This window comes from Schistocerca gregaria, chromosome 3 (genome assembly GCF_023897955.1).
Source record: "Schistocerca gregaria isolate iqSchGreg1 chromosome 3, iqSchGreg1.2, whole genome shotgun sequence".
NCBI lineage: Eukaryota > Metazoa > Arthropoda > Insecta > Orthoptera > Acrididae > Schistocerca > Schistocerca gregaria.
In genome coordinates this window covers 394,957,667-395,246,024 of record NC_064922.1, presented here as the reverse complement: position 1 = coordinate 395,246,024, position 288,358 = coordinate 394,957,667, and the positions used below count along the sequence as shown (strand labels likewise).

Here is a 288,358-nt window from a genome sequence, read left to right as displayed (position 1 = left end):
TAATCACGAGCCCCGGAGAGACGCTGCAGGCGATATCGTGCTGTTAGCAAACGCACTCGCGTCGGTAGTCTACTGCCATAACTCGTCAACACCAAATTTCGCCGCACTGTCGTAACGGATAAGTTCGTCGTACGTTCCACATTGATTTCTGTCGTTATGGCTGTCGGCCACTGTGTTGTCCGTGGTGAGAGATAATGCCTGAAATTTGGTATTCTCGGCAGATTCTTGACGCTGTGGATCTCGAAATACTGAAGTCTCTAACAATTTCCGAGATATGAAAATCCCATGCGTCTAGCCCCAACTACCATTCCGCGTTCAGAGTCTGTTAATACCCGTCGTACGGCAATAATCACGTCCGAGACCTTTTTCATGAATCATTTGAGTACAAATAACAGCTACGCCAATGCGCTATCCTTTTTTACTTGCGTATGCGATACTACCGCCATCAGTATATGTGCATTTCGCAATCCTATGACTTTTGTCGTTGCAATGATTCGTTTGGTACGTTCGTTCTACACTGGGTTAAGAAGGGGAGGTTGATAAATTATCATTCTTCATTATAGCTTTAATGGGGCACCTCTTACCTGCCGAGGAAGTACAACTGACGACATGCATTAATTTAGTGGAATAGTTTGTAACGTGTATTTGGGTGGAGCAATAACAGTTAAACAGAACGTAATTTGCAGCCCAATATAGTTCTTGAAAGCAGGGCTCAAACAAGAGAATAAGAATTAAAAGTATTAACTATCTACGGAGTGCCTACGCATATATCTCAATACAGACTTCTATGGAATAAAACATACAAACGAGTCACTCTCACAGAGAAAAATAACAAGGTACAAACTGTATAAATCAAATCTTCCAGGAGCACAGTGTAATAAAAACAGGATCACCCCATGAATATATTGTTTGTAGCTGTTAACCTCTTCAAAATGACCAAAACGTTGGAACTGCAATTGTGGACTTGTAATAAACGAACAGGAAAGGCGAAAAATGAAGTCTTTCAACGAACACCTTCTTTACAACAGAATACACAGACTATTCATGCTCATACAATATCAAAACGGCTCTCGTCTTTAGAGAACGCATTCGCAAGGCCAGTGTGCCATCACACAACAACCTTCACATGTCTCACTATAACCATGCACTTCCTCTGCATAAAATTACTTGTAACCCAATATACTCAACGCAACGCTTGTACTCTGCACAGTACGTTATACTGGGTCACTTAACCACCAAGATGTAGTCACCATCTACTAAATCACATAGGTAGCACTTAAAATACAGGAGTCTCATCCTCCATCCCTACTTGAATCACCATCCTCTGGTCCTGGAAAAGACAGAAACACTTATACTGGGTTTTTTGTATCCACATAGCGGCCATGCGCCGCGCTGACGATTATCAATGTGTCATGGAGAGCAGCTTGGTGCACCTGCTCGGAGAAGGCGTATCGTTCTTGTCTGTGCACCAGTGACTTCCACTCGCCTGCCGCTTAACTTGCAGCGGCAACTGTGGCCACTGCGAGCTCTGGCCTGCTACACAGGCAGAGCAGTGGGCTGAACCCACTCCCCTGGGGCCGAGTGGGACCCGACCCAGTTACCTGTCTGTGGCCGAATTACTTATAGCAGTCTGGTCCTTGTTTCAGGAGCATTGGGTTGGCTGCGTGTGAGTCGATGCACTGGCCAGGCTGTGAATGGGCGGTTTGTTGTGCTAGACAGACTGCTGACCTTGCCTCCTAGACAGGCACTAGCTTGACAGCAGTTCTGACAATGCCGGATGGTGAGGCAGTAAGAAAGATATGCTATGAATTGCAAATTGAGGTATAGAACATCCGACAAGAAAATCTCTTCATCTCAGTCCTGGGGACAAATGGTGGAAGAGCCTCCACAGTAATGAATGGGAAATTCTAAGTGATTGCAATTAAAATGGTTTGTAAACGACTCTTGTGTTTTTAGGCAGTTTTTCCACATTTACCACAAGTTGTCTGGCCATGCGTCCCAGTGTGGTATGATGCAATAATCACACATGTATATAGGATTATACCTTCAAGCAGATGAAACCTGTTGTAACAAGTTCCGGGAGTATAGACTCTTGAATGTAAATACTGTCACTGCTGCCCTCTTGAGCTCCCCATTCATTTCATCCAAAATATTTCTAATGTTAGTAATACCTACCGACTCTTTTGTTCTAATCAATGCAAGGATGGGTTTGGAAGCAGAAGATGGAACCTAAGCAGACATAGTCTGATCGAGATTTCATTGCTTAGGTTATAGTTTTTTCATGTCATTCCCAAAAAAAGTTTGATACATATACCAGTATAGTTCAGAATAGAATGTGTGGCAATTTTATGATATAGGTTACAATAATTATTAAAGTCATATGACAAAATAAGGGAAGTAATATACGTACTGTGAAAATAAACTACAAATGCAACTGCTACGCTAGTAAATTAAGCTACAAAAGAATAATAACAATGTGATACGAGACATATAACATTACACAATACCCTACGCTGGTTACATAAGGAAGGCAGAGATCTTACCTTTAGCACTTTAGCCAAAAATGAGATGTAATTAGCTCCACATTTGGCTGTAGAAACTATATTTTCCTTCATTGACAAGCAAGAGATGGGAAGACCTCCATTACTGGAAATACCTGTCAGTATTGTTCTACATTTCTTGCAAGAAAGATGAAATCACAAGATACCAGGCCTGGAGAAAGCGACGATTTCTGGGAAGATGTGATGAGAATTCCTTCACACTCGAACTGATTTAGGTTTTACATTATTTTCTAGCTGACAGCAGACAGGTATATGTTTCCTCCCATGAAGCCAATGCTCTTTTTTGCCCTAGTCTCCGTAGGTATGAGAAAGTACAAGCTATATTTTTCGAACATGTGGGAATTCATTTCAGACTGGGATATCAAGAGACATCGAGTGTATACAAAGAGGAGAGTGTGATTTATCACTGATTTAATTTATTGGTGGCGACATCAGCTAATGGCGAAATAACGGACTGATAGACATTCGAAAATGTCAAGTTTGTTATCTAGTTCTATGATTAGTAGATCGTGTTAAAGTATGATCATTATCATGTGGAACAGCCAGACACTTAATAATAATTTTTTACAACAGTGGCCTGCAGTTACTACAATATTCACATGGATGGCTTTGCCGCCTTCAGATACGATAAGTAAACTGAATACTGCTTCATCGTCGTGTATAAAAACTCAAGTTATGCCCTTTCTCAGCATCATGATATAGAGTAAAACAAATTATGTCAATTGATGATACACGGTGTCGTCCCGCTGTAAAAGGCCACGTGACAACATCATGCTAACGCAAGAATGTGCGCCACTGCAGCTGAAGTGATGCATGCCGTATCACCACACAAGCGTCTCAGAAAACTTTCCACACATTCAGATTCGCGCAGAGAGTTACATAGATGTGCTACTGCAAACTATAGATTCATGATGATAAAACCAGTGGATCTTACATTATATATCTTGGAACTTGGACAGTCTTGTTGCTGATGCTGGTAACATAAATTACAACTAAAGTGCAACACTCTTTAGAAAGAAAAATTTGAATGTGCCTACATCGTTTACAGAACTATTTTGTGACAACATTTGGTGGTTGAAATCAGTAATGAAGCAAACACCCAAGACCAAAAGACGGGACAATCTGTAATGTTAAAGAGGGAAATATCTGGGGCATTTCACAGTTATCTAGGAGGTAAATTCTCCAAGTTCGTCTCTGCAAGACCTGGCGTCAAGGCAAAACTACCATTTCTGCTACAAAGGAACGACAATGTGACGCTAAGTGGAATATTCGAAAAATCGGCACGGGAGCGTTGGAAACCATTTCGAGGAAATATAAAAATACTTTGAAGTGGAAGTGGCTGATGTTAAAATAGCTGTAACAACAGATGCGCAGCCTGGAATACTGCAGGAATCTTCGTGTAGGTAACATATCTTATGGATCTGCAAGATTTTGCTGGACTGTTTAAACAAAAGGAAATGTCTGGTAACCCAACATCAAACCACGGTTTCTGTGTGCAAGAAGACTACCATAATAAATTTCTGCGTTAAATCACAAACTCAAGAGTGAACAGCGATATCTGTAAACATCTTATTAATTTTATAAAGTGTTCTGATATCTGTCTACAAAAAACTTTTACTTAGTTCTCGGTTAAAGAACATGATATTGCCATATTAGAAGCTACAATTAATAACAACCGAATTAACCGTGTGCTTGATCCTGTGGAAGACTGTGTATGTTTACCGAACACCAACAAACAGTACTTAAAATGTTCTCCACTGTACGCTGTGCTAATTGCGTTATTTGTTCTGAAGACCATCAGAGAACGTACACAGCAGTAACTGTGTTATGTTTAACACTGTTTTACAATTTGTCTAGTATTGCAATAAGAATACATAAAAGTTGACTGGTGTTCAAGCATAGCTTCCAGACAATCACGACCGGGAAAAGATTATAAATTATTTCCTGTCTGCTTATAGTTTTAATTATTTACTTGTAAACTATGTGGAAATTGTTAGCAACGACTCCAACAAAGATGACATTCGTATTATACATAAGTGTTCACTAAAACTGAAGAAACATATTTTTTTCAATCCAAAACTTTGTTCTCCACAGCACCTTCAAACACTGATGCTGGTAAATTAGGACTCGTTATAATGAATAATTTTATTCCACAGATTTTAAGAAGAAGAGCAAATGTATTACATAGATATAAAACATTCCCCATTGTAGCACTTACTCCTGTAAGTAGAGTCAATACGCTAAGAATATCAAAATGAGAACTGGATGGGATTGAGATCAAAGTCACAAAATGCAGACTGTAGTTTTTGCTGTGAAGGAAGAATATCACGAGTACCTGAGAATAAAATAACCCATTGCAGATGTGCAAACAAGACTTACAAATTACTTAAACAGAGTATCTGGAGAAAAACTGAATACGACTAGAAAACACAAAAATCAGCATTTACTATAAATATCAATGGAAAGTGACCACATTTTGAAGTGTTTGCAGAAAATGATGGTTTCATGGACTTCAATGTACTAAACAGTATATGACAAACCCTTAAATACACTCCTGGAAATGGAAAAAAGAACACATTGACACCGGTGTGTCAGACCCACCATACTTGCTCCGGACACTGCGAGAGGGCTGTACAAGCAATGATCACACGCACGGCACAGCGGACACACCAGGAACCGCGGTGTTGGCCGTCGAATGGCGCTAGCTGCGCAGCATTTGTGCATCGCCGCCGTCAGTGTCAGCCAGTTTGCCATGGCATACGGAGCTCCATCGCAGTCTTTAACACTGGTAGCATGCCGCGACAGCGTGGACGTGAACCGTATGTGCAGTTGACGGACTTTGAGCGAGGGCGTATAGTGGGCATGCGGGAGGCCGGGTGGACGTACCGCCGAATTGCTCAACACGTGGGGCGTGAGGTCTCCACAGTACATCGATGTTGTCGCCAGTGGTCGGCGGAAGGTGCACGTGCCCGTCGACCTGGGACCGGACCGCAGCGACGCACGGATGCACGCCAAGACCGTAGGATCCTACGCAGTGCCGTAGGGGACCGCACCGCCACTTCCCAGCAAATTAGGGACACTGTTGCTCCTGGGGTATCGGCGAGGACCATTCGCAACCGTCTCCATGAAGCTGCGCTACGGTCCCGCACACCGATAATCCGTCTTTCGCTCACGCCCCAACATCGTGCAGCCCGCCTCCAGTGGTGTCGCGACAGGCGTGAATGGAGGGACGAATGGAGACGTGTCGTCTTCAGCGATGAGAGTCGCTTCTGCCTTGGTGCCAATGATGGTCGTATGCGTGTTTGGCGCCGTGCAGGTGAGCGCCACAATCAGGACTGCATACGACCAAGGCACACAGGGCCAACACCTGGCATCATGGTGTAGGGAGCGATCTCCTACACTGGCCGTACACCTCTGGTGATCGTCGAGGGGACACTGAATAGTGCACGGTACATCCAAACCGTCATCGAACCCATCGTTCTACCATTCCTAGACCGGCAAGAGAAGTTGCTGTTCCAACAGGACAATGCACGTCGGCATGTATCCCGTGCCACCCAACGTGCTCTAGAAGGTGTAAGTCAACTACCCCGGCCAGCAAGATCTCCGGATCTGTCCCCCATTGAGCATGTTTGGGACTGGATGAAGCGTCGTCTCACGCGGTCTGCACGTCCAGCACGAACGCTGGTCCAACTGAGGCGCCAGGTGGAAATGGCATGGTAAGCCGTTCGACAGGACTACATCCAACATCTCTACGATCGTTTCCATGGGAGAATAGCAGCCTGCATTGCTGCGAAAGGTGGATATACACTGTACTAGTGCCGACATTGTGCATGCTCTGTTGCCTGTGTCTATGTGCCTGTGGTTCTGTCAGTGTGATCATGTGATGTATCTGACCCCAGGAATGTGTCAATAAAGTTTCCCCTTCCTGGGACAATGAATTCACGGTGTTCTTATTTCAATTTCCAGGAGTGTATTTTAGAAATGTGAGTATGCATGTGTGCATGTTCTACAGATTTCAATCAAACTAGGTAAACATATCACTTATTGTCTTCAAAGAATAACTGTGAGGGGTGGGGGGTACAAGTGGAGGTGAAAAGGAAGTGTAGCCACGGCAGTTGAATTTCCAAACTTTATTCATCCAGTAACAGAACGGAAGCACTTACTGACCTGTAACAAACTTTACACATAATTTCAGGCCTTAACGAAATGTTTTTCTCTCGGACAACCACCACAGAGGGGAAAAGATTACCTCTTACTACATTTTCGCTGTTCATGCAATAAAACTGCTGCCTCAGGCATGACGTCTTAATTTAACTTCCTTACTGCTAACTGCAATTGCAACATTTTGCAGCCAATATTCCCATGTACCACTGAATGTACCTGCACAATTATATCACTGTACGACTCAGTAGATGTGACGTCATAAACACTGAGATGAATTAAAAACTGCCACATCATGTATGGCGTTTATGTTTGTAGCTTATTTGCTACTAACTCTGTCCGCAACACATATTATATGCAGTATCCACATATGCTGTTGAATTTACCTACAAAATTATATCATTGTACGATACGTAATTCAGAAGATATGAAGTCATAAACATTGACCTCCAGGAAAACAAAACTGCAGGGCGTAATTCGCAGGAGACACGGATGAAATATGTATCAGATGCTTAAGAATTTGTAATGTGAAATATGTGTATATGTGGACAAAGCTGCCAGTAAAAAACTCCTCAGAAACTCTTGTATTCATTTGAGTCAAATTTGGTACACATTTTACCCACTATCTGGAAAGAAATACTGTGGGGTTAAGAACCAGAAACCTCCTACTAAGGTCGTGGTGATAACGTGAAGCGAGGAGGGGGAGGAAGAGATAGGCAAATAGAGAGGAGGAAGGGGGATATGGACATGGATATGAGGGAAAGATGGGGGGGGGGGGGGAGGAAGAGGTGAACCGACATAAGGTGAAGGAGGATATGGTCAGACAGGGAGGAGGAAACGAACAGTAAAAGAGAAGATGATATCAATGAAAAGAGGCGGAGGAGACAGACGGAGAGAGGGAGAGAGAGGAGAAAGAGAGGGAGAGAGAAAGAGAGAGAAGGAAGGACGAGATGAACTAATAGAACCTGGTATAGATACATACCTGGGCAACGCCAGGTAACCAGCTAATCTGTTTATAAACATCCATTCCGATCTGGATCTGCATAAATGGTTACATTGTATCTAAATCTAATGGTCTTGACATTGTGCATCTAGCAACAGGAAATCCACTTGCAGAGTTTTACACTGGTATAATAATTACACCACTTATCAGGCATTAGATTGAAAAACTGAAAAATTTACATTCTGTACGGAAATTCTGCTGAATGTGGGGAAGAGTCAGCAGCATTTATGAGTTTGCTTGACAAAACAGCGATGTTTTCGTGATGGCATGGATCCTGTTACGTGATTTGTTGACAGAATCAAACCGTACATCCGTAATGTTGATCTAAGTGTTTACTGACGTAGCAGGTCGTATTTGGTGCTTTTCGCAGTTATACTTGCAGATTTCGAAAATATGCAGTTTAAACGACACACCACATTACATTTTTTTCCAAAATGCATAATTTTTCCTACGCTTTGTTGAGCTAAAATGTTTGGAAAAGTGACGTCAGTGGCTGAGCATACGATACATTTTATTTTGAAGTTAACTCTGTGAATTACTGTTGAGTATAAAAAGGAAATAAGTCTGGAAATTTTTTAGAGAGTCTTGCGCACCATGGTTCCAATCGATAAACGTTGCAGTTTTCCTCAGTATGGCAATCATAAGCTACGTTTGTTCAAATATAAAGCTATATAGAACCTCTCGTGAGGTACATTAAATACAAGGTATAATGGAGCGTCTAGGATGCCTTGAGTGGGCAGTGATTCTCTAATGGAGATTAATTTTTTTTTTTTTTTTTTTTTTTTTTGCAGGAGATGAAGGCAGCTCTTGAAGACAAGGAACCATCTGTTGCTTTTTATTTACATTTATTCAGTCTTCAATGCTGTTAGGACTAATCCCTGGAAAATGTTGCAAATAGAAAATAGCGTCTCCAAACCCGTTGATCTCTGGGTGAGGCGTGTCAGCAGCAAAGCCCATGCTTCGCCACAGTTGCTAGAATAAAAAGGGATGTCTAGCGTTAACAGCCTGAAGCTGGTCATTCAGGCATCTGCTTTTGTCACTGAGAATACGACAGACTGCGACTCGCTACAGTGAACAGAGAGAAGGAGTCCTCAGCTTCTGTCTCAGCAAATTCAAATGGCTCGTGTTATTGGCACAGCGTTGTCTTACAAACATTGAACATCATAGTACAGTCCAGCTGTTAGACGAAGAGAGGCTGACCCTGGCTAGTTTCAGTGCAGATGACTAAGGCTGACTATTCACGAGAAGTCGTATTTCTATATCACGTGGAAGTATCTCGAACGGAAGCCAGTGACCTAGGATCAACTGTTGCCACACAGTGGTGGGTGGAACCATGGAAACGCCTCACTTGGATGCTGCATCGGCAGGTCAGTGACTGCAGCTGATATAGATGGCTGCAAATATCCTAAATACGATTCTTGACCGCGTGGTATCTGACGTAACACTTCCTTCCCTCCTAGGCAAATTCAGGCCTCCAGATCCCTGTTGTGAACAAGCTCCAACCTAAGGATTGTCACATTTACAATTATTCACACTCTGTGTCCGCTTACTTCACTTCCAGTCACTTGCTCCTTTACACTATTTACACTTCGTTAGCTGTTTCAATAGCATTTTGTGCACACACACACTGGCTTGTTGTTCATGACTGGCTCTGTTTTTTGTCACTCTGTTTCTTGTTGGTGCTGATGTTACTGGAATGAACCTGTGCGTTGAAGGCTAATAGGGATGGAATTTGGGCAAATCTACACTTGAACTGTTAAGTAATCAGTATCTATTAAGACTAAAATAATGAGGACAACTGGGATTGTGGGTCCTGTGGTTATGAGTTGACGATGCTGCCATGTATGATGGCTCTTCATGTGGAGTAATATGTGCTCCATTATTATGCGGACATTTTGCGCAGCTAGCATCTGATCTAGGGAGGCAAGAACAGTCAGGTCTAAAGTGACATTCAAATAGATCACGTTTTCAGTGGGTGCTACCTCAAAGATAAGTCAGGTAGCTAAATTAATGTATGGGTGATATTTATGATGATGCTTACAGCAATGATGGTGGGTACTTGGAAGATAGGTGTGGTATATCACACCGAGCGCCTTCTATCAACAGCCCGTACCCCATAGCTCTATGTGTTGTGCTGTAACATCCTTGCTCGTGGCAAATAAACATAATGACCATTGGCTTTGCCACGGAGTATAACCAATCGTTTGGAAAATTCCGTTTTATATGAGGTCATTGCCTTGGAACATTCCGTCACAGATTTCTGGGAGTGGAACAGGGTGAATTTATGTGACCTGGGGACAGTGTTTACCTGTTGTGTAGCGCAGATGGTCATCCGTCTGTGTGGGGAATCAAGCACTGCATCAGTGGGTCTATGGTGGTGAGTGAGAGATATGTTTCTCCTGTCATTCAGCCAAGGCCAAGTAAGTAATGCATGACGCATGCAGTGCACAGCAAACTAAGAATTATGGATAACCTAATGTGCAATTAAATATTTAAATATCGTTACAAAACTTGACCAGATTGTGTAACACTATGGAAGTGATAAATGTTTTAAGCCTTTGCGTGATCCACGGATTAGTTTCCCCAAAAAGCTAATTATTACGAATTTTCAAGAGTGGCTAATATTAAAGTTAGCAAGCCGTACTTCCCGATCGGGAAATATTTTGTGTTAAAACATGTGGTTGCGGCTTTCATGAAGCTACCTCTTTTACTCTTTGACTTTTTAGGTAGAAACCAATTTTCGTGCCGAAAACATGTAAAAAGCAGTTAGATTAACTAACCTTTGTAATTAGGCTACAGAGCTAACATGGCAGCACAGTACTTAAAATATTTAATAATGGATCTGCGCCAGTTCTAAAGATGGTACTGTAATTTAACAAAGGTACAGAAATTAGAAGACAGTTCAGAACTCAGTATCTACCCTCGGGTCCGTTTGAAAAATTTTGGTAGTCAAAGTTTAAGTGTGTTCGGGCTAAGAATTTTATACAACATAAACAGGATATAGAGTTCCTCAGTCAAAAATTGGGAACGTTGTTAGTTTTCAATCAACGGCGATAAAAATAATTTTGTAGTGAAGAAGGGCGCTGCCTGGCCACTGCTGATGACAGTGGAAGTGATCTAACAGCAGATGTTTCTTTTGCTATCCCCACCGAGACTAACACGTCTTCACATGAGAAGTTATTCGATCGCTATCAGTCGTACTGATGCGTTCCTCTACGTAATGTGCTGTGATTCTGTCCATGACCGTGTCCGCTTAGGTTCAGATGGCGCTAAAGACAATTGACATAATTGTTTTTCGCTCGAATGAAATGTGTACTTGCTGTATCTACTGCAATTAAGTAAAAATGAACAATGGATTTATAATTTACTGGATAGCCTGTATTTCATTTTCGACGTTTTCTTTTATGTACCGCCAACTATATAATAGAAATCCCCGTGGCAAATGACGTAGTTTATTCGCCTCTTTTAAAGAGAGCAATTAACTTTGCTTAATTAACAGTCAGAACAATAATTAGTCAAACTTGGTAATTCGAGTAAAAAACGTCTCTGAACTGTGTCGAGTGCTGAGTACGATAGGAAAACGTTTCATAATTTACGAAATGAATACTTTGGCATGTGAACCTTTATCAGAATATACTGCTTCGTTAAAACGACAGCAGACTTTTATTTATGGCTGTAGCTCCTAACTCCTCTGCATTAATCTTACAGAGCTAGAATATTCCATTCCACTTTAAACGAACTGAGTTGTGGAAGTGTGAACTGAAGATAGAGGGCAACACATTTTCCATTGCTTTCCGTCTGCGTGCACCAATACTTTTCAGGCCCTTCTAAATGTCATTAGTATTTAAGACTTGAGTGCACGAGCGGGCTACACGTGTAGCCTAGCGGGTAAAACGGTCGTTTATTTTAATAAATTGGCGTGCTACAGAGCCGCCGATTCGTGTATTCTTCCGGTAGGAATCTCCCTCTTCCACTAGCACCGTGCCGACTCCCACGGCACAAGAATGTCTAAATAAATTGTCACTGAAGTCCTTCGGTACGTCTGTAGCCCACACGAATGTTCGAGGAAATTGTAGAATGAGTTTAATATGGTACAACTACTGAAATAAAAGTTGTGTTTCAGACTACGCAAATTGTGGAACTGAGTTTAATATGGTACAGTTACTGTAATAATACCATAAAATGGTTAATTTTTTTAGCATTTTTCGCATTTATAAACGCATTTTTGCAGTTATATTCATAACTTCTTGTAAATATTGTATTTTAAAAAATGATTCAAATGGCTCAGAGCACTATGGGACTTAACTTGGCCGGCCGTTGTGGCCGTGTGGTTCTAGGAGCTTCAGACTGGAACCGCGTGACCGCTACGGTCGCAGGTTCGAATCCTGCTTCGGGCATGGATGTGTGTGATGTCCGTAGGTTAGTTAGGTTTAAGTAGTTCTAAGTTCTAGGGGACTGATGACCATAGATGTTAAGTCCCATAGTGCTCAGAGCCATTTTTGTACTTAACTTCTGAGGACATCAGTCCCCTAGAACTTAGAACTACTTAAACCTAACTAAACTAAGGACATCACACACATCCATGCCCGAGGCAGGATTCGAACCTGTGACCGTAGCGGTCGCGCGGTTCCAGACTGTAGTGCCTAGAACCGATCGGCCACTCCGGCAGGCTAGTGTAATTTTAGATGACAGTTTATATAAATATGGATGAACGAAAATCATTAACGAAAAGGGCATTCCAGTTGCTCTGTAGTGCAGACAGTACAACATTACTCGAAACGGTTGTCGATGGCGTCTCACTCTGTTTTACAGTTGTGTCAAAATGGTGGAAATAAATGGGGATACATCAGATGAGGAACTCTGAAACGAAATTCGTTGACCAGCATTGTCCACAAGAAGTATGATTCGTGCTAGCAAGACTTTCTACTGAGTGTTGCATATCGCAGCAAAACGTACACAGCGGTGTCAGACTCAAAGCCAGACTTCGTGGAGCAGTTGACCGTTGTACCTTTTGTAGCGCGGCTCGGGTTCACAGCACTTGTAAACAATACAGCAAATGTACGAGACACATTTGTAGCGATCGTTGGGCTATTGTGTGTCATGAATGCATCCCAACAGAGTAAACATGATCATGAAAGGCTGAATATTGGTTCAATTAGATGGTCAGAAATCTGGAAAGTAATACGTTCTCCTTACGAAATTCAAAACTTGTGAACATAATCCAAAACCTTGTTTCAGGGTTGATTTATGGAGGTTTCTGTTCGTTAAAAATTAAATTTTGTAAATTTTTATTTGCAAATGTGATAAAACAAGCGTGTTTGATGAATACGCAAAGTATTTTATTTATATTATGTCCTAAGTTTTTTGTTGGGCTACATATGCAGCCCATGAATGTGCTCCAGGAGTGTTAGTGGGTGTGTATAGTCTTGTGTTCATGGCGCAAAACTTCCAAACATTGTAACTTCAAAAACGTTCAAAAACCGAAAGAATAAACCACCAAAATTGTACTCACCGCCACACACCTGATTTGACGGTGAATAATTCATGTGTGAAGAGAAGGGCGTGGGACCATCTGTCTAATACTACCCTTCATCTTACATGAATAAACTGACTTAGCAAACACACACTGACAAGACTCTCTAACCTTAAACCTAAATACCCATGACTAATGCATACACTTGTACTCAGTGACAACCTCTGTTAAGACCTTGCACAGAATGTACAACTACTTCCACCTCAACTCTTCACAAAACAATTAACATATGTGACTACATAATATCGATGTTTTCCAACCGTCCTAAGCTCTAAGGTTCTACTACCATTGCCTCTCATGCCTGGTCTTACGATTCTTTTATTTTTCCCAGGCACTCTGTTTCCTCATTGTGAAGGTGCTACCGGAAATGGAGGAAGCACCTCTGGAGTTCCTTTAAATGAGAAAACACAGCCTCTTTGGACTACTGTGGTCTGCATTGGGAGCTGTACGTTAACCTTTAAAGGTACTGTCATTTCTATTACTTTTATAGGGACCTTGCTAACAGGTGAAAATCTCTTTAGCCTTTCCCTTCAGCACTAAGCTATCATTAGCATCACCCAATGTCCAACATGATACTTTGATAATGGTGCTTTTTTAAATTATGCGTGCCTTCCTGCCATACTAATGCCTTAGTGTTTATATTTTAACTTGGCATGAAACACTTTTTAACTTTTTTTAAAAATTTCGTGACGTTGGTACATCTTTTCCTGGAGGAGGTCTGCATAACTCAAAAGGAGAGGGCATCTTTTAACGGAAAACAACCTCACATGGGATAAGTTGTACGCCCGTGAATTTTCGAATTACATGCCGTTACAACAGAAGGAAATAGGGTATCCAAGTCGTTGTGGTGACTGTTAATACAGTGACTCAACATTTTACCTACTTTTTGTGTACTCTCTCCGTTTGTCTTTGGGTGTAATGCACTAGTTCTGAGTTACTGCATCCGTAATAATCGACATAAGCGCGTTATTAAATCTAACATAAAACTCGTTCCTTGGTGTGTTATCAATGTCTCAAGGGATTCAAACCTTAGTATCCATTTATTAACAAATGCCCTTGCCACTATTTCTGCCTACTAATTAGCTTTGATGGTCAATTTGATAGTCAAGGAAAGAGAAGGCGAGCAGTGATCAGTTATCATTAGTTTATAATGGCTACCTACTGGTGGAAGAGCAGGTGGTCCGAGTATGTCCATGTCAGTGACTCCAAACACTCTGTCTCTGATAATTTATGTAACGTAATTTGTAATGGTTGTGTTCCACCCTATGCCTACATGGGACACAACTATCCATGTAACATGCGGCTTGCATGTCTTCTACTGTGTTCTTTAGCTTCGCAGCCACTTTGTCCAGCTGAAATTAAAACATGAGGCCGCTTAACACCCCATTCCGTAATTTTGCTGGTACCACCAAGCAAAAGCCACATCTTGTCTTTCTATACATTATCTCGTCTTCAGTGCTGAATTGTCGTTGCATTGCGGACTGCTGACAGTCTGCATTAGTACACTGTGCTTCCTGCCATTGTTTTGTGTCTCTACTGGTACATTCTGCGGCACATATTCTGTAACTAAACCTGTCCACATTTCCATGTGATTTCGTAGGTTGATGTTCTATTCCAAAATAAAATTCACCCAGTTGCAATGCCCATCAAGTTAAACAATTGACAAATCTTTGAATCCCATCAGCCATTTCAGTGTTGCATGATCAGTTATTACCCTGAAGTGTCATCTGTGCGATTAATATTGAAAATAAGTTATCCCATAAATTAATGCTAGCATTTCTTTTTCTATAGTCGAATAATTTTATTGAGTCCTCTTGCTACATATGTCACGGGATATACTTGTGCGTCTACCTACTCACTTAAAGTTCAACGCAGGGCAACATTTCCGTCTCTAATGACCTCGTTGTCGACGGGACGTTAAACACTAATCTCCTCCTCCTCTCCAGGCAAAATTGCCGGTGTGCCACAATAGCATAAATTACGTTTGATAACCTGGAAAAGTGAGAACTGGATTGTACACCTTGCTTTAATAATTGTGTGAGGGGTCTTATAATTTTAGTGAATTCCGAAATAAATTTTCTATGTAAGTTACCTAAGCCTAGATTGCAATTTATTTACTGTAATGGATGTGGGGAAGTTCCTCACAGCATCGACAAGACACAAATTACTGTGTGCACCATCCTGATTGATAATATGACTCGCCGGCCGCTATGACCGAGCGTTTCTAGGCACTTCAGTCCAGAACCTAGTCGCAGGTTCAAATCCTGCCTCGGGCATGGATGTGTTTGTTGTCCCTAGGTTAGTTAAGTGTAAGTAATTCTAAGTCTGAGAGACTGATGACCTCAGATGATAAGTCACATAGTGCTTAGAGCTATTTGAACCATTTGATAATACCGCTCAATCGACTTTCTGTGACACGAAATCGCACTTTTCCACGATGAGTGTCAGTTGCGCTGAACACAACCGATCAGACACTTCACATAAACGTATTATATGCTGCTGGATGACCTGGGAGAACAGAATGATGTCGTTAAGTAGATCATGCAATGCTTAGGTTTTAGTCCTCATAATATCCCATCCAATATGCGCTGGAATGTTTTTGGCAATTTTTTTCAGTCAAATGACATACAGTGATACTGGTAATGACCAGACAGAACTGCGAATGTAGTCTTTGGACACTCTTTTGGAGCTACCTCTAACTGATTGTACCCATTTCGTAAGTCCATAGTTGCACAATATCGACGCTAGCCTAGATTGTCTAAGGTGTGTCTGTGACTGTATGCTGGTTCAAGTAAAGTTGCTCAAAATAAAAGATATTGTATATTTTTTACCTCCGTCTGATGATTTTTTAGCATAATAACAATCAGTGTTACCAAGGGTGTATTGCTCTCTTATGTGATCCCACCATGAACTTGTTGATTTATAAAGTCTACCATTACATCGCGTAAAGCTGCGCGGACCCTTTCGCCGGAGGTTCGAGTCCTTCCTCGAGCATGGCGTGAGTGTTGTCCTTAACGTAAGTTATTTTAAGTAGTGTGTAAGTCTAGGGACCGATGACCTCAGCAGGAATTCACACACACACACACACACAGATGCATTGTGTAAATGTTGCAGGAATCTGTAAAGTTTCTTAGAGACAAGTTGTTCATTCTCAGTGGGAATTTGAAGTTGAGTTAGTGGTATGGCAGGAAATGATCCAGGAGAATTAAATAACCCAACATAGTCTTCTCACAGCCACTCCATGTCTTCATCCTGTCCCTCTAAACGTGGTACTTTCCTCTTGTGTATGATTAAGCAGACAGACTGTCCTGGCGTCATACAGACTGATGTGAAACTCTTATTTAATTGGTCGCCATTGAGTATTTCCACGTTGGCTATCAGACCACATGTTAGCTTTGCTCTATGGAACTAAAGTTTTCTCATCTTCCATCAATTTTTCATTCATAAGACAAACTGCATCATGTAAAACATTGTGTCGTATCTAATATTTCATTCTCAGGCAAAGGCTCAACCATACCCAAAGGGTTAACTAGCACCCTTATCTAAGACATTAAACCTTCAACATGGCGGATTCAGCTTTACTTCCCATGTATACGCTTACTAGGCACTGATATTTGAAGTCCTGTAACTACATGTAGCCAGTCAGAAAAAAGTCTACGACTGATTCTGCTCAGAGGTGTCCCAGAGGTGGCCACACCACCCTTGGAAAATTTAACGGAGAAGTACGAGGTCCAGCCTGTGACCATATTCCATGTTTCTGCGAAGGTTTGTGTGTACAGTTCTGTTTGGAGTGCTCAAACAGACTACGTCCATGGCATTGCTGTTTCCTACGATTATGCTTAATATGACCTACATGTCCAAATTTAGAACACCTGACCTCACTTTTTTTCGCCATGGATTGGTGACTGTGTCAATTGCGGCTAATGCTGCCACACGTCTACTGCTTCATTCACAATCTTACGGAATTTTATGTACTGTATATGACATTTCTGGTGGCAAACATCGTAGATATGAATTAATTGCTCTCTGTTTACAGCAAGGCAATATGACCTTATTAGTGTTATTATCCTCATTTCATTTTTATTAACATTGATTCTCCATGTGCGGTCTACAAAACACTCTACCGATTTTCTGTGTTTCTGAAATATTCTGTTAGGCTGCTCACAGTAGTATCACGATATTTTTTTCTGTATCTTTCTACTAACCCTTCTCTCAAGTTGTCAAATGATTGCGCGTACTTTAATTTCTGTTGGCACATTACGTAATCCCTAGCATCCTCCACTAATTACCATCTAGCTAGACAGTTCGCCATCAGTCTTTCTTCCTAACGTCGTACCTATATACAATTAATCAAAAAGCACAATGCTATCATTCTCTGATTTATCGAGAAATTAGTTCAATGATGAAGCAGCGTTAGTATCAAAATAGGTCACTAGGACGTTTTCTGCATGTAAAGGAGCTACCTGATCCAGCAGATGCCGAATCGTGTGCTGAGCCAGGACTTGCTTAGACTTTTTGCTTATTACCACCTCAAGTACACAGTGTTCCCAAAATAACAAGGAAAAAGAAGGAACTGGGAAACAACCACACAGGCCCAAAAAAAGTCTAAAGACGGCAGATGCTTGTATTTCAGTCTATTGCTCCTGCTGTAGAATCATGGAAGTGATTGCTATCTTCTGTTGGTTGTCCGAGTTCATCTTCACTGGTTCTTCTGACACAAAATACAACTGAGTGTCTAGTATGGCTTTATATGGGTGGTGATTCTCTGCTTGAGATGGATTTGGGTGGAGCAGAAAAAGATAGCTCTTGAATACATAAAAACAACTTTATGGCTGTTTATTTGTTTAGTTTTTGATGCTGCTAGTGTTGATGCCTGGCAGCATTGGCAAATACAGTGATATGGCATCTCCTACTGTCTTAATCTCCCAATCCAGCCTTAAAGGTATAGCACAAACCGTGCAGCATCGCCCCACCCCCCTAACCTCCACCAATGCTGCTTCAGTGGAAAAGGACGTATGACATTTCTGGCCAGCCAGACATCAGCTATTGTCACCAAGAATAAGGCAGTTGCCCCAATGAAGAGGAGGAAGGAGTCTTGAGTTTGAACTTTGGCAGAAGCTAAGAGGGCATGGTCCCAGTGTCATAGACCCATGAAGGCAGAGAGTACGAAGTGCCGAGACGGTGAAGTGGTGATGGAATACTCGAAGCCTGGCTGCTATCATTTCAGTGGTACTGTAAAGTGGCAAGATTTTGCCACCAAACAAGAATAATTTTGACGTTCCACATTTCATATTTACTTTGTATTGGATCGAATTTTGAAGGTGAGGTTATAGAATCACTAATCATGTATTGGTTGATACTGGGTAACCTCATACTAACGTTTCAGTAGAGCTGCATGCTTTGAGGATAATTTCCCGCTGATTCTGACACTAGGGAGAACGAGGGCTTCCACGGTCTTCGAAAGTGACATGGGCCGAGGGCTGGAGCCAGAGTTTTTATGGCTCTGAAAAGAATAGGACGACAGGGGCGTTTACTGCCTGTGACCATTGCCCCATCGAGAAGCCCCTGATTCTGACACTAGGGAGAACGAGGGCTTCCACGGTCTTCGAAACTGACATGGAGCGAGTTTTTATGGCTCTGAAAAGGATAGGACGACGGGGGCGTTTACTGCCTGGGACCACTGACCCATCGAGAAGCCAGTGGAAGGTGCTCCTCGCCTCGGCCGTGCCACTGGTAGGAAAGAGATGGGGGCAAGACGATGTTGAAAGTTTGAGATCTACAAATAGTATCTTACAAGCTCTCCCACCAGCCTTTTTAGCACAGAGATATGTGCAAGGGGTGCCTGCGGCAGATGCCGGCCGCGGTGGTCTCGCGGTTCTAGGCGCGCAGTCCGGAACCGTGCGACTGCTACGGTCGCAGGTTCGAATCCTGCCTCGGGCATGGATGTGTGTGATGTCCTTAGGTTGATTAAGTTTAAGTAGTTCTAAGTTCTAGGGGACTAATGACCACAGCAGTTGAGTCCCATAGTGCTCAGAGCCATTGCGGCAGATGTGAGCTAATAGTAACGGAAGCTCGCACTCCAGACACCAATGCCTATTCCTACCACAAGGCTGTGAAACGAATCTGATTGGCTAAATTTGTAGTTGGAGGAGGAGTTACAATTTGTTCTAGAAGTTTCTACCAAATTTACTATGATATGATGGAGGTTGGCAAACAGCTTAATGACTCATAGAGTGGGACGTATACTGGCTGCATGGAGAGTGCTCGCTAACTGGGTGAGGTTTGCTCTAAACTGGGCACTGTGTAATTGGGGGGGCTATGTGACTGGTGTCGAGGGGACACACACCGCTGAATAGCGCTCTGGGACATTCCTGGGAAATCGTCAGTGAACAGTCTCACTATAAGATATTGTCACGTAGAAGGAGGTGTAACTAGATGAATGACCTACGCTAACTTCACTTAACGAAGTTTTATTCAGCACTTGCACGTACAAGAGCGCAGAGTGAACTACCTCCGGCCAGAACAAATACGGTATATATACAGATACAGAACATTCCATTACAATGATTCTTGACATTTGTGGATACTTCTAGAATGTCTCGAACCGAATATACAGGGTGAAAAGTATTTAAAGCGACAAACTCTGGGAGGTTATAGGGGACATCAAAATAATTTTTTTCCCTAATGTCATGTTTTCGTATGAGGATTATTTAAGCCGGTGGAGGCTGTATTACGCTCTTCAGTTATTAGAGGCCGTATTACGATCTTTAGTTGTTAGAGGGCGTAGTACGCACTTCAGTTTTAGGCAACTGCTGTCTACCAGTGTAGTATTGCACTGTCTCTGTTTCCTAATGGAGCAATACACCTGGAGTTAGTACACTGAAGCGGTCGGTGCGTACTAGGTAGCGCACCAGAGCGGACGAGCCGCACAGCGGATTGATCAAAAAGTGCGGTTCTTCGTTAATGTGTCAGTCGGTGTTGTTCGGGACTGTTTAATTGGGCCGTATCTGCTACCTAGGCCATTAAATGGCAGGCACTATTACAATTTTCTCGCCAGAGCATTTCCAGACTTGCTGGAAGACGTCTCGCTCCCTACAAGACAACGCATGTGGTTCCAAGATGGCGGAGCGCCGGCATATTTCAGTAGTCATGTGCGTCGATTCCTAGACCGACGGTTCCCAGAAACGTGGACTGGCAGAGGTGATCCTGTACCATGACCTGCTCGATCCCCAGATATGCCCCTCTGGATTTTTTTGTGTGGGCAGAGATGCGCAACCTTGTTTACCCAACTCCTGTTGCATCGGAAGAGGATCTGGTAGCCCGGATAGTAGCAGGAACAATTCAGGATACTCCTGGGGGTTTTGCCCGTGTCAGACAGAACATGATCTGACGGTGTAAACTTTGTTTACATGTCAATGGAGGCATTTTTGAAAATCTACTGTAATTCAAATTGGGTTGTGTTAATGTGTTGTCTCTCGGTCATAAAAAATGGAAAAGTGTTTGTTGATTTAATTAATTTGCAGCCAGAGAAATCTTCCTCTACCGGTTTAAATACTCCTCATAGGAAAAAAAGACATTAGGGAAAAATATTTGTTTTGATGTTCCCTTCAATTTCCCAGAGTTTGTCGGTTTAAATACTTTTCACCCTGTAGAAATTAATATCTTACCGTTCAGGTAAGTTTGTTTTGAACTCACAACCCTCCATGCAACAGCCTAGTACCATAAGCACTACACTACAGAGAACGTGCTACTGAGGTTCATCTGCGACATTGTTCCCTCCTAAAGAGAACAGCGTCTCGGTGTCGTGCCTTCCTAGTCCGGGAACGAGTCATCGGTCCTGCATGCTCCGACTCCCGATGACTGATGTTCGCCCTGGCCGTGATCTTCTTAGAACTTCCTTTGCCGCTACGCTCTTCGTCACCTTTCCGATTGTTGCCTGTCGCTGGATCTTCGAATTTACCCTGGGTTGCAGGATCCTTATAGGGTTTCATTCGAAGGACGTGGACCGTATCTCTGATCTTTCGTCGTCTTGTGTCGAGATCGAAATCTTCAACTTCATAAGTAACATCAGATAACTGTTTTACAACCTTATAATATCCAAAGTAGCGCCTGAGGAGCTTCTCAGAGAGTAATAGCATAGTGAAAATCCAGACGAGGTCACCAGGCTGGTAGACAACATGGCGGTGGCTAGCGTCATGCCTTCGGCGATGGTTTTCTTGAGCCTGCAGCGTGCGGAGTCGACCTAACTGCAGAGCTTCCTCAGCACTGGTTAACACCTGGCCGATGTAGTCGTCGTCCACGTTATGAGGATGTAACGGAAACACAGGGTCCATCGTCGTAGTCGCCTCACGCCCATGCACCAGGAAAAATGGCGTAAATCCTGTGCTGTCTTGTTTGGCGGTGTTGCAGGCAAACGTCACGAAAGGTAGCACCTCACCCCAGTCGCTCTGCTCAGCAATGACGAACATTGATAGCATGTCGGCCAAGGTCTTATTAAGGCGTTCAGTAAGCCCATTAGTTTGCTGATGGTAGGCAGTCGTCATGTGATGAGTAATGTTGCACCGACGGTTTATCTCTGTCACAAGATTCGATTTAAAAACTTTCCCTCGATACATAATTAACGACCTTGCGGCGCCGTGTTTTAATACAATATCTTCCACGATGAATTTGGCTACCTCGGATGCTTCGGCTGTTTTCACGGCTTTTCTAATAGCATAGCTTGTCAGATAATAAGTGCAAACAATAAGCCATCTTTTTCCACTAGCAAACATTGGAAATAGTCCGAGGTCAATCCCACAGGCTGGAAAGGCGTTGCTGCTGGAATTGGTATGAGTCGGCCAGATACTTTCTGAGGAACTGCCTTTCTCCTCTGGCACTCTCGACAGTGCGACACATAGTGACGAACAATCTTAAATAAACAACCGAGAAAAATCTCTTGCGAATTCTATCATTGTCTTAATAAATCCTGAATGTCCGGCTTCAGGTGTGTCATGGAATTTCTGTAGAACATCTAAGAGCATATGTTTAGGAATCACTGGTAGCCACCTCTTTCGAAACGGATCAAAGTTTTTCTTGCGAAGTAATCCATTAACTACCTTAAATTGTCCTTTCACATTCTCTGACCAATTTAAGGTAAGCATAATCTGAGATATCTTGGCGTCCTTCTTCTGCTCAGAAGAGAGATCCAGGAGTGCAGCAAGAAAGTCACTACCTTCATCAAAGTCTTGATGGTCTTGCACAAGGTTTCTTGAGAGACAGTCGGCATCTTGGTGTTTTCTTACACTTCTATACACTATGGTAATGTCGTACTCATGAAGACGTAGTGCCCACCTGACGAGTCGTCCGGTTGGATCCTTAAGACCTGTCAACCAACAAAGTGAGTGATGGTCTGTACTACATTTTGTAGACAATTGTACTTATCACACTGTCGGCGAGGTAGCATATAGAATTATTTCTTTGCCGTCCATTATTGAAAAAGGGTTAATACTGTGAGAGGTACTTTCGATGGTCTCATTGAGGGAAGATAGCTACATTTTGATTCCGTAAAGGTAGAAGGAGTATTTCGTATACAGATAATGGGTCATGTACCGTGTATGGAAGCAGTGCAGCAAGATATTACTTTATGTACATAAGCTAATACGAAAGTGACAAAAGACATTTATGACGATGCTAAAACTGTAAGTGCACATCCAATGATGTTAAAGCACGGTAAAGGTCATATTACAATAGGGCTAAGCGCTCATCTGTAGCACCGCAAAAACTCTAACACTAGCAAGATTTGCACTTGTATTCAAACTATTCATATGTAACGCTTTGAATTTACTTGTCCTCTTTGCTCAGATATGATAGGAATCACACAAATGCGAAGGCGTTCTCATAGCAGGTTAAATTATTTGGAGATCAGGCTTATTGTTTGTTAAAACATATGTACAAACATTTAACTGACAACATGGGGCATGACAGTCTTTGCTTGAAAGTGGGTGTGTACGGCCATTCCACATGTTATGCACTGTCGTGCCATTTTTGCTGTTTCGTGCTTATTTCCGCACTTAAGGCGATGTCAGCGTGACCCCAAGATATAAGGACATTGGACATGACGTATTTTGTTGTTTTGCCTTAGGAACAGTATCTCAGAGGAGATATGGCGACAACATTTCATTCAGAGGTCAGTGTGAAGGTCCGTGTAATATCTGCCTGGCACTCTTGACAGACAGAACTCTACTGAAGTAGAATGTGAAGAATTTTATTATGCAGTAACACAAATCTATAAACATTTAAACTGTTTGTTGGGACAAACATAATGCCACTCACCTGTTGTAAAGGGCAATACGTACATGTGAAAAAAATTTTAAGGACATTTGTGTCAGTGCCAGAATCGGAAATTGCTGAAATTCACAACCATTACAAATGGAATATTTCTTCTGCGAAAACCTATTCCACACTCCTCAAAAAAAGGTGATATTTTGCACGGGGCTGTTAAATCATTATGCTTATTTGTCTCTTACAAATGTTCGTGAGAATTTCAAATACTTGGAAAATACTAGGTGTAAAATTTGTCAACTGGTAAAAAACACTCAAGTCAGTGCTGTGCATCTTGTCTCCGTCTTCCCTGCCGGAGGAGGGCAGCTTCGTTGCCATAGAAACGCAACATTCCCCCCTTCAACTTCACTCCTCTACCCCCCCCCCCCCCCCCACCGGCGCCCCCTATCTCCCCACAAATTGTCAAACATATCAGTCTCCATTTCATTACGGTCAGTCGTTATTCAACAATCATTTGAAATGCGTTACTTAATAAATGACCCTACCAGACTTGTCACTGAATAAAAGTCTTTCAGGACACAGATCAGTGCTACTCCTGCCATTATTCGCCTGGCTACGTGTTCTGACCATCCCAAATTCATTTTCACTAGAATCATATTTACATCTTTCATTCCAGTTATTTAATTTCTAGTTATTTGCACTGTAACGGCCGACCGTATATATGCCTTGCAAAGTGTTGAGTCTAGGGCGATGGCGATGTTCCAGATATATTTGCTGAGAGGTACTATTAAAGCTGAATTTAGAAGATAAATCTAATAATAACATATCTGTCAAAAATTTACATTAGATCAGGGGCTGTCACTAAGTATTTCAGCCAGCAGGGAACGGAGTACCTGGTCGTAAGCAACGTGAGCGGTAACGGCAAACAGTCAATAGTTCATCTATCAAGGACCATCCTGCAGCCGTTGCTGATTAACGAAGAAATGAATTGTATTGTAATGGTTCAGTAGTTGCATTGTATTATTTGAGACTTATGTAATGGTATTGGTTGCTCCAGACCAGAATCATTGAATCCGTCATAAATATTGAATGATTTATTGAAAAAACATCCAACGATTACGAGGCGCATGAGATGTAATTAATAATCCAGAATGGACGCAACAGGTTTTGTTCCTAGAGAGGAGTTAAGCTTTACTGAAGGATGAGTGTATCAAGGTGATGATTAATTTACTAATATACAGTGCAGCATTTTCATTAATTTAACGAACATTACGTACAGGAGAGAATTATTCACTCTGTGAAAGTACTTAATACTCTTTGACTTTTGACTTGTACCATGGTAGGAATTACGAGTGAGTGGGAGGCAAAATGCACTTTTAGGGCTGTTGCGCATTATTGGGGATTTTGTGTGTTAGGCCCTTTATCATGATCGGTTCACTCAAGCCAGTACTATATAATATGTGATACGCTCTGGAAAGAGAGGTTGGGAAAGTTCTTAAGTAAACCCAATATTTTCAGCTCCATTAATAACAGAATCACAACACATACATTTTATAGTACAGTACTATAGTGATATACATGGTCCAGTCACGCTAACGTGACCGACGCATATATTCGATGTCAACATGCAATGACCGCTCATGGACGGCAGGTGGCAGCATTAGCAGTGCAGGGTACACAAAGCGTGTCGGGGGATGGGGACTGGGAAAACAATGCAGTCGTTGTTGTAATGCGGAAACGGAGCGATTTATCCAATGTCCAAAAGGGTATGATCATTGGCTTTCGGAGCAAGGGTGGAAGCATTTCCGAAACGGCTACGTTTGTAAACTATATGGCTGCCGCCGTGATTAAAGTATGCGCTGCTATCCGAAACCGGCGCTGAGACAACTGTCGTGGACGACGGCTGCGGGGAGGTGTACGAGCGAATACACGTGCAATTCTTGAGCAACTGGCCGCTCGGATGAACCAAGTGGCTACGAACGGTGTCTCCTCAACAACAGTTCAGCGAACATTGCCGGGTATAGTCCTCCGCAGCGGACGCCTGTTCCAGGTACCTATGCTGGCTGCTGTTCATAGGAGACAAAAAAAGACTGGAATTTTCTTGCCGATACCGAAACTGAACGTCCACTGACAGGCGACACGTGGCCTTTCTTTTTTTTTTTCTTTATTGAGTTTCGATTCCCCCAGTAGGGGGCGGACTGGCAACAGCTTAGTACGCCGCTATTCAGCCTACAAAATTTTTAAAACATAAGAAGAAGATAACAAACAATAAAAGCAGGCACTAAAAACAGTGACTTAAATTGTAAAATGGCGGAAACTTGTGGAAGTTAAAAGATAAAACAAAGGGTTGGCAATACTAATAAGATAAACAGGAAGCAGACAGGTAAAATAGTAGACAGACAATTAAAAAAAAAACACGGTGACAGTCTGGTTTCTGTTCGCAAGAGATATAAAAAAAATCACACCTAGTGACAGTATGATTTCTGTTCGCAACACTTTGAAAAAGCCAAACAACAGTTAACACTCACTTAAAAGACTGCACTAAAAACTCGGCACGATGATGATGAGAAACGACAGCCAAGGGCAGATGGGTGGGGGGGTGGGGGACCTGGACAGATGAGGGGATAAAAAAAGGGGGAGGAGAGGAAAAACGGAGGGGGGGCGAAAGAGGGAGAGGACTCATTGGGGGGGGGGGGGAGGACAGATGCGAGAGGGAATGGGGAAAGGCAGAGGAGGGGAATACGAAAGGACTCGGGGAAGAGAATGGAGGCAGAGAGAGGGTAGACGAGAAAAAAAAGGCTGGAAGGGGGCTAGAGGGAGTGCAGGAAAAGGACAGAGGAAGGGAGGGGGAGGTGAGGATCAGAGTTGATAGGAGGGATAAATGGAGGGTGAGAGAGCATAATCCAGGAGGGGAGTCAACAGAAGCCACCTTGGGAAAGGAGATGAAGGGTATAGAGGTGGAGGGTAGAGGGACACAACGGTGAAGGTGCGGCAGAGGGCGGAGGTTGGAGAGCAGAGGAGCAACCAGGGGATGAGGGGGATCAAGGCGGTGGGAGGTGTAGAGGACGTGGATACGTTCAAGGAATGGCCTTTCCAGATGAATAACATTTTATGCTCCATCAAACATATGGCCATTGGCGAGTACAGAGTGAAACGTCTGGAAGCAAACATACTGCAACCAAGAGGGAGTGTTATCATCTACAGAATATATTCGTGGCATTCCCTGAGTGACTTCGTCATTCTGGAAGGCACAATGAATCAAAACAAGTATGCATCTATCCTTGAGACCATGTCAACCCCTACAAGCAGGTTGTTTTTTCTTGGCACACAGTGACATCTACCAGCAGGACACTGTAACTTGTTACACAGTTAGCGGTGTACGTGCATTATTCGAAGAGCACCAGAATGCGTTTACTGTACTCTCTTGACAATCAAACTCTTCAGAGTTGAACCCTGTCGAGAATCTGTGGGGCCACCTCGATAGGGCTGTTACCGCCATGGATCCTCAACCGAGAAACCTAGCGCAGCTGGCCACTGCACTGGAGTCAGCATGGCTCCACATCCCTGTCGGTACCTTCCGCAACCTCACTGACTCTTTATGAAGATAGTATCTGTTCTTTCGGACAAGTCTGAAAGAACAGATACCATTGGTGAACATGCAGCTCTCTTAGAATGAAATGATAATAAAATCAAGACCCTAAGCGGTCGACAGGCATTGATATATATCAATGGGGACAGTTGAAAATGTGTGCCCCAACCGGGCATGTCCGAAAGAACAGATACCATCTTCACATAGTTAAGGCTAACTGGCCATTGACGTTCTTCTTCTATGCTGGATGCACACGCATAGCCCGAATTCTTACGGGACTCAGTAAGATTGTTTGCCGTGAGTAATGAGTGTAATGGACAGGGGCACTACAAAAGTATTGTGTGGACATTAAGTTGGGAATGTGGGTCTCACGGGGAGCGTGCAAGGGATAAATCCCTGCAGTCGTACTATCCTCTGTGCCCTCGGTTGCGTAGATGGATGTCACCACGGTAGCTCAACGTGTTCGTTCAGAGGGTTAGCTCCCCTCTAAAATAAAATAAAAACTGAGTTAATGGATCAACGACGAACTTAAACGGATTTCTTACAACGTCCGCTCCGAGCAGATGCAACGAACAAAATGAGATAAAAAAAAGAAGATGAATAGACCGTCTGCCATGTAAGCAGGAGATCCCGGGTTCGAGTCCCTGTCGGGGCACACATTTTCAACTGTCCCCGTTGATGTATATCAACGCCTGTCGACAGCTCAGGGTCTTGATTTAATTATCATTTCATTGACTCTTTTCCTGCACGTCTAGCGCTGCAAAATGTGGTTATGCAGGCTTTTGATAGGTGGACACATTAATATGGCTCTACATTGTGGATCCAAATAGTGTGCATCTTAAATGTCATTGTAAAACTTTTTTAAAGCTCATAATTCAATGTTAACTAAAGTATAGTTTCTATGTTATTTGCTTACGTGTCTGTGGTCAACTATGACACTTTCTGTTTTTTCAGGTTTCGAGACCAGAAAGTTTCGATGTGGCTTACTCCCATACGAAATTGATGTAAAATTAATAAACTTAAAAAAATTGTGAAAACCAAACAACTAAAATAATGTTAATATAATTTATGTTTAGCAATATAACTTATACCACACCTACCAAAAGACCCTAGTATACTGCCCACGTTTTATTATAAAAAAAGGTTTTCCTGGTCTTCGGCATTATTACTCCAGTGGTAAGCCTCCTTCCAGGCTATAGGTTCCCTTCTGTTCTGAGGCCTTGTTTTTATATTATAGGCAGTTTTTGTTTCCTTCACACAGGTATGGAATCAGGGAACAATCGACCATATGCAGATAACCTATTGTCCATATTATAAAAAATGAGTTTAGTGTTATCTCCCTTTTCTCACTGTTCTACATTACGACGATGACTGTCGAACGACAAATGAAGTTTCAGTGATCGTGAATGGCTAACTTTTTAATATTATTTTATTTTCCTGTTTCACTCTGTGAATCTTTTCTTTTGTAAATAGTTCAAAAATAGCTTCTCACAGCCATAATGACTTCCATAGTTTGCGTCCTTTCCATAGGAAAACTCTTTCTCAAAACGCTTTGCCATCAAGAAAGCCATCTGTGTAATGGAGATAAAAGCAAACCTGCGCTCTCGCTACATTTGAGTGGCGGGCGCTGTGTCCCCCATGATGAACAGGACAATGCAGCTAGTGCGCGCTCTTCAGCCAAATTACCTCGAAGAATCACTTCAGCCTTTGACCGCACGCACTTTTCTAATCAGTGTACACCACTTCGATATGTTTCGAACATAGACTGAGGCGACAGAACTCATGGGATAACGATATGCACATACACAGATGGCACTAGTATCGCGTACAGAAGGGATAAATAGGCAGTGCATTGGCAAAGCTGTCATTTGTACTCAGGTCAATCACGTGAAAAGGTTTCCGATGTGGTTACGGCCGCAAGAAGGGAATTAACACACTTTAAAAGGGGGATGGTAGTTGGAGCTAGATGCATGGGACACACTGTTTTGGAAATCGGTAGGGAATTCAGTCTTCCGATATCCACAATGCCAAGGGTGAGCCGAGACTACCAAATATTAGACATTACCTCTCACCACGGACGATGCACTGGCCGACGGTCTTCACTTAACGACGTAGAGCAGCGGCGTTTGTGTACAGTAGTCTGTGGTAACAGACAAACAACACTGCATGAAATAACCGTACGATATCAATGTGAGACGTACAACAGACATGTCCGTTAGGATGGTGCGCCGAAATTTGGCATGAGTGGGCTATGTCAGCAGACGACCGACGCGCGTGTCTTTGCTAATAGCACGACATACCTTGCAGCGCCTCTCCTGGGCTCGTGATCATATAGGCTGGACCCTAGATGACTGGAAATTCACGACCTGGTCAGATGAGTCGCGATTTCAGTTGGTAAGAGCTAGGGAATGGCACGAGTGTGGCGCAGATCCCACGAACCATTGATCCAAGCCGTCAACAAGGCACTGTGCAAGCTGGTGATGTCTCTATAGTGGTGTGGGCTGCGTTTATATGGGATAAACTGGTTCCTCTAATCCAACTTAGCCGGCAGCTGTTGCCGAGCGGTTCTAGGCGCTTCAGTCCGCAACCGCGCTGCTGCTACGGTCGCAGGTTCGAATCCTGCCTCGGGCATGGTTGTTTGTGATGTCCTTAGGTTAGTTAGGTTTAAGTAGTTTTAATTCTAGGGGACTTATGACCTCAGCTGTTAAGTCCCATAGCGCTTATAGCCATTTGAATCATTTAAATCCAAGTGAACCGATCACTGACTGGAAATGGTTGTGTTCGGCTACAAGGAGACCACTTGAAGCCATTCATGGACTTCAAGTTGCCAAACAACGATGGAAGTTTTATGGATGACAATGCTCCAAGTCACAGGGCCAAAATTGTTCAAGACTGGTTTGAAGACCACTCGTGTTATTTCCTGCTAATGGTTTGGCCACCCAGATCGTGCAACATGAATCCCATTGAATAGAACATAATGAAGAAGTCAGTTCGTGCACAAAATCCAACAGCGGCAGCACTGCTGCAATTATGGACGGCTGTAGAGGTAGAATGGCTCAGTATTTCAGCAGGGGACTTCCATGGACTTGTTGAGTCCATGCCACATCGAGTTATTGCACTACAGTAAAATGAGGTCGACACGATAACTAAGAGGTATCTCATGACTTTCGTCACCTCAGTGTAAACCCATTGTCGTAGAAACTGCCTCGCAGTGGTTGCTTGTGGTCAATAAAAATAGCTGGAGACCGCTACCTACAGATTAGGCGTCGTAGATAACCAAAGGGGAATGAAACAGAGCTCTGCGTTTTCTTTTTGGAAGCATCTGAGAGAGTGGACGAACCCAGACGGTACGCAACCATTTCTACGCGATAAATGGGGCCTCTAGATATCAAGCAATGTAGGCGAAAGGCTTCCGGTATAAGGAGTCACCTTATACCGCCAACGGCCCTCAGACGTGGGAATTTACGACGCATTCTCGCCAAAGTGGTAGGGAACCTTCTAGATACGTAGGCCGACTGATACGACCGGTTTGTTCCTCAGGTTACTACGGAGATTTCCTGCGGGGACACTCTGCCCTGCAAGAATAGAACCGTCCATTTTACCCAAAATGGGAAAAGGCGCATTGCACTGTCAAGCCCTTTAATACCTCACAAGCGTTCTTCCTGCAGATGGAGAGGAAGGCATAGGGCAAAGTGCAGTAATTAACTTCATTAGGCGTTATAGCACTTGTAGCCGAAATAGTAGCTACTTCTCACTAAACCGAGGTTATAAGTGATTTCGGGGGAGAAGACGTCGGGACTGAGTAGTCGATGGAAGCCTGTGTGAGTGCTCAATGAAAACAGCGATGTAGCTGAAAGAGATATTGGGAGGTTAATCGCGACAAGAGCTATAGCCAATCTACTACTCTCTCCACAACGTATTACGCAAAATGCTTGACAGGTAATACACAACCTCATAATATAGAATTAATATGGAATTAAAGCCAACATCTTCTGTTGTGTAAATTTAATAACCAATACCCTTTATTTTGATAAAACTGACAGCGTGTTCTTATCTGTTGGAATAAGAACACATTTATCTTGCGAAGCTGGAAACTCGTTCAATTAATATTATCGAAAAGTTGTCTCTTAACGTTCTGTAAAGGACATTTTTGGGGTAATATATCTGTAGAGGACACCTGAGCTGGTGGAAGATCACGCGGGACATGTTGCGTTTTCTAACCTCGGGGAGAGGGGGTGATTCAGTAGCATGTGTGACTTGACTTTCACCTAATATATAAGGTTAACATCTATTAAAATTTTATTTCCCTAGTTTAACCACTAAATCTTTGATTTTTAACCATTACCTGACCAATATGAAAAGAAACGTTGTTGTTGTGGTCTTTAGCCCGAAGACTAGTTTGAAGCAGCTCTACACGTTACTCTATGCTGTGCGAACCTCTTCATCTCACAGTATCTACTGCAGCCTACATCAATTTGACTCTATTATTGCGTTCGCGCTTTATTCTCCCATTACTATTTTAACCCCCTCCCCCCTCCCCTCTCTCCTCAATACTTACGTCTATTACCAAACTGACGATTCTTCGATGCGTCACTATGTTTTCAAATTGGTCCCTTCTTTCAATCACGTTTTACCACAAATTTAATTTTTTCCTAGTTCGATTCAGCACTTTTTCACTACTTATTCGATCAACTCATCTAATCAACTTTCTTTTCTAGCATCACATTTCAGGACCTTCTATTCTCTTCTTATCTGAACTGTTGATCATTCTCGTTTCACTTTCTTGCAAGGTCACATTCCATATAAATACCTGTAAAAAGTGTTTTTAACAAATTTATATTCATTGTTAACAAATTTCTCTTTTCAGAAATATTTTTCTGGCTATTACCAGTCTGCATTTTATATCCTCTCTGCATCGGCCATCGTCAGTTATTTTACTACCCAAATAGTAAAACTCATCGCCTGCTTTCTGGCTATCATTTCCTAATCTAATGGTGTCAGTGTCATCTGATTTAATTCGATTACATTCCATTACCCTTGTATTACTTATTTTCACTTTCGTCATGTAACCTATTTTCAAACACTATTCATTCCGCTGAACTACTATTGCAAGTTATATTCTGTCTCTGGCAGAATTACAATGACATCTCTCAACTTTAATACTCTTTCAAAATTTTTCTTGGTTTCAATGTCGAAGGCTGAGAAGGTTATAAACGCACATCTGCCTTTCTCCAGCCTTAGGATCAATATGGCATCGTGCCCGTCTACAGCTTCTAACAGTTTTTCCATTCTTCTGAAAATAATTTGCGTCAGAATTTTGCAATCAGGAACTATTGCATTGAACTGAAATAAAAATTTTGGGCCACTATATATATAGGCCGGTACGCACACTGAAAATGACCAAGTGACCAGCGCATTTTTAATTTTATGGGAATAGTAAGAAAACCACATTTTCACGTTTTTATTGTCACTTGAATTAGTGGCAAGCAGAATTAGCAATTGCCCGTTGTTTCAGACTCCAAAGTCGTACAGACTGTCTCGAAATTGGTTACAAATTGCTGCAGCTCACGTTAAAAAGTAAAATGCGCCGTAATATGATGCTTGTTCCTCTGCATATAAAATAATTATCATAACACATTCCACACATTTAAATTGCGACATAAAGTAGCGCAAGAGGCCTGAATACTAAGCGCACTCTTACCACAGCTTTTGACCGCTAATAACTACAGTCCACTTGTTGTTAAACCTTATTTATTTGCGTGTTTCTGTCGCAGCATCAGAATATCAAATAGAAGTATTGCATCATGTGATATATTTGTCTCTTAGCAACAGCTCTCGTCAGATCACCGAAGTTCAACGCTGCTGGGCTTCGCTCGCACTTGAATGTGTGACCGTTCACGTGTGCCGATCGCTGTTGGCAGGCGGGATGAACTCCGCCCCTGTAAGGCCAATTGAGGAGTTACTTGGCTGAAAAGTAGCGGCTACGGTCACGAAAGATGACAACGGTGGGGCAGCGTGGGCTGACCACATACCCCTTCATAAACGTATCCACTGACGCCAATCGGCAGAAGATGACACGGCGGTCGGTCGGCTCCATAGGACCTTACGAGGCCTGTTCGGTCGGAGTTAGTCATTTATTTGTCTTTGCACACCAATGTCATGTTTAATCTTCCTTTATGCCGCAGTCCGTAATAATTTCTTTTATCTGCTGTTCTGCTGATGGGCTATTCTCGAAAGGTGTAAATAAAAAAAAGTTTTAAAAGCAAATAGACTGTCGTCAATAACGCCCATAAAACCTATTTCCGAAAGATTTAAATACATTTTGTTACCTCACAGCATCATCTCTCCTCCCTGTTCAATGGAAACCATCAGCCTTTGTCTCGAGGACGAAACCCACCATCGACATTGCATCCCCTCTTTCTCGATCGAAGTTGGGAACTAGACTCTCACTATACATCCCTTTTCCACTGGTGGCAAACGACGATCTGAACACTGCTGCATTCTTTGTGAGCCGGCCGGTGTGGCCGAGCGTTTCGAGGGGCTTTAGTTTGGAACCGGCTACCGCTACGATCGCAGGTTCGAATCCTGCCTTGGGCATGAATGTGTGTGCTGTCCTTAGGTTAGTTAGGTTTAAGTAGTTCTAAGTTCTAGAGGACTGATGACCCCAGATGTTAAGTCTCATAGAGCTCAGAGCCATTTGAGCCATTCTTTGTGCTTGTTCTCCTAAGCACTTGCAGTCATTGATTGTTCTCCTAAGCCATTGTAAGCCTCAGTTCTGTGTTTTTAATAGCACGAGTTGACTCGTCTAAATCAGACAAGCAGTATCCATTATTGTCTGTATCACAATCTTTCTCTCTGGTCTTAACTTCTGTTCCTGTTGGTATGTTACCCTCTTGCAGCGGAAATTTGCTATAATCAACATTCTGCAAGTTTCAGTCCCTTTCTCACTGCTAATACTCACTTCTTTAATTATATTTTCGAGGTCATCCTTAGAGTGAACGTTCGCCACTGTTTCAGGAGATAAACTTGATGAAGACAAATCATGTTTAGGAGGGTATCCAAATATCGCTCCGCAAGGGGACCTTTTAATTGCAAAATGTACAGCGCTCGTCTTCATTAACTGCACAAACATTAGTACACCGTTCCACTCAGCGGTGTTATACTTGTGCGTCCATGTAGTTAACATATTTTCTATATCTTGATTTTTTCGCCCTGAGTAAGTGCAGGTTTACCGTCCACAGTCTTAAAATTGGACCAAAGTTCAGTTAAGATGCTCGTTATTTGGTTAACGAATTCTCTGCCTTTGTCTCGCTGCAACACTGAGGGAATGGCTCAGAACGTAAAAATGTCAGTACTGTTATCACATACCTCCTAAGCTATTTTAGACATCAGTGTCCTGAGAACAATGGATTTCTCTTCCAGGCACTTGTCTGCCAGTTGTGAGTAGCAGAGTAATCACGTAGATATAGTGAATTTATAGTCTCCATCTGGTTTCGACTGGAAGTCGATGAGATCAACTTGAACATCTGGAAATTAACTCTTTGAACAGTACGGGCTTCACTGCTTTTCCTTTCTTCTGGCCTCTTTGTTTTTGCAAACAAGTCTGACATAGTCTAAGGTGAATGTGGGAATCTGAGGATGTTATATCTTGGTACTTTTTCTTTAAGCATTTTATCATTCGGCCGCATCCACCATGGCCAGTCGTTACATGTGCGTCAAGCAGAATATCATACAATTGCTCATCGTAAGCATAGTGCCTAATCTTGCCTTTTTCAGTAGCAAGTTGGATTCATTTCGTTATTCTATTCATTTCCAACCTTTCGTATCTCTTAAACTTGTAGTCCGTGCCGCCCCTCTTTCATCCAGATTTTAGTGACTTAACCTTTCTGATATGTGACCCGTACATTTCTGTGTCCATGAAGACATAATTACAATTGGGGGTTACCCCTTCCACTCCAAGACGTTTATAGAACTTCACTGATTCAAACATAGCTGCACTACTGTCAACCATACCCGAACTGGTGTATAACATGACGATAACCAAATAACGACAATTATAGTCTCATCGATGCCTGGCACCAATTTTGAACGCGCCGTTAATAATCAGTTACTGTTCACATCTAGTAATCGGGGACAGTGATTGTACACCTGGACTAGTGGAGGTTTTTTTGTTTCAGTTTATGGTAAGTTTTTAAAGATCATTTTAGTGAAGGGTAAGTTTACATTTCCTAACCGTCCACTTCCACTATAACAGATCAAAAAACGGCTTTAGGGAAGCTCTGTTAACAAGTCAGGTCAACAATGTGTGTTGAAAATATTGCAACTCATTAATAACATGCAGTATACCAGAGTGGAACGGAACTTGTAAATCAAACTCTTGTACCGATTGGAAAGACGTAAATTGTGGTTTAATGAAGCAGAATTGCAAAGATGTATCCATCAAACGTTCTAAACTACAATTTCATGCCAAAGATTTATTATTTCTAGTTCTTTAAAAACAGTACATAACCATGTGCAGATAATCCTAAAGGATACTATCATATTCAAGTCAAAATTGCTTAGGTTTAATTCTCCTCCAAAATTCTTTAAAATGTGGCCTCTGAGAGCGCCGGTTGTGAACATGTGCTACACATGTTTCGTGTGCTACACGAATAAACCGCCTTTGGAGAGACATTGCATTCTCCGGAAATTAATGCTTCGTCGATGGCTCAATGTGATTGTAAGAGTGCAAAATCACATATTTAGTCGCTCTTTTTACGAAGGCAGGAACTTAAAAAAGGGCATAGTGAATAAGTTAACTAGGGTCATGTTATTCAGAGTAACGCATAGTCGTAGAGTACTGTATCAAGATGCTGACAAGTGAAAGACATTGTCTGTAGCCTAGCGTGCTCTAAATTCTGTTTGATGCTGCATCATTCCAGAACTGGTTTGTCATGGAGATATATTTTTTTTACACATTTTCGCATGTCATGCAACGCGCGAGCTGTAATGGAGCTTTGCGTAATACAGTGACCCAGCTTATGTCCGATATCAGCCAGTACTCTTCCTTTTGCTATGCGGTAACAAATGTGCAACAGAGAGGTCGCTATACGACGGTCGTTTCCAACTTGGTGATAATTAATTCATGAGGAAGAAAACGAAATTTTCTGAGGGGTGAAAACAAAAGGATTCGATTGTGTTTCGGTTATGAAACTACATTATTTTTAATAGATTATTTCTGTCATCACAATTGTATAAGACTGTAATACCGGTTACATAAGTTAAATTATTTACACTTTTTTTTCAAATACTAGCATTAACAATTCGGTGAATATCACAGCCTGTGAAACGAATGTATGAACAGCATCTTCCCTATTTCTCACATACTATAGTCCATCAACTACACACATGCCTTAAGCTTTGTACCATGCACCTATGACAGCAACATTGAGACATGTATTCTTAAATATTTCATGAGAATGCCATTTCCCAGATATAGGCAGTTCCCGCAATGGGCCTGCAACTGCTTCATTATTCACCGATACTACTGCACAACAGTACCTATGTAATATCTACTACATTACTGTAGGGCCCATACAGAGTTTATTATTACTATTACTATTATTATTATTATTAGTGACACTGGCCAGAAACAAAGCATTGTCAGCCTGAAGTCTTCCACTTCTGCTAATTCAGAAGTGAGGAGTCCAGCAATCAAATGATTTATAACCAGTGAGTACAGTGCACGCATTTCAGTTTGGTTATTTGAAATGGGAGCGCAGGGCTGTTTTGTATCACATGTCTACTCTCAATGTGGGCAGCATGCTTTTCTGATAAGCAGTTGTAGGTAGCACTTAGGATACACTGAGAATTTGCTTCATCGTTCTATAAATAAAGGCTGCCAGAAATAAAGAATGCCAATTGTCTCATTGACTCACTAGTTCGTTGGCTAATAAAATACCTACAAAAACCAAATACAATCGTTCACAATACGAGGGACATTTCATAAATAATGCACAGGTGATATTACTGTGGATTTTTTGATGCAACACCAATGAAAATTACGTCAGATGCAGTTGGGAGTTTGAGGAAGAAGCACGTGTTTTCGTTTTTTCGATATGTACTTTAACATACAATTGTCGAGAGGTAGAAATGGACCCTGCAGGGTCTTGGGTCCTGTGACTTCTGAAGACCATAGGTCGTTCATCAAGATCGAAACTTCACGCGGCACAAACCAGACGGAAATCCATAGCGCCTTAAGTGAAGTTTTCAGTGAGTTGACAGTTGACTGCAGTATAGTTTCACATTCGGTTAATCGTTTTGGCGGTGTTCGTATGAGCGGAGACGATAATCCAAGACCCGAAAGGCTAAAAAGGTCAACAGATGAACGAAGTGTGAAGCTTGAGATAGATGCTCTTCAAGAATATTATTCTGCGAATTACGAAAATTCCTCGAACTTCGGTATTCTTTATTATGAAAAATGATTTGAAGAAGAGAAAAATTTCTGCGAGATGGGTCCCACACTGTTTGACTACTAAGGAGAAGCAGAAACGCCTGGGCACTACAAACTTGCACAAACTACGATTCGACCCTGAAAGCCAAGGATTCGTGAGTCGAATTATCCTATTGATGCAACGTGGATTAGAGACTTTGAACCGGAGCTGAAATCGCATTCCAATGAGTGGAGAGCCTCAGATAATCCACGTTCAAAAAAATTTCGACGTGCTCAATCAAACTTCATGCAAATGATGATTTTACTTATGATCACCAATGAATCCTCATGATAAATAGAGTCCCATGAGGAACAAGAGTCACAGCAGTATATTATCGCAACTTCATGCAAAACCTGTGCAGCAAAATACACAAAATCCCGACCTCAGTTGGTCGAGGCCGGGCCGCTCATTCTCCACGACAATCTTTGTCATCATTTCGGCAATGCTGTACCCAGAAAGCTGCGCGAATGCGAATTTGGAGGGGCTACTATCCCAGGGCATCCAGAAATGCGATATTTATTACTAAGTTCCACAGTTCTCAAGAACTACCATCCGTCAAGGCGTATGTGGCTAAAAATAAAACTTGCTGGGACAAGGGTCCTTTTACAGTAAAGTGAGTAGGCACTGGACTTGGTAACCTAAGGTGTGGTATAGGTACGTCGATGATACTTTCGTTGTGTGGAGCAGCTGTGAAGAACAGCTCGGTGACTTCCTAAGACACTTGAACAGCCTCCATGTCAACATAAAATTTACCATGGAAGTAGAAAAGCACCAAAAGTGCCATTTCTAGAAGTGCTGGTCACAAGGGATGGTGATAACCTGGGACAGCGTGTATCGAAAACTGAAACACACGGACCGATACCTACACAAACTATCAAACCACCACCCGAGCCAGAAAAGAGGCATGATTAATACGCTCGTAACGCTAGCAGAACGAATATGTGAGCCGTAACACCTCAGACGCGAAATGGAACACGTGGAAAGTGTTCTGAGGAGCAATGGGCACTGCACAAGTTATATTAGAAGTGTAACAGAGCCAAACACTCGGCGATGTAAGGAATCAAAAAAGAAATGTCGGATACGGCCTTTCTGCCATACATTCCCAGAGTGACGGAAAGAATCGGCCGTATATTTCGCAAACATGGCCTAAAGACGATTTTCAAACCGACAAGGAAGATCAAAGAGTGTCTTAGATCGGCAAAGGAGAAAAGGGACCCACTTGCAATGTCGGGAATATACCGTATACCATGCACATGCGGAAAAGTTTATGTCGGAATGATTGGACGCTCAATCATCACCAGGATCAAAGAACGTAAGCGACATTGCAAGTTGGGGCAGGTGGAGAAATCGGCTGCGGCAGAGCACGCACTGAGTGAGACCGACCACGTAATAAAATTCGCCGACACGGAAGTTCTGGCTGTAGAGAAGCACTATCACACGCCCTTATTCAGAGAAGCTGTAGAAATACAAAAAACACGCGAAGAGTTTCATCAAGAAAGAGGAAAGCTTTAAGGTAAACGGATCCTGGCTTCCCGTACTGCAGCGAACGACCGTTGCAGGTAGCAAGAGGAGAACCGCACACCGGAAATGACTGTGAAGGAGCCCTTGCACGTTGGCGCGCCAGGCATGTACAGCCTGCAGCCGCGAGCTCGGCTCGGGTCCACCACCAGCAGTGACGTCTGAGGCTTTGGCAGCGCCAGCCACTCGTGCTGGCGAGACGTCAGAAAAATCATCAGACAAACGTCGGCCGAAGAACCCGAGACGGAAACCAATAAGCAGTTTGTCAGATTTAATGTGTTAAAGGCCAAATACGAAGAGTGTGCAACTAACAGCGTTGTCTGTCATCATTTGATGCCTCGCGTCCCGCATCATCAACATTAGCGCCTAACTAAACTTTACAATAGAACAGGATATACGAAACACATTTCATAAATTATGGACACTAACTTTTTTTTGCTTACTCTTTTTTTTCAATATCTCTTTACAATCCTTCAAAATAGTCTGCTTGCTTCTCTGTGACTGGATCCCAACATCTCGAAAGATATATTATTCCATCCAGGACACCACTTCTCTTCATCTGTTGAATGGTTCGGGTAAAAGTGGAAGAAAGTTCTTCTAGAGAAATATAACGACGTCTACGCATAGGTTTTTTCAACTTCGGGAACAAATCGGATGGACTTATGTCCGGGCTGTAGGGAGCATAGAATCTGCTGCTAAACGTTATTTTTATCGTAACCATGAAGAAAATAGACATATACTCTGGAGAACCTCGATCTAATCCAGAGCTACGTACACATACGCTGAGAAATACTCAAACACAGATGTCTCACATTTTATTTTATTGTATTTTGACATATACAAAATACTAATTCTGACCTGAAGAAACTACTATATCAAATGATGACAGGAAACACTGTTCCGCGCGCACTCTTCATATATGGCCTACACAAGATCAAAATTTAAGCGAGATTTTGTAACACATTAAATCTTCTCACTTCATTGCAAATAGATCCCAGTTCCAGCAGGTCTTATTTTTAGCCATATAGTCTTTGACAGACAGTAGTCATTTAGGACTGTGGATCTTAGTAATAAATATCACATTTCTGTATGCCCGAGGATAGGAGCCCCTCCCCACCCCTTCTTCCTCTTCACATTAGTGTGAAATATGGGTAAAGTACGGATTTTTATGCAATATCAAATGTGTAATATTAAGAAAATATTTTATTAAATACTTAATATAATACAATAATTTCAGCTGAAATCAATTACTCTATTAGACCATACCTTACTACATTATCTTAATATGCAATTTTATTTGTTCCAGAAACGCTAAAAATGCATTACAAAGCTACATTTTACATTACCAAGTATTTTATTTCAAAAGACTACACTGCACTACTAAAAGAATATTTTCGGCCACTTCTGTTTACTAAAATGTCCGCGACCCATTTCGTGGAGACGAACGCCAGTAATAATGAGACCAAACTGCGCCAGTGAATCCCGTCGTTGCACCACGCAACGTTCTACAGTAAGTCACGAAGGAGGCGCTCGCGCCTTACTGCGCTGCTTTCTTTGCGGCTAAAGAGTGCTTCACTTAAATTACAAAGGTACTCAAACTTATTTTTTATTCTGAGGCGCAATGAATGTTTGGGTACTTTTTCGAAGTTTATGCGTTCATAGACTGTCGCTAATCAGAGAGGAAGTTTTTATAGGAGGAGAATTGTCTCTCTGTTTCACAGGACTTTTAGGGTATATAGGGTACAAATTTCAGCATATGGAATATTTCTGGAGATATGTCGGTCAGAGCGTCTTCTTCTCCCCCACTGAGGGTACAGCAGAGATTATCAAATGTCGAGTAACTTAGCCTTGTTACCAAAACAGTACTAAACCTATTCACTATGCTCTCCCCAGTATCACCTCTAGTGTCAGCGGACCTTGTATTCGACACTCTCAACAATTTATAGTAATATCTTTAATGTTACTGGCTGTAAAGTCAAAGTTACTACGGGCTAACACCAGAATATTTTCGATTTTAGGTTCACTGAAAGTGTTTTGTGCTTCTCAAATTCAAATTGAAGATTCTCTTGCAAATGAGTCAGTCACAGATTTCGTAGTTTGAAAATGTACTTTACAAAAACCGAGAACTTCGATTTATGTACCGCATCGCCTTAGGACAGTTCTCAATATAACAACATACGATGACAGCTTTGAGAAACACTTTCTTGATGTGTGAAATTATTTTATTTACTTCGGGTAGGTGTCGCACACTTCTTTGGCGATACGTTGCAGTGCATGTGCCAGGCAACTGAAGTGAATTCAGTGGGCATAGAATGTGCGAAGGGCAGTTGCTGCTTTCAGCATGTAGGCTACAGCATCCGAATATAAGTAGTAGTACAACCTTCGTACCACCCACTCTCCATTGTTGCCAAATTTATTCAACTTGGTGGATCCAAGATGGCGGCGAAAGATATGGCAATGTTGCAATTACGTCATGGCGAGAAGTTCAATTTGTGGCGGGAAAATAGGTCAATTGGGCTACCTCCACTAACCTAACCGCTCCCCTTCCCCTATCCTCCCCCAGAAAATGGCGGAAAGTACAAATTGCAGCAGAACAATGCAACACACCTCAGCTACCTCCAGTAACCTAAGAAAAAAAGGGCACTTGGGCTACCTTCACTAACCTATGTCATCTGACCACCACCTCTTCATAGAGATTGTTGGGGAAAGGACTTGGCCTGTGCTGGATGGGATGGACATAAGTCTTTATTCTGCAGGCAGTCTTTATTTAAACAATTAGAGGCAGTACCTCCTTCCAGTGTGCTCACCACGAGCTCCAGAGTCCAACTAACCTAGCACAGAGTACCACCACCAGAGGGCGCCGTCGCCCCTCCTGTGATGTAATCGAAGATGGCGGTCTGGAGGCGAAAAAGGCGGGAACCAATAGGAATACTAATCCAGTGACGTGCTACAGCCAGTAGGATGGCAGTATTTGGTAACGTCATTGGAAGGAATATAGGGCAGTCTCAGCAATTCTGGGACCTCAGTCTTTTTCAGTCAGCCAACAGCAGCAGAAGAAGACGAACCATGAAGTTTCAACAGCAATTGCAATCCAACACAGCCCCACAGAACAGGAAGAAACGGAAAAGTAAGTATCCTATATCACTTCTTTCTCTGTGGTTATTATTATTACTGGATGTTTTCGCGTCTTGGACCATGTGCAATGCTTTCTCATCTTTGTTCAACAGTAGCCCTCGACACATTCAAGTCCGCAGGGTCGAGCGCCAACATGTCGATCTCTGTCACAACCAGACCTGTAGCAACCTCGGCTGCCATCTTGTCGAGACCTGCACTGATCTCTGGACCTGTGGCAGCAACAACCTCCAGCACATCTGAACCTGTATCGACCACGTGGGATCCTATAGCGCCCATAGTACACTTGCTGAAGCAGGGCAAGTAACTGTTGTTGTCTGTTCCACTTATCTATTTGTGTGACGAGGACACACGATCTGCTCCCAACACATAGAACGCTGCTGGTGGTCCTAAAAAACAGCAAGATGGAGGATAATACTGTGTAGGGAAGCAGCATTCTCACGCTTTCTCAATTTTACATCAGTCTTTCCATTGTGTGCCAACCAGTCCGCTGTAACTAACTCTGACGTCATAAATGTTGTGCAATACTTTAAAAAACAAGTAAATAACCTGAAACGTTTCTAGCATGTCAGGAGTAATACTAAATCAATATGTGTTAAATATCAGTTCAATAACTTAAACCATTTTCGAAATTTGGATGTTTTTCTGTAAAAATCATTGGCGCAACAGAAAAGAGCTAGAAACTTAAAAATTTATATTTAGATTCCTTTTGCACAATAATTTAGTAGAAACAGTATTATGGATCTCAAAAATTAAAATTTTAGTTGAAATTTATGATTTTCTGGTTTTTGTCTTTGAAATTAAGGAAGCAAGATAGATTAAGTAGCCGAATAAATAAAGCTAGGATGTTTAAATTTAAGTAGAATGGAGATACACTATAATCATAAAAATGTGAGAAGTTTCAACAGAATAACTATAAAACTATAGCGATAGCGTATCTCCAAAGGACAAGTTCAAAGCTCGTCTACTGCATGTACTGTAATTGAATTAATTATCTCGCCCAAAATATTTGACTTAGCCACATCAGACTTTTATTATGATTAATTACCTGTGTGCTGATTGCACATTTAAATTAAAAACTTCATCGGCCATCAGCAAAGGAAGCAATGATTTATTCGATAACTTAAAGTGGTGCATTACTAGCCCAGCGGCTAGTCGGGAGAGCAGATTTGATCAGGCGTTTCCTCAGCCATCCGCACCGTGGCTTTATATGTAAGAACGCTGCGTGAGAAAAAAAAGGCCCCAGTTCTCTCCAGCAAATTAGGGACACTGTTGCTCCTGGAGTATCGGCGAGGACCATTCGAAACCGTCTCCATGAAGCTGGGCTACGGTCCCGCACACCGTTAGGCCGTCTTCCGCTCACGCCCCAACATCGTGCAGCCCGCCTCCAGTGGTGTCGCGACAGGCGTGAATGGAGGGACGAATGGAGACGTGTCGTCTTCATCGATGAGAGTCGCTTCTGCCTTGGTGCCAATGATGGTCGTATGCATGTTTGGCGCCGTGCAGGTGAACGCCACAATCAGGACTGCATACAACCGAGGCACACAGGGCCAACACCCGGCATCATGGTGTGGGGAGCGATCTCCTACACTGGCCGTACACCTCTGGTTATCGTCGAGGGGACACTGAATAGTGCACGGTAGATCCAAACCGTCATCGAACCCATCGTTCTACCTTTCCTAGACCGGCAAGGGAACTTGCTGTTCCAATAGGACAATGCACGTCCGCATGTATCCCGTGCCACCCAACGTGCTCTAGAAGGTGTAAGTCAACTACCCTGGCCAGCAAGATCTCCGGATCTGTCCCCCATTGAGCATGTTTGGGACTGGATGAAGCGTCGTCTCACGCGGTCTGCACGTCCAGCACGAACGCTGGTCCAACTGAGGCGCCAGGTGGAAATGGTATGGCAAGCCGTTCAACAGGACTACATCCAGCATCTCTACGATCGTCTCCATGGGAGAATAGCAGCCTGCATTTCTGCGAAAGGTGGAGATACACTGTACTAGTGCCGACATTGTGCATGCTCTGTTGCCTGAGTCTATGTGCCTGTGGTTCTGTCAGTGTGATCATGTGATGTATCTGACCCCAGGAATGTGTCAATAAAGTTTCCCCTTCCTGGGACAATGAATTCACGGTGTTCTTATTTCAATTTCCAGGACTGTATATCGTGAAGAGCGCTACATCAATCAGCAAATGACTACAGAGTATTATCCAACTCGTATTCCCCCAGACATTCGCCTTACTGGTGAATCACTGTCTATTGCAACAATGTAAGATGACTGTGCACGTCTCAGTTGTGAAGTCATACGATCTGAATACTGCGCTACCTCTTGCTTTGGAGAGATTGAACCGCTGGTTGCCGAGCATGGACTCTGGATACAATGATGTTGTAAACTTCCTATGCATGCATAGTGTACATGATGTTAATTTGAAGCAGTACCTTTGCAGATGAACGCTGAACCGAAAGAGAAACAGATTCAATGTGTGTGTGTGTGAAAAACCTGAGTACTGTGAGGCATCCATTAGCTTGAGAGAGATATGCACGGAATTTATTACATGTCAGAAACCTTTGTTTGGGAAATACTGTATAGGTGCGAAGAAGAAGATAAGAAAGAATCTGATTATTTTCTTGAAATACTGCTTCCTATGTATGACATTTAAATAAATAAATAATGTATGTATGTATAATCTCAAACTGTGTTTGTGTTTTATTTCATACCTCTCTCATTATAGTCAAAGTATTACGCTTTTTAATATTTTTCCAATGCTACACGATGAAGCAGCAGCAGGTGATTACCTCAAATATCGTCTCACCAATTATTGACATAATTAATGATGAAGTTACTCTTCAACTTTGTGTAGCCAATATAGCTCAGTCAGGTGAGTGATGGAGCTATAGTGGCTACACATACTGTTACTGTCCCTTGAATTGTATGTTTCTATACATGTCAGCTACTTGTCAGTACCTGCCGTAGTTAGTATCACGGCAGGGTGGGTGAAACATTCTCATCACAAGGACTTTGTTGTCTGTAACTGGTCCTGTGAAGATGGAAAAGAAGACTTGAGGAAGAAGAAGGACAGAATTCTCCTTCCTGATAATACACGTGCAATTATGGTAGGTCCGTCCAACTGTGGCAAGACTAATGTCCTCCTGATGCTGATAACACATGTAGATGGAGACCGATTTGAAAATGTTTGTGTATTCTCAAAAACACTGTTTCAATCCAAGTATCGGCTATTACAGGAGATCGTGTTACATACACGATATTTAGTGAAAGTGGTGATATCCCTACACCTGAAAAAGCAAAGCCAAACACAGTCTTGATATTTGACGATGTTGCTGTGTGAAACCAAGATCAAATTCGAAAATATTTCTGTTTCGTGCAGCAGAAAGAGATTCAAGCGCGGAATACAGTTCGTGAGAAGTTACGGTTGCTGAGGTTAGGGCATATGGATCAGCAGCAAACACTAACAGAGACCTCTAAGCCGATTACTGAATCTCTCAGACATCTCTGAGCAGAAACAAAAACACGCGATAACGATGTTGTTGCCATTGACGAATTCATTTCCCGTCACTGTCCTGGTCAGATAGATAGAACATTCAGTGTTAGAAGGGGAAGTCCGTACATGCTGGGCATGCATCCTATAACTGTATTGATGACACAATACAGGTTGGTGATATGCGGTTTTAGAGAACACCTGGCTTAATGAATCTTATTTTCCTAAGACCTACCAAAAACCTATGAATTATTCAGTTAATGATAGGGAAACGTACCGTGAAATACTGCACATCACTGTTGTACATAAGAGCGCGAAAAGCCTGAGAAACAAGAAATATAAAACCAGTATACAACCAATATTTGATGGTGAAAACAAGAACAACAGCCACAGCAGCAGCAGCAGCGGTGATGGTACTGACACTGAGGATGAAGCAGTGAACAATCGACTCCCGCAGTACCTATGTTATGACGACCCCAACGAGCTCATAGGTCGACTGCGGCTGCTCACGACATCAACTGCTGCAGGTAATACAGCTCATCTGAATGAGGCTGTTTCAATACTCTCTGAGCTTAGAGAGAGACGTATCATCGAATAAGTATGGAGACAGTAGTTCAAGAACTGCACAAACCAGCACGCAAAATATACCCCTTTAAGCACGTTATGATTAAAGGTTTGGATGACTTACGGCAAGCTGATTTTGTAGATATGAGGGAATATTCACATGACAATAATGAATTCAAATATACGAGGGTTGGAACTTTAATAGTGGCAACTATTTATTTACAGATCGTAAAAATAGATGCGTGTTTCAAAGTTTTACAGACCTTCAAAGTAGTCACCAGCATTGTGCATAACCCGTTACCAGCGATGTGGAAGTCGTAGGACACTCATAGCAGTGCCAGTTGTGTTGACAGTTCGAGCGGCGCGGTCTATTGCCTAACGAATCTGTAGCAGTTCTCAAGCGAATACCGCGAAGTGTTTCCTTCAATTTAGAAATCGATTGAACTCACGAGGGTGTAAGTAAGGGGAGTGCAGTAGGTCCTATAGCACTTAGCAGCCCCGTCAGTCAAACAAATCAGTAACAGCTTGCACTGTACGTGCTTGAGCATTGTCCTGCAAAATGATGGTCAGGTCCTGCAGAAAGTGTCATCACTTCTGTCTCTAAGCTGGTCGTAGGTTATGTTCCAAAAATGTACAGCATAGAGACAGAAGTGATATGATACTTTCTGCAGCACCTGACCATCATTTTGCAGGACAATGCTCAAGTACGTACAGTGCAAGCTGTTACTGATTTGTTCCACTGATGGGGTTGCTAAGTGCTTTACAAGGGAACCTCCCCATCGCACCCCCCTCAGATTTAGTTATAAGTTGCACAGTGGGTTGACCTTGAATAACTGAACACAGATCAATCGAGAAAACAGGAAGACGTTGTGTGGAACTATGAAAAAAATAAGCAAAATATACAAACTGAGTAGTCTATGTGCAAGACAGGCAACATCACGGACAGTCTGAGCTCAGGAGCCCCCTGGTCCCGTGGTGAGCGTGAGCAGCTACGGATTGAGAGATCCTTGGTTCAAGTCTTCCCTCGAGTGAAAAATTTACTTTATTTTCGCAAAGTTATGATCTGTCCGTTCGATCATTGACGTCTCTGTTCACTGCAATAAGTTTAGTGTCTATGTTTTGCGACCGCAACGCAAAACCGTGCGATTAGTAGACGAAAGGACGTGCCTCTCCAATGGGAACCGAAAACATTTGATCGAAGGTCATAGGTCAACCGATTCCTCCACAGGAAAACACGTCTGATATATTCTATACGACACTGGTGACGGCGTGTGCGTCACATGACAGGAATATGTTCTCGACCTACCTACCTTGTACACTTGGCGAATGGGTAAAAAGATTCTTCTACCTTGCCTGATTTAGGTTTTCTTGTGGGCGTGATAATCACTCCCGAAAAAGTGATGAATACATAAAAGTTTGTCACATAAACTACAACAAATGAATGCAATAGCTTCCCTGTGCTCTGTCAAAACACATGTTTTTAACGTTTTCAAATTTTTCCCTGTGTAGACCGTCAAATCCTGCATATGTCCTCGAATTCTGGAGAGCGAAGTTGATTATGTGTGAGTGCTTGAACTTTGATAATTGTCTGAAAAAAAAACTAAATTTTTCACTCAAGTGAAGACCTGAACCAAGGACCTCTCGTTCCACAGCTGCTCACACTAACCACGGGACCACAGCGACCGTGTGCTCAGATTATCCTAGATGTTGCATGTCTTTCACATGGACTACTCAGTTTGTATATTTTGCTTATTTTTTTTATAGTTCCACACAACTTCTTCCTGTTTTCTCGATTGATCGGTGTTCAGTTTTTCAAGGCCTATCCACTGTGCCAACTTATAACTAAATCTGAGGGGGTGCGATGGGGAGGTTCCCTTGTTAGAACCTAGAGCACTCCCCTGACATAAGCTCTAGTGAGTTCAACTCGATTTCTAAACTGGCCATTTGCTACAGACAGGGACGAATCGTTGGCCGGACAATCTCCAAACCTATCACGGCGGGGAGTTTTAGAATAGGTATTTCAAGACCGTGATGTAGCGGTACGGTATACATCACTACTCAACGTTCACTTACCTGAAAACAAGTATCGTGGAGCGTCTGAACAGAACAATAAAAGGTCGAATGTAGATGTGTTTTAACCTTCGCAGCTCATGCAAATGGACAGATATCCTCCCAGAAATAAGTGCTCAGTATAATCGAACCAAACATACCACAACAAAAATGAGACCAATCGACGTTTGTGATAATGGAATCATGATTACGGTGTAGCCTACTATCGCATTATAATGCTAGATCCACGCAGACAGAAAGTTAATGTAGGTGATTTGGTACTTATCTCAAAATTCAAGGCAGCATTTGCGAAATCATACCTACTGAACTGGTAAACGGAGATATTTACAGTTTCAAAGGTGCAAAGAACAAATCCTACAACTTACATATTGAAGGATAGAAAAGGTGAAGAAATTGCAGGCTGCTTCTACACCGAGAGCAAAGAGCTCAGAACCGGATGTGTTTCTCGTGGAGAGGGTCATAAGACGTCGGGAAAATAAATCACTAGTCAAACGGCTTAGTTCTCCTGCTGCGCCGGCCTCGGTGGCCGAGCGGTTCTAGGCGCTTCAATCGGGAACCGCGCGACTGCTACGGTCGCAGGTTCGAATCATGCCTCGGGCATGGCTGTGTGTGATGTCCTTAGGTTAGTTAGGTTTAAGTAGTTTTAAGTTCTAGAGGACTGATACCTCAGATGTTAAGTCCCATAGTTCTCACAGCCATTTGAACCATTTTTTTCCTGCTGCACAAAACAGTTGAATTGATGCTAACGATTTGCTATGTAATGGGGGCGCACAGTCCACAACCACCGCAGTAGCACAACATGCGTTCTATGAGACGCATTAGAGGAGGTGGTGATATTATAGACAAACTTCTAGTGGAATTACACATCCCTAGGTATAAGTACTGTGGACCTGGAACAAAGCTTCAGAAACGCTTGGCACGAGGTGATAATGGGGTTAATCTGCTCGACGAAGCGTGTATGGAACATGACATTACTTATGCTGCAAATAAAGTTCAAGTCGTCACATTGCAAATAGGATTTTAGCTGATAAGGCTAAGGCGATACGGAGAAGAAAGGATATAGATACAGGTCAAGGCATCACAGCATTTGCAGTCGATAAAATTATTCGAGGAAAAATTAAGTTAGGTTTAGAAGTGATGAATTTCAAGCGAGTTATGAATGCTGCACGTTGTGCACTAAACAAGAACGACAAGCGAGGGAAGTAGAGCTGTTTCAAGAACTGTGTCCTGACAGCGATGTATGCAGCTAAAAACACACTGAAGCAGAAAGGTACGGGAAGAAGAAGAAAAGGATCGGTTAAAGTACCTCGAGTTCTACCAATACTCAAGACACGTGGAGGTTTTCTTCCATTTCTCATCCTGGTCCTCTCCGCGTTCTCGGTGGTACTGTCCCTCGTTGGTGGTGCTGCAGCTACTGCTCGAACGGTCAAGAACGCGCAAAATTCCCAAGCGCAGTTAGAAGAGGCAAGAAGACATAACTGCATGATGGGAGCCGCAGCCATCGGAAAAAGGGCTATACATGAAACCGTACAGGAAAGGACTTGGTCTGTTCATTAGTAAAAAAAAAGTTCATTAGCTGTCCTACCAGATCGACCACTCACAAATACTGATCTTCGTAAGTTTGTTAGAAACAAATTCAACATTCCAACATTCCGTGGTGTGTTTATGCGGGGTACATTACCGAAGACTATGTGGAAAACTGGCGAATGTGGCATTGTGAATTTAGATGTTGCTGGAGGCCCCGGCACCCACTGGGTGTCATATCTTTTGAAAAATGCGGATACCGTCTACTATTTCGACTCATTTGGTGACCTGCAACCGCCAGAAGAATTACAACGATACTTGACTCACAGAAAACGAGTCATCTACAACTATCGGCGCTATCAGGAATTTAATACATACCTCTGTGGACATCTATGCATTATGTTTCTCTTGATATTTACAAAGAAGAAGAAGCATGCTACATAAGGAGGAATTTTAAACATTCGTTCATCAGCTGAAGTTTAGATGCAATGTCGTACACTTTGACGTTAAAAGAAAGATCATCTGTGTTATGTGTAAATTACTTCCCCCCAAATGATTTGAGCATTGGTGAATGTAGTATTGCATTGATTGGACTGGAAAAGTACTACAGCTTCCCAAATATCACTGAAACTAACAACGAACTGCATCTGGATATTAATGGTGAAAAAGACATTGTGGAAATAGAACTGGGTGAACACGATATCGATGATTTAAACGAAGTCTTATAACAGTCTGGAAAAGCTATTGAGCTATGTGCAATCATCAATACACTTAAATCTGAAGCCAGCACTGTAAATGCAACGATTGACTTTAATCAGAAAGGTTCAGTAGGGCGCCTACTGGGTTTCACAAAAGGGCAGGTTTTGAAGAAGGATTCAAGTAAATGTTACAAGGCACATAAGACTGTGGACATACTTCCCGTCAGCACAGTCCGAGTCGAGTGTAACACTGCAACGATCTCCTATCTCAACGATAATCTGATTCATACTATTTGCGGATTTTCCCCCTCAGTTGCAACGGGCTATAAGATTTTTTAAACCCCTGCCAATGAAATACACCTTCCAGTGACATTGGACTATTTGGAGCTGCGTATTGTGGACCAAACTAACCAACTTGTTGACTTTCGTGGTAAGGTGTCTAGTCATCCCACGGAAGTTCAAGTAGCTTTCGCTGCTCATTGTAACAGACTGCTCGAAACAGAACGAGATAATTAAGTTTGGAACTATAGATGTGCGAACTGAATTTGAATCTTTGACAAATTTCCCAGAACGCACTGTCACATATGCTCTAGTTCTACACGAACGTGTGATCAACTACTGCCCATTCACTGGTGTTGTGCAACGAGCTGTATAAATGAACAGGTGCTGCACCATGCCTAGAGCATTTCACAATGGCATCTCAAGGCTTGAACATCATTGCAGACGCTCTGGGTTTCTATGATGGTGAGCACAGATAGTTTATGTTTAAAGATGTTGCATTCGTAGCGTACACACAAGATGCGAGAATAATGCAGACATTCTCAGCAAACATTGCATCACTGAGGTCTTTCAGGTATGTGAAGTGTGCTAAGACATGGAAGAGTGCAAAGTGGTTACACATTTCTACTGTGGAATTCACTGGGATAATCCTGGAATACCCTATAAAGATATGGCAACTGCGCTTAAATAATTCGACCTCACCGATACCATCATCTACATGAAGGAGATCTCATGGATGCGTCGAATCTTGAAATTTTTTGCTATTCAAGACCTGACCTGCGATTCTATGGGTGTCCTTCTCTCCATCGACTCATGAAGAAGAAGATGTGTGAAAATAGTGTTGCTGTGTCTAATTATGAAAATGTAAAATTACTTTTTAGTTGGATAAGAAATAAATAAATTTTTACCTCACAACGTCTGTGTTCTTTTTTCATCCCTGTTCCCACTTTAACAGTGTACTGTTTTAACCACATGTTACGCCTGTGGTTTTCTTCAAGCACAGGAGATATAATTTCAGACATGTCTGTTATATGTCTTTGGAAGTGGACACGGTCACGTGCCTCCTGCTCCCATAACCCAATGATGTATGACTGGCGTAACTCCATGCAACCATTCTATATATTTTGTTATCTTCTATCTTAAACTTCACCTCGTTAACAGGAATCATCTTCAGTAAAACTAATGTACAATATAATTCTTGAGGTACAATGTAGTTTTTGAGGTATAATATAGTATTCTTGAGGTATAAATTGACTCTGCTGTTCCAATGCACAAACACTTTTAACTTAGTCCCTACAACAGTAACACTGGTAGGAATTTTTTTAAATAGACTTATGCTAAAAACTAATGCAAAGATATTTTCTTTACTACAACTAAATTCCAACGCACCAGTAGCATAGCTTTTACAATACGTCTGATGGACTGTGCACGCTTAGAATCTGATTTCAACAGTCCCCAATAGCAAAGGTTTTTACGATGACAATTGCGATGGACTGTGAGCTATGTAGATATGTATATACACTTAAAAGCTATTCTGATTTGGATGGCTAGCGGCAGGTGGAAAACTTAAAAACAAATGGTACGTTGTGTATGAACAAATAAATCAGTATATAAATATTTCTTTTATATTTTTGTTTTCTTTAATATTTTTTGTTTATGCTTATTCTTTCTTTCACACACATGGTGTGCGTATATACGTTTTCTGTTTATTCTTTTTTCCACTCATGCTCTCTCTCTATATATGTATATTCACATGTATATTTACATGACACACGCACACACACACACACACACACACACACACACATAAAATTACTACAATAAAACGGTCATACTACTACTCTGCAGACTCTCTCTCTCTCTCTCTCTCTCTCTCTCTCTCTCTCTCTCTCTCTATATATATATATATATATATATATATATATATATATATATATAATCCGAGTCCCCCACTCCTTCTCTCACTACAAGTGAGTAGTATCAGTATGGGAGGGTTTCAATTCCATAGTTACAAATGACCCTTTTATCGTTATGAGGCGACAGACGCGGTTTTAGACTACAGCACAATGTACACCTCGTGTCCTCTCGATCGAATACTGGTCTGCTGTATCATATGCGGTGGTTGCGGTGCAGCACTGCGAACACCACTGCACAGACAACACAAATAGTCTTTGATAGAAAGGGCTCTTGATACCATATGATGCACACCCTTAGCCTGCCACCAGGTGGTACATTCCAATGTACGATACAGATACATTTTTGAGCGTAGATCTACAAACTCCACAATGGGCAATGCATTTTCCTCGTTCTTCATAAGACCGATCACTTTCTTGTTCTGTGGAATAATACCATGAGGATTATGGGCCTTGTATGAAAATGTATCGAATTCATTACCAAAGCACCTCATTACTTCCTATGGATCTCAGTTCTTCAACAATTAGATGAAGTTATCTGCATCCATATAAAGTAATTTAGAATCTGCGAAATGAAAGTGGTATATGTGGAGTTTGGACAGGTCTAGTATACACAATTCCACATAAATAGGTTTTGTAAACTCTGCTGCAGTCTTTGCCATCTCCACAGCAACAAAGTTCTTATTGACTATGGCGTCCTGCTTAAAATTTGGTCTCACAATGCATTTTCTTACGGCATAACGCTCATCCTATTTGGTTCTAATAAAAATTTCTCGTCGTTCCCTCAAATTCTCCATTGTTTTACCGAAAATTGAATTATTCATTAATTTATAAAAATCTTTCTCAAAGTCACATGTTGCGGAAGCTCTCTGTCTCGTATTCAAATCAATATACTCCTTCAACCAGGTGGACTGCTTGAAGGAGGTAGCCTGGGTGATTCTAACCAGCTCCATACCCAAGTTGAAACACTGTTGGACATTACGATAATGAATAATGTATCTCCACTTATACCCCAGCGTTGTAATCAGTTTTGTAATGGAGCCTCCTGGTGGAACTAGTTGCTCTGGACACAGCAGAAAATCGGCGTGCGCATATTGCAAATTAATAGGGCATCTGAGTTCTGCTTCCACCACATGTCCTACATCAGAATCAGCTGGCATACCCCCCCCCCCCCCCCCACCACGATTTTTCCACCTATTCCCTTACATTAGTCTTCGGGCTCCCATAGAAACTCACCAATTGGCAGTGATTGCTGCATGGCGTGCCTGTATAAGTTATTTATGTCCAGTTACATTATGTAACAAGAATCAAGGGATGCATTGAACCTGTCACCCACCTGTAGGTTATTCGCCTATGCACACGTTGGCAAAGTCCCCTATGCATCCCTCGCTCAAAGAGAACAAGCATGTCAGCAACGGTCAATAATTCAATGATGCACTTCATTTTCTTGAGCATTGCGTCCCAAGACAACCGAGGTGCCATGTAATACATGGTGGGATCCAGAGAATATGTGGCCATGCATAGACTCTGGAATTTCTCGGAAATAAGCTAGCACATGTATGTGTCCATGTAAAGTCACGTATACTCTCCCAAAGTTGAAAAACTGAAGTCTGACCAGACATTCATGGCATGCTCATACTCTACATCTGTTAGGGCATCACCTGTAAGGTTGATGGAGAATGAAGTTATGTTGGGTAGCCTGGTTTCGTTGAGTTTCGCCATACTATCCACATACTCATATGGGAAAACCCCTTCCTAGTCACAAGCTGAAACTTTTCCTTGTCAGGAAATGCAGCTCGAGTGATATGCATATCCCCTCGAGGTAGAGTTTCAACGAGCTCCTGGAGTCGTGCTTGCATAAAACGTAGTGTATCAAGGAAGCGGAGTGTAATTATTGGTGTTATTCGTTTGGAGAACGAAATTTAATTCTCGATGCCCTCAGGTAGGACACTGACCTGATTTTTCTCCAAACCGAAATGAGCCAAGTGCTCAACTAGAAAGTGAGCATAATACCCGCTTAAATTAAGAAAGAAAATGGGTGTGTGTCTTGTGTGGCACACATTGTGAGCTGCGCAACAGAACTTCCCCACAAGATGACAGTGGTCCCTATGAAGAGTTTCCACTATTCTGTCAGCAGCCCACAAATAAGACAATCAATTGCGTTATTACACAATCTTCATTCTCCTTCGATTTGGTCATAGGCACATTGTTTCTGTAAAGCTTATCAACCTCCTGTGATAATTTTCCGAGGTCAGTGAGCTGCCAAACTGCATGATTATCCCTGACACAAGATTTGTTGCTGTTAAGACTGGAATCATATGACGATACAATTTGCTACGCTGCCGCATATGGTACGTGCTTTTCTGTAAAAGTTGTGTGTGAGGTCACCTTCACAGCTGGTCTAAGAAGCGAGGAGGCATTCAAATTTGGTTTACACAACAAAAGGTCATCGCTCCAGATGGTGAGAATTATTGAACTTTGTGAATTTGTTTCCCACGATAGTCATAATAACACGTACTGGGTCCTGGGAAGCACAGATGATAGTTGGGTGGAAAGGAGTTGGGACATGTCTTTGATCCAAACACCTAATGATAACTATCACCTTCCGAGAAGAGCAGCATGTTTACATGCAGCTCATGCTCACCGGCAAATTTTGAGAAATGGAGGGGCCGATAACAGTATGCTTGTTTTGCTCATCTGACTTGCTTTCCTTCTAGACGATATAAACATGAACTGGTATGCCAGTCTTCTGCACCTCAAATTTATGTATGTCTTGGATCTTGACAGGGAAATCGATACCATCGAAGTTATAACACCCACGAATGTTATCACCTACATGGTATGCACTCGGACGCTCAGGATGATCTCTGTAATTATAATTTCTTTCCCAAGCCAGAACTGACCACGCAAAACAAGCCTGATCATTTATATTTTCGACATTAATACATGCCTGCTTACTAGCTATATCTTTGGGGAGCTTGATATAGCTAGACCTTCTATTTACCGGATCATAGACATGTGTATGGATGTCCAGGTGTAGTATTGAGCTGAGTGCTTTAGCTGACCCTCTGACTTCCATCTCAGTAAACTGGGCGAGTGTAGCACTCTAGGTGGATTTACGAAACCACTCGGCGATTGACGGGCTCCACGTTATCACGCCATTCTCCCCCCAAAGATAATGCAGAGTTGTCTCTTCAACACCAGACTCAACTTTGGGGGATGTGATAATTTGGTGCAAGCACCATACTGCATTCAATGGCGGGATACCCCGGATCATTCACTACCTTGAGGAGCTCCAGTACCATGACAGGAAAGTACGCCCTTAGAGAACCAACAGGGTCACAGTACCCTTCTGCCGGGTTTTCATCCTCATGAACGAGATTCGCTCCTCAAAAGTGTCTGCAATCACTGAGTATTCTAACAGTGACATGGTATCACTGATCTGATGTTCTTCACTAAAGGGGTGGGAGAAAGAACTGCTACTAGCCAGAGGATAATCTATATTAGTATTAATACTATTTTGAGTTCACCCCACTGATGATGGTGTTGGGTAGGGGCAATTCGGTATACGGTGAGGCACACATACTTTGCACTTACGCCGATCCCATCATGGCTCATACGATGATGATGGAGAACGATGTTACAGTCTTACTGGGTCAGGCTGCAGCGATGGCTCCTGATGCTGTTGTAAACTCGACCTGTTAACTTGAGGGGTGGTAGTTTGTTGCTCGGCCCACGGACGCCAGAGCGGGGGGTGTCAAGGAGGAGGGGACGGAGGCTTCCTGCGCAGCGAGTAGTGGCGTCCTTACAGACGAGGCATGCCACCTTAGTGAGGAAGACAGTTTAGCCGCCACCGGTATGTGTGCCACACTGTGTTGAAGTTGCTGAGATGCGACTGCTGTAAAAGAAGAAGAGATAAAACAAATAATAGTTAATTACATTGCTTACACCTGCTGGTGCGGTGAAAGAAAGAATTCTGACGATCACATGGTTATAAGCAGAGTGAGTAATTACCTTTTTCTCTCTGGCTCCAGGGCATTAACACTTGATCGGGTGACTCCACCACACCCTCAAAATAGTCATCACCATCTAATAGGGCCAGGTCAGAGCTGCTTTGTATGTCCTCGTTGGAATCTGGCAATTGGTCTATCTCGCACACAACAAAAACAACAACAAAAAACAAGATATATAAACCGATCTGTTACAGAAAAAAACTTCCTATGTTACAACCACTGTTTCTAGAGGCACGTACAAACGTAATATTTTTTTTAAAAGTTACAAGTATGCTGCTTGGACATCTCATTATTTGCTGGAGGCTGTTTCTGCATCTTTTGAACAGCCTCCAGCTGTCTGTCCAACAAATCGAACTCATCTAGGGTTGTTCCTGTAACAGGGCGAGACATAATTTCATTTATTCTGAATGTCGAGTTACACAGAAAGATCACACATGGATATTTTTTTGTATACTTACGTGAGTGCTGTTGCTGGTTATCCACAGCTGGAGGCTGTTCAACATAGTGTTGTTGCTGCTGCAGTTGTTTCCAGCCCCCAGCTCTGCCTCCAGCCCAGTTTGCATTTGCTTCAATTGAGCTAGAGGAACAATAAAAAAAGGAAGTATGAAATAAGAAGATATTGAATCGTTACTTTACAAGAACAAATTACAATGAAAATTATACTTGCAAGTCAATTCTGGATGTGAACCCAACAAAAGAGGCTGGACTTCGAGAGTCTGTCACAGACCAGCCCCCTTCTGTCTCTGCTCACATTCCAGGACAAAATCCTGGAGTTGTACTATAAGAAAAATATGGAATTAATAAGGCAAATTTAGCATACACACGAAAATTTACACTCAAAATAGAAATTATTTACTCACTTGGTAATCCTGTCTCCAGAACTCTAAGCCTCTTGCTGCTACACTTTGAACTGTTGCTGCAGCTACCTCTCTTCATACTTCAGAGAGAAAAGAACAAGTAAACACACAGACCCGGAGGAATGCACAAGAAGGCGAACAACAGTGAACAGAGGACGAAGGAGGTTGGTTGTGGGTTTATATATAGATTGAGGCGACCAATGAGAGAGATTCATTTGAATGTACAACCAATGAGAAGCTGTAATCGAACGTCACTATTTCTGGAAGGGCTTGATGCGTCCTTAGTAATGCGCCCATAAATGTAATTATACTTACATATGTAAATATATGTAAAGATTAATTATAGTGTATTAATGCTGGTAATATAATTTATAAACATTTACACTTTTCAAATGCCAACGAAGGAAGGAAAAAATGTAATCACACAAAAATCCGGGCTTTGCGTATGAGCATTGAATGGTGGTATGCGCAAATTCCAGAAGAGACAGCGCTCGTATACCTTTTAAAACTAAGATGTTTCGATTAGTTAGAGGAAAACAGCAAGGCTTCCCGAAATGTCCACCCCACCTGCACGGTCGAGTCCAAGTTCTTCACATCCACTGTTAGCAACAGCTCGCCATCTGTGATATATTTTCGCTTTGGGCTTCCCTCTTTGAAAACTTTTCAGCGAGAATCTGAAATAACAAAGGTTGAAGTGTCACAATTAGATGAATGCCCACCGAATATAGATCTTTGAGCTTAAACCGAAACAAAGATCGATTTTTCAAAGCTGATACACTTTCAACTGAATTTTATTTTTGTTTCTCAACTCAAGTATCTCTCACCTAAATGTTTTCTTCATCTTAGTTAGTTAATTGGTTAATTACTTAGTATCATGTCCCATGGGTCAACTGCATGATAAATCATAATGATATGGAATTTATATTCACCTCACATATTACTTTGTAAATATGGTTACATTCTGATCATTTACAAGTGGTTTTCTTTTTCTTTTTTCAGTGTGCAGATGTGAGTTAGTAATTCCTACCCACAATCTGTACACATTGCAGCAAATAGGAGTTGTCAAGGAGGAATTATTCAGTTTGTTTTCAAATTTTAGTTGCTGCCTGTCAGACAGTTTATATCACTGGGTAAGTGAACATCAATTTTGATTGCAGCATTGTGCACCCATTTCTGTGCTAAAGGCAACCTTAATGTTGAATAATGAATGTCATTTTTTCTTCTGGTATTGTAATTAGGTTAATCATTATTCCTTTTCAACTGTTGTGCACCATGAGGGAATAAATATACTGCGAAGCAGTAGTCAGAATTTCTGACTCGTTAAGCAGTTGTCTACAAGATGATCGTGGATGAGAACCACATATTATTCTTACAGCACATTTTAGAGCAATGAAGACTTCCTTTGTTAAAGAGGAGTTACCCCAGAACATTATCCTACATAATGTTATTGAAGGAAAATATACGAAAATTGTCAACTTACTGATTTTTCTTTTCTCAAAGTTTGTAATGATTCTAAATGAAAATTTGGCTGAACTAGAGAAGTTTAGGAGTTCCAAAACGTTTTTTTTTTAGTTTAAGTTCTCGTCAATATTGGCACCTAAGAATTTAAAAATGTCCATTATATTTATTATTTCCTCGCCATGTGTTACACTAATCACTGGTGTAGTATATGTCTTTTTATAAATGTATTTGAGACGATTCATAGAAAACCAGTCAATGACAGATTTAAGAACTTTGTTTGTCATTTCTTCTGTTGCTGCTTTTATGCTTAGATTATTTACAGTATTGTTGTCATCCACGAAAGTGACTAATCCTGTTTGTTGTACATTAAACGGTAGATTGTTTGCGTACATGAGGAACAGTAGTGGACCTCAGACAGGGTCTTGAGGAACCACATACATGATTTTACTCCACCAGAAGAATATTTCTTGACAACCTTGGATAAATTACTAAATACTACTTTCTGCATTCTTTTAGTGACATATGACATTATATATTGGTTGAATATACCATAAACATAATGCCTCAGAGTATCTAGGAGAATGTTGCAATTGATATAGTCAAATGCCTTAGATAGGTCGCAGAAAATAGCAATCCAAACTATGATTTACTGAGGATATTTTTGTTGCTCAGGTGGCATACTATTCCAGAATACATCAGGTTTTCAATAATTTTGGAAAATGATATCAGTACTGTAGCAGGTTGCTAGTATTTGTTATTTCACCTAACACTGTTCTGATGAAAGGGTTTAAATATGGCATATTTCAGTCTTACTCGAAAGATGTATTGGGTTAGCAACATGTTACGTATTTCAAATAAGACAGGGCTTATTATAGATTAATCAAATCTCCAATACACTGTTGCAAACACCATAAAATCCAGATGAATTTTCATTTTTGAGAGAATATATAGCTTTTTTAATTTCTGAAGGAGAAGCTGGTGATGCATTGATTTGAATGAATTTTATGAGAGTTAATTTTACAAGATCCTGGTGTGATTTTTCTCTTGAACTGTTTTTACCTACATTTATTAATATTTATTATTGCTTTTAAGAAAGGATTATAAAACATGTTTGCTACCTGTGACTCATCAATCATCATTTATAGTCCTCCCATTTAATTCCACAGTGATATTATCATATTCTGTAGCTGTCTGTCCTGTCGCTCGTTTCACTACAATCAATGTAGCCATACATGCACTGTCGGAATGACTGATTTCTGACATAAACTCTTCAGTGTTCTATTTGCAACAATCATTTGCATTATTTGGTTGCATGGTTTGGTTAAGATATGAAGTGTTTCATAACAGTACTAATGAGTCTAGATGTGCTAACACAAAAGTATATGAACACACTTAGGATATACACACCACATCACCTAACCTAAAAGGCTCAAATGAAATATTATCTATTTCAACGAATATCATGAACCGAAAAAATATAGTAAAACTTATGATTATTATAATTTAAGAAATATTTCCACCGGAGACCACTGAACATGCCTAAAGAATTAACTGAAAGATATTTCATTTAGAAACCAAAATAAAAAATTCTGTAGCAAAAGGTAAGTAAATTGTTACTGTTATATGCAAGGTAAATTAGCTTGCTTTAGTGGGTAATACGCCTAATATAACACCGTGAAAGAGTTCATGCTTTTCAGAATAATGTTAGCATTACTTACAGCCTATGCAGACAGTAATATGTATTAAACACTTATTCATACGGAAAGTATTAAATTCTTGTCAAGTGACTTTACAATTGTTATTATTATTATTTTTATTATTCAGATAAAAGTGTTAACATGTGCTAAAAGTTACATTGTTATAAGGCAACATAAATTTTCATGCAGCAGTCAGTGCCATTCCTTTTCTCAACAGACATTGCAGGGCTCAGTCTTGTGAACTACCTTTCACTTGCATATAAAACTTACTACATCATAGCCTAAATCAATAAAGAAATGGTAGCCTAAACCAATACAATAGTTTACTGAATATTATAACAGGCTTAAATTGATTTAATGACGATTGGATGCAAGGTAAAGCGAGTGTGTGTGTGTGTGTGTGTGTGTGTATGGAGGATAGGGGGGTAGCAGAAAAGTGATCAAGGCCAAAAAGTATAATTCTTATACCTCAACATTAGAGCACGATTAAGAAAGAACATGTTAAACCCAGTTGGGGTATGATGAACTTAAAAGAGCAAGTGCATTTCACTGCTGGGAATTGTCTCTGACTGTAACATTATAGAGGACAGCGATAAACAATTGTCAGATTTAATGATCTGGGAGTTTCCATACAAGGTTGGACAGCCTGGGCAGAAATCAAGAGTACTGTGCAAGTAGGTCATCTAACAAGTAACCTAGAAAATATTGGGACACTTGTCGCAGATGATTTATTGTAAGATTACGAGTGATATGTCCACTGTGGATGTTATTCTGAAACGTCATGTACAGTTGAGCGTCATGTGACTGAAATGTTGACGCAGGGCTCTGAGAGGCATCTCCAGTTTCTGCAGCGAGCCGTGAGAGGAGTTGAGGTGGGGTTGGCTGTACCATCACATGCTTATGGATGCCAATCATTATGGCCAGGCTCCGACTGTGCTGCAAACTAAAGCTTCAAATATTCACTAAAAACATAAAAATAACTTCCAGACATGCCACAGAAAATCTAATGATAACATTGGAAACGCAATAGAGAGATGAATTCACTAAAATTATTACCACATTTATAAATATTAACAACGTTATTAACATTTACGTGTAAAATTGTTTATAAAATCAATAGCAAGTCTTGACACCATGCTACATGTGTATATGACACACAGTTCGTTATGTCTTGACATCGAGTATAAAATAACCATATTTATTTTATTGTTACACAGATATACAAATTGTTATATAAGTATATAAATTATTTAGTATCTCAGAAAAAGGAATAAAACAAAGAGTTCTCCACATATGCGCTATAGATTTGTATCCACATCAATGATTTGTCCTGTTATCCCAATTTGTTTGTGCTTATTTAATGATAATTTTGTAAGTTAATATTTATAGGACAACTGTTTGAGTAGCGTAATACAACATAGGACATGTGAATAAAGATATGTATTTAGGTTTGTGCCATGATGTTTATGATGTATAAAGTCTAAATTGGCAATGTTTAGCATTTAATACTATAACATGAGACTGTCAATTACCTGAAAGTCTATGTAACTTTTGTTAGAAACATGTAAAAGTTGTAAAATTCACAATCATAAGAACGATGATCTGGTTGTACTGGTTGGTCATGTAACAGAATTTTTTAATAGGTGGGTAGAGAGCATGTTTCGTGGTCTTGCTTATTTATATTTGGTGGGTAATATGGTTTGATAAGGATTATGCCGCCGGTGAGCCACAAGGGGGTAAATGTTCGTTGGGACATAGAACCATTTCGATGTGCACTTATTGAGTCTCTGGAAGATTTCAGTGGAACAGTTTGGCACTAAGAAAATATTTGAACAGTGCATGCTAGTGTACTTATCAGTGTCAACACTTTTCTCATGGTGGAGCGGTTATTTTGTATAGCCTTGAATGAACTTATTGAACTTTAAATATTTAATTGAATTTGAATATTTTGGTTCACTGCTCAATGTATTTGGGTTACATTCGTTAATACTACGCCAATGCCCTGCTTGCTCGGCTAAGTCAATAAAATTATCTCTTATTGCTTTACTGTGTCAAATATGAACTAGTATAAGACCACTATTTGAAGTAATTTCGTCACGAATCTCAAGAAACTGATAGTGAACATTAATACTGTGATTACACTACGCCATTATTCTGAAGGATCATTCCTTTAATATCCACTTTATTTTATAAATCCATGCATTAACTTTTGCTGTTATACAAAATTATGTTAAATGTCTCTGCTAAATTAATGTGCTTTGGCAACAAAACAGGAGTAATGCGTTAATCATTTTTGTGTGTGAAGTAACTACTCTCCTACACATTTTTAATCATTTTATATATGTTCGTTATTCTGTCTCGCCGTTTAGCAATGGGCAAAAGGAAGTCTGTCTTTAATGTTAACCTGCAACAGGAATAGACATTTTTAAAATTGTGTAATGATAGTAACAATGAACAGATTATTGCAAACTATGTACTTGAAAATTTTTTGTTGCATGCAAAGGAAAGAGTGATTTTAATGACACATGAGTACTATTAATGCTACTTCTTCATCAAAGTAAGATTTAAAAAAAACTAAAGCTGGGAATAGCAGTGATCTATAGAGTGCTGCTAAAGGGGCGACATTTTCATACCACACTGCTACACATGAACACCATTTCTTAAAAAGAGTCATAGCTAGTAAAAAACACAATTGAATAAATAAAGTTAATGTTTCACTAAACTGCATTAACTAATTTCAAAAATATTTCTGGGTTGGATAAAAAAATGCTAATATATCCTTAACTGTAACCGAAAAATATGGTTGTTTATTATAAGTTGAACCCAAAAATATAGGGGAAACCTAACTGTATACAAATTTCTGGTGGTTAGCTAGCATCAGGTTGATCCCAACTGGCGATTAATTTCGCATAATTTCATCAGTTACCCCGTCCCATGTGGAGATGCAGTGTGAGTAATGGGAAAGTGGAAGAAGAGAAAAAGTGGAGAATTCAGCGGCAGTGGTAACCTATCATGCACATCAGAAGCTCAACAGCATATGAAGTTTTTCTTGAATCCTACATAAGGAGCACAAACTTCATCTGTTAAGTAGATTCATTTTTAACATTAGCCTATGTATTCAATGGGATTGCTAAGAGATTATGTAGGTAGTATTTAGTAACGCACCTGCAACGGTTCTCCTGATTATGGTACAATGCGTCACAACTAAATCTGCATGTCTGAACAGGGGCTACTAACTGGAGAAAAGTTGAAGGCTGCAATTCTCGCTGTTTATTCCGTGGCTGACACCTGAAGTTTCTGTAACTGCTAAAAGTTAAATTAACTCGTCATCACAATTTACCAAGTTTCGAAGTCAATGTTGTATCAGCAAATTCTGATGTGAAATGCAGTAGTAAATAAATAAGTAGATAACAGTACCAACATAACGTTAGCAGCCCCAAAAATGGTTCAACTGGCTCTGAGCACTATGGGACTTAACATCTCTGGTCATCAGTCTCCTAGAACTTAGAACTACTTAAACCTAACTAACCTAAGGAGATCACACATTTCCATGCCCGAGGCAGGATTCTAACCTACGACCGTAGCACTGAAGCGCCTAGAACCGCTCGGCTACCACGGCCGGCTAGCAGTCCCAGCAATCCGAAAATATGTCAATTAACTGAACGCCTTTCCGTGAGCGAAGGGCAATTCATATCACAGATTCTCCTAGATCACGAACTGCACTTTCTGGCTTTGAAAGGCATGATCATTAGATACGAAAACCAATTACGGTGAACAGTCTGTGACTACTGTCCAGTGGCTAGCATCAACTGTTCTCATCATGGAATAGCCACCCATGCCAGAATTAGACGTCAGATGTCTATACCTTAGTTAAAATCCTGTACCATATGTGGTGGAAACATATCCGAATAACACATCCCTGACTGGACTTTGTTTAGCAGTTTTGTAATGCTCTGGCGCTGGCTAGACAAACCCATTACCAAGCGCGCCTTCTCTCTTCCCTATTCCAACGATCCTATTTGGTTGATCCCAGGTTACTCATGAATTTATCGAAGTAGGCTTCCATCACCGGCATCATGCGTAAATAAGTTACTTTTCCTTAGAATTCTTACGATAACTGCCAGTTTGCCTTCTCCCTTCTCCCCGATTAGATTTATGTGTTCGTTTCACCTTCAACGGAAAAATGGTAAATGTCGCTGATTACAATGATCTGTCACCAATCGTGTACATAAACGATATCGGATCTTTCCACCTATTAACGTGCATTAGATTACATTTGTTTATGGTGAGGGTCAGCAGCAAGTCTTTTGTATCAAACACTGATCGATTCCAATTCTCTCTGAATTACGTACTTGACCAACTAGGTCTGCGTGACATTTCTTGGCCCTGTGTCGGTTTCTGTGGCAGTTGAAACTGATACGAAAGCAGCAACCTTTAAAAGCGCTGGCTGCTCCTTGACACATGACCTTCAGTGCCTGATAGCTGTATCGGACCGTGACCGAGTACCGTCTCAGCGATACAACATCTGTCAGTAGTTCGCGTCCAATGACCGGAAAAACAAAAAGACCATCACGTTTCGTCGCGTGTGCAAGTGATCTCTTCGGCTACGATTTTGTACGGTACGGAGCTTCCTTCCTACGCTATGGCTCCCTCGGCCAGTTACTGCAGGCGATTAGGAAAGGCTTATTGAAGTTTTTACCTGCAAGAACACAGCCTATTTCACGAAAAAAAACTATTGTAATGAGTTGATGAGATTCAATGAAAGCTAAAGATGGAATTATAGAATGCTTACCACAGGTAATTTTATAGTACGATGATGCATTTAAGTGCTACCGTAACAGAAAGTTGCTAAGAAACAGGGTACTTTCGCTACTTGTGATCGTAGGACAATAAAACTTTGTGGAAAAGTGTGTAAGGACAGGCGAAAGAAAAATAGCGGATAAACCATTGAAAGAATCACATTTGATTTCCACATGAGAGATAACATTTGTTAATTGCGTACCATGTTTGCGTTCCAAGCTACAAAGCTGTCCAGTGTAACGACCATCTGCATCCATGACAGACTAGAACCGCTGTATTGCTGTCCGAAACATCTCAGGTGAGATGTTGTTCATCTACAACCTCCAACGTGTGTTAGTGTCTGGAACCGCGCGACCGCTACAGTCGCAGGTTCGAACCCTGCCTCGGGCATGGATGTGTGTGATGTGCTCAGGTTAGTTAGGTTTAAGTAGTTTTTAAGTTCTAGGGGACTGATGACCACAGCTGTTAAGTCCCATAGTGCTCAGAGCCATTTGAACCATTTTAACACAATCGTCACTATACACTCCTGGAAATGGAAAAAAGAACACATTGACACCGATGTGTCGGACCCACCATACTTGCTCCAGATACTGCGAGAGGGCTGTACAAGCAATGATCACACGCACGGCACAGCGGACACACCAGGAACCGCGGTGTTGGCCGTCGAATGGCGCTAGCTGCGCAGCATATGTGCACCGCCGCTGTCAGTGTCAGCCAGTTTGCCGTGGCATACGGAGCTCCACCGCAGTCTTTAACACTGGTAGCATGCCGCGACAGCGTGGACGTGAACCGTATGTGGAGTCGACGGACTTTGAGCGAGGGCATATAGTGGGCATGCGGGAGGCCCGGTGGACGTACCGCCGAATTGCTCAACACGTGGGGCCTGAGGTCTCCACAGTACATCGATGTTGTCGCCAGTGGTCGGCGGAAGGTGCACGTGCCCGTCGACCTGGGACCGGACCGCAGCGACGCACGGATGCACGCCAAGACCGTAGAATCCTACGCAGTGCCGTAGGGGACCGCACCGCCACTTCCCAGCAAATTAGGGACACTGTTGCTCCTGGGGTATCGGCGAGGACCATTCGAAACCGTCTCCATGAAGCTGGGCTACGGTCCCGCACACCGTTAGGCCGTCTTCCGCTCACGCCCCAACATCGTGCAGCCCGCCTCCAGTGGTGTCGCGACAGGCGTGAATGGAGGGACGAATGGAGACGTGTCGTCTTCAGCGATGAGAGTCGCTTCTGCCTTGGTGCCAATGATGGTCGTATGCGTGTTTGGCGCCGTGCAGGTGAGCGCCACAATCAGGACTGCATACGACCGAGGCACACAGGGCCAACACCCGGCATCATGGCATGGGGAGCGATCTCCTACACTGGCCGTACACCTCTGGTGATCGTCGAGGGGACACTGAATAGTGCACGGTACATCCAAACCGTCATCGAACCCATCGTTCTACCATTCCTAGACCGGCAAGGGAAGTTGCTGTTCCAACAGGACAATGCACGTCCGCATGTATCCCGTGCCACCCAACGTGCTCTAGAAGGTGTAAGTCAACTACCCTGGCCAGCAAGATCTCCGGATCTGTCCCCCATTGAGCATGTTTGGGACTGGATGAAGCGTCGTCTCATGCGGTCTGCACGTCCAGCACGAACGCTGGTCCAACTGAGGCGCCAGGTGGAAATGGCATGGCAAGCCGTTCCACAGGACTACATCCAGCATCTCTACGATCGTCTCCATGGGAGAATAGCAGCCTGCATTGCTGCGAAAGGTGGATATACACTGTACTAGTGCCGACATTGTGCATGCTCTGTTGCCTGTGTCTATGTGCCTGTGGTTCTGTCAGTGTGATCATGTGATGTATCTGACCCCAGGAATGTGTCAATAAAGTTTCCCCTTCCTGGGACAATGAATTCACGGTGTTCTTATTTCAATTTCCAGGAGTGTAGAATCATTATTAATAAATAAACTATTGCAGATAGAAAAAAATCAAGGGTCATGTACAAAATGATATGAAAATTTACTTATCATTTGAAGTTTAATATTTATATAAATGCTCAAATTGTGGTATTTTGCATTCTAAGGTAATACAAGTATTTCATATTTCTCACTTCAGTACGATTGTTTACAAGCGCGGTGGCCATTTTGCAAAAAGACAGCCGTGGCAAGTAAAGAACATTGGACGGCACTCTTCGCCCGTCGCGGCATTACCGCAGTACTGGGGTCGCCGGCAACTTTTTCCAAGCAGTCGAAGGCCGATGTTGGGAGAAGATACCGAGAACTGTAGTTTCCTTGCTGAGTCAGTGAATTTTTGATAAAATGAAGAGTAAATGTGTGAGGAAAATATGATGTACTGTATTGTACGTTGTAAAAAGGAAAGTTCAGGTCTTATAGAGGTCTGGTTGTGTAAAGATCGACGTATTGTACTGTTAAAGTTATTGTAGATGAAAGTTATAAATGATCAGATATATGCAAATGATTTATGAAAGACCTGAAGATTTATATTGTCTGTGAATAATAAAACTGTTAAAATTTGTTGCAATTAACTAGTTAGTTGTTATTTATGGTTTGTCGTAATAGCCAAAAGAGTGAAATCTTCTTCCTGCTGTTGCTTTTAAGTGACTGGATTGTGGGTGGAGGAAGAAGAATCTATTTTGAGATAAATTTCGGAAAGGTTACCTAAATTAAATGTAAGCTCTGGTCGCTTCAAACCAAATGCCAAATGAGATAAACTAATATAAACTATTACCCGATAGTAGATACGAACGGACATAGTTGAAAGTACAGGGTGAGCCTGTATATCAATTAAAGTGCTGTTTAGAGTTGATTTTCCCTTTTGTTCAAGAGCTGGGGTGTTATAACATGGAAACAAAACTTTTATTAAGAGAAGAGAAAAGTTAAACGCTCGGCACCAGTGATTACTAGCTGACAATCCGGCATTGTCGGGTATTCATTTTGCCAGTTTTCTGTTAGAAATGAAAACAAAAAATGAACTCTGTTTGTCGTGTAATATCTAAAAAAAATTCATTTACATGTATTCGTGAAAACACCTCTGAAATAATGAAACAGACGTACAAAGAAATAAGCGTAATGTACAAATGTGTAAGTACAGTATCCAAATTAAGAAACATAGTTTTGCGGTCGCAGGTTCGAATCCTGCCTCGGGCATGGATGTGTGTGATGTCCTTAGGTTAGTTAGGTTTAAGTAGTTCTAAGTTCTAGGGGACTTATGACCACAGATGTTGAGTCCCATGGTACTCAGAGCCAAGAAACATAGTTTGTGTACACTGGACGTGTCTGCTTTGCGCGTCTATAACGCAATTTTGTAAGCGCCCCTCTGGCAACCCCTCTTCATAGCTCAACCAGCATCTAATGTTTTCGCTTACAGCAGTTTGCGCTTCCCAGTTGAAAGCTGTCAAAAGTCCTACCTGGTGTAAGTGATTTCCTTAAGCCGAGTCGCGTGCAGGAATGTCTTAGTAGTAAATAATAAATGCATGCGATTGCAGTATTTCTCGGCGTATTACACTGATGAATTCTTCTCGGATTATCAGCCACAACTCGGCTGATAACGCGAGAAGAATTCATCAGCGGAATACGCCGAGAAGACGACGCCACCACTTGGCTGATAACCCGAGAAGAATTCATCACATGAATAAATGCATTAAAACTTTATGCACGATGTGAAATTTTTTCGCTCATATTAGTGTTTATGACGTCATATCTCTTGAACTATGTGTCGTAAAATGATGTACTGCTGTAGATACATTCAGCAGCATATGTGGATACTGTATGCAAAATACACTCCTGGAAATTGAAATAAGAACACCGTGAATTCATTGTCCCAGGAAGGGGAAACTTTATTGACACATTCCTGGGGTCAGATACATCACATGATCACACTGACAGAACCACAGGCACATAGACACAGGCAACAGAGCATGCACAATGTCGGTACTAGTACAGTGTATATCCATCTTTCGCAGCAAAGCAGGTTGCTATTCTCCCATGGAGACGATCGTAGAGATGCTGGATGTAGTCCTGTGGAACGGCTTGCCATGCCATTTCCACCTGGCGCCTCAGTTGGACCAGTGTTCGTGCTGGACGTGCAGACCGCATGAGACGACGCTTCATCCAGTCCCAAACATGCTCAATGGGGGACAGATCCGGAGATCTTGCTGGCCAGGGTAGTTGACTTACACCTTCTAGAGCACGTTGGGTGGCACGGGATACATGCGGACGTGCATTGTCCTGTTGGAGCAGCAACTTCCCTTGCCGGTCTAGGAATGGTAGAACGATGGGTTCGATGACGGTTTGGATGTACCGTGCACTATTCAGTGTCCCCTCGACGATCACCAGAGGTGTACGGTCAGTGTAGGAGATCGCTCCCCATGCCATGATGCCGGGTGTTGGCCCTGTGTGCCTCGGTCGTATGCAGTCCTAATTGTGGCGCTCACCTGCACGGCGCCAAACACGCATACGACCATCATTGGCACCAAGGCAGAAGCGACTCTCATCGCTGAAGACGACACGTCTCCATTCGTCCCTCCATTCACGCCTGTCGCGACACCACTGGAGGCGGGCTGCACGATGTTGGGGCGTGAGCGGAAGACGGCCTAACGGTGTGCGGGACCGTAGCCCAGCTTCATGGAGACGGTTGCGAATGGTCCTCGCCGATACCCCAGGAGCAACAGTGTCCCTAATTTGCTGGGAAGTGGCGGTGCGGTCCCCAACGGCACTGCGTAGGATCCTACGGTCTTGGCGTGCATCCGTGCGTCGCTGCGGTCCGGTCCCAGGTCGACGGGCACGTGCACCTTCCGCCGACCACTGGCGACAACATCGATGTACTGTGGAGACCTCACGCCCCACGTGTTGAGCAATTCGGCGGTACGTCCACCGGGCCTCCCGCATGCCCACTATACGCCCTCGCTCAAAGTCCGTCAACTGCACATACGGTTCACGTCCACGCTGTCGCGGCATGCTACCAGTGTTAAAGACTGCGATGGAGCTCCGTATGCCACGGCAAACTGGCTGACACTGACGGCGGCGGTGCACAAATGCTGCGCAGCTAGCGCCATTCGATGGCCAACACCGCGGTTCCTGGTGTGTCCGCTGTGCCGTGCGTGTGATCATTGCTTGTACAGCCCTCTCGCAGTGTCCGGAGCAAGTATGGTGGGTCTGACACACCGGAGTCAATGTGTTCTTTTTTCCATTTCCAGGAGTGTATGTTGCGAATAGAGTTACTAGTAAATAGGTAATAAATTTAAGGGACATGTGTGATGCGGCAGTTTTTTCACGAATCTCATTGTTTGGACCATATCTCCTGACATACGTATCATACAATGACATAATTTTGTAGGTACATTCGGCAGCATATGTGGATACTGACTGCAGAAGTGTTGTGAAAGAAAGTAGCAGCAAAGAATTAATACAGTTAAACGTCGCGCACAATGCAAGAGTTTTTCACGCGTTTCCTGGTTTACCATGTCGTATCTCCTGAACTCTGATACGTAGGTAGTTTTTACCCCCACAACGATTGTTGCCTGACAGTAAGGGATATGTGTATCAAGTTTGGAAGAAATCGGCCTAGTAGTGTGGGAGGAGATGTGGAATATTCACAGTCACATGTAACCATTTTTATACGATATGTATCGATCTTTGGTTGAGAAACACGCAGCTACTTGCCAGATCAGTGCTGAAAATAAAAAGGTGAGTAGCATGGTTTACTCATTTATCGTATGTTGAATACACTTTGTTCAGTCATACTTCGAGGCACATGTAAAATGTTAGAGCAGTGATTTTGAATACAAATTCTGAGCGAATTGGTTTGTTCCGCGTCCCTCAGCCACACGGAGGCGAAGTTTGTCTGCAGTCGGCACAGCGAACATGATTAAGAAAACCGTTGAAAGGTGGGGAAAATCTGGCATTAATAAACTGGATCTTTAACGTCAAAATAAAACGTACTTCTCCAATCTTCGGCCAAAAAAAAAGGCAAGAACTTTGTGCTACAAACAGCCTTAAACAATTTCGTGGCGTCCGAGGTGGCTGTTAATAAATTACTTGGACTCACTGCCAGCGCTTTACGTCGATTGACTACAACAAATGTATAAGGTCGTACCACTGCACACACTGTAAAGTACATTTAGCACTGAAGCGTCTATGTGAGCCTCTTCTTGCTTTTTTTCTTAAGAAGTGTTACCTTATTATCTGTAGTAACTCAATTTATGATGTTGTTGTTGTTGTTGTTGTCTTCAGTCCTGAGACTGGTTTGATGCAGCTCTGCATGCTACTCTGTCCTGTGCAAGCTGCTTCATCTCCCAGTACCTACTGCAACCTACATCCTTCTGAATCTGCTTAGTGTACTCATCTCTCGGTCTCCCTCTACGATTTTTACCCTCCACGCTGCCCTCCAATGCTAAATTTGTGATCCCTTGATGCCTCAAAGCATGTCCTACCAACCGATCCCTTCTTCTAGTCAAGTTGTGCCACAAACTTCTCTTCTCCCCAATCCTATTTAATACCTCCTCATTAGTTACGTGATCTATCCACCTTATCTTCAGTATTCTTCTGTAGCACCACATTTCGAAAGCTTCTATTCTCTTCTTGTCCAAACTAGTTATCGTCCATGTTTCACTTCCATACATGGCTACACTCCAAACAAATACTTTCAGAAACGACTTCCTGATACATAAATCTATATTCGATGTTAACAAATTTCTCTTCTTCAGAAACGCTTTCCTTGCCATTGCCAGTCTACATTTTATATCCTCTCTACTTCGACCATCATCAGTTATTTTACTTCCTAAATAGCAAAACTCCTTTACTACTTTAAGTGTCTCATTTCCTAATGTAATTCCCTCAGCATCACCCGATTTAATTTGACTACATTCCATTATCCTCGTTTTGCTTTTGTTAATGTTCATCTTATATCCTCCTTTCAAGACACTGTCCATTCCGTTCAACTGCTCTTCCAAGTCCTTTGCCGTCTCTGACAGAATTACAATGTCATCGGCGAACCTCAAGGTTTTTACTTCGTCTCCATGAATTTTAATACCTACTCCAAATTTTTCTTTTGTTTCCTTTATTGCTTGCTCAATATACAGATTGAATAACATCGGGGAGAGGCTACAACCCTGTCTCACTCCTTTCCCAACCACTGCTTCCCTTTCATGCCCCTCGACTCTTATTACTGCCATCTGGTTTCTGTACAAATTATAAATAGCCTTTCGCTCCCTGTATTTTACCCCTGCCACCTTTAGAATTTGAAAAAGAGTATTCCAATCAACATTGTCAAAAGCTTTCTCTAAGTCTACAAATGCTAGAAACGTAGGTTTGCCTTTTCTTAATCTTTCTTCTAAGATAAGTCGTAAGGTCAGTATTGCCTCACATGTTCCAACATTTCGACGGAATCCAAACTGATCTTCCCCGAGGTCCGCATCTACCAGTTTTTCCATTCGTCTGTAAAGAATTCGCGTTAGTATTTTGCAGCCGTGGCTTATTAAACTGATAGTTCGGTAATTTTCACATCTGTCAGCACCTGCTTTCTTTGGGATTGGAATTATTATATTCTTCTTGAAGTCTGAGGGTATATCGCCTGTCTCATACATCTTGCTCACCAGCTGATAGAGTTTTGTCATGACTGGCTCTCCCAAGGCCGTCAGTAGTTCTAATGGAATGTTGTCTACTCCGGGGGCCTTGTTTCGACTCAGGTCTTTCAATGCTCTGTCAAACTCTTCACGCAGTATCGTATCTCCCATTTCGTCTTCATCTACATCCTCTTCTATTTCCATAATATTGTCCTCAAGTACATCGCCCTTGTATAAACCTTCTATATACTCCTTCCACCTTTCTGCCTTCCCTTCTTTGCTTAGAACTGGGCTGCCATCTGAGCTCTTGATATTCATACACGTGGTTCTCTTCTCTCCAAAGGTCTCTTTAATTTTCCTGTAGGCAGTATCTATCTTACCCCTAGTGAGATAAGCTTCTACATCCTTACATTTGTCCTCTAGCCATACAGTTAGTAAATTTCCTCCGGTATAGAAAGAGTGAGCAGCTGAGAGCGCTCATATCAGCCACAGTTTACATATTTTTCATATTTTATACTAAACTTTTCTGCTAATCGTTTAATTCAGAAGCATTTGTTTGAAGTCCACAAAGGTTTGCTATTTTTCTGAGTCCCACACGCATGTGCGAAATTCCACTGTACCTGTCCTTTTTTCCCCTTCTGAAATAATAAAACGCATAAATGTGTGTGTGTGTGTGTGTGTGTGTGTGTGTGTGTGTGTGTGTGTGTGTGTGTGTGCAGTTAAGATTTCTATGTGTGTAACCGGGGTAGTTAGAATAGGTTGCTGTTGTGACAGACGGCCAACTTTAGTACAAACTTGGTGGGTAACAAAGAGATTTCTTGAAAGACATGTTTATGCCAGTGACTGTTAAACCTTTTATTTCCACTACTGCAATTTTGGCCTTAGGCCATTATCAAGTACAGATGTATTGGCTTTAAGCCATGTCAAGTTTATACACACTGACCTAATAACTTCTTATTTGACCTGATACAGTTCCAGAATCTTACTGAATTGGCAATGGAACATAAGAAAAAAATAGCATGAGCAAATATCAGAAAAAAGGCTCTCGAGAGAAAAAGGAGACATGATGCGAGGGCAAGTCCAACTTGTTTTAAAATCGGTGACCTAGTGCTTGTGAAAACCAAAGAGAAATCAAAAAGTTTACAGCTGAGACGAAACAGTTTACTGATGAATATGTGGGGCCTTATTAAAAATGGTTCAAATGGCTCTGTGCACTATGTGACTTAACATCTGAGGTCATCAGTCCCCTAGAACTTAGAACTACTTAAACCTAACTAACCTAAGGGCATCACACACATCCATGCCCGAGGCAGGGTTCGAACCTGCGACCGTAGCAGTCGCGCGGTTCCGGACTGAAGTGCCTAGAACCGCTCGGCCACATGGACCGGCGGGGCATTTTGGGACTGAAACCTAACCTCATGCCAATGCTTACAGACTAGAGTATTTAAAGTCACACAAATTACTGGGTTTAAGAAATATTATAGATTTAAAAAGGCACCTACTGAAGAAGCAATTAAATAACGGTAACTAAGAAGCCTCAGAGGGCGTTGCACTCTATGAAATGCTATGTGTTTGACGAACACTAGGTGCTCGAGTTATTGACAAATACTATTTCCATTTCTTTTCGAGTTGTCAGTCTTCCTCTTCTTCATTCAAAACTTCGACTATCGTCTTTCCTTCTTCCCTATCAGTAAACAGTGAACTAAAGTGGTACAGAGTATACAGGGAGCGAGTGTCCCAGTAGAAACTAAGAAGTGACTAATCAGATGCGAGAGAATTGCCTATTAATGACAGAAAAGATTACTTTAAGGTGACTATACACTAATATGAAGACGTTGCAGTGTAAGAAATGTGTTTGAGGCAGGATATGGCCTGTTCAAGGAAGTAAAGTCTAAAATGTGATGTGTTTTGAAAGCCACAGAGGTGAACTTAAGATGTCTAACATTCCTGAAGTTTTATGTAACTGGTAGAAATGTTGCTGTGTCTTTCAACGGTAACTTAACGTATTCATTCCGCGTGTGAACATCGAGGGAATAGTATTTGTTCCTTTCTTTTCTCCTCTGTGTAAACCATGTCAACTGCATGTATATGCTAGTTGCATGTATGGTTAACTCATCCTTTGATCACTATGAATTTCGTAGCGGACTCAGAACCAGTGCCTAAGATTGATCAGGAGTGAAACTTAATAGACATCAGGTACCAGCACTCATCACATTTTATTATGTTCACAAGTGTTTTAATTAATATTTCAAAGGCAATAAACGTTCATTTTATCTTTGATTATTTTCAGGCTTTCCATAAACGAATTTCATCCCACACCGCTTCCACCTCTAATCCAGGGTACATCCTATAATACTTCCATGTGCAATAATTAAACACTAGTCACTGTTTTTAATTAATTATGAATTATTTAAATTAGCCCTAAGTTAGACAGGTTGTCTGGCCTCAACTACCAAACCAGAGCAAAAACTATTCAAGCTGCAGCTGCAGCCTTTAATTGAGCAAATTCCCGTGAGGTAAGTGAGCTTGCGGTAGAATCAGCGATCAATGCTTCTCTATTTAATATTATAAATCTTTAAAACTAATGAAGAAACCTTTTTACACAATAGCCTCTAATCAAGGTACTGAGCTCAAACTGTTAAATGATAGTTTACAAGTTTAATGGTATCAGAAAAAATAGTCATGACACATTTAATACAACACTGTGAACGACTTTGTTACATTTAATAATGAAGTTATAATGGGAAATAAAATTTTGTCTGTTTCACTGAACAATTCTCAAATGTCCTCACTTTCATTAATAAGACGCTTTTTCTACAATTACAGTCGCTACAGTTGCCTCTATAGGTATGTGTGCTGTCAGAAGCTTGCCCCTGTAATCTACAGAAATGACTTCTTTTGGCTTTCCAACGGCAGACGAAAATGTTCGTAAAATTTAACTCTTATGCGGAATGGTTTGCAAGTAGCAACTCACCTTGAAAGTTATTGGTAATAGCGGATGTTTCCAAGAAGTCTGTAAACACGTTTCTCTGTACTATGAAAGAACACACTGCAGCAGAGCTATATATTGAATATTGACCTGAGTTACAGTGTTTAAAAATAAAATACCTGGATTTAGCTTTTGTCACAATGCAATATCTCAGTCGCAAAGTTACCTAGTTTTATGATAGCGCTAATGTTGCGCTGACATGGCACATTTGTCAATTTACGAACAGAATGAGCTCGCTAGTGAAGTCTCGAAACTAATATCTGAACAAATATTGCGCGAGAAAAAATCGTTAGTTATGAACAGTAAAGACTGCGATACGGTATGAGAGATTAATAACTGTCTCAAAGTGAATGATGCCAACGCTATTATACGTGACAAAGACAATACGTTGGTAGTCACCCACAATGAAAGGTGTGAAAAAGAAGTGCATCAGTTTTCCTTAAAGGTTAACACTACTGAACTCGATAAGGTTCCAGCCAATAAATTTAATGCATTAACCAAGAAGAAACTTAAAAAATGCGGTTCCATTATCACAGAAAAGGAAATTAAAGATTGCGTAGTAATGAATCCCTATCCCCTGCATACATGAAATCTTAATAGAGTCGAACTCATGGTTGATGAGGAGGAAACACCGATTCGTCCAGGTATTAATTGGGTAGGAAACCATGCGTGTATGTTAAGCAAGAAGAAGAATCGTGTAATTAACAAACGGCTTGTATGAATGTATGAAACTAAATTCATGGTTAGAACCACCCAAACATTAAAAACATTAAAATACCAATATTCAGGTAATTTGTTTCATTTGACATTATGAGCCTCCATACGACGATTCCAGTCACAGAGATGATAAACATTTTTAAGAACTTATTAAAATTCACTAAAACCAGCATGATCGAGAGATATGAGTTGACTGAAATACTGCATCTGGTGATACTGTATTACTACATTTCATTTCACCGAGTGAGGTGACGCAGTGGTTGGCCCACTCGAGTTGCATTCGAAGACAGTGATTCAAATCCGCGTCCGGTCATCCAGGTTTAGGTTTTCCGCGATTGCCCTGAATCGCTCAAGGCAAATGTCGGGCTGATTTCTTCGAAAGAGTTATGGCCGATTTCCTCCACCATCCGGGCATGTGCTTCATCTCTAATGACTGCGCTGTCAATGGCACATAAAAGTCAAACCTTCTTTCTTTCTCTTTACGTTTCATTTCAACGAGGGAGTACTCACAAAAAGACGTTCTAGCAGTAGGAGGAGAAACTCAGTGAATGACACCGTTGCTATAAAGTCATGCGCTGGTCGTCATTCACAAAGAGGAATACGACAAAAAGTGCATCAATTTTTCTTAAAGATTAGCAGTACTGGAGCTGATAGGGTTCAGGCTGATAAACTTAACACTTTAATCAAGTACAGGCTTAAAAATGCGGTTGTTTTCTTGCTGAAAATTAGATGGACTGATAGGATAAGAAATGAGGATGTTCTCTGCAGGATTGTCGACGATAGTATTACGTGAATATATGGGCAAGAAGAAGGGACAGGATGACTGGGACATGTATTGCTGAAAATCAGGTGGAGTGATGAGAAATGAAGACGTGATTTGCAGAAGCTGTGAGGACATGAATATGTGGAAACATTGACGAGGAGAAGGGAGAGGATGATGGGACATTCGTTATGACATTAGGAAATAACTTCCTTAGTAATTAAAGGGACTGTAGGTTAGGTAAAAACGGTAGCAGAAGACCCAGATTGGAATACGAGATCCAAGAAATAACAGAGAACGTTGGCTCTAAGTGCTACGTTGAGATGAAAAGGTTGGTACAGAAGAGGAGCTCGTAGTGTATTGCATTAACCCAGTGGGAAGATTGATGAACAATAAGACGTGCGTTTGGTAGCAGCGATGTAGTACATTCTAAGGGCGACTCTCCGAAATACTAGTAAGGTCTGTTGGAACTTTAAGCTTATCACCAAAAAATAGGAACAATGTTACAAACAAGATGCGTGACTACATATCGACATACAGCGTCTTATCATCACCAAAAACCATACAGTTTACTTCATGACAAAAGACTGGATAAAAAGCAGTTTATTCGTATTCTAAATCACCACAGTTTTTTATAATTAATCTCGACGTCATGAAGTTTGACTCCGTGCACCCTGTACCAGAAAAACTCAACGAACATTTTCTACTCTTGTATATCGAACTCTTTAACTGTGTTCTTCGGAATAAGCACTTTATATAGAGGCAAATCTAGGAGGAGGGGTGGGGAATGAGATACAGCCCACCTTTGGGTCTTCTTTTCTACTCTAGAGAATGATACAAAATTTTTATGAGCTCAGACCTTCCCTCCTCCTGAAAGACCAAAATCCCGGGTTCGACTCTGACTCCATGACTTGGTTCGTGACTCAGTTAACGATCTTCTGACATATTTGCAAATTAGGTACGACTACAGCACTCAAAGTGGCTTCCAGCTGGCATAGTAATAGTATTGCAATGGATCGTAAGGCGAGTGTCTGCATGAACTGTTCACAAGAAGGAGTTATCGTGGGAAGTCTAACATGTTTTATATACATGTCGGACATCGTCAGCACGTTTTTTAAGTACGGAATGGTTTTAGACGCCCAGCTAAGAATGTACAAGGGTGTGCTGAAAAGTAATGCCTCCGAATTTCTAATGTGAAAACCCTTGAAGCTTTTTAAATAAAACGAACGCTATTAACATTCCTTATTATTATTCTTTATGTCTATATATTTTCAGCTCCGAATTTTAGCGTGTAACTTGGCGATGAGTAACATTACTATGTTGGTGCATGAGAAACAGGGAGCTATAATCGGATTTCGCTTTGGAACAGTTCGCCCACACATAGAACACTCTCTCCTTCATTTTGGCAATGCTATACAACACACGAGCCTTGTGACATCTGCAACAATGTAGCGCCTAGGGTTCACTGTCACCCATCGTTCTCCATACAGTCCCGACTTGGCTCCATTCGATTTTCATCTGTTTCCAAAACTTAAAGAACACCTTCGAGAACTTCCCTTTGATGGTGATAGAGCGGTTAAAGCAGGGGTGAGGTTGCTGCTCCGTCAGTAAAGTCAAACATTCTACAATGGTGGTATCAATAAATTAATGACGTTAGTTTTATTTAAACTGCGTTAATAGTGATTCTTTCTATTTATTATATTTCAGCACTTTAATTCTATTTAATCAAGTAAACTTTTTCTCCTTTTTTTCGCTTTTCTGGAAGGCCTCGTATAAACTGGCGTAATAGACGCAACAGCTAACCTGCGCTTACGGCAACGATCAAGATCTCTCGAGAGATAAGTATGAGCTTATAAAGCAGCCTTCATTCAAGAAGATAACTCAAGATGAGCGTTACACAACACAAGCTTTTCCCGCATTTACCGTACACTCTCGCACCGACCAGCCTGATAACCATTACGCGTGCATATTTGGTAGTTCTGGAAAGCAATTAAAAGATATGTATCTTCTTGTAAAGGTAGTCCCTTATCTGTTACTAATTTCTATTGAAACCATGTTCGCGCCAAAATATGGGCCCTTGAACATAGAAAGTAAAAGTGAAGGTCGCAGTACATCGCAAGTTTAAAAATTTTGTCAGGTAAAACTCCGGAAAAACTGAGGAACGAAAGATCTGATGGTTCCTTTAAGCTATGATTACTCACTTGAGTCGTATCACACATGATAGGTTAGATCAGCTTACCCCAAGTCAGGTCGTATTACGTTAGAGACAGAATCAGACAGAGTGTTAGGAATTTATTAGTTTCTGTTTATTATTAATGCTAAAAAAAGGATCTCTTTATCAGTCACAGGTCGAAAAACGTAAAAGAGGTAACAGTCAGAAATAAATTACATAGCTATTCATTCTACCCCCATCCCCTCTCACCCCTCAGGGGGCTAACCACTCTTTGGCAGGTTCATGCTTGGGTACCACGGGGTCTGTGCCTTTGCAGCATCTTTTCCCTTCTGTGCTGCATATCTATCCTCTTGCTGTTCTTTTTCTCCTCCCTTGGGGAACATGTCTGGGGTGTTATTGGGAATGTTCTGCATTGTTCGTCGCTGACGTAAGAACAGTCTCACCTCTGTTTTTTGTTCGCTTTTCCTTTCTTTATTTCCCTTCTCCTCTCGTTCCTCCGTTTCGGTGTTTGAGATTCCTCTTTTCCTTCTTCCTCCCTGGGCGCTCCTGACGGCTGGCCCACGCGGCTGACGGGTAGCACGTGACTGGATAACGCGTAATCTCCAGGCCCAGGTCGATAGGTAGGGTTCACACCTATCCCCTGGTACAGGCGAGGCCCAGCGAGGGGTTGCTGTCTGAGCTGCTACCTTCCCAAATTGCCGATTGGTCCCTCTGCCATGTGTTCGGGAGGTGTGACCTGAGGTATGAACAATCAACTAAGGTGGGTGCATCCCCCATTGTAAAGGACCGCGTCATCGGAGATGCTGGCAATAATGGGGGATTTTCTCACAGCGAGCCAATCATCTTCACAATCTACGTCTACGAAAAGTAAACGGAATGAGGCTGAAGATCCAAAAACCCTTCCAGGTGTACCACAGTTCCTCGTTGTTTTACGTGCTGAATAAGGTCAGTACTTCGCAATGGTAAATCTGCTTATTATTCAGAAAGGAGTAGACGGTATTGTCGGCCCTGTAAAATCCTGCTCTCGTTAACGGAATGGAACTTCGCTTTTGGAGAGTACTTCTCATTCTCGAGCACAAGAACTACTCACAATCTCGCTTCTTCACGGCTATCCTGTTCGTGTCGAGGCCCATAGAACTCTGAATTCTTCCCATGGTGTTATTTACACTAGGCTGCTCGACAGTCTGACTGAGGCTGAAATTCAATCATATCTCTCTGGTGTCATTGCCATCCATCAGATGATGAGAAAGGTAGATTCCTCCTTAGTGCTCCCCATACACTTTTTCTTACCTCTGATAGAGTGGTGCTTCCATTCAAGATTAAAGCAGGCTATGAAATTACACAATCCAACTGTACATTCCGAACCTGATGCGCTGCTACCAGTGTCATAGTTTCAACCACTAGAACGTCTTGTCGACACCCAGACAAATGTGTATCCTGTGGTAGGGAAGTGAATGGGGGTGATTGTCCACCTCCTTCTCCTTGCTGTATCGACTGCAATGGCAGCCATTCTGCCTCCTCTTGGGATTGTCCCATGTATCTTGATGAGCAGGCTGTCCAGGAGATGCAAGTAAAGGAAGAAGTGCTTTACCCAGTCTCTTGCAAGTTATTGGCTAGTCGCAAACCCTGCTTTCTCCCGTCTGGCACTTATAGTTCTGTTCTTGCTACCTCTCGCTCCATGAAGGATATGGCCATACAGAAATGTCACCTCAAATTCAGCTCTGAGGTTGTGAAATCTCTCAGTGTCAATGTAGCATCGCCATCCCTCGATCAGCAGGGCAACAAGCCATCAAACTCTCGCCTCAAGGAACAAAGCGACCAGATACACAACCGATAGGCCAGAAAGGACAAAAGTACTCTCGTGAAAATTTCCTACATCCCTCGAGCCAACTAACATCTGAGTCTTCCTCTGCTAACGGGAAAGGCTCGAAGAAGTCCAACAAAGGCAAAAGGTCTTCTCATTTGCTGACTCAAAGACCCTCTTTGACAGTGTTGCCACATGATACCTCAACCAAGCCGGCCCCTATGTCGCCAGTGTGCACCACCAACCGTTTTTCTGCGTTGGAGTCCACAGACCAACAGCATGAACAAGCCTTTTCTTCCGTGGACCTCATGCAGCAAGATCTTCCTGCTTCTGTGGCCTGCAGCAGCGAGTTGTCGCAGGCTAAGCAGCCGCCAAGGTGACATCCCTTCATTTCCTCCTCACCATGACTCTCCTCTAATGGAACATTCGCAGCTTTTGGCCCCACAAAGAGGATTCACACTGTTTTTAGTATCGCAGCGTCCTCTTGTACTCTGCCTCCAGGAAACAAAATTGTGTCCTAACGACCGCTTTGAGCTTTCACATTTCTAACTAGTTCGCTTTGACCTTCCCCCTGAGGTCGGCATTCCATCTCGTGGGGCGTCAAGCTGCTCATGTGGGATTGATGTTCATAGTCAACCCATCTCCCTGACTACCCATCTTTAAGCTGTTGCAGTTCGCCTTTTTCCCCCTGTACCATTTATGTCCCTCCTTCATACCATTGTCAGGAGTGGAGACTTCGTTCAGCTTATTCGGCTGCTACTCAATCACTTTAATGAGCATCATCCAGTTTGGGGTTCTCCCAGAACCAACCAGAGAGATGGCCTCTTGACTGATCTTCTTAATCAACTCAACCTCTTCTGCCTTAACACTGGCGAACCCACATTCCTTTCTGACTCCTCACACACCTATTCCCATTTGGACATATCCTTCTGCACTGCTCAGCTTTTCCATCGTCTTGCGTGGCCCATTATTTCTGACATCTACTCAAGCTACCATTTCCCACGTGCTTTGCGTTTGCTGAGTCCTATCCCACCTGTGTGAACAACCAAACGGCATCTTACTAAGACTGACTGGCAGCTTTACTCCTCCCTGGCGACCTTCAAAAAACAAGATTTTCCCAGATGTGATGACCAGGTGGAATATCTCACAAATGTCATTCTTACTGCTGCAGAACATTCCATTCCTCACACTTCCTCTTTACCACATCGTGTTCCAGTCCAGTGCTGGACTGAGGCATTCCGCGACGCAATTCGCGCGAAGACGTACTCCCCGTGTTTTTAACCATCATCCTACGATGTCAAAGTGCATTCATTATAAAGAGATGCGTGCAAAGTGTCACTGCTTTTTTCAGGATAGCAAAACTGCTAGCAGGATTTCATTCACTAGTTCTTTTAACAGTTCCACCCCTTCGTCTGTCATATGGACCAACTTCCGATGGCTCTCTGGGACAAAGATCCATTCGCCAATTTCCAGGTTTACAGTAGCTGTCGATATGATAATGGACCCTACTGCTATCTCGAACACCTTTGGCAGCCAGTTTTCGGAAATTTCTAGCTCTTCCCACTATCACCCTGCCGTCCTCTATAGGAAACGAGAAGAGGAGGATTGGGCCATACACTTCTCAGAACAATGAGTGCTACAATGCCGCGTTCACTATGAGGGAGCAAGATCATCCTCTCACTTCATCCTCCACCTCAGGGCCAGACACTGTCCACATTCAAATGTTGCAGCACCTTTCTCTTGTGAGCAAGCACATACAACTGCGTCTGAGCAGAGGGCACATTTCCCAGACGTAGACGTGAAGTCACCATCATACCCATACCTGAGCCCAGTAGGGACAAAACCTTCCTTTTAGCTACCGCTCCATCTCTCTCACCAGCTGTGTTTTCAAAGTGATGGAACTTATGATTCATGCCAAGCTGGTATGGTGGCTCGAGTCTCGCAATTTACTAACGACTGCACAGTTTCGATTTGGAGTGCGCCATTCTGCAGTTGACCATCTAGTTACTTTGTCCACCCATGTCATGAATGGTTTTCTGCGGTAATCCCAGACTGTGGCCTTGTCTTGCGATGTGGAGAAGCCTATGACAACTACTGGAGAACTGGTATCCTCTGTACTCTTTACACGTGGGACTTCCAAGGCCCTTGCTCCGTTTCCTTCAGGAATTTATAAAAGACCGAGTTTTCAGGGTACATGTGGGTTCTGTCCTGTCAGTCACCTTTAGCCAGGAAACCAGTGTGCCTCAGGGTTCCGTCCTAAACGTCGTTCTCTTTGCTATCGCCATTAACCCTATAATGGACTGTCTCCCATTGGGCATCTCTGGCTCCTTTTTTGTTGACGATTTTGCCACCTATTGCAGTTCTCCACGGACCTGTCTCACTGAGCGACGTGTTCAGTGATGTCGTGATCGTCTTTACTCATGGAGCTTTAGTTTCTCCACTGACAAAACCGTCTGTATGGATTTCTGGCGGTGCTATTGGTTTCTCTCACCATCTTTACATCTTGGGCCTGTTACTCTTCCGATCGTTGAAATTAAGGAATTCCTGAGGCTCATGCTCGATAGGAAACGATCTTGGTCCTCACATGTGTCTTACCTGTCAGCCCACTGTACGCAGTGCCTCAATGTCCAACGTGTCCTCCATGGTACTTCCTGGCGGGCAGATCGAACCACCTTTCTCCATTTGTACCGGTCCCTTATTCGTTCGAAACTAGACTATGGATGTTTTGTTTATACGTTTGCACATCCATCCCTCTTACGCCATCTCAACACTATCCACCCTCGTGGCATCCGTTTGGCCACTGGCGCCTTTCACACTATCCTGGTTGAGGGCCTGTATGCTGAAGCTGCCGAACTACCACTGTCCTACCGCCGTTACTTTCTCCTCAGCAGGTATGCATGCCGTTTGTGTGCTATGCGTGGCCACCCATCCTATGCCTCCCTCATCGATGATTCCTTTGATTGCCAGTGTGGGGCACGTCCCTCTTCTCTGTTACTTCCTGGAGTCCGCTATCAGCACTTGCTCCTGCAGCCTAACTTGACACAACCTGCAACCTTCCCAGTGCATGTGAACCATTCACAACCTTGGCTTCGTGAAGTGACCTGTGTTAACCTTTTCCTCCATTCACTTTCTAAGGACACTACTGTAGCTTCGCTCTATCGCCTTCAGTTTCACAACCTTTGCATGGAACTTCGCGAATGTGGCTTCGTGTACGCTGTTGGCTATCGGACTGACAGTGGTGTCAGTATGCCTTCGTCATTGGCGCCAACGTTTTTCGATATCAGCTTGTGGCACACTGCTCAGTACACTTGTTCACACTTGTTGCAGCCACTGTGTTGTTTATGTGGGTTCCCGGCCACGACAGTCTGCCAAGAAAAGAGGCTGCTGCCAAGGCTGCAGTCCTCGTATCTCAGCCCATTAGTTCCTATATTCCCTCCAGTGATCTATGTGTTGCCGTCCATAGGAGATAGTGTCACTTTGGCATCGCCATTGGTCTTCCCTTCATGAGAATGAGCTCTGGATTATTAAGCCTCTCCCCTTTCGGCTTGGACGACCTCCTCTCGGCTTCCTGCGTATTTGTTAAGTGGCGCTCCCCCCCCCCCCCCCCCCCTCCCCCACTTGGTACTCATTGCGCCAAAGTCTTAACTGTCCACCACGTCCTGACGGAATGCTCATTTTTCAACCGTTTATGTTTATGTTTCCGTTTGGGTTTTCTGTCTGAGCTATCGGCCGTTTTAGCAGATGACGCGCTGACTGTCGACCGCGTTTTGCTTTTTATATCTCATAGCAGTATGGCGAAGGCCATTTAATTTTTAGTTCTGGGCCTCCGTTTCTGTATGGTGTCCTCTGCATCCATTTCCCCGCGTCTATGTTTTTGGCTGTCTTCTTTTACGTCAATTGAGATTGACGTATAGTCGTTTTAAAACTTTTCTCTGTGTTCGTGTTCTATAGTTCTGACATGGGCGCATATGACCCCGGTTGTTTTTGAGTCCTAAAACAAAACAAAACAAACAAACAAATACTCATTCTACATTTAACATAACGCCCCATTCGTAGACCAGAAGAGACTCATACCATTAGGGTAATATTAACGTATTACGAATCCTGTGCGGGAAAATAAAAATACGACAGTATTAAGGAAACTTTTAGTGTATAAAGCTGATGCGACTTCAGATATGATGTTTGGTTTGTAGGGCGCTCGACTGCGTTGTCATCAGCGCCTGTAAAAAGTCCCAATTTTTGACACAGTCCAATTTCTTACACAGTCTAATATAGCCACTATCATGAATGATGATGATGATGATGATGCAATGATGAGGTCAACACAAACCCCCAGTCTCCGGAGAGACAAAAATCCCCAACCTGGTCGGGAATGGAACCTGTGTCCCAGTGATTCAGAGGCAGCAACACAAGCCACTTGACCACGAGCTGCGGACGACTTCAGATGTATGAGTTACTAACAAACCCGACAATGCTTGGCAACTGGTGAATGATCCTGGGAATTGGATATAAGTCCTAATCTCCTTCACACTCTCTCCACCTCCTCTGCCGTCCCTTTGTTCATCTCCTCCCCCCCCCCCCTCCACCCCATCTCTGTCTCTTCCCCCCCCCCTCCCTCCCACTCCCTGTATCATATCACACACTCTCTCTACCGATCTCCTCCTCCCTATTCTCTCTGTCCATATTCTACATCTTCTTCTTTATATCCATTTCCTTCACTCTTCTCGTATCCATTCTTTCCCCTTCTCCGTTCATCTTTTCCCCCTGTCCCTGACCTTGTTTATTGTTACTGCAAACGGATCATTTATTGGGAATAGAAGTCGAAAGGAATGGGTAAACCAGTTGAAATCATTAGTACAAAGTGTAGCGCGGTAAATTGCTGATTTGGGAATGAAATTAAACAATTACTGAACACTTAAAAACTTACAGTTTTATTATTCTCATACTGGTCAGTAATTGAAGTTTCTAATTAATTGGTTTAAACAGCATATGTGGCAAATGTCTACATTCACAATTCACACACTTCCGCAGTCGTTTTCTAAAATTCTCATGCACTCTTTCAAGCATGTCTGCTGTATTCTTGCAATTTCAGCCTCAATATTTTTCCGTAGGTCTTCCAGGGTGTTGGGACGGTTGCAATACACCTTGTACTTCAGGTAATCCGAAAGAAAACAATCGCATGGGGTCAAATCCCGTGATCTTGCGGGCCAGTTGGGATCCCCCATCCGAGAGATAAGCCTTCCAGGAAATGTTTGCATCAAAACATTGATGGTAATGCCCGCTGTGTGTGCAATGGCACTGTCTTGTTGAAACCAGGTATGCTGCAGTTGCATTGCCTCGAAAGTTGGCTGAAAAAACTCTTGTAGCATAGTTAAGTGTCACTCCAGTACCGCATATTCTGTTTGTTTACACACTCACTGAGGTGAAAATGAGCCTCATCAGAAAACAATCCATTTGCGTCACGGGGCATGGTTGCAAGCATGTCGTCACTAGATGTTCTTCGTGTTACATAATCCTGTATTGACAACTGCTGCACGACGCACATTTTATACGGGTTTAAATTTAGTTCATTATGAAGGACCCGGTGGAGAGAACGTCTTGAAATGCGAAGAGCAAGTGCGTGTTTCCGAGCTGAGCGTTTCGGGAACTGCAGTGCTACAACTCGTTCGACACTTTGTGATGGTGTAACGCTTCTCTCAGGTCCTCTTCGTACAGATGACACATCCCCTTTCGTTCTGATTGCATTTACCCGATTTAAAATTGTTTGCCGTCCAGGAACACGTCCGCGTGGGTGCACTGCAAATAGCAAACGAAAAGAGTGCTGTGTTGCAATGATCGATTGGGAATTCGAGAAATACACAAAAAATGAGCGCTGCTCGCGTGTCCACTGCATTATCGCAACTGAACAACAACTCAACACAAACCTCCCTCTATCCGACCAACAGTGTCGCCATAACGTGAATTCTCAAAAGGCTATTTACCGCTCTCCACCCTGGTGTATGAGAGAGATCTTCCCTACTGCTGGATCTTTGAGGATAGGAGCTTTAATGACAGTATTTCGCACGGTTTTAATATGCGAGCAGGTAGGGTTATAATTTTAGCCATAAGCACAACATTCCTATTTTCTGTTAAAAATGACTGCGGAAAGGAAAACAGAACCGCACGTTTCCGCAGCACAGCTTAACGTGTTCTTTCTCGCAGCCAGTTTAAGAGGAAGTGTTTATTGTATAATTCTTATTCTATTCGTTTCCAAACGCTCTCTACGATCTTACATCAATCTCACTGAATAGACGGTCACGTTGGGCTACAGTGCGCGTATGCCGATCGATATTTTGACGCTTCATTGGTGACAGTTTTTCCAAAGAAATAAACCACGAACTGAATGTTTGCATCACACCAAATTACCACTAAGTCGCATCAGTAAAATTTTCACAGCACACCAAATATGTGATCACCGCCGATAACACTTTTAGCTGTATTCAGTGCGAAATTCGTTGTTATTATGAGGACATACGACAGCAGAACTGTCAAACCGACCGTCACATTTCCGACTTTTCCGGTGCATTTTCCCATATTTTTCTTTCATGCATGTTTGGTCCTTACAGTTACGTGCACAACCAAAAGTAACCAGCCAGATCGGTCGAACCGTTCACAAGTGATGATCTTTCATACTTGCGGTAACTGATTTTTATTTACACAATTCAAAAAACGTTTTGCATCACCACAGTTCCCAGAACTCCTGAAGATAGACGTTGACTGTGGTTATTGTATCACAGACACAGTCTCTTTGACTGTTCAGAGATGCCACTAAACCCGCCCAAAGATGTAAACAACCATGCATGAACAGCGCTTATTAGACGGAGGAGGTCCGACAGCCGATGAGTTTGTCATTCCACCAGGAAGGAGGTACACGGCTTCTGTTGTCTGTAGTTCAACCATGCCTAGAGGGTCAATACTGAGGTTCGATCGTGTCCGCATTGTTACTTTGTGCTAGGAAGGGCTCTCAAAAAAAGAAGTGTCCAGGCGTCTCGGAGTGAACCAAAGCGATGTTGTTCGGACATGTAGGAGATACATAGATATAGAAACTGTCGATGAAATGCCTCGCTCAGGCCGCCCAACGGCTACTACCGCAGTGGATGACCGCTACCTACGGATTATGGCTCAGAGGAACCATGACAGCAACACCACAATGTTGAATAATGCTTTTCGTGCAGCCACAGGACGTCGTGTTACGACTCAAACTGTGTGAAATATGCTGCAAGATGCGCGACTTCACTCCCGACGGCCATGGTGCGGTCCATCTTTGCAACCACGACAGCATGCAGCCCGATACAGACGGGTCCAACAGCATGCCGAATGGACCGCTCAGAATTGGCATCACGTTCTCTTCATCGATGAGTGTCGCATATGCCTTCAACCAGACAATCGTCGGAGACGTGTTTGGAGGCAATCCTGTCAGGCTGAACGCCTTAAACACACTGTGCAGCGAGGGCAGCAAAGTGTAAGTTCCCTGCTGTTTTGAGCTGGCATTATGTGGGGCCGACGTACACCGCTGGTGGTCACGGAAGGCACCGTAACGGCTGTACGATATGTGAATGACATCCTCCGACCGATAGTCCAACCATATCGGCAGCATATTGGCGATGCATTCGTCTTCATGTACGACAATTCGTGCCCACATCGTGCACATCTTGTGAATGACTTCCTTAAGAATAATGACATCGCTCGACTAGAGTGGCCAGCATTTTCTCCAAACATGAACCCAATCGTACATGTCTGGGATAGATTGAAAAGGGCTGTTTATGGACGACGTGAACCACCAAACACACTGAGAGATCTACGCCGAATCGCCGTTTAGGAGAGGGACAATATGGATCAACAGTGCCTTGATGAAGTTGTGGATAGTATGCCACGACGAATACAGGCATGTATCAATGCAAGAGGACGTGCTGTTGGGGATTAGAGAAACCGGTGGGTACAACAATCTGGACCACCATCTCTGAGGGTGTCGCTGTATGGTAGTACAACATGCAATGAATGGTTTTCATGAGAAATGAAAAGGGCGGAAATGGTGTTTATGTTGATCTTTATTCCAATTTTCAGCATAGGTTAAGGAACTCTCTGAACCGAGATGATGCAAATTTTTTTTTTAATGTGTGTAGAAATACGGAACTGAGTTACATTACCCTGATTCTAATTCTACACTCCTGGAAATGGAAAAAAGAACACAATGACACCGGTGTGTCAGACCCACCATACTTGCTCCTGACACTGCGAGAGGGCTGTACAAGCAATGATCACACGCATGGCACAGCGGACACACCAGGAACCGCGGTGTTGGCCGTCGAATGGCGCTAGCTGCGCAGCATTTGTGCACCGCCGCCGTCAGTGTCAGCCAGTCTGCCGTGGCATACGGAGCTCCATCGCAATCTTTAACACTGGTAGCATGCAGCGACAGCGTGGACGTGAACCGTATGTGCAGTTGACGGACTTTGAGCGAGGGCGTATAGTGGGCATGCGGGAGGCTGGGTGGACGTACCGCCGAATTGCTCAACACGTGGGGCGTGATGTCTCCACAGTACATCGATGTCGTCGCCAGTGGTCGGCGGAAGGTGCACGTGCCCGTCGACCTGGGACCGGACCGCAGCGACGCACGGATGCACGCCAAGACCGTAGGATCCTACGCAGTGCCGTTGGGGACCGCACCGCCACTTCCCAGCAAATTAGGGACACTGTTGCTCCTGGGGTATCGGCGAGGACCATTCGCAACCGTCTCCATGAAGCTGGGCTACGGTCCCGCACACCGTTAGGCCGTCTTCCGTTCACGCCCCAACATCGTGCAGCCCGCCTCCAGTGGTGTCGCGACAGGCGTGAATGGAGGGACGAATGGAGACGTGTCGTCTTCAGCGATGAGAGTAGCTTCTGCCTTGGTGCCAATGATGGTCGTATGCGTGTTTGGCGCCGTGCAGGTGAGCGCCACAATCAGGACTGCATACGACCGAGGCACACAGGGCCAACACCCGGAATCATGGTGTGGGGAGTGATCTCCTACACTGGCCGTACACCTCTGGTGATCGTCGAGGGGACACTGAATAGTGCACGGTACATCCAAACCGTCATCGAACCCATCGTTCTACCATTCCTAGACCGGCAAGGGAACTTGCTTTTCCAACAGGACAATGCACGTCCGCATGTATCCCGTCCACCCAACATGCTCTAGAAGGTATTAGTCAACTACCCTGGCCAGCACGATCTCCGGATCTGTCCCCCATTGAGCATGTTTGGGACTGGATGAAGCGTCGTCTCACGCGGTCTGCACGTCCAGCACGAACGCTGGTCCAACTGAGGCGCCAGGTGGAAATGGCATGGCAAGCCGTTCCACAGGACTACATCCAGCATCTCTACGATCGTCTCCATGGGAGAATAGCAGCCTGCATTGCTGCGAAAGGTGGATATATACTGTACTAGTGCCGACATTGTGCATGCTCTGTTGCCTGTGTCTATGTGCCTGTGGTTCTGTCAGTGTGATCATGTGATGTATCTGACCCCAGGAATGTGTCAATAAAGTTTCGCCTTCCTGGGACAATTGATTCACGGTGTGTGTTCTTATTTCAATTTCCAGGAGTGTATTATCGACTTCCGCCTTTTTCTGTAGTTTTTTGTATGATTTCTTTCACAGTGTTGATTGCATAGTTCACACACGCAGTCTTCCTTCGGCTGGTGGAATCTCTTGTTTTGGCAGAACTTGGTGTGAATCCAATAAGATGTTAACAATATATCGAAAGTGGTCATTTTCAGTATAGTCTGCAATGAGAAGAGGTTTAGACATTACTGAGGAAAAATTACGGTAATTTGAAAATAGAGTTAATTTGTAGGCCTACCCATTTTCAAATTGTTTTTACTATCTATTTGTTTTTTCGCTCCCTATCGCAACGATACGGTGGGATTAGGGTCGTAGTGTACACTGCAACTGCAACTTTTTGTATTGACTACCTGATTCGGAGTATTGATTATGTCGACATGGCTGACGACCTGCAACTATTTATTACGTCAAAGCGTTGACCTCTTGCCTCAGGGAGAATCCCCATAGATGTTTCAGCTCATATGGACCCCTCGCTTCTCCAATGAGAAGCCTCTAGAGAGAAGCAATGAGGGAAGATTAGGGTTTAACTTCCCTTTGACGAAGACGAGTTCACTGGACGAAAAAATAGTCACCCCAGCGTGTATGCATAGATGAATCGTTCATTCTTTACAAATGGCGCACAGATAGAGTCACGAGATCAATCGCGCGCAATCTGCCATTCCTTTAGCGTATCAGCATAAAGCAGTAGCCAACAGTGACATTGTACGTAAATATGAATAAAAGCAAGAACGTGACAGAGTGGCACAGAGAGGAAATCGTGTTGGGCGATTCCCGTGACCGTACCGAATGTTGAGTTGCTGGATTTGTTGGTGTTTTGCGACCTACTGTTCAACGTGTGTACAAGAAATGGTGTAACACACATGATCACGAAACATAGCGTCATAATTGTGCTTGGAAGAAAAACCCTGACTGAGTGCGACTTAAGACGCGTTTAACGGCTTGTGAATCGAAACCACTTCCAGACCTGACAGGAACTGCTGCAGGCAGTGAATGAAGGTCCATGTCAACCTATTAGCATTGTGACAGGCATTGCTTGTAATGAACATTTGGAGTCAGTCGCCTCGCAAGAAGACATTGTTCACACAGATATTGGTTCAAATGGCTCTGAGCACTATGGGACTTAAAAACTGAGGTCATCAGTCCCCTAGAACTTAGAACTACTTAAACCTAACTAACCTAAGGACACCACATACATCCATGCCCGAGGCAGGATTCGAACCTGCGACCGTAGCGGTCACACGGTTCCAGACTGAAGAGCCTAGAACCTTCGGCCACTCCGGCCGGTTAGCCTGCTTATTTCTTCCTGTGTCCCTCGGGTTGTCGTATACATTGAAATAGCATTTATTATTTAACAACATCATTGCTATTATTGACTGTCTTCATTTTATTATATAGAATTTTAGTTTTACTATTACTGAATTCGGATGCCCGTTCTAAACTGAATCTGCTGAGATTCTCCCTATTGGGAAAACTGAAAATATGTTATTTAGAAATCGAAAATCATTCAGTTATGGTATATTGATATTCATACGAGTTCATTGCTCTGATGTTTCTTGCAGGAATAAAATGGTTAAATGGAATCAGACTGTATAACCTGAGCTTCATTAATAATTTTTCTGACATTTGAGGAAAACTAAATGGAATGTAACTTTACTAGAGATGTGCCTTAAGACCAGACGTAGAGCAAAATTGCCAAAAAAGAAAATTGCCAATTTTTCATTACGTAATTTATTAGATTGATTCTATAACAATAATATTGCAAAGTGTCATAATCGAATTCAGGCTAGCAATATGTTTCGGTGTGGCCGTGCTGTTCTAGGCGCTTCAGTCTGGAACCGCGTGACCGCTACGGTCGCAGGTTCGAATCCTGCCTCGGGCATGGATGTGTTTGATGTCCTTAGGTTAGTAGGTTTAAGTAGTTCTAAGTTCTAGGGGACAGATGACCATAGATGTTAAGTCCCATAGTGCTCAGAGCCAATATGTTTCAAAAAATTTGTTTTGGCGTCTAAGCATGCCACGCCCTTTTTTCTATGCTGTGAGCCACACCTTCTCTAAGTTAGAAATTGTTTGTTCATTATTTCTGATTCACACAATCGAAACGAACTGCGGGTAAGTCTAGAAGGCTGTGTTGCTTATTCCTTTGCTTGCAATGATTTTTTTAATAGTATGTGCTACAAACTTATTTCAGTTTTTAGTTCTGCATGTATTGCGAGCTAACGTCCCAAAGATGTTAGGGCTCATATGCAGTTCCTCTTTCTCGAAATGTCTTTGCTCAGACTAGTCTATGAGTTGAACAGGTGTCGCATTACAGGCAATAAATTAGAGACTTGTAACCCTTTGGTTAAATTGTCTAGCTGATGGCAAGTTTGCGAAATACAAAGTTGATATAACATATAACTGTTGTAATAATATCGAGAACTAAATTAACGACCCATAAATGATGTAGGCCACACAGTTGCAATTTCGTTAGAATAATGTTCATTCAGAAAGCAAACAAAAAGCGAAAGTGGTCGTATTTAGAGTTACTGTTACACTCGAGTGCATATCCATTTGACACAGTTCGATCATTCACAATCTCATCGAGAAATACAAGTTATCTACACGAAAAGTTCCCACGAGGCGCACGGCTGCTCTCCGCTCAGAGCCAAAGTTCCGCTATACCACACAACACGAAATTTTCTAGGCCGTTCCACTTCCTAGCTACCTAAAGACCGACTGTCCCCTTTCGTGTCTCAATCCGAAGTGTACCCTTTGGTGTCTCCAGCCGAACTGTCCACTTTCGCGTCTGCGCCAGCACTCCCTCTTCAGGTCCCCAGCCACACTTCCCGCGCGCCGAACATACTCGCTCCCTTTCAAAAAAATGTTCAAATGTGTGTGAAATCTCATGGGACTCAACTGCTAAGGTCATCAGTCCCTAAGCTGACACACTACTTGACCTAAATTATCCTAAGGACAAACATACACACTCACGCCCGAGGGAGGACTCGAACCTCCGCCGGGACCAGCCGCACAGTCCATGACTGCAGCGCCCAACACCGCTCGGCTAATCCCATGCAGCGCTCCCTTTCCTGAAGCCGTCCATCTGATTGGCTACAGATTATTCTACATTATTTTACATTTTAACATATTTAAATAATCAAAGCTTGACTACTTTCACATTCTAAATAAAGTAACAATAATGTCCATTACATAGTAAACGTTAAAATCTTTTACATAAAACCAATACAGTTTCCTTCTTAACTTTGAATGTCACGGCCAGTAGCCTTCCACCAATGTGCCTTTTTGATAAATAAATAAAGAATAAAAGTAACTATTATCTAATAAATTTTACTACAAACATTCTATTACCTAATGATTCAATAAGGTGTCATGCTGCCATCGTTCAGAGTGGAGGAAATGATGATCTGTTGCTTAACTGTAAATACTGATAATTTAAATTTACAGACTTGATATTTACAACGTTTGCCATTTTTAATGATGCCCTGCTATATGAAATGTCGATCGTTAAGATCGGTCAAAGCGTTCAGATTTTCGCTTTCAGGTCTTTGTTACAAAACTTGTTAATTTCCCTTTAATAATAAATCCTAAACCACTACAGATATGATCAATATTCAAGTTTTATTGGGATCACCATGAAAATTTATGGAGGGTGGTAGATTAAAATTACTGTGGCTTGATTCCCTGCATTACTACGGAATTAAATAGTTTTCATAAATGTCTCCCTTTATGGCCGACTTAAGGTCTGCCTTATTTAACACTGATACGTCTTCTTGGCCACAAACAGCTTCTACTGGATTTTTGTATAATGTAGGTTGTCGTCTGTCTCACTCGCACACTACAGCGCTTAGGCCTCAATAGACAATAGACGTCTGTGAGTTTCCCCATCTCGTAGTGAATCTGCGCTCTTTGTGGCACACACTCCTGGACGACAGGGTTCGTTTCACAATTCCTGAAGGCTGACTCTTTCGGCCATATATTTGAATGAGAGCGAAATGCTCGTTAACTCACACTATCAACCAGTTTTGCTCGAAATGGATCGTAATAGTGGACGCATACTGAAAAAGTGAGGAAATGTCGAATTTCGTATGTAAAAGGTACAGGAAACATAAGTAACAGTGTTGCAGACGCAGATTCTAAGTCTGAAGAACATTTCGACAAAGTCACTGAATTCGTCGAAGAAGAAAAATAGTGAATGAACTGATGATGCTGTGCACAGTGCCAAAGACGAGTTTTCCAGTGGATTTAGGTTAGTTGACTTTGAAATACTTGGCTATATGATTAATGTTTCATGTGCATGTAGTAATTGTGGGTTACAGGGCCTTAGACTGTATAACGAGAGAATTGGTATTGTAAGTAATATACATATTTTGTGTAAAGTTTGTAAATATGATGATCAGTTCAAGACTTCTGCTCTCCATAGGAAGATGTATAAGGCGAATACAGGATTGTGTTACGTCATGAGATGTTTAAGTGTAGGCAGCGAAGGTATAAATGTCTTTCGTGGCTCGATGAACATGGCTACGCCAGTTACTATATTTAGTGATTACAAGAGAACACTCCTTAGTGCTCTTGACGTTGAGTGCAAGGAGAACATGAAGGCAGCTGTTGAGGAAGATGTAGGTACGAGTAAAACCAGTGCAGCAAGCATTACCAGTGGTCAATTGGTGGGATGGAAGCAGCTGGGACGAAATAATATTCTAAAGGCCAGATAAAGATTATGGTGTTAAGTATGTGAAGTATCTAGGTGATGGAGATGCCAGTGTTTTTAAGACTGTTTTAGAGAGCAATCCCTACGGCTTACAAACTAAAAGCGACAGACTGGAATGTGTGGGATATGTTCAAAAGCGTATGGTAGGTGGACTTCTCAGATTGAAGAAAGAAATGAAAGGCAAGAAATTAGAAGATGGAAAGCCACTGGGAGGAAAATTCACACATTACAAATATATTATGGAGAAGCTATCAGGGATAACCTACATAGTGTGGAAACAATGCACCAAACCGTGTGGGCAATATTCTTTCACAAACTTTCCACAGATGATAATCCTCCATATTGCCATTGTGACATATCACGGTGCAAAGATCTTGTGACAGAAGCCAGTGGAAAGCCATACACCCACAAATATGGGTTTCCAGTTCTTCTGAAAAAACGTGTACATGGCTAAACACAGAATAAAAATGAGAGCTACAATCATCTTATATGGCTGCGTTGTCCAAAAAAGTATTTGTGTCCTCAGTTTTGCGAAGATAGCTGCGTGATGGCTGTCTAATGTTCATAGTGGAAATGTGTAGATATGATTAAGTGCCTTCAGAGACTACGCTTCCATCCAGGTGCCTTCCCACTGAAGATGCTCAGAAGCATCTATGAAGTGCAACTGGACAAAGCTCAGGCAGCAGAAGAAAACATACAAAAGCTGGCTAGGCAAAGGGGACAGGGGAAGAGATCACTCCAGGAAGACGAGGAAGAGAATAAAGACTGTGGATACGGAAAGCATTAGTCACTAGAGGTATAGCCGCCCGCTTTGACAGAGCGGTCCTAGGCGCTTCAGTCGGAAACCGCGCTGCTGCTTTTGTCGCAGGTTCGAATCCTGCCTCGGACATGGATGTGTGTGATGTCCTTAGGTTGGTTAGGTTTAAGTAATTGTAAGTCTAGGGGACTGATGACCTCAGATGTTAAGTTGGTTGGTTGGTTGGTTTTGGGGAAGGAGACCAGACAGCGAGGTCATCGGTCTTATAGGATTAGGGAAGGACGGGGAAGGAAATCGGCCGTGCCCTTTGAAAGGAACCATCCCGGCATTTGCCTGGAGCGATTTAGGGAAATCACGGAAAACCTAAATCAGGATGGCCGGACGCGGGATTGAACCGTCGTCCTCCCGAATGCAGATGTTAAGTCCCATAGTGCTTAGAGCCATTCACTAGAGGTATAGCAATACTGTCAAATATTGAAATAAAAACTTTAAATGGGAATTGATATCAACAGAGTTTTGTAGCTATAATATATCTTTTCTCAAGAACTGTAAAAGCTAACATCTTGAAACTTGGCATAGTTCTTAAAAATTACTTACTAGATAACACTGTGCATTATTTTTCCGTTCTTTTATTTGAGAAAAGCTCTCCTCCAAAATATGAGAAAAATAGAGCAGTCCCAGAAAACTCAAAACTGAAAAAATAATTTCAAAGCAACTATGACTTTAAACAAGAATCTGTTCCACTCGTTTTATTAGTCTCTTATGCAGATATAAACTGTGGAATTCCAGTTTTATTGCTTGATTAGTTTACAAGAAAAGATACATAACAGAAACAATGGTAATCATAAATTCATATCCATAAAAAATGTATGCCGATGTGCATTTTCAGACAAAAATTGCCCAGAATATCAAGAATTATGTTGTACATAATATTCTCAAGTTTTACTGCTTTAGCAGTAATATGTTTGGCTATATGTATGTTCCCCCCCCATGAACCATGGACCTTGCCGTTGGTGGGGAGGCTTGCGTGCCTCAGCGATACAGATGGCCGTACCGTAGGTGCAACCACAACGGAGGGGTATCTGTTGAGAGGCCAGACAAACGTGTGGTTCCTGAAGAGGGGCAGCAGCCTTTTCAGTAGTTGCAGGGGCAACAGTCTGGATGATTGACTGATCTGGCCTTGCAACATTAACCAAAACGGCGTTGCTGTGCTGGTACTGCGAACGGCTGAAAGCAAGGGGAAACTACAGCCGTAATTTTTCCCGAGGACATGCAGCTTTACTGTATGATTAAATGATGATGGCATCCTCTTGGGTAAAATATTCCGGAGGTAAAATAGTCCCCCATTCGGATCTCCGGGCGGGGACTACTCAGGAGGATGTCGTTATCAGGAGAAAGAAAACTGGCGTTCTACGGATCGGAGCGTGGAATGTCAGATCCCTTAATCGGACAGGTAGGTTAGAAAATTTAAAAAGGGAAATGGATAGGTTAAAGTTAGATATAGTGGGAATTAGTGAAGTTCGGTGGCAGGAGGAACAAGACTTCTGGTCAGGTGATTACAGGGTTATAAACACAAAATCAAATAGGGGTGATGCAGGAGTAGGTTTAATAATGAATAGGAAAATAGGAATGCGGGTAAGCTACTACAAACAGCATAGTGAACGCATTATTGTGGCCAAGATAGATACGAAGCCCACACCTACTACAGTAGTACAAGTTTATATGCCAACTAGCTCTGCAGATGACGAAGAAATTGAAGAAATGTACGATGAAATAAAAGAAATTATTCAGATAGTGAAGGGAGACGAAAATTTAATAGTAATGGGTGACTGGAATTCGAGTGTAGGAAAAGGGAGAGAAGGAAACATAGTAGGTGAATATGGATTGGGGCTAAGAAATGAAAGAGGAAGCCGCCTAGTAGAATTTTGTACAGAGCACAACTTAGTCGTAGGTAACACTTGGTTTAAGAATCATGAAAGAAGGTTGTATACGTGGAAGAACCCTGGAGATACTAAAAGGTATCAGATAGATTATATAATGGTAAGACAGAGATTTAGGAACCAGGTTTTAAGTTGTAAGACATTTCCAGGGGCAGATGTGGACTCTGACCACAATCTATTGGTTATGACCTGTAAATTAAAACTGAAGAAACTGCAAAAATGTGGGAAATTAAGGAGATGGGACCTGGATAAACTGAAAGAACCAGAGGTTGTACAGAGTTTCAGGGAGAGCATAAGGGAACAATTGACAGGAATAGGGGAAAGAAATACAGTAGAAGAAGAATGGGTAGCTCTGAGGGATGAAGTAGTGAAGGCAGCAGAGGATAAAGTAGGTAAAAAGACGAGGGCTGCTAGAAATCCTTGGGTAACAGAAGAAATATTGAATTTAATTGATGAAAGGAGAAAATATAAAAATGCAGTAAATGAAGCAGGCAAAAAGGAATACAAACGTCTCAAAAATGAGATCGAGAGGAAGTGCAAAATGGCTAAACAGGGATGGCTAGAGGATAAATGTAAGGATGTAGAGGCTTATCTCACTAGGGGTAAGATAGATACTGCCTACAGGAAAATTAAAGAGACCTTTGGAGAGAAGAGAACCACGTGTATGAATATCAAGAGCTCAGATGGCAACCCAGTTCTAAGCAAAGAAGGGAAGGCAGAAAGGTGGAAGGAGTATATAGAAGGTTTATACAAGGGTGATGTACTTGAGGACAATATTTTGGAAATGGAAGAGGATGTAGATGAAGACGAAATGGGTGATACGATATTGCGTGAAGAGTTTGACAGAGCGCTGAAAGACCAGAGTCGGAACAAGGCCCCCGGAGTAGACAACATTCCATTAGAACTACTGACGGCCTTGGGAGAGCCAGTCATGACAAAACTCTACCAGCTGGTGAGCAAGATGTATGAGACAGGCCAAATACCCTCAGACTTCAAGAAGAATATAATAATTCCAATCCCAAAGAAAGCAGGTGCTGACAGATGTGAAAATTACCGAACTATCAGTTTAATAAGTCACAGCTGCAAAATACTAACGCGAATTCTTTACAGACGAATGGAAAAACTGATAGATGCGGACCTCGGGGAGGATCAGTTTGGATTCCGTCGAAATGTTGGAACATGTGAGGCAATACTGACCTTACGACTTATCTTAGAAGAAAGATTAAGAAAAGGCAAACCTATGTTTCTAGCATTTGTAGACTTAGAGAAAGCTTTTGACAATGTTGACTGGAATACTCTTTTTCAAATTCTAAAGGTGGCAGGGGTAAAATACAGGGAGCGAAAGGCTATTTACAATTTGTACAGAAACCAGATGGCAGTAATAAGAGTCGAGGGGCATGAAAGGGAAGCAGTGGTTGGGAAAGGAGTGAGACAGGGTTGTAGCCTCTCCCCGATGTTATTCAATCTGTATATTGAGCAAGCAGTAAAGGAAACAAAAGAAAAATTTGGAGTAGGTATTAAAATTCATGGAGACGAAGTAAAAACTTTGAGGTTCGCCGATGACATTGTAATTCTGTCACAGACGGCAAAGGACTTGGAAGAGCAGTTGAACGGAATGGACAGAGTCTTGAAAGGAGGATATAAGATGAACATCAACAAAAGCAAAACGAGGATAATGGAATGTAGTCCAATTAAATCGGGTGATGCTGAGGGAATTAGATTAGGAAATGAGACACTTAAAGTAGTAAAGGAGTTTTGCTATTTAGGAAGTAAAATAACTGATGATGGTCGAAGTAGAGAGGATATAAAATGTAGACTGGCAATGGCAAGGAAAGCGTTTCTGAAGAAGAGAAATTTGTTAACATCGAATATAGATTTAAGTGTCAGGAAGTCATTTCTGAAAATATTTGTTTGGAGTGTAGCCATGTATGGAAGTGAAACATGGACGATAACTAGTTTGGACAAGAAGAGAATAGAAGCTTTCGAAATGTGGTGCTACAGAAGAATACTGAAGATAAGGTGGATAGATCACGTAACTAATGAGGAGGTATTGAATAGGATTGGGGAGAAGAGAAGTTTGTGGCACAACTTGACTAGAAGAAGGGATCGGTTGGTAGGACATGTTTTGAGGCATCAAGGGATCACAAATTTAGCATTGGAGGGCAGTGTGGAGGGTAAAAATCGTAGATGGAGACCGAGAGATGAGTACACTAAGCAGATTTAGAAGGATGTAGGTTGCAGTAGGTACTGGGAGATGAAGAAGCTTGCACAGGATAGAGTAGCATGGAGAGCTGCATCAAACCAGTCTCAGGACTGAAGACCACAACAACAACAATATGTATGTTTAAGTACAAGAACCCATTTTGCCCTGCGTCTGTCCTTAATGAGGTGATGTCGTAATAACAATATGTCAGTTTCACCTTTCGCTGTGATTTCTCTCTAACTTTATTCCTCCAACTTTTCAGAAAACCATTGCGAATCTTCGTCTAAAATGTGGGCTTCCATGGGACTTAATATGGAAACTACTGTTTCAGCGAACGAATAGTCTGTGTCTTCCATGATATGACGTGTAACGTTTTTACCTGGTCAGTGACATGATAGGAATAACGGTTGCTATCTCGTTGGGCTCCTTGCATAGATACGATGGTATACAAGGGATGGGAAAATTTATTGGAACACTGCGAGAAACGCATACTTGAATATAAGTGCAGATTATCGCTAGGCCTGCAGGTTGCGTTGTTGTGTTTCATCACTAACGGCATCTGCGGAGTGTCCTCAATACGTTGCAAGTGTCAGTCGTCGTCAAAACACTGTTCTGTATAATTGTGGATGCGTTACATCCGAGCTAAGGAATGCGGACGTAGCAAATTGTTGGTGCTCATATGGTGTGTGCTTTCTGAACCAAGACATCTGAAGTGTTTGATGTTTCAAGGAGCACTGTGTCGAACATTCATACCACATACAAGGAAAGCGAAGAACATCATCCACTAAGTCGCAAAGCGGACGACTGTTTGCTGAGTGAACGTGACGGACGCTCGTTAAAGAGGAATACTAGAAAAATAAGAGGACGGCAGCTGGAAAAGTCCCTGCAATACTAAATGTCTCCCTTGCGAATGCTACCAGCACGAAAACAACTCGGAGTGTCTCCATGAGCTGGGAATTGCACGGCGAGCCGGAACTGCAAAACCACCTATCCATTCATCAATCATGCAAATTCCCGTAACAGGAAAACGTACTGCCGAAGCCATAAGGCTTGGACTACGGAGCAATGGAAGAAAGTCTTTTGGTCAGATGAGTCTTGTTTCACACTGTTTTCCACTTCTGACCGACTTTACGTCGCAAGAGTGAGTTAGGTAACTACATTATGATGTTCTGTAGGGCCCGTGAGTACACCGCAAGGCTGCATTACTGCCAAGGATTGTGTGACCATTTTAGTTGATCAGGACCACCTCATGGTACAAGATGTCAGGCTCCTGTTCACACACCTTGCATCGTCCAGGATTGGTTTTGTGAACACAAGGATGAAATGTCACATCTCCCCTGACCACCACAGTGACAAGATCTCAATGTTATTGAGCCTCTAGGTCTACTTTGGAGACAAAAGTGTATGATTGTTATCGACCTGCTTCACCGTTACCTAAAAGTGCCACTGTCTTGCAGGAAGAATGGTACAAAATTCCCTTGAAAACCATACAGTAACTGTATTTATCCATTCCTAGACGACTGGAAACGATTTAGAATGCCAACAGTTTTCTTACACTATATTAGGCATGTTAATGTGTTTTATTTTTGGTGGTTCTATATTTTTATCCACACCGTGTAGTTCATGGGTAGTTGTTACATTGTGTAAGCGCCCAGAGTAGCCCAATTTTTTAAGTTCTTTGCGAGAAACAGGTGTTTTCCATCACGATTAATATTCAGTCGCTACCGTTACTGTCTAATCAGGACGATGTTATCATTAGATCAGTCAATAATGTTTTATTATCAACAGTTACTGATAAGGTATTTGACAGATCTTATTTCAACCGGAAGTTATCCAGATCGCTTCTTTTTTGTGGATTAATCTTCGTTGCCACACGAGACACTAGAGCTCTGTGACCTTGTAAGTACGCCAGAGGAAATGATCGGTTGCCTCTATCGAGTAATATCGTGTTGTGTGTGACAATGTACTGTTTTGTCACACGTTCACTTCTTATCGATGTCAAGTGCAATCCCTTGGTGTATCACGGCACATGGCCGTGATTAGTGTAGGGCGTGTTTTGACTAGTGACTGATAGGTGTATTCTCACAGGGGTAAAAAGTGGCCTGAAACGGACGAAAGCTCATTCGTTCAGTGTGCAGACTATAGCAAAGGTGAGTTCCATCTCTAGAAACTGAAGATTTCAGTAGTGTTGGGGTCTCCCTGAAGTTTTCTTTTCATCAAATTTTGCCGCTATCAGCATTTACGCTCCCAGTGCCATAATAATGAGCTAATGAAACGTTTTCATTTATAAGCTGTTAAGATATGGCGCGAATTTTGCTTAAGTCTTAGACAAACAAAGGAAATTTGGCTTGCTGAAGCGACGCCGTCAATTTGAGCGAACTCTACTTCTAAATTTGAATTTATTCTACGTTAACAGTTTCAGAATTTGTTTATTCATAGAAATGATTTTAACAGAGCGTCCTCCACTACTCTATATCAGAACACTACCAAACATCTCTGTCACTTTCTGCAAATATTTTTTTAAGTTTCTGAAATACCTTAAGCGTTTACCTAGAGTCATCGCTTCTTCTTATTCAATATGTATTTTTTATCTTCCAACACAGATTTTTATTGAGCCACGTTAGACGTACTTGCAGCAAACTTAATACAATTATGGGTTTCAGTCTTATCTATTTGCTCTGTTATTTTATTTTGCAGACGTTGCAGTCTCAGTAGTAGGAATTCTTCTCCATGTCAGTTTGCTTTATGTTATCACTTGTTCGGCAACACTTATGAAGGTGATAGTTTTGCCACTAGCTAAACTGAATAATGTTGAAGTCGTGATGTTACCTTTAATCGTAGTGCTCCTGAAATAATAAGAACGCGTGCCTCTGGCAACATACGAACATTAGGGCATAGCGAAAAGCTGGCTCATCTAAAACATAAAAACTTTTCTGATACTTCATGACATAAGCCTCAAACAGTTAGACAAAATGTGACGCTACGTAAATCATAGTACAACTGCGTTCTAAACCACATTACACGACTCCACTTATATGCCTTACGTACATGTTTAAAAAAATGCATAACACTGTGTTGTCTGTAATAATGCAACTTTTATTTTGTTCCCTGTTTCGGTTCTGACCATCAAAGTGTCAATGTAACATAATATTTTAATCTTATAACATTTTATAATTTTTCTAGGCATTTATGGTTTTCTGTGATAACTTATGTTAAAGCATGTATGACATGTGACACATATGTGATAATTTTCCTGCTGTTGATGATGGTTCAGAAACTAAATCGGTTGCAAATTAAAAAATAACATTATTTCAGACAGCACAGTGTTAGGTACTTTTTATAGTTTGTGCATGCTTTTGACCGACGCCTAAGCAAAATCCAATTCTACATGATTACTCTGCTATTCATATTTAAGTGCTTGGCTGAGGGTTCATACTATCTCCCTCCCATTCCACTCCCGAACAGCGCGCTGAAAAAACGAATACCTAAACCTTTGTGTTCAAGCTCTGATTTCTTCCCCCCCCCTTTTTTTCCCTATCTATGTAGGTTGGGCTCAACAAAATGTTTTCGCATTCGGAAGAGAAAGTTGGTGACTGAAATTTCGTAAATAGATCTCGCCGTGACGAAAATCGTCTTTGCTTTAATGACTTCCATCTCAACTCGCGTATCTTATCTGCCACACTCTCTCCCCCATTACGTGATAATACAAAACGAGCTGCCCTTTTTTGCACCCTTTCGATGTCCTCCGTCAATCCCACCTGGTAAGGATCCCACACCGCGCAGCAATATTCTAACAGAGGACGAACGAGTGTAGTGTAAGCTGTCTCTTTAGTGGACTTGTTGCATCTTCTAAGTGTCCTGCCAATGAAACGCAACCTTTGGCTCGCCTTCCCCACAATATTATCTATGTGACCTTTCCAACTGAAGTTGTTCGTGATTTTTATATCCAGGTACTTAGTTGAATTGACAGCCTTGAGAATTGTACTATTTATCGAGTAATGGAATTCCAACGGATTTCTTTTGGAACTCATGTGGATCACCTCACATTTTTCGTTATTTAGCGTCAACTGCCACCTGCCACACGATACAGCAATCTTCTCTAAATCGCTTTGCAACTGATACTGGTCTTCGGATGACCTTACTAGACGGTAAATTACAGCATTATCTGCGAACAACCTACGAGAACTGCTCAGATTGTCACCCAGGTGATTTATATAGCTCAGGAACAGCAGAGGTCCCAGGACGCTTCCCTGGGGAACACCGGATATCATTTCAGTTTTACTCGATGATTTGCCGTCTATTACTACGAACTGCGACCTTCCTGACGGGAAATCACGAATCCAGTCGCACAACTGAGACGATAACCCATAGGCCCGCAGCTTGATTAGAAGTCGCTTGTGAGGAACGGTGTCAAAAGGTTTCCGGAAATCTGGAATCAACTTGAGATCCCCTGTCGATAGCGGCCATTACTTCATGCGAATAAAGAGCTAGCTGCGTTGCACAAGAACGATGTTTTCTGAAACCATGCTGATTATGTATCAATAGATCGTTTCCTTCGAGGTGATTCATAATGTTTGAATACAGAATATGCTCCAAAACCCTACTGCAAACCGACGTCAATGATATAGGTCTGTAGTTCGATGGATTACTCCTACTACCCTTCTTAAACACTGGTGCGACCTGCGCAATTTTCCAATCTGCAGGTACAGATCTATAGGTGAGCGAGCGGTTGTATATGATTGCTAAGTAGGGAACTCTGCTTCAGCGGCACATTTGTCGGTAACAATACCATCGGCACTGCGCAACGAAGGTATTGACTGCGTCTTGCCGTATGTATACTTTACATACGATCAGAATTTCTTCGGATTTTGTACCAAATTTAGAGACAATGTTTCGTTGTGGAACCTATTAAAGGCGTCTCGCATTGAAGTCCGTGCCAAATTTCGCGCGTCTGTAAATTTTAGCCAATCTTCGGGATTTCGCGTTCTTCTGAACTTCGCATGCTTTTTCCGTTGCCTGTGCAACAGCGTTCGGACCAGTTTTGTGTACCATGGGGGATCAGTTTCATCTCTTACCAATTTATGACGTTTGAATCTCTCAATTGCTGTTGCTACTATATAATTGAACTTGAGCCACGTCTCGTCTACATTTGCATAGTTAGTTCGGAAGGAATGGAGATTGTCTCTTAGGAAGGCTTCTAGTGACACTTTATCCGCTTTTTTAAATAAAATTATTTTGCGTTTGTTTCTGGTGGATTTGGGGAAACGGTATTGAGCCTAGCTACAACGACCTTGTGATCACTAATCCCTGTATCAGTCATGATGCTCTCTATCAGCTCTGGATTGTTTGTAACTAATAGGTCAAGTGTGTTTTCGCAACCATTTACAATTCTCGTGGATTCGTGGACTAACTGCTCGAAATAATTTTCGGAGAAAGCATTTAGGACAATCTCGGAAGATGTTTTCTGCCTACCACCGGTTTTGAACAAGTATTTTTGCCAACATATCGTTGGAAGGTTGAAGTCCCCACCAACTATAACCGTATGAGAGGGGTATTTATTTGTTACGAGACTCAAATTTTCTCTGTTCAGCAACTATCGGAGGCTGGGGGTCGGTAGAAGGAGCCAGTTATTAACTTAGTTCGGCTGTTAAGTATAATCTCCACCCATACCAATTCGCACGGAGTATCTACTTCGACTTCACTACAAGATAAACCACTACTGACAGACACCAACACTCCACCACCAATTCTGCCTAATCTATCTTCCCTGAACACCGTCTGATACTTCGTAAAAATTGCTGCAGAACTTATTTCAGGCTTTAGCCTGCTTTCTGTACCTATAATGATTTCAGCTTCTGTGCTTTCTATTAGCTCTTGTAGCTCAGGGACTTTCCCAGCACAACTACAACAATTTACAACTACAATTCCGACTGTTCCTTGATCCAAGCACGTCCTGTATTTGCCATGTGCGCTTTGAGACTGCAGCCCACCCCGTACTTTCCCGAGGCCTTCTAACTTAAAAAAACCGCCCAGTCCACGCCACACAGCTACCGCTACCCGTGTAGCCGCCAGCTGCGTGTAGTGAACTCCTGACCTATTCAGCGGAACCCGAAACCCCACCTCCCTATGGCGCAAGTCAAGGAATTTGCAGCCAACACGGACGCAAAACCGTTTGAGCTTCTGATTCAGATCACCCACCCGGCTCTGCACCAGTATGTTCTGTCAACGATGCTGCAGATGGTGAGCTCTGCCTTCATCTCGTAATCCAGACCGGCAGCCTTCACCAGATCATATAGCCGCTGGAATCCAGAGAGAATTTCCTCAGATCTAAAGCGACACACGTCATTAGTGTCGACATGTTCCACCACCTGCAGCTGGCTGCACCCTGTGCTCTTCATGGCATCCGGAATGACCCTTTCCAGATCAGGAATGACTCCACCCAGAATGCACACGGAGTGCACACTGAATTTATTCCCCTCATTAGCCGCCATACCCCTAACGGGCCCTATTACGCGCCTAACATTGGAGCTCCCAACTACCAATAAGCCAACCCTCTGCGATTGCCCAGACCTTGCAGGCTGAGAATCATCCTCTGAAACAGGGCAGGCTGCTGCATCTGGCTCAGCCAGAGACAGCACCGGGAAGGCTTTCTGATCAGCCTCTGGGGATGTCTTTCGCTGCCTGCCATGCCTTGGAACGACCTCCCAATCAACCACAGGCGAGGGCTCAGCCCCACTGCGGGCTGCAACTGGGCCAACCACAGCAGCAGACAGATCTGTGGACAGACGGGACGAGGTTGACATCCCCGTGATACCCATGCCCGGCTCCCCACAGTGGTGCCCATTGGCAACAGCCTCAAGCTGCGCGACCGAAGTCAGTGCCGCCTGCAGCTGTGAGCGAAGGGATACCAACTCAGCCCTCATCCGAACACAGCAATCACAGTCCTTGTCCATTCTAATCGATGTTGAACAACAGTTACTGAAACATGAGTCCGTGCCTAGATAACGCAAGGGAAACGTGCAAAGAATGTATGAACTAACCTGTACAAATGCTTAACGACTGTGCTAAAATCTGCCTGAATTTACGATTACAGTAACTAAAACTCGAAATTAAACCTCCTATACGAAACTATGTAACAATTAAGTGAGCTAGCAGCTGCTAATCCAGTAGCGGCAGGAAGCTTACATATATAATTTGTATACAATACTACAATTCGAATGAGCTTTAATAACAGAAATTAACATATTAATCTTTCTATCACTACTCATTCTATTACTGAAACATGCTTAAAATAATCAACAAAAAATAAGCTTTTAGTTTTTTATGCTGAACATAATAATGGAATGGTATTGAACTGAACAACAGTAGTAAACAAACATACCTTCCACGCTACGGTTTCTAGTCGTTTTCTAATTAAAAACACCTGTAGAGAATATAAAAAAATGCCTGGAAAAAATAATTTTTATTTTATTAAATCATTGTTAGATGTTTTATATTGTTAGGCAAATGATCAGTTGTTAGAACACACTGAATATCTTTCGCAGCTCACAGTAGGTTTAGTGATATTGATTGAAAGTAATTTTTGAGCAGATGTTGTTCTCACTGCTTGCTTTGTGTGATAAATATCTTATTTGTAGGTTGCACTCTACGATGAGACAAAAGTGGGTGGAAATATGAGCTAAAGTTTATTTATTTGTTTCCTGAGTAACAGTGACCCGAAAATCATGAGTTGGTGAATTTAATTGTTTAAGAAGCATAATACTTTTCAGTTTATTCATGAATATGTAAGCCAAAAACGTTAGAAACTTATTACTTTCTTCACACAGTCAGTTTCTTGTGCCAAATTAATTGTTGATGTCATTTCATTTGTAGTACTGAATATACTGTTTTACTTGAAAGTTGAGAAAGAGTTTGATTGCATGTCGACTATATGATTATTTGTTAAACAACACTGACAGTTTCTTTCAGTGCTGTTCCTATAACAGAATTATTTTCTGTGCTATCCGCAAACAGTACTAACTCGACCTGATGTTCTTTGAATGGAGGGTCATTCACTGTTGAGGTTATTAAGATAGAAAGTTATACTTCATTATGGCAAATCAAATAATTTTTACCGAATGCTGCACTAAACTTCAGAGTAACGCAGATACATAACACTATTTTTGAACATAGTCATCAGCTCTCTGTAAACAACTGTCGGAACGTTTGATCAATCGTTCAGATCCTCAACGATAGAAAACCACTCTTTGGCCGTGGATTCGTTCAAGAACCACTGCGGGAACACCCTCATATTTGCTAACCCGTGACGTAAGCGTGGTATTTTGGACCAAAAATATACTACCGGAAAAAATTACAACACCAAGAAGCAGTCGTGTGACATAAACGAAAGTCTGTAGCGTTTTTCTAATTATGGAAGATGTGTTGTCGTTGTTGTTGTGGTCTTCAGTCCAGAGAATGGTTTGATGCAGCTCTCCATGCTATTCTATCCTGTGAAAGCTTCTTCATCTCCCAGTACCTACTGCAACCTACATCCATCTGAATCTGTTTAGTGTATTCATCTCTTGGTCTCCCTCTACGATTTTTACCCCCCGCGTTGCCCTCCAGTACTAAATTGGTGACCCCTTGACGCCTTTCATTAGTTTACACAGATATTGGTTGGTTCAAGAGTTTCTACATTACAACTCACCTTGGTGTCCAGATGAAAACAGTAGCGACAGCAGCTGCCGTGGCGCTGCTAGTGGCGCTGGCGTCGTTGCCGACGGACGCGCAGAGGCTGCCGGGAGAGAGTTTGCCTCGCTCCTACAAGGTCACGTTCGCGCCGAACCTCAACGAGGGGTAAGTTCTTAACACTTTCCATTTTCTTTTCAACTTTCCTGACATGCTGGTTTTGGAAAGGAGTGAGCTTCCTGGATAAATTTCACTTTATTATTTGAGATGCAAATGCGTTTCTCTGCCGATAATTCACATAAATATTCCATTTTCTCATTAGCTGGAGGTATTCAATTCAAAGAACAGTCTTTCCTTAATTAGTCTGAGACACACTCTAGGATGAGGAAAACTATGTATCAGAAAGGAATCATATAAACAGGACAATAATCTGTATATGTCATGTACATTTAAGGACAAACATGATTACAGTTTTAGAAAAAATTGGATGCTTTATTGAAGAGAAAAGCTTCAGAAATTAAGTAATTCAATAACGAGTTGGCCCATCTGTAGCCCTTGACAGAGAATTTATTCGTCTTGGCACTGATTGATAGATTTGTTGTCGTCCTTCTGAGGGACACTGTGCCAAATTCTGACCAATTGGCGAGCCAGATCTTCAAAACCTCGAGCTAGTTGGAGAGCCCTGCATATAATGCTTTAAAACTCCTGAATTGGGGAGACATCTGGCGATCGTGCTGGCCAAGGCAGAGCAGTAGAAACTCTCGCCCTATGTTGGCAGGCATTATCTTACTGAAATGTAAGCCCAGGTTAGCTTGTCATGGCCGGCTGCGGTGGTCCCGCGGTTCTAGGCGCGCAGTCCGGAACTGTGCGACTGCTATGGTCGCAGGTTCGAATCCTGCCTCGGGCATGGATGTGTGTGATGTCCTTAGGTTAGTTAGGTTTAAGTAGTTCTAAGTTCTAGGGGACTGATGACCACAGCAGTTGAGTCCGATAGTGCTCAGAGCCATTTGAACCATTTTTTAGCTTGTCATGAAGGGAAAGAAAATGAGGTGCACTGTGCTGTAAGGGTGATGCAGATGACAACCAGATGAGGCCTGATATGAAACAAAATGGCACCCCAGACCATCACTGAAAGGTTTTTGGGCAGTATCGTGATGATTGACAGTCAGATTGGTAAGGTTGGTATCCTGTCTCTGTCTGGGGCATCTCCAGATACATCTTCGACCTGGAGTCTCACTGACTGGAGTAGAATTGCCTTCAGTGAAGAGTCCCATTTCGAAAAGAACCCATATGACCAGTGGTGATGTTCCTGGAGAACCCCTGGATGTGTATGTGTTTGTTTGTTTGTTTGTGTGTGTGTGTGTGTGTGTGTGTGTGTGTGTGTGTGTGTGTGTGTGTGTGTGTGTGCGTGTGTGTGTGTGTGTGTGTGTGTGTATCTGTGTGTGTGTCTGTGTATGTCTGGTATCTCCTCCCATACCCTGGATCAATTGCAAAAGATTTGGCAAAGAAATGGGAAGCCTTGTGAGGAATGTCACCACTGGGTTTATATCTTAGCTTCTATAACAGCATAAATGAAAACAGATGTGTTTTTTCCAGTGCCTAGCACCTAGGCTGTCTGTAGGAAAGGCAGATTGAGCAGGAATAGTATCAGCCCACCTTATCAACTTGCTTTTCAGGGCAGCCTACATGTGTGGGACAAGATACTGTTTTTCCCACCCCCACATATAGGCTGCCCTTAATGGCAGGCATCCTGTGTTGATGTAGTATTGGCCTGTCTTATCGACCTGATGATGGGAACAAGAAATGGTTTTTGAGCCATAAAATGTTGACTGCCCTGTATGAGATATGTGCTGGAACAGTATCAGCCTAGATGGAGGGATGGACAGGGAGGTATGGAGGCAGCAGGAGATGGATAGAGAGAAGGGGAAAGGAGATGGGAATGGAGACATGGGCAGGAGAAGGTCAAAGAATGGAGGAGGAGAAGATGGTCATCATGGAGAAGGAGCAGAGGAGATGGGCAGAGAGAATGGTGAGGCAGGGGTGGACAGAGAAAGGAGGAGGTGGAGATGTGTAGACAGAGGGGGAGGAGGAGATGGTCAGAGAAAGGGGGAGGAGGAGAGAGGGAGAAGAAGGAGGAGATAAAGAGACAGAGGGGAGGAGATAGACAGAGGTGGGTGGACAGTGATGTGGAAGAAGAGGTGACAACAGAGAGGGGGGAGGAGTTCTTCCTGCAATATGGTCATCAATGATACTCTTTCATTCTCCTATAACACGTTTTCTACTACCATCCAATCAAATTCCATTATATCACATTTTGGTCAGTTGTTTCTTGGCATACAGTAAATGACTTCATTGGTCCACCCTTTTCCACTCTATTTTCATTACTTCCATTCCAGTCTGTTATCTGATTGATTTCTTGTTGGTATATGACTCTTGATAATTTCCAAAATGTTTCCCGAATAGTTTCTGTACTGCATGTCTCATTGACATAAGTCAAAACTTTTAATGATCGCAAATGGCAAATTTTATGTCGACTACATCGAAATCCTCCTTGAAAACTATTTAGTTAACCAAATGTATATCAAAACAATTTTAGATTCCTGTTTATTTCTTTGCCTTTTCCTCTGGAGATATTCAGCTATATTAGATACAAAAACTCGTCAACGTGCTCTATGACTTTGTTATTAATTTGTGATTTTATAGATACATTACCTATCATTTAATTTAGCTTTATTATGATAGATTCTCTGGATTAATTTCAAATTTCACTGTCGAAGTTCATCTGTTGTAAAGCAGAACCTCTGGATACTGGAGATTTAATATCTGTATGAGTAACATGTGCTCGGTGTCTGTTGTTCACAAAATACTGTCATAAAATGTATACGGAACTGCATTAAATAGACGCAAGAATGTGTTAAAAGAATCATCTCTGCTATTCAGTGTGATACATGACTGTTGGAAGTAGCATAACTGATGAAACGCATATCAGCGCTTTGCAAATAAGAGTACTCAGTGCCATAAACAGAGACACTGAATGCGATCACTTCTTTTGGAATTACATGATATAAATTTCACAAAAACTTGAAAATTTATTGTTTGAGTAGAACATGCCTAAATGGACATAAATAAGGACTCAATATTCACCTTATTTATTTAGCATTAGTGACAATTTAGGTTGTTGTTAAAGTAGCGGCTAGAAAAAACAGTAACTTAATTTTTATTTTCATTCATATAATGTTGAATGATTATTTGAATTCGTACAGATAAATTTCTTACATGATACGATTTTGTGGCATTTTATGGCTTTACTCCTCAGCGCGTTTTGAGATGTGTGAACATATGTGTTCAGTCTTGGATGATTTTTCAGTGTGAATCAGTATAAAGGAATCACTCTGCCCCCAGAGCAATTATTAAGTTTCTTTAGGTCTATGTAAAATGCAGGTCAGTTTTCGTACGAAGTATGATAAATTATTTTGTTTCTTTTTTATTTTTATGTGCCGCTTCTATTATGGACTAGTTGTCCAAGTTTATCAATATGTTATGTGAATGTCGGTCTCCTTTAAAAAGTTGACTGCCTTCTCAACAACATATGTGTGGCATGCTGGTATATTTTATATTTCCGTTAATATTTTCAAATTAGGCTGTGTCCTCGGTTAGCTTCCCATGTTTTATGATATAATGTAGTTACAGAAAATATTATTTGACACTGCGACGGAGGAAACCTTGTAAAAACGATAGAAAAGCTTAATGTTGTAACCAAAAGAGCTAGCGCAACATGGTCGGAATAATACACTTCTTGTTATTTTATACACAATTACAGAATATGTGGATATACATTCATAAATGTTTTCGGATATAGACTGAGGTGACTAAAGTCATGAGATAGCATGTGGACATATCAGGTGACGGTAGTAACGCATACACAAGGTATAAAAGGGCTGTGCAAAGGAGGAGCTGTCATATGTACTCAGGTATTCACACGAAAAGGTTTCCTACGTAATTGTGGCCGGAAGACTAGAATTAAATGGTAGTTGCAGCTAGATGCATGGGACATTCTATTTCGGATATCCTTAGGAATTTAGAATTCCGAAATCCACATTGTCAAGAGTTCGCCGAGAATACCACATTTCAGGCATTACCTCTCAACACAGACAACGTAGTAGCCGACGGCCTTCACTTAACGACCGAGAGCAGCGGCATTTGCGTAGAGTTGTTAGTGATAACAGACACGCAACACTGCTTGAAATAACCGCAACAAATCATTGTGGGGCGTACGAGGATTGTATCCATTAGGACACTACGGCGAAATTTTGTGTTAATGGCCTACGGCAGCAGACGACTGACGTGTGTGCCTTTGCTAACAGCACTCGCCTTCAGCGCCTCTCCTGAGCTACTGGCCACATCGATTAAACCCTAGACGACCAGAAAGTTGTGGCCTGCTCAGGTGAATACCGATTTCAGTTGCTAAAAATTAACGGTAGGGCGGCACGGACCCCACGAAGTCATGAACCCATGTTGCAAACAAGGCCCTGTGCAAGATGGTGTGGGCTGCCTTTATATGTCACTGACTGGGTATTCTGGTCAAATTGATCCGATCATTGACTGGAAACGATAACGTTCAGCAACTTGCATGCCATTTGCAGTCATTCATTGGCTTCATGTTCCCAGACAACGATGGAATTTTTATGGATGACAATGCTCCATGTCACCAGGCCATAATTGTCGCCGATTGGTTTGCAGAACTTTCTGGACAGTTCAAGCGAATTATTTGGACACCCAGATCGGCCGAAGTGAATTACATAGAACATAGGTCATAATTGAGAGGTCAGTTTATCCACAAAATACTGCACCGGTAATACTTTGTCAATTATGGACGGTTGTACAGGCAGAGGTCCCAATATTTCTGCAGGGGACTTACAGCGACTTGTTGAATCCACACAGCGTCGAGTTCCTGCAGTGCGCCATGCAAAAAAAGAGGTCTGACACGATATTATACTACTGGCCATTAAAATTGCTACACCATGAAGATGACGTGCTACAGACGCGAAATTTAACCGACAGGAAGAAGATGCTGTGATATGCAAATGATTAGCTTTTCACAGCATTCACACAAGATTGGCGCCGGTGGCGACACCTACAACGTGATGACACGAGGAAAGCTCTCAACCGATTACTCATACACAAACAGCAGATGACGAGCGTTGCCTGGTGAAACGTTGTTGTGATGGCTCGTGTAAGGAGGAGAAATGCATACCATTACGTATCCGACTTTAATAAAGGTCGGATTGTAGCCTATCGCGAAGGAGGTTTATCGTATCGCGACGTTGCTGCCCGTGTTGGTCGAGATCTAATGACTGTTAGCAGAATATGGAATTGGTGGGTTCAGGAGGGTAATACGGAATACCATGGTGGATCCCAACGGCCTCGTATCACTAGCAGTCGAGATGACATGCGTCTTATCCGCATCGCTGTAACGGATCCTGCAGCCACGTCTCGATCGCTGAGTCAACAGATTGGGACGTTTGCAAGACAACAACCATCTGTTCGAACAGTTCTACGACGTTTGTAGCAGCATGAACTATCAGCTCGAACACAATGGCTGTGGTTACCCTTGACGCTGCATCACAGACAGGAGCGCCTCCGATGGTGTACTCAACGACGAACCTGGCTGCATGAATGGCAAAACGTCATTTTTCCGGATGAATCCAGGTTCTATTTACAGCATCATGATGGTCGCATCCGTGTTTGGTGACATCGCGGTGAAGCGTGTAATCGTCATCGCCATACTGGCGTATCATCTGGCGTGATGGTATGGGGTGCCATTGGTTACACGTCTCGGTCACCTATTGTTCGCATTGACGGCACTTTGAACAGTGGACGTTACATTTCAGATGTGTTACGCCCATTGCTCTACCCTTCATTGGATCCCTGCGAAACCCTACATTTCAGCTGGGTAATGCACGACCGCGTGTTGCAGGTCCTGTACGGGCCTTTCTGGATATAGAAAATGCTCGACTGCTGCCCTGGTCAGCACATTCTCCAGATCTCTCACCAACTGAAAACGTCTGGTCAATGGTGGCCGAGCAACTGACTCGTCCCAAAACGCCAGTCACTACTCTTGATGAACTGTGGTATCGTGTTGAAGCTGCATGGTCCGCTGTACCTATACACACCTTCCAAGCTCTGTTTGCCTCAATGCCCAGGTGTATCAAGGCCGTTATTACGTTCAGAGGTGGTAGTTTTGGGTGCTGATTTCTCAGGATCTATGCACCCAAATTACGTCATAATGTAATCACATGTCAGTTCTAGTATAGTATATTTGTCCAATGAATACCCGTTTGTCATCTGAATTTCTTCTTGGTGTAGCAATTTTAATGGCGAGTTGTGTAGGAGGTATCCAGTGACTTTTGACAGCTCATTATACTTCGATCATCTTCCGATCAAATGCGTCACAGGAGGCATTTGGTTAACAACGCATTTACACCATACGTTTTCTTCAATTGAAAACAACTGTTATTTGCCAGCTGACGCCTACAACATACAGACTCTGAAAATGATCAAAATATGACCAAACCGCGGTATAACTGTAGGCGTATTCCGCGACTGTGTCTAAACTGACAGATGTATATAATTTATTAAAAACTTTTCTCCACAGGTATAAATTGTCTGAATCGTCATCATATATGAATGAAACTCTAGTTATTTGTGATGGTAGGTGGAGTTTACATATACTTTTCATTAAATTACTACGCAGTCCAGTATTTTTTCCTACCTGAATCGATGTTGCTTTTAGAGCAACTACGTTAAATGTCTGTAAAACCACTGAGGACGTCACTATACTTCCAATAAGAAAAGCTTCGATTTTACAGAATGGAGCTCTTTGTCTGTGCCAATTAACATTAGACGCCCGATTCTTTTTTTTTCGTAGGGAACAACCGTTCAGATTTTACGGCTCTACCTTCATAGAGGTGGAAGTTTTGCGCGACACGACAACACTCACGATGCACGCAGACGTCGACATAGTCACTGTGTCCGTCATGTTGACCAATGGTACCCTCATCGGCGCCAGTCACGAACCGCTGCAGGACGGCAGCAACTTCCTCGTCATCACCCTCCAAGAGCAGGTGAGTGTCTCCACAGGATTGACAAAAACAAACAGCTCTCTTGCCTGTGCAGTTGAACGAATATTCAGTCCACCATAAAAAATATTTGTTACTATGAAATTTCAGTTACTTTTCCAGAACTTTAAAAATGTAGTTAATTATCGTTTGCCATAGGCACCCACTGAAGCGTGTTTGATTGGCAGTTTAGTTTGCGAAATAACGACTTAAGCCAGGTGTCAATCGAAGACCTGCGTTGAATTTTTTGCCTCTGGTATAATAAACAAACTAGCTGAAACATTCGGTGGGAAATTATTTTAAATTATAGTACAAGGACGTACAGAACAAGGACGAAATTCAAACAACACTCCAAAACACAGACGATGACAAAGTAAAACGAAGTTGTGCGGCATGAATGGCTGGGAGACCCCGTATGGCAATTTCAGCCACCTAATTGGAATTTTTTTCGCTATCCTTCGAGCAACAAAGGCATCTTTCCGTTGTGAAGTATGAGACCTGTGTGCGTGAGTCCATTAAGGTGACTATAAATGTGTGTGTGTGTGTGTGTGTGTGTGTGTGTGTGTGTGTGTGTGCGTGTGTGTGTAGTATCATGTTCATGCTGGAGATGATGAGAGAAGGGCGAGGCTGAAACCCTGTGCCAGCACTTAGCCTACTCCTCTCGAAGAGAACCATGGAGGACCGCCAATCTTATCGTCCCCATTCGACGGACGGTTCACCATCAAGGTCATATGCCCTCACTTCATGAGAGACTGCGGGGATGTTTGGCATTAAAACAGGTTATTGGCCCAAACCCTGGTGATAAGAAACTTTACGCCACCACCTCTACTCCCCCTGCTGGTGAAATACTGGCAGAAAAATCTCATGCACCACCAGGATTTGAACCGGTTTACCTGTGGCTCGAGCGCCAATGCGCAGTCCTTTTTTTTTAAATCTTATTTTCGTTCCTTTTCGTTCGTTGCATCTGCTCGGGGTGGACGTCGCAAGACACCCGTTTCAGTTCGTCGATCTATTAACCTAGTCTTTTTTTTTTATTAAACCGGTACGCTGGGGCGTACAATAAAATAGAATTCTCAATGGACGAAACGTGCACTGCAATAAAAAACTTAAAAACAGAAAATCTCCAGGGTCAGACGGCACAGTTAATGAATTAATAAGATATGTCGCAAAAACTATATCAACAACTTAGTATTATGAACGAAAATAGCGTACCAAGATAATGGAAAGAAAGCATTGCCATTGCAGTGTATAAAAAGAGAGATAAACAACTATTAGATAATTACCAGAGAATTACCTTACTGGATACCGTCTAAGAACTGGCAACATCAGTAATCAGAGACACATAACAGAATGACATAGAGGTAAAAGAAGAATAGCAAGGTTTCAGGAAAAACAGAAGCACAGTAGATTTTATTTACGTGCCAAGACAGATTGTGGGGAAATCCAGAGTTTGATAACTCTCAAGCAAGTCTCGCAAAATGACCACAACGAGAAGATTCGAGAATTTCGAAAAAATACTGAGGCTTGCCGACAATCGTTATTCCCACTTGCCACTCGCGAATGGATCAGGGAAAGGGGGATCAGTTAGAGGTACCAGAAGTACCCTAGGCGAACAGGTCAGGTCGTAAGCGGGTATTGATGGAGACATAGAGTAATGCAGCCTATCAGTGTTTTGTTGACTAATCAAAAGTCTTTGGTTGGATTAGAAAAAAGGATATAACTCGCGTCTTAATCGACAAGACAGTGCGAGTGGGCATGGTCAGAATCATAGAAGATAGGTGCATAGAGGTACTACAATGAGAATTAAAACATACGAATGATTGGCAGGTAAAAAATTATAATAGATGAAGGAAGCATGGAAGCAGAGTCATTAATCCCACTCCAGTTTAATAATAGGCTTTATCATTGATGCCGTAATAGAGGAATCAGAATATAAAATGTATATATTATATACACTGAAGAGCCAAAGAACCTGGTACACCTGCCCAATATCGTGTAGGGCCCCCGCGAGCACAAAGAAAAGCCGCAGCACGACGTGACATGGACTCCACTAATGTCAGACGTAGTGCTGTAGGGAACTGATACCTTGAATCGAGCGGGGCTGTCCATAAATCCGTGTACGAGAGGGTGCAGATCTCTCCTGAACAGCACGTCGCAAGGCATGCCAGATATGCTCAATAATGTTCATGTCTGGCGAGTTTGATGGCCAGCGAAAGTGTTTAATCTCAGAGGAGTATTCCTAGAGCCACTCTGTAGCAATTCTGGAAGTGTGGTGTGTTGCAATGACCTTCTGTAATTGCCCAAGTCCGTCGGAATGCATAATGGACATGAATGTATGGACGTGATCAGACAGGGTGCTCTCGTACGTGTCACCTGTCAGAGTCTTATCTAGACTTATCAGGGGCTCCATATCACTCCAACTGCATACGCCCCACATCATTACAGAGCCTCTACCAGCTTGAACAGTCCCCTGCTGACATGCAGGATCCATGGATTCATGAGATTGACTCTATAGCCGTACAGGTTCACCTGCACGATACAATTTGAAACGACACTCGTCCACCGAGGCAACATGTTTCCAATCATCAATAGTCCAACTTCGGTGTTGACCGGCCCAGGCGAGTCGTGAAACTTTCTGTTGTGTAGTCATCAAAGATACACGAGTGGGCCTTCGGCTCCGAAAGCCCATAGCGATGAAGTTTCGTTCAGTGTTCCGCATGCTGACACTTGATGGCCCAACATTGAAATCTGCTGAAGGGTTGCACTTCTGTCGCGTTAAACGATTCTCTTCAGTCGTCGTTGTTCCCGGTCTTACAGGATCTTTTCTTCCGGCAGCAGCGATGTCGGAGATTTGATGTGTTATCGGATTCCTGATATTGACGGTACACTCGTGAAATGGTCCTGCGGGAAAATCCTCACTTCATCGCTGCCTCGGAGATGTTGTGTCCCATCGTTCGTGTGTCGATTACAACACCACGTTCAAAGTCACTTAAATCTTGATAACCTGCCATTGTAGCAGCAGTATCCGATCTAACAACTGTGCCAGACATTTTTCTTATATATGCGTTGCCGACCGCAGCACCGTATTCTGTCCGGTTACATACCCCTGTATTTGAATACGCATGCCTATATCAGTTTATTTGGCGCTTCAGTATATGCTGATGGCACTGATAGCAGATAATATGGATAATTTTCAATGGTCAGTTCACTGAAAAGAGCTAAGCAGTATAAAGTGGAAATCTCATCTAAAAAAAATCAGAATGGTAACATCAAAATCATCTGTAAATTAGAAGTACGTGATGTGTCAACTGAATAAGTGATTATCTTTGATTATGTAGGAAGTTATCACCAGCAATAGGACTTAACCACGAAAACGAATAAGCATGTGACAGAGGCAGTAAGGGTAGCCGTATGCCTGTATGGGGAAACAAATTTGTGCGCAAATGAGGGCAAAATAAAAGTATATAAAAACAATGAGGTATCCTACTATGACCTATGCGGAAGAAGCTACGGCGGAAACGATAAAAGTTTACAGCAGTGGAAGTTAAGGTACTAAACTATATCCAAGGAGTAATCATGTGGGACCATAGAACAAATGTATCGATAAGGGATAAGTTTAAAATAAATATCAAATGGATGAAGACAAGACTAGGAGATTGGGAGGTTGATGTGGAAAGGATGGACCCCGCGAAACCAGTTAAAATTTGTAAACGTGGACGCCCGAAGTGGAAACGTCTACCCAAATGACCACCCAAAATATGGAACAACAGTTGGTCCAATACATCTATGGAATGAGGCCGACAAACAGGGGAAACCCTAATCAGCAGAAGGAGATCCTGCTCGGGATTGAATACGCCTTATGGGTTAACGACGAGGGCTGGTTGCAGTTTATAGGAGGTTTCCCACAACCATCTATGTGAATACAAGGCTAGTACCCACGTCCTGCCTCAATTACACTCTCAGTTACACGCAAACAATTGGTAAACGTCCTCACACTTGAATTTCAGATTCACTCTATATGTAAACGGATGGGATACACAAATTCGGTGGAGGGGCGGGGGTGGGGAGTGGCGGGAGGGGGCGGACCCGGCGCTAGGAAGGGAATCTGGGTACCAACCACCATTAAAACAGCCAATAGCACGTAGCATGTGATAAATGCAGGCCCCACTGGAAAACGGCAACTGATGAGGAAGGGGGAAGAAGAACAGTAAAGAAGATTGCGTCATACATCACGTTACCAGACAACAGGAACAGTGTTAGCCGTGACGACGAGCAAAAGACTATTCATACATGATGAATACCATGTGAGCTCACTGAACACGACAACATTCACTCCGTTGTCAGCATCTTGTCCTACGAGGCTTCTGAATGGCGTCTGGTTCAATGGTTCAATGGCTCTGAGCATTATGGGACTTGACATCTGACGTTATCAGTCCCCTAGAACTTAAGCCTAACTAACCTAAGGACATCACACACATCCATGTGCGAGGCAGGATTCGAACCTGCGACCGTAGCGGTGGCGCGGTTGCACACTGTAGGGCCTAGAACCGCTCGGCCACTCCAGCCGGCGGCATCTGGTAAGCAGTCTGTTTTGAGTCATTAAATAACAACAAAAAAATCTTTGAAATGGATAAAGATGTTCAAAAAGTGCAAACATTGCATAAAAACTTGAGAAAAGAAAAGCTGACCACAGAGAAGCTGCAATATGAATTTATTTATTCCGTGAGTAGTTGCGGTAGAATTATGTTGCTTGACAGTACGAGCCATTGTAATCTTATTCTACGATGACAGCGGTTTACCCTTGCGAAACAGTGTGTCTTGATTGCATCGACCAGAAGATTATAATATTATCGAAACAAGTCGTTGAATAAGTGAAGTCTTTCCTATTTACGTACTTCGAAGCTCTGAATAACCACCTACTGAAAATATATCAAACAAATCGCATTCATAATTGAGACTTATAATCTGGCAAGTAAGTTAATTTCAGTGCCGAAGCACAAGAATAACAATTTACATCACCCTAAGCTTCAATGATAAAGGTAAGTGTACTTGATAAACTTTAAAATAGGTTTCAACTCATTAATTTTGATTCCAAAAACGAATCTGTTTCTTAACTGTAGTCGCTCTCTATTCTAGACGACACACAAACGGAACATAGCGTAACGCCAGTATTTCGAAGTCGATATTTGCTAATAATCGTTACCAAACGAAGCGACACAGTCATTAAAACGCTATGGTCGTAATCGTGGTACAAATCACTAGGTATCATTTATTTTTATGTTTCCTGTGATTTCCTTATATAACCTCGGGAAAACGCTCTGATCTCTTGAAATATGTCACAAGTGCTCTATTCGTTGTTTTTCTCGAGCTGCACTTTAACCTCTAACGACTGCCGGGTCGATCAGATTATACGCTTCAACCTGCCTTCCGTTCTGGCGATGACTGAGTAAGTTACGTGTTTCAACAGATGGTGGAGGTACCAACAGAATTTGTCGCTCTTGTCGCAGGTTTTTGCCGGTGACCGATTGACTGTGGTCCTCGAATTCGTTGGCGATGTTCGTGAGCTGTACAGCGGCTTCTACCGCAGCTCGTACGAGCAAGATGGAGAGACCAGGTGAGTAGCAGATCGTCACAAGTTTTTTGAATGTTACAAACTGCTGAAAAAATCTAGACGATGGAGTACAAAGTGTGCTTATAAATAAAACATACTGTCAGCAGCTGTTATATGGGAATACTTATAGCGCGTCATTCAGTAGCTCAAAAGTATTAAAACATTCTGCTGATTGTCATTGAACATGTGATGCTATTGCCAGCGTAGTAGCGATTCGTTACCATGTATCCGGATATATGATGATGAGGCAATAATACAAATTTCGAGATATGGTTTTTAAAACGTATGAGGTTCCAAGATGCTTATGTTTCTCTTACTCGTAAACGAGCTTCAATCTAATTTACAACAAGCAGAGATAGTTCTTTTGCGAATGACACTAGGATTTTAATGAAGCCTACATTCAGCAACAGAAGAAATGGTAAATTATGTTCTTGAAAGTGTTATTAATTGGCTTTCTGCGAATGGTCACATTCACAATGTCCAAAAGTCACTACTTATTCAGTCCTGCTCATGTAGAGATACAACGATATTTATTTATTTTTCCGAGTCCAAAAAAACTAAAACACAACATAATTAAAAAAGTACAATCTACAGTCAAATACAGAGATTTTCACACATTATGAGTCCAATGTTCAGCCTCCTAAATGGCACGATCATTCGCTGCAAACAAGTCTTCCATGTCACAGAATTCGCACAGATAACAGCAGATCAATAGGTTGTCAGGGTCCTGCCTTGTTCCGCGATCACAGAATTCATCATCACACATACACCATTTCTTCAAATTAGTCTTGCATCTTGACACCCTTGTTCTCAACCTGTTGAGTGCTCGACGAAAGACCTGTACCCAAAGACTGGAAAGTTGCGCAGGTCACACCAGTATTCAAGAAAGGTAGTAGGAGTAATCCACTAAATTACAGGCCCATATCGTTAACGTCGATATGCAGCAGGATTTTAGAACATATATTGTGTTCGCGCATTATGAATTACCTCGAAGGAAACGGTCTATTGACACACAGTCAACATGGGTTTAGAAAACATCGTTCTTGTGAAACACAACTAGCTCTTTATTCACATGAAGTGTTGAGTGATATTGACAAGGGATTTCAGATCGATTCCGTATTTCTGGATTTCCGGAAGCCTTTTGACACTGTACCACACAAGCGGCACGTAGTGAAATTGCGTGGTTGTGGAACTTCGACTCAGTTATGTGACTGGATTTGTGATTTCCTGTCAGAGAGGTCACAGTTCGTAATAATTGACGGAAAGTCATCGAATACAACAACAACAGAAGTGATTTCTGGCGTTCCCCAAGGTTGTGTTATAGGCCCTTTGCTGTTCTTTATCTATATAAACGATTTTGGAGACATTCTGAGCAGCCGTCTTCGGTTGTTTGCAGATGACGGTGTCGTTTATCGACTAATAAAGTAATCAGATGATAAAAAAAATTGCAAAACGATATAGAAAATATACCTGAATGGTGCGAAAAGTGGGAGTTGACCCTAAATAACGAAAAGTGTGAGGTCATCCACATGAGTGCTGAAAGGAATTCGTTAAACTTCGGTTACACGATAAATCAGTCTATTACAATTAGGAACAGCTTAAATTGGAAGGAACATATAGAAAATGTTGTGGGAAGGCTAACTGCGTTTTATTGGCAGAACACTTACAAAATGTAACAAACCTACACCTACTAAGGAGACTGCCTACACTACGTTTGTCCGTCCTATTTTAGAATACTGCTGCGCTGTATGGGATCCTTACCAGATGGGACTGACGGAGTACATCGAAGGAGTTCAAAGAGAGGCAGCACGTTTTGCATCATCGCCAAATATGGGAGAGTGTCACAGAAATGATGCAAGATTTGGGCTGGAAATCATTAAAAGAAAGGCGTTTTTCGTTGCGACGGAATCTTCTCACGAAATTCCAATGAACAACTTTCTCCTCCGAATGAAAAAATCTTTTGTTGACACCGACCTGCATAGGGAAAGATATAGGTGTTCATTCTTCCCGCGCGCTATACGAGACTGGAATAATAGAGAATTGTGAAGGTGGTTAGATGAACCCTCTGCCAGGCACTTGAATGTGATTTGAAGAGTATCCATGTAAATGTAGATAATGGAGATGGTAATCTGATGGTTGCTTCTCTTTTGCTTTCCGTAATCCTCCAGGAGAGTTTGCTCAAAAATGTTCAAATGTGTGTGAAATCTTATGGGACTTAACTGCTAAGGTCATCAGTCCTTAAGCTTACAAACTACTTAACCTAAATTATCGTAAGTACAAACACACACACCCATGCCCGAGGGAGGACTCGAACCTCCGCCGGGATCAGCAGCACAGTCCATGACTGCAGCGCCATAGACCGCTCGGCTGAAGAATCTGCTCTCCACAGTTCAGTCGCGTGGGCTTCTGCGGAACTTGGAATTGGTGCTGTTGTAATCAAGAAGCTTTTCTGAATTTAGCTCGTGATGGATACGCATGATTTCCAAGCAATGGGGGCCTTGGACCTGTTTCTTGCGTATTCTTTTTATCCTCTACTACTATTTGTCTTCTTACACCTGGAGGTGCTACCCCCTTGAGTGGAAAGATCTTACGGATTGGAATTGGTCTTAGGCACCACCTGACTATGCGGCCTGCGTCATGAAGAGCCACATCAACTTGGTTAGCTTGGGCAAAGTTCCTTGAGACCGGTGAGGTGTGCGGTGTACTCCTCAACAGCGAAACAGAGAGCAAGAGAGGATGTGTGGAGGACACTGGGCTGCGCTCCCCATGTGGTGCTACTTTTCAGATAATGTTTCTGATGCATATCTTCTGCCAAGCGTTTGTACATTCGAGTTGAGATGTTAAAGCACGATCAAACTTTAAACCTAGGCTCTGGGTTGAATACAATGATTCAGATTGCGTGTTTTCCAGGCGATATTCAGCTTTCTTCTTGCCTCCTTACTGCGCACGTGGGACCCACAAACTTTTGTTTAATCCGGGTGGGTTTCAAGTGGTTGTCGTCATAGTAGATGACAAGGTCTTCGGGAGCAGATTTTAATTTGGATTCTTCTTCTTCAAATGTCGTTCCCTGAGCAGCGACAGCTCTATCATATCTATAGATTTTTGTTCGTTTACCCATTGATGTAAATTGTCTCATAGACAGAAAAATTAAATTTGAAAACAAACTGCAAAATTTCCCTTTCAAAATTCCTTCTTTCCCGCAGTATAATTTCTATTTTCGTAATGTGTAAAAGGTGGCGGGTAAGAATTACCAACTCAAATCTCTATTTGAAAACCTTGTAAATCCGCATGTACCCATATTTACATATGAATGTGTACTTTGAATACAAAATGATTTACTCCAGATCATTACAATTAATCGTACAAGCGATCAGACTAACTATCAATCAATGCTGTGAACCAGAGAGATGACGCACATTTGGCAATATCCCCAAGAGTATCGCCGGACGCTTTTGTACAATAGCCGCAGGAAGGGAGAGCGAGGTCTTAAACTTGCTCACACAGACTCATCCAGGAATCTACCTTAGCCTCAATAGGAAAGCAAACACAGTAACTTTTTTCTGTCGTCCTTGCATTAAGAAAGGTAAAATAAGGGGTTGGGGGTGGGAAAATTGTGTTTAGGTAACAACTGGATTGAGAACATAGGCTGGGGAGGTGGAGCCGGGTACAAAGGTCACTCTAAAGGCGCCGATGAAAACATCCCAACGTTCTACGTGATCGCACATGAGGCACTTCTACACAGGCAGTGTGGTAAAAACCGTTTTCATGAAAGATGAGAATTTCCTGGTAAAGTTATGCAAGTTAATTGTAATATGAAACACGAAGTAGTAGCTGCTCTGTAGAGTTTCCGTGACGATTGATGAAAATTCCGTACGCACTTCTTGACATTCGGATGACATCTGGCCGCGTCCCAAGCCTTCACCAAGGAGGATGATCGTTGCCCGGGAAAGCCTAATTCCAGTAACCAGATAAATTCTCCGTATACTGTAAATCTCGCGCAAATTATTCTTACAGTTTCTCTCACGCTCAACGTACTTTTACGCGTTGCTATGATCACAGCTTGTTCATATGAAATTCGTTGATAATACACGCTATTCTTTGCATGTTTCCCATATTCACAAATTCATATCTACATGCGCATAGATACACCAAACGCCACCGGATAGTGCGTGGCGGAGGGTACCACGTACCACTACTAGGCATTTCCTTTCCTGTTCCCCTCGGAAATAGAGCGAGGGAAAAGCAACTGGTTAAATGCCTCCGCGCGAGCGCTAATTTCTCTTAGCTTCATTGTCTTTACTCGCAGTGTACGTTGGCGGTAATAGAATACTCCTGCAATCAGCTTCAGATGCTGGTTCTCAAAATTTTCTCAATAGTGTTTTCGTTAGAAGAACGTCGTCTTCCCTACAGAGATTCCCATTTGGGTCCTGGAAGTTTCTTCGTAACACTCGCGTGTTGAGCGCACCTAGCGGTAAAACATCTAGCCGTCCGCTGCTAAATTGCTTCGATGTCTTCCTTTAATCAGATCTGTTGCGGATCCCAAACACCGAGCAATACTCAAGAATGGGTCACACCAGCGTTCTATAGGCGGTCTCCCTTACAGATGAATTACATCTTTCCAAAATTCTCCCTATAAATCGAAGTCGACAGTTAGCCTTTCCTATTACCGTCCTCACATTCTGTGTCAAGCTGCGCAACACTAATGCTGTATTCGAACATTACAGGGCTGTTTTTCCCACTCATCTGCAATAACTTCAATTTTTCTGCACTTAGAACATACTGCCTTCCATCACACCAACCAGAAACTTTGTCCAAGCCATTTTGTATTCTCTTATAGACAATTTGCGACGACCCTTCGCGTACTCCACAGCCGCCGTTCGCTGCTCAACCTGTCCGCCAGAGGACAATGTACTAGTTTCGAGAAATCTTAGAACCAAGACACATGCATTCTGTGTGCTCGTATCTTCGTTAATGATCTGCATTGGGGTACTGTATCAACGTTTTCCGGAAATCGAAGAATATGGAATCTGCCTGCAGTCCTTCATCCATGGTTTAAATGATATCATGTGAGAAAAGGGCAAACTGAGTTTCGCACGCCCGATGCTTTCTAAATCTGTCAAAGAAGGGCAACCAATCTTCAAGACTTCCTTAAAACCTGTTTCGAGTTGATTACAATCTGCGGTTTCTTTGTTGGAACGGTGAAATACATGTGTGTCATCACTTGGGCAGGATGGGTTGCCACTAAACACATACATGGTAATTGCCGAGACGGAAACAGTGAGAAACCGAATTAGGAAATAACATTTTCACAGTTTCAATTGGATTTATACAATATTCAGTTATTAAAGTATAGTTAATCAGGAGTTCGCTACGATTACAAATGAAGTACAAGATGCAGAAAGGGCACATGTAATAAAATTCGAAATTTTCGTTTGTTGGCATCAAGTTTTAGCTGCAGTGTAACTCCATGCACTGTTTGGAAGAATCAGACAGATACCCACTGGAACATGCTTTCTCTGGTTGTTAATTACCTTGAAGATGCTGAATGGACATATTTAACACAACTGTCCCGTTTCTGCAAAATGGGGAATGTAGCGCCGCGCGGAGTGGTCGCGCGGTTAGAGGCCGTCCCGCCGGAGGTTCGAGTCCTGCCTCGGGCGTGGTTGTGTGTGTTGTCCTTAGCGTTAAGTTAGTTTAAGTAGTGTGTAAGTCCAGGGATCGATGACCTCAGCAGTTTGGTCCCTTAGGAACTCATACAAATCGGAACATTTTTGAATGTAGCTGTTTTGTTATGGAAAGCGTGACTGCATGCATGTCACTTCTGATTTTGTACCACTGTTCCTATTGTATGTTCATCATGAAGTAATTTACAAGAGAACCCCTAGTGAAGTTTGCAGCGTTTTTTGGACAACATTCACCAAAATAGCAAAGAGCAAAATGTGCAGCATTTAATATTGTTCGGTGACGCATATACCGTGCAAAATATAAAATATACACTGGTTCATTTTCTGCTTAATACGACTGGTAATGATACGTTTAAAACTATAACCACTATTTCCCTCTACGAGGATATTCCATTGTGCCCTAGGACAGAGACTTAGAGTCTTTTAAACGGCTCATCAAGATGTGTGACAGAATGTGTACAGTGGAAGAGTAGACTGAGATTATGAAAAAGAGCTGTGCGTCTGGACTTCTCTCTATCAAAGTAGTGATGTTAGTTGATATTCTGTCTTTCAAGAAATGGTGGACGATGCTTTATAAAAAGTTGTGTCTATCAGATAACACAGCAGGAAGAAGTGTTCCTAAGAAAAATAAAAGTACATCTCAGTTGTCAAAATTGAAGCATACTGCATATAAATGCTGCTGAGTGCACATTCTGTCTGAATGCTGCAACGCTCGTACTTCATGAGAAGCACACATCACCGGTAGTGTTTCAATAAAGACAGTGAAAGATCTGCAAAACCTTGCACAACTCATTGTTGCTGGACGCAGTGAGTTTTATGACTTTTAAAATGGCCCACGACGTACACAGGAGAAGACGACAATAAATGAGAAGAAAAAATGACCTACATTACTCTTTCAATACTTTTTTCTGAAGATTCATACGTATTAGCTTTGCTCACTTTCTAAGCCTATCGTTGTTGTTGTTGTGGTCTTCAGTCCTGAGACTGGTTTGATGCAGCTCTCCATACTACTCTATCCTGTGCAAGCTTCTTCATCTCCCAGTACCTACTGCAACCTACATCCTTCTGCATCTGCTTAGTGTAACCATCTCTGGTCTCCCTCTACGATTTTTACCCTCCACGCTGCCCTCCAATACGAAATTGGTGATCCCTTGATGCCTCAGAACATGTCCTACCACCCGATCCCTTCTTCTGGTCAACTTGAGACACAAACTTCTCTTCTCCCCAATCCGATTCAATACTTCCTCATTAGTTATGTGATCTACCCATCTAATCTTCAGCATTCTTCTGTAGCACCACATTTCGAAAGCTTCTATTCTCTTCTTGTCCAAACTATTTATCGTCCATGATTCACTTCCATACATGGCTACACTCCATACAAATACTTTCAGAAATGACTTCCTGACACTTAAATCTATACTCGATGTTAACAAATTTCTCTTCTTCAGAAACGCTTTCCTTGCCATTGCCAGTCTACCTTTTATATTCTCTCTACTTCGACCATCATCAGTTATTTTTCTCCCCAAATAGCAAAACTCCTTTACTACTTTAAGTGTCTCAGTTCCTAATCTAATTCCCTTAGCATCACCCGACTTAATTCGACTACATTCCATTATCCTCGTTTTGCTTTTGTTGATGTTCATCTCATACTCTCCTTCCAAGACACTGTCCATTCCATTCAACTGCTCTTCCAAGTCCTTTGCTGTCTCTGACAGAATTACGATGTCATCGGCGAACCTCAAAGTTTTTATTTCTTCTCCATGGATTTTAATACCTAATCCGAAATTTTCTTTTGTTTCCTTCACTGCTTGTTCAATATACAGATTGAATAACATCGAGGAGAGACTACAACCCTGCTCTACTCCCTTCCCAACCACTGCTTCCCTTTTATGTCCCTCAACTCTTATAACTGCCATCTGGTTTCTGTACAAATTGTAAATAGCCTTTCGCTCCCTGTGTTTTACCGCTTCCACCTTTAGAACTTGAAAGAGAGTATTCCAATCAACATTGTCAAAAACTTTCTCTAAGTCTACAAATGCTAGAAACGTAGGTTTGCCTTTCCTTATTCTTTCTTCTAAGGTCAGTATTGCCTCACGCGTTCCAGTATTTCTACGAAATCCAAACTGATCTTCCCTGACGTCGGATTCTACTAGTTTTTCCATTCGTCTGTAAAGAATTCGTGTTAGTATTTTGCAGCTGTGACTTATTAAACTGATAGTTCGGTAATTTTCACATCTGTCAACACCTGCTTTCTTTGGGATTGGAATTATTATATTCATCTTGAAGTCTGAGGGTATTTCGCCTGTCTCATACATCTTGCTCACCAGATGGTAGATTTTTGTCAGGACTGGCTCTTCAAAGGCCGTCAGTAGTTCCAATGGAATGTTGTCTACTCCGGGGGCCTTGTTTCGACTCAGTTCTTTCAGTGCTCTGTCAAACTCTTCACGCAGTATCGTATCTCCCATTTCATCTTCATCTACATCCTCTTCCATTTCCATAATATTGTCCTCAGGTACATCGCCCTTGTATAGACCCTCTATGTACTCCTTCCACCTTTCTGCTTTCCCTTCTTTGCTTAGAAATAGGTTTCCATCTGAGCTCTTAATATGCATACAAGTGGTCCTCTTTTCTCCAAAGGTCTCTTTAATTTTCCTGTAGGCAGTATCTATCTTACCCCTAGTGAGATAAGCCTCTACATCCTTACATTTGTCTTCTAGCCATCCCTCATTAGCCATTTTGCACTTCCTGTCGATCTCATTTTTGAGACGTTTGTATTCCTTTTTGCCTGCTTCATTTACTGCATTTTTATATTTTTTCCTTTCATCAATTAAATACAATATTTCTTCTGTTACCCAAGGATTTCTACTAGCCCTCGTCTTTTTACCTACTTGATCCTCTGCTGCCTTCACTACTTCATCCCTCAAAGCTACCCATTCTTCTTCTACCGTATTTCTTTCCCCCATTCCTGACAATTGCTCCCTTATGCTCTCCCTAAAACTCTGTGCAACCTCTGGTTCTTTTAGTTTATCCAGGTCCCATCTCCTTAAATTCACACCTTTTTGCAGTTTCTTTAGTTTTAATCTACAGGTCATAACCAATAGATTGTGGTCAGAGTTCACATCTGCCCTTGGAAATGTCTTACAATTTAAAACCTGGTTCCTAAATCTCTGTGTTACCATTATATAATCTATCTGAAACCTGTCAGTATCTCCAGGCTTCTTCCATGTATACAGCCTTCTTTTATGATTCTTGAACCAAGTGTTAGCTATGATTAAGTTGTGCTCTGTGCAAAATTCTACCAGGCGTCTTCCTCTTTCATTTCTTTGCCTCAGTCCATATTCACCTACTACGTTTTCTTCTCTCCCTTTGCTACTACCGAATTCCAGTCACCCATGACTATTAAATTTTCGTCACCCTTCACTATCTGAATAATTTCTTTTATTTGATCATATATTTCTTCAATTTCTTCGTCATCTGCAGTGCTAGTTGGCATATAAACTTGTGTTACTGTTGTAGGTGTGGGCTTCGTATCTATCTTGGCCACAATAATGCGTTCACTATGCTGTTTGTAATAGCTTACCCGCATTCCTATTTTCCTATTCATTATTAAACCTACTCCTGCACTAGCCCTATTTGATTTTGTGTTTATAACCCTGTAGTCACCTGACCAGAAGTCTTGTTCCTCCTGCCACCGAATTTCACCGATTCCCACTATATCTAACTTTAACGTATCCATTACCCTTTTTAAATTTTCTAACCTACCTACCCGATTAAGAGATCTGACATTCCACGCTCCGATCCGTAGAGCGGCAGTTTTCTTTCTCCTGATAACGACATCCTCTTGAGTAGTCCCCGCCCGGAGATCCGAATGGGGGATTATTTGACCTCCGGAATATTTTATTCAAGAGGACGCCGTCATCATTTAATCATACAGTAAAGCTGCATGCCCTCGGGAAAAATTACGACCGTAGTTTCCCCTTGCTTTCAGCCGTTCGCAGTACCAGCACAGCAAGGCTGTTTTGGTTATTTTTACAAAGCCAGATCAGTCAATCATCCAGACTGTTGCCCAACAACTACTGAAAAGGCTGCTGCCTCTCTTCAGGAACCACACGTTTGTCTGGCCTCTCAACAGATACCCCTCCATTGTGGTTGCACCTGCGGTACGGCTATCTGTATCGCTGAGGCACGCAAGCCTCCCCACCAAAGGCAAGGTCCATGGTTCTTAGAGGGCCTATCGTGTGAAGCAATATTATAATTTTTCCTGGCAGTTTATTATTTATTTCATTACAATTTTTGAAAGTGTTATGATTGTGTGCTAAGTGATACTTAGCAAAAAGGCCACATATACAACATACTAACGCAGAATAATTGTTTTCTGTGTCACACTTCTAAGTAGTTTCCCTTTCATTAGTGTGACAAAACACGCTGGCAAAGCTACTGAAAAGTTTTAAGTGCAGACGTTTTGTTTAAAACTATCTTTGAAGTTTTTTAGTGTCTACTGAAAAGCTTCACTTTTGTTAGATATGTCTTTTCTGCATAATGTACTTCAAATCTTACCCCAGCACTGAAAACATAAGGGAATCCGGGTTAAAAATATAATAATGTAAAATGTAATAAATTCACATTCTGAGACGTCTTTAGCGGATTGCTTCTACAAATATAGTAACTCAAATTAGTTTATCTGCTTGCGGCAGTTTGTGAAGTGTGCGATGGGCATAACTTTTTTTTTTCACGTAATGCGCCTCAGTAGCCATGAGGACTCCACAGCAGAAAGTGTTCCGTGTGTTTTCTCTCGCGAAGCTGAAGTCAATTACTGTGGTTTTTGCGTAAGTATGGACTGCGATCCCTCGGGAAACTGGGAGTTTGCGTTCGATATCGGGCCCTACGCAGTTTCAGACGCCACTGTTGAATTTATCGGTAGCCCTAGTACCTCAATCTGACAAAAAAAGCAGGCAGTTACAGTTACCTCCTTGGACAGTACACTACGTGGTGCACAAAAAGCTGTATCTACGGGCGAAGATACTGCAGCTGCGTCACAAAATCAAGCCCTGCGACAGTTCGCGACAGAAGCATTTGCAGAGACCATTCAGACAGACAGGCATTCCTCGACTTCGTTTATTTCTCATCTTCGTCTATCTCACACTTCCGGCACAGTAAACATGCGCAATTGACACACACGGGGAACTCAACCACCCAACGAAGTGTTTGAGTGCGATCGTGAATGTGAAGTATGGATTTTGAAGAGCGGGATTATAGGCCCTTACTTCTTCTCGGAGCGTACTGTTAATGCGACAGCGTACGTAGACAAGCTGGAGGTGTAAACCGTGCGACAACTCCCTCGTGATGTGATCTTTCAACGAGATGGCGCACCATACCATTTTGTTAGCACTGTGAGGAATTTCCTGGATCATGAGTTCCCAGATCCGTGGACTGGGAAATGTAGTTCATCGATTGCTTGGCCCATTAGAAGTCCAGACATTACACCATTTGATATTTTATGGGAGTTTATCAAGAATATAGAGTACTAGACATCAGTTCGTGGTCTACTAGATATGCGCTATCGCATTCGTGCAGCTATCGCAGATGTTATGCTTGATACGCTGCAAAACGCTTGAAGAGAAGTGGAATACAGATTAGATGTCTATCGCGCCACTAAAGGTGCGCATATAGAGGTGTACTAAGTGTGGGGAAAAAAAATGAGTCACCACTCATGTAGAAACATACCGTCAATAAACGTCTCAATTACTTCTCAAGTTATTACATATTATATTATTATATGTTTAACCTGGACACCCTGTATTTAAGCGATAGCGCCTCCCTCTCCGGTCTATCATTGAAACTGCAAGCAGGAGACTTCCACAAAAGTTTGGAATTCACTCCCCAGTTACTTCAATCAACCTTGCACGAGAAAGTCTTACTGTGTTCTTCACGCATGGCAGTGTTATTCGGACGACCACGTCCCACCGCTACGCCTGCTGGACGGCTGGTCTTTTCCCAGGCCTGTTCTCGCTCACAGTTGTATCCGTGCCGCCCCCAGTCCTGTCGCCTCGCTAGGCAGACCTCCGCCAGCTCAGGTATCTCGTCGAAGTCTCTACGTCCAATACTGTTTTCTGTCCGTGGAAAATCCTTTGCGTACTAATCCCGGCTGCAAAATGACAGGCTACCTTGGTATTGCTAATAATAGTGTTCCAGAATTGGTATACGCGTTCCCATTTTCTGCAAAGTTTTGTAGCACCATCGTGGGGCCACGCCGTAGTAATCCTCTTGCATAGGTGCTCTCAAAAATCAAATGGCTCTGAGCCCTATGGGACTTAACTTCTGAGGTCATCAGTCCCCTAGAACTTAGAACTACTTAAACCTAACTAACCTAAGGACATCACACACATCCATGCCCGAGGCAGGATTCGAACCTGCGACCGTAGCGGTCGCGCGGTTCCATACTGTAGCACCTAGAACCGCTCGCCACCGCGGCCGGACTAGGTCCTCTCGACCGTGTGTTTTCAGCAGTGGTAGTTCTGCCGCTAATGTATTACCAAGGCAACTTCTTACAGCGTTTCACCGTTACAGACTGTTTAAGCAGCTATACGATGCCGGTGGAAACATCGGCTACTCGTGAAGCCCACATTATTTGCGAATTCCTGGAGACATTCTCGCAACAGGAACCAAGAGCAGAAAATGCCCATTCTGCTTATTGCCCAATTTTCATATAACATTCCTCTATAAATTCCACAGGAGCCAATTACATCTCACAGACACGAAAAATAGGCATCACACATTATTGACCTAAAAAATCAAACATGGTCAAAAGTAATATTAGAGGGAGTTATTTTTTTTTTCCACGAGCAGTGTACCACTTTCGGCTCATTCAGCACTCACATTCCTTATTCTTTTATTCTTCCTATCTTCTGAAGAACTAAAACCTTTCCCCTCCATTTAAGTTAAATTATTTTAAAAAGCAGTAAACTGCCTAAAACTGTGTAGAGGAGAGGAACAAAAAGTGGGACCCTTGTCCCACGGGGACTGGAGCTCCGCAGACTGCGCCGTCCAGCCGCGACTCAAGACTCGTCCTCTCAGCTCTGCTTCCGCCAGGTCAGAGAGCCATCGAATCTTCTGCATAAACTTGGCGGATCCTGCAATAAACCCGTTCGGAAACCTGGTATTTCAGGTAACCAAATCGCTAACCATGTGGTTGGAACATTTAGATCATCCCGTGACAAACAACATAGTTCCAAAATAAAACAAAAACTCACGTCTGTAAAAGTTCCGTGTCCGAACGAATTTACTCTGACTGGATTGGATGAGGCCTTGAAACAAACTAAACATGGTAAAGCACCTGGTCTGAATGATATACACCCGGAATTTCTGATAAACATGTGTAACGGTAAAAAAAATGGCTGGTCCGCTTCTTCTCCAACATCCTAGATAGTGGATCACTCTCCAACGAGCTAAAGAGAACAAAAATAGTAGCAATTTTGAAATCAGAAAAAACCAGCTGACCACCCAAGTTTCAGAGCAATTTCCGTTTTCAGCTGTACTCATAAACTCTTGGAGAAGCTCATTTATTACAGAATTAGCGGCTTCATTCTGGAACGTATCCTAGCTGAAAAAAGCGGGTTTCAGGCCATAGAGAAGTTGCTGCGACCAGCTACTGGCCCTAACAACTTTCAAAGACGCTGGTTTCGAAGAAAACTTGAGGACATCTGTCGCGTTCGTAGACCTAACCGCGGCATATGACACAGTCTGGAAAGAGGGGATGATATACCAATTAAAAACTGTAACTCTCATCAACATCATGATAAACAATAGATGTTTCAGTGTTTACTTGGGAGAAAATGTGAGCAAGGAGAGGAAATTAAGTAAGGGTCTTCCACAGGGCTCCGTCTTAGCCCCTCTATTATTCAACCAATGGATCTCCGATCTCCCCAATAACAGGTCAACAAAATTCTTCGGAAGATATCGCTCTTTCATGTAGAACCAAGGATCTTGGACGAGCGGAGACAATTCTCACTGAAGATCTAGCCATTATGAGCTCCTATTTTAAAAGGGGCGACTTAAACCCAGTACAAGTAAAAGCGAAGTATGAACATTCCAACTGACAAACAAACAAGCTAACGGAGAGCTCAGAGTGAAACTTAAGTAAACAATCTTTGCCATAACAAGGACCCTAAGTACGTTGGTGTCGCCCTTGACCGCACCCTTTCATATAGAAAACTTCTTGAAAATAGGCCTCAACGGTAAAAACTCGTAATAATATTATTCAAAAATTGTGTGGATTGACATGGGGAGCTTCGGAAGATATCTTGCGCACGTCATCCATTGCACTGGTCTTCTTATCAGCCGAGTATTGTGCCCCGGTGTGGCTAAACAGCTGCCACACCAACTTGATCAACGTCCAGTTGGTTAATAACTGGGGCGATCCGACCAACACCGATTAATTGTTTCCACTCCTGAGCTACATCCATTCACCTGCAATTCGCAGAAATGAATCCTTGCTTAAGGAATACCACAAGCTACAGGATAATCTGGAAATACGCTTCCAGGAAAACATACCAAGTGTACGACAAAATAGACTCCCTTCAAGAAAATCACCATTACGACAAGCAGAACAGCTAGATGCCAGTAATACCAGGTTGATAGACCTGTGGGTCTAGAGCTGTCAAGTTACTGAAAATCGTGAAGAGCGTAGGTGGTTCTGAAGGTATGACTGTGATACTGCTGGCACAGAACTCGACAGGAAACTACGGGTCAAATTGAACTGGGCAGACTCTCTTTACAAATAGGATGCTAAAGAGTCTCTGGTTTGTGACTGTGGAGCTCTGAGCCAGACAATCAAGCACATTAGAGATGAATGCCCCTTGAATTCCTACCAGGGCGGATAGAGCGACCTCATGAAAGCTGATGCTACGGCCCTTATATGGATTAAGAACCTAGATATTGACATTTAGTTTGTTTTAAATGTAATTTTGTATTTTCATATTCCTGTTAAATACAGTATTCCTAATGTCATATACAACTAATTTTAAACTGCATGTGAGCTATTAGAATAAATAAAATAAATTCTTCCGCCAATACTGCATCTCCTAGGAACAAAGGAAACTGCGGAGACATGGCTTAGCTACTGCCTGGTGCTTCGGAGCGTGCACTGATATGAATCTTCGTGGCAGATTAAAAGTGTTTGTCAGACCGTGAGTCCATCATGGGATTCCTGCCTCTCCAATCTCCTTTCTTCCAGCCACGCTAGTCCCTTAAGGTATGAAGGGAAGTGTCTGTGAAGTTTGGAAGCTAGGAGATGAAGTGTAGGTATGCAGGAAAACTTCTGTGAAATTTGGAAAGTAAGAGATGAGATACTGGTGGAAGTAAAGCTGTGAGGGCTGGTCCTGAGTCGTGCTTAGATAGTTCAATTGGTGGATTACTTGCCCGCAAGGGACGAGGGTCCCATGTTCGAGTCCCGGTCACCCTGTAAGTTTCAAATCAGCGTACACAGCTGCAGAGAGAACATTCATTCTGGAAGTACTAATTAGGTATGGATCTGAGATATACAGTAGATATTTACCAGGTAGCTGTAATTCTGCTGCATTTAAATCTCGTACACCATCTCCTAAGGCTTCAAATAATCATAAAGATCACAATTTTCCACATCAATGCTTCAGTGCTTCATCGCTACGGGAGAGAAATTGCAACTCATCGGCTTAGATAGCCTCGTCAACAGCTAGTTGTTTTCAAATCCCGAGTTTGTAATAGAATTACTTGCAGTGGACGAAATTCTGTTGCAAGTGGCTGGGAGTAACGCAGTTCGAGCGGAGGGGTGCGCGGAAGGCCATGCCGTGTTACGACGAGCCGGCCATCAAGGCGACATGGGAGTTTACCTTCCGCCCACAGCAAGGCTACAACGTGCTTTTCAACACTCCACTGATCAGTGCCACGTAAGTATATGTACAAATAAGCTATCTTTCCAAGTTTTAAATGTAGTAAAAATGTCCTGCAACAGTGAGAAATGGAAGACGTGGCAGTTATATACAGAGGTGACAAAAGTCATGTGATACCGATACGTACGTATATACAGGGTGTCCAGAAAAGGACTCCCTGATTTCTAAATTAAATATCTCGAAAACAAAGATCGATAGAGGAATGCAGTAAACGGTATGTTTATTGTGAAAGCTGTAAGAAGTATATACAGCAGTTTGAAATAATAGTTACAAAAGCTGCTAACAGATGGCGTTGTAATCGCCATACGTAATGCCTAATACAAATAGTGATCCGAAGCCCAGAGCGATCGTTTCCACTACTGAAACGTGAAAGGAGGTTAGCGTACCGAAGGAAGAGATTAAAAACCATGTACTTCATTGAACAACGCGTTTTCCTGGTGCTAGAGTACCTCAGGTTAGAAGAGAGTCCTAGGGCAACAAGGCGAAGTTCTCAAGCAAGACTTAATGTTCCAAAAGGACCCGATGCGAAAAACAATCTTACGCTCTTCGCAAAATTTCAACTGTTAGGCAGCGTAACTGATGATCTAGTGGGGCATGTTGGCCGCAAGCAAACCGCAGTTACGCCTGAAAATATCGCCACAGTTTCTGGAGTTATTCAGCGAAATCCAATGTCATCCGTCCGTAGAATTGCATCTGAGACTGGTTTGAAGCGTTCCAGCACGCAGAAAATACTGAGAAAGAGCCTACACATGTTTCCATTCAAAATTCAAACGCACCAGGCTATACCTGTACGAGCAGTGCAACAAAGGGTTGCCTTTGCTATTCAGATGCTCACAATGATTGATAGTGAGGGATTTGATGTTGGGTGCATTTGGTTTACAGATGAAGCACACATCCACCTGAATGGATACGTGAATAATTAGAACTGGCGATTTTGGAGTTCCGAAAAGCCATATTGGTGTGAAGCGTAACCCCTGTATTCTCCTAAAGTTACTGTGTGGCCTGCAGTATGCACAGAGGCATTATTGGCCCTTTTTTCATTCGAGAAACGGTCAGTGGTGCACGTTACGTTGCAATTTTGGAACAATTTGTCGCCACACAGCAAGCGTTAGAGGATCGACCAGGTACTGAATGGTTTGTGCAAGATGGAGCCCGACGACATCGAACCGAAGAAGTGTTTCGCTTTCTTGAGGAATACTTCGGGAATCGAGTCATTGCTTTGGAATATCCCAAATTTACTGGTGCAGGCATGGATTGGCCTCCATATTCGCCGGATTTGACTCCCTGTGACTTTTTTTTGTGGGGCACAGTGAAAGACATGGTCTACTCGAAGCATCCCGCCACGCTGGACGAGTTTGAATCGGCGATCTCTGTGGCATGTGTATCCATTTCGGTTGAGACACTACGAAATGTGATGGCAAATTTCATTCTTCGTTTGCGCCACCTCTGTAGTGCCAATGGTGAACATTTTGAAAACATTGTGATGTGATTGTTCGCAAAGATTGTTTTCATACGATTATTTCACTTATGTATGCTGATATGAACTGTACATCGTACAGCGCCATCTGTTAGCAGCTTTTGTAACTATTATTCCAAACTGATGTATAAACTTCTTACCGCTTTCACAATAAACATACCGTTTACTGCATTCCTCTATCGATCTTTGTTTTCGAGATATTTAATTTTGAAATCAGGGAGTCCTTTTCTGGACGCCCTGTAAATGGCATGGTATCGCGTGCACAAGGTGTAAAAGGGCAGTGCTTTGCGGGAGCTGTATTTTGTACTCAGGTGATTGACGTGAAAAGGTTTCCAACGTGATTGTTGTCGCACGACGGGAATTAACAGACTTTGAACGCGGATTGATAGTTGGAACTAGACGCATGGGAGTTCGGAAACAGTTAGGGAGTTCAATATTCCGAGATCCACAATGCCAAGGGTGTGCCACGAATACCTCATTTCTAGCATTGGCTCTCACCGCGGATAATGTAGTGGTCGACGGCCGAAACTAAACGACCATGGGAGGGCGGCGTTTGTGGAGAGTTGTTAGTGCTAACAGACAAGTAGCACTGTGTGAAATAATCGCAGAAATCAATGTGGGACGTACGACGAATATATCCGTTAGATCAATGCGGCGAAATTTGGCGTTAATGGGCTATGTGCAGCAATAGACGTTCGACGCGAATGTCTTTGCTAACAGCACATCGCGTGCAGCGCGTCTCCTTGACTCGTGACCATATCGGCTGGGCTCTACAAGACTGGGTGTGAGTGTGGCGCAGACCCCACAAATCCACGGATCCAGGCTGTCGACAAAGCACTATGCAAGCAGATGGTTGCTCCGTAACGGTGTGGGATTTGTTTAATGGAATGCATTGGGCCCTCCGGTCCAAATAAACCTATCATTGACTGAAAGTGCTCATTTTTGAATACTTTGAGACCACTTGCAGCTATTCATTGACTTCATGTTCCCAAACAACGCTAGAAGTTTCATGGATGACATTGCGCCATGTTACCGGGCCACTATTGTTCGCGAATGATTTGAATAACTTTCTGGACAATTAAAGGGTATGCTTTGGCCACCCACCTCGCCGACATAGATCCCATCGAATATTTATCGGACACCATCGAGAGGTCAGTTGGTGCACAAAATCTTGCAGCAGCAACACATTGTCAATTATGGACACCTACAGAAGCAACATGGGTCAATATTTCTGTAGGGGACTTCCAAGATTTGTTGAGTCGATGCCACGTCGAGCTGCTGCACTCCTCCAGGCCAAACGAGGTTCTGACACGACGTTATGAGGTAAACCATGAGTTTTGTCACCTCAGTGCATTCTTAGTTAGCTCTCAACCAGTAACCTCAGATTCTTTAGAGATTCGTAATCCCATTTATGAAAGAGCTTCAAACGATTGTTTGCTGTTATATCTGCACGACAGCGCAGATTTCGACGGTGTGCGCTGAGTGTCTTGATAGAAAACAAACTTGTTCCGCTTACGCAACATGCTGCCTACAACAGTAATGCCAATATTACTGTGGTGATGATGTTCGGTTTGTGGGACGCAACTGCGCGGTCATCAGCGCCCATACATATTCCCAATCTAAACACAGTCCAATCTCGCCACTTTCATGTATGATGATGGAATGATGAGGACAACATAAACACCCAGTCCCCGGGCCAATATTACTCTTCAGCATCAAGCTTTCATACAGTATTCAGTCTAGGGCTTGTTTTTCTGGGGTGTTTATTGTAGGTTTTCCGTGACACACGGTTAGGTTTGCTGAGGGAAGGTTGACCGACGTGCCTCTCGCGTGTGGGTTCACAGAACGTGAGGGAAGAGCGGCACAATGACTTTATGATGAACTCTTCATGCAGCGACGGCAAAAACATCACAGTAGGGATCGAAAAATCCGTCTGCTTAAAATCGGGTATGAAATACGTAACGTTTGTGTTATGCAAATTTACTGTGTGTTGAGCTAATGGTGTGCTTAATCAGTTTTACTGTAATCCAAAAAGCCGGCTGGTGTGGCCGAGCGGTTCTAGGCGCTTCACTCTGGAACCGCGCGACCGCTACGGTCGCAGGTTCGAATCTTGCCTCGGGCATGAATGTGTGTGATGTCCTTAGGTTAGTTAGGTTTAAGTAGTTCTAAGTTCTAGGGGACTGATGACCTCAGATGTTAAGTCCCATAGTGCTCAGAGGCATTTTTGTAATCCAAAAACTTTAAACAACTAAATCTGGCAAACCAGTACACAGTGCTAATAATGTAATCAATCCCTCTGAAATTTGCCCATTATCGTGAGCACCGAATTCTATGGCTCTGTGCAATAAACTGACAAAATTTCCTGTGCAAATAAACAATGAAATAAAGTATCTTTAACTCTAGACTCGCAACGGATGTAATTTATATAAAACTTGACGTAGCCCCCTTTCACCTCTCGTAACGAATTTTGATGAATGATTTCAGTATCTCGAGGTAATACCCATGGCTTCACCGAACTATGTCTCCCTTTTTTCGCCACTTTTTTCCCAAATGAACGCACAATGTAATTGTGGCACCAGCAACTGCATCGCATAATAACAAGTTACTGTTGTCCGGCATCTTGAAATACGCGCGAAAAATATGACTGCAGAGTTATATCCCTTTTTAGCGCCACGTCAAAGATATTTGTCAAAGAAACTAACCAATATTTGATCATATTTCTTCGTCAAAGAAATATAACAACGTAATACCGGCCTAAAAGTATTCCATGAGGCATGTCATTATAATTTATTACTTCTTTACTACTCACTATATTCGCGACACATTTTGCAGACAGAATGCACATATGCCACTGAATTTAGCTGCAACATTGTATCATTTGTATCATTGTACGTCACAGTTTAGGAGGCATGCCGTCATAAACAATCGGATGCGTGAAACACTGCTGCAACATTCATGACTTCGTTGCTACTAACTCCATGCGCAGCACTTTGTGCAGACAGTATTCACATACGCCGCTGAATCTACCTACAAAATTATGTCATTGTACGATGCATAGTTCAGACGCTGCGTGATATGCACAGCTGTAACTGGGGAACGGCGGGTTTCTCTTCTAGTAGCAATGACAGACCGAAAATCGGTTATTTCATAAATCAGTTATTTTGACCTGTTTCAACACTCAGCTTAAACTGGAGACGGAAAAATTCGGTATTACCGAAAACGGTCTGTTTCAGAGATAACCACCATCCCTACAGTTTAGTGTACGTCTTTCGTCTAAGAACTGTTGCCTAACTCCATGTTTTGTATTATTTTGCTTGTTGCATAGTACATGCTTTTTCGCTGTTGTGAAGATATTGCCACTTAAACTGAGGTAATAATCTGAATTAATTGCAATTACTTTATTACTCTGAGACGAGACACCGATGGGCACAGGTAGAAAAACACACTATGTACGGTATTTTACAAAATGTTCGTCTCACTTCTGTTTTCACCCATCTGTTAATAATGACGTCAGGGCAATCTTACGTAGCGAACTTGGGGTAATTTTTGCCAGTTGCTGCACATATTTACTGATTAACGCAAACTCTTCCCCTTGTAGTGACGACGAAGATGGAAGACGCACCCTGACCTTCGAGCAGACGCCGATGATGAGCGCCTTCCTGCTAGCTTGGGTCGTATCCGACTTCGTAGGCGTGCAGTCGCCGCTGGAATCCAACACGACTGTCTGGACGACCAGGGACACGGCGGCACAGGCAGAGTACGCCAGTGTGATGGGGCCACGCACCGTCCGCTCCATGGAGCAGCTGGTCCGTGTTCCGTACAACCACGGCAACCTCACCAAGATGGACCACGTCGGCGTGCCGGACACATTCGTTGCCGCCATGGAGAACTGGGGGCTGATCACTTACAAGTGAGTGGCTGCGACCCTACGATAATCATCTGTTCTGGCCGCCTTCGATTAAACTAACAGAGGAAATTTTATGAGAATTTGCCACTGTACTCAAAGCGTATATTTCGGTGGCTATTTCCAAAGGGCTAGGGCGGTCTGCTGACAAAGATACGCTGTCGGGTTTTGTTACTAACATATGAGGGTGAGTCAAATGAAAACCTTAAATATTATTGTGCCGAAGTGGTAGAAAGCTCTACCACTTTTCAACATAATCTCCCCCACGCTCAATGCAACTCCTCCAGCGCTTACAAAGTGCATAAATTCCCTTAGAAAAAAATCCTTTTGGTAGTCCGCGCAACCACTCATGTATCGCCTGGCGTACCTCTTCATCAAAACGGAAATTCTTTCCTCCCATTGCGTCTTTGGGTGGTCCAAACATATGGAAATCACTTGGGGCAAGGTCTGGTGAGTGTGGTGCATGAGGAAGACGCTCAAAATGCAGGTCTGTGATTGTTGCAACTGTTGAACGGGCAGTGTGGGGCCTTGCATTGTCATGTTGCAGAAGGACACCTGCTGACAGCAATCGACGTCGCATTGATTAGATTGCAGGCCGCAGGTGATATTTTAGGAGATCTGTGTGTGGTGCATTGGTGACAGTGGTCCCTCTAGGCATGTAATGCTCCAAGGTGACGCCTTTTTCGTCCCAAAAGAGAGTCAGCATAACCTTCCGAACTTCTTTGATTTTAGTGATGAGGAATGGCGCCATTCCTTGCTCGCTCTCTTCGTTTCCGGTTGGTGAAGGTGAACCCAGGTTTCGTCCCCAGTAACGATTCTTGCAAGGAAGCCATCACCTTCTCGTTCAAAGCGCCGAAGAACTTCTTCACAAACATCAACACGTTCTCTCATTTCAGGAGTCAGCTGCCGTGGCACCTATCTTGCAGACACTTTGTGAAATTGGAGCACATGAAGCACAATGTGGTGTGCTGACCCATGACTAATCTGCAAACATGCTGCAACGTCATTCACTGTCACTCGGCGGTTTTCCTTCACTATGGCTTCAACTGTTTCAATGTTCTGTGGAGTCCCAACTCGTTATGCCTGACCTGGACGAGGAGCATCCTCCTCTGAAGTCACACCATTTGCGAACTTCCTACTCCATACGTAGACTTGCTGCTGTGACAAACATGCATCTCCGTACTGAACCTTCATTCGTCGATGAATTTCAATAGGTTTCACACCTTCACTACGCAAAAACCGAATAACAGAACGCTGCTGTTCTCTGGTGCAAATCGCAAGTGGGGCGGCCATCTTTATACTGATACTGCGACGGTATGTGTGCATCTGCACTATGCTGCCACCTACACGACATTCTGCACGCTGTTTGTAGCACGCTTACCAACTTACAAGATAAAGGACCGAAATTTCGATTTGTTATTACAAATTCAAGGTTTTCATTTGACTCACCCTCGTACACTGAGGTGACGAAGGTCACGAATAGGTCACGAATGGTGATATGCACATACACAGATGGGGGGAAAATCGCGTACACAAGGTATAAAACGGGAGTATATTGGCAGAGCTATCATTTGTACTTAGATGATTAATATGAAAAGGTTTCCGAAGCGATTGTGGCCGTAAGGCGGGAATTCCCAGACTTTGAACCCGGCATCATAGTTGGAGCTAGACATACGGGACATTCCGCTTCAGTAATCGTTCCGAGATCCACAGTAACAGGAGTGTGCGGAGAATACCAAATTTTAGGCATTTCCTCTCACCACATCAACGCAGTGGCCGACGGCCTTCACTTAACAACCAAGGGCAGCGGCGTTTGCGTAGAGCTGTCAGTGCTAACGCACAACCAGCACTGCGACAAGTAATCGCAAAAATAAATGTGGGACGAACGGCGAACGTAGCCGTTAGAACAGTGCGGCGAAATTTGGCGTTAATGGGCTACAGGCAGCAGACGACCGTCGCGAGTGCCTTTGCTAACAGCACGACAGCGCCTCTCCTGGGTTCGTGACCATTTCGGTTGGACTCTAGAACACTGTAAAACCGTGGCCTGTTCAGATGAGTCCCGATTTCAATTGGTAATAGCTGTTGGTAGGGTTCGACGGTGGCGCAGACCCCCCAAAGTCATGGAGCCAAGTTGTCAACAAGCCACTGTGCAAGTTGGTGGTGGCTACATTAATGGTGTGGACTTACATGGAATGTACTGGGTCCTCTGACCCAGCTGAACCTATCATTGATTCTAAATGGTTCTTAAGTAGTCATGGAGACCATTTGCAACTTTTCGTGGACTTCACGTTCCCAAACGACGAAGGAATTTTTATGGATGAAAAATGAGCCACGTCACCGGGCCACAATTGATTAGTTTGAGGAACATTGTGGACACACCGCGAGAATGATCTGGCCATGCAGATCGCCCGACATGTGTGCGGTCGAACATTTGCAGGAGATAATCGTTAGATCAGTTCGTGTACAAAACCCTGTAGCGACAACATCTTTGCAATTACGCACTGCTGTAGAGGCATAATGGCTCAATATTTCCATATGGGACTTCCAACGATTTTTTGAGTCCATGCCACGTCGAGTTGCTGCACTGCACCGGGAGAAAGGATGTTTGACACGATATTGGGAGGGTTCCCACGACTTCTGTTACTCATTGGAATGCAGAGTAGCTGCTGTCTGCAGCGTGCTGTGCCATTCTACATCTAGACATCTACATCCGTACTCCACAAGCCACCTGACGGTGTGTGGCGGAGGGTACCCTGAGTACCTCTATCGGTTCTCCCTTCTATTCCAGTCTCGTATTGTACATGGAAAGAAGGACTGTCGGTATGCTTCTGTGTGGGCTCTAATCTCTCTGATTTTATCCTCATGGTCTCTTCGCGAGATATACGTAGGAGGGAGCAATATACTGCTTGACTCTTCGGTGAAGGTATGTTCTCGAAACTTCAACAAAAGCCCGTACCGAGCTACTGAGCGTCTCTCCTGCAGAGTCTTCCACTGGAGTTTATCTATCATCTCCGTAACGCTTTCGCAATTACTAAATGATCCTGTAACGAAGCGCGCTGCTCTCCGTTGGATCTTCTCTATGTAGATAGCAAACTAAATTTGGAAGAGGCCACAGGTGCAAGAATGTTCATCGTATTTAGCTAATACTTTTTTTGTCTTTTCTTGTCTACGGTCTTGACAGAGTGGTAGGCTTCGACAGTTGGTTACTTAACGAATAACAAAGAGAATCATGTTGCAGATAATACGTGTTTATTCCAATTTATAAACGAACATTGGCACACTGCACTACAGCTCGTCTCTTAGCTAATGAAAATAAGTGACACACAAGTCAACAACTTCGTAATAATGGATTATTTCTTTATATTAACTGATTATTCTGTCGGTTCTTGGTAGAACAGCATTACAATACATGAAAAGCAGTACAGGGTGGTCCATTGATAGTGACCGGGCCAAATATTTCACGAAATAGGCATCAAACGAAAAAAACTACAAGGAACGAAACTCGTCTAGCTTGAAGGGGGAAACCAGAGGTGCTATGGTTGGCCCGCTAGATCGCGCTGCCATAGGTCAAAAGGGTATCAACTGCTTTTTTTAAAATAGGAACCCCCATTTTATTACACATTCGTCTAGTACGTACACACCGGTGGCACGTAGAGATCTGCAGTCTGTACGACGATTATTTACGATGGTGTTGCGACTCCATTCAGGTTACATATTACCCACAGAGGCTCACAAACGATCCATAAATCTCACCATTTCCGGAAACCGGAGGTCACCAATTTCTGCAGCTGGATTAAAGTCCTCTCTTTGTTCGCGACAGCGGTGAACGAAACTTTTAACGTAGCCCGTCAGCGCGCTTACTTCACCAGTGCATCACAAAATGGCGTAAAATATGAGATACGCTCTACAAGCGATACATCCAAGAGTTCATTATAAAGTCACTCGACAGTGCACGATTAGTGTTTGCCATTATGTACATTTCCTATTCAGAAAACAACTAAATATTTGAATAAATAGTGATAGTGCTTCATTGTATTTAAAAAAGTGTCATTTGAATAAGGATTTCAACTCAAATGCTCAAACTCTACAACTTGTCTGCTTGTTTCATCATTTATTTCGCTGGATATTTATTTAATTCTACTTTCCACTACCACCCCATTCTCCAGTTTCATTAATTGTACTTGGTGGGATTGACGAATGTTTTAGGCGACCAATTCATATGTAGAGGGTTTATCTACAAAATTTTCTATTCTTACTGTTGTCTAAATCATTGGGTTTCATCTGGACTGAAAATAAGGAACAATACACGTGGTATACAGTGTTGTACACTTAGTATACAATATGACTCTCTCCCACAGCTTGAATTTCCATCATCAACATAAAAGCAGTGCAATGACATTGAAGAAAGACATATTAAGATATTAAGTCCATAAAACTGGAATATTACCTGAAAATATGTAATACATGTGCTTTTTTAGTCCAAGATTTTTTCCCTCTCCCTCTCTTTCGTATTCACGGTTCAATAGCAGCTATGGGGGACTTGTAGTCCGACTGGCTCATTTGTTCAAGCAGGCTTTGTGTACCATCCATAAAATTGAATGAAGCAAATGTCTTACGACATCGATATTTTATTCAGTTGACAGTCATCATTATCAACAACTCCACCTCTGTCATCATTTGCAGCATTAGCTCTCATGAGATAAGTCATGGGACATCTCCTAATAGCGTATCAGACATCCCTTTGTCCGTCGAAGTGCCACAACTCAGCGTGGCATGGACTCACCAAGTCGCTGGATGCCCCATGGAGAAATATTGAGCCTTGCTGCCTCTGTAGCCGTCCATAAGGTGCTGACGGTGAAGGATTTTGTGAACGAACTGACCTAACGATTATGTCCCATAAATGCTCAATGGGATTCAAGTCGGGTGATCTTGATGGCTAAGTAAGTCGCTCGGATTGTCCAGAACGTTCTCCAAACCAATCGCGACAACTGTGGCCTGGTAACGCGGTGCATTATCATCCATAAAAATTCAGTAGTTGTTTATATAGAAGAGAATATATATAGAAGAGAATGTAGATGACGATGAAATAGGAGATATGATACAGCGTGAAGAGTTTAACAGGGCACTGAAAGACCTAACTCGAAACAAGGCCCCGGAGGTAGACAACATTCCATTAGAACTACTGACAGCCTTGGGAGAGCCAGGCCTAACAAACCTACACTCCTGGAAATGGAAAAAAGAACACATTGACACCGATGTGTCAGACCCACCATACTTGCTCCGGACACTGAGAGAGGGCTGTACAAGCAATGATCACACGCACGGCACAGTGGACACACCAGGAACTGCGGTGTTGGCCGTCGAATGGCGCTAGCTGCGCAGCATTTGTGCACCGCCGCCGTCAGTGTCAGCCAGTTTGCCGTGGCATACGGAGCTCCATCGCAGTCTTTAACACTGGTAGCATGCCGCGACAGCGTGGACGTGAACCGTATGTGCAGTTGACGGACTTTGAGCGAGGGCGCATAGTGGGCATGCGGGAGGCCGGGTGGACGTACCGCCGAATTGCTCAACACGTGGGGCGTGAGGTCTCCACAGTACATCGATGTTGTCGCCAGTGGTCGGCGGAAGGTGCACGTGCCCGTCGACCTGGGACCGGACCGCAGCGACGCACGGATGCACGCCAAGACCGTAGGATCCTACGCAGTGCCGTAGGGGACCGCACCGCCACTTCCCAGCAAATTAGGGACACTGTTGCTCCTGGGGTATCGGCGAGGACCATTCGCAACCGTCTCGATGAAGCTGGGCTACGGTCCCGCACACCGTTAGGCCGTCTTCCGCTCACGCCCCAAACATCGTGCAGCGCGCCTCCAGTGGTGTCGCGACAGGCGTGAATGGAGGGACGAATGGAGACGTGTCGTCTTCAGCGATGAGAGTCGCTTCTGCCTTGGTGCCAATGATGGTCGTATGCGTGTTTGGCGCCGTGCAGGTGAGCGCCACAATCAGGACTGCATACGACCGAGGCACACAGGGCCAACACCCGACATCATGGTGTGGGGAGCGATCTCCTACACTGGCCGTACACCTCTGGTGATCGTCGAGGGGACACTGAATAGTGCACTGTACATCCAAACCGTCATCGAACCCATCGTTTTACCATTCCTAGACCGGCAAGGGAACTTGCTGTTCCAACAGGACAATGCACGTCCGCATGTATCCCGTGCCACCCAACGTGCTCTAGAAGGTGTAAGTCAACTACCCTGGCCAGCAAGATCTCCGGATCTGTCCCCCATTGAGCATGTTTGGGAGTGGATGAAGTGTCGTCTCCCGCGGTCTGCACGTCCAGCACGAACGCTGGTCCAACTGAGGCGCCAGGTGGAAATGGCATGGCAAGCCGTTCCACAGGACTACATCCAGCATCTCTACGATCGTCTCCATGGGAGAATAGCAGCCTGCATTGCTGCGAAAGGTGGATATACACTGTACTAGTGCCGACATTGTGCATGCTCTGTTGCCTGTGTCTATGTGCCTGTGGTTCTGTCAGTGTGATCATGTGATGTATCTGACCCCAGGAATGTGTCAATAAAGTTTCCCCTTCCTGGGACAATGAATTCACGGTGTTCTTATTTCAATTTCCAGGAGTGTATATCATCTAGTGAGCAAGATGTATGAGACAGGCGAAATACCCTCAGACTTCAAGAAGAATATAATAATTACAATCCCAAAGAAATCAGGTGTTGAAATATGTGAATATTACCGAACTATCAGTTTAATAAGCCACGGCTGCAAAATACTAACACAAAATCTTTAGAGACGAATGGAAAAAAACTGGTAGAAGCCGACCTCGGGGAAGATCAGTTTGAATTCCGTGGGAATGTTGGGACACGTGACGCAATACTGACCCTACAACTTATCTTAGAAAATAGATTAAGGAAAAGGCAAACCTACGTTACTAGCATTTGTAGACTTACAGAAAGCTTTTGACAATGTTGACTGGAATACTCTCTTTCAAATTCTGAAGGTGGTAGGTGTAAAATACAGGGAGCGAAAGGCTATTTACAATATGTACGGGAATAAAATGCAGTTACAAGAGTCGAGGGGCATGAAAGGGAAGCAGTGGTTGGGAAGGGAGTGAGACAGGGTTGTAGCCTGTCCCAGATGTTATTCAATCTTTATATTGAGCAAGCACTAAGGGAAACAAAAGAAAAATTCAGAGTAGGAATTAAAATCCATGGAGAAGAAATAAAAACTTTGAGGTTCGCCGATGACATTATAATTCTGTCAGAGTGAGCAAAGAACCTGGAACAGTAGCGTAACGGAATGGGCAGTGTCTTGAAATGAGGATATAAGATGAACATTAACAAAAGCAAAACGAGGACAATGGAATGTAGTCCAATTAAATCGGGCGATGCTGCGGGAATTAGATTAGGAAATGAGACGCTTAAAGTAGTATATGAATTTTGCTATTTGGGGAGCAAAATAACTAATGATGTTCCCAGTAGAGAGGGTATAAAATGTAGACTGGCAATGGTAAGGAAAGCGTTTCTGAAGAAGAGAAATTTGTTAACATCGAGTATAGATTTAAGTGTCAGTAAGTTGTTTCTGAAAGTATTTCTATGGATTGTAGCCATGTATGTAAGTGAAACGTGGGCGATAAATAGTTTAGAGAAGAGAATAGAAGCTTCCTATATGTTGTGCTACAGAAGAGTGCTGAAGATTAGATGGGTAGATCATATAACTTATGAGCAGGTATTGAATAGAATTGGGGAGAAGAGAAATTTATGGCACAACGTGACTAGAAGAAGGGCATATTTTGAGGCATCAAGGGATCACGAATTTAGTATTGAAGGGCAGCGTGGAGGGTAAAAATCGTAGAGGGAGACCAAGAGGTGAATACACTAAGCAGATTCAGAAGGATGTAGGTTGCAATAGGTACTGGGAGATGAAGAAGCTTGCACAGGATAGAGTAGCATGGAGAGCTGCATCAAACCAGTCTCTGGACTGAAGACAACAGCAACAGGCGTCTGCACGACATTTGCCTCTTGCCACCTGAAATTGGCACTCATCTGACCAGCCCACGGTTTTCCAGTCGTCTAGGGTCCAACGGATACGGTCACTAGCCCAACAGAGGCGCTGCAGGCGATATCGTGCCGTTAGCAAAGGCATCTGCGTCGGTCATCTGCTGCCACAACCCATTAAAGCCAAATTTCGCCGCTCTGTCCAAACTGATGTGTCTGTCGTACGATCCACTTGAGTTCTGTGTTATTTCATGCAGCGCTGCCTGTCTGTTAGCACTGACAACATTACCCAAACGACCTGCACTTGGTAGTTAAGTGAAGGCCATCGGCCAATGTGTTGTCCTTAGTGAGAGGTAATATCTGAAATTTGTCATTCTCGGCACACTCTTGACATTGTGGATCTCGGAGTATTAAGTTGCCTAACGATTTCCGAAACGGAATGTCCCATGCGGCTAGCTCCAACTACCAATCCGCGTTCAAAGTCTGTTCATTCCCGTCGTGCGGCCATAATCACGTTGGAAACCTTTCCACAGGTATTACCTTACTACAAATGACAGCTCCGCCAATGCATTGACGTTTTATACCATGTGTATGCGATACTACAGCCATATATATATGTGCATATTGCTGTCCCATAACTTTTGTCACCTCAGCGGAAATAATTTAGGAACGCAACTAAAAGGAAGTAGTGGGATGCAAAAGAAAATTGGCTACAGAAAAAACGTGAAGAAATCGAAATGAAAACGGTTGTTGCACTGATACATTCAGCACACATAAAGGACAAAATAACTCTTGGAGAACGTAAAAGCTAAGGCGTCAACATTAAGAGTGCAAGAGGAATACCATTCTTAAACCGAGAGGAGAGAGCAGATATGTGCAAGCAGTACACTAAGGACGCCTACAGAGACAAAGAACTGTCTGATAGCCGGCCGCGGTGGTCTCGCGGTTCTAGGCGCGCAGTCCGGAACCGTGCGACTGCTACGGTCGCAGGTTCGAATCCTGCCTCGGGCATGGATGTGTGTGATGTCCTTAGGTTAGTTAGGTTTAAGTAGTTCTAAGTTCTAGGGCACTGATAACCACAGCAGTTGAGTCTCATAGTGCTCAGAGCCAACTGTCTGATAACGTATATGAAATGAGTATCGAAATAAAGAGCATAAGGAATCCAGTGTTAGAGTAAGACATGTGTGAGAATTATAATCGGACAATGCAGAAAGTGTAGATAACATTCTTTCAGAATTTCTTAAGTAATTCCTGAAGGCGCAACCAAAAATTATTCAAGTCAGTGTGTTGAAACTGTGAAACGGATGAGATGGCATCGGACTTACGGAAGAATACCATCCACACATTTACAAAGACAAATAGGGCAGAACAACTCGAGAACTATTGCACAATCAGCTTGACATCTTTTGCATCCAGGTTGCTGACCAATATGATATACAGAGGATGAAAGAAACTGAAAACCTGTTAGATGATGATCAGTTTGGTTTTATAAATGGTAAAGCCACCAAACAGACAGTTCTGACGTTGCGCTTGATAATGAGGACAAGACACATTCGCAGAATTAGCTGACGGAAAAAGCAATCAACGTGAAATGCTGCAAGATGAATTCACAGAGAAATAGGTATAAATTGTAGGTAAAGACAGATAATATACAACGATAAAGCATGTACGAGGACCAAGAGAGATCAATGAGAATGGAAGGCCAAAAGAGTAGTGCTCGGTTTGAAAAAGAGAATAAGGCGAGGATGCAGTCTCTTTGCTCTGCTCTTCAACCTGTTTAACGAAGAAGCAATGAAGGAAATAAAAGAAAGGATCAGTGATGAGCTTAGCAAATGCCATTGCTGTCCTCTATGATAATGGGTAAAAATTACGGAGTCTGTTTGATGGAATCAACTGAACACAGAATATGGACTAAAAGTATATTAAAGAAAGATGAAAGTATTGAGGACCAGCAAAAATTACTTTTCTCACAAACTTAAGATCTGAAGTGCGGCCATGCAATAGACCTAGTAAAAGAATTCTGCAACGTTGGAAGCGAAATAACACTTGGCAGATGAGGAGAAGGGCATAAGAAATAGACTAGCAGTGTCAAACAGAGCACTCCTCCTTAAAAGAAGGCTGCTACTATCAAAAATCGGAATTGGCTTGAGACAGAAATGTGAATTAAATGGACTGATAAGACAAAAAATGAGGTATGCCACTGAGTCGGTGAGGAAAGGAACATATGGCAAGTGCTGATTAGAAGTTGTAGGATATCGTGACGTTTATTAATGCTGAAGATCTGATATCAGGCAGATTCGGTCAGTGTCACCCATAACGGCGGGTCTGATTACCACGGTCATGGTTCTGTTGGAGGAGCCTTCGCCTTTCTTCACCCTTTGAAGGGACTTGCCCAGCCTGTTATAGGGGACCTACAGTTCGACGTGGGCTCCCAGCCACCGTCCAACGAGATATTTTTCACATTATGAAAGATTTATAGAGTTTAAACAATTGATAAATCATAGACAAAAACCCTACGATGAGCAGTGACTGAATCACCTAGCCATCCAGAAGTCGACGTTGATTGTTTTCCAAAATCCCTTACATACAATTTTCCTGTCATCACCTGAAATAGAAATAAATAAAATAAAGTCGCAAACTTCATTCTCGTCTACATCTACATCATTACTCTTAAATTCACAACTAAGTGCCTGACAGAGAGTACATCGAACCACTTTACAGCCACTTCTCTACCGTTCCACTCCCGAACAGCGCGCGGGAAGGACGAGCACATAAATCTTTTCGTTCTTGGTCTGATATCTCTCATTTTATTATGATGATCTTTCCTCCGTATGTAAATGGCGTCAACAAAATATTTTAACTCTCTGAGGACAAAGTTGGTGATTCAAATTTCATGAGGAAATCCTGCTCCTACGAGAAACGCCTTTGCTTTAATAACTGCCACCCCAATTCGCGTACCATGTCTGTGCCACTATCTTGCGACATTCCAAAACGAGCTGCACTTCTTTGAATTTTCTCGATGTCCTCCGTCCATCCTATCTGATGGTGGTCCCACACCGCACAGCAATACTCCAGAAGAGGGCGTACAAGCGTAGTGCAAGCAGTCTCTTTAGTAGACTGCATTTTCTAAGTGTTCAATCAATAAAACGCAGTCTTTTGTTTTGCTTTCGCCACTACATTATCTATGCGATTGTTCCAATTTAAGTCACTCAAAGTTGTAATCCTCAAGTATTTAGTTGAATTTACATCATTTAGATTTGTGTGATTTGTCCTGTAACCGCAATTTAGGAATTCGTTGTAGTGCTCGTGTGGATGACTTCGCACTTTTCATTATTTAGAGTCAATTGCCACTTTTCGCACCACATAGACATTTTGTGTAAATCGTTTTGCAATTTGTTTTGATCATCTGATGCCTTTATAAGACGGTAAATGACCAGCATCTGCAAATAACCTAAGACGGCTGCTCACAATGTCTCCTAAATCATTTATCTATACCAGGAACAGCAACAGCATAGGATCTACAACACATCCTTGGGGAACGCCAGATATTTCTGTTTTACTCGATGCCTTACTATTAACTGTAACCTTCCTAACAGGAAACCACGATTCCAGCCAAACAACAGAGACTTTGCTCAATAGGCACGCAATTTGATTGGAATTCGCTTGTGAGAAAAGGTGTTAAAAGACTTTTGGAAATCTAAAAATATGGAATAAATTTGACATTCCTTGTCGATAGCATTCATTACTCCGTGTGAATAAAGAGCTATTTAAGTTTCACAAGAACGTTGTTTTCTGAACCCGTGTTGGCTATTTGTTAATAAGTCGTTCTTTTCGAGGTAACCCATAATATTCTAACACAGTACACGTTCTATAATCCCATCGCAAATCGACTTTAGCAATATTCGACCATAATTCAGCGAATTAATCCTATTTCCTTTCTTTGGTATTGATGTGAGTTGTGCAGTTTGTTTTTGTTCAAATGGCTCGGAGCACTATGGGACTTTACATCTGAGGTCATCAGTCCCCTACAACCTAATAACACCACACACATCCATGCCCGAGGCAGGATTCGAACCTGCGACCGTAGCGGTCGCGCGGTTCCAGACTGTAGCGCCTAGAACCGCTCCGCCACACCGGCCGGCGTTTAAGATTTCTTTACCTTGTAAATTAATTATAATTAATGTTTCAAGTACTTTAATTTATGCTGCAGCATAAATTAATTTCAGTTGAACTTATAAATTTTACCGCTGTAATGAGCCAGCTACCTAAGTGTCATCTTATAAATAAATTTTGTTATTTGAGAATGTTGTAGAGACAGTGATGCAAAAACAGATTTGACGCCCGTTGCCATTAATCTGTACTCAACGGTCACCCTCAGTCTGATGGTAATAGCTGCCGCCAGCAAACTTTCCAGTACAGTTACTTTCGCTATCATAAGAAGAACAGGGGTTTAGAACTGACGTGGGCTAAACAACCGGAGATCTTGTGTTGTCCTCTTTGATGAGTACTAGTGGATTATCGGTTTATTTAATTTTGATAACGAACTAATTTTTTTGACTAGCTCGTACATTTCAAGAAAAAATAATTTAAACCTACGTGTTGCTGTCAAGGGCAACAAGTCATCTGCATGATACGAATTTTTGAACCGAATGACTTTATTTACTGACGATGGTTGTAATATGATAATAAAAAATTTTGTGAAACTACTTTTTCATCTTTACAGATTATTCATTTACTTGCGCAGATTAATTGAGAAACAGTTCTGTCATTGTTATTTAGCTCTAGTTGGAACCAGTGAGCTATCTTCAGTGAGACAAGCTTCAGGACAGGTAACTGTAATTCTACTGCGAACTACATATTTCGTGAAGTTATTGCTCGAATGCTTTTAACTATGAACGACCAACGAGTTACCACAGCAATCCAACTGCTCAAGCCTCGGAAGTTAGAATAAAAATAACAAATTTTGAAATTCTTTTTTGCTTTCATTGAGCATTTGACATGCTATTCATGTTGTGATGATTAGGCGTTGGGGTTGTTTTTGGGGGAAGAGACCTGAGAGCATGGTCAGGTTAGGGAAGAACGGGGAAGGAAGTAGGGCGTGCCCTTTCAAAGGAACCAGCCCGGCATTTGCCTGGAGCGATTTAGGGAAATCACGGAAAATCTAAATCTGGATGTCCGGACGCGGGGCTCAACCGTCGTCCTCCTGAATGCGAGTCCAGTGAGCTAACCACTGCGCCACCTCGCTCATGTGATAGTAAACAGTAACAATACGCAATAAAACATATCATAATATTCTAACACAGCAACAGAGATAAACTAAAAGATACTGATATACATACAAATACAACAAAGAGTAGAAGTTAGAATGTGAGGTTTTTATTTTGCATAATCATTGCAAGCCAATTTTGCATAACATTCCTGAAGAATTTTAATAAGCCATATATACAGTTATGATGCGTCTTTGTCAACTATTTTGTACATGAATTATAGTAATGAAGTGACTGCCTTTATTTGCAGCTCACCTGATTTTCTTTTGTGAAGAGTGAACATTGATGGGACTGTCGTTACACTCACTTTTTTGAAAAGTGTTGAACAGAACATACGGTTTTACAAAGACCTGCTATACATTCCCCTGCCTTCTTCTGCCCCTTAAACACTCTTTTTGCTTGAGATGTACTGCACCAGAGCATTACGCAGTACTGTGTAATGAGGCTGTGAAAAAATACATAGTACCTAAGCATCATGTTTTCATGTACTTATACTTAACGTTTGCCTCAGCAGTGCCTTGACTGCCATTAAATCGTTTGTACAGTCAGCAGTTCCTGCTGGCCCTGGAGAACTACACCTCTGAGGCGACTAAGGAACGGGTGCTGACCGCCATCCAGCACGAGGTGGCTCATCAGTGGTTCGGCGACCTGGTCAGCCCGAACTGGTGGTCCGTGCTTTGGCTTAGTGAAGGTTTAGCCACGTTCTTCGAAAGCTTTGCTTCTGCAGTCGTAAGTTGGCAACAAAAATGGTTCATGTTACAGTTTGTCCTCAGCAAAAAACTAAAGGCGTGTCTTTATGTCGGTGATACGTACATTAAAACAAGTAGCCAATTTCGAGCTTAACGTGTCTCAGAGCTTACTGAATAAATATGCATTATCTAATCAAAAGCATCCAGACATCTACCAATAGACAATAATTTGGAATATATTCACCCTTCGCCTTTATGACAACATGGACTGTGCTTGGGACTCTTTCAATGATTTATGTGAATGTCTGTGGGTGAATGGATGGCCATTCTTCCTCAAGAGTGGGAACTGGAGAAAGTGATGATGGACGCTGGGACCCGGAACGAAGTCGACGCACATCTCAGAGGTTTTAGATTGGATTCAGGTTGGGACTCTGAAGACGTCAGTCCATTTCAGGAATGTCACTGCCCCACAACCCATTGTCTCACTGATGCTGCTTTATGATTGGACACAGCGACATACTGAGAGAAACAATCGTCTCCAAACTGTTCCTCTACTGTACGCAGAACACAGTGCTGTAAAATGTGTTCATATTTTTCCGCATTTAGCGTTTTCCTAAGCGCAATAAAGGGACAGCGTTCTAACCACGAAAAACACCACTCATTCCGAACTTAGCTGTTGGCACTACACATGTTGCCAGTAACGTTCACAAGACATTCGCTAATCCCAAGTCCTCCAATTGGATTTTCACAGAGTGTAGGTGATTCATCACTCAAAATAATTCGTTTCCATTAATCCACTGTCCATTGGCAAGTCTCTTTATACAACCTCAAGCGCGGCATAGCGTTAACTACAGAAATGCGAAGCTTATAAGGAGCTGTTCGATATATTACCTCGGTTCAGTTTACAGCGATAAAAGCTATTGAAAGAATAATTTAAAATTAAGAATAGAATTTTAGAGGAGAGAATAGTGTAGAATCAGAGCTCGGTAATTGCAGCTCAAAATTATAGTATATCAGCAAGTAGTTTAACGTATAAGTACAGCAAAGCTACGGAAGCTCCGTCATGGAGGAGGCAGTGACGTTAAACTCTTGGGATGAAAAACCTATAAAAAGGCCTGATCGTCATTATAGCCGCCTTTTTTCCTTGATTGTTTCGTTAAAGGGCGGGGAACCCGTGTCAGTCAGGGAGACAATAATTAGATTGGACTTTATCGTGTTAAGATTCACGATAAACTGTTAGAATATTACGGAGATTAAAAGTGATGTAGTGTACGATCTCTGACTGTTGGTAGCAACGGAATATTATGAGGATTTTAGGACTTTAGTGCTAGATTGGAACTTTACGGACATATAGACGACAGAAACTCAAATTATCTGCTGATACGAGTGAATTCAGAGATACCGGTATTCAGATATTAACGTGTGGACTTTTGCAAGTGTTGTGTGCCGTTAGTTGCGAATCTGGACGTAGAGCGCTTGCATATCGGCATTTGCGGACTATTTAGATTCTTCCAGGCTAGGGACCTTTTAAATAGACCATCATCCATCACCATCTTAATCCTTGAATATAGAGTGAAAGTTAAATACAAGAGTTTTGTACTTATGTCATTTACCTAGTACTAATCAGTGAAGGTTTTACGGAACCAAGGCTATTCAGCAGTAAGTCAGCACCATCTAGCGGAAAGCGTAGACATTAACTAACACGCTAACTGAAGTGATCGTTTACGTGGCTCTGAGCACTATGGGACTTAACATCAATGGTCACCAGTCCCCTAGAACTTAGTACTTAAACCTAACTAACCTAAGGACATCACACAACACCCAGCCATCATGAGGCAGAGAAAATCCCTAACTCCGCCGGGAATCGAACCCGGGAACCCGGGCGTGGGAAGCGAGAACGCTACCGCACGACCACGAGATGCGGACAATGTTTTCGTGTTTTACGGACTGCTTAATATAGCCTTTTGTGACTTGACGTCCCCACTCCCTCCGAAAGGTGGCGCAGGCAATTTTAATCATAAAAGGGGAGAGTTTTAGCCGGGCAAATTACTAAATAAAAGCGATATTTACAAGACTCGCAGTAATAGCAAAACACAAGGCCCGCACCTCGTCGGAGAGTCGTCGCTGTCACGTCGGGAAGTAAAGCCGGAAAACCTACTGAAGATACGTATCAACGAGCAGACGTCGACGTGGAGTACCTAAAAAGGGGATGCTTCATCAACCAGTTCACTCCATTCTTTTAAACTTCCTACACGCAGTCATTATGCTAGATGAACTACTGGTAGCACTTTGGAATACACGATTGAGATGACTCCATGTAATTTTTTACAACCACCATCCTCGAAGTTCGAAGATTCCTGTCCGTCAATATAAGACGTCTGCCTGCCTGGTCTTACTTTAACTGTGTCGTTTCTTCACGTTTCCAATTCATAACCACATCACCGGCAGTCGACATGGACAGCTTTCTATGGGTTTAAAAGCCCTAGATGAATTTGTTATTAAGGTGACCTCCAATGGCTAGTTGCGTCAATGATCTGTCCCTAGCGACACATTCTGCTGCTCCCGCCTCCTTTTTATGCGACAGACCAACTTCTCGTGAGATCCAATGAGCAGTTCACCGAATACAGTGGTGTCCGGATACTTTTGATAAGATATTGTTAACATCTGCAGCCATTTTCCTCAGTTGCTAATAATAACTTCAATTATGGTTTATCATAAATATGATACTGACAGGCGATAATAGTATGGTTAATATCAGTAACAGTTTTCCTCAGTTGCTAATAATAAATTCAATTATCATAGGTATAAGAAATGTGACAGCCCTTCCTGGTCACTCATATGTAGCTAGGTTGTACATCTTAGGCGAACCAGAATGAAAAAATACACTATGTGATCAAAAGTATCCGGACACTTGGCTTAAAATGACTTACAAGTCCGTGGCGCCCTGCATCTGTAATTCTGGGATTCTGTATGGTTTTGGCCCACCCTTAGCCTTGATGACAGCTTCCACTCTCGCGGGCATACGTTCAATCAGGTGCCGGAAGGTTTCTTGGGGAATGGCAACCCATTCTTCACGGAGTGCTGCACTAAGGAGAGGTATCGATGTCGGTCGGTGAGGCGTGGCACGAAGTCGTCTCTGCAAACCTACCCAAAGATGTTCTAAAGGATATAGGTCAGGACTCCGTGTAGGCCAGTCCATTACAGGGATGCTACTGTCGTGTAACTACTCCGCCACAGGCCGTGCATTGTGAACAGGTGCTCGGTCGTGTTGAAAGATGCAGTCACCATCCCCGAATTGCTCTTCAGCAGTGGGAAGCAAGAAGGTGCTTAAAACATCAATGTAGGCCTGTGCTGCGATAGTGCCACTCAAAACAACAAGGGGTTAAAGACCCCTCCATGAAAAACACGACCACACCATAACACCACCGCCTCAGAATTTTATTGTTGGCACTACACACGCTGGAAGATGACGTTCACCGGGCATTCGCCATACCCACATCCTGCCATCGGATCGCCACAATGTGTACCGTGATTCTTCAATCCACACAACGTTCTTCCAATGTTCAATGTTCCTATGTTTCCGCGCCTTACACCAAGATAGGCATCGTTTGGCATTTATCGGCGTGATGTGTGGCTTATGAACAGCCACTCGACCATGAAATCCAAGTTTTCTCACCTCCCGTCTAACTGACGTAGTACTTGCAGTGGACCCTGATGTAGCTTGGAATTCCTGTGTGATGGTCTGTATAGATGTCTAAAATGATTTACAAGTCCGTGGCGCCCCCCATCGGTAACGCTGGGATTCAATATGGTGATGGCCCACCAACAGCTTGATGACATCTTCCACCCTCGCAGGCATACGTTCAATCAGGAGCCTCTTCAACTGTCAGCGGTCTCTGTCAGTCAACAGACGAGGTCGGCCTGTACGCTTTTGTGCTGTACGTGTCCCCGCCACATTTTACTTGACTGTCTTTTATTCTTTGACCAGAGGGCGGTGGTTTCTTTGCCACCGGATTTGTCCTCTATTTTGCAAGACGACGCAGCGACTGTGGTTAAGGTCTTACGGTTTTGTGTCCTGTCCAATCTGTTGCCTCGGATTTTAGGGAGAGGGTTTTAATGTGCTGCTGGGTGACTGGCTCACCCAGGTTTTAGGTAAGAGGTCCGCCAGTCACCATTACCTCGTTTCCCTTCGGCATCTGTTCTCTTTTCCTTGTGTTTCCTTTCCTTCTTTAGTCTGTTTCTTCTCCTCTTGTTTTGCCTCTGTATGTGAGCATTTGGAACTGCGTCAGGCCTGTGTCTTTTAGCCGTTCTCCTTGTTCGGTGTCCGTCTTCGTCCCTTCACCGCATGTGTTCCTGTTTCTATGCGTTTGGGCGCTGATGACCACGCTGTTTGGCGCCCGTAAACCTCAAACACACACACACACACACACACACACACACACACACACACACGTGTCCCTTCACGTTTCCACTTCACTATCACACTGGAAACAGTGGACCTAGGGATGTTTAGGAATGTGAAAATCTCGCGTACAGATGTATCACACGAGTGAGACCCAATCCCCTGACGTATGACACAAGTGACACCCTATCACTTGACCGTGTTGGAAGTCCGTGAGTTCGGCGGAGCGCCCTATTCTGCTCTTACGATGTCTAATGACTACTGAGGTCTCGGATATGGACTACCTGACAGTAGGTGGCAGCACGAAGCGCCTAATATGAGAAACGTATGTTTTGGGGGTGTCCGGATACTTTTGATCACACAGTATAATAAATTAATGAATGGATCACGAGAATCTGTGTTAGTGAGGAAGAAAGACCGCAGGATTTGAAAGGAGAACCTATTTACTCTACTGCTAATGCTGACACGTAGTTTTAGGATTTAGAAATGAGCTAAGTCTGTTGTCAAGTTCTCGTTACAGTATTGCTAGTGCAATACGCTCTGTTACGGCGGGAAGATAGAGTTCATTGTGAGTGAAAAGAATATTTCGTTTAAACTGGAAATGCCACAAACCTATGTTGTATAACAGATGACGAAACGATAACTCTGAGCAAACGATAGAGCAAGAGCCCTTTATACAGCTTGCATGTGGTGGTAAATACGCAGATCAGCAAGAAATCTACAAGGTGACGCCAAGACATTGAGATCACGGATTTACTTCGGACTTTGTACACCTTTAGTAGGCCATTTAAACAACATAATGTGCAAGAGGTAAGTTGCATCACTCTTGCAATACCGAGAAAATCACAGGAGACGTTTTACGCGTATATTGTGTAACTAATGTAGCTATGCGAAGATGCAGGCTGTAAGACGCCGTTATGGTCAAGTAGTTAGCGTTGGCGCTGAGGAAGAAGGGTTATGGATGAGGCGATGATTCGAATACTGCTACCACTCATTTATAGTCACTGGTCACATTATACAATTTAGATGACGTTTGAGAAGTAATATAATGAAAAAAATCCCACAAACTTTTTCATGAAGCAGAAGTGAATTTCATATGTTATTTGTCTGTTTATTATTTTTAATTAAATTTTCAAGGAAAAGGTCCAGACTAGGAAAGTCCAAGTCCAACCTCGATAAATAATAATGCGAATGACCTTATTGAGTAATATAGTAAGTCACAATGTGCTAGACCACAACAGTAATCTATAGTTACTCGTCGGATGTGCTCTTTACATTACACGTTGCATGACGGTATTTCTCATACAGACGTGGCCAACGTAAGTTGAAACGGTATTTACTACATCGAATGAGTGCAGTTTTCCTACATTTGCAGGGATTATTCAGATTTTCTAACGGAAAACATACGTCGTTGACTTTTTGAAAAATTTCTCTTTCTTCTGAGTACAGATTAAAAAATAAATTAGAGCTAGAGTCGAGGCATCGCCTCAGACACATTTGTCTTAGGAAGCTTGAACAATAACCATCTGACCACCATCAACGGTAACATGCGGTACCTACTCACAGATATACAAGCCACAGAATAGACGTGTAAAACTTCTCTTGCGATTTTCTCGGCATTGCCAGAGCAGTGCACCTTACTGTTTGCACTACACGTTATGTTGTTTTACTGGCCTATAAAAGGTGTACAAAGTTTAAAGTAAATCTGTGATCTGAACGTCGTGGCCTTTCCTTATTAGATGCGTTGGAAGCAATTTCTTGAACAATTCTGTAAAAAGGGTGCTGTTAACAGGAATTCTGCCAATTTTTTTCTCATGCCATTACTGAACAATTCTTTACTTTCTTTTGATAACTGAACGGAATGATATTCCTTCGTTCACGCAAAAATTGCTTTCAGTGGCTATCTTGGGTGTAAGTACCTCCATTCGGGGACTGGGTGTTGTGCTGTCTTCATCATCATCATCTCGTCCCCATCGACGCGCGAGTCGCCGAAGTGGCGTCAACTCAAAAGAAAAAAATGTTCAAATGTGTGTGAAATCTTATGGGACTTAACTGCTAAAGTCATCAGTGCCTAAGCTTACACACTACTTAACCTAAATTATCCTAAGGACAAACACACACACACCCATGCCCGAGAGAGGACTCGAACGTCCGCCGGGACCAGCTCAAAAGACTTGCACCAAGCGATGAGTCTACCCGACGGGAGGCCCTAGCCACATGACATTTCATTTTCATGTCACTCCTCGACTGTTCATTGAGAATGCTAGATTTCTGTTTTATTAAGAAAGATAGTTGACAGAGATTCCTAGGGCATGTATGCTTGTGACTTAGGGTAACTGAGTTCCAGGTATGTAAACTTTTAACACAAGTAAGAAAAATTTTGTTAACACACTGCTTTTGCTGTGTCTATATTACGGTAATCGGATATTCAAATAGAAGTGTATGTCGTGCATATAAAGTTAACATTTGTGTTGATTGCATAGCCCAGTTATATCATTTATAATAATCAGAACAACTCCTGTCCCAGTACCATGCTACGGTCGCAGGTTCGAATCCTGCCTCGGGCATGGATGTGTGTGATGTCCTTAGGTTGGTTAGGTTTAAGTAGTTCTAAGTTCTAGGCGACTGATGACCTAAGATGTTAAGTCCCATAGTGCTCAGAGCCCTTTGAACCATTTGAGCCCAATACAATCTTGAGAGAGACAGTGTTCCGCATTGGGTGTTTCGTGGTCTGTATATGACATGTTGCTTGTGAATGCAACAAGAAAAACTTCTGGGCACTCGTGCAAAACTACAGCTAATTACGTGTTTAGTAAAGGTATCAACTGATCGTAGTGGAGTTACTGTTACAATGTTTTCGAAAACCTCACTGCCAGCGAGAAACAAATGGCTGTCTGATGAGTTTCGGAACTTGGCTGTTCACGTCAGCGATATTTAAGCAGGTTCCCCGGATAGCGTTTCTGGAGAATTCAGTGATAACGGAATAGAGACGTGATATGAGATGCTTTGCCAGAAAGTGCTGCACAGAAGATGTATGACATGGTCAGTTGCAGTCTACATGTCAGTAGATGCCTACCACCGTCGTCTACTTTAGTTACTTACATGAAATAGTCTTTGAGTTGTATGTTATAATGGAATTACTATGTACAATTTACTTCCGTTCTGGAAGAAATTTAGTGGTTTTAAGGTTTTATGCAGATTGTTGTTATTCCATGAGTTGAAATCGTGAAAATGGTTCAAATGGCTCTGAGCACTATGGACTCAACTGCTGTGGTCATTAGTCCCCTAGAACTTAGAACTACTTAAACCTAACTAACCTAAGGACATCACACACATCCATGCCCGAGGCAGGATTCGAACCTGCGGCCGTAGCAGTCGCACGATTCCCGACTGCGCTCCTAGAACCTCGAGACCACCGCGGCCGGCTGAAATCGTGAAATGAGCTATTGACTGGAGAAAGAGAAATATTATATACAACAAATTTCATTAAGAGAGTCTGTGCTTAGTATACTTAATGCCTTGAACACGTTTTTGCAGAACGTTTTCGAATCCACATGAAAATTAATTCGAAGAAGTAAATTGACTAGAAAAGTTACCCTAAAATGTGACACACATGACATTATGGAATGAAAAAAAGCAAAGTATGCTAAATTTTTAAATTTTTGGTCACTTACCTCCATAACGTCTACATTACAAGTGCTGAGCTTTTTATACGATTTAGCAGCTCTCTTAAATGCTACTCCCAGCTGAATTGATCAATCTGTAATCTCTGTACTTTAACGCTGTCAACCCACATCCTTTTATTTGATGCATATACCAGGTTCAACACTGACTGTAATGAAATTTTTAAAGTTTAATGATGCTGAATTTCCTGCAATAATTTAACAAGGTCCATTATATTTTCGTTAGCAGCTCTTTTTAAAACAGCGTTTTACTTGCTGTTTATCTCAATATTTATCTGCAAAACAAAAAATACATGCACAAGAAGGGGCAATGGGTCTAAAATACAACCTAGGGAGACACCATGAATGACTGTTGGTAGTTTAATGTACTGGATGTACGCAGCGACACGCCGTGTTCCCTGTTAAAAGCTGTATTATCTGTTTTGCTGCTATGTCTGAGCCAAAACGTTCTAATTTACTTATTATGACGTGATTACGCTGAAAAATGCTCATGCCGTATAAACTTCGCAAATTGTAAGCGATCTTGTCGTAGTACCAGTTATGTCCGAGGGATCTAATGTAATTTTCATTTCATATTGTCACAGATGTATCAACGAAGCAATACAAAAGGAAAGAGTCGATTAACAGAATACAAATACTTTAACTGCGTAGATACTATCCATTTTACTGTGCCTTTGGTTGTCACACTGATAGCTGACAGACTCTCTCATTTATTACCAGTTGGAGCCCACGTGGCGAATCGATGAAGCGTTCGTGGTTTCAACCTTGCTTAGGCAAGCGATTGCCTACGATGAAGATCCTTCAGCAGCACCCATCACCAGCGAGGATGCTGGCATCAACATCTATTATAAAGGTATTCACCTTTATTTAGGTATTTTTTACCAGTTAGCATCTCTGTTATTACAATTACTCATTATTTATTGTTTAAGTTGGTTATGATGTTATTACTTTCAGTAAGTGGGTGTAATCTTGAAGCGCGTCCGTGGCGCAATACGCACACTTTAGATTTTTGCGACATATTGATTCTTCTATGCGACGTATAATTTCACCACTGTTGGTTTGTAACATTTACTGTAGCTCGTCAGTTTTTGTTAAGGGACACGAGGTTCACAATGACTAGTGAGAGCAGGTAGGAAAATCACATGTATGATTTGCAATATCATGTCCTGTGGCCCTCCAATGACAATCAGATGTATTCCAGGTTTCGAGCACTCGAGTGGAAACATACAACGTTATCAGTCTCCTGTTAACATCCAGGTTAATATTCCTCGGTTATTTCAGAAATGAGGAAGATCCTGTGATATCAGTTCAAAGATGTGAAGTTTAAGAAGTCACAATAAAACCAAAAACTTCAGTATGCTTGGAAACAATTCGATTTATTACCCCTCAAATAAGGCAAGTGGTCCGTTTTTTGGGTTAGTACTTCCTCCATGTATCGAACCTTCATCTTGCACAGAACTGTTGATTAATAATAACTGCAGATTGGTTTAAATCACTTTGAGAGTCAGATCTGCTGATCAGTTACTACAAAAAAGCTACCGCTGCAAAACTATTTTCGCCTGGACTAAATGCTGACTTTAGAACTTCTGATAAAACGTAGAGTCGAAGGTCCATTGGATCTACCTTCTTTCCTCGATGTAGGTCTGCGACAATTTCAGAGCACTCTCAAATTTTGTTCTTTTAGGCTTTTTATCCATTCCGCGCTGTAGCTACGGAATGCTTGGCTTCTTCCTCGACGAGGGGCATTCTCCTTGATTCAGGCCGCGCTTCAGCTAATAACACCACTATACACCATACATTGAAGGCTTTCATGACGGAATGTCATAGTTACTGGTGAGTCTTCCGGACTGTATGACCATTATCCAAGAAACTTTTCGGTACCTGATGTTTCATCCAGGGCTGCGCTGGTCGTCTACAAAGGAACTCCTGGAGATAGTGACTCTTGTCGACCGATGAGTCGGACGTGGAGAGTGGCTTAAATACTACGTAAATCGGCGTAGTCTAGTTTACACGTTATCAGTAAAGATAATCCTTGTCAGAGATAAAACTTAACTATAGATTCTCGCCTGTCAAGGATACATTTTATCTGTCGATTTTGAAGCGCATCTGTGAATATACCACTAAGTTTCGTGGCTTCTTCTTTTCTGTTAAAATTATCCCCATGCTTATATATTTCGATGCCCCCTCTATACAGCCGTGGATGATAGTTTGTCATTGTAGATAAAAAAAATTCAGATAACTTCATTTAATGGTTAGAGCAGCAGTTCTCTGTGACAGGTAGAATGGCCACCAGACTGCGTTAGTGTTGAAACTTCCTGGCAGATTAAAACTGTGTGCCCGACCGAGACTCGAACTCGGGACCTTTGCCTTTCGCGGGCAAGTGCTCTACCAACTGAGCTACCGAAGCACGACTCACGGCCGGTTCTCACAGCTTTACTTCTGCCAGTATCTCGTCTCCTATCTTCCAAACTTTACAGAAGCTCTTCGCTGTAAAGTTTGGAAGGTAGGACACGAGATACTGGCAGAAGTAAAGCTGTGAGAACCGGGCGTGAGTCGTGCTTCGGTAGCTCAGTTGGATGCCGGCACGGTAACTCAGCGTGTTTGGTCAGAGGGCTAGCTGCCCTCTGTAATAATAATTAAAAAAAAACTGAGTTAATGGATCAACAACGAACTGAAATGGGTGTCTTTCGACGTCCGCCCCGAGCAGATACAACAAACAAACAAAAAAACGAACAAAATGAGATTTAAAAAAAAAGTTGGTAGAGCACTTGCCCGCGAAAGGCAAAGGTCCCGAGTTCGAGTCTCGGTCGGGCACACAGTTTTAATCTGCCAGGAAGTTTCATATCAGCGCACACTCCGCTGCAGAGTGAAAATCTCATTCTGCGTTAGTGTTGTTTGTATTCATCGTTGTTACCGTGCCTGGTAGAGAATTTAAGGCGTGTGAACAGTGTCAGATTTTGAGTGATCACTGTGTAGGATTCGCATGATTTCTTGAAGAGCGTTCTCTTCTACAGATGCTTTTTCTCTTTCCCTAGTCGCCAATGCCACATACTCGTGTGAGGCAGCGTTATCAGCATCTGACAGTTTTGAAGGGACCTCATTGTGTGTCTCCATTTGGCCGGTTGGCCGAGTCGTGCAGTATCCAGATTTGTAGGACATTCGGGTGTGAATGTATGAGAACATGAAGGTAGGGACACTCGCATGCAAGGTTCCGATCGACCACATCTGACCACCACAAGGGTGGATCGCGTTATTGCGAACCAGGGACATGGTAAGCCCATCATATATGTACCTCCCATAAGATAAAAAGTAGTGGACTCCCTCCAACATTCTGTGCCATCCCTCACCAACGGTCGAGAACAAGCTACAGTCGTACTAGGGAATTAGTGAAATGAGTAGGCTGCAGTTAATAGCACAATACAAACCGCTGTATGTGGAACGGTACCATGACCGGGAGACACGGAATGTTGATGAATGGCACTGCATTACGTTCAGCTGTGAATCTCAGTTGTGCACTACCCCTCTTGACCACTGTCTGCGAGAATGGCGGCGACTTGGAGAGAAGTCACATTCTTCCAATGTTTTGGAGACGCGCAGGTCATGTCTGGTAGTGTTTGAGAGAACTCTGACAGGAGAAGGATACGTTACGGATGTCTTCCATCCTCATGTGTTACATCTCATATCGCAGTATCGCGACGCCATTTGGCAGCAGGACAATGCTCGTCAAACACATGGTCTCCAGGAAATGTCTTCGTGATGCTGAAGTACTCCCATAGACAGATAAATTGACAGATCTGTCTCCGATAGAACATGTGAGGGACCAGCGTGGACGTAAACTCCGTACCATTGCCAGTGTCTGGGATATAAAGGACCAGCTGCAGCCGTTATAGACCAGCTTGCCTTAAGAATGTTTACAACGGCTTTACACCCTTCCCAGCCAAATCACTGCATGCATCCATGGCAAAAGGCTGCAATGCCATACTGATAAGGGGATTCGTACTGATAAATTGTTTCTAAATTTGACCTGGTGTTGAAACCACTGAAATAGCACCATATACCCTCTCAACTTGTGAAGCTTAATTCCCGTCTTTCTTTCCGGATGCTTAGCTTTTTTTGTCGGGCGGTGTATTGTCAACTTTGAAAGCAGCTGCGCCAGCGCATGAACTTATATTAGTGGTTGTGTCTCCGGTGTCAGGTCTGTAGACGAGTAATGTGACGCAATTGAGGACACCTGCTGCACTGCTTTAGCGTATGTTCATAGTTCTGAGAATAAATACATTAATATTACCTAATTATAACATTCATATTTCAGACTGTGGAAATAAATAATTGTGTCTGTAAAGTATATGGTCCGTCGATGCCAGTAAAAATTATATCGCAGATTAGTTTATGGATTCATATTTCTTATGGCGGTCCTAAACAACTTTTATTTCGTTTGTTCCTTCTTCTTTATTTTCAACCCCTGTCTGCAATAGTAATGCAAGATCCGAATGAACAAAAATCTAACAATGTGTGTTTCTGACAGGTGGTTCCATCGTCAGGATGATGCAGCATTTTATCGGAACTGATGCGTTCTATGACGGCCTTCATAATTATCTTTTACAGAAGTAAGTACTTAAAGTAATAGAACATTAGAATTTTCTTGTAAATGGCGCGCTGAGTGGCCGCGCGGTTTGAGGCGTCCTGTCACGGACTGCGTTGCCGCTCCTGCCGGAGGTTCGAGTCCTCCCTCGGGCATGGGTGTCTGTGTTGTTCTTAGCATTAGTTAGTTCAAGTTAGCTTAAGTAGTGTGTAAGTCTAGGGACCGATGACCTTAGCAGTTTGGTCCCTAAGGAATTCACACACATTTGAACACATTTTTCAGAACAAAATTTTCTTTATGTGACGGTTTTGTAAGAAAGAGACATACGTAGTAACGGGTAGGCGTTTAAATATTCGAAAAAGAACGGAACAGTACACTGCAATATTGATCTGCTGGACAGATACGAGCAGGAAATAACTGCAAAGCGAAACTGAAGTTCATTACACAGGAACACTTAAAACAGAAAATCTCTTGTAAATTGACACAACTCTGTTTCGAACGTAGTCGCTGTCAAGAAAAGGCGCAGAACACTCACGCAGCTAAAAGAAAAGTACAGCTCAATTGCACGGAACAAGTTCATGAAAGTAGTGGTTCACGTAGACATATCATTCTTTAAAACTTTCTCGTTTCACTCAACTGCGGATCTTAGATGGTTCAAATGGCTCTGAGCGCTATGGAACTTAACTGTTGAGGTCATCAGTCCCCTAGAATTTAGAACTACTTAAACCTAAGGGTATCACACACATTCATGCCCGAGGCAGGATTCGAACCTGTGACCGTACCGGTCGCGCAGTTCCAGACTGTAGCGCCTAGAACCGCTCGACCACCCCGGCCGGCACGGATCTTAGACCGACGACCTTAGATCATTGTCTCTACAAGTTGATTTATGGAAGAAGCGAAATAAATTTACAGGAATTTCACTTTTACCAATTTTTTTCTGGGCTAAGATTACATAGAATAAAATGGAAACAAAAATGAAAAACAAACAACAAATATCTGTAGCTCCAATGTGCAAACTGATATCATTTACAGTATTGTCATTTCGAAATTTTCTTTGTGGAAGACCATCTTCGCTACTGAATGAAGGAATTTAAATAATTGTTTTTCGTGCCTTATATTTATAGGCATTCTCAATAGCATGCAATACACGATTTGGGGTATGCGATAAACACGTGGAGCGTAATAGTGAAGCAGATTTTGACTTGTTTTGCTTGGTGTTTTTAAGTTGTACGCACCTTTTGTTGGATGGTTCTCTTTTTTTTTAATATTGATCACCGTACGACTTGTCGGTCAACTGATAGTGCTAGCCGGCCGCGGTGGTCTCGCAGTTCTAGGCGCTCAGTCCGGAACCGAACGACTGCTACGGTCGCAGGTTCGAATCCTAACTCGGGCATGGATGTGTGTGATGTCCTTAGGTTAGTTAGGTTCAAGTAGTTCTAAGTTCTAGGGGACTGATGACCTCAGATGTTAAGTCCCTTAGTGCTCAGAACCAATTGATAGTGCTACTCACTAGTTTCACATTCTGCAGTTTCCAATGTCACATACGTAAGCCTCTATTTTATGACTCTTTGGATACATAGTATACTAGGAAAGGGCGGGGCGAGAAGGAATAATCGACTGGAGGATGGCGAGGGGAGCGGACGTACAGTTAGTTCCTTTTGGGTCTCGTGTGCCCTAGCGCGTCTGTCTCTGTGTACTTCCTACCTTTTTTCGTTGCTGGCTTATTCATCTGGGTATATCTGCGTCTGTGCTCAGTGGGAGAAGACTTTGTATGGATCTTGATATCTTTTATTGCCGCTTCTGCAGTTAACTTAACTAACGACGGATTGCAAGAGGCAGCTTGAGCATGTTTCTATTCTAGTTTTTTAGTACAACCTATCGATCTGTATGCTGTGGCACACACATAGACAGTGTCAGTTGCCTAAAACTTGTACCTTCTTTATTTCGTGAACTGTCCAAGCTACCGGGAACAGGTTGCCGGCTCATGGTATTACGTCCAATGGCATGAAATTTTGTTTGCTTGTCTATTAGACTCAACTCTTGTACCAGCCGAGATGCAGGAACAGGTACAGTTTATAAATTAATCGATACAATTTTAACTGCGTTCGACGCTCTTAAAAAGACGGGTACAGTGGTATAATGATTGTTAATATTGGCTTTAAAACGTTTCGCAGAAGTGTATGAGGAAAAAAGCTAAAATGAAAGGCAGTGCGTTCGACATCGACTGTTGCGTAAGTACTGTCAAGGGCGGCTCGCGCGCCAGGCTCTGTCACTGTTTCGAGCCTTTCGACTCTTCACTTGTTGCCACAAAAGTTGTTTACTAATACATAAGTATGGAAATATATTTATAATACAGTCCCGAGGCTCGTTCTTATATGCTAGAAGTCAGCGTGTAGGTCCAGTCACGACATTTGAAGTTGTATCTTTGTCGTATCTAGTTCGTTCATGAGGACTTAACGTTTAATCTTATTGGCGTAGGTCTGTCGTCTTACTGCACATACCGACAAACCCTGGCTTGAGGCCCCTTTTTTGGCGGAGTTTAGATCGCAACAGCCGATTCCGGCGGCATAGTAATTTTGACTAATTTTTCCGATACGACTGTGAAAAGCTTTAATGTCAACATCAATAACAGTTATACCACTGTAACCGTTCTTTTAAAACCTTTAGAATGCGCGCCTTACTGTCTGGTATGAGCAGTCAGCAAAATTAGGTCATCTCTGGGTACTATTGTGTGCCGAAATCCTCGATTCGATATTTTCGATGGTTCCGAAATAAAAGGGACGCAACGTTCAGGTTGTTCACACGAAGTGCTAGAAGTACGCAATCTGGTCAAAGGAATCTGGGCACCTATTGGTGGGCAGTAATATGGGATGTGTCCACCCTCCACATCTTTGACGGCTTCAGTACTGCTGGGGACACATTCTATGAGGCGCCTGAATGTCTGTGGAGAAATGGCAGCCCATTCCTCCACAGGAGCCGAAACCAGAGAAGGTAGTGATGTTGGAGGATGGGGCCTAGAGCGATGTCGACAATATAACTCATCCTATGGCTGTTCTCTTCGCTTCAGGTCGGGAATCTGGGCAGACCAGTCCATTTCAGGAATGTTACTGTCCAAAAACCTTTATGGCAGAGTGCAGTGTCATGTTAATATCACAATTATCCAGAATGAGATTTTCATTCTGCAGCGGAGTGTGCGCTGATATTACACTTCATGTGTGCCAGACAGAGACTGGAACTCAGGACCTTTGCCTTTCCCGGACGAGTGCTCTACCGTCGGAGCTACCCAAGCACGACTCACGACCCGTCGTCATAGCTTTATTTCTGCTAGTACCCCGTCTCCTACCTTCCAAACTTCACAGAACGTCTCCTGCAAACCTTGCAGAAGCAGCACTCCTGGAACAAAGGATATTGCGGACACGTGGCTAAGCCACAGCCTGGAGGGTGTTTCCAGAATTAGGTTTTCACTCTGCAGCGGAGTGTGCGCTGATATGAAACTTCCTGGCAGATTGAAACTATGGTAGGGCACATGCCCTCGAAAGGCGAAGGTCCCTAGTTCGCGTCACGATCCGGCACACAGTTTTAATCAGCCAGGAAGTTTCATATCAGCGCACACTCCGCTGCAGAGTGCAGATCTCATTCTGGAAACATCCCTCAGGCTGTGGCTAAGCCATGTCTCCGCAGTATCCTTTCTTCCAGAGTGCTAGTTCTGCAAGGTTCGCAGGAGACCTTCTGTGAAGTTTGGAAAGCAAGAGAAGGGGTCTGGCAGAAATACAGCTGAGAGGACGGGTCGTGACTCGTGATTCAGTGGCTCAGTCGCCGGCACGGTAGCTCAGCGTGTTCGGTCAGAGGGCTGCTCGCCCTCTGTAATAAAAAACTGAGTAAAGGAATCAACGATTAACTTGAACGGATGACTTGTGACGTCCGCCCATATCAAACTCAACAAACAATGCCGAACAAAAAGGAAAAAAAAAAGACGGCAGAGTACTTGCCTGCCAAAGGCAAAGGTCCCGAGTTCGAATCTCGGTCCGGCACACAATTTTTATTGTGCCAGGAAGTTTCGTATCATAATTATCCTTTGTCAACAGTTCCTCTGTTGCACACACTACACAGTGCTGTGAAATGTGTTCATTTTCTTCCGTGTTTAGCGTTTTCTTAAGAACAATATGAGTAACACATCCTGACCAATATACTGGTGGCACTACACATGGTGGTAGGTAACGTCTTCAGTTACTCGCCAAACCTAAATCATTCCATCGGATTGCCAGAGGGTACAGCGTGATTCATCATTGTAAATCACTTGTTTCTAGTTACACGCTGTCCAGTGGCGTCCTTCTTTACACCATCTCAAGCATCGCTTAGCGCTGACTGCAGAAATGTATGCATCATGAGGAGTTGCTCGACCACTGTACCCCATTCTTTTTATCTCCCTAGGCACAGTCATCGAGCTAGCTGGACGGCTGGTAGAACTTTGTAATCACGAGTGATTCCGTTCGCCGATTTCCTGCCATTTTTTTACAACCACCCTTTGCAATACTCGACGGTCCCTGTACACCATTACATGAGATCTGTCTGGTGCTGGTTTCTTCGTGTTTCCATTTACAGGCGCATCACCAACAGTCGAGTCGTGCAGCTTCAGAGGGTTGAAATTTCCCTGATTGTACTGTTACTCAGGTAACATCCTGTGGCTAGCCGACGTTCGAAGTCACTGGGCTCTCCTAATCGACCCACTCTGCTGTTCTCTACTGGCAACATAGTATTTGTCGCCTCTTTTTAGACCCAAACTCTGATGACATCTAGCGGACAATCCCGCATTACGTACGAGTGTCCTGATACTTTTGGTGAAATAGCGTATATTACGCTTCCAAAATAAGTGGTGCTCAATACGTCTGGTTAATATTTGAGACTCTTTCTTTTCCAGACACAAATATGGACCTTACATGAGCGAAAAATCAATGTTGTTAAATTATAGTTGTCACGAGATGCATAAACGTCACTACTGCTCACAGCCAGTTCAGCAACGCCACGGATGACATCCTGTTCGCGGCGATGGACGCGGTGGCGTCCTCGTCGGATCTGCCTTCCGACGCGACTGTGTCATCAGTGATGCTGCCCTGGGCGCGGCAGGCCGGCTTCCCCCTCATCACCGTCACCAGGAACTACTCGGACGGCTCCGCTGTCGTCACGCAGGTTGGCATTACTTGCAAGTCGCATACGTTTCTACAATGACGTATTAAGAACGACGTTTCCTTGGGCCACAGCTTTTCATGCAGGGAGAAGTTGTTTTACCGTTTTTAATCCGATCTAAAAAAAATCCTACATCAAAAATTTATTTTTATTTAAATAATTATTTGGTATCTGATCGCACTACGTCTGTGGTATTCGATTTATGTTTTTTTTAAACTGTGCCGGTCCAAAACTTCGTGAAGGCCCCCACGTTTCTGCTGTGGGTTTTTAGGATTGACTTTGTGCAGTTCTAGCAGCGTAACTGACGGTACCTCGTGGCATCCACAGAACCGTTGGCTGGTGCCAGCTGATCCTAGCGATGAGACGACGTGGACTGTGCCCGTGACGTACACGTGCAGGTCGGAGGCCGCCTTCTCACCCGACACGAGGCTGTGGCTGACAGACACCGAGGCGCGGCTGGACAACGTGGCCGGCGCCGCAGCGGACGACTGGGTCATCTTCAACCTCAACGTCGTTGGTAAGTGGCCACTCACAAACACTGTCATAATAAAAGAATCGATTGGAAGGACGGGCAAAAACTAGAGACCACTACCGCACACTATGCACAACGTAAAACTGTGTAAATGGAACAAAAGATCACTACATTACCTTCGAAACTAGTCCTGTGAGTAAACTGTACTATTTCTGAGCTGGAATATGTTCAAAATTTTATCTGAAATTTCCCCATTTAATAAAGCACAAACGGGGTTCAAGGATTTCGGAAGGAGTTTGGTGCAAATCTGAGCTGTGAGGAATGAAACGTCCGTTGCGCTGCAAATAGTTAAAGAAAATTTACTAGTACAATCTTGAAAGTACACCTTTGTATTACTGCTCTACATAAATTAAAATTGCTACACCATGAAGATCACGTGCTACAGACACGAAATTTAACCGACAAGGAGAATATGCTGTTATATGCGAATGATTAGCTTTTCAGAGCATTCGCACAAGGTTGGCGCCGGTGTCGACACTTCCAACGTGCTGACATGAGGAAAGTTTCCAACCGATTTCTTATACACAAACAGTAGTTGACCGGCGTTGCCTGGTGAAACGTTGTTGTGATGCCTCGTGTAAGGAGGAGAAATGCGTACCATCACGTTTCCGACTTTGATAAAAGTCGGATTGTAGCCTATGGCGATTGTGGTTTATCGTGTCGCTACATTGCTGCTCGCATTGGTCGAGACTGTTAGCAGAATATGGAATCGGTGGGTTCAGGAGGGTAATACGGAACGCCGTGCTGGATCCCAACGGCCTCTTATCACTAGCAGTCGAGATGACAGGCATCTTATCCGCATGGCTGTAACGGATCGTGCAGCCACGTCTCGATCCCTGAGTCAACAGATGGGGACGTTTGCAAGACAACAACCATTTACATTTGCGGCAGCATGGACTATCAGCTCGGAGACCATGGCTGCGGTTACCCTTGACGCTGTATCACAGACAGGAGCGCCTGCGATGGTGTACTCAACGACGAACCTGGCTGCACAAATGGCAAAACGTCATTTTTTTCTGATGAATCCAGGTTCTGTTCACAGGATTGTGATGGTCGCATCCGTGTTTGGTGACATCGCGTTGAACGCACATTGGAAGCCTGTTTTCGTCATTGCCATACTGGCGTATCACCCAGAGTGATGGTTGTTCCCATTAACGGCACTTTGAACAGTTGACGTTACATTTCAGATCTGTTACGACCTGTGGCTCTACCCTTCATTCGATCCCTGTGAAACCCTACATTTCAGCAGGATAATGCTCGACCGCATGTTGCAGGTCCTGTACGGGCCTTTCTGGATACATAAAATGTTCGGCTGCTGCCCTGTCCAACACATTCTCCAGTTCTCTCACCAACTGAAAACGTTTGGTCAATGGTGGCCGAGCAACTGGCTCGTCACAATACGCCAGTCACTACTCTTGATGAACTGTGGTATGGTGTTGAAGCTGCGTGGGCAGCTGTACCTGTACATGCCATGCAAGCTCTGTTTGATTCAATGCCCAGGCGTATCAAGGCCGTTATTACGGCCAGAGGTTGTTGTTCTGGGTAGTGATTTCTCAGGATCTATGCACCCAAACTGTGTGAAAATGTAATCACATGTCAGTTCTAGTATAATATATTTGTTCAATGAATACCCGTTTATCATCTGCATTTCTTCTTAGTGTAGCAATTTTAATGGCCAGTAGCGTAGAAATGTAACAGTAGCTATATTTCTTAACACGCTAACGAACTCCCTCTGCTTAAAAATTCAGCCACCTGAGATGCCGGCCAGTTCGATAAAGAATCCAGAAGTTCTCTTCGGAATCAGTGTTGGAAGCCAAGCCTCTAATTCGTGTGTATAACTAGTTATGTACCTTGAAATTAACTCTGGGCTTCAGGGAAAATGTTCAGCATTGTCCCATTTGAACTGCTGCAATAGTTCTTGCGTAAGCGAGGCAAACTGTTTTCTGCGTGGGACCTGTACACAAGAGACTGCGTCGTCTGTTTTGAACGTCTTGTCTGTTTTGTTACTCTCACACTACCACGCATAATATATTCTACATCTATATAAACATTCAATAAACAACCGCGTAGTGCGTGGTGGAGAGTACCTTGTACCGCTAATAGTCAATTGCTTTCCCGTTACGCTCGCAGATACAGCGAGCAAAGAATAACTATCTATATGCCTGCATACGAGCTCTAATTTCTCTTATCTGATCGACGTGATCCTTACGTGGAACGTACGTTGGCAGCATTAGGGTCATTCTACAGTCAGCTTCAAATGCAGCTCCCTTAATTTTCTCAATAGCTTTCCACGAAAAGTGCGTCGTTTTTCCTTCGGGAATTCCCATTTGAGTTCACAAAGCATGTCTGTACCACTTGCACGTTGATCCAGCCTACCGGTGACAAATCCAGCAGCCCACCTCTGAGTGGCTTTGATGTCTTCTTTTAAGCCGACGTAGTGAAGATTACAAACACTCGAGCAGTACTCAAGAATGGGTCGCATTGTGTTGTATACGCCGTCTCCTTTACAGATGAAACACACTTCCCTAAAATTCTCCCATTAAACCAAAGTCAACGATTCGCCTTCCCTACCACCGTCTCTTTACGTGCTCGATCCATTTCATAATACTTTGCACTGTTACGCCTAGACGTTTACTCGTCGCGTCTGTGTCAAGCGGCACTCTGCTAATGCCGTAAGGAACGTGCGATCTCCTGAGAAAAACACACCCCGCAAAGACTGTGGAAAGTTGTTCTACAGCTAGGATATCGTAAAATGTCGGTTTTCACGAATTTTTTCGACACTTTTATGTATCTCTTTGTTGATGACTGCAGAAGGATGGCAAGTTCTATCATCGACACGAACGTTTGTCCTTTTACTCACAAACAAAAAACCCCATTCCCACAACACCAGCATTCAATCTCGAGGGGCGCCTTCTGTTCCGACTCATCGGTAAATACTGTCAGTAATATCAAATAATGCGAATATTATGTAAAACTTGAATGTCGCAAATTTTCGGTTCATGTTATGAAATGCAGAGAGACTTGCAGGTGAGCAGCGTCTGGGGCAAAGTTTTGCAGCTGACTTAAACATAAACAAAAGAATGCAATGCACATAAGTAGACGAAAAGGTGTGATATACACTGAAGCGCCAAAGAAACTAGTTCACTTGCCTACTATCGTGTAGGGCCCCCGCAAGCATTCATAAGTGCCGCAACACGATGTGGCATGGACTCGACTAATGTCTGCGGTAGTGCTGGAGGGAACTGAGACCACGCATCCTGTAGAGTTGTCCATAAAGCAGTAAGAATACTAGGGGTGATAATCTCTTCTGAACACCTGGTTACAAGGCATCCTGATATGCTCAATAATGTTCACATCTGGAGAGTTTTCTGAGCAGCGGAAGTATTTAGACTCAGAACGGTTTTTCTGGAGCCACTCTGTAGCAGTTATGGACGTGTGGGGTGTCGCATTGTCATGCTGGAATTGCGCAAGTCCGTCGGAATGGAAAATAGCCATGAATGGATGCAGGTGATCAGACAGGACGCTTGCGCACATGTCACCTATCAGAGTCGTATCTAGACGTATCAGGGGTCCCGTATCACTCCAGCTGCACACACTTTAACAGTCTCCTGCTGACATGCAAGGTCCATGGATTCATGAGTTGTCTCCATACCCGGTCAAGTCCAGCCGCTCAATACAATTTGAAACGAGAATCGTCCGATCAGGCAACATGTTTCTAGTCATCAATAGTCCAATGTCGGTGTCGAAGGGCCCAGGCGAGGGGTAAATCTTTTTGTAGTGCACTCACCAAGGGTACACTAGTGGGCCTTCGGCTCCGAAAGCCCATATCGACGATGTTTCGGTGAATGCTTCGCACGCTCACACTTTTTGATGGCCGAGCATTGAAATTTGCAGCAATTTGCGGAAGGGTTGTCGTTGCCCCCGTTCTTGCAGGATCTTTTACCGGCAGCAGCGATGTCGGAGATTTGATGTTTTACCGGATTCCTGATATTCACGGTACACTCGTGAAATGATAGTACGGAAAATTCCCCACTTTTTCGCTACCTCGGAGGTGCTGTATCCCATCGCTCGAGTACCGACTATAACACCACGTTCAAACTCGCTGAAATCTTGATAATCTACCTTTGTAGCAGCAGTAACCGATCTAACAACTGCTCAAGAGACATGTTGCGTTGTATATGCTTTCTCGATCTCAGCGCTGTATTCCGCCTGTTTACATATCTCTGTATTTGAATACGCATGGATATAACAGTTTCTATTTCGCTTTAGTTTAACTTGACTGTGCGACCAGCGATCTGTCACTGGAAACAGTTGCCGTTTTCAGTTTCCAGGTTCATAATTATTCGAAGAATCCCAAGGAAGTGTTATTTACGCACCAAAGAGGTCGCTTACAAAAGCGTTGTCCGCCCAATTCTTGATTGACCTGAGACTGTTACCAAGTTATATTAACACAGGAGATAGAAAATATTCAAAGAAAAGCTTCATGAATTTTAATAGTTGATGTTACAGAAATTATGACTAACCTGCAATAGGATACGTTACAATAAATTTGTTATCCATTGCTGACACCCTTGGAAAATATCCAGAGCCACCTACTAAAACGATTCAAGAAGCGTATACACCTCCCGTAATGACCACGATGGCCTAATTATATAAATTACGGCTCATGCAGAAAAATGTTTCTCCCTCTTCTTTCTGTCTCATCTTCATGAACAATAGAAATAATTTTTTTCCAAGTAAACACTGATACAGCCGTCAATCTGTTAGGTAGTTACTGCTTCCATTGGTCATATTCACGCTAAATGTTACGATGTGGAGTGTGTCAACAGAACTCTTTCAAAAGTGAATAAATGATCTGTGAAGTTATGGTTAATATTCCCAGTTGCTTGTGTTGTCATGCGAGAAGTCCACACATAATTCTAACAGCTTTCTTTTATAAATGAATAATTTTTGTGTAAATGAGGTGTTAGGCCAGAAAATTATCTCACAAGGCATGAGTGAACGAAAATATGCAAAATAGGGCTTTAAAGCTTTGCAATGCTGTATAAAGTTATTGAGATAACTTATAGCATCTGTAGATGTATCATTTTGTAGCGAACAACCTCAAGTTTGATTCACGTAGTGCAGGGCCGCCAGCATAGTGCACGATAAAATATCTGCTTTCAGTTGTGCGGAGCGTGCTCGCTGTGTGTTTTGGTTTCATGAAGCGAACTTTGTAACAACTGTTGGGTAAATTTCGTGCCGAATACGGCGGAAGAACTTTGTTGTGAAAGGTCGTTTACTGCAACGTGATAAATCATCATGTCGTCCACATATGGATGATTATGTCGAACAGGTTAGGGAGAGCCTTGCCCACGGTCCACAAAAATCAATACGAGTACGTCTTGCGAGGCTAGCATTCCCCAACGGACCGTTTGGCGAGTACTCCGTAAATTTAGATTCACAATGACACAGCACATTAGCGATGCAGAGAAGGTTGCTCTTGGGGAATTCCGTGCCAAAATTTTGCATCAGATAGAGGAGACGAGGCATCCTGAACATAGTAATATTCAGTGATGAAACAGAGGGATGGTGAACGCCCACAGCTGCAGAATATGGGCCAGCGATATCCACATGCAATCCTGGAGCACGTTCGTGACAGCCCCAAAGTTAACGTGTTTTGTGTTCTTAGCATGGAGAAAACTGTAGCTGGTACTGTGTATCTGCAAATGCTTGAAAACTTTTCAATTCCATAGATCGATGAAAATGACCAAGATAGGATGGTTTACTACCAGCAAGATGATGCACCTCCTCACATTTACATCTACATCTATATCCACACAGCCACCCGAAGTGGCCATGCGGTTCTAGGCGCTGCAGTCTGGAACCGTGAGACCGCTACGGTCGCAGGTTAGAATCCTGCCTCGGGCATGGATGTGTGTGATGTCCTTATATTAGTTAGGTTTAACTAGTTCTAAGTTCTAGGGGACTAATGACCTCAGTAGTTGAGTCCCATAGTGCTCAGAGCCATTTGAACCATATATCCTCACAGATACCCCGCAAGCCACCATACAGTGCGTGACGGAGGGTACCCTATACCACTACTTGTCATTTCCTTTCCTGTTCCACTCGCAAATAGAGAACCGGAAAAACGATTGTCTCTATGCTTCCGTATGAGCCCTGATTTCTCATATCTTACCTTCGTGGTCTTACATGCAATGTATGTTGGCGGCAGTAGAATCGTTCTGCAGTCAGAGCTTCAAATGCCGGTTCTCTAAATTTTCTCGAAAAGAACTTCGCCTTCCCTATAGGAATTCCCACTTGAGTTCCCGAAGCATTTCCGTAACGCTTACGTGTTGTTCGAACCCACCGGTAACAAATGTAGCAGCCCGCCTGTTAATGGCTTCGACGCCTTCCTGCAGTCCCACCTGGTATGGATCCCAAACACTCGAGCAGTACTCAAGACTAGGTCGCACCAGCGCCCTATATGCGGTCTCCCTTATGGGTGAACCACTCTTTTCTAAAATTCTCCCAATAAACCGAAGTTTATCATTCGCCTTCCCTACCACAGGTTCACATGCTCGTTCCACCTCAATCGCTTTGCAACATTATTCCCAGATATTTAAATGACTTGACTGTGTCGAGCAGGACACTAGTAACACTGTATATGAGCATTACAACTTTGATCTTCATACTAATCCACATTAACTTACACTTTTCCCACATTTAGGGCTAGATGCCATTCATCACACCAGCTGGAAATTTTGTCTAAGTCGTATCTTCCTACAGTCACTCAAATTCGACACCTTACCACACACCACGGAATCATCAGCTAACAACCGAAGATTGCTGCCCACCCTGTCAGCTTTTCCCAGGAAAGTTCGACGTTTGGTCGGTAATTGCGTCCGAGGTGGGTGGATTAGCTGGAAGGGAATATCGCATGGCCATCTGGCAACCCAGTCTTGACACCATTGGATCAATTTCTCTAGGGTTTCATTAAAGATGGTGTGCATGTTCCACCCCTACCAAACAATTTAGTCAACGTGACAAGTCGAATCTACGATGCTGTTGTACAAGATACGTCCGATTTGCTGCAACGAAAGTGGGGCGTAATTAATTACCGGTAGAATGTTTGCCGCATCACAAATGGTAGTAACATCGAATCAAAATGACACTTGACAGATTTATGTGACCTTTAAAGTTTTTTTCTACAAAATGAGACGTTTGCCGATTCTGTGTCGTTCCAAATTTGTAAAGTCCTTTTTGACTCACACTGCAGCATCCTCAAAGATGTCAATTATTCTTATGGCAAAATTCCATATCGGTATTTCTTGTAACGGTGGTTGTGGAATGTGATGCGATGTATCCTGGGTGCATTTGCCCTCAAGGGTAAAATGAAATTTTCGGAGAGGTAAAAGCAAAAAGGGCTCGATTTCGTTTCGGTAACTAGGCTCTATTACTTTTAAAAGATAATTACAATAGTCACTGAAACTTCCTGCAGATTAAAACTGTGTGCCGGACCGAGTCTCGAACTCAGGATTTTTTGCCTTTCGCGGGCATGTTCGTTTTCGTTCGTTGTATCTGATCGGGGCGAACGTCGTAACACATCCGTTTCAGTTCGTCGTTGATCCATTAATTTAATTGTTTTATTACAGAGGGCAGCTAACACTCTTACCGAACACGTTGAGTTACCGTGCCGGCTGCCCCTTCCTCACAGTTTTACTTCTGAAAAGGTCCCGAGTTCGAGTCTCGGTGCGGCACACAGTTTTAATAGTTCTAATCTTCCAGGAAGATTCCTATCAGCGCACACTCCGCTCAAGAGTGAAAATCTCATTCTGGACTATAGTCACTATTTCTTGAGCCTGTAATACTGATTACATAAATTACCAATAATTACATTTTTTCTTAAATACTGACTTTAATCCTAGATTATTAAATCCCCGTAAAATTTACTATGGCAGTGAGATAGGAAACAGGAAATTTTGTACTTGATTTGGTATGGAATATTCCATTGGTGATCCAATAATTGTAATTAACTAATGGATGACCCATAAATTTTTTTGAATAAATTTGGAGTAGTACAATTTACGATGGTTTAGAAGCAATGTGCAATTTTTCCGTCCTTCAGTCCTCTAGGGTTAACAGGTGTAGACATTACAGCTTGTGAAACCCACTACACACACATGGTTTTTACTTTGAACAGTACATCTGTGTCAGTAAAACTGAGAATAGACACTTGAATATCTCATGAAAATACATTCTCTGAGTTGTAGGTAGTTCCCACAAGGGCCATAAATTGCTTCATTACTCATTTCGCAACAAACAAACGAAATGAAAGACAACACAACAATATCCGTGTAACAGCTATTATACTGTTGCAGGACTTACACAGCATTGTTATTAGGTGGGTTTATATGTTTGTAGCGTTTTAATTTTACATGTTGATATTTCGGTTTCTGCGTGTTAACCGTCATTTTTTCATTTGGAGATAGTGAGCGGAACTATGGATGCCAGAAAATTAAGTACCAAATGGAGAAATCTGAACACTTCCCACATAGCCTTCTGTTTAATTTCAATAGATGGGTGGAAGCAGCCGAGGCTGCCAGAAGCATTTGCGCAATGTTTGGGGATGACGACACCTGATAGAGCAGGGCAAGGAAATGGTTTTCTCGTTTTAAGGAGGATCGTTTTGACATTAGTTGCTCTCCATGTTCAGGAAGACCTTCCTTTAATGAAGACCGTTTGAACGCATTAATCCTCAATGATCCACGTCAGTTTATTCGAGAACTGGCAGATGTGATCAACTGTGATGTGAAATGCAATGGGGAAGGCTCAAAAAATCAGCGGCTGGCCATATGTGCATCTCTGCTTGCTCGTCATCAATTGGCTCGTTAACAACAACGATCATTCCGATCCTGTATCGTTACTGCTCAAGGGAAATAATGTGTTTATTCTAACACAAGGAGAATGAAGTAATGTTTGAGCCCAAAAAATGCAGCGACTCCACGTACAAAGACCTGTGCGTATCGATAACAGATGATGTTATGCATTTGGTGGAACAGCGACAATTTGTTGTACAACGAATTACTTCTCCGACGTGTAACCATCATTGATGACGTTTACTGTCAACACCTGAGAGGTCTTGCACACGCAATCAAAGAACGACGACCAGGAAGACCGGATGAAGCGGTGCTATTCCACGTTAATGCCCTCCCCCATTCTGCTTGACTGACAAAAGACGCTACACAGGGGCTGCGTTGGGAAGTCATTCCGCAAGCACCTTATTCATCTGATCTTTCGCCCTCCGGTTTTCACCTTTTCCCGCTACCTCAGCGTTGGCATACCTTTGTAAATAGTGGATGAAAATAAATTTTTTATGACTGAAGTTTCTGTTACGCGTGTCTGTTCATCTACATCTACATCTACATGATTACTCTGCAATTCACGTTTAAGTGCTTGGCAGAGGGTTCATCGAACCACAATCATACTATCTCTCTACCATTCCACTCCCGAACAGAGCGCGGGAAAAACGAACACCTAAACCTTTCTGTTCGGGCTCTGACTTCTCTTATTTTATTTTGATGATCATTCCTACCTATGTAGGTTGGGCTCAACAAAATATCTTCGCATTCGGAAGAGAAAGTTGGTGACTGAAATTTCGTAAATAGATCTCGCCACGACGAAAAACGTCTTTGCTTTAATGACTTCCATCTCAACTCGCGTATCATATCTGCCACACCCTCTCCCCCATTACGTGATAATACAAAACGAGCTGCCCTTTTTTGCACCCATTCGATGTCCGCCGTCAATCCCACCTGGTACGGATCCCACACCGCGCAGCAATATTCTAACTGAGGACGAACGAGTGTAGTGTAAGCTGTGTCTTTAGTGGACTTGTTGCATCTTCTAAGTGTCCTGCCAATGAAACGCAACATTTGGCTCGCCTTCCCCACAATATTATCTATGTGGTCTTTCCAACTGACGTTGTTCGTAATTTTAACACCCAGGTACTTAGTTGAATTGACAGCCTTGAGAATTGTACTATTTATCGAGTAATCGAATTCCAACGGATTTCTTTTGGAACTCATGTGGATCACCTCACACTTTTCGTTATTTAGCGTCAGCTGCCACCTGCCACACCACACAGTAATCTTTTCTAAATCGCTTCGCAACTGATACTGGTCTTCGGATGACCTTACTAGACGGTTAATTACAGCATCAACTGAAACGAACCCCATAGGCCCGTGTTTGTTGAGCTAAACACGCTGAGAACTTATGGACCAACCTAATATTATTATTCTTCTTCTTCTTATTATTATTGTTGTTAGTGGCAGTTTTCGTAGACAAAGCACTGGCAGCCTGAAGTCTTCCAGTTTTTTCGGAAGTAAGGAGTACAGCGGTCGAGCGATTTCCAAACTAAGTATGCTGCAAACAATTTAACCTGGTTGACTTTAAGTCGGCTCGGGGTGTGGGTGAAGCTAGTGTCGCTAGGGAGAGGAGCGGTGCAGACGAAGCATATTTCATAACAAGCGTGGATAATTAGGTTTCTTTTCTGGCTACACGGTAGCAGTCACGAAATAATGAGACTTGCTTCATCATTTTATAAAAAAAATCTTTGTAAATAGGTAGTATTATTTCTCTGATTGACGCATTAGTTCGTGGTTCAATAAAATATAAGCATAGTTAGGCGCCAATGTTGATGATTGTGAGGGGCGGGCGACAGTACTGGGTAGCAGCATTCAAGTTCTCGTTCCAGGACATATTCACCAATACTGGCTCAAATTTTGGAATAATCTATGACTTCATATTTGGATGACACTTGTCATTCTGCATTCCAATTCTATCTAGTTCTATTCTGAGGGTTTCAAAAGAGAGTTTTGCACGCACTCATCAAAGCTACCTACAACAGACATATTTAATAGACAACACTCACACTGTTAGAAGTAAGGGAGCTGTCGTGGGAGAAATATTTTTTTTTCTTTCCTCTATTACACCTCGAACCTGTCTCTCCGCGTCTGCGAGCCCGCAATGCCATATGACTTTATCTTTTCTTTAAGCCTCAACCAGTGAAATAAAGTATACGTAAGTGGTCAGTAACTACAATTCGGTGCCGTTTCGTAAGTCAGAATATGGAGTAAATAAAGGCATCTTATGTAGAGACAGTCAGCAGATCAGCTGCCTTCAATTTTTACTGCATACTAAGAATGAAACGTTGTTAAGTTTTAATGTATTACTATTATCATGTTTTCCTTAATAGAAATGGCAGACAGATCTTAAATCTTTTAAAACAAATGAATCATTGTACTTCATCGCTACATTACTCTGGAAAAATATTTCCAGCCAAGGGTTGGTGCCATTCTGCAGTATAACTGATGTTCGCCGACGACGATTAGAACCTACCTTATAGAGCAGTTGTACTTTAAACTATGACATACGGCAACAGGTATATTTTTGTCTCAATAATGCTGTACCAGTTTTTATGCCGCTTCTTTGTTGTTCGTTTCTGTCAGCTATGTTATTAAAATAGTACTGATCCCTCTTCCCATATTCTACACTATCGCAATACTTCAAACCAATGCCAATCTTTCGAATAAAAATTACTTCTTTTCTAAAAAAAGATTTATTTAAAAAAGATAAATTTGATCTCTATGGCTAATGGATATTTCGGTGTTTTTACTCGGGTATTAGTAAAAAATTTAAAAACACCTTTTATAACCGAGACCAAACAAATACAAGTTATTCAAAATTAAAATACCGGCGTCGGTTTTAACCGATCGGTTTTTCTCATCCCTAGTTTACGCGCAGCACTTTTCTCGGAAACCATTATTGCTAGTGCGCTGCTGACAATGGAAGATTAGCGCTACCATCTATTGAGAGCTTTCACAAATTTCACGCACCATAAGAGTCCCTGAGATGAGTGAACGTCTCAGCGCGGAGAACATACTTGTGATTTTGTGCAATGTGAGTAAATTTTGTTACTCAAATATCGAAGCTTCTAGGGAGCATATCATTTAAAAATAAGAATAGTTAACTATATGTACGTTTACAAGAGATACTTCTACTTCACAAGGTACATTTGTGTAATTTTAGAGCCTAAAAATTACTTCTGTAGTTTCGAAAGCAACACAAACATGGCGATAGGACATGATTACGCTGTTCTTTGGGAAACATTCACGCATTATTTTGCATTGCCACCTTAACTGAAACCAGGTCAAAGAAACTTAACAACAGCAGTTGGAGACGCATTCTAAGAAAATTGCGCACAGGAGGATAAAAGGTCGAAACTACTTAAGAAGCTATTTGAGCTAATGAATCCGAAGTAGAAGGAATGAATTCTGTAAGAGCAAGACTGGATGGATGATTTGACGGTGGGGTCCAAACTGCGAGGTCGTCGGTCTCATCGGGTTAGGGAAGGAATTTGGCCATGCCTTTTCAAAGGAACTATCCTGGAATTTGCCTGAAGCGGTTTAGGGAAATCACGGAAAACCTAAATCAGGTTAGTCAGATGCAGGTTTGAACCGTCGTCCTCCCGAATGCGAGTCCAGTGTGCTAAACACTGCTCCACCTCTTAAGAGCAAGGACTGATAAGGAGAAATAATGGCTAAAAGCAAGAATGAGGAAAAGTGTGGACGAGCCTAGTTCCGATATCATTAGTGTTCTGCCCAAAGGCAGGTTTTCACGTGGGAACTCTCCATGCTCTACTGTCTTCCGCCATCCTCTTCAGCTTCGCTTAATTTCCGCTTCCCTTTACGTTGTCTATCGTCTTGTAACTCCTCCTTCCTTTCATCTCGCGTGTCAACGAATGCCTCACTCAGGTCTTCTTCCTTGCTCTTATAACTTGCAGCAGTTCTAGTGAAAAGGATGAAAATAGCCTTTGTATTTCCTGCTTGATACAATACCACCAGACAAAAAGAAATAAAGAATGGGCTGAGTGCTGTAGAGATGAGAGATTGGCTCATGACGATTGTCAAATGAAACACGTTATTTTTTGTGTGCTTAAGTCGCAACTTGCAGAGTGATAATGAATAGACCTTTAACGCTAGTTAGAACGGAATTTTTTTCACATTTTCCTATTTTTATCTCATTTGCAACTTTCCGAATAAAATGATAACCATATATCACTTATAAACTAACATGGGAAGTATTTTATTTTATTTTATTAAATATAATCTACATCGGTTGAAAAGGAAAAAAATTACGTGCATTACTTCAAGGTCTAATAAAATCGGTGATTTTTTTTTATATAGAAGGCTGTGGGTTGCTGTGTTATAAGGGTTAAATTACGTGTTTGTATTGATAGCACAGTCAGAAACAGTTTCGTATCGACGCCAAAACGAAGTTTCTTTAAGAAACGTGGGTTTCATGGTAATAGATTTTCGAACAATGGGAAACATTGTGTCCAACATGTGGCGTGTGAAGTTACAGACAATGAAATACAGGCGAACTCGTCAGTATCTAGAGAAACCCATTAGTACATCGACATGAAAATAAAACGTTCTGACACACAGTTTTCTCAGAACGAAAGTGATGTAAATGATAGGTTTGGTTATATTCTGGTAGATTTATACATCCTAACAAGGGTATTAGGTGAATGTGTGTGTTGTAATGTATGTGGAGGGCCAGTTAGTTTACATGAAGACAGTGAGGTATCAAATGGACTTGCCAGGATACTTATTAATTGTGCCAGTTGTAAATATACTCATTCATTTTGGAATTCTGATAAGTGGAAAGATAATTATTTTGAAGTAAATGTTAGGTGGTTTTATGGATTGAGAGCTATTGACAAAGGACACACAGCAGCTGAAACAATGTGTGCCCTGATGAATATGCCACGCCCACCTTGTAAAATTGACAAGTATGCAGGATTTATTGGAGCTGCCGTGGGATCTGTTGCATGTGAGTCAATGAAGGGTGCTGCAAACGAAGCTCTTGAAATAAATGTTGGTATGACTGGTATACCAGTAGCTTCTGATGACACTTGGCAGAAGCATGGCTGCAGTTAAAAGAATTCTATTGCTACGGTGATCAGTGTGGATACTGGAAATGTAATAGATTTCCAGGTTTTAACCAAACATTGTTATAAGTTTATATCAGGGAATGAAAAACGGAATATCTGTGACAGAAATGTAGAAGGAACAAGTGGTGGTATGGATGCCTCTGCAGCTATTGAAATTTTTAGTCGATCTGTGAACGAAAGGGGAGAGTGTTACACTAAGTTCTTAGGTGATGGAGTCTCAAAAGCATATAACAGTGTAGTAGCCGCTCGGCCTTATGGTGAGAAGATTATCACAAAACTGGAATGTGTTGGTCATGTCCAAAAGAGGATGGGTACCATGTTGAGGAAGTTGAAACAAAGTTTGAGAGACTGACAGAGAAAATGATTGATGAACTGCAGCAGTATTATGGGATGGTCATTAGAAATAATACTGAGGATTTGTTGAAAATGAAGCAAGCAGTAGGGGCTACTTTTTTCCACAGACAGTCAACCGATGAAAAACCATTACACCACCTTTTCCCTCCTGGACCTGATGCATGGTACAATTACTGCAGTCCCCTGTACTCAAACAGTGCATACGGCCATAAACCTTCCATCCCAGCAGCAGTCACGGATATCATAAAACCTATTTACAGAGACCTGGCAAAACTGCATGGTCAGACTCAATATCCCAATGAGTCTTTCAATAATTTTACACGGACTCGCTTACCAAAAAATGTTTTTGTTGGAATTAAGACACTAAAGTGGGGGGTCAGTGATGCTGTTATTGGTTTTAATGATGGCAATATTGGTAGCGTGAAAGTACTACAGCATAGGGGAATTAATTCTGGAGCAAACTGCATCAGGGACTTTAACGGATGGATAAGGTTCTCATTGATAAAGGAGAGTATGCAACACAGCTGGCCGCTAAGGAGTCCAGGAAGAAGAAAAGAAGAAAAAACTTGGAAAACGATCAAGAGGATGATATACAGTATGGTGCAGGGTGCTTCTAAGTGACTAAAATAAAAAATTACCGTCTTTTGAAACTTTAGAAGCCGTTCCTGAAAATTTCCATTTTCTGTTGGCTTTTGCCCTAAATCTGAGAAACCACTTCGAATAGAGTATTCAGATTTTCAGGGAGTAATAAAATACATATCCCGAGTCTACTGAACTAAAAAACAGAACATAATGTTATGTATAATTAAAACTATTTAGGATAATGTACAAAAAAGTACATAAAATTTTAATCGCGTAATTGAAAAATTGTATTTCCGAAATCAGTGACTGAAATGCAATTATTGTAGTTCAGTAGGCTCAGAACATACAGTTTAATGTCCTGCAAAAGTTTCATGTCTATGGCTACAGTGGATCCTGAAATACAGGGAAGCCAAGTCACTAAATTCAACATTGTCTAACAAGGGCGTTCCAACTCCCCTTAATTATCATTCATACTTTTAAGTAGGCCGTATTATGCTAACAGGTGGAAGTCTGCCAAAACATTTGTTTAATGGAAATAAAATTGTTGTGTTTCGCCATAGTATGAGGTGACAGAAGTCATGTGATAGTGTCGGCCCTCCTTTTACGTGACTAGTGCAGTAACTAGAAGTGGTATGTACTCAACAAGTAGATGGAAGTCCCCTCCAGAATGAATTTCCTTGAGACAGGGAAGTTGCTGTCCATACATCAGCACGGCTTTAGAAATCATCGCTCCTGCGAAACGCAACTCGCCCTTTTTTCACATGATATCTTGCGAACCATGGGTGAAGGGTAGCAGACGAATGCCATATTCCTTGACTTCCGGAAAGCGTTTGACTCGGTGCCCCACTGCAGACTCCTAACTAAGGTACGAGCATATGGGATTGGTTCCCAAATATGTGAGTGGCTCGAAGACTTCTTAAGTAATAGAACCCAGTACGCTGTCCTCGATGGTGAGTGTTCATCGGAGGTGAGGGTATCATCTGGAGTGCCCCAGGGAAGTTTGGTAGGTCCGCTGTTGTTTTCTTTCTACATAAATTATCTTTTGGCTAGGGTGGATAGCAATGTGCGGCTCTTTGCTGATGATGCTGTGGTGTACGGGGAGGTGTGTCGTTGAGTAACTGTAGGAGGATACAAGATGACTTGAACAGGATTTGTCATTGGTGTAAAGAATGGCAGCTAACTCTAAATATAGATAAATGTAAATTAATGCAGATGAATAGGAAAAAGAATCCCGTAATATTTGAATACTCAATTAGTTGTGTAGCGCTTGACACAGTCACGTCAATTAAATATTTGGGCATAACATTGCAGAATTGGTAGAATTTTGGGAAGATTTTGTGGTTCATCTGTAAAGGAGACCGCTTATACAACACTAATACGACCTATTCTTGAGTAGTGCTCGAACGTTTGGGATCGCTATCAAGTCGGATTGAGGGAGGACACAGAAGAAATTCAGAGGTGGGCTGCTAGATTTGTTTAAACAAAATGTGTGTGAAATCTTATGTGACTTAACAGCTAAGGTCATCAGTCCCCAAGCTTACACACTACTTAACATAAAGTATCCTAAGGACAAACACACACACCCATGCCCGAGGGAGGACTCGAACCTCCGCTGGAACCAGCCGCACAGTCCATGACTGCAGAGCCCTGTGACCGCTCGGCTAATCCTGCGCGGCGCTAGATTTGTTACTGGTAGGTCTGATCATCACCGAGTGTTACGGAAACGCTTCAGGAACTCGGGTGGGAGTCTCTGGAGGAAAGGAGGCGTTGTTTTCGTGAATCGCTACTGAGGAAATTTAGAGACCAGCATTTGAGGCTGACTACAGTACAATTTTACTGCCGCCAACTATATTTCGCGGAGAGAACACAAAGATAGGATAAGAGAGATTAGGATTCGTACAGAGGCATATAGGCAGTCATTTTTCCCCCGTTCTGTTTGGGAGTGGACAGGGAGCGAAGATGCTAGTTGTGGTACGAGCTACCCTCCGCCACGCACCGTATGGTGGATTGCGGAGTATGTATGTAGATGTAGATGTAGAAGTATTGAGCCATGATGCCTCTAATGCCGTCCGTAATTGCAAAGGTGTTGTCAGTACAGTATTTTGTGCACGAACTGACTTTTTTGTTCAAAATGGTTCAAACGGCTCTGAGCACTATGGGACTTAACATCTTTGGTCATCAGTCACCTAGAACGTAGAACTACTTAAACCTAACTAACCTAAGGACATCACACACATCCATGCCCGAGGCAGGATTCGAACCTGCGACCGTAGCAGTCACGCGGTTCCGGACTGCGCTCCTAGAACCGCTAGACCCCCGCGGCCGGCTGACTTTTTGATTATGTCCAAAAATGTTCGATGGAATTCATGTCGGGCGATCTGGGTAGCCAAATAATTCCCTCAGTTTGCCCGGAATGTTCTTCAAACCAATGATGAACAACCGTGGCTTGCTGACATGGCGCATTTTCATCCATAAAAATTCCATCGTTGTTTGGCAACATGAAGTCCATAAATGGCTGCAAATGTTCTCCAGATAGCCGAAAATAACCATTTCCGTTTAATGCTCGGTTCACGTGGACCACAGGAACCAGTCCATTTCATATAAACAGAGCCCATACCATTATGAAACCAGCACCAGCCTGCACAGTGATTTGTTGAAAACCTAGGTCCATGGCTTCGTGGAGTCTGTTACACACTTGTATCCCACCGTCAGCTCTTAGCAACAGAAATCGCGACTCAGATGACCAAGCTACTGTTCTCCTGTCGTATCGGGTCCAACCAATTTGCTCACGAGATCAGGAGAGGCGCTGCAGGTGATATCGTGCTGTTAGCAAAGCCACACCCGTCTGTTTAGTGACACCACTGTCCAGTACCGCCAGATTTCTCCGCACTGCCCTAACGGATAAGTTCGTCGTACGTTCCACATTGATTTCTGCGGCTATTTCACGTTGTGTTGCTTCTCTGTTAGCACTGACAACTCTGCTCAAACACGATGCTCTCGGTGGTTAAGCGAAGGTCATTGGCCAGTGCATTGTTCATAGTGAAAGGCAACCCCCAGATATTTGGTATCCTCTGCACACTCTTGTCACTATGGATCTCGGAATATTGAATTCCCTAACGATTTCCGAAATGATATGTCGCATGGTCTAGCTCCAGCCAACATTCCGCGTTCAAGTCTGTTGATTCCGGTCGTACGGCTATAATCACTTCGGAAACCTTTTCGCATGAGTCATCTGAGTGCAAATGATGGCTACGCCAATGTACGCGATACTACCTCCATCTGTATATGTGCATTCCATGACTTTTGTCTCCTCAGTGTATAGTGGTTGCTAAAGCCGATCATTGGAGGTAACACACGCGCCATATTCCCACCTGCTTCCCCTCGACACGCTTCTCAACCTGACGTCCTACCTAGCGCAGGAGCTGGACTACATACCTTGGCTCGAAGCTGAAACCGTGCTCAGATATCTGTCGTCGATTATAGATTCTGGTGAATTCGACGTAAGTATGCTTTAAACGTACTGTATTTCTCGTGTGTCGTATATAGCTATAGTGCTCGGCGTCGCCCAGGATGTTTAATACCCGCTACAAAGTGATCGGCCCTGTGCCATGTTGGCACTCGTAGCGAATACAAGCCACATGGGAAACTGCAATCGCTTTGAATCGAAGGCCATATTATATCACTGGGTGTGAATGGAATGTGACGGATGAATACATCTTCACCTGTATGGGAAGATGATTATTTACGTCATGTGTTATTACAATCTGCGATCTCATCTCATTATAATTATTTTGGGAGAAAAGTTCACTTTACAGTTCTGAAAATCTCGGATTCTGCTCGATCTTTTGATCGGCCCCCGGTCTAGTGACTTTGTTGGTACTGTATCCACGATCTGCCTCAGCGTTTGTCTAGTACTGTGGATTTTAACAATAAAAATAATTGTGAGACACGGACTAGGGTATATATCATCTGTAACAACAGCAATTAATCAATTAATAAGAGTTTGCGATCACATATCTGTCAAATTCTTCAGCTTTCGATCGTCGCGCGATCTAGTAAAGTCCGATGGTACTATCTTGAAGTCGGGTATTGACCCTGTAATTTATTCTGGCGACAGGAATTACACTCCTGGAAATGGAAAATAGAACACATTGACACCGGTGTGTCAGACCCACCATACTTGCTCTGGACACTGCGAGAGGGCTGTACAAGCAATGATCACACGCACAGCACAGCGGACACACCAGGAACCGCGGTGTTGGCCGTCGAATGGCGCTAGCTGCGCAGCATTTGTGCACCGCCGCCGTCAGTGTCAGCCAGTTTGCCGTGGCATACGGAGCTCCATCGCAGTCTTTAACACTGGTAGCATGCCGCGACAGCGTGGACGTGTACCGTATGTGCAGTTGACGGACTTTGAGCGAGGGCGTATAGTGGGCATGCGGGAGGCCGGGTGGACGTACCGCCGAATTGCTCAACACGTGGGGCGTGAGGTCTCCACAGCACATCGATGTTGTCGCCAGAGGTCGGCGGAAGGTGCACGTGCCCGTCGACCTGGGACCGGACCGCAGCGACGCACGGATGCACGCCAAGACCGTAGGACCCTACGCAGTGCCGTAGGGGACCGCACCGCCACTTCCCAGCAAAATAGGGACACTGTTGCTCCTGGGGTATCGGCGAGGACCATTCGCAACCGTCTCCATCAAGCTGGGCTACGGTCCCGCACACCGTTAGGCCGTCTTCCGCTCACGCCCCAACATCGTGCAGCCCGCCTCCAGTGGTGTCGCGACAGGCGTGAATGGAGGGACGAATGGAGACGTGTCGTCTTCAGCGATGAGAGTCGCTTCTGCCTTGGTGCCAATGATGGTCGTATGCGTGTTTGGCGCCGTGCAGGTGAGCGTCACAATCAGGACTGCATACGACCGAGGCACACAGGGCCAACACCCGGCATCATGGTGTGGTGAGCGATCTCCTACACTGGCCGTACACCTCTGGTGATCGTCGAGGGGACACTGAATAGTGCACGGTACATCCAAACCGTCATCGAACCCATCGTTCTACCATTCCTAGACCGGCTAGGGAACTTGCTGTTCCAACAGGACAATGCACCTCCGCATGTATCCCGTGCCACCCAGCGTGCTCTAGAAGGTGTAAGTCAACTACCCTGGCCATCAAGATCTCCGGATCTGTTCCCCAATTGAGCATGTTTGGGACTGGATGAAGCGTCGTCTCACGCGGTCTGCACGTCCAGCACGAACGCTGGTCCAACTGAGGCGCCAGGTGGAAATGGCATGGCAAGCCGTTCCACAGGACTACATCCAGCATCTCTACGATCGTCTCCATGGGAGAATAGCAGCCTGCATTGCTGCGAAAGGTGGATATACACTGTACTAGAGCCGACATTGTGCATGCTCTGTTGCCTTTGTCTATGTGCCTGTGGTTCTGTCAGTGTGATCATGTGATGTATCTGACCCCAGGAATGTGTCAATAAAGTTAGCTCTTCCTGGGACAATGAATTCACGGTGTTCTTATTTCAATTTCCAGGAGTGTATATATGCATATACATACATTCAATTTTATAATATGTGCGGATGGTGTACCTGTTAAATCTTGTCTGTGACTTTTATCTGCATAGCTTTATAACTGCCACACGTTCTTCATTTCCATTAGTTCCTTGATTATAGTCACAGGGATTAAGCTAGAGTTCAAGGCTACTTACGCCTCCAAGTACGAGAGGATGCTGATGTCTGGGTCACAGTCAGAAGAGGAAGTTATCAGGAGTGGGCGGGGGGAAGGGGGTTTGCTCATTTTAGTTAGAGCAGACTGCACCAGCTGTGAGTGTTACAACTTGTACCTTCAGCGAAAGAATGCATCATGCCATCGATCCGAAAATGAGTAAGGATTGTTTGAGAAGCATTCAAGTACATGGAAATTGAGCCTGTGGGGCACTCCAGGCTTCCCTTATAGCGCTAGTTTGAGACTCAATTGTGCGAAATATACACGCCTTGGACCTAATCCTGATCGACCTGCATCCAATGTGGACAGCTGTTACAGGGTCATGGATCAATATGGCTCTCCTTCACATTCAGTGTCTCGCAGAGCCCTTGCGATGAAATGTTGCCTCTGTCTTCAGAACGAAGGTGAATGCTAAAGGATAGATATCTCTAATTCAGTTGCTCCTCGTAGTCCACTGTGAGGATAATATACAGTGTCTCATTATGCTGCCTTGCAAGAGGTTGCTCTTCCTGATGGTAAAATTCTCTTTTAACAGACCTTGGTGCAGGAGCTGGTTGAGAGCGTGACGAGCACTTTGGGCTATGTGGCACAGCCTGGTGATTCTCACGTCACGCGCGTCCTTCGAGGAATCGTATCATCCCTCGCCTGCTCTGCAAATCAGCCTGCGTGTACCGAGGCAGCCTACAGCCAGTTCCAGCGCTACATGGCCAATCCGGATGATCCGGCCAACTGGTGAGCCTACAGTCTTTATCTACGCAGAGTGCAACACCGACGAGTCACGTCAGTACGACTACATGTGACGTGCAACTTCTGCACTGTGTTGATCGTGCTGTATGGTACGGATCTTGGACTGGCGAGGTAGATATACATTGTTGGCCACTAAAACTGAGAAACCATGAAGGTAGACTGCAACAAACAGCAAACAAGTGAGAGGTGTGCTGAATTCTTGGGTACACAGATGATTAACATTTCACTGCAACCATACAAAATGGGTACAAGTAACGGATTCTGTGAATTAGGAAAAATTACACAGCTGGTTTTCTCAATCAAAAAATGCGTTTTAACGTTGTTTGTTTATGAGAACATCGTTTAATTCCTCTTGTAAGAAAAATAAACGTTTACCAACACATGTCAGACTTGTAGTGTATTGCATTGCATGTTAACTGGGGGCCTAGAAACGACAGAGAGGATCAGTCACCGCCACAGTGGTCCACAACCCCACGACGGCTACCGCAGTCCACTTCACCCCTCCGCCGTCCCACACCGAACCACTCTTTCAGGGTTATTGTGCGGTTTGACCCCTGCGGACTCACTCCCCCCCCCCCACCCCCCCCCCACCCCACCCTCCCCAGGGAACGTCTCACACCAGAAGAGTGTAACCCCTATGTTTGCGAGGTAGAATAATGGTGGTGTAAGCGTACGTGGAGAACTTGTTTGCGCAGCAATCGCCGACATAGTGTAGCTGAGGCGGAATAAGGGGAACCATCCCGCATTCGCTGAGGCATATGGAAAACCGCCTAAAAACCATCCACAGACTGGCTGGCTCACCCGATCTCGACACAAATCCGCCGGGCGGACTCGTGCTGGGGACCAGGCGCTCCTTCCCAATCCAGAAAGCCGTGCATTAGATCGCACGGCTAACCGGGCAGGCAATGTCAGAATTACATAAAGTATATTAAATGTATTCGCAGTTGCGAGTATGGACTATCATGAGTTGCAGAATGGAATGGTGACAACGAAAATTTGTGCCACACCGGGACACGCACCTGGATTCTGGATTTCCCGCTTATCACGGGCGCTACCTTACCATTTTGCTATCGGAGCACGAGTCACCGCGAGGCCTAATCTACCATATGTCGTCAACCATGTATCTAAAGCCTGTACACGTACGTCCATTATGTATATCGCCGTCCAGGCGAGATATTCTACTTAAAAGTCGCTTCCCCGGTGTCAGCGGGTAAATACGATATTGCACTGCCTATGTTATTCTGATACGCGTACATGTCAGGAAGAACACTGCATCGTAATTCAGAATAATGCAGGCACTGCAACACCGTACATGTCAGAAATCGACTGGGGCCTCTGCTGCTTATAGTTTTGCGATATTTTTGCTCGCGTTCGTCGAGATCTCAGCAAGCTGAGATCGATGGGTTCAGGGTCTGAACAGCCCCACAGAAATAGCGCCTGAGAGGTCAAAAATATTGATCGTTCGGACGTGCAGGATATTACAGGCATGTCACGTACCTCGAGTCAAGAAATGGGCTTGTTGGCAACGGGACAAGTATCCACACGGATAGGACTACAGCGTCTGGACCTCAAAGGACGGTCAGCATGACGACCATAAGTGCAGCTTCCACTGACGCGGTAGGGGAGATGTGAGAGCCAACATTAGTGCCAATTGTAAAATGTAAAGTTTCACGAACGGAAATGTCACAGTTAATAAAATATTCCGGGCTATTGTGCCATGGTCCAATGGATATCACATTAAAAACCAACATTTCGTCCCCGTCTGCGGACGACAGTTTCAAGGGGAATCGTAGTTTCCATGAGTATCCGATTCACCCACTGGCTCGCTACTGACTGCAGCAAAATTCCTTTTTTACGTGAAAGGCTACACAGAGATTGTTAAATGCCCCAGAAATTTCAGTAGGAAGTAGAAGGGAGTGAAATTGAATGAGTTGCAGATCCAGATGCTGAGTGAGATAGATGTGTACTAGTCTCTTCCACATTCGGATGACAGCAACAGTAGATGACGGTAACCGGCAACGGCCAACAGCTCTCGGGGGGGGGGGGGGGGGGGTGAGGTGAGGTGGGGGAGTCACAGCACGTGACACCACATGTCTTATGTGTGCCAGCGGCTGCCTCTGGCGGGGAGCGAGATACTATTTCAGACGAGTTTAATAATATTCTTAACCCCATGTTTAAATACATGCAAGCTCTCGGTAACACACGACAAAGTTAAGATTGTTAGTGGGTACCTTTTCATTGACCTATTGATTTTCCATGGGCACTGCATGGAGCTGAGCATTCGTGATGTACAGTGAGGTGGCAAAAGTCATGGGATACCTCCTAATGTCGTGTCGGACATCCTTCTGCCCGGTTTAGTGCATCAGCTAGACGTGTCATGGGCTCAACAACTCGCTGGAAGTCCCCTGCAGAAATAATTAGCTATGTTGCCTCTATAGCCATCCATAACTACAAAAGTTTTGGCAATGCAGGATTTTGTCCACGAACTGACCTCTCGATTATGTCCCAAATCATTCTCTCGAATTGCCAACAACGTATTTTAAAAATCGTTCAAACGACTCTGAGCACTATGGGACTTAACTTCTGAGGTCATCAGTCCCGTAGAACTTAGAACTACTTAAACCTAACCTAACCTAAGGACATCACACACATAGATGCCTGAGGCAGGATTCGAACCTGCGACCGTAGCGGTCGCGCGGTTCCAGACTGTAGCGCCTAGAATCGCTTAGCCACCCCGGCCGGCAATGTACTTTAAACCAGTCGCGAACAATTTTGGCCCGGTGACATGACGCACTGTCATCCATAAAAATTCCACCGTTGTTCGGGAACCGGACGTCCATGAATAGCTGCAAATGGTCTCCAAGAAGCTGAACATCCAGAGGACCTAGTCAATTCCAGGTAAACACAGACCACACTGTGATGGATCCACCAAGAACTTGCGCAATGCTTTGTTGACAGCTTGTGTCCATGACTACGTGGGGTCTGCGCCACACTCGCACCCTACCAGCAGGTCCTACCAACTGAAAGCGGGACTCATCCGACCAGCCACCGTTTTCCAGTCGTCTACGGTCTAATCGATATGGTCAAGAGCCCAGGAGAGGACATAGAGGCGACGTCGTGCTGTTGACAAAGGCACTCGCGTCAGTCGCCCATTGCCACAGCCCATTAACGCCGAATTTCGCTACACTGTCCTGGCGGATACGTTCGTCGTCCGTCCCACATTGACGTCTGCGGTTATTTCACGCGGTGTTGCTTGTGTGTTAGCACTGACAACGCTACTCAAATGCCGCTGCTCTCAGTCGTTAAGGATTTTGCAGAGACATGGCTCAGCCACAGCCTGGGGGATGTTTCCAGAATGAGATTTTTACTCTATAGCGGAGTGTGCGCTGATACGAAGCTTCCTGGCAGATTAAAACTGTGTGCAGGACCGAGACTCGAACTCGAGACCTTTTCCTTTTACAGGCATGTGCTCTACCACCTGAGCTACCCAAGTACACCTCACGCCCAATCCTCACACCTTTAGTTCTGCCAGTACCTCGTCTCCTACCTTACAAACTTAGCAGAACCTCTCCTGTGAACCTTGCAGAACTAGCACTCCTGAAAGAAAGGATATTGCGGAGACATGCCTTCTCCACAGCCTGGGGAATGTTTCCAGAATGAGATTTTCACTCTGCAGCAGTGTGTGCGCAGATATCCTTTCTTTCAGGAGTGCTAGTTATGCAACGTTCGCAGGAGAGCTTCTGTAAAGTTTGGAGGGTAGGAGACGAGAGATTGGCAGAAGTATAGCTGTGAGGACGGGGAGGGGTGTTCGCGCTTGGGTAGCTCAGTTGGTAAAGCACTTGCCCGCGAAACGCAAAGGTCCTGAGTTCGAGTCTCGGTCCGGCACACAGTTTTAATCTGCCATGAAGTCTCGTATCAGGGCACACTCCGCTGCAGATTGAAAACAAAACTGAACCGGCCAAATGACACTTTCCACTGCTCCATAGCCCAGGTTTCATAATTTCGGCACCATATTTTCCTGTTACAGCCATTTGCATCACTGGTGACTGGTTTTGGAATTCCAGCTCACCCTGCAGTTCCCTGCTTGTGGAGCTATCTTCGTGTTGTTTTGGTGCTGACAGGATTCGCGAGTGTATCGTTCATTTCTCCAGTGACTTTTGCAGCTATTGTCCTCTTCTTTTTTGTTACAATCCTCTTCAATGACTGTTTGTCACGATTTCTCGACGCACACTTTCGTCTGCATTGTGACTAAATGGATGATATTTTTCTGCTTTCCCTGTATGTGGTATAAACTTTCAGCACAGTGCCTCATGAAACAACAAACATCTCGGCTACCTTGGTTAGGGATGCAGCCACGATACGAGCACCAACAGTTTGCCTACTTTCGAATTCGTTTAGCTCCGACATAATGCATTCACAAGTACACAGAACACTGTCCTGACCATGGTTGAAACTTGCCGTGTGTTGCTGTTCATGGTCAAATACAACAGCGCAGCCTTCAGGATTGGCTAGTATCTGCATTTACATTTGAGTATGCATTCATTGCTGTGTTTCCATATTTTTCCAACTGCTGTATGCACGAGGGGCGTAGGAACTTTTTGAAAGATATTATCTACCAGTTTTCACATGACAGCCCTACTTTGCATAGCTCTTTCAGCAATATTCCTAGGTCATAACTTTCAGTAACTAACTTCAGTAGTGTATTGCCATGACTCGGTATTCTGTCGTATCCTAGCAGACGCAGGAAAGAGTGGAAATTCGTAGAATGCAGGCCTTAACCGCCGTGTTTCCATTAATGCTGATATTTGTTTCATGGCCATTAGGCAGAGAATTACGCCTTGGACCACAGGCTAATGCCCACAGAAGAAATATGAGCAATAACGGTGATTTTCCTTTATTTTGTTTAATTTTGTTCAGACCAGCTGTTAACCAGGTTGGTAACTATGAAGAGTATATTGAAGAAAGAAGTGGGATACTGAAGGACTGAAGAATTACGAGATCCATTTGAAGCTCTTGAAGGCTATAGACACGGTGACAATGAATACTACTGTAGGCAGCTCAGCAGAAGAGGAATGGACGTCTCTAAGAGGGGAGCTGGACATACAAGTATAGGTTCGAGGAAGGTAAGAGCGGAGAAACCTTGGGTAAAAGGTGAAATTCTTCAAGTGTCCAAGAAAGAAGGGAGTATAAAAAAGTTCAGGAAAAAGCAGGGACATAACAATATAAGCCAGTTAGGAATGAAATAAATAGAAAGTGCAGGGAAGCCAAGTCGAAATGGCTACAGGAAAAATGTGAAGAAATCGAAAAAGAAATGGTCGTGGGAAGAACAAACTGAGAATACAGAAAAGACAATGTAACTTTCAGTAAAATAAAAAGCAAGGACGTCAGCATTAAGAGTGCAATAGGCATTCCACTGTTAAACGCAGATGAGAGAATGGATAGGTGGAAAGAGTACAGTGAAGGCCTCTACAAGGGTCTCATAACGCAATCAATAAGAAACGGAACTCGATGTGGAAGACGTAGGGTATTCAGTGTTAGAGTTAGAGTTTAGAGCTTTAGATGACTTCCAGTCAAATAAGGCAGAACGCAAAGATAACATTCCATCGGAATTTCTAAAATCCTTGGGGAAGTTGCAGTCAAATGACTATTCAAGTTGATGTTTAGGACATATTAGAGGGGAAACGCGCCATCAGACTTCCGAAAAAATAGCATCCTGAAGGTAGAAAGGGCAGATAATTGCGAGAAGTGTCGCACAATCAGCTTAGCGTTACATGCATCAAAGTAGTTGACAAGAATATTGTACTGAAAAATGGTAAAGAAAATCGAGGAGCTGTTAGATGACGATCATTTTCGCTTTGGGATTGGTAGAGGCACCAGAGAGGCAATTCTGATGTGATGATAAAGGAAGCAAGACTTAAGAAAAACAAGAGGGATCTGTAGTGTATATTTTTGTAATGTCCGCTCAGTTAAAATGATTAGGCTGCTTCCGACTTCCACCAGCACCTACATTGAAAGAAATTTGGCGCTGAAAAAAGTTTTTATCGAGTATTGAGGTCAGATGTGTATTTCGCAGACTTTCCAGAACTGCGCTTAAAAGGTAGAATCCTCTCAATGGAAGAACAGTGGACGCTGACCCTTGTACTACCTCGAAATGTAAGTGCACTTTTTTTGTCTAAAACCATTCATGCACTGCCAGGAAGAGAAGTTTTCTCATCACCATCCTACTTTGGGAACGGTAAGTTTCTGATACCCCTCTCTATGCTCAAAGCCACGTGTTGACTAGTAGGCCGTTGCGACCAGCTGTCCCGTTAACAGGTGACTTCTAAGTTCCGTTTTGAACGTTGAATACATGGAGCGAGGCCAACGAAAAGGCTACAAATATAGTGGAACATTGCGTCCTCTACATAAAGCAAGACTCAGTCGGACTACTGAGTACAACATATTCTCGGATTAACGACAATAACCATTCGATCGTTTATGAGAGACATTTTCGAATAATTTATTCGCCGCGAAAAACTGAAGGATTAATTACACATTTGTTACAGAACAGTTCAGCGAACCATCATGGGTAGTAGGCTGCAAAAGAAATTTATGTTGCTTGCAGCTTCACTAATGATGATACATCGACGAGAGAAACTTGAATTTGCTCGGCAACGTCGATACTTGCCAGGTTCTGACTGGCAGCGAGTAAGGTTCTCCTATAAGTTGCACTTCATGCTTTATCCGTCGAATGAACATCAGAATGTTTCTACAAGAAACACTTTGCATCCATGATTGGAAGAGCAAAAGACGATAGGAGCAGCTGTAGATTCTAGGGAATATTCCGTAGAATTCTCTAGGACGATGGTCCCATTTTGAAGACGCTCAATTCCTTACAAACTCATCACCAACAAGTAGTTAACGCCCAGTGTTTCTCCTTTTGGAAGGCATCATTTGACTAGTTTGGTTACGAATCTGCAATCAGATGCCACAAGATGTTTGCCTTCTGTTGTGAGGACGAGGTTTACTGGTAGATGATTATTTATTCTGCGAGCGTTTGTATAGCTTTAAGCCTAGTTTACACGACGACACTAGGTTGCAGGCAACTGCGCTACCGGCCACTGCGCATGCTCGCCGCGCGTTTGCGCAACTCGATGGTGAATCTAAACACTTTCGGTGTATTCGAACTCTGGCGACACTAGTTACATGAATATTGAGGTTATGTGTTCGTAGCGCGTAGATAAACTGAAATATGAAGTGTGGAACGGAGAATAATGTTCGATTTTTGGATATCTATGCTTTGCATTGGTGTTTGGGATTTCACTGATGCTGATTACAAAAATAAGCAACATATTGCTGCCACTGAGACTGTCATGTTTCGATCATTAACATAGATGGTTTCACAATAGCTGAGCTGCAGGGGAAAATTTATTGAGTTAGCAGATCATATACAGATGAATAACGAAAAATAAAAGCAAGTGTAATTCTAGCTGTGGAAATGCTCTCGTCTACAAGACTAAAATCCCATCGTTCGAGTTGGCCAATTTTTTTATTAAGGATTATTGTTGACAGGAGGGAAGGCTATACAAATTCAAGAAGCTGCATTCTTTATTCGATATTCATCTATTTAAAACGTGGCTGCAGTGCTCCCCATTCACGTATGTTAGAATTTTGAAATATTGCCACTGTAGAGATCTGTCTTCAAGAGAGTAGTTTGCAAACAATTCTCTTCTTAATGCGGCCTGCTTCGAAATTTGTATTGTTGATAACGTTAATAATTATTACAGTTAATGTTAATAATTGTTGGTGTTAATGAAATAGCGTCATCACCAACTAAAACCGTATCTTATAGCATGCCCAGTGTTCTCGATTGTAATGCACGCAATATGACATGTAATTTCAGTTGTTGCGACAGTGCTTTACGCAATACACTACCTTTATTCCTTATCGCATAATTAACTATTTGGAAGAAACGTGAACAGTTCTGGTGACATTCTAAGATAATTAAAAGAACTTCTTGGGTCTCCTATTATAAATAATTTCAGCAAGGATGCTCAGCAACCGAGCTGACGTCTTTTCTTTATCCAGTCACGAATCGAAAGACGTTTCTTATTTTTTTTCTTATGCAGCGATTCCATGCAACAAGCTTTAACTCCATTACAACTCGTTGTGAGTGTGGCTGCCAAAACTTTCATTTCAGACACGACGCAGGAACCCACAAAACGATGAAACTGTTGTGTATACTGGGTTCGCAATGTCTACAGTCAAATATGAAACCATTTGCGAGCAACTCATTCCACGCAACGAGTGGAGCAACCCAATGTCATCGTGTAAACAAGGCTTAGTGAGGTGAAGGTTAGGAGGAGCTTAGTAGCAGTACGTAGACTGCTTCTAGCAAATGCTTGGATTAATAGTATATTCATTGTTCTATATAATATTGAAAACGCCTATTATGTATGGATTTAGGGCGAATTTTTAACTGACCAGAAACATTTGGAAGTTGTGTTGGGCACAGTCGACAGGATGTAGGTAGATACCTCATACTGCGATGGCATGAGGCACCTACGACGAATGTAGGAGCAATACTGTTGCAGCACCTTCAGATATTGCTGACGTGGCACGAATTATAGTTATCTGATAGTGCAACGACGATCAGTTACAGGATCGCAAATCTCTGGCCGGAAGGTGAAAGTGAATACTGACTGATCTCCTTAGTCCTTAAAAACATTTTTGAGATCTTGCTCATTTTAGTCAGCATGCTACTCGTCACCTTTCGGGAATAGGAGTGACAAGTGGGTTTGTTGTTCATTGGAAGTTTCAATAATAGACTGGTAACTGAGTGTCTTAAGGAAATAGCAAGGAGGTAAGGATGTAAGGTTAGTGTCCAGTCAGTATGCTTACTGGGGTTTCTCATCCACAATGTACAGGATACTCTGCCACCAACTACTAAGGGCACTGGGTGTAGCTGGCTGCAAACCATTGCTTATATCAGCAGGATCGACACCTGCTGCCTGGGTTCAGAGATTGTCTTTGGAAGCTACATTGCAGCTGACCAAAGTGATCAAGACACTTAGCCCCACACATGAAGTGGAATATGAGTTAACATTTCACTGCATTGTGCCCAGGACCAATCACGTTTCTTTGATTTGGCGCCATGTGAAGGAACTGATTCAGAGGCTCATACAATACTGTGATGGTTCTCAATAAGGATTCCTCAATCTACACTATGGGGTTGGGATTTGTAGGACCCTGCATAATAAGTAGGTGAAAACTACATGTAAGAATGATCAGTTGATTGACTTGGGGGAGTGTACCAAACATTGAGGTCAAATGTCCCAACGGATTAGGGATGGGGAAGGAAGTCAGCTGTGCTCTTTCAAAGGAACCACCCCAGCATTTGCCTGAAGCGATTTAGGGAAATAGGGAAACCTAAATCAGGATGTTCAGACGGTGGTTTGAACCATTGTCCTCCCAAATACGAGTCCAGTGTGCTAACCACAGTGCCATCTCGCACAGTCATTGGAAATGACTACAAAGGTAGAGGAGTACATGCTTCGTGTACATGTGGGTGTATTAAGGTAGAGAAACCCATCCAAATGTCTGATAAATTATGTTCTTATTACGCAGAGAGATAAATATCAGCCTCATTCATTATAGGAGATTGCATTCATCATGGCAGCTTGGAGAAAGAAAAGTTAATGTAGCCCATGGAAATTTCCAAAAACTAGTCTCACTTATGAATGGTGTCAGATCCGAAGTGAATAGGAACGACGTTTTAAATTCCGATTGGAAAGTGTATCCCAAGGATAGTCTGGACAATAGCATATTCACCCACAAAGTGACAGGATATTAGACCTAAATGTATGCCTCGACATTCCCCTACATTGTAGTTAATGTACATAATAAAACCAGATTAGCTGCTTAGTACTATGAAACTCCAGCAGTATAGGTTTAGAAAATATGCACTACAATCTAATTGAAAAAGTCATAGGAATGCTCAAGTATGCAGTGACATAAGAATAAGTGACATAACTACTACCACAGAATCATGAATGCTGATAGCAGTTTATCATCTTCACCACAGATCCTTTTCAGACTCAGAAACTTGGCATAGTGGTAAGAGCACTAACTCATACTCAAGGACAGCATGGTTTAAAAGTTTGTTGGGTCATCCAAATCTAAATTGTATACAGTTTCTCTAAACTGTTTTAATGGAAACAGGGAGAATTGATTTGGAAAGGCCATCATCAATTTTAGTTGATATAAAATGGGGCTACCAACACACATTTTGTGTACAGCCCCATTTTATATCTCTATCAGCTGAAATCCAAATCAACATCCAGCATCTCATATTCAATTCAATGAAAAAAGGAAAAAAAACGAATTTCGTAAATAAAAATAAATAAAAAGAACAATAAAAGTACAATTTTCACCAAATATAAAAATAGTTTAAAAATCAGAAAAATCATAAATTTTAGGTGAATATGAAAATAAATGAAAATCAATTAATTAAAAATTATTAACTGAATCAAAATCTCTGGGCACAAAAAGAATTAAAATTTTTTGAGAATAAATTTTAGATTTATTATTTTTTCTGTTTTTTACTAATCTTTATTTTTATTTTTACTTTTTATTATTATATTTTTACATTAATGTTTTATTTCAGAAATTATAATAAATAAATACATGACTGCTGTATTGTACAAATTTAAATTTGATAAAAGCATTTTTAATAAACCAAAAGAGAAAAAATTAAAGGTAATATTAATAAAAATTATTTTAAACCATCTTTAATATAGAATATTTAAGGAGTAAAAAAATGTAGCGAAGGTATTGTTATATGAAATAATATGGTTATGAATCTATTTTTACTTGTAAACAAAGTGTTATAGATATTTGGGAAGAAATATACGAATCAAATTCTCTGTCTTTTCACTGAAAAAATTTGTTAATTATCATGAAAACTGTGATCTTTATTATTACAACTTTATTAAGATAATTATGATTTACTAAAAACTTGGGATCATTGTAATTCGCCAAATATATTAAAAGGTAGATTTTTTAAACTGTCGACACAAAAGATTAAAGGAAACATTTGCTTCTAAATTAGCGAAAGAAAATAGAAATTTTTGCTCTAATGTCATGTCTAGCCAAATGAAATTTAGAAAATCAAAGTCTTAAGGAACTAATTAAAATTAATAAACTAAATAAAATTCCATAACCTTCTTTGTTTACAAGAAAGTTTCAATTTTCCTGTTCTCCTTCACAGTCTATAAAAATTTGTTATTTTTACGCTCATAATACTGTCACAAAATGGTTCTGCAACTTGTTATCATTTTTCTGATACATTTTCTACTTTTGTGTATATAATATCTGCTAAATTTGTAATAAATTATTATTATTGAAGTGTTCTGTTTGGTGATTCTGTTTTATTTCCAAGTATTTCTTGTATAGAATATTTTTTATTTGTAGTACACACTTTATTTCTAGCGCATTTCATTTTCAGCTTCCATTTATATTAGAAAAATTGAATGACTGTTTAACAAATAATTATAATTTTTGTATGCAACGACCATATAAAGAAGAAGTTATTAACAGTTAACAACAACAACACCAGAAGATGGGTAAATTCTAATTCTAGAGTAAAAATCTACAATTAATTTGCTTGCCAAATAACAAGTCTAGGACAACTCAACAGAAATACAGAAGAATATGAAATTAGACGCTATTTTAATGATAAAAACCTGAGTGATACTTCAGTTTGTATAGTTTCTTATGGTAAAAAGAGTAGCTTACGATATTCAATACAGACTATAAAAGGAAAATTAAAAAAAACTTCTCTAATTTTTATACTTATATTTTGAGAAACTTCTAAAAATAAAATATATATTTAAATATTTGTTGTGCTCATTCTAGTTCATAATCAGGATCAAATTTAACAAGAGCCACTCTAACTTCTACATTTTCAAAAACAGTTTTAGCTTCAACTGGTAATGTGTCTTTTATTTCGACACCAGCATTATTTTTATCAGTTCATCTAAGAATAACATCTGCAGCACTAGAACTTGAAGTAAAAATAACAGTTAAATCTGTATTTTTGTGTCAATGTTATAGAAACTCTACCAGATGGATTAGATTTCGATGTTTCTCACACTGCCAACGAAAAATTGTTGTAGGAATGGCAGATACCCATTTACTTTTTATCACACACAGCTGTTCATAGAGTTCATCTAAGGGCATCTTGGAGACAAACAAAGTTTAACGAGGCTCAAATGAAGGTTAACAAACGGTCAAACGAAAATTAAACAAAGCACAAACATTAAAAAACATCGGCGTTAAACCTTAAAAAATTATATTAAATTTTTATATTTATTTTTCTAAAAACTTCAAAGAATAATACAAAAACTACTATATAACATTTTATTATATTTGGCAAATTACAATAATCACTATACGAAACTTCCTGGCAGATTAAAACTGTGTGCCGAACTGAGACTCAAACTTGGGACGTATGACTTTCACGGGCAAGTGCTCTACCATTATAGCTACCCAAGCACGACTCACGCCCCGTTGTCACAGCTTTGCTTCTGCCAGTACCTCATCTCCTACCTTCCAAACTTTACAGAAGCTATCCTGCAAACCTTGCAGCACTAGCGCTCCTGAAAGAAAGGATACTGCAGAGCCATGGCTTATCCACAGCCGAGGGGATGTTTCCAGAATGATATTTTCACTCTGCAGTGGAGTGTGCGCTGATATGAAACTTCCTGATAGATTAAAACTGTGTGCCAGACCGAGAGTCGACCTTGGGACCGTTGCCTTTCGTGGGCAAATGCTCTACTGAGTTCGAGTCTCAGCCTGGCACATAGTTTTAATCTGCCAGGTACTTTAACAGCAGCACACACTCTGCTGCAGACTGAAAATCTCGTTCTGCAATCACTACATGTTTTGAGTAAATCGTAATCATCACAGTTAAGATGTAATAACAGATGATCCAAAAATGTTTTATAGTAATGAGAAAGAGAGAATTTGACTTTTCTGTTTCTTCCTGGTTAGCTATAATATTTTCTTTATAAGTAAAAATAAATTCATGACCATATTCTTTCATATAATCAAAAGCCTGTTTTTGTGTTTTACTTCTCAAATATTCTGTAGTTGAAAACGGTTTAAAACACAAAAATCTTACATTTAAAATTTTTCGCCCTTAGTTTCTTAAAAATATTTTTGTCAGTTTTAAATTTGTCCCAATTATTAGTCATATTTTTATTTGTTATAATTTATAAGGAAAACATTTATTAGATGTATTAAAATAATAAAAAAATAAAAAACAAAAATGAAAAATGTTAATATTTGTTCTCCAGAAATTTTATTTGTTCTTCATATGCAGGCTTTTTGATTGACTTAAAAAAATTTAATTTACTGATTTTCATTTATTTTCATATTCAGCTACAATTTATCATTTTCTGAATTTTGTAAATTAATTTTATTTGTGGTTAAATATATTTTTACTGATGTTTTCAGTTATTTTTGTTTATTAAATTCGTTTTTATTTTATTTTCATCAAAATAAGTAAGGTGTGCTAGACATTAATTCGGAAATTGGCTGATAGTACACATAAAATGAAGCTGCACATGAAATGCTTGCTGGTAGCTGCATTTTATACCTACTATTTTCCATCCTCATTCTAGTCCAGTATGCTGTTTTTCACAGCTAATTATCTCATCTACTTTGTTGGTCACTTTTTTCGTTTGTAATTTTGTATGCATTAGTGAATGAGTAAGCTACTAATGTACTAATATTGTGACTCACTTGAGTGCATCTATTACGAACAACATTGCTGTTTTTTCAGGGTTGACCCGGACATGAAAAGTGTTGTGTACTGTGAAGGTGTGCGTCAAGGTGGTGATGAGGCATACAACTTCCTGCAGGAGCAGTACCAAAACACCAATGTCATCTCTGAGATGAATGAAATTTCAAGTGCACTCTCATGCCAATCTAATAGTACATCTATCAGGTGAGGACGCCAATCTCATCTAAGTGATAAGGATCTTTGATCTTAACTTGATTGTCAGGTCATTTGTTCAGAGGTGGGTTCACTGGAACACCTTCCCACCAAAATACAGAACTCCAATCTGAACTCTAGAACAGAAAAGTATACACACAGACTGATTCTGTGTTTTGTGTCATGGTTACCTTAACTGCACCTTATTTAAAATTAATATTTATTACCAGCAACAAGTACCATCAGAAAGTAATTGCACTGAAAAGTGAGAGTTAGAATTCCAAATCTTTAAAGAGGCCTTGGAAAGAAGTGCAGTTAACTTCTTTAAACAATATTTTTAATGCTCACTTTACTTGAATGAATACTTCTTTCTTTTTACATTTGTACCACTGTAGCAGAAAACATCCAGACACCAGCAGAAAGCAATAGCATGCTAAATCAGATATCATTATGGGCTCAAATGTATACAGTGAAATCATGGTACTTCTGAATTCGAAATAGCAGTCTTACCACCTTTAATAAGATTTTTTGTTATTTTGCTACTCAATTTGATGGTTGATACCAGCATTTTGAAGTTCAAAATTTCCCTCCCACCATCTTAAGTTTCTCGTGATTTCCCTGAATTTTTTCAGGCAAATGTCAGGATGATTATCCAACCACAGTAAGAGTCAGTTCCCTCTCTCATTCTTATCCAACAGCTCATGTGCTACATTTCCCAGGAACTCAACGTCCAAAACCACAAATCTCTTGTATTAATTCCTTGCACACTGCAATGTATTTTCTCGTGAAACTAAATTCACTCTCTCCATAAACTGAATTTGTTTCAGGAATGACGGAATTCATTTATTAGTATAATATGATACATATGCCATAGTTAGTCATAGTTAGTCAATAGTCATTCTTTACTGATAGAATTATTTAATCAATATAACAAAGGTTACTTCTCAACCTGGGTTTTGGGTTACAAGTACATTACTAATTTAGTTAATTTATAATGATTCACCAAGAACCTTCAGTTGATTCAGTGTAAATTCTGATGGCTAATTCATTGCATTTCTGTGTGACTACCACATTTAATATTAGGGAGTATTATGTATTATGTTTATTAGCTACCTACTTCAAGCAGAGAATCAGAGGTAAATTACTGGTGTTGTGACCTCTGCTCTAACAACTTCAACTATGGCCAGTCTCAGAGGTATAATAACATATCATTCATTGCATACCATTCACTAATACTTATGAGATGATGACTTCATAATCTAAAACCTCTAGAAGGATCATAATCTAAAACCTCTAGAAGGATCATAATCTAAAACCTCTAGAAGGTTCATTTTCTTTTGAAATTAATTAAGTTTCCTGTAATGAATTGTGTCACATTATGACTTTTATTCCACTGTCAAAAGCTTTTATATTTAATTTTTTGCAATAGGTAAGGAGTTCTTATGTCTGTTTTGATTAAATTACAGAAAATAATCTCAGTTCCCTTTTCTGAGGCAAAGTAAAATAAAACCAAATGGGGTAATTGAATAACTGAAGTCCTGTTCTGAATTTCATCTTACTGTGAACATAGTGATCCATGTTTATCCACAGATATTTTAAGTGTAATTACAATAATACAAGTCTATACATGCAAACACACACACATGACCACTGTCTGTGTCTGCTGAGGTCAGAGTGACCTGGACCAAGGATGAGAACACCCCATGTATATTCCCCCAGAAACTCAACACCTTCTCCCCCATTCACTTCAGTTTATCCTTCTTAACCTAACATGCTACCTTCCTCAATCCTGACCCCCCATTCTCAAGGATGATTACATCAGTACCTCACTCCATATCAAACCTACCAGACACCAGCAATACCTCCACTTCAACATCTGCCTCCCATTCCATAACAAGAAGTCTGTTCCATAGAGACTAGCTACCCATGGTTGTCATATCTGCAGTGACAAGCAGTCAATCTATAAATACATGGCAGATGGGACAGAGCAATAATGGTATAAATCAAATTTATTACAATGCTCAGCAAAAACAAATTATTTATCGGTACAGTATTATGCACTGCAATAATGTAAACTGAAATCATTGTGACATAGAAGACTTCATAAAATTTAACAACGTCATCCAACAAATAATTTTTCTTCTTTTTTTTCTTCTTTCCTCAAAGCACATTAATAAATCGTTCCCCTTTTTAGCAGAAATCTACATTTCATTGGAGTCGATTTTTTTATAATTTGTAGACCATTTTCAATTGAACTGAGACCTTGTGTCAATTTTGCAACCATCTTTGATCTTCTGACTGAATTGAGTCTGAAGAACCAGATTGCTCAATGTTTTGCTCTTGCTCATGCATTTCTATAAGCTCATTGATTGTCAGTTCTCAATTTTGTGAAACCAACAGTTCTTGAATTTCATCCTCATCTCCCTCTAGATTGAATTATCTGGCAAGATCAAATACTTCTTGAATCACTTTATCATTCTAATCAGGTCTGTGCTGATTCCCCCTGGGTTTCAGTGGTAAAAAAATGGACAAAGCTTTTATGAGAAATTTCATTGCATAATTATGCAATGATTCGCAAGGAATCTGAAACACTGAAAATCTTTTGCAGAGAGCACATTGTTTTGTCTCTTAGTTCTATGAGAATGCTCAGATGGACATTTCTTAATGATTCCCTAGTCCAACAATGGAAAATCCAGGATGGAATGTAACAATACAGGAGAAGGGACGTTGCTACCCACCAACCCCCCCCCCCCCCCCCCCACCCACCCACCCACCCACACACACACACACACACACACACACATGCAAGTGCAACTTGCACACTCATCTGCAGTCTCAGAGAGCTGAAACTACACTACAGCTCTCTGAGACTGCAGAAGTGTGTGCAAGTTGCACTTGCATGAGTGTGTGTGTGCATGTGTGTCTACTGCTGACAAAGGCCTTAATGGCCAAAAGCTATGTTTGTGTGAATCTTTTTATTGTGCCTATCACGGCGCAGCATCTCTGCTATGTCATGAGTAGCAACTTCCCTTCTCTCGTATTGTTGATTCCCTAGTCCATTCGTTAAAGCAGGCTCATTGTATTGGGTGGCAAAATACAACTTTCACACATGAGTCATAAATAATTGGAGTAACTGGAGGATGACACAGTGTATCCTCAATTAATAGCATTACTTTCAACGGGATTTGTATTAATTGGCAATAATGTTCAACCTCAGGTATGAAGAAATGGTCAAATCAGTCCTCAAAAAGGAAAACTGCCTCCCAAGCTTTGTCATTCAACTTCCAGATCACAGGCAACTCAGCTTTAAATATATTTTTAAAGCTCTTGGATTTCCTTAGTGATAAGTTTTAATTTACAATTATCTGATGCATTTGCACCGGCATTCACTGTCAGTCAATCTTCAGCCACTTTAAAGCCAGGAAAGGTTCTCTCTTCAAGCACAAAAAAAGTTTTTTTAGACATCCTCTTCCAGAACAGACCAACTTCAACTACACTGAACATGGTTTGGCTGGTACAGCCACCTGATTCTTTCACTGCCTTGAATTTCCCTGCTAGACCACTTGCTGCTTCTCCACTTTCTGGGATGCTACACCAATTACAATGACCTCTGAATTGGCTAAATCAACCATTATTAACTTTAAACACTTCATCTTTGTCTGCCTCCCCATTTTCTTCTTTCAGTCTCTCAAAAATCATCTTAGCTTGAGAGCACACTATGTTTTGGTCAACAAGAGAATTTTTCACTCTTATTTAATTATCATATCATAGTTTTAACATTGTTTGCATCTGAGCAATAATGTCATGATGTCAACAAATTATATTTGAATTCAAAGCCTGAGCATTTTCTCAGCTTCCAGAATTTTGTCTTTACCTTTTATACTTGTTCTGCTGTTAATTCCATTAGAACAAACTTGTTTGACAATTTTTTTTTTTTTTGGTCATCAGTCTACTGACTGGTTTGATGTGGCCCGCCACAAATTCCTTTCCTGTGCTAACCTCTTCATCTCAGAGTAGCACTTGCAACCTACGTCCTCAATTATTTGCTTGACGTATTCCAGTCTCTGTCTTCCTCTACAGTTTTTGCCCTCTACAGCTCCTTCTAGTACCATGGAAGTCATTCCCTCATGTCTTAGCAGATGTCCTATCATCCTGTCCCTTCTCCTTATCAGTGTTTTCCACATATTCCTTTCCTCTCTGATTCTGCGTAGAACCTCCTCATTCCTTACCTTATCAGTCCACTAATTTTCAGCATTCGTCTATAGCACCACATCTCAAATGCTTCGATTCTCTTCTGTTCTGGTTTTCCCACAGTCCATGTTTCACTACCGTACAATGCTGTACTCCAGATGTACATCCTGAGAAATTTCTTCCTAAAATTAAGGCCGGTATTTGATATTAGTAGACTTCTCTTGGCCAGAAATGTCTTTTTTGCCATAGCGAGTCTGCTTTTGAAGTCCTCCTTGCTCTTTCCGTCGTTAGTTATTTTACTGCCTAGGTAGCAGAATTCCTTAACTTCGTGACCGTCGATCCTGATGTTAAGTTTCTCACTGTTCTCATTTCTACTACTTCTCATTACCTTCGTCTTTCTCTGATTTACTCTCAAACCATACTGTGTACTCATTAGACTGTTCATTCCATTCAGCAGATCATTTAATTCTTCTTCACTTTCACTCAGGATAGCAATGTCATCAGCGAATCGTATCATTGATATCCTTTCACCTTGTATTTTAAATCCACTCCTGAACCTTTCTTTTATTTCCATCATTGTTTCCTTGATGTACAGATTGAAAAGTAGGGGCGAAAGGCTACAGCCTTGTCTTAACACCCTTCTTAATATGAGCACTTCGTTCTTGATCGTCCACACTTATTATTCCCACTTGGTTGTTGTACATATTATATATGACCCATCTCTCCCTATAGCTTACCCCTACTTTCTTCAGAATCTCAAACAGCTTGCACCATTTTATATTGTCGAACGCTTTTTCCAGGTTGACAAATCCTATGAACATGTCTTAATTTTTCTTTAGCCTTGCTTCCATTATTAGCCATAACGTCAAAATTGCCTCACTCGTGCCTTTACTTTTCCTAAAGCCAAACTGATTGTCACCTAGTGCATTATCAATTTTCTTTTCCATTCTTCTGCATATTATTCTTGTAAGCAGCTTCAATGCATGAGCTGTTAAGCTGATTGTGCGATAATTCTCGCACTTGTCAGCTCTTGCCGTCTTCAGAATTGTGTGGATGATGCTTTTCCAAAAGTCAGATGGTATGTCGCCAGACTCATATATTCTACACACCAACGTGATAGTCGCTTTGTTGCCACTTCCACTAATGATTTTAGAAATTCTGATGGAATTTTATCCATCCCTTCTGCCTTATTTGACCGTAAGTCCTCCAAAGCTCTTTTAAATTCCGATTCTAATACTGGATCCCCTATCTCTTCTAAATCAACTCCTGTTTCTTCTTCTATCACATCAGACAAATCTTCACCCTCGTAGAGGCTTTCAATATATTCTTTCCACCTATCTGCTCTCTCCTCTGCATTTAACAGTGGAATTCCCGTTAAACTCTTAATGTTACCACCATTGCCTTTAATGTCACCAAAGGTTGTTTTGACTTTCCTGTATGCTGAGTTTGTCCTTCCGACAATCATATCTTTTTCAATGTCTTCACATTTTTCCTGCAGCCATTTCGTCTTAGCTTCCCTGCACTTCCTATTTATTTCATTCCTCAGCGACTTGTATTTCTGTATTCCTGATTTTCCCAGAACATGTTTGTACTTCCTCCTTTCATCAATCAACTGAAGTATTTCTTCTGTTACCCATGGTTTCTTTGCAGCTACCTTCTTTGTACCTATGTTTTCCTTCCCAACTTCTGTCATGGCCCGTTTTAGAGATGTCCATTCCTCTTCAACTGTGCTGCCTACTGCGCTATTCCTTATTGCTATATCTATAGCGTTAAAGAACTTCAAACGAATCTCGTCATTCCTTAGAACTTCCGTAACCCACTTCTTTGCATATTGATTCTTCCTGACTAATGCCTTGAACTTCAGCCTACTCTTCATCACTACTATATTGTGATCTGAGTCTATATCTGCTCCTGGGTACGCCTTACAATCCAGTATCTGATTTCGGAATCTGTGTCTGACCATGATGTAATCTAATTGAAATCTTCCCATATTTCCCGGCCTTTTCCAAGTATACCTCCTTCTCTTGTGATTCTTGAACAGGGTATTCTCTATTACTAGCTGAAACCTGTTACAGAACTCAATTAGTCTTTCTCCTCTTTCATTCCTTGTCCCAAGCCCATATTCTCCTGTAATGTTTTCTTCTACCCCTTCCCCTACAGCTGCATTCCAGTCGCCCATGACTATTAGATTTTCGCCCCCCTTTACATACTGTGCTACCCTTTCAATATCCTCATACACTTTCTCTATCTGTTCATCTTCAGCTTGTGACGTCGGCTTGTATACCTGAACTATCGTTGTCGGTGTTGGTCTGCTGTTGATTCTGATTAGAACAACCCGGTCACTGAACTGTTCACAGTAACACACCCTCTGCCCTACCTTCCTGTTCATAATGAATCCTACACCTGTTATACCATTTTCAGCTGCTGTTGATATTACCCGATACTCATGTGACCAGAAATCCTTGTCTTCCTTCCACTTCACTTCACTTACCCCTACTATATCTAGATTGAGCCTTTGCATTTCCCTTTTCAGATTTTCTAGTTTCCCTACCACGTTCAATCTTCTGACATTCCACGCTCCAACTTGTAGAACATTATCCTTTCATTGATTATTCAATCTTTTTCTCATGGTAACCTCCCCCTTGGCAGTCCCCTCCCGGAGATCCGAATGGGGGACTATTCCGGAATCTTTTGCCAATGGAGAGATCATCATGACACTTCTTCAACTACAGGCCACATGTCCTGTGGATACATGTTACGTGTCTTTAATGCAGTGGTTTCCATTGCCTTCTGCATCCTCATGTCATTGATCATTGCTGATTCTTCCGCCTTTAGGGGCAATTTTCCACCCCTAGGACAAGAGAGTGTCCTGAACCTCTATCCGCTCCTCCGCCCTCTTCAAAGCTGTTGGCAGAATGAGGCTATGAATTTTAATTTTTGCATTGAATTTTTGATAATTTTAAGTCAATGTTCTATTTTCTTCTCTTGTTTGATGAAAATGAATCAGTTATGTTTCATTTGGATGACTTAGTTAGAATCTGTTAACCAAGCCAGCTCCATGGATAAACAGACTGTGCTTGAAAAAATTCTGAACTTGTCATGAACAAATCATTATATGGGCAGAATGGGAAACTAGAGGTGCTGAGATAGATGAATCATGTAATTGTGAAAAACAGTGTAGCATATGTCACAGTATTACTGCATAAACAAGGTTCACTGAGCCTTTCACAGACCAACATCACTCTCCCTACCTTGTACACAAACAGATGTCCCATATGTTGTTTCTCCAGTCACCTACTGCCTCCCACATACCCACCATCTGGCCACAAAACAGCACTCCCTCATGACTTAGTATCACCCATGACTGGAGCAACTGGATCACATTCTCAACCAGTGTTTCAAATAACTCTTGCGATGCCCTGAAATGAGAAACACCCTGCCCACTATCCTTCCCACCCCTCACGCAGTGGTATACTGTCACCTGCATTATCTATTCAATATCCTTGTCAGTCCCTATCCCACCCCTGCTCCCAACACCATGCCTTATGGTTCATATCCCTAGAAATAAACTTAGCTGCAAGACGTGTCCCATTTATCCCCTCACCACCATTTATTCCAGTCCAGTCACAGGCATCTCCTAACTCACTAAGGACAGAGCTACCTGTGAAAGCAGTTGTGTAATCTACAAACAAGCTGTAACCAGTGTGCTGCTTTCTGTATGGGCATGAGAACTTAGATGCTGTCTGTCCACATGAATGACCACTGACAAATTGTGGCCAAAAACCAGCTGGACCACCCAGTTACTGAACATGCTGCTGAACATATTGTGCTTTACTTCAATGAGAGCTTCACAGCCTATGCCATCTGATCCTTCCCAACACCATCATCATTTCTGAAATGCACATGTGGTAACTCTCCCTGCAGTATATCCTATGTTCCTGTAACCCTACCATCCCCTTCCCTTCTCTAACTCAGAACTACACAGCCATCAGTTTCACCAATGCATCCACTAATCTTTCTTGATTTCTCTACATCTATCATTTTCCCTTTCCCCCTTTTCCCCCCAAACCTCCAAACTGCACCTATCATCCCTACTGTGTCCCCATCATATCCCTGCACACTCCCACAATCAGCTCTCCCGCCCCTCCCCCCCCCCCCTTCTGTCGTCCTATCCCTCCCTCTCCCCACCACCCACAACACACTGCTGCTCCCATCGGATGCAGTTGCAGCTCACAGTCTGGCCACAGTCGCTAGAGGCACGGGTTATGTATGTGTAAGTTTTGCTTTACCAGTTTGAAAGAAGATCTTTTGGCCAAAAGCCTGAGCATATAACAGTCTTTTCATTGTGCCTGTCTGTGACTTACTGTCTCTTCTATTTGGTGAGTAGTAATCTATCCATCTGATTTATGTTATGCAAGCAGACTGTTATTAAGGATTGTTTGTTATTAGATAATACATCATACACACACAGTTAATAATAATTGCTATTCTTGACTGTTGTGTTCTTTGTTTCATTTCCAATTGCTGAATGTGTTCTCCCATTCTGCAATCTAAAAATTATGTATGCTGACAGAACAGATGAATCTAATGCCAACACCACCAAATCATATTCATTACCTGAACATAATTGACAAGTTTCCTGAAAGAAACTTTTCATATTTTACAATTCAATTGTAGCTTTTGGCTCTGGTTTCTGTGGGACAGATATTGCAATGTTGTTATCAGAATTGCTTTCACATGCTTTACAATATGTTAGCTTTTTCTTAACTGTGGAAATCTCCCAGTATTTTTTCACCTACTTGTTCTGCTTCAGTAAGAATCTATAAGGTGAGAAACTTTAGGCTGCTAATAAGTTGTGTCAGTGCTAATTTTAGAAATGAAACAATGACATGTGCAAAATCATTGTATTAGCCGTTGTTGTTGAATACCATATTTCATTTCATTGTGCCGTGTTCAGGCTCCATGTTTTAGAGTGAGTGATGAAGCAATTTTTGGTCTTTTGTGTGTACTACCTATGCCAACTTTGCGAAAAAGGAAGCTCACTATCCACAATGAGGATGAATTCTTGGCACCAAACAGGAAGTGGCAGGATAGAGGCTACTCTGTGCCCAGGAGATGCAGCCTGACCCCTTCACACTACTTTTCTTCCTGTAGCAGTCTGTAAGCTGTGGTAGACCTTGCTTCTTTACTTTCTGCACTCCTTTCAATCTTCAGTCAACAAAATTTTACAAACAGAAATTGCTACACCTTCTAACTGTTATATTCTCTCACTTGGTATACTGGTCACTAGAAGGAATATTATTTCTGCGTCAATCTGAAGAGTGATAAATGACCAACATATTTTTGAAACTATATCCTGACTTTTAAATGCTTAAAAAAATCCTTGATAATGGCCCTGGATGGAAAACGGGGTCTGTAACTTGTCTTCAAATGACTTTTCCCTCTTGCCACAAATCTCATGATTAATTCCTCTGGCCCAGGCAAAACCTGATAGGGAACAGTACAACACAATATATCAAATATCAATATTCCAGCTACACACAAGTTGCCAAGAAATAATGAGTGTTTTGAGAGGAAAGTGACTAAACCATTAACCATTCTGTGTGGAAAATATCATGTAAATGTATGTAAATGTATGGTTTCTGAGACAACTTCTTTAAAACTATCAAGAACAATAATTGTGCTTAAATCAGTAAATTATTAGACAATCACTTGTCATGTTTTATCATCAAATTCTTTTACTAACAATGTTCAAAACATCCATCACTTCATTCAGTAGGATTTGCTGTTTATGCATGCAGATGTTGTTTTGCTGATTGAGACTCAATTTTATCTTTACTGCAAGCATGTCCATTTCAAAAGTGTAAGCTACTCTTCCCTTGTTTCTAGACTGTTGTTTAACCTGCTCCAGTGTTTGAGAAACGTCAGACAAGCTTCAAGGAAATGTAACAAAAGGGGCTCAAACCTGGAACCTTTGCCTTCATGGACAAAGTTTACAGACTTGAGTCCCTGTTTGGCACACAGATTCAATTTCCCAGGAAGTTTCAAATGAGCACACACTCTGTTGCAGAGTGAAAATTCATTCTGGATTGTTATGGTTGATCAAACCACCAGGATAGGTTTCACTGAGATACTGCACAACTGATTTTGAGAAATGTGCTGCAGATGTCCCACTGGGAGTACTTGTCCATGTCTACATCAATATCTGTACTCTACAAGTCAATGTGAAGTGCGTGGTGTAGGGTATGTCCCCCTGTATTTTTCTGATTCCATTTGCGTATGGAGTGTAGGAACAATGAGTGCTTAAATGTCACTGTGTGTGGTGTAATTCATCTAATCCATTGGGAGAGATAGGTAGGAAGATGTAATATGTATCTAAATCCTTACTTAATAGCCTAATCTTCTTGAAACTTTGTAAGTAGGCTTTCATGAGATAGTTGGCATCTACTTTGAAGTGTCTGTCAGTTCAGGTCTTACAGCATCTGAGTAATATTCATTTGTGCCTCAAAGAAACCTGAGTCAATTTGTGCTGCCAATCTGCATACAGATTCAATATCCCCTTTTAGTTCTCTTTGGTAAGGGCCTCATACATATGACCAAGTTCCTAGAAAGGGTCGCATGAATGTTTGTAAATAACTTCCTTTGTAAATGCATTGCATTTTCCCAGCATTCTACCACTGAACCAAGGTCTACCATCTGGTCTATCTGTGTGGGTATTACGTTTCACATCCATACAAACTGTTACAAACAGATATTTGTGTGAGATGACTGGTTCAAAAATGGTTGAAATGACTCTGAGTACTACGGGACTCAACATCTGAGGTCATCAGTCCCCTAGAACTTAGAACTATTTAAACCTAACTAACCTAAGGACACCACACACATCCATGCCCGAGGCAGGTTTCGAACCTGTGACCATAGCGGTCGCGCAGCTCCAGACTGAAGTGCCTAGAACCACTGGGCAACACTGGCCGGCTCATGACTGGTTCCATCTGTGACTCAATAATAGTGTAGTCATAGAAAACTTTTGTTTTCATGTTTTGTGAAATGTGCAGTTTTTTGTATCTTTATGTTTAAAGTAAGTTGCCAGTCTTCAAACCACTTTCAAATCTTATCAAGATCTAATTGAATATTTGTACAGCTGCATTCTGACAGTACTTCATTATTGATAACTACATCATCTACAAAAAGTGTGAGTTCACTATTAATATTGTCTGCTTGGCCATTAATATACAGCATTAACAACAAGGGCCCCAGCACACTTCCTTAGGACATGATTGAATTTACTACTTCATCTGTCAATGAGTCTCCAACCAAGATAACAAGCTGTATTCTTCCTACCAGGACTCTTGATCATGACACAAATATTGTTTGAAACTTGAAACTTCCTGGCAGATTAAAACTTTGTGCCTGACTGAGACTCGAACTCGGGACCTTTGCCTTTCGTGGGCAAGTGCTCTACCAACTGAGCTACCGAAGCACGACTCACAGCCGGTACTCACAGCTTTACGTCTGCCAGTACCTCGTCTCCTACCTTCCAAACTTTACAGAAGCTGTCTTGCGAACCTTGCAGAACTAGCACTCCTGAAAGAAAGGATATAGCAGAGACATGGCTCTACAAATATTGTTTGATATCCTGAATGTTCATACTTTCATTAACAGGCACTGGAGTAGTACTGCGTCAAAAGCTTTTCAGAAATCAAGAAATAATGCATTTACCTTACTGGCTTGATCTATAGCTTTCAGGATGTCATGTGTGGAAAGCGTAAATTTGGTTTCAGATTACTGATAGTTTTGGAATCCATGTTGGTTGGTGTTGATGATGTCATTCTGTTTGAGATAAAGTGGGTGGACAAAAATATGGGAACATCAAAACATTACACATTACCATATCTATTATAGAATAGGAAAACTGTTGGCATTCAAATGAGCTTCCAGTTATCTTACAAGAGGAGGCCATGATGTCTTGATCACAGATTTATTCAAACTTTGTACACCTTTAGTAGGCCATTAAAAATGCGTAACTTGCCAGTAGTAATGTGCACTGCACTGGAAATTTAGAGAAAATTGCAAGAGAAGTTTTACACATCTATTATGTAAGTGATGTATCTGTGCACAGGTGTTCAACACTACAGTTGATGGCGGTCAAGTGTTTAGTGCTCATAAAACACATGTACATGAGGTGATAGTTTGACTCATGCTCAGACTTAATGTTTAATATATATATTTGTTTCATCACTGGTCATATTATTTAATTTATATGACCTCTGAGAGATAATTTAATAATAAAAAAATGTGTATTTGCATGAAGTTTTAGTGAATTTCTTGTCATTTGATACATACTATTTTTAATTAAGTTCAGTTATTAGAACAAACATATTTATAAATACTGACACATAAAGGAAGAAATACATAGAGTTTTCCTGAAAGTGTATGCCTGTCATGATTTGTGAAATCATTTGTAGATGCAATCTGGTAAGGTACCAGAACTATTTTGCACCTCGATGCTTAGAGTTGCAGACACAAAGGCAGGCCCCATTTGGCAATTAACTGCATAGAGGTGAGACATTGGGAAAGGTGCAAGAAGAAATAGTGTAGGTGCAAATTTTTTGAATATCATTGAATTTACACTTGTACTACAAAAATGAAGGTTCAAATAGGAGTCAAAGCACTGCCCCATACATGTTTGTCTTACAAAGCTCGAAGGCTAATGACTTGACCACCATGAACTCTAACATCCAGCACCAATGCACAGTACATAAGCCAAATAAAAGATGTGTGAAACTTCTCTTGTAATTTTCTCAGAATTGCCAGAGTATTGCATCTTACTATTCGCACATTATGTTGTTTTAATGGCCTACTAAAGGTGTACAAAATTTGAAGTAAATCTGTGATTCCATTGTCGTAGCCTCCCCTTGTTAGTATATATAATTACAGGTCCTGTACGGTTGTCAAGGGCAACTTATACCTTTCTTCTTGCATAGTAGTAGCTCATTAATGACAATGAAGATGGGGTTTAATCATTTCGAAATATGGTGACTGTGGTGGAAAAATAGATGTGAAAATTCATCCTCATGCTCACAAAACCAGTCATGGACAATGCGAGCTGTGTGGATAGGACGCCTGTTGTCCTTGAACACAGCAGCACTATTGAGGAACAATCATTGTACCAGACAATTGACGAGATCAGTCAAAATAGGGACATAATTTTTGGCAGAAATGAGACCTTGCAGAGTAACCATGGGGTCCATGGAATACCAAACCCCTGCCCGTGTTTCACTCTTGTGACATCAATTCAACAAGATGTTGAAAACAGCATGAAACAAGACTCATCCAACCAAATGATACTCCTCCATTGCTCCATAGGCCAGATTTTATAGCTCTGACACCACTTTCCCCTGTTAAATGCATTTGTATAAATGATGAGTGGTTTTGGAATTCTTGCTCATCCTGCAAATCCCAGCTTATGGAGCTTCCTGCATGTTGTTTTGATGCTGGCAGGATTTGCGAGTGTAACATTCATTTCTGCAGTGACTCTTGCAGCTATAATCATCTTCTTTTTTGTCTCAGTCCCCTTCAATGACTGTCTGTCATGGTCACTCAACACACACTTTCATCTGCATTCTCAATTAATGGATGACATTACTGTGCTTTTCCTGTGTGCAGTATAAATCTTCAATACAGTGCCTCTTGAAACACCAAACACTTTGGCTCTCTTGGTTACTAATCATTAACCATACAAGCACCAACAATTTACCCATGTATGTTCAAATTCACTTAGCTTCAGCATAATGCTCTTACAAGAACACAGAACACTGTTCTGACAATGACTAACACTTGCTCATGGTCAAAAACAACAGAAAAACCTGCAAGCTTGAATAGCAACTGCATTATGTTCAAGCATGCATTTCTTGTGGTATTTCCACATTTCTGTCCAACCCCAGCACCTCACTATGTTTGAGCACAGAATAAGTTCTAAGATTCTATGATGAGTGAATGTTACTGAAATGGGATGGTAGTCTTGTGGATCATTTCTGCTGCTCTTCTTGCATTAGAATTTGATCCATGCTTTCTCCTAAATATTCATTATTAATAGATCTTTCAATTTTCTTTTAAATTATTTAAGTTTGTTGTTCTTTGGATTTTACTTAGTAGTGCTTTGTAGAGAAATTTTGCTTTTTGTAATCCACAGCCCTGATATACTGACATTGTGTGTACATCCCTATGAAAGTCATCCTTACTTAATGCTTGTTTATCTCACTGTTCAGAGTTGAAATCTGCTGATAACTCTCAATGAAACAGGTACTTTCAAATATAAATATTAATAATGGGGTCAGGTTTTTAATTCTTAAAATACATCTACATGTTTTTCTGCAAGCAACACATTTTGCTAATCTTACTGCTTTCATTTAAAGTTGAAAAGACTGCTGTGAAGTAATGGTATTTTTCCCAGAATAGTATACTATACCTCAGTAGACTACGAACATGGGCATAATAAACATTTAACACTGTTTCAGCATTGCAACAATATTTGAGCGTTCTTAGTTTGTGCCAGAATTTGCATAACCTTTTGTTAAGCATTTATACAAGTTTTTCCCATATTTGATATACATCCACCCATAACGTGAAAATTTTGTATGATTCTTTCGCTGAATATGGCTATTCCCGTTGTAACATTTACATTGGTTTTAGTTTTATTTTTGATGTAGTTGAAGTTCATCTGTACAGTTTTCTTATCATTAACAGTTATCTTTAAACTATTTTTCTACTACTTCTACTGTTTTGTTTCTGCTGCAGCTAATAATCATTCTTTCCTTTCATAAAGTGGCTCAAATCATCAGCAAATAATACAGTATCTGCTGTTGAAATCTGTTGTGGCAGATAGTCAATTAAAAAAACCAAACATCAATGGGGCCCATACTGAACCTTGGAGCACCCCATAATTTACTTTTTTATATTCATAATGGTACACTTCACCTTCCTGAAAAATTTTTGCTCTTTCTTCCCTATCAGATAAATAATAGGAAACACCAAAATGGTTTTAATGGTAGTAGATCATGATTTATGAGGTCAAAAGCTTTGAAGAAGTTCCAAAAAATTTATAAATTTGTTCATTATCCTCAAAAGTTTTGTAAGTGACTTTTAGGAAATTCAAGAGAGTTGCTTGCTTAGATTTGTCATTTCTGAAACCATTTTGTGCATTTCAAAGACCTTTCTTTTTGTTTAGAAAGTCTAGCAATTTATCATACATTGTTCTTTGAATTATTTGTTAATATACAGGTGATAGTGACAGTGGTCTGAAGTTTTTATTGTCAAACTTGTCAACCCTTTTATAAACTACTATTACTGTTCACAGCCTAATTCTACTTGTAAGCAATCCAATGGAAATGAAGCAATGATTATCTCAACAAGTTCAGAGACAACATTACCGGCATGATATTTAGTAATTTTTTCAGGGACACCACTCCACACACAAATAAATTACACAGACATATGCAGTTTGGATGACATTCAGTGTCAACGAGGCAAAACATGGAATAACTCTATAATTACAAACAAAGAATAAACACAATGCAGTATGGGGCCATGGAACTCTTGTACAGTCTACACCACTGTACTGAAGAATGTATGTGGTGGGAGTCACTACACAATTTCTCTTCCCAGTACCAGCAATACATCTCAATAAATTTGACATCACATCAGCATACATTACTTGTAACCTGGGAACTTCTCCATGGGATCAGTGTGTTCTTCTAGCTGTGGGGTGGTAGCACCTGCTGATGTTTCCTGTGTGGCAGCATCCAATGTTCATCATGGTTCCTCTGTAGTTTGTCATGTTAGGGAATCTTTAGTTGTTGTCTCTCCCTCCTTCAAGTTTCTTGATGCAAGATGTTTTTCTGTTCGCTGTGAATCTTGAAATGCCAGTTTGATACAGTCAGGTGCATCCATGGTAGGTATGGAATAGATGCTGATCTTGAAATTGTTGTCACTTCAACTAATTACTGCATATGGATCTTCATATGGGGGTTGCAGTGCCTTGTGTTCCACATCATTTCATAATACCACATGTGAACTGTTGGCTAAATCTGCAAAGTCGAAAGTGCAGTATCTGTTGTGTACCCGTGGATGTACTGGACAAAGGGGATGTACTGGACAAATCTGATGTATGTGAGATTGAAACTTGGTAGCAAAGTCTGGCACTGTGATGGTTTAATCTTCCATACCATGGGTGAACTCTCCAGGCAGATGTAATTACTGGCTGTACACCAACTCTGCACTGTGGCTTGGAAGTCACACTTGAGGGCTGTTCACAATACTAGTAGTATTGTCACTTTTTGTAGTTGGAAACCTGCTTGTTGCACAAACAATATATGTAGCTCCCCATTGTCATCTTGAGTCCATGCCATGGCACCAAAATCAATAGCTGCAGCTATGGCCTTAATGTGTGGTGATGAATGCTCAATTATGTCCATCACCTCAATCCGAGAGAGTGTGTCAGCACATATGTTAACTTTGCCTTGCACATATATGATGTTGGTTGCAAACTGCCAATGTAATTAATATGACTTAGTTGACTTGGTGATGCCTTACTTGGCTTCACTCTGAAGGCAGAAATTAATGACATGTGGTCTACAAAGTTACTGGAATTGTGGCCTTCCAAAGAATGCTTGAATTTTTTTTACTACAGCATAGGTAGTGTACAGCTCACAATAACACATCACCCACTCTGTTGTGCAGGTGACAGCTTTTGGTTAAAAAAAGAAAGTGGTTGCCAACTCTGGTTTATTGTCTGCTCCAATTGTGTTAGCAGAAGCATCAACCACTAATGGTTGTTTTGTGGGATTAAAGGGACCAGACTGCTACGGTCATCGGTCCCTCAACCACTAATGCTAATGGCATGTTTGCTACAGGGAACTGCATCCACTATTGCTGTTTTGATTGCATTGAAAGTGGAGTATGCCTCACATATCCACTGAAGTCTATCATTTGCCCTAAATGCACAATTCCAGAGTTCATTCAAAGGTGCTAATATTGATGCAGGACACGACCAAGTTGATGGTAGAAATTTATTACATCAAGATAATATCACAACTGCCAGATTGTAACTAGTCATGAGTACAAATGTATGGTTTCCACCTTGTCTTTCAGTGGCCAGATGCCATGTGTATTCACTGTATAGCCAAGAAACTGGACTTCCTTGATGCCAAAAATACTTTTTGATGGGTTCACTATTAGTCCTCATGCATGCAAGTGTTCAAACAACTTCATCAAATGCAGACAAAATGAGCACATTGTTTATATAGACATAATAAAATTCTAGGACATGTGTTATCTCATCCATGAATCACTGAAAACACTGTGATACATTATAGAGCCCTAATGCCATTCATGTGAGCTCAAATGAACTAAACAGCATGTTGACAGCTGCCTTGGGAATGTCTTCAGGAGCAACCAGAATCTGATAGCATACTTTGACCAAATTAATTGTTGAATATATAGTTTTACCTTGTACCCCAACAGAGAAATCCTCTGTATGCAGCATGGGATATCTGTCCAGACTGGTTCTTGCATTAGTTGCCAGTAATCACTGGAGGGATGCCAACTGTTCTTCTTTTTGGGTACCACATTGTAATTTATCCTGTGCTAAACATCAAGGACATGCATAAGTTGGTAGGCCTATTGTAGTGAGAATTCAATGAAGTATTTGATATGTGCTGAAGTTACTGACTGCCTTGTGATCTCTGGGAAATTTTTTAGTAGTCATGTATATTTCATGTCTCCAGCAACCTCACTGACTTGTAGTAATAGTACAGCTCACCTTACCTTGTGCAGTCATGTTTGTTGTTGTGTTGCTTAATCACTGCCAACATACGTCCAGTACAGACTGTACTATGCCAAGAAGTTTGCTCCAAGTATTGGGTATGATACATCAGCCACACTAAACTGCCACTCAAAGATACAATACAGTCTGAGGTTGGGTAGTAAAGTGATATGTCTGTATGTTGTAATCTTTGTATCATTTACAGCAGATTGGCAAGCACTATTGTGGCTGTGATGCCATAATCTGGTTGCAGGATACACCGATATTTCTGCTCTGGTATCTGTCAGGTACTGCACTTATGTGTAGTGATTTGTAATTAAGAAACATTGCATGTGCTGGTAGATATCATTATAACTGCTCCTGTATCAGCATCAAAAGTCACTTTACATGGTGGCATACAGTTCCATGCAGCTTCACCAAATTTTTTGTTGTACCATGTACGTATGTTGTGTGTCACTGACAAATGACTTCAACTACTTGATCATCGATGTGTGCATTGCCTTTTGTGTGCTTTTTCTAGTGCTGCCACTTGTATTGTAAGCTCATCTAGCTAATACTCTAGTGGCAACCAAGTCACTAACGTTGTGTTTTCTTGTGCAGTAGCCAACATCACAACACTTGTCACCTGATACCTTTTCACAATCTGATCCTTGGACATACTGTTAAAATCTTCTGTGCATCCGCTGGTTGTCAAGAAAGCCATATATTGCATAATATATCGTCACTGACAGTATTACTTGCAATAGTATGCAGGCAATGAAACAATGGCGACAGAGTTCTGTTGTCTGATTCCTTTATTTGTAAAAGATTTTCTGGCTTCAGACTGGGACAATTGCATAATTAATGCTTTCTTCATGGCAGCATATCATTCAGTTTCTGGAGGCACAGTCAGAAGTCTTGAACTTCTGTGACAAGGCCTACAATTAATACAGCTACCACTGAACTATATTTCATTTCATTTTCCATTATCTGTGCTAAGATTAATTGGCTTTCTAATTGTGCGAGCCAAAGCAAGAGGTTACAGTGCCAAGAAGGCAGTGGTTCAATCACAACCCTGCTGGTAACTCCATTACTTGAAACTGGCGTGATAGGTACTGGTGAGGAATTCATCTTTGTGTTGAATTGGAAACTGATGTGGCAGGTGCAGTAATAACAGTCGAAATTTTGATTTGGTGTGGAATGTGAAAGCTGGCACGGAAGTACTGCAATGTGTGATCATGTCTGGCAGTACCAACTATATGCAGTTCACTAGTGAAAACATTTATTTCCACATATAAATTATTTACATAGAAGTAAGCAGTCTGCATGACATTATGTGTCAACAATACAAAACAAGGAATAACAAAATAAGCGAAAGAAAGAATAAGTGCAATGTGGCATGAAACCATGAAAATCTCACCCAGCCTACACCACGTACCGTGTAATGTATACTTGGGAGTCACTATATCATCAGATTTGCTACTCATTTTATTCTTTAATTTACTGATAGCTGTTTGTACTTCTTTCACTGTTTGTGGATGTAGATGCATTGTTATTTCACTTATTAGAATTTCTACCTTTGTGCTTGGATCATATTTGCTTATGATCAGCCTTTGAGCTACAAATAATGACCATTATATATATATTGGCCATTAGAAGCAGGTCATCAACAATTTCATTTCAGTGTTTTATGGTGAATTTATTACTTGCTATATCATCTTTGTTTATAACATTATTAATAACTTTCCAAATTGATTTTGTTTTCTTGCTCCCCTTTCTGATGTCTCAATCAATTATTGCCTTTTTGCTGCTAATATAGCTTTCCTGTACTATTCTCTACAGAACTTCATATGTGATTTCAAAGCAGTATCTTGTTTTTCATATTTGTATGGCATTCAGAGACTTTCTTGTGGCTTTTATTTGGTATTTTTTGTGGCTTGTTAAAAGTATTGTATTGTGCAACACCCACTAGTCTCCTGGAGAAACTTGAAGATTACAGTATCAAAGATCTTGCTGGTAACTGGTTTACATAATGTCTGTCTTTATGGGTGCAGAGAGTAGTATTAAGAAACACCAGGAATGTACATAATGAAACAGCATCTTCAGAATAGAGAATAATCACTATATGTGTATCATGGGGTTCAATAGTAGCCCACTCTAGTTCTTATTTTATGTTAATGATCTTCCATCATATGCCCAAAAAGCTGAAACATTTAGCTTTGCAATTATTATAATCAGGCTTAATGGTGTAACTTCAACACTTGAAAATGAAAAATATGTTTTATTGAAAATCAATAGTTGGTTCTCTGCAAATGGGCAGTCACTGAAATTAAATAATACACAATACCAGCACATAAAATTCAACGCTGCTCAAGCCCTGACCACACCATTACAAATAATTCATGTGAATCAATAAATAAAATAGACTATTTTTAATTGTTACGTGTCAATAATGATAAGAATCTTAACTGGAAGTCATATATTGCAGGTCTCAAATGTATAAATTCTGTAACTTTTGCATTATGGGTATCATTGGAGTTTGGAGCTAAAAATATCAAAAAGTGGACTACGTATCCTATTTTCACTCAGTAATGTATTTGGCACCATATTCTGTGGCAACTCTCTGCTGATTTAATGGCTATGTATTGAACATAAGTGTGTAGTAAGGATAATATGCAATGTCAATTCTACATCCTCTTGTAGACAGATAGCTCTTTGGTCAACTGGGTAACTGACAACAGCCTCACAGGGTATTTACCCCCTTACAAAGTATGTTTTCAACAAAAAATCACAGTTTGAAAACAACAGTAAGATTCATTTGCAAATATAATACTAGAAGGAAAATGATTTACATTATCCATCACTCAGCCTTAGTGTTGCAAGGAAACCAATTGGGGTACTCAGCTATAAAAATATTTGATCACCTACCCAGTGATGTAAGGTATTTAATATTTAATAGATGATATTATTAAATCCAACCACAAATAGAAATCAATCTGCTTGACAACTTCTTCTATTCTAAAGAAGAATTTCTTAATGTGTAGTAGTATTGTGTGTGTGTTTAAAAGAGAGAGAGAGAGAGAGAATCTGAACATAGTTAAGAATAAGTCACTGTTTTCATGTAAAAAATCCATAACCTAAGAAGAAATCATGTGAATGTTCAAAGTTTTGTCATATTTAATGCTGAGAAAGTGTTCTATGTTTCTAAAGCTGACTCATTCCACAACATAGCAAGAGATCACAGTTATGACCTGTGAAAAATGCAAATAACCAACTAATTAACAGCTATGGTATTTCACCAGGAGACCAATTGACGCATCAACTCATAATGGATGTTTCTTCTCTTCCAAAGTGACTGGATTAGCATTGACAAACATAAACATGCTATTTGGCTAACTTTCAATCCAACAATCTTTCTTTTTATGTTACTTGTGACAACATCAGTTTCACATAAACATTTGAAGATGGATAAATAAATAAATACTGCAGAAATCCTAGTTTCTGTGCCACGCATGAAAGATAGTCTTTTCAGAAATAGTTCTGCCAATTTATGCTTCCACAACTATGTGGCAATAAGCATTTTAAAACTGAAATTTATTGACCAAGTTAACAAGTCTATGAATAAATTGGATATCATTATAAATTTCGGTAAACATTCAGTGTATAAATAATTATTCTCACTTCAAAGCAATTTCTTGGGGGAGGAGGGATTTTTGTCTGGTACCAAATCTAGATTACTTTAGAACACTGGTAAACATAGATAATGAAATAAGGAAGCTAGGCTTGCATAACTTGAAAGATCATTTAGTAGTTGCATACACACTTATACACAACTGATATCAATAATGTACCAGCTGAGGTGGAGATGCATGATCTTTGAATTATAAAATCAAGAGTCACTTGTTTAGCATTTAATTACTACTGCTATTTGATAATGTGAACAGGGCTGTGAAAAGTCTGAAACAATAGATCAGCACTTCTATGTATGGGCAATATTTATAGTCTCATTCAGTGTGACATATACATTAATAGTCTTGTAAATGGCCAGCAGATTTAACATAATTCATTCCAATAAATTCAAAAGACCCACAAGGATAGTTAAACACATTGAAGCAGCTGCTTCCAGAAAAGAGAGGGGTACACTGATTCCAAATCGAATCCACCTCATGGGTTAATGATACGACCCAGCCTGTATGTGGTTTTTAGGTTGTTTCCACATTAACTTTGGTAAATACTGGGCTGGTTCCCACATCACATCTCAGATACATGATTGGCAAATCCTTTGAAAATTGATGTCATGTTTGACCCTGTGACTGCACTAGATGCAGACAGAATAAGTACACAGATTCCTCCATAGGGAGCAGCTAGCAGTCTCCTTTGGGAGTGCATAGCCTGTAGATGGATATAGCCAGTTTTCCATGAAATTGAAGTATTGGCATACCAGTCCCAACCTGGTTGTGGCTTGATAAAGGGCATTGGGAAGGAAGAAAGAAACTCAAGCAAAGACTGTCCACTGAAGCTACTGCAGGTATTCTGATTTGTATACATATTCCTCTTCTCTCAGTATGATGGTAAACTGCAAATATAAAGCCTGTATAGTAAAGGTTGGCTTCTGTTCTGACACTGACTAAAGTTTCATTGCAGACACTTGCTGCAGATGACTGTGGCTGGCACTCAGGGTGGCATCCATCAGAAACATCTACCTATACTGTTGGAGGGAGCACTAAGAAAGCATCGTGGAGAAGCTGTTGCCACTGCAATTGAATTCCTGGTTGAGAACCCAAAGGTTCTGCTTTCCCGGTAAGTGAAGTCCGTACCTATGTTACTTCATCTAAGAAGAGCTTCTGTCTGTTTTCATTATTGACTCTTGTCCAGTACATAGAAATCTGCATTACTTCTCTCATATGTATAACAGAGCATGCCCAACTGCTCTTATTTATACAGGAGCCTATACCAATATGGAAAATAATAATTAAGGTAAAAGGCCATATACTTTTCTTCTTTGATTCAGTTTTTTCTTATGTGTCAGTAGAAATATTTCATATGTAGAATGGTAAGAAGTAAACTGTTAATGCCATAAATGATTTAGAACCTATACTGTCCATTATCATAGAAAGAATGAGTCACTGAAAAGCCTTAATAAAAATTTCTTGAAACAACTTTAATTTCTGTCGATACTTAGACAGTTACGAAGCTGTAAAAAAATGTGCTTGGTCACCTACTCATCTAGGACTTGCTGATACATACATACATCTCATGTCCATTCAAGTTCCCTACAAAAAATTCTGTGAGTCTCTCTTTAGATCATCATAAATACGAGCTAACCAAAGTTAGACCTTTTTTTTTTTAATTTGAAGAATAATGGCTATTTTTTTTGCAATAGTCTCCTAAATAAAAACCTATTAGGTATGATATACAGGGTGATTATAGTTAAAATTTAACTTTCAAACCACTGTAGAAATCACATCACTTGTCTCAATGATGTCAAATTGCAATGGAATATGATCAGAGAAGAGGGAAAATTTATGGCAGAAGAGAAATAAATAGTTACAAAATACAGCAAAAGATGGCGCTGTAAGCATCATAATTTCATAGTGGTCAACTACAAATGACAAATGAGTCATACAACAATGCCTAAGGTGCACATTTAACATTAAACAAACTGTACTACACTGTGTGCATAAGCGTACAGGTGTGATCTGTTAGTTACATAAGCCCCTTCACCACAGCAAGGTCATACCACATTGGATGCAAAAAATCAGATTTTAATTGTCCTGAGGCCAAAAACTGGATAAAAAGCAACACTCGCATTGGTTTTTAACTGTCCTGAGGCCAAAAACCACATAAAAAGCATCAATCAAAATCAAATTGGATTATTAATTCCCATGTGACTGGCACAAAACCTGTTCAATATGCTGTCCACCATTTTCATCAACAAGTTGAAACTGAGAAACAGCACATTCCACAACTGATTGAAATGTTTATGTGGTCATGTTCAGAATGTGTTGTAGAATGTGTGCCTTCAGTACAGCTAAGTTAGCAAATGGAACACTGAACACAACATCTTTCAGATAGCACCACAGCCAGAAGTCACACAGATGAAGATCAGGTGATTGGGTCGGCCAGGCTGTAGGGAAATGGCAGCTGAGAATTCTAGCTTTCTGAAATGGCACTTCATCAGCTGCTTAACTGGATTTGCAATGAGTGGAGGTGTGCCATCTTTGCATAAAAATGATCCCATCCACACATCCAGGCTTTTGGAGAGCTGGAATGACATGGTTGCGCAGAAGAGACTCATAGCATTTACCAGTGATGGTAGATGTAACAGGACTAGAAGCATCTGTCTCTTTGAAAAAAAATATTGCCCTATGAGAAATGATGCCATAAACTTGCACCACACAGTGAACTTTTCAGGATGAAGTGGTACTGGTTGATTTGCGTGTGGATTTTCCATTGCTCATATTCGACAATTCTGTGTATAGACATATCCTGTCAGATGGAAGTGGACTTTGCCTGTCCACAAAATCTTCCACAGCCATTGTCAACTTCCATGAAATTGTAAAGCAAAGGTCTCTCTTGCTGGCAGGTCAACAGGAAGCAACTCATGAACATGGGTAATTTTGAATGGATACCAAATAAGGAAGTTTCGTAGGATTTTATGCATCATGCTCAAGCTTATGTCCAATGTTTGGGCAATTGTGCATGCACTACACTTTTGCACACCACCACTGGTCTCCTCCTGCATTACTGTGACCAATGCTTCCCCTGATGTCAAATCAATTTGTTTCCTCCCATCTACCAGGTTGCACACTAAAAGAATCTGTCTTTTCTAATTACTGAATCATTTTCTCCAGATCCACAGCAGTCTTTGGACTAACACCTTTTTTCAAACCCTTCAGTGTTCATAACTCCTGCAGATCGACATGTGCACAATCATCATTCTTGTAATACAGCTTTACAAGCAGAGCATGATCCTGCATTGAAACAGTCATGGCAAATGTTGCAGAAGCAAAAGGGGGAAAAGTCCTGTACCCAGTGTGTTCATACCAATTTCAGCAGGTCATGCACATGACAGGCATTTTCATTTATGTATTCTGACATATACAGTGCCACCTATTGATCAATTTTTACACTTTTTTTTCTTCTGCCCTATGTTTTCCCCTATCTCTAATAATATTCCATTGCAATTTGAGATCATTCTGACCAGTGGTGTTATTTCTGTAGCATTTTGAAAGTTTAACTTTAATTATAATCAACTTGTATTTATAAAAGAAACATGTTAGCTATATTGTGAATATTTAAATGTTTTGCAACTTGAGCAGTTTCCTCCCCATTTCGAAAATGCACAAGAGAAGAGGGTAGGGAGGTGTCAGGGAAAAGGATAATAGTATTTGAGGGTAATTTTGGTTGTTTCAATTACAGCACATGCACTACTATTCTAACATTTCACAATTGTGACCAACATTTTGGTGAACTGAAGTTTTGTAAAGGTGAATGACATGTGAACTAGTGAGGACTTGCCCCAGTTTATCTACATGAAAAATATACAGGGTGACCTACCAGGCCACTAAAATTTGAAAATGCACTAATTTGTAGAATAATGTAAGTAGAGAGGTAAAACTTGAAACACATGCTTGAAATGACATGGAATTTTGGAAAAACTGGCCAACAGATGGACTGGGCAGCAAAGTGTCAGTGACACCACATGATAATTTTGTGTAAAACCAACTGTAGCAAGAGTGGGAATTGGACATGCTAACAATAATGGCATGATGACTTTACCAGAAAAAGCACTGTTAGTGAAGCTTTGCACCTGGATCTTCCACAGGAATATGATCCTGTGGCAAGGTGTTAGGACTGGGAGTGGCATGTTATTATGAAAAACAGCATACTGAACTTTCAATAGGTCAATAGTTCACAAGTTGTGGTGAAAAGGTTCACCATAAATTCTGATACACAACTCAGCACATCTCAACACATTTCTGGAAAATTTTGTCAATTAATTTAGTGCAATTTCCGCAATGTGAATGTTTGTTTTCAACTCATCAATTGTGTATGGGTTGTTACTGTAGACTTTACTCTTCAAAGTAGCCCACAAATAAAAATTACTTGTAGCCAGATTGGGTGATCTTAGAGGTCACAAACTGTGGGAATTGTAGGTAGAGAGATGGGTGATGTGAGAGGTCCTAAGCTCCTCCAAATGTTTCATGGACGTGTGACACTGGGAAAAAAAAACAACCTATGAATGTCTGCAAGAATTCCATTAAATACACTTGAGGGTTTATAGTGTTAGTGAAGAAAATGGTACCTATAACCCATTGGCCTGAAACTGCACACCAAATACCTACACAGAGGCACCTCAAAATGTTCCCTGAGATTGTCTGTTGACATAAGCATGTACTTTGAGAGTTCTGGTACCCACTAAGGTGAAAATATGCTTCATCCGAGGAGAAGTAAAAATTTTGATCCAGATAACAATAAGTGCCATGCCTAAGTAACCATTAGCAATAGTGTTGTTGTTTTGAGTAATCCACAGGTTTTAATGCTTGCATCACTCTTACTTGTATGCTCTCATACACAACAGCTTCAAAATATTCTGGCACAACATACATTTTTGTTGAGTTTGGAGGATAGACATCTAGTTGATTTTCATAGACTTCTCACAATGTTCTTGTGAACGCTTTCAACATTTTCTGGCAAACAAACTTACTTTACACAGTTGTTTGGTGATAGAGACTGAACCTGTTACTCTAAATTTAGTGATCAAATTCTGTAAAATATTTTTTGCAGGAGCCGCTGTCTCTGGAAATTTTATTGTGAATGTTTCATTTAAAGTTTTAAATTATTTACATCCAAGACAAAGTTCAACAAGGAACATTCTTTGTTTGACTGAAAAAGCCATTCTGCAAAACCATATTCACAACAGGCTTCAAACTGACTACTGACAACACAGCAATGACCACCACTTGACATCATGTGACATCACATGACCTTGCTTGAGTGCCACCCTAGCAATAAGAAATACCAACACTTGTATAGCTTCAAATCTCACAGTCTTTTATTTCTGCGAGTAAGAAGTCTGTAATGAAAGTGGCAAAAACATTAGTGTCTGATCCTCCTCACCCTTCATCCCAAATAAAACATGCCACTGTACTATATACTAAATTATAAACTGTGAAACTGTGACATGCTAGCTTCTGTTTAACACAACAAGTGCTGGTCTGGGCTGCAGATACTATAGTTAAGTCAGCATAACATGGTCCCTGGCAACTGGCAGCACTGTTGTCAGCTTCAACTGCAAAGTGCAGATGGTTGCATGCAATACAATAGCCTTCTATGGAGCTCTGGAAACGCTGAGGCACTGCCATAGAGACATTTACAAATTCATGTTACGTGATTGGTTGAGGCAGACATGTGAACCAGCCATGCACAGCCCACTGCAGCTATCAGGCATCTTCTTACACTGACTTGACTATAACACTTGTACATCCATGGTAAATATACAACACATTTCTGCTTCAGCTGCCATTTTTCATTTGAATTCTCCTGTCTTGCCCTCTTTCTTCATCTGGCGAGCATGTCCAGTACTTTATTAGATAACATATTTAATACAGGGATACACACAATAATTTTACTGTCAAGTGTTACAAATGACCTCTCTGGTCATGATGGGCAGTTATTCGTCATTAAGCACGACATGATGCTGGGACTGATATGTCTCAAGGAAAAAGTAATTCCATCAGATCAAAAGTAAATTTTTTTTGGAAAGATATGAGGATTATAAACTGACACACCACGGAAAACTTTAATCATCAATACAGCATGAGGAATGGTCTTCTGAATATGCTGCTGCTCGTTTCAACTCCAATTTTAACATATTAGCTAGTGAGGTTAGAAATCTGTTTGAAGAGACATTCCCTAAAAAGTCAGCAAGGAAATAAATTTTTAAATCAGGTTGCATATCTTCGATTACTAAGGGCATCAAAATTTCTTGTAGAATGAAAGGGAAGCTTTATGCAGCAGCTAAGATGTTAAATGATCCCAAAAAAGTAGGCATTTCAAACTGTACAGAAATATTCTTAATAAGAAAACACAGGCATCAGAGAACATGTCTTTTAAGGAGAAATTAAGCAATAAAGTACCATCTATCTGCAATTTCATAAAGAAGGAAATAGGGAGAAAGTGATTTGGTTGAGAAAATATCCTAATAAAAACTGAAGATCATCTTGCTAGTGTTCCAGAAACATTAGCTGATGTATTAAAAAACACTTTCTAAGAGTAAATAGGATCACAAGGCTCCACAAATCAAGCTATGAATTTTCTGTAAGCCAATATACCTACCACAGGGCCACAGATCCAGGTAACAACAGTAATGATACAGGAAATTCAGAGGGTCATTAAATCTCTGAAGTGAAAAAACGCTACTGAGGTTGACAACATACCTAGTGAATCATCAAAATACTCCTGCAGCCCTGTAAGTAATATATGGGTATGCAAAGTAAGTTGGGTTATGGGCACAAAAAGGGCTATTATGAAATAAAAGTGTTACTTAGACAAACTTGAAATTTATTCTCAATAATGGGGAACTTGAGGGTCACACTGGAGTTCAAGGGGGGGAGGGGAGGCGGAAGTTAAAGGTAACTGCCAGTCTAGTATTTGGGCCTAAATAAAATAATAGGAAGCAGGAGAGGTAGCAGTTCACATCTATATAGTTGGTAGCCATCGTGGCAAATAGTGACAGAAGCAGAAAGCCCTATGTTGTATGTTCTGAAGTCTGGAGTCTAGGAGAAGTCATCTCCTCTGGTGGAAGTCTGGATTACAAGGGAGAAAAATCACTAAGTATTCGTTGGCTGGCTGGAACCTTGCACAGTGGAATTCTTTGTCATATTTTCAATGCATCACTTAAGTAAGGAATAGGTCATGGACGATTCAAGTATGCAGTCGTAAAACTGCTGTGTAAGGATGAGGCAAATACTGCTAACTATCTGCCAGCCTCACTACGACAAGTTTGTTTGTTTTGTTCTGTTTTGTTTTTCAACAACCTTACTGAGCATAACATCATCAACAAAAATCAGTTTGAATTTTGAAATGTTGTCAACAGACAATACAATATTTGCTGCCAATGTTTTGGAATCTGTCAAAAACAAAATTAAGATGTTTGCATATTTTGTGACCTAGGAGAAGGTTTTGCTCACCAAATGCTTTTACACAGAGCTATGTACCTCTGCAGCTAGGAATTGGCTTCATTTGTACCTTTCCAACAGAAAGCAGGCAGTTGTACTGGACAGTCAAGAAGGTGTCTCAGCATCATCAGGATGGGTTACCAAGACTTGGAGCATTTCATGGTGCAGTTCTCGGCCCCATACTTTTTATTGTTTTTATTAATGATCTATGTCTTTACACAGAATATTGTAAATTCAACATTTCTGCAGATGACACAACCTTATTTATTGATATTTCATTAGATAAACTTGAGGTGTCAGCTAATGAGGTTTTTAGAGATATTGTGAACTGGCTTAACATAGATGGTCTTCCTGTTAATTATAGTAAAGCAAACTATATTCAGTTTCACACAATCTCTAAAGGTTAAGAGATAGGAGAAAAATTGGGTTATCAGCAGAGAGCTAGGGTTGTTGTTGTTGTGATCTTCAGTCCTGAGACTGGTTTGATGCAGCTCTCCATGCTACTCTATCCAGTGCAAGCTTCTTCATCTCCCAGTACCTACTGCAACCTACATCCCTCTGAATCTGCTTTGTGTATTCATCTCTTGGTCTCTCTCTACGATTTTTACCCTCCACACTGCCCTCCAATACTAAATTGGTGATCCCTTGATGCCTCAGAACATGTCTTACCAACCGGTCCCTTCTTCTGGTCAAGTTGTGCCACAAACTTCTCCCCAATCCTATTCAATACTTCTTCATTAGTTATGCGATCTACCCATCTAATCTTCAGCATTCTTCTGTAGCACCACATTTCGAAAGCTTCTATTCTCTTCTTGTCCAAACTATTTACCATCCATGTTTCACTTCCATACATGGCTACACTCCATACAAATACTTTCAGAAAAGACTTCCTGACACTTAAATGTATACTCAATGTTAACAAATTTCTCTTCTTCAGAAACGCTTTCCTTGCCATTGCGTCTACATTTTATATATTCTCTACTTCAACCATAATCAGTTATTTTGCTCCCCAAATAGCAAAACTCCTTTACTACCTTAAGTGTCTCATTTCCTAATCTAATTCTCTCAGCATCACCTGACTTAATTTGACTACATTCCATTACCCTCGTTTTGCTTATGTTGATGTTCATCTTAAACCCTCCTTTCAAGACACTATCCATTCCGTTCAACTGCTCTTCAAAGTCCTTTGCCGTCTCTGACAGAATTACGATTTTATCGGCAAACCTCAAAGTTTTTATTTCTTTTCCATGGATTTTAATACCTACTCCGAACTTTACTTTTGTTCCCTTTACTGCTTGCTCAATATACAGATTGAATAACAACGGTGAAAGGCTACAACCCTGTCTCACTCCCTTCCCAACCACTGCTTCCCTTTCATGTCCCTCGACTCTTATAACTGGCATCTGGTTTCTGTACAAATTGTAAATATCCTTTTGCTCCCTGTATTTTACCCCTGCCACCTTTAGAATTTGAAAGAGAGTATTCCAATCAACATTGTCAAAAGCTTTCTCTAAGTTTACAACTGCTAGAAACGTAGGTTTGCCTTTCCTTAATCTTTCTTCTAAGATAAGTCGTAAGGTCAGTACGACCTCACGTGTTCCAGTATTTCTACAGAACCCAAATTGATCTTCCCTGAGGTCGGCTTCTACTAGGGTAGGTACTTCAAAATACCTGAGCTTCATGCTCCCAGCAATCTCAACTGATCAAACCATATCCTTGATCTGTGCAAAAGACTGAGTTCTGCAACTTATGTTTTACACATTGTTTGCTCTTAGAGAAATATGAAAACCATTCAATCAGCTTATTGTGGTTATTTTCTTGGCTTGTGGTGTACTTTGAGGAAACCAGCCACTAGCACAGAAAAGAGACATAAGAATCACAGGTGGAGTACACTCTTAGAATCACATGCAGAAACTGTTTAAAGGAACTTAGAAGTCCTTACATCCACTGATGTGTTTTATAAAGGAAAAAGCCCCTTTGTAAGTCTAATAGTGTGTACATTAGTCATGGTATTGGAAGAAAAGATGATATCCACTATGAGCATGCAAACCTGAGTATGGAACAGAAGTGGTCCATTTCAGTGGCTGCAAGGTTTTTAATGCCCTCTCTTCACATATTAAATGTTTAACTGATGATGAAATTTTGTTTAAAAAAAGACTTGTAGCAATTCCTAGTGCAAGAATCATTTTATACTATAGAAGAGCTCCTCAACCACAATGTATAGTGTCAATGTACCTGCAACACTCAGATACATTCCCATGTCATTTATTGTGTTCATTTCTATCTATTATTATAAACATTTTAATTTTTCTGTAATAGACTAATTTTCTATAATACTTATTTATCTGTAAAATTCATTTTTCTGTGTTCTAACTTAAGGTGTAAATACGTCAGTATGAAATTGTTAGAACTATTTATATAATACCACAGAACATAACAAAAACAAACTTGGAAAACTGACATGTTTCACATCCTGTTGTATATTTACAACTTGAGTCACTAGATCACAAAAAAATTCAATAAATAATTAATAAATTGTACTGGCCCTGTAAAGCATTATTAAACAGATGAAAATTATTTCTTTGGATAGAATACAGCAATTTTATGTTCTTTATTTCTTTTTCAAATGAATCTTCTGCAGCACCTGACTCAATATTATGGCTGATGAAACCACTTTTGAATGCTCTGTAAAATTCCCTAAATTACAAAGAATGTGGCCCCAAATAATACTTGAAATTAGATGCTCAGGAATAATGAATGGGATGACAATTTGGAAATTTTATGTGAAATTTTATGAATTTTTTTCAATGCATTATTCTATTTTTCCCATTCCCTTTGTGTTTTGAAACAATTATTCCCCTTACTCCATTTAACCCATCTGCTGACTGAACATGTAGCAACTCCTAAAACTGAAAGTAACATTTCTTGACACACATGTAACACACCATCTTGCATTCTCAGTCTTTCATAGTGACATGCTTCATTTGAGACATTATCTTATAAATTATACTGAAGACTACATTTTCTTCTTCATCCTCCTACTGTGATGTTTTGTTTAATTTATTTCCTGTGAACTGTGATAGCAAAATACATTTTACATTGTTCCCAATTCATATTTGACCAGAATGAATGAAATATTTGACTATAGTTCTCCTCAGATATTGAAGAACATATTCACTTGATTTATGATTTTCAATAGTATTTTGATGAGCACTGTCGACCCATTTTCCATAATTTCTCATTATTTCAATTTGTTCTACTTTTTTTCATTCTTGTGGTACTTTTGTACTGTTTGCCTTTCATTCAACAAAATTAGCTTAATTCCATTCCATACAGAAGAGTCCACTTTACTTTCAAGAAAACCTTTTCTTTTTATTTCATTACCTTCATTTATAATGTCTTGCTTCACAGCAACATTCATGATGTTTAATTGTATGGATTGGCTTTTCCTATGATTCTGATTACCTAATACCACTGCATTTTCAGCAGTTGAAATCAATTACAAATGGTCTTTTTTTCTTGTTTCCTGGTTTCTTACACCCTATTCTCTCTCTCTCTCTCTCTCTCTCTCTCTCTCTCTCTCTCTCTCTGCACCAACTTCCTTCCTCCAGTTTCTTGTAAACTAATTAACTAATCCCTTGAATACTTAATAATTTATTGGATATTGATCACAATATTATAACACTGTTAAATTATGCAAAAATATTATACATATTGTCAACAAACTCTAAATAATTATTAAATTGGCACAACAGTGAAAAACGTAGACAGGCATAACAATGAAGAAAGTATATACTGTGTGTTCTAGTTAAGTAGGCACCAGACTTAGAGAAGGAATTATTGAGCCTGATCTTTTTGTGTGCAGATACATTGACAAGAAGGCAATCAGGAAGCTGCTCACGGACATCATCCGTACAACTTGTGACCAACACCTACTTGATAAAGTAAGTGTGAAAACAATAATATCTCATTCAAAAAGTAGTCATTGAGTATACTAATGGTATTACAATGCTTTGTTTTGTCATAGAAGGCACCTAACAGATAATGCATAATGTCTGTAGTACAATGATTATACTAAAGGGGAATGCACAGTATGGTGTTGCAATTTGTACTCTGGTGATAAAAGTTGTGGTCTGGGTCCCAGTTGCTGCAATAGGAATGACTGACTTTGGACAGGAGTAGCCTCTGAACCTTGAATTAGAGGAGGTGTAGCTTAGTTGCTTACATGTTCCACACATCACCTGCAAGATACATTAGAGTGATGCAGAATGTGTGACATATCTAAATTTTATACAATGTGATATGCTGTCCACATACAGAAGAGTACCTACAATAGTGAAAAATACTTAACAAAATTATGTCACATCATATGTAATGCAAGTTTACAAATACACAGCCACCAAATAGTTTTGAAATAAACACTTTCAGTTTTGTTGTAAATATAATTTTTCTATTTATCAGGAATTTCACAGCTTGAAGACTGAAAGTTATAGTCATAACATAATTCACTCCTTTTTAGTTCAGACTCAACTTTAAAGCTCAATGAAAGTTGTCATAATCAACAATTTTAAAATTATGACATGATCTCATATCTGCTACTGGAACATGCTAAAATATAAATGGGCCCTCACAAAAAAAGTATAAAATTTCCCTCATTATAACCCCAGAGGAAGACCACTCAAATTCTGGTTAAAATGTCAGTTTTCCTCATATAGTGACAGTTATTTTACAACCAGAAAACTTTGTGCTCACTTACTCTGGTCATGGAAGCCTACAAAGAGTAATGGAGGTCCTTTTTTGTTGTGTGGTATCTCAATTACAAATTGTGTTATTTCTTTTGAACTGTGATGGGTCATTTGTGACAAATTCCTATGGTCTGTAAGTATTGTGAAATTGTAGTTAAAATGACTATTTAAAAGGGTATTTATCATAAGATTGTACTTCAGCAAGCAGTACAAAATTTCTTTCCAAATTATTATTCTCTATTATATTAACAAAATGCTTTAGTGAATGAGCAGCGTGTGAGTATTTTGTATCTACCTCCATGGAAGCTAAATGTCCAACAGAGGGAATTGATGATGGCCATCAGAGGGCATAGGTCTTACTCTCTGGGTGGGATCTGGATTGCGTCTCTCTTTGCTCTCGGCCTGTTGACACCATTGAAGCGAAGTTTTACATTTTGTACCTCACTGTACCATAGCTCACTTTAGGCTTGCCTTGTCTGTTTACCATCCCCCATCAGTCAGATATTGTTAGCTAAACTACCATTTGGAGTCATGTTGTCTACCATAGGCAGCCCTTCCACCTTGCAGCTTCACCCATTCCTCTCTTGGGCTCTAATATGTGGCTACTTGCAGATACAGCAAGTATTTTGGTACAATGAATATCATCTCTGTGAGGAACATGTATCACAAAACATTAAAAAACCTCTTACACACCTACTGAGGTCAATATAAACTTCAAATGTGAAATTTTGTATGTTAAAGTTAGCTATAAAAGGCAGGCTTACAGTTGTGTTTCTATTATCGTCTACATCAGTGGTCAAAGTAGTGGACTGCTCCTGCTATTAGGAAAATGTCTTGATTATGCTATAAATGTAGTGTCATTGTTTCAAGTTGGTAACAAGTTCGTTTATAATATAATACAGATTGGAAAAAAAAATCTACTCACCATTTAGTGGCACATATAAAAGATACAAGATAATGAAATGCACAAGCTTTTGAAGCCAGTGACTCCTTCTGTCAGGAGGGCTGAAAGGTAAGAAGGAGGGATGAAGGAAAAACACTCGTGAAGTTTCCGAAATGGGGAGTGTCACGGAAAATTGGTCTAGATCCCCAGGTCATCTATCCATTTTATAATGTATTTTCAAAAACTGATTATTTTCATTTATATAACTAGTGCATTTGAGATTTATAATTTCACATTAGATTGTGTTTATAAATAATATACATCTACAGAGGTTTCAAAATGAACATATGGTTTTGTGGCTTTATAGCACTTATTACATTCAACGTACAATTATAAATAATACATAAAATGAAAGAGCAATCCAAAAGTTTTATTTGTATACTTGATCACAAGGGGAAAGAATATGGAATGACTATGGGTGATTGAAGAACATGTTGAAGGAGTGAGAGTGTTTCATGCATTGCCCCAAGAAACCAATTCGTAAGAGTAGTTGTGAATTAGTAATTCCACTTCCATCTGTATGGAGACTTTTAAGAAAACTACAACTATGTCCTTATCATTTGCAGCTGTTAAAAGCTCTATAGCCTACAGATTATGATTTACATGCCAATTTTGGAAACAAAATATTGCTGCATGATGATGCAGATACTATGGATTGTATTGTCTTCAGTGATGAATCAGCATTTCACTTATGTGGACATGAGAGCTCACATAATGTGCACATATGGGGTGTCATAAAATCCCTGAAAGATGGTATATGTAATGAGATTCCCGCTTTTTGCCATATCCTGATGAAGCAACTGTAACTGGTGTTTCTTAGCTGTAATCTGCTAGAACTATGGCCCTTTCCTCAATTGGAAGAAGTTAAAATACACTAATTTATTTGGCTGCAAGATGGCATGCCACTTCATTGGCATAACTCAGTACACCAAGCTGTTCCAACTCAAGAACTCAGCTGCAAGCAGCTTGTGCACATGCACACAATGCTACACGTGTACAGGGCTTGGCAAGCAGCTTACATGCAGCACTGTGCACAAAACACTGACTAGGGAGGAGACCACGTACAAGGCAATACAGGGCTTCTGATTAAAAAAAAAAAAATAAATAAATAATAAAAAAATAAAAAAAAAATAAAAAAATAAAAAAAATAAAAAAAATAAATAAAATAAATAAATATACAAGTATTTTATCTAGTTTGAGAAATACATTTTCATTTATTCATGATTAATGAAATATTGGTTGTCAGTTCTTGAGCTGCCACAAGATGCAGAATACCCTTATGTTGGTTCATGCAGCTGGCACCTTTCTGCAGTTTTTACTCTCTTAATTATAGGAAACAATTGTTGGCAACCATATGTTGAGCCAAACATAGATATGATGTCAAGCTATGTTCCTGTGTAATTTGGAATACTGGTAGTCTTCTGTATGAAGATCGCAATACCATCTTACCAAATTTGTGGTGTTGTAATATAAGGTGACCATATTTTTGGAAGCTGAAGCTGGGACTAATATGGATGCCCATACAGGAGGGCAAGGGAGACCATGTCCCCCTCCCATACAGATTTCAGGGGAAGGAAAAAATATGCTGCAGTCACATGAATATAGTTCAAGAAATTTATTAAAAATAATGTGTCATCGTGTACTCAGCGATCGCACCTGAAGATGGTGGCCAGATGGATCACTGAAGTATTGTGTAGTGAAGATGATCATACCCATGAAGAGGATAAACATATGACGCTGGGAAAATCTACGGGATCACATCAGTATTGATGATAGAAGGCAATCAAGTTACATATGCAGAGGCTGTATAAGCATTTCATGATTTAAAAATGAATATGGCAGAAAAACGAAAAACCAGATTCATGCCACACTTTACAAGAAGTGCTTTAAGCAAACTTGAATCTGAGGGGGGGGGGGGGGGGGGCATGAACGTTATTAAGTTCACTGAAACCATCTGCGAATTTTATGATAGCAGTGCACAATACACTGAGCAGTGGAGGGAACATTTTAATGCCTTTTTGGACTTCAAATCGGTTCTTTTAAACGATGTACTTACATGCCTTGAGGTCCAAAAATGCCACGAATCTCTCATAAGCGTATTGCCAAACTATAACATCAACGACAGTGAATTATTTCAAGAGTGTCTTAATATGCAGCAGTCTGTCACGCCTCATAAAATAGACAAATCGAATGTAGAAGAAACTGGCACTAATATGCGCTACACTTCACATAGAAACAAATTCCTTATGAGAATATTTCCAGAATTGTGGAATTTGCTTTGTGTCTTCTAGGTACAAATGCAGTAATCGAGTGTATCTTTTCTTTGATGAATGAGATATGGACATCTGAGATAACGCAAATGAAATTTGAGAGTCTGAAATCAATTCTGACGGATAAGATTAATCTGAATTTGCACGGGAGGCTTCTCTGTCATGTATATATAAAAACACTTCATGATTTAAAAGTGAATATGACAGAAAAATGAAAAACCAGATTCATGCAACTCCTTATGAGAACTGCTTTAAGCAAACTTGAATCTGAGCGGGACATGAACGAACTTAGTTCACTTGAAACATCTGTGAATTTTATGATAGCAGTGCATAATACATTGAGCAGTGCAAGGATCGTTTACTGAAGACGATCATATACGGCGGGATACCCGCGGAGAGCATAAAAATATCTTCAATACTGCTGCGTGAAAGGTTGACGCTTCATTGTGTAAAATCCTAAGGAGAACTTAAGAGCATGGGCTTTCAAAGAATTTCCATAGTATTGTTGGTGATTTTTCTTCATTCAAAAGATATGATTTTAGTGATCCGTGGCTGGCACCATGGCTAAGCATCTGGTACTGCTGTATCCAAGTAATTGTTTGTACTCAGGCTTTCTACATGACAGAATATATGTTGAAGTAATAATAAAACTTGTGAATGACACACTCTAGATCGACTGGTAAACAGTCTGCAGCTCTCTTTATAGCATTATGCACCATGTGCGCTGCACATCCTACACCAATGATTTCACGACCAATATTGTTTGTCCCTCTTCGAGACCGTCCACCAAGGTTTATGTTGGCATTGTCTTCGCGGAATGTACAACCTTATCATTCAAATTCTATTCTGTGATGGTATCGCGTAATTTTCCAACAATATTTGCAGTTTCAACAGGCAGCTCTTTAAACTGAAGAATTTTCGCACAGCTGCCTTCAAGAGGCAAGAAATTTCGAACAAGAACAGGGAAGTATAAGATGAACATACATTCTCGAAGACTTTAATTTAGATGTTTTTAACACGTTCACAGTCACGGTCAAAATGAGTTAAATGCTCCCAGGATACCTGTTAAACAGTTCATACAGTTCGAGTCGTCATCTCATGTATAGTCCATCTGTCTTTTAAAACCAATTATTGACGAGAAAATAGAGCCTGCGAATTATCTCATAGTTGGCGTAAAGAGTGGAGAGTTCAGATCAGATGCGCAATAATATCGCCTTGCACTTTAAAGAAATAGAGCGGAAGGAGAAAGTACATTTTCCACATGAGTTACCAGTTATCTCATAGTTTTTTGTCCAATTTGTGAAGAAACACCAAGTTTTTGCGTGGAAGAATGCTTTACGAAACCGTTCCTCAACTGAAGGGTCGCGACCCGGCAACGGGACACAAAAATAAAATATCGGGTAGCACAAATATGTCCTTGTCGTAATCGACTGTTTACAATTACGTACGTTATTAACTAATCACTTTTTAGTAAGTTAATTTTTAAAAAATAGTTTCCAAAGGGAATCATGACAATTGTATGTTACATAGGAGTCGTACTCATTCTAGAAAATAATTAAATTGCACGTCGTTATGCTACTGGTTTACTGACAGTCGTCCTGCGTTTGGCTTAGTGCTGTACAGGAAATCACGTATCGACTAGAACTCACGGAGATTGTGAAGTCACAGATATCACAATAACAACTTTACACAAGAAACGTCCTGGCAGATTAAAACTGGGCGTCCGACCGAGACTCAAACTCGGGACCTTTGCCTTTCGCGGGCAAGTGCTCTACCATCTGAGCTACCGAAGCACGACTCACGCCCGCTACTCACAGCTTTACTTCTGCCAGTATCTCGTCTGAAAGGTTCGCAGGAGAGCTTCTGTAAAGTTTGGAAGGTAGGAGACGAGATACTGGCAGAAGTAAAGCTCGTGAGTGCCGGGCGTACTTCGGTAGCTCAGATGGTCAGTAAGACAAAGATGTCCCATGCCTATGCCTCTCTACGTATTAGCAATTGAGCCACTTCTCCGGATGCTCCACTGTAAACTTCAGGGCTTAACTGTCTACTCATGCAACATAAAATGTATTGCCTACGCGGACGACGTGAGTGCTGTCACGCGGTCGGAACAGGAGCTACGGGAGATCACTGACAGTATCACTGAATACGAACGAGCATCAGGCTCCAAATTAAATTATACGAAGACCAGATTATTGCCGATTGGGGGAGGCTTTCCGACAGATGTAACTTGTCCCTACAGGTTGTGCGAGACTGTCAAACCGCTAGGTATAAAAATGAGCAGTTGCCCTATAAGAACAACGGCAGTCAATTGGAAAGAACTCTTGGCCATCACGAAAGCCTGCCTTCAACAAAATAAAAGCAGAGAACAGAATCTGCTTCAACGAGTTCAATTCATCAATACCAAGATCCTTTCCAAAATCTGGTATGTTGGACAGGTTCTCCCAGTTCTAGACACTATTGCCAGGGGCATCATGTCGGCAGTCGGATAGTATGTTTGGAGGGGTGAGATATTCAAGGTGGGGACCAACGTCGTCACTCTCCCTCCAGCGGCAGGGGGCCTAGGTCTAATAGATGTCTCAACGAAATGCAAGGCTCTCCTCGTATGTAATACACTGGAGCTGTGCCACAAATACCCCGCCAGCGCACTTCGTATGGCCATACGGACATATCAACCATACAACATGCAAATACCAATAAACCTGGGGGAAGTGCACTATAAGGCGAATCATATCAGGATGTTTCTCTTAGAAGCCAGCTACCTGAAGTCGAAATCGAGTGCTCCATTAAGTGATCTAACATCTGCTCAGCTATATCGGCTGATGAACGAAACTGGAAGAGCCCACTGAATGGTGACGAAGTACCCCTTACGGATTGGACTAGAATCTGGACAAACATCAATAACAGTGTTCTAGGCACTGACGTCCGATCCACTTGGTACAAAATTGTCAATCAGACAATACCAACTAGAGAGCGACTCCATAAAACACATCTGTCGGTGTCACACAAGTGTCGAGAATGTAATGTCATCGACACCTTACAACACCGTTGTGCCTGTGGTGAGAACGGCCATATATAGAACTGGTGTCGTAGGACCATGGCATCGATCTGCAGGACAACAATGCAGAACATCTCTCTAACATCGATTCTCCAACCGGATGGAACTTACTATCCGGTAACCAAAAAGAACACGTGGACGTGGTTGGCAGCGCACACACTGCACTACATCATTAATACCCAGGAAGACCGGACATACATGGGCTACAGAGTATACCTAGCCACACAGGCTAAGTTATTGATGAGGGACTCAAAATATAAGAGAAAGTTTGCCAATTATATCGCGGCGCTACAACTAGTGACGATATGACATACATACAATGAAGAGACTTATAAGAGGATGCTAGACGAACAGATGGATGAATGAACAGGTGTTCAGTTGTTAAACCCAAGTTGTACTCACCAAAATTTTTTTACCAATAATTAAATAGCGAAAAATTGAAGGTGTAGTACGGCTTAATATGGGGAAAATGAGATTTTCATTATTCACTCACTGTATTTAACATTTATTTATCATTCCTTTAAAATAGCATAATAACTTCAATTAAACACTGTTCAATCACTCATTCTGCACACTTATTTAATTATTATGGCACTTTTAAACTGCAAATCCTCTAAGAGTTGTCTTGAATCTTCACGATTCTCTCTTAAGAGCGTTGATGTGGAAAGATACGTACAGCAACCAGTAATCAGAGTCGGAACTGTGTCTGCAAAATCACAACGATTATTAAACATTTTTGCTGTCACTAATTACAAGCAATGTGATTGACAGAGTAGTATTGCTAATATTCCCTGTAATGAAAGACACTCAATGGGGGATGTTTCACATTTGCAAGAACGATCTCACTTAAGTAATTAAGTTCATCGAAACACTTGCATACTAACCTCTCGTCTGACGAAGACAGTCTAAAGACGCAGTGGCAATTTCTCCAGGTCTGTTGACATTGATATTTTGAATTATCGCTACGGTATACCGACAAGGTAACCTCCCCATCGCACACTCCTCAGATTTAGTTGTAAGTTGGCACAGTGGATATGCCTTGAAAAACTGAACATAGATCAATCAAGAAAACAGGAAGAAGTTATGTGGAACTATGAAACAAATAAGCAAAATATACAAACTGAGTAGTCCATGCGAAACATAGGCAACAGCAAGGATAACGTGAGCTCAGGGGCGCCGTGGTCCCGTGGTTAGCATGAGCAGCTGCCAAACGCGGGGTCCTTGGTTCAAGTCTTCCCTCCTTCCTTCCTTATTTACTTTCGCAAAATGTTATGATCGGTCCGTTCGTTCATTGATGTCTCTGTTCACTGTAATAAGTTTGGTGTCTGTGTTTTGCGACCGCACCGCAAAACCATGCGATTAGTAGACGAAAGGACGTGCCTCTCCAATGGGAACCGAAAACATTTGATCGCAAGGTCATAGGTCAACCGATTCCTCCACAGGAAAACGCGTCTGATATATTCTATACGTCACTGGTGACGGCATGTGCGTCACATGACAGGAATATATTCTCGACCCACCTAACTTGTACACTTGGCGAATGAGTAAAAAGATTCTTCCACCTTGCCCGATTTAGGTTTTCTTGTGGATGTGATAATCACTCCCAAAAAGTGATGAAAACATAAGAGTTTGTGATATAAACTGCAACAAATGAATGCAACGGTTTCACAGTCGCACAGTTTTCCCTGTGTTCTGTCAAAACATATGTTTTTAACGTTTTCAAATTTTTCCGTGTGTGGACCGTCAAATCCTGCATATGTCCAAGCAAATCTGAACATGTCCTGGAAATTTGGAGAGCGAAGTTGATTAGGTGCGACTGCCTGAACTTTTCTCTCAAGGGAAGATTTGAACCAAAGACCTCTCGTTTTGGAGCTGCTCACGCTAACCACGGCACCACGATGTTCCTAAGCACACATTATCCTTGATGTTGCCTATCTTGCACATGGACTACTCAGTTAGTATATTTTGCTTATTTTTTCATAGTCCACACAAGTTCTTCCTGCTTTCTCGATTGATCTGTGTTCTGTTTTTCAAGGCCTATTCACTGTGTCAACGTATAACTAAATCTGAGGGCGGTACGATGGGGAGGTTACCTTGTGAGAGTCTGAAATGTAGTTGGGATACCTGTGAGCATAACAATACGTTATAATTCGTTTTCTAAACAAGAACTGTTAGGTACTGTATGGCTACTTACATATTAATTACACTATTAATATTTTCACAATTGTTTCTTTAATACAAAATTAAAACCAACGGTAGAACAAATGTAAAACATACTTACTAAAGACAGTTTTGTTGAGATGCAATTTTCTGTGTGGACAAGTGTAAGTTTTTCATAAGATGATAAATCGTTGAAATCGGGGGAATCGCAGAAATCGCAAAAGTAAGAGGACTCGCAGAAGTCACAGAAACAGCAGTGGTAGAGTGCGGAGGGATACAAGTCTTGAATTCGTTAACTGCGATTCTTAACTGCGACAGCACAGTTAAGAATAACAGATACTGAATAGTAGCATTCACAGAAATAACTGATACCGGAAAATCGAAGTTTAGCCCATCACTAGTTTGGCGTAACAGTGAGGCTCACAATGCTACGAGAATTTCAAAGAGAGTACAACATAGATTAATTCCCTTACTATACAGCAACTCTTATTCAATTTCTGACTCGTTAACTGTGCTGTCGTGTGATAGATTTTTGGATACCGTATCTTGTCGTCAAGAGATCCCGCTTTAGAGGAACAATGGATGAAATTTCTAATACCTTTAAATTAGATACATACGGCTAAGTATCAATCGGGGTTTTCAGCATTGGTGTTCCTGAAGAAATAAATAGGCCTTTATAAACCAATTAGAAATTGAACCGGTAAAGATAACGTCTATTGAACCGAATTTGGAGTTCATAGTTAAAAATAAACAGCTACGTACTTCTCACTAATATAGTACAGCTAAGATGATATAACTGTGAAAGTGTAATTATCATTTTATTGTTAAAGGCTGGCGCTTGAAATACATTGCATCCTGTGTAGACTTTAGAAGGTGTTTTAATTTGCTTTGTTATCAGCCACAGGAGAACTTGAACTTTTTGCGTCCGGTAAGTCCTGTGGGGGTCTGGGTGGCATCATTAGAAATGTTAATCGTGTCAGCTGTTCTCATTTTCTCTGCTTTAAGACATATTAACAACTAAAAAACTTTGTTTCCGTTACCATTAGCGACACACAGTATACATTTTTCGTATGAAACTAAAATATTTGGATGAAATTTTGTGTGCACTTTTCTCTTACTTTATTCCAAGTGGGAAAATAAAAATTCTGTTTCACCACGTCCGGATTACTTACTGTACCTGTTGCTGACGAATTTGCAACGAATGTTTTCGTATCTGGCTAAAATACGCATAAACTCGTTTCCTATGAGTCAACTCGTAGTTGGCGCCAGTGGCCACTTCGTTCGTACGAAAAACTCACAATTTGCCGGCAACGCGTTAAGCTTTACAATCTGGCACTACGTAACTTGACGTAGCTCTTATGAATCGTATTACATAGCGTATTATCAGGGGAGTTATCGTAAAACATTTTACTTAAAATTTAGCTGGTTAAATTTGAAATGCTGTACAAACTTTCATGGGACATAGCTACGAACCATTCTGATTAAACCAGGTGTCAAATAAAAAACGGCACTAAAATCGGATCTTTCGTTCGGAAGTTATGATACCACTGACATACACACTCAAACACACTTTAAACTTGTAACACTCCTCTGTTTAAGTCGTCGGTTAATCACTAAAAAAGTGCAGTAATAGTCAGAGTTCTGGCATCCATGCATTACATCCAATAAGAAGAACCCACTTCGATTTGCGTGGGAGTGTCATATATCACAACAGAAAAAAATTATAGCGTTCTGAGAGACGATTCATAGTAGTTGAGGGTTAATTAAAAGCAGAGTTACCACACTGTTTATGACACTGAATTATGAATACGTTACTTACCTCTCTTGAAGTTCGGAACTGAAAACTTTGTGACTTTAGGGCATTGCGAAGCGGTACAATACTCACGCCAACAAAACTATCACGAAAGGGCTACCGCTACGGAAAACCTGCTCAGTAATGCCAACTTCAGCACAAGTATTATTGAAGGTCTCGATCGTGTCAGCTGACAGGTCGTGTAAACGCATTCTGTAATGTGGTTTGGGAAATGATATGGAAATAAAGTAAAAAAACACTTTTAAACTACTAAAAATGTGAGAAGTTACATGTTGAAATATCCGATGACCGAGACTTGGATTTGACCTGCAAAAACCGCAACATTTAGGCGTCCCGGCTGAACCCGGTCAGAATAAGGAGACAAGACTCCAAAAACCGGAACCGTTCCGGTCAAATCGGGACGTCTGGTCACTTTATGTAATATACGTCCTTGTGCCAATGGTGGATACAGAAAAACCTCATGGAGGGGGTGCCAAAGCTACCTTGAGCTACCTTTAATTTTACCGTGATAAAAAATAATCAAGTCACAAGCAAAGTTTAAGAAAGTTTTATTTAAACTGATTATACACATACACAGGAGAATGCAATCTTATGATATAAAAAAGTTACAATTGTGGTTCTCTTCCTTAAATGATGAATTCTATGCGCCTATTCTTCCTGGAAAATTGGTTAATTACATCGTCAATAGGACAATCAGTGTCAGGGTGTGTGTGCAACAGAGTGATGCCATTAAGTCGACCCTCCTTCACTGTCGACCTGTTATGTCTTTGTACGCCATAATGCTGAAAAACTTCTTTCTGCTGTAGCAACAGATGCAAGTAAACAAGGAAAGATGTTGTACAGCATGTGCAAAGTAGCATAGTCAGATTTAGGACAAACAAACAACGCTTGCATTACGGAATCACGATCATTAAGGACGTTGTTGCTCGTTTACTTGTATTGAAGAATCTCTCCCATTAGTCTCTCCTTAATCACAAAGAGTGATTCTTCTTCAAAGAACAGTGGCTCACTTAAGCACTGATTCAAATTATGTGCCAGATCATTTCCGTCATGTTGCAATAGTTGTGAGGGCAAAGTATGTTGAATTTTAAATGGTAAATATTTTCTTGTTAAATATTTTCTCTGTACAAGGAAACAGTAGAATATTCGTCACTTTTCTCGAAGAAATGATAGACAGAATAACGCATTGAGATCACTAGAATGGGCGCGACTTTTCTCATAGGTAATGTGTTAGCTGTCTATATGCCAGACAGAAACGTATAAAATACGATAACGCGGATGCGCGTGTTACATCAGAAAGTACAACTACTCGATTACTAGACTCAGTCGAGTGGACTGACGAAAGAAAAGAACGAATAGCGTACGGGCTGACTGGTGGGGGTGAAGCAGGTGTCAATGGCAGACGGCCCCGCAGTGGGGAGGGGGGGGGGGGGGGGGGCGGTCGCCGTGAAACCCCATATGTATCTGTCACTGCCTTGTACGGGATGCTGTTTTGCAAATCTAGTAGTTCTAGTTGCATTTCTGAAGGAGCAGTATCTGGTACAACTTAAATTGTAGTGCTGAACAGTTTTAACTCATTTTGTAGGCATCACAAGTCCTGAAACCTCACTTCAAAACTTTGACAAAGTTGTACAATAATTTGTTAATCACCAAAACTAACTTCTCCAGGCTATTGAAGGGAACATTAAAATTTTTTCAAGATTCCACTACCAAGTTGCCTTTCAAATAGATCAAGTTTGCCCATGAAAACATTAATTTTACCACAAATATCAACAATTAATAAATTCTTTCCTTGAAGTGATGTATTTAGGCTGTTTAAATGTCTTGTAATGTCAGTTGGGAAGGCCAGGACAGCTACCCATGCCTCTCTCCTTTCCGGTCCATAAACAATGCAATTTATTCCTAGATTGTGAAAAATACATTGAGAAATTAGCCGCTGCTAAGTCACTGTACTGTGCAGTGATAAGGATACCACTATAGGCCACTTCCAGGTCGTGCAGAAAGCCTTTGAACTGATGACAGTTGACACTGTGGCACCTTACAAAATTTACACACTTCACCATGACCATCATGATGTCGGCGTATTTCACCCTTTCAATACAGGGGCTTCCTGTTTCACAAAACAGTGTATGCTTTACATTTCTTTCGAAAATTTCGTTTGTGTTTTTCCTTCAGACAAAATTTTGCTGGCTCCCAGCCATTTTTGGTGCATTGCCTGTTGCCACAGAACAAAGCCTATCCCACGGCAAGCAGATTTTCTACAGACTCACAGACAACCTCAAATATGTCATAACCTGTGGTTGTATACTCCACTGGTATCACATGTAGCAGTTCCTCGAAAACAAGTAGTTCTGAATTAATGCTCCTCACAAATATTGTGAGCTGTTTTGGTCTGAGACATCTGTGGCCTCATCAAGCTATAAAAGTCTGGCATTTCTGTTTCAGTTGATTTTCGAAATCCGTGCCCATATTATGGATCGATGAGATAACATATGCTTGGAGAGGCAAACTCCTTCAAATTTTGTAGTGTCAGTTGGCTCTAAGCACTCAGCAATGGTGAGCAGCAAGGGACCGATGGGAATGGTGTTCCAGTTGTCGCAATGATGAGTGCAGCTTTGTGGCTTGCTTGAACGACCGCATCAGTTGACTTTGTCAACATCAGCAGTCTACAGTAGTTGCACAACATGTGTTCACTAATCAGTACCAATACAAAGCACACAGGACAAGTATGCATTCATTTGTTATATTTATTAATTTATTTTGCATCAGATTTACCTGCTGCTGAACTTCTCTCTTAAGTGTGACAATGACTTGCTTTCCTGCATTACTGTATGGCTCACTGTAGTTCGTCACATGAAGAGACATGTAGTGATGCTGTATAATGTACTTCTTCATTGTATTCAGAGCTTTGGGCCACATAAGACAACAAGGCAACCCATCTTTCTCAACAAACAAAAAGCATTCTTCCCAAACAGTAAAAAATGGCAACAGGTTGCTTCCAGAACTCGTTGCCATCGTGAAGTCCGCTAGAAAGTACAAGATGTAACTGAGCAACAGGAACATAACACAGGAGTCCGGATGTGCGTTGAAATGGGCCCTTGTAGGTAGCCAACTGCTTAGCACCTGTTCACCAGAAGAGCCCAAGAGTGCATGTGGGTGCCCGTGCCCCATAGGGTCAACTTGGAACAGCTTGCAGTAAGTTGCAGGATTGGTTAAAAGACGTTTTACCTGACCGTTGGATTGGGCCACAAGGGGCCAGATAACAGCTTATTTTGCATGACTCCATGTTAACACATGATCTGATGCCATGCAACCTTTTACTTTGGGTGTTCATAAAGAATCACACATATGTGCCTTCATTACCAGCTGATCTACCTGACTTTAGTAACAGCATTGTTTTGACAATTACTCCAGACATACTGACTAAGGTTTGAGACGAACTCGCCTATCGACTCCATGGGCGATGAATGGTGCTCACATTCAACACTTGAAGCAAGAGAGAGAGAAAAAAAGAAAATAGAAAAGAAAAGCCAACTGTTTGAGGTGTTGTTTCATTTCATGTATTATTTATAACCGTAAGTTGAATGTAGTAAATGCTACAAAGCCTTAAAACCCATACATTCATTTTGAAACACCCTGTACATATATACGCCACAAGTTACAATGCAATTGAAGGCAGAAGGTACCTTGTACAGCTGCCAATAATTCTCTTTCCTGTTCCATATGCAAATGGAGCCATGGGAAAAGTTCTTCTAAATGCTACCATATGAGTATTGGTTTGTCTTGTCTTCATGGTCCTTGTTGTTGTTATGGTCTTCAGTACAGATACTAGTTTGATGCAGCTCTTCATGCTACTCTATGCTGTGCAAGCTTCTTCATCTCCCAGTACCTACTGCAACCTACATCCTTCTGAATTTGTTTAGTGTATTCATCTCTTGGTCTCCCTCTACGATTTTTACCCTCCACGCTGCCCTCCAATACTAAACTGTTGGTCCCTTGATGCCTCAGAATATGGCCTACCAACTGTTCCCTTTTTCTAGTCAAGTTGTGCCACAAATTTCTCTTCTCTCCAACTCTATTCAATACCTCCTCATTAGTTATGTGATCTACCCATCTAATCTTCAGCATTCTTCTGTAGCACCACATTTCGAAAGCTTCTGGTCTCTTCTTGCCTAAACTATTTATCGTCCACGTTTCACTTCCATAACTGGCCACACTGCATACAAATACTTTAAGAAACGGTTTCCTGACACTTAAATCTATACTTGATGTTAACAAATTTCTCTTGTTCGGGAATGCTTTCCTTGCCATTTCCAGTCTACATTTTATATCCTTTCTACTTCGACTAACATCAGTTATTTTGCTCCTCAAATAGCAAAACTCATTTACTACTTTAAGCGTCTCGTTTCCCAATCTAATTCCCATAGCATCACCCGATTTAATTCTACTGCATTCCATTATCCTCGTTTTGCTTTTGGATGGTCTTTCTGTGAAATAAACATTGATCAACCAGAACATTATGACCATCTACTTAATAGCTGGTATGTCCACCTTTGGCACAGATAACAGCAGCAACGCAACGTGACGTGGAAGCAATGAACCCTTGGCAGGCTGCTGGAGGGAGATGGCACCACATCTGCACACACAAGTCACCTATTTCCTTTAAATTCTGGGGAGGGAGGTGATTAGCTCTGACCACTTTCAGTTACATCCCAGATGTGTTCGATGAAGTTCAGATCTGGTGATTTGTGGTGGCCAGCATACCAACTGGAATTCGCCACTGTGTTCCTTGAACCACTCCATCATAATCCTGGCCTTGCGATATGGCATACTCTCTTGCTAAATAATAATGTCGTGTGACGAGGTCCTCCCGTCGGGTAGACCGTTCGCCTGGTGCAAGTCTCTCGATTTGACGTCACTTCGGCGACTTGCGCGTCGATGGATATGAAACGATGATGATTAGGACAACACAACACCCAGTCCCTGAGCAGATAAAATCGCCGACCCAGCCACGAATCGAACCCAGGCCCTGAGGATTGACATTCTGTCGCGCTGACCACTCAGCTACCAGGCGCGAACACTCTTGCTGAAAAATGCCAACTCCTTGGCACGTCATGGTGTCTTGCATGAGCTCCACTGGCCCCATGGATGCCCACATGAATTTTCTCCAAAGCTTAATGGATTTGCCGCCAAGTTCTCTCCATCCCGCAGTACGGGAGTCAAGGAACTGTTTCCCTGAAAGATGACAGATTTGCGACCTAGCATTGGCATGATGAAGCAGGTATGCAGGTATCAGGATTCATCAGACCATGCAATGCTCTGCTACTGCACCAATGTCCATTGCTGATGGTCACATCCCATTTCAGTCATAGTTGCCAATGTCATTGTGTTAACAATGGCACAGACATGGGTCTTCAGCTGTGTAGGCCCATCGTTAGGAGTGTCCACTGCACTGTGTCTTCAGACACACTTTTACTGTACTCAGCCTTGAAGTATGATGTTAGTTCTGCCACAGTTCAGTGACTTCCCTGTTTTACCAGTCGCCCAGTCTATAATGTCCAACATCTGCAATGAGGGGTGGCCCTCCAACCCCACAATGCCTGGACGTGGTTTCACCTGTGTTTTTCCACATGTTGAAGGTAATCATTACAGGACACCTCAAGCATCCAACAAGTTGTGCGGTTTCTCAAACGCTCATGCTGAGCCTCTGGGTCATCACAATCTGCCATTGGTTGAACACAGATGCACTGCACGACTTCCCCATTCTACACATGGACAGCAATCTCAATACTACATGTGCCACGTGTATGTCAGACTAGCAGTTATTCCTCACCAAGTGATGCTGCCATCAAATGGATGGGTTTATACTGATAGTGGGTTGGTGGTCGTAATGTTCTGGCTGACCAGTGTATGTTGGTGGCAGTAGAACCATTCAGTAATCTGTCACAAATACTGGTTCTCTAATTTTCTCAATAGCTTTCACAGAAAAAAAAATTTCTTCCTTTCAGGGATTCCACTTTGAGTGGAACGAGCATTTCCGCAACACTTGCTTGTTAGTTGAATCTACTGGAAACATATCCAGCAGCAGGTCTGTGAATTGTTTTGATGTCTTCCTTTAACTTACCTGGTGGGGATCGCAAATATTCGAGCAGTATTCCAGAGTTTGTCATTGATATGTTCTGTACACTGTCTTTTGTACACTTCCCTAGAATTCTCCTAATAAACCAAAGTCAACCATTCACTTTCCCTACAAACGATGTTATAAGGGCTGTTCGAAACGCACCTGACTTTTATTTACAAAATCAGTCTTTATTGAAATACAATTGTTTGATGCTGTTTACCTTCAAAGTAGTCCTCTTTAGCTTCCACACATCTCTCCCAATGCTACTGCCTCTGCTGAAAGCATCGCTGAAAAGCCTCTTTTGGCATGGTGCACAGCTGCTCCACCAAATTCTGTATAATGTGATCCCTTTGTAGAAACCTGGTTCCTTACAGAGTCTTTTTCATTTATGCAAAGCCAGAAGACACTTGGTATTACGTCAGGGGAATAAGGAGGTTGATAAACTTCAGCTGTGTTGTGTTTGGCCATCAATTGAGAACAATGAGAGGGTGTGTTATTATGGTGAAGGAGCCAACTGTCCACAGCTCACAAACCTAGTGCCGGGATGGTTCCTTTAAAAGAGCATGGCTGACTTCCTTTCCCATCCTTCCCTAATCTGATGGGACCATTGAAATCTCTGTTTGGTACCCTCCCCCGAATCAACCAATCACAAGTCTGGCTGTTTGCATCTCACTGCTTCAGTGAGAAAGTGGTACAAAATCTCTTGGTAATACTCCTTATTGACATTAGTACCTTCTGGGGTGTACCTGTGAAGGACCACACCATCAGAGTTGAACAAGATGGTTAGCATGGCTTTCACTATGCTGTGTACCTGCCTTGCTTTTTTGGATCTCAGGGGTGATGGATGCTTCCACTTTAATGACTGGAACTTTGTTTCTGGGTCGTACCCATAAGCCCAGGACTCGTCACCAGTGATCTCTGCTTTGAGAAAGTTTGGATGACTGTTCGCAGTATCGAGTATGTCCTGTGAACACTCCAATGAAAGTTGCTTCTGCTCAGTTGTTAGCAACTCAGCACAAATTTTGCTGAAATCCTTCTGAAGCCCAAATGTTTGTTTAAAATGGAGAGAATGGATCCAGTACTAATTTTAACCTCATTCAGAAATTCTCTGATCATGAATCATTTATCGTGCATCACCAGGTTCCTTACGTGATCTATAACAACCTCATTTGCACATGCTGAGGGCCTACCTGTACTTGCTTCACCCACTGATAAGCAGCTTTCTTTGTAGATGTTGCACCACTCCTTTATCTGTGTGGTACATGTTGCTTCATCCACAAACACTTGTTAAATCTTGCAGGTTGTTTCAAACTGAGAATCGCTGGCTGACACCACACTTTACCATTTAGCAGGTTTTGGATGACGCTCTTTGACGATCATGCTTCCTTTTTTTGGGCTTCCCGGACATGCTTTCGTTGCTACGTGGACTCCATTCTCGAGTCCAGTTGCACTTATGATCGAAGAGATGTGGTAATTGCTGTCCAATAACTATTTCAAATGAGTCCATGTGGTCACATTGTGCATTGAGTTTCATTAATACCACAAGGCGCCTAGTCAACTTTACCATCCATGGAGAACAGATTTTCAAGGGTTGAGTCAATGTTGTAATCTCACTTGTACAAACTCAGCTTGCAAAGCTTCATATCCAGATTCACTGATCTGAGGTGTTGTGGTCCAACTGGATCCTAATCTGGAAGTTTGTACTGTAATCCCCTAACTGGACAACCTTTCCCTATACAATATTTTGAAAATCATGCATTCTTTTGAGATCATACAGGCTGCAAATGAATGCATCGTGCCTCGACCTCAGTTAGCAACGATCCAGCATGATTCCTTTATCTTGAATGTCTCTGTAGCCTCTGAATAGCCTGCCATGAGTCGTTGAGGTAAGCAGTGGGGTCTCTCATCATGTCCTGATTGCATCATGTCACACCTGCAAGTACGCTGTCCAGGTCATTGGGCACACAGCATTCATTATGGGAAACATGAGCATCTCCTCACTGTTTGTTATGAACCATCAATACAGTCAGATTCCACCACCCACATGCATCAGCAAATGGTGAATGAACTTCAGGCAGCTGTTTCTCAGGGTGATCCTTCTACTTTTAAGTTGCTTATGACGCTCTTGACTGCAACCCAGGATGTCTGCTACTGGCTGGACACAGGAACACTGTTTCTTCGACCAACCTCCACATATATGCTCGTCTTGGTTCCCCTGACTTGACCCCACCCTTCCTTATGTTGGTTACCTATGGAAACAGTTCAGTTCCTCTCCAGGACCAATGCATAGTCAATAATACATAGAAACTGGTTGTACAGCAGATAACTCTTTTCTTGTTGATAGACACTCAGCTGGCAACATTTATGGCCCCAGTGCCTTCTTTCTGTTTGGGTTCTCCATCACTGACAATGTTTCTGTCATTATCCAAAATGGTTCCCTACTAGACCCTGACAATCTCTTTTGTTGCCTTCACACCTCTGTTTGACCCTGGCCTTGGGTGCGCCACAGATTTCTAGGCCCATATCTCCTTATGTCCTAATGCTGTGCCATATTTCTGCCAAATGTGACTTCTTCCTCTCTCTTTAGGGGAGGCTGCTAAGCAAGAACTTGATCGCCTCTATGCAGCAGGGGTAACTGAACAGGTCAAAACTGGTGCTTGGGCCACACCCCAAGTGGTGGTCAGTAAACTCAAAGGCTGTCTGGCTATGTGGAAATTTTATGTCAACAAAAATGCCCAGTCACAAGTGGAAAACTTCTGTGTCCCACATCCAGAGGACTTCATCACAATGATCGTTGGAGGTGATTATTTCCCTGAGACAGGCCTTGCTGAAGCATATTTTCAGGTACACCTGGATGAGGAATCACAGTGCCTTATGGTCATCAACACTCCCACAAATACAGGTGCTTGCCTTTAGAATCTTTTTCACTCTGGTGATTTTTCCAGATACACCCAGAAAAATTAACGGTTTCCATTCATACTTGTACTGCATGTAACATAACTGCTACAGGTGCTACATGTCAGGACCATCTGTGCAAACTTGGTACACTCTTTACTACATCGCATGATGCAGAGCTCAGGTGCTGTTTATACAAATGTCAGTTTCTTCAGGAGCAGGTGGAATATGTGGGCCACTTGCATAATAAAAGTGGGATCCACACCACTGGCCGCAATCTTTCTGCCATTGACTCTCTATCCTGCCCCCAAAACCGACAGGAAGTTCAGGTTTTTTTAGGGAAAGTAAATTATTATTGTAAGTTCCTTCCTCAGGCAGCCCACATTATGCATACACTCAGCAAGCTGTAAAAGAAGGCTGTTCAGTACAGATGGACAGCTGCTTGTGAGCATGCTTTCACACAGCTGAAGTGCATGTTGCATTGGTGTCCTGCATTATGCCCTTTACTCCATTCTATTCTCTGGTTTTGGCCATGAGTGCTCTTTACTACATGTACTACTACTTAATGTAGAGGCCCTTCCCCATCTGCTCTCAGAGCCTGACCAGCATCCAGTATTTGACTGATAGGAAATCTCCTGTTTCCACATTGACAAAAATGATGAGACATTTCGGATGGGTTACTATTTACGGCTAATCACATCATCATGAACATGAGTTGTGACCCCATCTTGTGGTGTCATGGTACTGGTTCATTGTAATGATAGTGATACAGAGTAGTTGATTGCCTGTACATCAAATTCGTTAACATCTTCTCAAATGAACTACTTGCAGTTCAAGAAAGAGGCTTTGGTAATCATTTTTGACATTAAAAAGTACTGTGTTTCCGTTTACAGGACCAACTTTATCCTCATTATGGACCATAAGCTGCTCTTGGCTCTCTTTGGACCCTGCTGTCAGCTTCTGAAGTGGACAACACAATGCGTCCTGCACTTGGTGCTTTTCCTCGGCTCTTACATTTATACCATTAAATACAAACTCACAGTACAACATGTAATGTAGAGGCCCTTTTCCATTTGCTCTCAGAGCCTGGCCAGCATCCAGCATTTGGACGATAGGAAATCTCCTGTTTCCACATTGACAAGAATGATGGGACATTTTGGATGGGTTACTTATTATGGCTACGCACATCATCATGAATATGTATTGTGACCCCATCTTGTGGTGTGATATGCGCTATGTGCACCATGGGTGGCCCCCTTCTTTTTCAGAGTCTTCTGATGCCAAGCTCTGGGCCTATACTCGCCACTACAACTAATTGTCCGTCATCTCCAATGTTTTCCTGCTTCACACATAAGCAGATATTCACTGTGTCATCATCCCATCTACCCTTATATGTCTGCACCTCCTCCATTGTGGGTATTGGGGAATGTCACAGATGAAGATCCTCATGAAGCACCTTGCATAATACTTAGGACAGAACAAATGCGTGGGGACCATGGTACGCATCTGTTTTGCTTGTGCCAGACACAGGGGCAGCTCTGCCTCAATCTTTTGCCCCTGGCCCACCCTCACCATGCCTGGTATTACATTTATCTTGACTTTGCTGGCCACTTTCTGGGATCTATATGGTTCATTGACATGGATGCTTATTGTAACATCCAATGTGTGGTCAGCATGATGTCCATCAATGATGGCACTCTCAATGCTCTCATCCCAGTTCTCTCCATTGAAGGGCTTCCCCACACCATCATGTCAGATAATGGGTTCCAATTTACTGTACTGACTTTCAAACAAACCTGTGCCTCCAGTGGCATCATGCAACAATGTAGTCCAACATCTCACCTGTCCTCCAATGCTAAAGTGGAGCATATGGTGCATAAATTTAAGCAATAAATATTGAAAGAGGTGGGTATTTCCAAGAACACATCTGCACTCACACTATTTCTCAGCACCTTCCATTCCACCTCTGTCCATGACCAAGGCTGCAGCCACATACTCTCATCCATGCCCTGGCCACACAAGTCACAGAAACCCGAACCCAGCTTGCCAGGCACTTTCCGCTGGGTGCAGCCCGTGTGGGTATATTCCACCTTTCTGCCTTCCCCAGAATCATCCAGGGTGCTTCCGACTCTATGTGCCCTTTTGAGGGGCAGGGATCTGGTACCCCAGCCCAGCAAATTTGTAGACCTGCTGGATAGTATGGACATCGATGATTGCCAATAGGTGGAACTGCTGTAATTGCAGGCACTGCAGTTGCTGATGTAAGCACTGCTACAAGTCACGCCTTTCCAGCCAGCCTATCAGGGATTGCAATCACCCTTTAAACCTAGCACTGTGGCCTCTCCATCTGTTACTTGTGATTTCTCTGCATTACAATATAGATCTCATTGCACATTGTTGTCTCGGTTCTAAATTCCCTTCCTTTTAGAATTCTGATTTTGGTTTGCCCTTTGGACTTGTTATTCTGCCATACCATTTGCATTGTCTGTCATTCTCTTGTGTCACCCACCTGCTGTTCTCCAATGAAGTGCTGTCGATGCTCTTGGCCAGTTGTCCAGCCGCTGCTGGCTCTGAAGTCATTTCCAGACGTGTTCATTTCCAGTCACTGTAGATATGAATATGTCTAGCAGCATACCACTAATACTGTGTCGGAATATTACAGGACTGTGTTTCCTACTCATCTGCATTAACTTGCATTATTTCATGTTTACAGAAAGCTGCCATTAATCTCACCAAACAGAAACTCTATGCAAGCCACATTTATCCTCCTATTGTCACTCAAAGAAAAACAGATTACTGTACAATATAACATCATGAGCAAACAGACACAGATTGCTGCCTATTCTACCCATCAGATCATTTACATACACAGGAAACAAGAGCGGTTCCGTCACACTTTCCTGGAGCCTTTCTAATGATACCTGTATGTCTGATGATCACTCACCATCCAGGACAATGTAATGTATTCTGCTACTCAAGAATTCTTTGAGCCACTCACGTATCTAATAACTTATTCTGTATACTTGGACGTATGTTAGCAGTCTGCAGTGTGACAGTGTGAGGAAGGCATTCCAGTAAACTAGGACTTTTGCCTGTTGATCTTTAATCACACCTACAAAAAGTTACCTTAAAGAACTAATGATACAACTACCTATTAATACGCCAATCTCTTCATTAAAAATGGCTCACAGCCTAGGATCAATCACCAAATAGTTGTCAATTTCCAGATCCTGTATAGAGTTGAAAAATTTGTAAGAGGCATGGTCAAGGATTTTTTTCTTTCCAGTGAAAGTCTGGTGCAAATCAAGACATGAATAGTGATCCTTGTAAGTGGAAAAGTAGGTTATGACATAGATTGTTGAAGAGTTTTGGCATGAATTCAAATTTCCCATGAATTTTCTATTGGATGAGTATTTGCAGTCACCTTCAATAAATACTCTTCAATTGAATTCATACTGGACTAATAAAAGGCCGTTTATTAGTCGTTTTAATCAATTGGAGAAATAAAATTACAGGTTAAAACATTTTATTGTATTGTGACTAAATGGCAGGCTTATGCATAAATGGGCTACATATTTCAGAAACCTGACAAGGCATATGAGAATGTAGGCACCACCTAGAATGATAACAATATTGTATAGACAGTTAAAGTACAGAGTATAGAAAATAGTCTTAAAATAATAAATAAATGAAGCAACACAAAGAATCAACTCTCAGGCTTTAGACTCACTTACTTATTCCGAGCCAGACACACAGGTTACTGAAGAATTGTCTTTCTAATGATTTTTTGAAAAAGAAGAGTATCATTGTCCATACGATTGCAGAAACTCTCAAGGTTTGCTTCACATTACTGCATGAAAGGAGAAGTAGACAAAATTCTCAAGACGTATGACATATAAGTGTTTCATACATTGTGTTTCTGTTGCAGGCAAGCTTGCTGGCAACCTCAATGGGGAACCAAAGATTGGCATCAGCAGCATCATCAAGGCATACTAGCTTAGTGCATTGTCATACCTTGCGTCATGCTGCCTCTCATTGGTTACAGCATTGGATACAACAGCGACAGCATAATTCTATTTGAAGAATGTGACATACACCTTGCTATACAAATCTTAAATGATGTACAGTATAAAAGGAGCTGAGTGCTTCATGTCTCCAACTGAATTTTTTTCATTGTTAGCTATTCTCAAGATCCTTTTACCATTTCCCAAGTTGCCTGCTGTCACATAGCGCATTATTCGCTGCACAGGAGGGACTTCATATTTCAGTGGGAATACTCCATTCCAACAAAAACAGACTGTATGTTTACGCTGTATCTTTATAATGTCCCTAATCTTAATGCAAAAATTATTTTCAGGTTAAGACATAGCTGCAGATTCTTGTCTATTCCTTTCAACAGAGATATTGAACTTCACACAGAAGTGTGCATGCCCCACAAGAATTTTCAATTTAAATTTCGCATAATCATTCAGATACATTTTAAAGTTAAGACACAGCTGCAGATTCTTGTTTATTCCTTTAACCAGAGATTATCAGCTTCACTGGCTAAAATCCAGTCCCACACACTGTTCCTAAAATGCTGCCTAAACTATGAAATCCCTCCCTCCCCCAAATGGCCTACCATAAAAATACTTTTCTGTATGCATTCCACCCATCCATTCACAATGACCTTCATATTTTAAAATTCCACCAGTCTCAATCACTCACAAACCTGATACTGCAAAAACACATCTCCATGGCACAGGCTTCCCAGAATCACCTCTACTCCCTCCACAAGATACTGGTACAGTGCAATACTCAGTACATACATACCGCCTCTGAAATTAATACCCTTGCACTCCAACACTGGAGGAGCTTTTCAGACACCACCTCCATAAACTCCCCAACATGTTGACATCATACTCCCTCCTTGGCGCACCACTATGCATCAACAGTCATCCTGTTCACTGTGAACCCCTTACCATCCCCTCTTAGCACCCAGACCCTGCCTAGCTGACCTCTTAAATATACCACACCCTGAAAAACTACCTTCCAACACTCCACAAAACGCAGGGCCCATACAAACCAAAAAACTGTTTTTATCCTATCCACCAAAAACTCCAGTCCCACAAAAGTTTTAGTTCTATCCTAAGTCCTCACCATCTACCTCATACAAAAATTTAAACACATTAGACTTGGCAAAGACCTACTCTCCTTCTCCCAGTTACTTCAGTGGATACACTTCTTGTCACTAATCCCTCCAACCAAAGCCAGGCTAATACCATAACTGAATCGTGCCTCTACCAGTTCCTACCACCACCAAACTATGACCCTCTCCACCTGTCCACTTCGCAACTAACCACCCCATAGTCAGCTTACAAGAATTAATTACCTCCAACTTGGTCTTACCAATCTTCCCCAGAGCCCTTCGTAAGAACACTAACCTTTCACCAGAAGGGAGGACAGCCATACACAAATTGGAACACATCCTGACCTACTCATCCTACCTGTAGACAGAAGTTCCATCACTGTTGTAATGAGTTGCAGGGACTACCTGACAGAAGACTTCTGCCAATTGTTTGTCTGCTCCATCTACAAGCTCTACCAGAGTGATCCCATCCCAAAAGTCCACCATAGCCTCTAGAGCCTACTGAAATACACAGGCCCTTCCCAGAACCTCTTGCCCCAGTTCATCACACTCATCACTCCAACAACACGCCACACATGCCCCCCAGAATCCCCAAACCCAAAAATTCTGGATATCCCTAAGTAGCTGGGTATTGTGATCCTGATAAAAGAATTTCCGCTCTTGTTGACCAGCATCTCAAACCAACTGTACAAAACTAGCCTCCCACAGCAAACAGACTAACCACTTCCTTCAATGACTCTCCACCATACTCACCCCTTTACTGGTGGATCCCTCCTAATCCCTGTTGATGCCAACTCCCTATACACCAACATCCTTCTTGTCCATGGCCCTACTGCTATCGAATACTATTTGTCCCATTGTCTTTTTAGATTCGTAATGGACCACCTCACTCCTTTTACACATTAACAACTACACCCTGACTATCAACAATTTTTCATTTGAAGGGAAGGTAGGCAAACAAATCTGCAGCATAGCCATGGGCACCAACATAGTGGCTACCTATGCCAACCTGTGTGTTAGTCTGTTGGTCGAGTTTGGAATAACAATGCTGGGAGGCAGCCCAACAGCTAACACAAAGAATATGAATCGGCGTGAAATTTGCATAATGAGAGATAATTACTACTTGCAGTACTGTAAATAAAGCATGGATTCTTGTTGAAACTAAATTGGTGCCAAGAGCCATCTTTCTCATAGTGTAAGGAAAATACAATACAACATACAAATTCTGAAGTCACAAAAATGAATAATGTTTATAGGATAACTTTTCTTACTCTGTCCATGAAGATTTTTTAGAATTTCTGATTTTGCAGCAAACTTGGCGCTTAACAAAAAGTCAGTTGATTGATTATTACACATATGTATTTAATAGAAGTCACTATTAGGTTGCACTGATTTCATTAATTTACCTCTAATTATTTATGAATCTTGGAATATTTTGGCGTAATAAAAATATTTTTGCGGTTCTGATGATTTTAATATATGTATTTTCTTGCATTTTATGCACACATACCATTTACTACACACATTGTTGATGCCTGAGTAAAATTGACACATCCTTTTTATGTGATATCTTAAACATAAGTACTCTCAAGCAAGACTGAAACTAAAGTTGTTACAAAAAATGAATATTCTCCGGAAATTGCTCTTCTGCTACAAAGATAATTTTAAAAGCCTATTTTTGGCGTCTTCTGTGGCAACGTACAAAACATATATATAAATTAGTAATGAGAAAAAATAAAAAGGTACACAATTGTCCCCCCTCTACACTGACATTGTATGGAGGTGTAGAGTGTTAGGCAGGATCATATGTTTAATTGGTTGCTATCTGTTACCATTTGGGGGGACCGGGGGGGGGGGGCAAAGCCCTTTATTTCTCGGTCTTTTAGACAGACTTACGTACTGATTAACAAAATTCTTTTCCGGGCTATTATGCCGTGGTCTGATGGATTTCGCATTGTAACCCAACGTTTCGTTCCCATCTGCGGGACACGCTTTGCAGTCAGGAGACCACCACATTTATTTTGATAGAACTCAAGTACTGGCAGCCACAAGCGGATATCATGAAAGGCTTTACAGAGAGGCTATAGAGATTATGAAACACCCCAGGAATTTTAATAGGAAGGAGGAGGGCGTGAAATTGAATGAAATCTGGATGCCGGTGCTGAAGAAGATGTGTACCAGTCTTCCGCCATGGGATGATAGCAACAGCGGACGGCGGCAACCGACAACGGCCAATTGCGCTCGCGTATTCAAAACATGTGACGTCACGCCTATGCGCGGGAGCACGCGAAAACAAAAAATTTGCTGCAGTCAGTAGTGAGACAGTGTGTGTTTCGGAAGTTAACAGAAGCCACGAACCCCCTTGAAGATGTCCTCCGCAGATGGGGACGAAACGTTGGGTTACAATGCGAAATCCATCAGACCACGGCATAATAGCCCGGAAAAGAATTTTATTAATCATGACAGTTCCGGCCGTGAAAGTTTACATTTTACAATCAGACTTAAGTAATGTTATGTGGAGATATCGCTTCACCTTATTATAAGTATATATACTAATCAAAATAATCAAAAGGAAACCAAGTTATAAAAAAGGGATGCAAATATCAAATCTGTGCGTATTCAATAACACTTGGTTTAGTCAAGTCGCTTTCATTATTGCGCCCATGCGCAAGGCAATACTTTCAATTCGTGCATGTCCATATCACGTGGACTGAAACAGTGAAGTCATCGTGTGTTGCAACAGGGATTCCTCCACAAATATTTGCTCATTTCTTGAAAACGGGGTGCGTGTTTGTGGTAATTTCGATGCTGTGACAGAATACCTCCATTTTTACGGCCCGGGACCCATTGTTTACCCGTCGTAAAACGCTTAATCAGCAGAGAGGAAATAAGTCGACCAGCACCCGCCGATAAGTTAAGTTCCCATACAAAACACTTCTCCATTTATTCATAGTGTAGTTTAGTAAAAATTTTTGTAGGTTTGTACAAACGTAATAAGCAGCAACACACTTAACTTTTGAAAAAAGGTCCAGTTTAACACAAGTTCCTTGCCTAATTGCCGTCCACGTTTATTAATCACTTATTTTGCATAAAGTGACTGCTTTTTTATGCTGGTACTCTTTAAACAAGTTGTTATTTACATAGTTAAATTTTAATACATTCATGTGTTACATATTTTTCTGAAACTCCACTCACACTTACTTCATATTCTCATTTTAGGAATAGTTAAAACGCTACATTAGCTTCGATTATTTTCACAAACAATCATATCAGTTTAGTTTGTAAATAATAGATTCATTTATCTTCATTTATAGGATAAAAATGCATAACCTCAGTTACATCATCATCCTTATGTACACACAAGTTTGTGCACCACAAATATTTACAAAAGAAACATTATACATAATTCCTTTCACTTTATTTATGGGAGCTTGTTTTATATTTACGGAGCACGTGGGAAAGCACAGCATCTACTTAAAATACACTACGCACTGCTTGCTTAACTATGCTTAGCATCACCTCTAGGAATGAAAGGGAGAATCTATTTGACTACAGACCCATCAGATTAGTCAGGAAAGGACATATAACTCATGTATCATGTTAGACGTAGACTCTCAATCAGCATTGTTCATGGTGGATACTTTTTACGTTCCTACTACATGAAATAGACATTGTTCACTCCAGACGATGTGTAACTTAAGTATTCATGACATGTGTTTAATTTTCACAAATGTTGTTGTCATTTGTCGTGTATAAATTGCGTGAGTTATTTCTTCTCTTTGACGTGACAAATAATTTTTGAACATTTATGGTAAGTTCATATGCGACCAACTGCTGAGGTCATCAGTCCCTACGCTTACACACTACTTAATCTAACTTAAACTAACTTACACTAAGGACAACACACACACACGCTCACACACACCCATGTCCAAGGGAGGGCTCGAACCTTTCGCCTGCGTTATTCTTATGGGCGAGGACAGGAAGTAACTTCATTTCGCTGTGCTGTTCTCGCAAGCCCTTATCAGTGGCACTTCCTCTGCCACTCTCTTTCTTGGAGGAGTGTGTTATCTTTAAGTCAAACAGTGTATAAGGTCTTTGGTGAGGCAAATGCATGTAGCTTAGAGCTAGGCAACGGCTTTGGAGTGTTTTGTTGTGCATAATTAAGTGTGGTAAAGATGTTCTTTAGTGTTTTAGCCACCTCAGGGTCACTCTGGGATGCACTCTGGGATGCACTCTCTGGGTTTTCTCACTCTCTCTCACGACAGCAAAAAAGAAACCTATTGGGTCAAGGGCAGTGACCCATACGAAGTCATCCTGCAATTGATTCACCAGCAAAACATGGACATTAGAAAGAGGGGGGAGCCACAGCAATGTGGGGGTGTACCCCCTCTGCATCTTTATATACATTGCATTCAACATGTGAACTTATCCTGATATATATACTCCCCCCATGAACCATGGACCTTGCCGTTGGTGGGGAGGCTTGCATGCCTCAGCGATACAGATAGCCGTACTGTAAGTACAACCACAACGGAGGGGTATCTGTTGAGACGCCAGACAAACGTGTGGTTCCTGAAGAGGGGCAGCAGCCTTTTCGGTAGTTGCAGGGGCAACAGTCTGGATGATTGACTGATCTGGCCCTGTAACGTTAACCTGAACGTGCTTGCGGTGCTGGTACTGCGAACGGCTGAAAGCAAGGGGAAACTACAGCCGTAATTATTCTCGAGGACATTCAGCTTTACTGTATGGTTAAATGATGATGACGTCCTCTTGGGTAAAATATTACGGAGATAAAATAGTCCCCCATTCGGATCTCCGGGCGGGGACTACTCAAGAGGATGTCGTTATCAGCAGAAAGAAAACTGGCGTTCTACGGATCGGAGCGTGGAATGTAAGATCACTTAATCGGGCAGGTAGGTTAGAAAATTTAAAAAGGGAAATGGATAGGGTAAAGTTAGATATAATGGGAATTAGTGAAGTTCGGAGGCAGGAGGAACAAGACTTCTGGTCAGGTGACTACAGGGTTATAAACACAAAATCAAATCGGGGTAATGCAGGAGTAGGTTTAATAATGAATAGGAAAATAGGAATGCGGGTAAGCTACTACAAACAGCATAGTGAACGCATTATTGTGGCCAAGATAGATACGAAGCCCACACCTACTACAGTAGTACAAGTTTATATGCCAACTAGCTCTGCAGCTGACCAAGAAATTGAAGAAATGTATGATGAAATGAAAGAAATTATTCAGATAGTGAAGGGTGACGAAAATTGAATAGTCATGGGTGACTGGAATTCGGTAGTACGAAAAGGGAGAGAAGGAAACGTAGTAGGTGAATATGGATTGGGGGTACGAAATGAAAGAGGAAGCCGCCTGGTAGAATTTTGCACAGAGCACAACTTAATCATAGCTAACACATGGTTCAAGAATCATAAAAGAAGGCTGTATACATGGAAGAAGCCTGGAGATACTGACAGGTTTCAGATAGATTATATAATGGTAAGACAGAGATTTAGGAACCAGGTTTTAAATTATAAGACATTTCCAGGGGCAGATGTGGACTCTGACCACAATGTATTGGTTATGACCTGTAGATTAAAACTGAAGAAACTACAAAAAGGTGGGATTTAAGGAGTTGGGACCTGGATAAACTGACTAAACCAGAGGTTGTACAGAGTTTCAGGGAGAGCATAAGGGAGCAATCGACAGGAATGGGGGAAAGAAATACAGTAGAAGAAGAATGGGTAGCTTTGAGGGATGAAGTAGTGAAGGCAGCAGAGGATCAAGTAGGTAAAAAGACGAGGGCTAGTAGAAATCCCTGGGTAACAGAAGAAATATTGAATTTAATTGATGAAAGGAGAAAATATAAAAATGCAGTAAAAGAAGCCGCCAAAAAGGAATACAGATGTCTCAAAAATGAGATCGACAGGAAGTGAAAAATGGCTAAACACTCATGCCTAGAGGACAAATGTAAGGATGTAGAGGCTTATCTCACTAGGGGTAAGATAGATACTGCCTACAGGAAAATTAAAGAGACCTTTGGAGATAAGAGAACTACTTGCATGAACATCAAGAGCTCAGATGGAAACCCAGTTCTAAGCAAAGAAGGGAAAGCAGAAAGGTGGAAGGAGTATATAGAGGGTCTATACAAGGGCGATGTACTTGAGGACAATATTATGGAAATGGAAGAGGATGTAGATGAAGATGAAATGGGAGATACGATACTGCGTGAAGAGTTTGACAGAGCACTGAAAGACCTGAGTCGAAACAAGGCCCCCGGAGTAGACAACATTCCATTGGAACTACTGACGGCCTTGGGAGAGCCAGTCCTGACCAAACTCTACCATCTGGTGAGCGAGATGTATGAGACAGGCGAAATACCCTCAGACTTCAAGAAGAATATAATAATTCCAATCCCAAAGAAAGCAGGTGTTGACAGATGTGAAAATTACCGAACTATCAGTTTAATAAGTCACAGCTGAAAAATACTAACGCGAATTCTTTACAGACGAATGGAAAAACTAGTAGAAGCCGACCTCGGGGAGGATCAGTTTGGATTCCGCAGAAATGTTGGAACACGTGAGGCAATACTGACCCTACGACATATCTTAGAAGCTAGATTAAGGAAGGGCAAACCTACGTTTCTATCATTTGTAGACTTAGAGAAAGCTTTTGACAATGTTTACTGGAATACTCTCTTTCAAGTTCTGAAGGCGGCCGGGGTAAAATACAGGGAGCGAAAGGCTATTTACAATTTGTATAGAAACCAGATGGCAGTTATTAGAGTCGAGGGACATGAAAGGGATGCAGTGGTTGGGAAGGGAGTGAGACAGGGCTGTAGTCTCTCCCCGATGTTGTTCAATGTGTATATTGAGCAGGCAGTGAAGGAAACAAAAGAAAAATTCGGAGTAGGTATTAGGGTCCATGAAGAAGAAATAAAAACTTTGAGGTTCGCTGATGACATCGAGATTCTGTCAGAGACAGCGAAGGACTTGGAAGAGCAGTTGAACGGAATGGATAGTGTCTTGAAAGGAGGATATAAGATGAACATCAACAAAAGCAAAACGAGGATAATGGAATGTAGTCGAATTAAGTGGGGTGTTGCTGAGAGAGTTAGATTAGGAAATGACACACTTAAAGTAGTAAAGGAGTTTTGCTATTTGGGGAGCAAAATAACTGATGATGGTCGAAGTAGAGAGGATATAAAATGTAGACTGGCAATGGCAAGGAAAGCGTTTCTGAAGAAGAGAAATTTGTTAACATCGAGCATAGCTTTAAGTGTCAGGAAGTCTTTTCTGAAAGTATTTGTATGGAATGTAGCCATGTATGGAAGTGAAACATGGACGATAAATAGTTCGGAAAAGAAGAGAATAGAAGCTTTCGAAATGTGGTGCTACAGAAGAATGCTGAAGATTATATGGGTAGAACACATAACTAACGAGGAGGTATTGAATAGAATTGGAGAGAAGAGAAATTTGTGGCACAACTTGACTAGAAAAAGGGAACAGTTGGTAGGCCATATTCTGAGGCATCAAGGGACCACCAGTTTAGTATTGGAGGGCAGCGCGGAGGGTAAAAATCGTAGAGGGAGACCAATAGATGAATACACTAAACAAATTCAGAAGGACGTAGGTTGCAGTAGGTACTGGGAGATGAAGAAGCTTGCCCAGGATAGAGTAGCATGAAGAGCTGCATCAAAACAGTCTCAGGACTGAAGACCATAACAACAACAAGGACCATGAAGACAAGACAAACCAATACTCATATGGTAGCATTTAGAAGAACTTTTCCCGTGGCTCCATTTGCATGTGGAACAGGAAAGAGAATTATTGGCAGTAGTACAAGGGACCTTCTGCCTTCAACTGCATTGTAGCTTGTGGGGTATATATGTACAGGGTGTTTCAAACTGAATGTATCGGTTTTAAGGCTTTGTAGCATTTACTACATTCAACTCACGATTATAAATAATACATGAACCTCAACAGTTGGCTTTTCTATTTTCTTTTTTTCTCTCTCTCTTGCTTCAAGTGTTGAATGTGATCAGTTGGTAGGACATGTTCTGAGGCATCAAGAGATCACCAATTTAGTATTTGAGGTAGCGTGGAGGGTAAAAATCGTAGAGGGAGACCAAGAGATGAAGGATGTAGATTCAGAAGGATGTATGTTGCAGTAGGTTCTGGGAGATGAAGAAGCTTGCACAGGATAGAGTAGCACGGAGAGCTGCATCAAACCAGTCTCAGGACTGAAGACCACAACTATATATATACACTCCTGGAAATTTAAATAAGAACACCGTGAATTCATTGTCCCAGGAAGGGGAAACTTTATTGACACATTCCTGGGGTCAGATACATCACATGATCACACTGACAGAACCACAGGCACATAGACACAGGCAACAGAGGATGCACAATGTCGGCACTAGTACAGTGTATATCCACCTATCGCAGCAATGCAGGCTGCTATTCTCCCATGGAGACGATCGTAGAGATGCTGGATGTAGTCCTGTGGAACGGTTTGCCATGCCATTTCCACCTGGCGCCTCAGTTGGACCAGCGTTCGTGCTGGACGTGCAGACCGCGTGAGACGACGCTTCATCCAGTCCCAAACATGCTCAATGGGGGACAGATCCGGAGATCTTGCTGGCCAAGGTAGTTGACTTACACCCTCTAGAGCACGTTGGGTGGCACGGGATACATGCGGACGTGCATTGTCCTGTTGGAACAGCAAGTTCCCTTGTCGGTCTAGGAATGGTAGAACGATGGGTTCGATGACGGTTTGGATGTACCGTGCACTATTCAGTGTCCCCTCGACGATCACCAGAGGTGTACGGCCAGTGTAGGAGATCGCTCCCCACACCATGATGCCGGGTGTTGGCCCTGTGTGCCTCGGTCGTATGCAGTCCTGATTGTGGCGCTCACCTGCACGGCGCCAAACACGCATACGACCATCATTGGCACCAAGGCAGAAGCGACACTCATCGCTGAAAACGACACGTCTCCATTCGTCCCTCCATTCACGCCTGTCGCGACACCACTGGAGGCGGGCTGCACGATGTTGGGGCGTGAGCGGAAGACGGCCTAACGGTGTGCGGGACCGTAGCCCAGCTTCATGGAGACGGTTGCGAATGGTCCTCGCCGATACCCCAGGAGCAACAGTGTGCCTAATTTGCTGGGAAGTGGCGGTGCGGTCCCCCACGGCACTGCGTAGGATCCTACGGTCTTGGCGTGCATCCGTGCCCCGCTGCGGTCCGGTCCCAGGTCGACGGGCACGTGCACCTTCCGCCGACCACTGGCGACAACATCGATGTACTGTGGAGACCTGACGCCCCACGTGTTGAGCAATTCGGCGGTACGTCCACCCGGCCTCCCGCATGCCCACTATACGCCCTCGCTCAAAGTCCGTCAACTGCACATACGGTTCACGTCCACGCTGTCGCGGCATGCTACCAGTGTTAAAGACTGCGATGGAGCTCCGTATGCCACGGCAAACTGGCTGACACTGACGGCGGCGGTGCACAAATGCTGCGCAGCTAGCGCCATTCGACGGCCAACACCGCGGTTCCTGGTGCGTTCGCTGTGCCGTGCGTGTGATCATTGCTTGTACAGCCCTCTCGCAGTGTCCGGAGCAAGTATGGTGGGTCTGACACACTGGTGTCAATGTGTTCTTTTTTCCATTTCCAGGAGTGTATATATATATATATACACTCTAATAACTTATGTCACGTATAACCTAACTGTCGTTAAAGAGGGGGTACCCTGCGGCGCGGGGCTCCTAGTCTAGACGAGAGCCCCGCCACTCTAAAATCAAATAGGGCCTTTAGTTATATGTTGTTGTTAAGGTTTTAAGTTTTTATTATTTTTTCTTATCTTTTAGTGCCTTATTTCTATTTTAATATATATTATAAAGAGAAAAATGGGTGTTGGGAGTTTCTGAAGCAGAGACTGTACGCTGTACGTAGGTCGGCACCTCACTTGTTTGGGAGTATCAAACCTTGCTGCTCGCGTTGGTCGAGATCCAATGACTGTTAGCAGAAAATGGAATCGGTGCGATCAGGAGGATAATACGGAACGGCTTCGTATCACTAGCAGTCGAGATGACAGGCATCTTATCCGCATGGCTGTAACGGATCGTGTAGCCACGTTTCGATCCCTGAGTCAACAGATGGGGACGTTTGCAAGACAACAATGTGCATGAACAGTTAGACGACGCTTGCAGCAGCATGGACTATCAGGTCGGAGACCATGGTTGCAGTTACCCTTGACGCAGCGTCACAGACAGGAGCGCCTGCGATGGTGTACTCAACGACGAACCTGGGTGCACGGATTGAAAACGTCGTTTTTTGGGATGAATTCTGTGTCTATTTACAGCATCATGATGGTCGCATCCGTGTTTGGCGACATCGCCGTGAACGGACATTGGAAGCGTCTATTTGTCATCGCCATACTGGCGTATCACCCGGCGTGATGGTATTGTGTGCCATTGGTTACACGTCTCGGTCACCTCTTGTTCCCATTGACGGCACTTTGAACAGTGGACGTTGCATTTCAGACGACCTGTGGCTCTACCCTTCTTTCGATCCCTGCGATACCCTACATTTCTGCAGGATAATGTACGACCGGATGTTGCAGGTTCTGTAGGGGTCTTTCAGGATACAGAAAATGTTCGACTGCTGCGCTGGCCAGCACATTCTCCAGATCTCTCACCAATTGAAAACGTCTGGTCAGTGGTGGCCGAGAAACTGGCTCGTCGCAACTGTGGTATCGTGTTGAAACTGCGTAGGCAGATGTACCTGTACACGCCATCCAAGCTCTGTTTGACTCAAAGCCCAGGCGTATCAAGGCCGTTATTACGGCCAGATGTGGTTGTCCTGGGTACTGATTTCTCAGGATCTATGCACCCAAATTGCGTGAAGATGTAATTATATGTCAGTTCTAGTATAATATAATTGTCCAATGAATACCCGTTTATCATCTGCATTTCTTCTTGGTGTAGCAATTTTAATGGCCAGTATTGTATATATACATATATCAGATGTAGTCCACCTTAAGTTTATAGTTATAATATAGTTATTCCTTCTTTCTTCCTTTAGGCCCATGTATATAATTCTAGTAAATATGTGAGTGGGCGAGTTGCATTTAATTTTGTTAGCTGGCGGTCAGCTGTCTAATAATTAAAACTCCTGCGGCCATTTTTACATGTGCGTAAGTCGCTTTCACCTCGTCTGCTGATGTAGCTCACTGTTGCGACTACACCACAGTGTGTGTGGCAAGTTCTGCTCTGCTTCGCCGCTCCTTAAGTCAAACGAAGCCCTGTATCATCTCAGTTTCACTTACTTGCTACTATATGTACTCAGTGTACTTCTCAGGAAGTCAACCCACTGTTTTTCTGAGTCAGGAAGATTGCGATGGAATAAAACACCTTTATAATCTCTGTACCACATTTTTACCTGTCGTTGCCTTCCTGTGTTAGTTTTTCTTCGACCTTGCTCCATCTTAGGTCCTATTGTTGCATGGTTTTCATTTGTTCATAAAACTTTCTGTAGTCAGATTGCGTTATTTTGCTTTGCATAAGAAAATTTCTTATCTTAGAATCCTGTTCCAAAGGTCAATAAATCCATGTAGACCTCAAGGTAACCTCAATAGAGCATCGATTATGATGTTCTGACTACCCTTGATATAAATAATTTCAGAGATAAACTCTTACAGATATATACACCACCTTGCCAATCTCCTGTGCAGTAATCTGCATGTCAACAAAAAAGAAACGGATTGGTGATCACAAAATACTTTTGTACTCTTACTCCATAAAAAGTACTTAAATTTTTTGAATGCCCTGACTACTGCCAAACTTCCTAATTCTGACACAAAATATAACTTCCTGCCTCAGTTAATGTGCGGCTAGAATAACTAATTACGTTCGGCAATATCCTTCCATCTTCCTCTCTCATCTGGAACAAACATGCCCCCAGACTCGGCGAGGAGGCGTCTGTTCACAGACAGAAGTTCTTCTCCATATCAGGGTGACTAAGTATGTTTACATTCACTAATGCCGCCTTAATATTATTGAAATCCTCTTGGTACTTGTCATCCCACAGCCATGGTTTGTTTTTTCGTAATAAATTAAGCAGGGCGTCACTGTTCATCAGTTGTTTGGATATGAACTTAACAGAAGAATGACGCTAATCCTAAATAAGCTTTAAATTGTTTCTTGTTTCTAAGCGCAGGACAATTGCATATGGTATGGAATTTCCTAGGCTCGGGGAGGATACGTTGTTCAGAGATAATGTAACAAAGAAATTTTACCTTCTTCCTGCCAAAGTCAAACTTTTTAAATTTGGCTGTCACCTTGTATTCTGAAAAAACGATGTAAAACTTTCTCAGTCAGCTGAATGTGTTCTGACCAAGTGGGAGTGGCGATTAACAAGTTGCCAACATAGTCTGTAAACTTGCGAAGTAGCTCTGGTCCTAGTACTTTATCTGGGATTGCGATGAATACACCTGCACCTATATTCAGGCCAAATGTCAGGATGCAGAAATCAAAGCTTCTACCACCATCTACGAAAGTTGTGTACTTTTTACTATCTGAATAGAGTTTGATTTGTCGGTAGGAGGTTCTCAGGTCCAGTATGTTAAATTCCCGGGTATTATGGAACTTCAACAGTTGTTCATCAAGGTTGTCAGACCTGATTTGAACTGGTACTAGCATCTTATTAATACCCCAAGCGCCCTGCACCAATCTTACCGATCCGTCTGGTTTACTTACATGCAAAATGGGGCTACAGTAAGTTGAAAAGGAAGGCTGAATGATCCCCTATTTAATCAGTCAATTTTTCTCGTACTGCCTCTCTTTTCATCCAAGGAATGGGATACGATGATACACAAAAAGTTTCATGTGGGTAAACATCCGTTTTGTACAGATAATCCTTGATAACTCTGGGCAGATGTGCAAGTTCCTGTCGCTCCTTTTCATTTAAGGTGCTGGACTTACCTTTTCTCTACCATTCAATAGTTTACGTCTGATTCGGACACTTCTTCCTTATAGTGAGTGTTTACAAATAACGCAGTAGGAAATACAAATTGAACTGTCCACATTAGACTCCACCTTCTGCTTAACCTTCTTGTGTGGTATTATTAAATCGACAGAAAATACCTATTCGTTTACAAGGAAGTAGCGTTTTGTACAGATAATCCTTGATAACTCTGGGCAAATCTGCAAGTTCTTGTTGCTCCTGTTCATTTAAGGTGCTGGACTCACCTTTTCTCTACCATTTCCTAGTTTACATGTGATTCCGACACTTCTTCGTTATAGTGAGTGTTTACAAATAATGCAGTAGGAAATACCAATTGAACTGTCCACATTAGACTCCTCCTTCTGCTTAACCTTCTTGTGTGGTATTTTTATTAAATCGACAGAAAATACCTATTCGTTTACAAGGAAGTACCGTTTACCTCTTCCTGTGTCAGTTTACGGCTTATAAGTTCTAAATGTGTCCATCCCAATCATACAATTTAATATTAATTTGTTAATGATAAGGAAATTACATTTGACAGTAATGTGTGCTATTTTCAGTGGAATAAATGCTTGTAACTTCACTACTTTTGATTTGTTTCCAGTGGCCGTCTGTATTCTACAATTCAGCACTGGGAATGTGGGAATTTTACTCTTTTCTTTAACTCTTGGAAAAATTCTGTTGACACTAAGTTAATCATTGCACCTGTGTCCAGAACTAAGTGTACTTCCATGTAAAATATTGTTATCTTTATTACTGCCTGTACTTACTCTTCGTACAAGTTTTCCTGAACTTCCTCCTCATGTCGGCATAAATCATCTTACATGCCGCCTTGTTCATTGTATCTCACAAAACATTTGTTAACAAGTGTGTTGTCCCCACTCCCTACCCGGCCAGCAGTGTGGGGCCTCACAGCGACTGGTTGGAGTTTTCTGTCGGTGCAGGAGCATTGACCTTGGTGACCAGAGTAACTTCAGTGAGCTGTACAGTGTGTGTCGAGTTAAACCAATTCATGTCACTGGCTGCATGTGACCCATCTCCGTGCGAATTCGTGTTGGTAGTAGTGAAATTATAGTTCGCACTACAGTAGAGTCTCGATAGTTCGAGTTTCCAATAATCCGAGCCTCTCTTTTTTTTACTGACATGATAAGTAATGAAAACATCATTGCAAAAGATAAATAGGGAGAGTGCAGCTCAATGACAAAGCAGACAACAATGCAATCAACACCGACGATTAGCTCGTTGCCCTGTTGCACGAACATCTGTTGCCAGTATGGCACGAAATACCCCGGCTGCTGCCGACTGCTACCGATCAAAACTGGGGAGTTCATACGCTGCTGCGTTGTGTGTCGTTTTATTTGTTGACTGTGTGTTCCGTTGTACACCGTGCAAAGATGAGTGCTGTAACAAAAATGAGGAAATTTGCGCCTTTGCATCTAAAATTAGAAGCACTAAGACGACTTGACAGAGGAGAAACAATAAAAAAACTTGCTCTCGAATGTAGTGTCAGTGAAGTTACTGTTTGCGACTGGCGAAGAAACCGACGTAAACTGGAATAGTTTTGTTCACAGAAATGCTCACACGAATCTCTCAGTCGAAGAAATATAAAGAAGTCAGACTTCGAAAAAACAGGTGAGGCGTTGTTCATGTGGTTTACCCAATAGAGACAGAAGGATGCTCCGATTTCTGGCTCAATCTTGCAAGAAAAAGCTTTGTTTTTCAGAAACCAGCTGCAGGAAGGAGATGACAATTTCGCCGCTAGTGTGGGCTGGCTCTACAAGTGGAAGAAGAGGCAAGGAGTGCGTCACATAGACGTATGTGGAGAAAAACTCTCTGGTGACGCTCCGGTTGTTTCAAAATTTATCGTCGAGTTTAAAAAAATCATAACTGACGAAAATTTATCTAATGAACAAATATATAATTGTGACGAAACTGGGCTAAATTTTCACATGTTACCAGCGAGAACACTTGCTTCTTGTGAAGTAAAAAGTGCTCCTAGGCACAAAAAATGCAAAGAGCGGCTCACAGTTATAGCAGCTTCAAATGCAACTGGAAACCACAAACTAAAACTAGTTGTGATTGGGAAGCCTGCGAAACGAAGAGCATTCAAGAATGTATCCATACCAGCTCTTCCAGTTGTCTATACACATCAGAATAACGCCTGGATGAATCAGGAAATTTTCAAGAACTGGTTTTTTAACTCATTTGTATCTGACTGCAAGAATTTTAAAAAGAAAGGGGATTGCCATGCAAAACAATTTTGCTCCTGGATAATGCGTCTTCACATCCAAGTGCAGAAGAATCCTGCATTCCGAAGACAACGAAAGCATGGTAGGAGCTTTGAAGAAAGTGACTTTGCAGGACGTCGTGTACTGGATTAGCGAATCTTGGAGCGAAATAAAGTCAGACACAATTTCTAAGTCATGGAGGAAAATTCTACAGGAAAGTATGCCACACACAGAAACTGAAGATTTAGCAGATAAGGACGATCAACTATTGTGTAATTTAATCAGAAGATTGCCAGGGTGTGAAGAGGCAGAAGAGGTGGAAGTAGGCGAGAGGTTAAATTCGGATGAACAGTTGGAAGTGACAGACTCTTCTATAATTGACATGTTTAACATTCCATCGCAGTGTGAGAGTGACGAGGATGACGAGGCAGAGGCTGTACCGATGATGAGTCACACTGATGGCTACGATGCTCTCGAGGCCGCCATATGCTACGTGAAACAACAGCCTGAGGCGACACCAACTGATACTGCTCCTGAGACGGTGGCGTGACATTGCCCCGAGGAAACGTTACAGCTTCGCCGAACAAAAGATACTTCACTATTACTTGTCTAAATAAATAATTGTTGTTATTCTGCCAATGCAAATGCATGTGTAAATACTTTTATTTTAATAAAGTTCATATTTTGACCTGTATTACTTAGAATATCATAATATTTCTTTTTCCCATTTAAATTTCAATAGTCCAAGTTTTCGATAGTTCGAGGTGGTTCCGGTCCCGTTCTCCTCGAACTATCGAGACTCTACCGTATTATGTTGTCCGAAGGTTGGCTACGGTATAGCGTGTGGCATTTGATTGTTGCCAACCGCTTGCCACTGAATCGGTTGGCTGTTACCATTTACGGGTGGTGGATAGCCTTGTACTGGCAGACCGTTGTTCACTTCTCCATTATAATTGTTCTGTTGTTCTGATGTCCTCACTTAAATCTTTTGTTTTTCCCTTTTCCATTACCATATCCATTCCCTTTCCGTATGTACTGTGTTGGATTTGATTGCCAAGCTGATTGTGTAGTAACATCGTTATTTACAGGCTGGTTTCCAAAGACAGGATGAGCTGTTTCTTTATCTGCTGCTTTATGTTGCCATGTTGGCTCTTCATAAATCATATCAATGGAATACAAAACCGACAAAAAGTACTCGGTGTCGTCTTCTGGTGTAGTTACTAATTTTTCCCCTATGTTTGGTGGAAGTCGGGTCTTTAATATTTTCAATATATCGACCTGTGATATGGAATTGGTTCCATATCTGGTCTTATTTAAATACTTTTCGAAATAACCCCATAAGCTTCCATGCTTGCCATTAAATGGAGTCGGGTTAAAGACTTCACGTCTTAATCTCTTTTGAATGGCTTTCGACTATCTAAGAAAGCACATTTAAATAGCTCATAACTGTGACAACGTTCTGCCATTTCAGTGGCCCACAAAAGAATTCATCTTGGGAGTAATCAACAACAAATCTTTTGAGCCTCTGTTCAGTTATGTGGAAGTACTTTGCAGAACGCACTACCGGGTTCATCTGATTTCCATCTGTTAAATACATGGGAAACTGCCTATGTCCAGGCAACCCTTCATCAGTGAAGATGGATGTTAAACATGTGGTATTATCTGAGATCAGTGTATTGTTACAAGTGTGCAGAGTACTGTGTGGTAAATGTGTATGTGTCGTAAATACTGCTGTAGATAAATTATAAAGTACGAATTTTGCAATCTTCACTTGCGTTTGCTATTGGTCTTGTGATAAGATGTGGATAACTATTACTCGCATCTGTCTTGGGCATAGGTAGTTGAATATTAGTAACCTACCCTACTTCATTTGATGACTCTGATTTCCTTTCCTTCCTGGCCTCTTCTGCGACATGTATTTTGCATTCAGACACTACCTTCTGTGCGAATGTACTACTTTTGATCTAAGGTACCTGCTTCTGCTCTTTTGGTTTCAACATCTAAATTTTTCCCTATCTGAGTTCTTTCTCCTTTGGCACATTCAGACTAATTCCAAGCTTTCTACTCTTAATGTTAGCTCCTCTACTGCCAATGGTAAACCTTCATAGTCCTTTTGTAGCTTTTTGGCAGCAGTGGTCACTTTCTTTATAGTATTACACATTTGGTTTTGATTTGCTCTTATACCATTATTCTCTTCAATTCACTTCATAAGTGTTCTTGACTGACACTAATTGAACCTACCTTTTTGTTCAAAACATCAATACTGTCTTTAACATCAGAAATAACCTCCCATTTTAATTGCTTTCTCATTTCTTTAAAATTTTCTTATATCTCTGTGTGTAGATTTTCTGTCAGCTCATTGAATTTTTGTGTGACACTGTTTTGGAAATCTTCGAAGACGTGTATTTGTTCTGTTCTGAAATCTAAAAACCTTGTGACAATCGTTACATTTTGTGTTCAAGTTACTAAGCTGTTGTGTAGCTGTATTGAATTTTGTGTTCGTATAATGGAATTTAGTGTTCATAGTTGTCAGTATTTGCTGTAACTGCACAGTGATGATACTATTAACATTGCTATCTGCTGTACTTCGCATGTGAATATTCGGATTACCGATAATCAGTGTCCGTCCTATGTTGTCAAATTACATTACTGTTTCACATTCCTCTGTTTCGATGAGGTATGATATATCGGTTTGGAAGATGCATGACAGTCTCATTGATAGTCATCATGGTATGGTTATAGTTTGTCTGTGTCTCTCTGCTGTCATTTGTTACATCTGTGATACCTATTTCTGATTTATATCGGCTTTCTGCTAGCTGCGTAGTTGGCGCATCGTTTTAGTTTATCTGTTTGTGCAAATCACTGTCATCTTGGCCAATTGCATCTTCTGTATTATGGTCAAGAATGATTAATTTTTGGTCAGCCATATTGATTGTGCTAGCAATTACTGATAAAACTAATGAAAAGCAGTAGAAAATTTTAATGTAAATGAATCTTGCACCTGAAGACTGAAATTTTCTGTGAAATCACGTTTATATAAATTACTGTCAATATGTCGAAAAATATTATGACACAAATGATTGAAATTTTCATAATAATTTACACTATATTGATGATTCAAAGATTGGTATTATTTTCGAGTCCTTTTGATTAATAAATTTTCTACTAGGGAAACAGTGAGGAAAAATAAAAGAAAGGGAGGTGAAGCATAATCATGAAAGCTATTGCACAAATATTCTACCTTTTCTGCAAGCAGCTCACTTATATCTCCCATTGGTGGATAAACTGGTCTTTTTAATTATCCACTCCTTGCTTTTTACATTATGCTCCTAGTTTTCATGTAATATGGCTTTTGTTGCAGTCGTATTCAGGCAACAAGATAATAGACAAAAACTAGTTTTTCTTTTACATAATAATGACAGAATTTTCGCGTATGTTCATTTAACGATTGCTAGAAAAAGTCTTTTCATGTTTAGCTATGACTCTGTCCTGTCACAGACGCCAATCGTGTTAGTCGGTTGGTTGATTTTGTAATAACAGTGCTAGGAGGCAGCCCAACAGCTAACGTAAAAAGTATGAATCAGCATGAAATTTACATAATGAGATATAATTACTACTTGCAGTACAGGAATTAAAGCATGGATTCTTGTTGAGACTAAATTGGTACGATGAACCATTTTCCTCATAGCTTAAGAAAAATACAATGCAATGTATGAATACTGAAGTCACAGAAATGAATAACGTATATTGGATAATTTTTCTTAATTTTTTCCCTAGCAAACATGGTGCTTGACAATAAGT

The 288,358-nt window shown here is 41.8% G+C and overlaps 1 protein-coding gene across 1 annotated transcript; it reads left to right on the top strand.

The window, feature by feature from the left end:
- Window positions 1-109,575: 109,575 nt before the first annotated feature.
- LOC126355386 (aminopeptidase N-like) lies at window positions 109,576-269,025 on the top strand. The gene is made up of 14 exons (XM_050005680.1): window positions 109,576-109,712; window positions 116,473-116,668; window positions 122,170-122,276; window positions 142,959-143,270; window positions 157,092-157,275; window positions 166,041-166,173; window positions 174,872-175,089; window positions 175,414-175,599; window positions 193,898-194,050; window positions 196,819-197,015; window positions 210,856-211,020; window positions 233,645-233,800; window positions 244,049-244,127; window positions 268,114-269,025. The coding sequence occupies exons 1-14, from the start codon at window positions 109,576-109,578 to the stop codon at window positions 268,264-268,266; spliced, it is 2,376 nt and encodes a 791-aa protein (XP_049861637.1). The 3' UTR covers window positions 268,267-269,025.
- The last annotated feature ends 19,333 nt before the right edge of the window (window positions 269,026-288,358 follow it).

Coding starts and splice junctions, on each gene's coding strand:
- LOC126355386 (XM_050005680.1), top strand. CDS start 109,576: ATGAAAACAGTAGCGACAGCAGCTGCCGTGGCGCTGCTAGTGGCGCTG. Junction 157,276..166,040: donor AAAGCTTTGCTTCTGCAGTC/GTAAGTTGGCAA, acceptor ATTTATTACCAG/TTGGAGCCCACGTGGCGAAT. Junction 194,051..196,818: donor TAGATTCTGGTGAATTCGAC/GTAAGTATGCTT, acceptor CTCTTTTAACAG/ACCTTGGTGCAGGAGCTGGT.